We start from the raw sequence: 208884 nt of genomic DNA, 5'->3' as shown, positions 1-208884 counted from the left end.
AACTATAGGGAGAAAAATACTTTATCTAAAAAACTAATTAAAGCTGCCAAAAAGGAAACAGAGAAGCACATTGCTAAGGAGAGTAAAACTAATCCCAAACTGTTCTTCAACTATATCAATAGTAAAAGAATAAAAACTGAAAATGTAGGCCCCTTAAAAAATAGTGAAGAAAGAATGGTTGTAGATGACGAGGAAAAAGCTAACATATTAAACACCTTCTTCTCCACGGTATTCACGGTGGAAAATGAAATGCTAGGTGAAATCCCAAGAAACAATGAAAACCCTATATTAAGGGTCACCAATCTAACCCAAGAAGAGGTGCGAAACCGGCTAAATAAGATCAAAATAGATAAATCCCCGGGTCCGGATGGCATACACCCACGAGTACTAAGAGAACTAAGTAATGTAATAGATAAACCATTATTTCTTATTTTTAGGGACTCTATAGCGACAGGGTCTGTTCCGCAGGACTGGCGCATAGCAAATGTGGTGCCAATATTCAAAAAGGGCTCTAAAAGTGAACCTGGAAATTATAGGCCAGTAAGTCTAACCTCCTATTGTTGGTAAAATATTTGAAGGGTTTCTGAGGGATGTTATTCTGGATTATCTCAATGAGAATAACTGTTTAACTCCATATCAGCATGGGTTTATGAGAAATCGCTCCTGTCAAACCAATCTAATCAGTTTTTATGAAGAGGTAAGCTATAGGCTGGACCACGGTGAGACATTGGACGTGGTATATCTCGATTTTTCCAAAGCGTTTGATACCGTGCCGCACAAGAGGTTGGTACACAAAATGAGAATGCTTGGTCTGGGGGAAAATGTGTGTAAATGGGTTAGTAACTGGCTTAGTGATAGAAAGCAGAGGGTGGTTATAAATGGTATAGTCTCTAACTGGGTCGCTGTGACCAGTGGGGTACCGCAGGGGTCGGTATTGGGACCTGTTCTCTTCAACATATTCATTAATGATCTGGTAGAAGGTTTACACAGTAAAATATCGATATTTGCAGATGATACAAAACTATGTAAAGCAGTTAATACAAGAGAAGATAGTATTCTGCTACAGATGGATCTGGATAAGTTGGAAACTTGGGCTGAAAGGTGGCAGATGAGGTTTAACAATGATAAATGTAAGGTTATACACATGGGAAGAAGGAATCAATGTCACCATTACACACTGAATGGGAAACCACTGGGTAAATCTGACAGGGAGAAGGACTTGGGGATCCTAGTTAATGATAAACTTACCTGGAGCAGCCAGTGCCAGGCAGCAGCTGCCAAGGCAAACAGGATCATGGGGTGCATTAAAAGAGGTCTGGATACACATGATGAGAGCATTATACTGCCTCTGTACAAATCCCTAGTTAGACCGCACATGGAGTACTGTGTCCAGTTTTGGGCACCGGTGCTCAGGAAGGATATAATGGAACTAGAGAGTACAAAGGAGGGCAACAAAATTAATAAAGGGGATGGGAGAACTACAATACCCAGATAGATTAGCGAAATTAGGATTATTTAGTCTAGAAAAAAGACGACTGAGGGGCGATCTAATAACCATGTATAAGTATATAAGGGGACAATACAAATATCTCGCTGAGGATCTGTTTATACCAAGGAAGGTGATGGGCACAAGGGGGCATTCTTTGCGTCTGGAGGAGAGAAGGTTTTTCCACCAACATAGAAGAGGATTCTTTACTGTTAGGGCAGTGAGAATCTGGAATTGCTTGCCTGAGGAGGTGGTGATGGCGAACTCAGTCGAGGGGTTCAAGAGAGGCCTGGATGTCTTCCTGGAGCAGAACAATATTGTATCATACAATTAGGTTCTGTAGAGGGACGTAGATCTGGGGATTTATTATGATGGAATATAGGCTGAACTGGATGGACAAATGTCTTTTTTCGGCCTTACTAACTGTTACTATGTTACTATGTTACAGATCTTCTCCTCCTTTGGCATCAAGGACCTCTTCCCTAGCCTGGATCTCCTCCTACCTTTCTAACCGCACATTCAGAATCTCTCACACCACCTCCTCATAAAACACACTGTTGGAGTCCCCCAAGGCTGAGTAGAGAAAGGGTTCTAGAACAATCTATACAGTTGGCCTGGGACAACTCATAAAGTCGCATGGATTCCAGTACCACCTGTATGCTGATGACACTCAGATCTACCTCTCTGGGCCAGACGTCGCCTCTCTGCTGTCCAGAATCCTGGAGTGTTGATTAGCCATATCCTCCTTCTCCTCTTGCTTCCTCAAACTCAATGTGGACAAATCTGAACTCCTCATCTTTCCTCAATCTCACATCTTCTTTCCTCAATCTTCTATCTACATTAATGACATCATGCTTTCCCCTGTATGGAACTTGGCTTCCTCTAAGCAACCTTTGACTCTGCCCTGTCCTTCAAACCGTACATCCAAGCTCTTTCCACCTCATGTCACCTCCAGCTCAAATATCTCCAGAATCTGTCCTTTTGTCAACCCTCAATCTACTAAATTGCTTGTGCATGCCCTCATCATCTCCCGCCTCAACTACTGCAACATCCTTTTCTGTGGCCTCCCTGCTAACACTCTCGCACCTCTCCAGTCCATCCTTATCTCTGCTGCCCTACTAATTCATCTCTCTCCTTGCTACTCCACCGCTTCTCCCCACTGCAAATCTCTTCACTAGCTCGCATTCCCTCAGCGTATCCAGTTCAAACTACTAATAATGACCTACAAAAGCCATCCATAACCTGTCTCCTCCATATATCTGACCTAATCTCCCAATATCTAACCTCACATAATCTCCGGTCCTCCCAAGACCTCCTTCTCTCCTCCACTGATTCGCTCCTCAGCTAACAGCCTCCAAGACTTCTCCCAAATATCTCCCATCCTCTAGAATTCTGTGCCCCAACGATCAGCCACATTCGGATCCTTCAGATGGAACCTGAAAACCCACCTCTTCAAGAGAACCCACAGCCTGCAATTGCCCCACTACCACCTCACCAACACCAGAGCTGCTACAACCCAAAACCTTTAAGGGGCAGCACGGTGGCACAGTGGTTCTAATCCCACCCAGGACAACATCTGCAAAGAGTTTGTATGTTCTCTCCGTGTTTGCGTGGGTTTCATCCGGGCACTCCGGTTTCCTCCCACATTCCAAAGACGTACTGATGGGGCTCACAATCTAGAATCCCTATCGGGGACTGTGATGAGTGCAAAACGGTTTCACCCATGGTAATTCTGCTTCACGTCACCTGCGTTATCCATGTTTTTTTTTTTTCTCGTAATGTTTTGTGCAAAAATGTGATTCTCCAGAATTTTTTAGTCTATGCCTGATGAAGAGGCCTGAGTAGTCTTGAAAGCTTGCAATTTGTTAACATCTTTTCAGTTAGCCATTAAAAGGTATCAACCATTGAGGACTCTCAATTCTAAATAGTTTTGGAAGGAGATTTAAAAGCCTGACCACTGGGAGGAGATGCTTAGTACAGGGTTCATCTATACCAAGACCCAGGTGAGATGAAGGCTATATTTTTGGTGCTGTTGATATTGGTGACTCCCACTGTTGGCTGGAATGTGGAGAAGTGTCCAGAACCATGTGATTGTCAACATTCACAACATATACTGTGCTCCAACAGGGGGCTATTTTCAGTTCCAAAATCCAGCCACTTTGTAGGCCGAGCTGCAACTAAAACCTACAGCTTAGGAGGAAACTTTATTATCACCCTAAGTGCCATAGACTTTTTGAATTATTACAATTTACAGAGACTTGATCTGCAGTATAATCAGATACAGTTCATTCATCCGAAGGCATTTGAGCAACTCACTCACCTGGAAGAACTGTTCCTGGGCAATAACTGGCTTTCTTCTCTTACTACTAATGTTTTGTTGCCACTCAAGAAACTTAAGGTCCTTAACGTGAATTTCAACCAACTTCACAATATCAGTCGATCCAGTCTTGCTAACTTAGTGTCACTTATTAAGTTGAGGCTGGACAGTAATAATATCCAGAAATTTCATGGATCTCCTTTCTTGGCTCTCTAGAGTCTGCTTTACTTGCATCTGGAAAACAACAAAATTACCAATATCAGTAAAAATGTGTATGTAGATTGTAAGCTTGCGAGCAGGGACCTCACTCCTAATGTCACTGTTTAACTGTTCTACCTTGTATTGAATTTATTGTCTGTACATGTCCCCGCTTAATTGTAAAGTGCTGCGGAATATGTTGGCGCTATATAAATAAAAAATTATTACTATTGTCAAATTGCGTTTTGAGCCTGTCAGAAAACCCCTTGAATTCCTTGAGATTTCCTATATTTTTGACTTTGCGCTCTTTAAACACACTAAGGCTGGGTTCACACTGCATTAGTGTGACCCGTTTAACGGACTATGTTACACCGCGACATAACGCGGTGTAAAGTAGTTCGTTAACGCCGCCATCGCTAGCGCATGCCCACAATGGGCGTGCGCTAGCGATGTGCCGTCATTGAGTGATGGACCTGAGACGCGGGCTGCAACATTTCCGGGTCAGTCACTGCTAGCGCAGGTGCAGCTAGCAGATGCTCCATCTGCGCTAGTGCTGTGCAAACGTCGACACTTGCGTTAGTGCAGTCCGTTTAACGGATGTTTTGAACGGACTGCACTAACGCAGTGTGAACTTAGCCTTACCATGGCTGGAAATAATCTACAACAGGATTTATAGACTCCATAGTTAAGGCTTTTCAAGGGCTAGTGATGTTGCAAGAGCTACAACTGGATGGCAACTCACTGGCCAAACTCTTCGAAGGCCTCCTGGCTAGTGTTGAGCATTCCGATACCGCAAGTATCGGAATTCCGATACCGAGATCTGATACTTTTGTGGTATCGGGTATCGGATACATAGAGATGTGTAAAATAAAGAATTAAAATAAAAAATATTGATATTTACCTCTCCGGCGGCCCCTGGACTCAGCGCGGGTAACCGGCAGGCTTCGTTGTTCAAAATCAGCGCTTTTAGGACCTGAGAATCACGTCCCGGCTTCTGATTGGCCGCGGGCCGCCCATGTGACTGCCACGCGACCAATCACAAGCCGCGACGTCACCGCAAGCTATTAACGCGCTCATTTTTAAAAATGAGCGCGTTAATGGCTTTCAAAGACGTAGCGGCTTGTGATTGGTCGCGTGGCGGTCACATGGGCGGCCCGCGACCAATCAGAAGCCGGGACGTGATTCTCAGGTCCTAAAAGCGCTGATTTTGAACAACGAAGCCTGCCGGTTACCCGCGCTGAGTTCAGGGGCCGCCGGAGAGGTAAATATATCAATATTTTTTATTTTAATTCTTTATTTTACACATCCCTATGGATCCCAGGGCCTGAAGGAGAGTTTCCTCTCCTTCAGACCCTGGGAACCATGAATACCTTCCGATACTTGATGTCCCATTGACTTGTATTGGTATCGGATATCGGTATCGGCGGTATCCGATATTTTTGGGGTATCGGCCGATATTATCCGATACCGATACTTTCAAGTATCGGACGGTATCGCTCAACACGAGTCCTGGCATCACTGCAGTTTGGAAACTCTGAACCTGAGCTGCAATGCCCTGTCAAAATTGCAACCTGGAACCTTTAGGCAATGTGCACACGTAGGAAATGTGGTGCAGAATTTTCTGGCAGAATCCGAAGGTGCATTTTGGAGGGTTTTTTAATGCATTTTTAATGCGTTTTTTGTGCGGAATTGATGCAGATTATTTTGTGCAGTTTTTACCACTGCGGATTTCTATTAATGGAGGGGTGCAGAAACGCACAAGTGACATGCACTTCTTTGAAATCTGCAGCGTTTCTGCACGGAATTTTCTGCACCATGTGCACAGCTTTTTTGTTTTCATATTGATTTACATTCTACTGTAAGGCCATGTTCACACAGTGCGTTTTTTACCGCGGAACCGCGGCGGTTTTGCCGCTGCGGTTCCGCAGCTGTTTTCCATGCAGGGTACAGTACACTGTACCCTATGGAAAACAGGACACACTGTGCACATGGTCCGGAAATTGTAAAAAAAAAGACGCGCTGAATAGCTCCCGGAAAAAAGAAGGAGCATGTCGATTCTTTTTCCGGAGCCGCAGCGGTTCTGCACCCATAGACCTCCATTGTGAGGTCCAAACCGCAGTAAAACCCGCAGATCAAAAATATATCTGCGGGTTTTACTGCGGTTTGATGTGCAGAACCGCTGCAGCAGGAAGTGCGGGGGAGCGGGCGGAAGTGCGTGGGCGGAGTGTGGCTGCCCCCCCCGTGTTCCGATCCCGCCCCCCCCGTGCTCCGATGCCCCCCCCCAGTGCTCCGATGCCCCCCCCAGTGCTCCGATGCCCCCCCCGTGCCCTAATCTCCCCCCCTTATACTCACCCGGCGTCCCGGTGTCCGTCCGGCCGTCTTCTCCCTGGGCGCCGCCATCTTGCAAAATGGCGGGCGCATGCGCAGTGCGCCCGCCGAATCTGCCGGCCGGCAGATTCGTTCCAAAGTGCATTTTGATCACTGAGATAGGTTATATCTCAGTGATCAAAATAAAAAAATAGTAAATGACACCCCCCCCCCTTTGTCACCCCCATAGGTAGGGACAATAAAAAAAATAAAGAATTTTTTTTTTTTTTTCACTAAGGTTAGAATAGGGGTAGGGGTAGGGTTAGGGGTAGGGTTAGGGTATTTTCAGCCATTTTAACCCTAAAAAAATTCCTAGAAAACACACAGACTCTGGCTAGAAAACTGCATCAAAAAAACGCATCAAAAAACGCATCAAAAACGGACCAAAAAAGGACCAAAAAAAGGACCTGCGTTTTCTGCCAAGAGCTGCAGTTTTTTAAAAAACAGTCAGGAAAAAAAAAGGATGGAAATCCTGAACGTGTGAACATACCCTTAATCACAGTGCAGATCTGCACTAAATCTGCATCGTGTGCACATACCCTAAATGGACTAAACCGTCTAAGGGTACTAGATTTGCAGTACAATATGTTGAACTTCCTCCCTAAGGATACTTTTTCTTGTAATTTAGCTCTTTATCGGTTACAGCTGGATGGAAATCAATGGAACTGTAACTGCCGTCTATTGGGGTTTAAGCACTGGATTCTGGGGACCCTGCATTCACGCAGCTGCACGCTAACTGTTTGTACAGAGCAGGGAGCCTCTGGAAGTTGCAGGGAAATATTTGGACTACCTTGATGCCTATTTACAGGCAGTAGGAGGCTGCACACTCAGCACCATATCTCCAGAACTGGCTACTACCATGTAAGATGACCAGAGGATGAGTGATGCTAGTATTGAGCCTATAAAGCAGACAACGAAAACTGCTCCTCATCTTCATTCATTAGCTCCTAAATCAACACTTGCATCAAGAGGACCTACTTTGCTTCTAACACCAGCGTCGGTGCAAATGGTGCCAAGCACAAAGAGACCTGTGAATAAGAAAAGGTTAGGTGGCTCTGGACGTCACAAGGGACTACAAACTGATAAACGAAATATAAAGACTTCAATTTGATCCAGCAATCCTAATGGAATTAAACAGAATGGAGATGCTGAAGAGCAAAATGCAGATACAATGCAGACTGCAACTGAGCCATTAACACTGTTACATCTCAAGCAAGCTGGGGCTCAAATCCCAACATCATACAAGTTGTCACAAAGTACCTCTACAGCTCAGACCAAACACCCACGTGAGACCACAAAGCCTTTTTCTGAATCTGAGAACGGAGGTGGCTGGTACCTTGGAGTCACCTATTGAAATGTCACACGATGGCATTTTAGGTCCTGAGTTTAAACAGGCCATGCCCGCAGCAGAGACCTTGCATCAAAACCAGCTTGACTCTTTGCGTACATCATTGGATTCTGTTCATGATGGCCACAGGGAAACATTACAACAAGTTGCCCCCTTGGGCCTCTCTGATCCATGTGAATTTAACAAACTGCATCTACTTAATCTCTCGGTGGAATCTGTAGGAAGTAACACAGCCCGTGTACACGGACAGACTTCAGTCTCTCATAGCCATGAGTGTCTTATTCAGGGTGCTGTATGAACGTTTTGGCCAGAGTGGCCGCTTTCAGCGATTTGTGTATCCTCGCGGCCATGCAGAATCTTTAACTTTGCTAGAGCTCACAGGAGATACTCCATATTTGGTATTTTGACCTCAGACCATTACCCGACTCTCTCTTACCTCTGTTTACAAGGTACCCTTGTGGCTTTTAACCTCAGATTCCTCGACTATCCCGACTCATGGCTTGTCCGTGAGAAGTGACTTAAGGTACCTTCACACATAACGATATTGTTAACGATATTGTTGCAAAGTCACACTTTTTGTGACGTAGCAATGATCCCGCTAACGATATCTTTGTGTGACAGCGACCAACGATCAGGCCCCTGCTGGGAGATCCTTGGTCGTGGGGAATGATCAGGACCTTTTTTTGGTCGCTGATCACCCGCTGTCATCGCTAGATCGGCGTGTGTGACGCCGATCTAGCGATGTGTTCACCTGTAACCAGGGTAAACATCGGGTTACTAAGTGCAGGGCCGTGCTTAGTAACATAGTAACATAGTTAGTAAGGCCGAAAAAAGACATTTGTCCATCCAGTTCAGCCTATATTCTATCATAATAAATCCCCAGATCTACGTCCTTCTACAGAACCTAATTGTATGATACAATATTGTTCTGCTCCAGGAAGACATCCAGGCCTCTCTTGAACCCCTCGACTGAGTTCGCCATCACCACCTCCTCAGGCAAGCAATTCCAGATTCCCACTGCCCTAACAGTAAAGAATCCTCTTCTATGTTGGTGGAAAAACCTTCTCTCCTCCAGACGCAAAGAATGCCCCCTTGTGCCCGTCACCTTCCTTGGTATAAACAGATCCTCAGCGAGATATTTGTATTGTCCCCTTATATACTTATACATGGTTATTAGATCGCCCCTCAGTCGTCTTTTTTCTAGACTAAATAATCCTAATTTCGCTAATCTATCTGGGTATTGTAGTTCTCCCATCCCCTTTATTAATTTTGTTGCCCTCCTTTGTACTCTCTCTAGTTCCATTATATCCTTCCTGAGCACCGGTGCCCAAAACTGGACACAGTACTCCATGTGCGGTCTAACTAGGGATTTGTACAGAGGCAGTATAATGCTCTCATCATGTGTATCCAGACCTCTTTTAATGCACCCCATGATCCTGTTTGCCTTGGCAGCTGCTGCCTGGCACTGGCTGCTCCAGGTAAGTTTATCATTAACTAGGATCCCCAAGTCCTTCTCCCTGTCAGATTTACCCAGTGGTTTCCCATTCAGTGTGTAATGGTGACATTGATTCCTTCTTCCCATGTGTATAACCTTACATTTATCATTGTTAAACCTCATCTGCCACCTTTCAGCCCAAGTTTCCAACTTATCCAGATCCATCTGTAGCAGAATACTATCTTCTCTTGTATTAACTGCTTTACATAGTTTTGTATCATCTGCAAATATCGATATTTTACTGTGTAAACCTTCTACCAGATCATTAATGAATATGTTGAAGAGAACAGGTCCCAATACCGACCCCTGCGGTACCCCACTGGTCACAGCGACCCAGTTACAGACTATACCATTTATAACCACCCTCTGCTTTCTATCACTAAGCCAGTTACTAACCCATTTACACACAATTTCCCCCAGACCAAGCATTCTCATTTTGTGTACCAACCTCTTGTGCGGCACGGTATCAAACGCTTTGGAAAAATCGAGATATACCACGTCCAATGACTCACCGTGGTCCAGCCTATAGCTTACCTCTTCATAAAAACTGATTAGATTGGTTTGACAGGAGCGATTTCTCATAAACCCATGCTGATATGGAGTTAAACAGTTATTCTCATTGAGATAATCCAGAATAACATCCCTCAGACACCCTTCAAATATTTTACCAACAATAGAGGTTAGACTTACTGGCCTATAATTTCCAGGTTCACTTTTAGAGCCCTTTTTGAATATTGGCACCACATTTGCTATGCGCCAGTCCTGCGGAACAGACCCTGTCGCTATAGAGTCCCTAAAAATAAGAAATAATGGTTTATCTATTACATTACTTAGTTCTCTTAGTACTCGTGGGTGTATGCCATCCGGACCCGGGGATTTATCTATTTTAATCTTATTTAGCCGGTTTCGCACCTCTTCTTGGGTTAGATTGGTGACCCTTAATATAGGGTTTTCATTGTTTCTTGGGATTTCACCTAGCATTTCATTTTCCACCGTGAATACCGTGGAGAAGAAGGTGTTTAATATGTTAGCTTTTTCCTCGTCATCTACAACCATTCTTTCCTCACTATTTTTTAAGGGGCCTACATTTTCAGTTTTTATTCTTTTACTATTGATATAGTTGAAGAACAGTTTGGGATTAGTTTTACTCTCCTTAGCAATGTGCTTACCATTGTAAAACTAGCAATGTGGTTACCATTGTAAAAGTTAAAAAAAACACTACATACTTACATTCTGATGTCTGTCACGTTCCCCGCCATCAGCTTCCCTGCACTGACTCAGCGCCGGCCGTAAAGCAAAAGCAGAGCACAGCGGTGACGTCACCGCTGTGCTCTGCTTTACGGCCGGCACTGACACAGTCAGTACGGGAAGCTGACGCCGGGGGACATGACAGACATCGGAATGTGAGTATATAGTGTTTTTTTTTTTTTTTAACTTTTACAATGGTAACCAGGGTAAATACTGGGTTACTAAGCGTGGCCCTGCAGTTAGTAACCCGATGTTTACCCTGGTTACCCGGGTACTGCAGGGGGACTTCGGCATCGTTGAAGACAGTTTCATTGATACCGAAGTCATTCCCTGATCGTTGGTCGCTGGAGAGAGCTGTCTGTGTGACAGCTCCCACACAACGACTTACCAACGATCACGGCCAGGTCGTATCGCTGGTCGTGATCGTTGGTAAGTTGTTTAGTGTAACGGTACCTTAAGTGTTGCATAGCCTTTGAGTAGAGACAAAATCCATCCATCTATCCAAGAGCTGATTCTCAATAACTGTTCTGTCATAGGGTTCTAATTCCAATATTCCTTCTTTTTTCCTTTTTCTCAAGGGCTATATGTAAGAGGACAGAGAACAGAAATGATCTCTCTATCTCTTATTAGTACGTAGGAAGGCAAATCGGGAGTATTAAACCAGGGTCCCCACTGACTCATTTATGCATGGCTTTTCTCTTTTGATACACTAATCTCTCCATAAATATAATATTATTAATTTTATATTTAATTTTATTAAGTTTGGAGGGTTTGGCTCTAGCCAATAATATGCCATTAGTTTACGTGCCTGAAAAAGAATCCTTGAGGTGCTCAGAGCCATTGGAGTCTGTCTATATTTTCCCCCAAAAGACCCAGTATACGAATCTTCTGGGCTCTGGTTCTAGTCTGACCTCAAATACACTCTCCACAAAATCCAAAGCTCCGTTCCCAAAGGCTTCTGTGGAAACGCACTCCCACATCATGTGCATTAAGTGACCATTCTCGTTACCATACTTACCATAGGGCAATCTAATTTCCTTTTGGGTGTACACCTATTCTGAAAAGGAAGCTTAGGCTTCTATACAACATGTGGACAATATGTGTTTGCAATAGTCCTTGGGATTTACAAATAGATAACCTTGGGATTAGCTGAAGGATGCAGTCAATATTATTAAAAACTATTTCCAGCATAAAGAATTAGTCCTGAAAATGATGCTATGTGCCCCACAGAGCCCTGATCTGAACATCGAGTGTGTGTGGAATTACTTGGAGACAGAGGGATCAGCACAACCCTACATCCACAGGAGATCTGTGGTTCTCCAAAGTGTTTGGAACAACCTCCCTGCTGAATTCCTTCAAAACTGTGTACAACTGTACCTAGAAGAATTGATGCGTTAATGCTGTTTTTAAGCCACGAGGCAGTCATGACAAATATTGATTTTATTTAGATTTATCTTGTGTTCATTCACGTAGCATTTTGTTAAATTCTAAAAATAAACTATTAACACTTCTATTTTTAAAAGAATTCTTAGATTGCAACATTATTTCCACATCTGTCTAAAATGTTTGCACAAAAATATAAGCAAAGCTAATAACACACAAGAGAGGTGTTATAAAGGTACAATCATCTGCTAATTTTATAAGATGTCATATAGAACTAGGAGCATACAAAGCTGTCAGAAAACCAGAATATCTGTGTATTATCACATGGGAATACTGTTCTTCAAATTACATTTTCTTTTGTATAGTGAAAAGTATCACTGACTACAGGAACATTGAAGTCCTACAGCCAAAACTCCCTGTGGGAGAAGTAAAACTCATTCAATAGGATTCAGTAATAGATAGTCCGCAGGGCACAGTCAGGTGTCCTGTTCTCATAATTTCCTAAATGTAGGGCAAAATCTAAGTGCTAGGCTGGGGTCAGATGGGCTTATGTAAAAACATCTGAATTTCATCCATAAAACTCTTAATCTTCATCCAAATTGTCATCCGCCGTATTCCATCCTTGTGTCATCTGTCATCTGTCAGTCACGCAGTAGTAGGCAGTGCAGGACGGGGTGTGGAGCTGGAGTGAGGGGGCGTCGGATTTGCCCTGGCACTTCGGCTTCATTTGCATTTCAATTCAAACACTGATTAAGGAATTTCTGGACTCGTCTTTTTAGGGCGCTGCATGTACACATAAATAGTTTAGGGGAGAGTGAAGTCCTTCTGCCATATTTCCGTTAAATAAAAGGGGCAACCTCAGACTGGTAGTCTTAATTAATTAGGGATGGAATATGATATACTTATTTTTTAAGTAAAGCAAAGTTGCAGGAGATTTTATATTGTACAATTCCCAATGTGTACGCTTAGCAGGTTACCATGTCCGGTCTATTTAGAATTGTCATTGTTTTCATCCACATGTCGGTGTTTTTATTGTCTCTGTTAGATAATACAAGTGTAAATGTGACAAAACAAGCCCAAATTGAAAAATATGCTTCCAAAATTCTCCACCATGCTCACAACCCCAGTGGGGGAGCTTACTGAGGAGAAATATCTCTCACAATTGCATATAGAACACTCCCACAATTGATATCATAGAGAAGAAAACGGAGTATATGTCCATAAAAACATTATTAGTTACAAAAATTTACAACAATGAATATATCTAATAAATATAGTCCAACAACAAGTTGTTACAAGCAAGGAGAAGGTAAAAGGAGCACAGATCGAAAACACAGCGTGGAAAAACTTGATGCCATTATTGTCATTCTAAAGTGCATAGTGCAAAAAGTAAACAGGTATAGGACCACAGTATATGCGGTCTATATAGATTATAGCGGGTCCGTATGGTAAGGTCCCTGAGCCCTGCGCACAGGCTCTAATCAAATAACTAGGTAGGCAGTCAAAAGGGAAAACCCACCCCAAGTCCTTACCCATGTAGTGGCAACAGAGGAGATTCACGCTGTGGCCCCAACGCGCGTTTCGCGTCAGGGGTCAGTCCCCTTGACCGCCCCCTGACGAAGCTAACGCGAAACGCGCGTTGGGGCCACGGCGTGGATCTCCTCTGTTGCCACTACATGGGTAAGGACTTAGGGTGGGTTTTCCCTTTTGACTGCCTACCTAGTTATTTGATTAGAGCCTGTGCGCCGGGCTCAGGGACCTTACCATACGGACCCGCTATAATCTATATAGACCGCATATACTGTGGTCCTATACCTGTTTACTTTTTGCACTATGCACTTTAGAATGACAATAATGGCATCAAGTTTTTCCACGCTGTGTTTTCGATCTGTGCTACTTTCACCTTCTCCTTGCTTGTAAAAACTTGTTGTTGGACTATATTTGTTAGATATATTCATTGTTGTAAATTTTTGTAACTAATAAACTTGTAATGTTATTATGGACATATAGTCTGTTTTCTTCTCTGTGATAAGTGTAAATATGAGAATATGAGTTTTTGGAAAACTCCTCTTGCCTGGTTGCAGATTGTTTTAAACAAACACCCTCCCCAGGTCCAGACCTGAGTCTCCGACGCTGCTCTGGTGTCTTATTGGCTGTTGCATGGACGTTGAAAGTGTAGCCAATCGGTAAGCTCAGCGGTTCGTGCCTTACACTCAAGCAGAGCTGCTGACCTCAGTTTCTGGCAGCAGCGACATGATTTCAGCACTGCAGACTACAACAGACACTGGGAACAGTGACAGAGACTCAGTACTGGCCTCGGAGACTAAATGATAGTTTGTTTTACAAAGCAGTCTGCAGCCAAGGGAGAGGGGTTTTCTGAAACCTGGAAATTCCCCCTTAATAACCTTTTCATTAAAATAATTGTGTGCTGTCTCTTTGTTTTGTATGTGTTCCTTAAAGAAGTTGTTGCTGAAACATTAAGAATATATTTACAAGCATTTTTTGACTAACATTATCTCATGTCTTCAACTATCACTGGTTGTATCTCCTTCTTCTTTTAAACGTCACACCCATCCTTAAAGAGGACCTGTAGCCTCCTGTGCATTCTCTGACACAGTAAGATGCCCCCACAGTGCATCCCTTCGTACGCAGTATAATGTCACAACACTGCAGTGTCACCCATCCCACTCAAAATAGTGTAGTGTCTAATACATAGCCTAGTTCTCATATTGAGCTGTTTAGGCCTGGGCTGTGTTTGGCTCTTTGCGGTAGACAGGCTCAATTGTGGATCCCCAGTGGACTAAGACAATGGATCTCAGATATCAAAGTATAATTTTTTCCACTTTCATATGATTATCATATTACTTGCCTGATAAATAACAATATTACACCTTCGGCCTGGGACAGCTCATAGAATCCCACGGTTTGCAGTACCATCTCTACGCCGATGACACTCAGATCTACCTATCTGGACCTGACCTCACCTCTTTACTGACCAAAATCCCACGATGTCTGTCTGCTATTTCATCTTTCTTTTCTGCTCGCTTTCTAAAACTGAACATGGACAAAACAGAATTCATCATCTTTCCCTATCTCAGTCTACCCCTTCACCCGACCTATCCATCAATGTCAATGGCTGCTCACTTTCCCCAGTCCCGCAATTCAGTGCCTCGGGGTGATCCTCCACTCTGCCCTCTCTTTCAAGCCACATATCCAAGCCCTTGCCTCCTCCTGCCGACTCCAACTGAAAAACATTTCCCGGATCCGTACATTCCTTGACCAAGAAACTGCAAAAATGCTCGTGCACGCCCTTATGATCTCCCACCTCGACTACTGAAGCATCCTACTCTCTGGCCTCCCCTTTAGCACTCTTGCACCACTCCAATCTATCCTAAACTCTGCTGCCTGACTAATTCACCTGTCTCCCAGTTATTCCCCAGCCTCTCCTCTCTGCCAAGCCCTTCACTGGCTTCCTATTGTTCAGAGGCTCCAGTTCAAAACCCTAACTATGACATACAAAGCCATCCACAACCTGTCTTCTCCATACATCTGTGACATGGTCTCCTGGTACTTACCTACATGCAACTTTTGATCCTCTCAAGATCTCCTTCTCTACTCCCCTCTTATTTCTTCTTCCCACAACAAGGTCCCATGAGGTCCCATACAAGACTGCTCCCGTGCTTCCCCCAAACTGTGAAACGCTCTGTCCCAACATATCAGACTTTCGCCTACCACAGAAACCTTCAAAAGGACCTGAAGACCCACCTCTTCTGACAAGCCTACAGCCTGAAGTGATCCTAAGGCTATATTCACACTTTGCGGATTTTGCTGCGGATCCGCAGCGGATTTGACCGCTGCGGATCCGCAGCAGTTTCCCATGAGTTTACATTTCAATGTAAACCTATGGGAAACAAAAAACGCTGTGCACATGCTGCAGAAAAATCCGCGCGGAAACGCTGTGGATTACATTCCGCAGCATGTCACTTCTTTTCTGCGGATTTTCAGCTGCTCCAATAGAAAACTGCAGTTGAAAATCCGCAGAAGAAAACGCAGTAAAAACCGCGATAAATCCGCAGTGAAAACGCGCTGCGGTTTTCACTGCGGATTTTGGAATTCTGCTGCGGAAAAATCCGCAGTGGAATCTGCAAAGTGTGAACATAGCCTTAGTCTACTGAACCGCTGCATGACCAGCTCTATCCTCTCCTAGTGTATCCTCACCCATCCCCTGTAGACTGTGAGCCCTCGCGGGCAGGGTGTTCTCTCCTTCTGTACTTGTGTGTGCCTTGTATTGCTCATGTTTATTGTACTTGTCTATGTATGCCCCCTTTTTTTTTACATGTAAAGCACCATGGAATAAATGGCGCTATAAAAATGAATAATAATAATAAGTGTATCTGTATTTTACATCCATGGTGATATCTGAACTTATACGTCAACAGTTTAAAATTCAAATGATCAAATACAGATTCCTAGGTTGATCATTGCAATTTATCAGTAAAAATTGGATTCTGTTTGGATGATCTTTATTGGATCAGATTTTGTTGCGCACACTTAGACTTGTATAGGCCAATATATGGAAGAGAATAGCGATGAAGGAGATGTTATTACTGGAAATTCTGGATGGTGTAAGCTCTACCCAGTCACTAATATTAGACTAACTGGGACCTGTACTTCCATTAAGTTTGGCAGTATCTGCCAGATTACTGGGACCTGTAATAAGTTTGGCAGTATCTGCCAGATTACTGGGACCTGTAATGCCATTAAGTTTGGTAGTATCTGCCAGATGTAGTGATCAGCTCCATGCTTCTTGCAGTTGCAAACAACCATGCATTACTGCTGGTAGCTGCCAGATATACAGTAGTTTGTTCTTCCTCTAGTTTGCGGGCACCTCCAAGTTCCTGTTTTGCCCATCGTTTTTCTGTCCTGACCTTGGGCTATTTACTGTCTTCTCTTGTATCTTCCGATTTTATGCCTTTAGGCTACGTTCACATTAGCGTTGCGCCGCTGTTGCGTCGGCGACGCAGCGGCGACGCAGCGGCGACGCGCCCCTATGTTTAACATAGGGGACGCGTGCGTTTTTTGGGTGGCGTTTTTCGCCACGTGCGTCGTTTCCGACGCTAGCGTCGGACGCAAGAAAATGCAACAAGTTGCATTTTCTGTGCGTCCGATTTTTGTCAAAAACGACGCACGCGTCGCAAAACGCGCGCGTTTTTGCGCGCGTTTGCGCGCGTTTTAACATGCGTCGCGCGTTGCGTCGCCGACGCAGGGCGGCGCAACGCTAATGTGAACGTAGCCTTACTGCCCTCCTAGATCTGACCTATTTATTTAACCACTCCTGCCAGCTTGCCCCACCAGCCAGCCACCTACACTGAGGTCCCAGTCCAGAAACCCCTGTGTAAGTGCAGATAATGGTGCAGGGATTAAAAAGTGAAGGCCTGGGCAACGGCTTGGATCTTGTAAACAGAGTAGCTAGCGCTAAGCCTGTACATGATAGCCATCTTTATAGCTGTCAGGCAAACACTAATAGAGCCTCATTACATGCAGCACATCACATGTTTACACAGGACAATGGGTGAATGACGTCCGGAGGCAGAGTTTTCTTCCAGGCTCTACAGGCCCCATAGCTTGGAAGAGATCATTAGCATAAAGAAATAAAGCATGATTTCTCAACAACAAGACGGAAGTCATACAGGTATGACTAGTTAACCGTTCCATCACCTGTATATCCATATTAATAGGTTAAAAACGTCCTGGGGGTGACAGATTCTATTTAAAATGCGCTAGCAGAGGACATGTCATTCCACGTGCCTATGAGCATGCCTGTCACGGGATCGCAGGGTGCCAAGAGGTTGCCATGACAGCCAGGGGTGAAGACCTTCATGCTTAACATGACAATTCTCCTATGAAAGGCAGTCTGTACTTGGCGTTCATAGGAGATAGGGATTTTTGCAACACATAGCAGTGCTGACTCAAATCATCCCCCTTTGCTTAATAAAATGTGTAATGACCGTGTAGGAACATGGTCTGATCATAACACAACTCCTAAACAGGGAATAATAATAATAATCTTAATAATAATCTTTATTTATATAGCGACAACATATTCCGCAGCGCTTTACAGTTTAACAGTTTCAAACACAAACAGTAACAACGTTAACAAAACAATAATTAAAGCAAAATAAAACGACCCTGCTCGTGAGAGCTTACAATCTACATTGAGGTGGGGGAGATACAAAGTACAGGTGTGTATTTACAATGATGTATTTACAATGATGGTCCAGCCATCTTCAGGGGGTGGGGGATAGATGGAGATAGTGAATGGGCTACACACACAGACATAAAATGACTGATTACTGAATGTGATAGGCCGCTCTGAACAAATGTGTTTTGAGCGAGCGCCTAAAACTATGCAAGTTGTGGATGGTCCTAATATCTTGGGGTAGAGCATTCCAGAGAATTGGCGCAGCACGGGAGAAGTCTTGGAGTCGGGAGTGGGAGGTACGGATTAGTGCAGAGGTTAGTTGAAAGTCATTTGCAGAGCGCAGTGGTCGGTTAGGCCGATAGACAGAAATGAGGGAGGAGATGTATGGGAGTGCTGCACTGTGGAGAGCTTTGTGGGTGAGAACAAGTACTTTGAATTGTATCCTGTAATGAATGGGCAGCCAGTGTAACAACTGGCGAAGAGCGGACTAGTCCGAGTAACGATTAGCCAGATGGACGACCCTGGCTGCTGCATTAAGGATAGACTGGAGAGGGGAAAGTCGAATAAGGGGGAGGCCAATTAGTAGAGCATTACAGTAGTCCAGGCAGGAGTGGATCAGGGCGACAGTGAGGGTTTTTGTTGTTTCCATGGTGAGAAAAGGGCAGATTCTAGAGATGTTCTTTAGGTGTAAGCGGCACGAGCGGTCAAGAGATTGTATATGGGAGGTGAAGGAGAGATCGGAGTCAAACATAACACCCAGACAGCGCGCCTGCTGCCGGGGTGTTATTCTGGTGCCACCCACGGAGAGGGAAATGTCAGATTTAGGGAGGTTAGTAGATGGCGGGAGCAGAAGAAGTTCAGTTTTGGGGAGGTTGAGTTTCAGATCGAGCGCAGACATGATGTTGGAGACTGCAGACAGTCAGTGGCGTTCTGTAGTACAGCGGGGGTAAGGTAGTACAGCGGGGGTAAGGTGAGGGGAGGATGTGTATAGTTGTGGGTCATCGGCATAAAGATGGTACTGAAAGCCAAATCTGCTGATGGTCTGTCCAATTGGGGCCGTGTAGAGAGAGAAGAGAAGGGGGCCAAGGACTGAGCCCTGAGGTACCCCGACAGTGAGAGGAAGAGGAGATGAAGTGGAGCCAGAGAACAGAACACTGAAGGAGCGGTCAGAAAGATAGGAAGAGAACCAGGAGAGAGCAGTGTCCTTAATGCCATGTGACTGGAGCCTAGAGAGTAGGAGAGGGTGGTCAACAGTGTCGAAAGCTGCAGAAAGGTCGAGAATACGTTTTGCTGTCAGAAGGTCATTGGTCACTTTGATGAGTGCAGTTTCTCTCGAATGTAGGGGGTGGAAACCGGACTGTGAAGGGTCTAGGAGGGAGTGAGTGGAGAGGTAACAGGTAAGGCGGGAGTATATCAGTCGCTCCAAGAGTTTAGAGATGAAGGGGATATATTAAGAAAAAAGGAGCGCACTCAGCTATCTTAGGTTGGTGCTGGCTGTACTTGGGAAAAACCCAACCACAAGTCCAATATAGAAAAATCAGCCGCACTCTTATGGTATATCTTTGCAAAAATGTGATGTATTCTGATGGTTTCCAGAAAGTGACTAGTGTCTAAAATGAAGGATCTGGTTTGTTTCGTGAGAGGAGTGAGGATTTTTTCTAATAGGATGGATAGTGGGGATAAAATGGAATCTGTAGATGCAACTATAGGCCTGCCAGGGGGGTTATTGAGAGATTTGTGTATTTTTGGTAATACATAAAAAACTGGGGTTATGGGGTGTTGATTCATTAGAAAAGTGGATGTCTTGTGGTCTATAGTATTGGAGGTCAAATATTTGTCTAATGTTAATTCTATTTTCCTTTTGATGTCACTAGTGGGGTCTCGAGTGATCTGTTTATACGTCTGTGTGTCAGATAATTGGTTCCTTATTTCCCTGATGTAGTCCACTTGATTCATAATCACTATGGCCCCTCCCTTGTCTGCCGGTTTAATGGTTATGTGTTTATTGTTTTTAAGTGACCTCACTGCTTGTTTCTCTATGACAGACATGTTGTTATGGGTTGGGAAGGCCCCTTTGCTATGTTGTTCCATTACCAGATTAATGTCCTTCTGTATAAGATCGATGTATGCCTCTGTGGCGTGATAGCTCCTTGGTGGATTGAAGCTACTCACGTTGCGTAGACCCCACATGGAAATGGAAAGTTCCGGGGTCTGAGGTACAGTGCTTGTTGTAGACAAATCTTGTTGAAGTCCAAAGTGTGTTTTCAAACGCAAGCTACGGTAAAACCGTTGTAAGTCTTGCTCAAGTCTAAATTTATCCCAGGGTGGAGTGGGACAAAAAGAGAGACCTCGCTGGAGGACCGTCAGTTCAGAAGGGGTTAATGTGTAATCGGAAATGTTTACCACCGAGTTGAGTGTCCTACCTGTGATCGTGTTGTCATCCGTTCTGGAGCGGTAGCGATGGCCCCTCCTGGTCGGTCTCCTCCTTTATTCCGTGGATTGTATCTCCTGGGCTGGCGTCCTGATAAAAAACGGTTCTGTGGGTGGCTGTGGGTTGATCCTTCGCTGTCTGAACTGAAAGAGTCTGGTCTTCTGTTGCCATAGTATCCACGTCTGTAGCCCCTACTCGGTGAATCGTTCCATCTGTACACGCGGTCCTGTTGATAATCGTCCGAGTCTCTCTGGAACTTTGTCCTTTTCCTTTCCTGTAGACTTTTACGGTTCTCCTCGATGATTTTATCTGTTTTGGTTTTCAACGTTTGCCAATCTGCCGTGGATAAAGTAGAGGTTAGCTGTTCTTCAATAGCAGATACCTTTTTTCCGCTTCTCCAATCGCTGTATGGAGAGAGTCAATGGTTAATAGGATAATATCTAATGAGCATTTGTTCAGAATCTGTTTAAACTTTTCACAAAATTCTGGATTTTCTGAAAAAAAGAGTAGGACGCAGATGGCATCGGAGGCCACGTGGTATCCTGCTTTGCCTGTAATATTCCGCTAGAGTGATAGAGTGAAGGTCATAGAGAAACAAGCAGTGAGGTCACTTAAAAACAATAAACACATAACCATTAAACCGGCAGACAAGGGAGGGGCCATAGTGATTATGAATCAAATGGACTACATCAGGGAAATAAGGAACCAATTATCTGACACACAGACGTATAAACAGATCACTCGAGACCCCACTAGTGACATCAAAAGGAAAATAGAATTAACATTAGACAAATATTTGACCTCCAATACTATAGACCACAAGACATCCACTTTTCTAATGAATCAACACCCCATAACCCCAGTTTTTTATGTATTACCAAAAATACACAAATCTCTCAATAACCCCCCTGGCAGGCCTATAGTTGCATCTACAGATTCCATTTTATCCCCACTATCCATCCTATTAGAAAAAATCCTCACTCCTCTCACGAAAAAAACCAGATCCTTCATTTTAGACACTAGTCACTTTCTGGAAACCATCAGAATACATCACATTTTTGCAAAGATATACCATAAGAGTGCGGCTGATTTTTCTATATTGGACTAGAGATGAAGGGGAGATTGGAGACTGGTCTGTAGTGGTTTGTGCAGGATGGGTCGAGGGTGGGTTTTTTGAGTAATGGAGTAATGATAGAGTGTTTGAAGGAGGAGGGGAAAATGCCAGAGGAGAGGGAGAGATTAAAGATTGTAGTTAGGTGAGTTGTGACGACTGGAGAGAGAAACTGGAGGAGATGTGAGAGAATGGGGTCGGTGGTGCATGTAGTCGGACGAGAAGAGGAGAGGAGCATGGAGACTTCTTCTTCTGTGATGGGATCGAATGTGGAGAGTGAGCCAGGGGAAATGCAGGGAGGGATGGGAGTCACTGAACTTGGTGATTGGGAGCGGATTTCCTGAAGGATATTGTCTATTTTCTCTATAAAGTGGGAGGCAAGGTCATCATCACAAATGTCTGTGATAGGGGCTTGTGCTTTTGGCCTGAGGAGGGCGTGAAAGGTGTCAAAAAGTTTCTTGGGGTTATTGGATAGTGAGAAGATCAGGGTGGTGAAGTAGGTCTGTTTGGCGAGGTGAAGGGCAGAGTTATAGGTCCTTAACATAAATTTGAAGCGTATGAAGTCTTCTGGTGTGCGTGTTTTCCTCCATAAGCATTCAGCACACCTAGAGCATCGCTGGAAAAATCGGGTTTGCGATGTGAGCCAGGGCTGTTTCACTCTGTGTTTGGAGGTTCTGAGGGTGAGGGGCGCTACTTGGTCAAGGGTGCTTCTAAGAGTGTCATTGAAGTGATGTACGGCCAAATCAGGACAGGAAAAAGAAGAGATTGGGGACAATGATGAGCGTAGGGAGTCTGAAAGTGTATGAGAGTTAATGGAATGTAGATTTCTGAGTGAATGGTAGGTAGGAGGGTGCTAGGGTGAGCGAGGATTTGTGAGTATGAAAGAGAGAATGTTGTGGTCAGAGAGGGGAAGCGGTGAGTTATCAAGGTAGGAAATTGAGCAGAGCCGGGCGAAAACCAGGTCCAGGGTGTTACCGTCTTTGTGTGTTTCAGAGGTTGAGAGCTGTGAGAGACCTAGAGAAGTCGTTAGTGATAGAAGCTGGGATGCAGATGTGGAAGTGGGGCTGTTTATGGGGATGTTGAAGTCTCCCAGGATAAGGGTTGGTAGTTCTGAGGACATGAAGTGCGGCAGCTAGGCAGAGAAATGGTCCAGGAAGTGGGTGGGTGAGCCTGGTGGCCGGTATATGACCGCTACTCTGAGGGAGAGGGAACGGAAGAGCCTGATGGTGTGGACTTCAAAAGAAGGGAATGAGAGTGACGGAACTGGGGGGATGACCTGGAAAGTGCATTGTGGGGACAGGAGTATGCCGACTCCACCACCAGGTCTGTTTGTGGGTCTCGGGGAATGGGAGAATTGTAAGCCACCATGGGAAATGGCAGCAGGAGAGACAGTGTCAGAATCCTGAATCCAGGTTTCCGTGAGGGCCAACAGATTCAGAGAGTTTTTCAGAAAGTAATTGTGAAAGAAAGGAAGCTTGTTGCAAACAGACCATAGATTCCAAAGGGCACAATTAAAACAAGGAGATGAAGGAGTGCAAATAATATTAGTAAGATTATTAAGATTTCGATGTGAGGTAGGGTAGGGATTGAGGTTGGGGGATAGGGGACCGGGGTTGGGGGAGATATCCCCTGAAATCAGAAGGAGCAGGAAGATAAAGAGCAAGTAGTTTTTGGAATTGTATGAAGTTTTTTTGTGCAGTGTGTTTGGGTAAGATGGAGTGAGGTTTTTCAAGAAGGTGAGACGTGCATGGGAGCTGTACATGGGAGAGGGAAGGAGTGAGGAGCTGATGTATATGAGTCATGATGGAGGGGGGATTGGGCGGTGAAAGGGAAGGACGCATTACCTAAAAACAGGCAGTGAAATGTTTACCTCACAGAAAGAATCAGCCGCGATCCCGTGCTGTAGTGTCTGTATACTCTCATTTGCTTCCTCCCTGCCCAGAACCTGTAGTATGATCAGACCATGTCCCTGTACGGTCAGACACGGCCATTACACAGTACACAGCAGAGGCACATTTATAAGATTATCTCAGCACAGGAACATTTTATTTAAACACATCCAATTGTGGAACTTTTTTTTTAATTCCAACATCTATTAAATTAAATTGTACTTTGTGGGAAAGCCTCTTTAACTTTTGCTGCTTGTGCAAATGGCACTACCATCTCTATGGGGCACCTGAGCAGGCCGGGGGGGGGCAGTGCCAGTAGTGGGCCCCCGCCCGTGACCGCACTGATGAGGAAAGGAGAGCTGCGCTGTGCTCCTTCTCCCATCACCCCCGTCAGCGTCTGGCGTCACCAACGCCGACGCTGACAGTTGGTGCTATGATGTCACCACCCGGCACCCGCTTTCATAAGATGAGCGGAAGGTCGGCGCACCGCTGGAACAAGGAGGAAGAGAGGTGAGCATTTATTTATTGTTTTTTTAATGGGGGCCGCCTTATAGGCAAGGTGCTGCCTTATACTTAATAATAATCTTTATTTTTATATAGCACTAACATATTCCGCAGCGCTTTACAGTTTTGCACACATTATCACACATTACTTCAGGATCTGCCTATAGGGGGGCTGCCTTATACTTCAGGATCTGCCTATAGGGGGGCTGCATTATACTTCAGGATCTGCCTATAGGGGGGCTGCCTTATACTTCAGGATCTGTCTATAGGGGTGCTGCCTTATACTTCAGGATCTGCCTATAGGGGGGCTGCCTTATATTTCAGGATCTGTCTATAGGGGATGCCTTATACTTCAGGATCTGCCTATAGGGGGGCTGCCTTATACTTCAGGATCTGCCTATGGGGGGCTGCCTTATACTTTAGGATCTGCCTATATGGGTGCTGCCTTATACTGCAGAATCTGCCTATGGTGGTACTGCCTTTTACTACAGGGTCTGCCTATGGGGTGCTGCCTTTTACTAGAGTCTGCCTATGGGGTGTTGCCTTTTACTACAGGGTCTGCCTATGGGGTACTGCCTTTTACTAGAGTCTGTCTATAGGGGCTGCCTTATACTTCAGGGTTGGCCTATATGGGTGCTGCCTTATACTTCAGAATCTTCCTATGGGGTGCTGCCTTATACTACAGGATCTGCCTATTGGGTGCTGCCTTATGCTACAGGGTCTGCCTATGGGGTGCTGTCTTATACTACAGAGTCTGCCTATTGGTGCTGCCTTGTGCTATAGAGTAGGCCTATGGGGAGTGCATTATACTATATGGAGTCCTATGGGGAGTGAATTATACTCTATGGAATCCTATGGGGGGTGCATTATACTATATGGAGGCATATGGGGGGGTGCATTATACTATATGGAGACCTATGGGGAGTGCATTATACCATATTTAGGATGATCTGGTGCATTATACTATATGAAGGCCATCTAGTGGGCCATTATACAGTGTGGAGACTACAGTGAAGGGGCCATCATACCGTGTTGGAGCCAAACAGTTTGGGGGCTACTAATGGGTCAGTATACTGTGTGGATGGTACTATACAGTGAGGGGGCATTATACTGTATAGGGGAGCTGTACAGGGGGGAGACTCGGGACATTATTAAATGTAAAGTGGGCACTTCTTGTTATAGGGCATCTCAGGTTACTGTGACTATCAAAGGAGCACACATGGCAATATTACTTTCTAGGGAACAAAATATGGGCACTGTTTTCCAGGGCACTTGCACCCGGCATTACTATATTATAGAAGGGTGCTTTAGAATTTAGAAGGCACAGACAACAACACAGCAGGTGCAGTAATAGGGACACCTATGGCAGCAGCGGCTCACTATTGGGGTATCAGGGGCAGTAATAGGGACACATACAGCAGCAGTGGCTCAGTATTGGGGTATCAGGGGCAGTAATAGGGACGCATACAGCACCAGTGGTTCAGTATTGGGGTATCAGCAGGATGAGGAGTTTGTGCAGGTTGGGAATAGATGGTGATGGGGCTGGAATATGAGAAGTGAAATGTGTCTTTGTTGTATTCTCTGCAGACGAGTCCTGGGTGGAAGAAGTTGTCATGTCGGTCTGGGCCAGATGGAAAAGATGGGAAAAGTGAACGATTCCATCAGAGAACATCAGCGGTAAGACATTATCTGTAACTGTGCTGTGATCTCTTACAGTTAGGGCCAGAAATATTTGGACAGTGACACAAGTTTTGTTATTTTAGCTGTTTACAAAAACATGTTCAGAAATACAATTATATATATAATATGGGCTGAAAGTGCACACTCCCAGCTGCAATATGATAGTTTCCACATCCAAATCGGAGAAAGGGTTTAGGAATCATAGCTCTGTAATGCATGGCGTCCTCTTTTTCAAGGGACCAAAAGTAATTGGACAATGGACTCTAAGGGCTGCAATTAACTCTGAAGGCGTCTCCCTCGTTAACCTGTAATCAATGAAGTAGTTAAAAGGTCAGGGGTGGATTCCAGGTGTGTGGTTTTGCATTTGGAAGCTGTTGCTGTGAGCAGACAACATGCGGTCAAAGGAACTCTCAATTGAGGTGAAGCAGAACATCCTGAGGCTGAAAAAAAAGAAAAAATCCATCAGAGAGATAGCAGACATGCTTGGAGTAGCAAAATCAACAGTTGGGGACATTCTGAGAAAAAAGGAATTGACTGGTGAGCTTGGGAACTCAAAAAGGCCTGGGCGTCCACGGATGACAACAGTGGTGGATGATCGCCGCATACTTAATTTGGTGAAGAAGAACCCGTTCACAACATCAACTGAAGTCCAGAACACTCTCAGTGAAGTAGGTGTATCTGTCTCTAAGTCAACAGTAAAGAGAAGACACCATGACAGTAAATACAAAGGGTTCACATCTAGATGCAAACCATTCATCAATACCAAAAATAGACAGGCCAGAGTTAAATTTGCAGAAAAACACCTCAAGAAGCCAGCTCAGTTCTGGAAAAGTATTCTATGGATAGATAAGAAAGATCAACCTGTACCAGAATGATGGGAAGAAAAAAGTTTGGAGAAGAAAGGGAACGGCACATGATCCAAGGCACACAACATCCTCTGTAAAACATGGTGGAGGCAACGTGATGGCATGGGCATGCATGGCTTTCAATGGCACTGGGTCACTTGTGTTTATTGATGACATAAGAGCAGACAAGAGTAGCCGGATGAATTCTGAAGTGTACCGGGATATACTTTCAGCCCAGATTCAGCCAAATGCTGCAAAGTTGATTGGACGGCGCTTCATAGTACAGATGGACAATGACCCCAAGCATACATCCAAAGCTACCCAGGAGTTCATGAGTGCCAAAAAGTGGAACATTCTGCAATGGCCAAGTCAATCTCCAGATCTAAACCCAATTGAGCATGCATTTCACTTGCTCAAATCCAGACTTAAGACGGAAAGACCCACAAACAAGCAAGACCTGAAGGCTGCGGCTGTAAAGGCCTGGCAAAGCATTAAGAAGGAGGAAACCCAGCGTTTGGTGATGTCCATGGGTTCCAGACTTAAGGTAGTGATTGCCTCCAAAGGATTTGCAACAAAATATTGAAAATAAAAATATTTTGTTTGGGTTATGTTTATTTGTCCAATTACTTTTGACCTCCTAAAATGTGGAGTGTTTGTAAAGAAATGTGTACAATTCCTACATTTTCTATCAGATATTTTTGTTCAACCCTTCAAATTAAACGTTACAATCTGCACTTGAATTTTGTTGTAGAGGTTTCATTTTAAATCCAATGTGGTGGCATGCAGAGCCCAACTCGCGAAAATTGTGTCACTGTCCAAATATTTCTGGCCCTAACTGTATATGTTCTGTGGGACTGGTATCTACCACTGACCATATGGCTGTAATATCCTTGTTGGTTGTTGTATAGAGATTATCTTCAGTAATAGCACGGTCATCTGCTGAGGATTTCTTCCACTATTAGGGTGCGTCACCGAATTGCAATGAAGGTTACCTGGTTAGGGGCCCACTCAGAAGCTTCGCCCCCCTGAACCATGCCATTATGATTGATTCTCCAGTTCATTATGAGTTAATTGATACCAAACATGTCTAGGTTCTTTTTTATATAAGTGGTGAAACAAATTCCAAACTTTGCTAAAAAATTGCACAATTTTCCGTTACCCATAGCATCTTCATTTTTCGTGATCTGGGGTTGGGTGAGGGCTTATTTTTTGCATGCTGACCAGATGTTTTTAATGATACCATTTTGGTGCAGATACATTCTTTTGATTGCCAGTTATTGCATTTTAATTCAATGTCGTGGCGACCAAAATTCTGGCGTTTTGAATTTTTTTCTCGCTACGCCATTTAGCGATCAGGTTAATCCTTTTTTTGTTGATAGATCGGTCGATTCTGAAAGCGGCGATACCAAATATGTGTAGCTTTGATTTTTTTATTGTTTTATTTTGAATGGGGCGAAATGGGGGTGTTCTGAACTTTAATTTTTTATTTTTTTTTCATATTTTTTAAAACATTTTTTTTAACTTTTGCCATGCTTCAATAGCTTCCATAGCAGACTAGAAGCTGCCATAGCGCGATCGCCTCTGCTTCATAGAGGCGATGCATGTAGAAAAGCCGTGGGGGCACCATCACGTGTTTCTCAACGCAAGCAATAAATAGCCTTTCCTTTTTGAATGCTGCCCTTCCCGTGGTTGTTCCTTCCTGGTGAAAAAACTGGCTATTTATTGCTTGCGTTGAGAAACACGTGATGGTGTCTCCGCGGCTTTTCTACATGCATTTGCATATTTCCCATAAGAGATGGGGGCAGTGTTTTGGATCACTGCATTGAGAAACACATGATTGTGTCTCCGCGGTGTTGGTTGTTTTGATCTCCCCGAGGTCATTCATCCTTATGTTTATAGTCATAGAGGTGATGCACCTCTATGCAGCAGAGTTACAGGCTTGCTATGAGCGCCGACCAAAGGATGGCGCTCATAGCAATCTGCCATCAATAACCATAGAGGTCTCGAGGAGACCTCTGGTTGTGATGGCAACGCACCAATGACCACCATTCATGTGATTAGTCAGCGGTCCGCGTACTTCTGGCCGCGCGGCTGGCAGCACTTCTTAAATGCTGCTGTCAGAGTTTGACAGCGGCATTTAACTATTGCGGGCACATGTCAACTGTACAAAACAGCTGCCATGTCCCGGCTTTGATGCGGGCTCACGGCTGGAGCCCGCATCAAAGGAAGAGATGCAACCTCCGCAGTACTAGTACGGTGGAGGTCGGGAAGGGGTTAAATGTGGTGTCCAGTATTGAGGTCTGACCAAGGAGGAGTAGGGGGGATGATTACTTCATGTAATCTAGACTCTATGCATCTCTTAATACATCCTAGAACCGTGTTTGCTTTTTTGCTGCTGCATCACACTGGTGACTCATATGCAGCCTGTGATCTATTAGTATACTCAAGTCCTTACACATGCTGTTGCTTAGTTCTATTCCTCCCATTCTGTAGATGGAATTTTTGTTTTTCTTGCCCAGATGTAGAATCTTACATTTCTCACTGTTAAATATCATTCCATTAGTCGCTGCCCACTGATCAAGCTTACCTAGAACCTTCTGAATCCTTTCTCTGTCTTCTCTAGTGTTAGCTATCCCTCCTAGCTTTTCATCGTCTACAAATTTTATCAGTTTCCATTCAGTTCCCTTATCTAGATCATTTATAAAAAAAATGTTGAACAACACTGGGGCCAGGACAGAGCCTTGTGGTACCCAACTAGAAACACTTTTCCAATTGGATGTGCAACCATTTATCACTACTCTTTGAGAACGATCACTGAGCCAGTTATGAATGCACCAAACCATAGCCTTGTCAATCCATTACTTGCTCATTTTTTCACTAAGGATAATATGAGATACTTTATCAAATGCTTTGCTGAAGTCAAAATATACTATATCTACTGCATTTCCCTAATCCACATACCCCTTGATAACAAATTATTGTAAGAAGGTGGAGAACCTCACCAAAAATGTGCTAGGGAAGCATATTCCTCTAGATCCTGATATACACTAAACGTGTTTCTGAAAGACAGGGATTAGCCTAGGGCCAGACTTTTACTCTTACTACCGACTACTAACAGCAGTAAAAATGTTTGATTCCTTAATTTTGGAAAAAAAGTTGTACCTCCCACTATGTCCGATCTCTTCTGAATAAAAGATATGCATTCAATGGAACATTTTACAGCCATGCTTCCCAACTCTACAGATAAATTCATAGAGACTTGGTAATTTTGGAACTAATTTATTGATCAAATTTGGATAAAGATTTATTTACTTTCGTTTCCTTCAGCATCATACATGTTGATAAAGTTCCTAATCATCGCCATGAGATTGTGATAATAGTTATACAACACCTGGTTCAGTGGAAGAAATACCTTTAGGTCATTAACTCAAGAATATATATGTGCCAAGTACAAGTAATATGGCATCTCAAGTCCTTGCAGCTAAATCATAGGGGTATACATATGGCACATAGCTCAATGGAAAAGACTCACATATGTGCAACATATAGCAAAAAAGTGTCTCTAGTGCGTAGTAAAAGGCATGAAATAGGGCATGGGTGTACTACCTATAGATGCAGCGCAGTTTGGGTCCCCGACGCGCGTTTCGCGTGATGCTTCGTCCAGGGGGATAGTCACAAACACCCACGCTTTATATAGATACATGTTATACCCTTTTTGTCCATTGGGGCATATATATATATATATATATAAATATATAGCAAAACCATCAAGACTCGTGGAAGCGCGGCAGCGCGAAACGGCCGTCGTGTTTTTATATCACGTTTCTCCCTGCTATTTCTGCAACTGCCATGTGGTCACAATAAAGACTGAATATTAGCGGATGGTGAGTGCCCACTCTTTTCTATGGTTTTGCTATTTATGGACTATTTTTTTGTGGCAGCACCCGATTCCTGAAATTGGCATTCACGCTGGATATCTGGCACACATATGCACAGGTAGATCCACTAGCGGTTGGTGCGGCAATCTGTTTTTTCTTTGAAAAAATATATATATTTTTTTTTTGCATTTTTGCACTTAAATCTAGACAGCATAACATATGTTCATCTAGGAGCTTTTACTATTTATTTGTCCACTTGGCTCACTCCCTTTACACTGTGTATGCATATTTCCAACAAGGTGACTATGTATTAGTTTACACACACGTATATATATATATATTTTTTTTCCGCTGTGATTTTTGGGTGCTTTATCTTTTTACTTGATGGTGGCCCGATTCTAACGCATCGGGTATTCTAAAATATGCATGTCCACGTAGTATTTTGCACAGCCCACATACCCACGTAGTATATTGCCCAGCCACATAGTATATTGCCCAGCCACGTGGTATATTGCCCAGCCACGTAGCATATTGCCCAGCCACGTAGTATATTCCCCAGCCACGTAGTATACTGCACAGACACGTAGTATATTGCACAGTCACGTAGTATACTGCACAGACACGTGGTATATTGCCCAGCCACGTAGCATATTGCCCAGCCACGTAGTATATTGCCCAGCCACGTAGTATACTGCACAGACACGTAGTATATTGCACAGACACGTAGTATACAGCACAGAGCCATGTAGTATATTGCCAAGCCACGTAGTATATTGGCCAGTCACGTAGTATATTGCTCAGCTACGTAGTATATTGCCCAGCCATGTATGTCACAGGTTAAGAAATAAAAAATAAACATATACTCACCCTCCGAAGGAGCCCTTGTAGTCATGTCGCCTGTGTGCGGTGCACTTGGCAGCTTCCGGTCCCAGGGTTGGTAGCGCAGGACCCGTGATGACGTCGCGATCACATGACTGTGACGTCATGGCAGGTCCTTCTCGTGCAGGCGCGCAGGACCTGTGATGAGGTCGCGGTCACATGACCGTGACGTCATGGCAGGTCCTTGTCGCATAGCATCCTTGCCACCGGAACCTGCCGCTTGCATGGAGCGGTTACCGAAGCGTCGCAAGGAGCGGGAAATGCGGCTGAAGGCGAGTATATAATGATCTTTTGTTTTTTTTATTATTTTTAACATTAGATCTTTTTACTGTTGATGGCGCATAGGCAGCATCAGTAGTAAAAAGTTGGGGACACACAGGGTTAATAGCAGCGGTAACGGAGTGCGTTACCCGCGGCATAACGAGGTCCGTTACCGCCGGCATTAACTCTGTGTGAACGGTGACTGGAGGGGAGTATGGAGCGGGCGCCAGGCAGTGACTGCAGGGAGTAAGGAGCGTCCATTTTTCCGCCGGACTGTGCCCGTCGCTGATTGGTCGTGGCTGTCTTGCTGCGACCAATCAGCGACTTGGATTTCCATGACAGACAGAGGCCGTGACCAATGAATATCTGTGACAGACAGACAGACGGAAGTGACCCTTAGACAATTATATATATAGAAGATTGTATATCAGCTGGGTGTTTTATAGCTATATTGTGGTCTCTGCATACTTGTTGTTATAGGCATTCTGATCACTTGATTATTTATAGGTACAGTGGGGCAAAAAAGTATTTAGTCAGTCAGCAATAGTGCAAGTTCCACCACTTAAAAAGATGAGAGGCGTCTGTAATTTACATCATAGGTAGACCTCAACTATGGGAGACAAACTGAGAAAAAAAAAATCCAGAAAATCACATTGTCTGTTTTTTTAACATTTTATTTGCATATTATGGTGGAAAATAAGTATTTGGTCAGAAACAAAATTTCATCTCAATACTTTGTAATATATCCTTTGTTGGCAATGACAGAGGTCAAACGTTTTCTGTAAGTCTTCACAAGGTTGCCACACACTGTTGTTGGTATGTTGGCCCATTCCTCCATGCAGATCTCCTCTAGAGCAGTGATGTTTTTGGATTTTCGCTTGGCAACACGGACTTTCAACTCCCTCCAAAGGTTTTCTATAGGGTTGAGATCTGGAGACTGGCTAGGCCACTCCAGGACCTTGAAATGCTTCTTACGAAGCCACTCCTTCGTTGCCCTGGCGGTGTGCTTTGGATCATTGCCATGTTGAAAGACCCAGCCACGTTTCATCTTCAATGCCCTTGCTGATGGAAGGAGGTTTGCACTCAAAATCTCACGATACATGGCCCCATTCATTCTTTCATGTACCCGGATCAGTCGTCCTGGCCCCTTTGCAGAGAAACAGCCCCAAAGCATGATGTTTCCACCACCATGCTTTACAGTAGGTATGGTGTTTGATGGATGCAACTCAGTATTCTTTTTCCTCCAAACACGACAAGTTGTGTTTCTACCAAACAGTTCCAGTTTGGTTTCATCAGACCATAGGACATTCTCCCAAAACTCCTCTGGATCATCCAAATGCTCTCTAGCCAACTTCAGACAGGTCCGGACATGTACTGGCTTAAGCAGTGGGACACGTCTGGCACTGCAGGATCTGAGTCCATGGTGGCGTAGTGTGTTACTTATGGTAGGCCTTGTTACATTGGTCCCAGCTCTCTGCAGTTCATTCACTAGGTCCCCCCGCGTGGTTCTGGGATTTTTGCTCACCGTTCTTGTGATCATTCTGACCCCACGGGGTGGGATATTGCGTGGAGCCCCAGATCGAGGGAGATTATCAGTGGTCTTGTATGTCTTCCATTTTCTAATTATTGCTCCCACTGTTGATTTCTTCACTCCAAGCTGGTTGGCTATTGCAGATTCAGTCTTCCCAGCCTGGTGCAGGGCTACAATTTTGTTTCTGGTGTCCTTTGACAGCTCTTTGGTCTTCACCATAGTGGAGTTTGGAGTCAGACTGTTTGAGGGTGTGCACAGGTGTCTTTTTATACTGATAACAAGTTTAAACAGGTGCCATTACTACAGGTAATGAGTGGAGGAAAGAGGAGACTCTTAAAGAAGAAGGTACAGGTCTGTGAGAGCCAGAAATCTTGATTGATTGTTTCTGACCAAATACTTATTTTCCACCATAATATGCAAATAAAATGTTAAAAAAACAGACAATGTGATTTTCTGGATTTTTTTTTCTCAGTTTGTCTCCCATAGTTGAGGTCTACCTATGATGTAAATTACAGACGCCTCTCATCTTTCTAAGTGGTGGAACTTGCACTATTTTTGACTGACTAAATACTTTTTTGCCCCACTGTATATGGTGGTGTATTTTCTGGTGCAGACAGTATATTCTGCATATGTATTCCCATTGATTGACATACAATTTGAAAGGTTTTTTAATCCTTTTTTGATTAATAAAATATACTTGTTTTTATTGGCATAAAGCTTCCTTGTTTCCCTATAATATAGTATGCATTTATGGAACTGCTTTATATTAGGCCTGGTATAAGTGACAGTTGTACAAATTACATGCCCATATTAAATAAAAGCGCATTTTAATTTTCTCATTCTTGAGCCGAACATATAATAAAGTTCTATCAAGTGAAGATCACTTTCATCACTTTTAATTACTATTACCAACCACATTTGGATTACAGCTTGTGCGTCTGTTTGATGCAATTAAAATTCTATGCTTAATTCTTTTTTTTTTTTGGAGCTGTTAATTAAGTGCTCTTGCAACGTGGGTAATAGTGGGATTGGCGATTAAAAGAGGACGGAGGTTAGAAACTGCACAGAATAGATATACTCTAAACTCTGTCAAAAGCTTCCTTAGCTCTGCAGATGTTCTTTTGGGTCAAGGATTAACTGGTAGTAATTTGGCCGACTGCCCTTTCTGGGTACTCCTATATTTCAAGCCTCCTGAGTGGAAGGCGACATTTTAGACAGTTCTTCTGTCTATTGCAATATATCAAGCACATTCAATGACATCTTATAAAGTGAACGCCAGAGACACAAACTCTCCTATCTGCCAGGAGACAGGTTTGACCTCAGAGTTGCCATGTCCATCATGACAAATATCTCTCACAACAGCAGGGTTTATGATTGCAGGACCATGGTGAAAACAGAAGATTTTATCTATAAAACGTGTCATTGAAATTGCTAGTGATTCTGTGGAAAATGCCCCTTCAGAAATTAATATATTATCCCACAGCTCTGATGTAGAAAAAGGGGATGTCAGCTAAATTATGCCACAACTAAGCATTGCCCTTAAAGCAATTATCTAATATACTAGATGGCAGCCCGATTCTAAAGAATCGGGAGTCTAGAATCCATATATACTTTATTTATTCAAATGTAAGAATAATACAATTAATAAATAATAGTAAGAAAGAACAAAAATAATAGGCAGTATATGGAGAAAACACCAAACAAAAGTTCAAAATTGGTGTGAAAATGTCACTGAACCACTTCACAACTAAATATATATAGTTTTGGTAAATGGTATTATCATTTTTTTGACGAAATTCGGCAGGAGCTTGAAGAGCAACGTCACTGGGCCCGCCTCCACGCAGTAGAAACTTGCTGTGAGGTAAAAATTCAAAAATCACACCAAAATGGCGGGCGGAGTGTGTCACAGTACGGCACGTTTCTGATTGGTCGCTCGCAGCAGGCGGCAACCAATCAGACACTGGACACTGTTGACGTCACTTATCTCCGGACATTAGCTCCGGACATTAGCTCCGGACATTAGCTCCGGACAAAGCCACGGAAGTTGGCACAAATTGCAGGAAGTAGTATTCTAGGCAATTATATATTAGACTAGATGGCAGCCCGATTCTAAAGAATCGGGAGTCTAGAATCCATATATACTTTATTTATTCAAATGTAAGAATAATACAATTAATAAATAATAGTAAGAAAGAACAAAAAATGGCTGCACTCACCAGCTCTAGACAATTCTTGTTATTTAAGGTACAGTTACACAGGATCCATGAACATGCTTATGAGGGGAGGGATGAAAGACATCAGACGACAACTTTGCGTGTTGTGGGCAGTGTCAGGTAGTAGGAAAATAGCCAGTTAATAATAGGCAATAGTTCTTTGCAGGAATGCAGATATTAATAAACTAGATGGCAGCCCGATTCTAAAGAATCGGGAGTCTAGAATCCATATATACTTTATTTATTCAAATGTAAAAATAATACAATTAACCCCTTCATGACCCAGCCTATTTTGACCTTAAAGACCTTGCCGTTTTTTGCAATTCTGACCAGTGTCCCTTTATGAGGTAATAACTCAGGAACGCTTCAACGGATCCTAGCGGTTCTGAGATTGTTTTTTCGTGACATATTGGGCTTCATGTTAGTGGTAAATTTAGGTCAATAAATTCTGCGTTTATTTGTGATAAAAACGGAAATTTGGCGAAAATTTTGAAAATTTCACAATTTTCACATTTTGAATTTTTATTCTGTTAAACCAGAGAGATATGTGACACAAAATAGTTAATAAATAACATTTCCCACATGTTTACTTTACATCAGCACAATTTTGGAAACAAAATTTTTTTTTGTTAGGAAGTTATAAGGGTTAAAATTTGATCAGCGATTTGTCATTTTTACAACGAAATTTACAAAACCATTTTTTTTAGGGACCACCTCACATTTGAAGTCAGTTTGAGGGGTCTATATGGCTGAAAATACCCAAAAGTGACACCATTCTAAAAACTGCACCCCTCAAGGTACTCAAAACCACATTCAAGAAGTTTATTAACCCTTCAGGTGCTTCACAGCAGCAGAAGCAACATGGAAGGAAAAAATGAACATTTAACTTTTTAGTCACAAAAATTATCTTTTAGCAACAATTTTTTTATTTTCCCAATGGTAAAAGGAGAAACTGAACCACGAAAGTTGTTGTCCAATTTGTCCTGAGTACGCTGATACCTCATATGTGGGGGTAAACCACTGTTTGGGCGCACGGCAGGGCTTGGAAGGGAAGGAGCGCCATTTGACTTTTTGAATCAAAAATTGGCTCCACTCTTTAGCGGACACCATGTCACGTTTGGAAAGCCCCCGTGTGCCTAAAAATTGGAGCTCCCCCACAAGTGACCCCATTTTGGAAACTAGACGCCCCAAGGAACTTATCTAGATGCATAGTGAGCACTTTGAACCCCCAGGTGCTTCACAAATTAATCCGTAAAAATGAAAAAGTACTTTTTTTTCACAAAAAAATTTTTTAGCCTCAATTTTTTCATTTTCACATGGGCAACAGGATAAAATGGATCCTAAAATGTGTTGGGCAATTTCTCCTGAGTACACCAATACCTCACATGTGGGGGTAAACCACTGTTTGGGCACATGGTAAGGCTCGGAAGGGAAGGAGCGCCATTTGACTTTTTGAATGAAAAATTATTTCCATCGTTAGCGGACACCATGTCGCGCTTGGAGAGCTCCTGTGTGCCTAAACATTGGCGCTCCCCCACAAGTGACCCCATTTTGGAAACTAGACCCCCCAAGGAACTTATTTAGATGCCTAGTGAGCACTTTAAACCCTCAGGTGCTTCACAAATTGATCTGTAAAAATGAAAAAGTACTTTTTTTTCACAAAAAAATTCTTTTCGCCTCAATTTTTTCATTTTCACATGGGCAGTAGGGTAAAATGGATCATAAAATTTGTTGGGCAATTTCTCCCGAGTACGTCGATACCTCATATGTGGGGGTAAACCACTGTTTGGGCACTCGGCAGGGCTCGGAAGGGAAGGCGCGCCATTTGACTTTTTGAATGGAAAATTAGCTCCAATTGTTAGCGGACACCATGTCGCGTTTGGAGAGCCCCTGTGTGCCTAAACATTGGAGCTCCCCCACAAGTGACCCCATTTTGGAAACTAGACCCCCCAAGGAACTTATCTAGATGCATATTGAGCACTTTAAACCCCCAGGTGCTTCACAGAAGTTTATAACGCAGAGCCATGAAAATAAAAAATAATTTTTCTTTCCTCAAAAATGATTTTTTAGCCTGGAATTTCCTATTTTGCCAAGGATAATAGGAGAAATTGGACCCCAAATATTGTTGTCCTGAGTACGCAGATACCCAATATGTGGGGGTAAACCACTGTTTGGGCGCACGGCAGGGCTCGGAAGGGATGGCACGCCATTTGGCTTTTTAAATGGAAAATTAGCTCCAATCATTAGCGGACACCATGTCACGTTTGGAGAGCCCCTGTGTGCCTAAACATTGGAGATCCCCCAGAAATGACACCATTTTGGAAACTAGACCCCCAAAGGAACTAATCTAGATGTGTGGTGAGGACTTTGAACCCCCAAGTGCTTCACAGAAGTTTATAACGCAGAGCCATGAAAAAAAAAAAAAAATTATTTTCTCAAAAATGATCTTTTAGCCTGCAATTTTTTATTTTCCCAAGGGTAACAGGAGAAATTTGACCCCAAAAGTTGTTGTCCAGTTTCTCCTGAGTACGCTGATACCCCATATGTGGGGGTAAATCACTGTTTGGGCACATGCCGGGGCTCGGAAGTGAAGTAGTGACGTTTTGAAATGCAGACTTTGATGGAATGCTCTGTGGGCGTCACGTTGCGTTTGCAGAGCCCCTGATGTGGCTTAACAGTAGAAACCCCCCACAAGTGACCCCATTTTGGAAACTAGACCCCCAAAGGAACTTATCTAGATGTGTGGTGAGCACTTTGAACCCCCAAGTGCTTCATAGAAGTTTATAATGCAGAGCCGTGAAAATAATAAATACGTTTTCTTTCCTCAAAAATAATTATTTAGCCCAGAATTTTTTATTTTCCCAAGGGTTACAGAAGAAACTGGACCCCAAAAGTTGTTGTCCAGTTTCTCCTGAGTACGCTGATACCCCATATGTGGGGGTAAACCACTGTTTGGGCACATGCCGAGGCTCGGAAGTGAAGTAGTGACGTTTTGAAATGCAGACTTTGATGGAATGCTCTGTGGGCGTCACGTTGCGTTTGCAGAGCCCCTGATGTGGCTTACCAGTAGAAACCCCCCACAAGTGACCGCATTTTGGAAACTAGACCCCGAAAGGAACTTATCTAGATGTGTGGTGAGCACTTTGAACCCCCAAGCGCTTCATAGAAGTTTATAATGCAGAGCCGTGAAAATAATAAATACGTTTTCTTTCCTCAAAAATAATTATTTAGCCCAGAATTTTTTAATTTTCCCAAGGGTAACAGGAGAAATTTGACCCCAATATTTGTTGTCCAGTTTCTCCTGAGTACGCTGATACCCCATATGTGGGGGTAAACTACTGTTTGGGCACATGCCGGGGCTTGGAATTGAAGTAGTGACGTTTTGAAATGCAGACTTTGATGGAATGCTCTGCGGGCGTCACGTTGCGTTTGCAGAGCCCCTGATGTGCCTAAACAGTAGAAACCCCCCACAAGTGACCCCATTTTGGAAACTAGACCCCGATAGGAACTTATCTAGATGTGTGGTGAGCACTTTGAACCCCCAAGTGCTTCATAGAAGTTTATAATGCAGAGCCGTGAAAATAATAAATACGTTTTCTTTCCTCAAAAATAATTATTTAGCCCAGAATTTTTTATTTTCCCAAGGGTTACAGGAGAAATTGGACCCCAAAAGTTGTTGTCCAGTTTCTCCTGAGTACGCTGATACCCCATGAGTGGGGGTAAACCACTGTTTGGGCACACGTCGGGGCTCAGAAGGGAAGTAGTGACTTTTGAAATGCAGACTTTGATGGAATGGTCTGCGGGTGTCACGTTGCGTTTGCAGAGCCCCTGGTGTGCCTAAACGGTAGAAACCCCCACAAGTGACCCCATTTTAGAAATTAGACCCCCAAGGAACTTATCTAGATATGTGGTGAGCACTTTGAACCCCCAAGTGCTTCACAGACGTTTACAACGCAGAGCCGTGAAAATAAAAAATCATTTTTCTTTCCTCAAAAATTATGTTTTAGCAAGCATTTTTTTTGATTCACAAGGGTAACAGGAGAAATTGGACCCCAGTAATTGTTGCGCAGTTTGTCCTGAGTATGCTGGTACCCCATATCTGGGGGTAAACCACTGTTTGGGCACACGTCAGGGCTCGGAAGTGAGGGAGCACCATTTGACTTTTTGAATACGAGATTGGCTGGAATCAATGGTGGCGCCATGTTGCGTTTGGAGACCCCTGATGTGCCTAAACAGTGGTAACCCCTCAATTCTACCTCCAACACTAACCCCAACACACCCCTAACCCTAATCCCAACTGTAGCCATAACCCTAAACACAACCCTAACCGCAACACACCCCTAACCACAACCCTAACCCCAACACACCCCTAACCATAACCACAACCCTAATTCCAACCCTAACCCTAAGGCTATGTGCCCACGTTGCGGATTCGTGTGAGATATTTTCGCACCATTTTTGAAAAATCCGCGGGTAAAAGGCACTGCGTTTTACCTGCGGATTTTCCGCAGATTTCCAGTGTTTTTTGTGCGGATTTCACCTGCGGATTCCTATTGAGGAACAGGTGTAAAACGCTGCGGAATCCGCACAAAGAATTGACATGCTGCGGAAAATACAACGCAGCGTTTCCGCGTGGTATTTTCTGCACCATGGGCACAGCGGATTTGGTTTCCATATGTTTACATGGTACTGTAAACCTGATGGAACACTGCTGCGAATCCGCAGCCAAATCCGCACCGTGTGCACATAGCCTAATTCTAAAGGTATGTGCACACGCTGCGGAAAACGCTGCGGATCCGCAGCAGTTTCCCATGAGTTTACAGTTCAATGTAAACCTACGGGAAACAAAAATCGCTGTGCCCATGCTGCGGAAAAACTGCACGGAAACGCAGCGGTTTACATTCCGCAGCATGTCACTTCTTTGTGCGGATTCCGCAGCGGTTTTACAACTGCTCAAATAGAAAATCGCAGTTGTAAAACCGCAGTGAAATGCGCAGAAAAACCGCGGTAAATCCGCCATAAATCCGCAGCGGTTTAGCACTGCGGATTTATCAAATCCGCAGCGGAAAAATCCGCAGAGGACCAGAATACGTGTGCACATACCGAAACCCTAACCCTAGCCCTAACCCTACCCCTACCCCTAGCCCTAACCCTAACCCTACACCTACCCCTACCCCTAGCCCTAACCCTAACCCTACCCCTAGCCCTACCCCTAACCCTAGCCCTAACCCTACCCCTAACCCTAACCCTACCCCTAACCCTAACCCTACCCCTAACCCTACCCCTAACCCTATTCTAACATTAGTGGAAAAAAAAAAATTTCTTTATTTTTTTATTGTCCCTACCTATGGGGGTGACAAAGGGGGGGGGTCATTTATTATTTTTTTTATTTTGATCACTGAGATAGATTATATCTCAGTGATCAAAATGCACTTTGGAACGAATCTGCCGGCCGGCAGATTCGGCGGGCGCACTGCGCATGCACCCGCCATTTTGGAAGATGGCGGCGCCCAGGGAGAAGACGGACGGGACCCCGGCTGGATCGGTAAGTATGATGGGGTGGGGGGGGCTCACGGGGGGGGGGGGGGGATCGGAGCACGGGGGGGGAATCGGAGTGCGGGAGGGGTGGAACGGAGCACGGGGGGCGTGGAACGGAGCACGGGGGGGCTGGAATGGAGCACGGGGGGGTGGAACGGAGCACCGGGGGGGGGTGGATCGGAGTGCAGGGGGGGTGATTGGAGCACGGGGGGGTGATTGGAGCACGGGGGGAGCGGACAAGAGCACGGGGGGGAGCGGAGCACTGGACGGAGGGGAGCCAGAGCAGTGTACCGGCCAGATCGGAGGGCTGGGGGGGCGATCGGAGGGGTGGGGTGGGGGCACTCTAGTATTTCCAGCCATGGCCGATGATATTTCAGCATCGGCCATGGCTGGATTGTAATATTTCACCCGTTATAATGGGTGAAATATTACAAATCGCTCTGATTGGCAGTTTCACTTTCAACAGCCAATCAGAGCGATCGTAGCCACGAGGGGGTGAAGCCACCCCCCCTGGGCTAAACTACCACTCCCCCTGTCCCTGCAGATCGGGTGAAATGGGAGTTAACCCTTTCACCCGATCTGCAGGGACGCGATCTTTCCATGACGCCGCATAGGCGTCATGGGTCGGAATGGCACCGACTTTTATGACGCCTACGTGGCGTCAAAGGTCGGGAAGGGGTTAATAAATAATAGTAAGAAAGAACAAAAAATGGCTGCACTCACCAGCTCTTGACAATTCTTGTTATTTAACCCCTTAATGACCGCCAATACGTCTTTTAACTGACCTGAGATATAAGAGAATAGCCTCCCCATACAGATGACAATCCAGCATCTGTTGGTTGTACACTATAGCTGACAACTTGCTGTATCAGCCACGGTCAGTATTTGCACCTTCTAAATCTGTTTAACCCCTTAGATGCTGCTGTCAATAGTGACTACATCATTATAAATGATTAACAGAGTGTGGGGGCTTCTTCTTTATCCCAATTGGTGCCCTCAGATCATGATTTTGTTGTCCTGATGTTTGCGATGGCAATTCATGACCAAATAGCGGCCTTAGAGTCTGACGGCTGTAGTAATCTGTTTAGAAGTTAGCAACATTTAGGTGGTAAACATACACTTTTTCATTTCTGTCATACCACTTTGCATTAATTCCTGTAAAGCACCTGAAGGGTTAATAAACTACCTGACAGCAGTTTTCAATATGTCTAGGGGTGCTGTTTTTAAAATGATATCACGTTTAGGGGTTTCCCAATATATGGGACCCCTAAAGTCACTTCAAACATGGATAAGTCCCTAAAAAAATAAATGTGGTAAATTTTTTTGAAAAAATGAAAAATTGCTGCTACATTTTTAAACCTCCTAAAATGCTAACAAAATAAAAGAACATTTTACAAATGATGCTGATGTAAAGCAGACATGTGGGAAATGTTATTTATTAATGGTTTGCTGTTGTATGACTATCTGGATTAAAGGGATAATCATTCAAATTTAGAAATTTGCTAATTTTTTAACATTTTTCTCAAATTTTTTATATTTTTTATAAATAAACACAAAAAATATTGAACTAAATTTACCATTATCATAAAGTATAATGTGTCACGAAAAAACAATCTCAAAATCACTGGGATTTGTTGAAGCGTTGCAGAGTTATTACCACATAAAGTGACACTGGTCAGATTTCAAAAATTTGGCTCGGTCACTAAGGGGTTAAGGTACAGTTACACAGGATCCATGAACATGCTTATGAGGGGAGGGATGAAAGACATCAGACGACAACTTTGCGTGTTGTGGCAAATGCCACAACAACGGTTCTTTGCTTAAGAACAATGTCAGGTAGTAGGAAAATACCCAGTTAATAATAGGCAATAGTTCTTTGCAGGAATGCAGATATTAATAAATAGGCAGTTTATATTGCAGAGAAATTGCTGGGCAATAATGGACAATGTCCTTATGTGGCAAATAATAGAGCAATATACCCAATGTGGCAAAGAAGAGGTTAATAAACGGCAGTCTCTCAGTATAACAGTCAGTGAATAATAGGCAGTATATGGAGAAAACACCAAACAAAAGTTCAAAATTGGTGTGAAAATGTCACTGAACCACTTCACAACTAAATATATATAGTTTTGGTAAATGGTATTATCATTTTTTTGACGAAATTCGGCAGGAGCTTGAAGAGCAACGTCACTGGGCCCGCCTCCACGCAGTAGAAACTTGCTGTGAGGTAAAAATTCAAAAATCACACCAAAATGGCGGGCGGAGTGTGTCACAGTACGGCATGTTTCTGATTGGTCGCTCGCAGCAGGCGGCAACCAATCAGACACTGGACACTGTTGACGTCACTTATCTCCGGACATTAGCTCCGGACATTAGCTCCGGACATTAGCTCCGGACAAAGCCACGGAAGTTGGCACAAATTGCAGGAAGTAGTATTCTAGGCAATTATATATTAGATAATTGCCTAGAATACTACTTCCTGCAATTTGTGCCAACTTCCGTGGCTTTGTCCGGAGCTAATGTCCGGAGCTAATGTCCGGAGCTAATGTCCGGAGATTAATTGCCTAGAATACTACTTCCTGCAATTTGTGCCAACTTCCGTGGCTTTGTCCGGAGCTAATGTCCGGAGCTAATGTCCGGAGATAATGTCCGGAGCTAATGTCCGGAGCTAATGTCCGGAGCTAATGTCCGGAGATAAGTGACGTCAACAGTGTCCAGTGTCTGATTGGTTGCCGCCTGCTGCGAGCGACCAATCAGAAACGTGCCGTACTGTGACACACTCCGCCCGCCATTTTGGTGTGATTTTTGAATTTTTACCTCACAGCAAGTTTCTACTGCGTGGAGGCGGGCCCAGTGACGTTGCTCTTCAAGCTCCTGCCGAATTTCAAGTATATATGGATTCTAGACTCCCGATTCTTTAGAATCGGGCTGCCATCTAGTTCTACATAAATAAACTTGAGAAAGCTAAGAAGCCAAGTATGATTAAAAAGAATATTACCTCACGGGTAGTCGGAGTTGTAAAATCATTATACAATAAAGGCAAATAAGGAAATTACATAATTGTGATACTAAAAATCAATAGAACTTGGGAGCCTACCACGACTTTGAATTATTGTCCCCATACCTCCTTCTTGATTGGGTTTCCTGAAAGAGGTGTAAGGTGATTATACTCAAGTAGTTTCCCTTAAAAGAAGACCATTGCTGACCAGATTGATTGAAAGCAATTGAAAATTTCTGAACATGACTGGACATTCAGCAATCATTGAGCTGCACAGACTTTATGGTTGCAGTCACTTTAAGAAAATGATGCTCTTAATGGTTGCAGTACTCAGAAGAGATAAAATGGCATAATGGTTACATACACACACAAGTTAACAATTTATCATATATGTTGCAAACATATATAACAAGAACAATGTTGTAACCTCTTAGTTTTGACTTCTGTTCAATTCACCCCCAATATTCCTGTCATTAAGCATTGACTCAACTGTCTCATTAAACTATTTGTTACGTGCACGCTGCTAGGTTCAGATAGAGGCGGACAGGTCTCATGAATTCTTTGTAACTCTGGGAGAATCATTACTCAGGGCGACCATGCACTGCGGCTTCCTCAGGCACAAGATGGATCCACTTGTTCACACAGACACAATTGATAGAGTCCTCATGAACAGTGTAGTTTAATATCACAGCACGTCCAATGCAATTCAAGTGCACAGGCTTCATAAACAGTACAGCTGCTTCTTAGAGGCACATTGAATAACAGTTCAAGACTCTTTACAAAGGCACAGTAGTACACAGCATTCCTTCTAGCACAGTGAGATGGAGGGGGGTTGCTGAGGGAGATGATCCATGTGACAATTCTTTCCAGTGCTTATCTTCCTGCTCCTGATAGACTTTCTTAACTAGCAGTACAGTGGTTAGCCCAACTTCACTCTTTAAAGGGAAGGTGCCACCAGTTTTCTTGTATTTTGTTTTTTTGTGAAATTAAAGGGACACTGTCACCTGAATTTGGAGGGAACAATCTTCAGCCATGGAGGCGGGGTTTTGGGGTTTTTGATTCACCCTTTCCTTACCCGCTGGCTGCATGCTGGCTGCAATATTGGATTGAAGTTCATTCTCTGTCCTCTGTAGTACACGCCTGCACAGTGCAATCTTGCCTTGCGCAGGCGTGTACTATGGAGGACAGAGAATGAACTTCAATCCAATATTGCAGCCAGCATGCAGCCAGCGGGTAAGGAAAGGGTGAATCAAAAACCCAAAAACCCCGCCTCCATGGCTGAAGATTGTTCCCTCCAAATTCAGGTGACAGTGTCCCTTTAAGCTTAAAATAGTAATTAAAATGTATTAATGCAATGTTTGCAGTGTTTGCAAACATATCTATATGAAAAATATTATATATTTTTTTTACAAATATACATATTTACCACTAGGGGGAGCATTTTCCGCTATAGACCTCAAGCAGCTATAGTAAGATTTACCAACTTTACTGTTAGCAGCAAAATTGGGGCAGTAACTGCTGACATCACCATTTCCCTCCCCTTCTGGGTGGTCTAATATCCCCAGGGCAGAATGAAGAGCAGCATCACAGGGCAGCGCCATTTTGTGTGTGACTGCCCTGTGACCTGCTATCACCAGCAGTTACTGCATCAGAGGCACAGCTTGTTTACAGAGGTACAGAACACAGTGGGCTCAGCAGCATTTTTTGTGAATAACATTCTTGCCATCCCCCTTCCCCCACCTTAATCCCTGTCCTGTCAGCTGCCCTGCTCTCTCTCCAGGTGTCACCTCCTCTCTCTGCAGGCTGAGTGCAGCTTACCTGAGATCACAGGGACTGTGTGTGAGGGGGAGGCGGAGACACAGCAGGAGAAGCACACAGGGCAGCATGTGAGGAGCAGAGGATGTCTGCCCAGGATGTGCCTGCCTGGAGTACAGAGGAGCAGTGAGCGCTTCTTCTGTCCTGCGATAGAGAGTAAGTGGAGCTCGGCAGATAGCACAGGGCTATAATAAAATGGCAGCTAGTTACACCTACAGCAGTGAGTTGTGCAGCCCACAGAGGCGTGCCCTGCCCAGCTCACTGCTAATGCTGCTACAATGTTAGAGATAGGGTCCTCGGCGGTCTATTATCTCCTATTTCCATAGGGTGCCATAATCTGACACTGATAGTGCCCTGCTACAGCTGCAAAACCAAGATGTCAGCCCCCAGTGCATTCTTTAAACTCATATAACACATGAAATCTGTTTCACATGCATTTAAAACTTGCTTATAGCAGCATGTTAAACTACATTACAGTGATTTATTAATAATCTACAAACGTGGTACCTTACCTTTAAAGGAATCCTGTGTCCCTATGGTTCACCTGTCTCTCACAAAAGTTCAGGCAAATCACACACCACTCATCCCTTCCGCTGCTGCCAGAATAGTAAAGAAGTTCACCACAATCCCCCTGGGGCTCTGCTAACCACTCCCTGTCTCCTGTGACTCTGTTAACCCCTCTAGTTGCTGGATGTTTGCTGGATGTTTTTGAAACAACAGCACTCAGCACTACTTCTGCATGTCACATAGTACGCCATTAAATGGTAAGTTGTAACCCTATCTAAGACTACCCTCTCATGGACACTATTCAATCAAACCTGTCCAAAACAACAGTTCACTCATTACCAATATACCAGGCAACTGACGTGAATACTTCACTTGTATTAGAAGATGCCTGAATGCAACCGGACCAACCAGGTCCCTCTCCAGACCCCCAGGGAAGAAGTCCTACACATAACTGCATTCTAGCACCCTTAATATAGTTACATTTAACCCTGACCAAGCTTGGTAATAGCCTATCCTTGGTCTGAGCTCATCACCACGCTCACTCCCCACATTTGTTTCATTTGGGTTGACAATTTTCACAACCACAAAAGGCCGTCACATCAGAACTAACTCCACTCAGGCCACTGATAATCTCCTTCACAGACCACAATAACATCCTGTCTCTGCTATCTGCCTCCCACTTTCCAATAGGGAAACAGGCTGAAGCCTTGTAGCTTTCAGGCCAATAACATCTTCACTAGGCTCAATAAACCATCCAGATAAGCTCCCTAAGGCAAATCTTTCCATTCACTTGCATCTCAAAAATCCTGCAATCGATGGCCCTGTTAAATCATGGTGGCACGCTGCATTAGCTTTATTATGCATAACCTGGAATAAGCTCATTCTGAACTGATGCTCCATCTATACCATCCTCCTTAATAACTCACAGCGCCAAAAACTGTCAATCCCACAACTGCTCGCTGCAACCTGTTATAACAATGCAACATAATGGTATAACATTTGTATGGGCGTGAGTAAAGGTACTTGCAATGTTAAGGGTTACATATATTTACTAACTGCCAGGAGCAAGCGACACTACTCTGTCCTCCTTCTCCTGGACCTGTCTTCTGCCTTTGACACTGTAGACCACTCCCTTTTGCTACAAATCCTCTCATCTCTTGGCATCACAGACTTGGCCCTTTCCTGGATCTCATCATATCTGACAGACCGAACATTCAGTGTCTCCCTCCCCCACACCACCTCCTCACTTCGCCCCTTGTCAGTCGGTGTTCCTCAAGGCTCTGTTCTAGGACCCCTACTCTTCTCCATCTACACTTTTGGCCTGGGACAGCTCATAGAATCCCACGGTTTGCAGTACCATCTCTATGCTGATGACACGCAGATCTACCTCTCCGGACCTGACCTCACCTCCTTACTTACCAAAATCCCGCACTGTCTGTCTGCCATTTCAGCCTTCTTTTCTGCTCGCTTTCTACAACTGAACATGGACAAAACAGAATTCATCATCTTTCCCCCATCTCACTTTACCCCTCCACCCGACCTATCCATCAATGTCAATGGCTGCTCACTATCCCCAGTCCCACAAGCCCGGTGCCTCGGGGTGATCCTTGACTCTGCCCTCTCTTTCAAGCCACATATCCAAGCCCTTGCCTCCTCCTGTCGTCTCAAACTCAAAGATATTTCCCGGATCCGTGCTTTCCTTGACCGCAACACTGCAAAAACGCTAGTGCATGCCCTTATCATCTCCCGCCTCGACTATTGCAACCTCCTACTCTCTGGACTCCCTTCTAGCACTCTGGCACCACTCCAATCCATCCTACACTCTGCTGCCCGACTAATCCACCTGTCCCCCCGCTATTCCCCAGCCTCTACCTTGTGTCAAGCCCTTCACTGGCTTCCTATCGCCCAGAGACTCCAGTTCAAAACCCTCACACTGACATACAAAGCCATCCACAACCTGTCTCTTCGATACATCTGTGACATGGTCTCCCGGTACCTACCTACACGCAACCTCCGATCCTCTCAAGACCTCCTTCTCTACTCCCCTCTCATCTCTTCTTCCCACAACCGCATCCAAGACTTCTCCCGCGCTTCCCCCATACTCTGGACCTCTACCCCAACACATCAGACTCGCGCCTACCATAGACACCTTCAAAAAGAACCTGAAGACTCACCTCTTCCGACAAGCCTACAGCCTGCAGTGATCCTGAAGTTACTGAACCGCCGCACAACCTGCCCCACCCTCTCCAGGTGTTTCATCACCCATCCCCTGCAGACTGTGAGCCCTCATGGGCAGGGTCCTCCCTCCTTATGTACTCGTGTGCCTTGTTATCTGCTCATGTTTAAAGTATTTGTCTATATTTGCCCCGTATTCACATGTAAAGCACCATGGAATAAATGGCGCTATAAAAATGTAAAATAATAATAATAAAATTTAGCTAGATTCAAATTTTTACCAGTCTATCGAGAAAAGACTACATTTAGGCTACGGTCAGACGGCCATATGTTCTCTCATGCGAGGAAATTGGGCTGATTATACTAATGACACTATTCTCAAACTGTCAGAGTTGAGCAGTGTCCTATTCTCTCATATGCGGGAATCACAGCACAGGTGTGGACTAGATGGAGAACTTAATTTCTGCATTGTCCGATGATATCAGCGTGTAGTCCGATGTTTTACACCCATAGAATTGTATGGATGCACATGATCCAATTATCGGATGCAATCTGATAAAACATGGACTATCACTCGGCTGTGTTAAACGCTAGTGTGAGCGAGTCCTTATATGTGAAAACATTTCAGAATTCAATATTCATCTTCCTTTCTGCTGCTTCCCCTTAGTGTTAGGTATCATAAGCATATTACATCCATATTTTTTGCAAAAAAATAGGAACAGATCATAACAGCAGGAAACAGCAATTTGTTTCTTTCTCCCTCCAACTGGGATTTGTTCCTGTTTTTGGCAAAGTTGATAGCACACCTATCTTTTTATACAAAACCTGTAGAGAAGCATAGTCTTGTTGCCCTCACCAACCCCACAACAAAAAAATTGTCTTTAATTCACATACCTATCTAAGTTTTCTGCCACATATGGGGTACCAGTGTACTCAGGACAAATTGGACAACAACTTTTGGAGTCCAATTTCTCCCATTACCCTTGGAAAAATAAAAAACTGGGGGCTTAAAAAATAATTTTTGTGGGAAAAAATGTTTGTTTTTTTCACAGCTGGGCGTTATAAACTTTAGTGAAACACTTGGGGGTTCAAAGTGCTCACGACACATCTAGATAAGTTCCTTGGGGGTCTAGTTTCCAAAATGGGGTCACTTGTGGGAGGCGTTTCCACTATTTAGGCACATCAGGGGCTCTTCAAATGCGACATGGTGTCCGATCTCATTTCCAGCCAATTTTGGTTTGAAAAAGTCAAACGGCACTTCTTCCCTTCCGAGCTCTGCCATGCGCCCAAATAGTGGTTTACCGCCACATATGGGGTATCATCATGCTCAAGACAAATTGGACAACAACTTTTGTGGTCCAATTTCTCCTGTTACCCTTGGGAAAATAAAAAATTGGGGACTAAAATATCATGTTTGTGGAAAAAATATTTTTTATTTTTACGGCTCTACGTTATAAACTTTAGTGAAATACGTGGGGGTTCAAAGTGCTCAACACACATCTAGATAAGTTCCTTGGGGGGGGGTCTAGTTTCCAAAATGGGGTCACTTGTGGGGTGTCACGCTCACGCCCTGACTGGTGGGCGTGAACTCAGGGGTTTGTGGCCCCACTGTGCCACGAACCAGACTACCCTGGAAGGGGCATGACTATGACAGCTGCCTTGGTCTTCACTGGAGCCTCTGATGGTTAGGTCAGGCTTGTGCGGCAGGCAGCTGCCAGGTGCTACTCCAGGGTGGTGGCTGTGGCTACTGATCCCACTTGGGAAACAGGAACACCAGGATTGGTGCGGGCATCAGGCAGGACTAGCAGATGAGCACAGATGAAACTCAGATGAGTAGGCTGGCACGGCTGAGACACAGAGCTGGCAGAGACACAGGACAAGGTACGAGAACAAAGACACAGGGACCAGGATATTCTGCCTCCTGGAGGGCGGGCAACAAGATCAAGGCAAGAACACTGAGAAAAGCCTCTAGAGAGGAAGTAACACAGAGCAAGGCCTGGAAAACTCAGAAGCTAAACACAAACTGAGCTAACACATTGCACAGGCCCAGTCCACTGGGTGGAGCTGCACTAAATACTGGAGGCCTCTTGGTAATTGGTCAGGAACAGATCAGACAGGTGCAACTGATTCCTATAAGAACCAGAGAGTTTAGGCGCCGCCCCCCCTATGCACACAGCCAGGAAGCATGCAGAGAGGAGAGGCACAGAATATGGAGCTGGCAAGAAGCAGAAACCACATCATGACCTGGAGCAGTGGGTAAGATAGTGTGAGAGATGAGAGGCCATGCCGTGATGCCAGCAGAGTTGCTACATGGGGGTTTCCACTGTTTAGGCACATCTGGGGCTCTCCAAACGCGACATGGCGCACGATCTCCATTCCAGCCAATTTTGGTTTGAAAAAGTCAAACGGTGCTCCTTCCCTTCCAGGCTTTGCCATGCACCCAAATAGTGGTTTACCCCCACATATGGGGTATCACCATGCTCAAGACAAATTGGAGAACAACTTTTGGCATCCAATTTTTCCTGATACCCTTGGGAAAATAAAAAATTGGGGACTAAAATATCATGTTTGTGGAAAAAATAAGATTTTTTATTTTTATGGTTCTACGTTATAAACTTTAGTGAAATACTTGGGGGTTCAAAGTGCTCACGACACTTCTAGATAAGTTCCTTGGGGGATCTGCTTTCCAAAATGGGGTCACTTGTGGGGTGTTTTCACTGTTTAGGCACATCAGGGGCTTTCCAAACACGACATGGCGTCCAATTTCAATTCCAGCCAATTTTGGTTTGAAAAAGTCAGACAGCACTCCTTCCCTTCCGAGCCCTGCCGTGTGCCCAAACAGTAGTTCCCCCCACTATCAGCGTACTCAGGACAAATTGGACAACAACTTTTTCTCTTCATTTTCTTCTTTTTCTCTTGTGAAAATAAAAAAGTGTTGCTAAAATATCATTTTTGTGACTAAAAAGTTAAATGTTCATTTTTTCCTTACATGTTGCTTCTGCTCCTGTGAAACACATGAAGGGTTAATAAACTTCTTGAATGTGGTTTTGATCAGCTTGAGGGGTGCAGTTTTTAGAATGGTGTCACTTTGAGGTATTTTCTGCCATATAGACCCCTCAAAGTGACTTCAAAAGTGAGGTGGTCCCTAAAAAATGGTTTTGTAAATTTTGTTGTTAAAATGAGAAATCAGTGGTAATCTTTTAACCCTTATAACTTCCTAATAAAAAAAAATTTTGTTTCCAAAATTGTGCTGATGTAAAATAGACATGTGGGAAATGTTAATTATTAACTATTTTGTGTGACATATTACTCTGATTTAAGGGCATAAAAATTCAAATTTTGAAAATTACTTAATTTGCCAAATTTCCATTTTTTACACAAATAATCGCAAGTTATATCAAAGAAATGTTACCACTAATGTGAAGTACAATATGTCACGAAAAAATATTCTCAGAATCGCCAAGATCCGTTGAAGCGTTCCATAGTGATTACCTCATAAAGGGACAGTGGTCAGAATTGTAAAAAATTGCCCCTGTCATTAACGTGCAAACCACCCTCAGGGGTAAAGGGGTTAAACAATTCTGGACTGTCCATATGATGATGTCATGTGTTTGGAAGCTTCTGTTTTTTGGCAACATCTGAGTTAAATAGAGACATACCTGTGGATGTATTTTAATGCACACCTGAAAAACACTGCTTCTTTGTGCAGCATCATGGGAAAGTCTAAAGAAATCAGCCAAGATATCAGGAAGAGAATTGTGGACTTGCACAAGCCTGGCTCATCCTTGGGTACAATTTCAAGATACCTGAAGGTGCCTCGTTCATCTGTACAAACAATTATACACAAGTAGAAACAAGATGGGAATGTCCAGCCATCATACCGCTCAGGATGGAAACGGGTTCTGTGTCCCTGACATGAATATGCTTTGGTCTGACGTGTGCATATCAACCTAACGACAAAAGCAAAGGACATTGTCAAGATGATGGTGGAAATAAATACTGTATCAACATGGGCTGAAAGGCCACTCTGCCATGAAGAAGCCATTACTCCAAAAGAAACATAAAAAGTCAGCTTAATGTTTGTAAATATACACAGGAACAAAGACCTTAATTTTTGGAGACATTTCCTGTGGTCTGATGAAACTAAAATTGAACTTTTTGGGCATAATGACCATCGTTACGTTTGGAGGAAAAAGGGAGAGGATTGGAAGCCTAAGAACACCATCCCAACAGTGAAACACGGGGGTGGCAGCATCATGTTGTGGCGTTGTTTTGCTGCAGGAGGGACTGGTGCACTTCACAGAATAGATGACATCATGAGAAAAGAAGATTATGTGGCAATACTGAAGCAACATCTCAAGACATCAGCCAGGAAGCTAAAGCTTGGGCGGAAATATGTCTTCCAGATGGACAATGACCTGAAGCATACTGCCAAAATGGTAACAAAGTGGCTTAATGATAAAGTCAATGTTTTGGTGTGGCATCACAAAGCCCTGATCTGAATCCTATTGAAAGTTTATGGGAAAGCTGAAAAGGCCGATGCGAGCAAGGCGACCTACAAACCTGGATCAGTTACACCAGTTTTGTCAGGAGGAATGGGCCCAAATTCTGACCAACTATTGTGAGAAGCTTGTGGAAGGATATCCCAAGTCATTCAGTTTAAGGGCAATGGTACCAAATACTAATGAAATGTATGTAAACTTGTAACTTTGCAGTAAGTAATAAAAGTGCCTTAAAACATTCTCTCTCTCATTATTCTGGCATTTGGCAAATATTAATAATTATGGTAATCCTAATTGACCTAAAACGGGAAAGGTTTATTCTGATTTCATGTCCAATATTGAGAAAAACATGAATATGTGTCTTTTTATATAGTGTATGTAAAATTCTGGTTTCAGCTGTATTTTAGAAAAGATATTTTTTGATTGCTATTATAGCAAAATACACACGTTACGAATTTACAGCAGTTGTAGTGAACGAGATATTATCGAATGCACATTACTGAAGAAAAATCTCCAACAAATCTGCTAATGTGTGAATGCAGCCTTAGGCCGGAGTCACACACAGCGAGATACGGCCGAGTCTCGCAGGTTAAAAACAAGCTCTGGCATTGGCACTCCGGAGCGGAGCGTGCGGCTCCATGTATTGCTATACGGCAGCACGCTCCGCTCTGGAGTGCAGGTGCCAGAGCTTGGTTTTAACCTGCGAGACTCGGCCGTATCTCGCTGTGTGTGATCCTGGCCTTACAGGACAATTAACCCCTTTCTGACCTCGGACGGGACAGTACGTCCGAGGTCAGAACCCCCGCTTTGATGCGGGCTCCATCAAAGCCTGCATCAAAGCCGGGACATGTCAGCTGTTGTCAACAGCTGACATGTGCCCGCAATAGCGGCGGGTGAAATCGCGATTTACCCACCGCTATTAACTAGTTAAATGCCGCTGTCAAAGGCAGACAGCAGCATTTAACCAGCGCTTCCGGCCATCGGGCCGGAAACGAGCGCATTGCCGACCCCCGTCACGTGATCAGGGGTCAGCGATGCTTTTGCATAGTAACCATAAAGGTCCTTGAGACCTCTATGGTTACTGATGCCGGTTTGCTGTGAGCGCCACCCTGTGGTCGGCGCTCATAACAAGCCTGCAATTCAGCTACATAGCAGCGATCTGATGATCGCTGCTATGTAGCAGTGCCGATCCAGTTGTGCCAACTTCTAGCCTCCCATAGAGGCTATAGAAGAATTGCAAAAGTCTAAAAAAAGTTAAAAAAAGTGAAAAAAATAAAAAAAATATAAAACTTTAAATCACCCCCCCATTTCGCCCCATTCAAAATAAAATAGAAAAAAAATCAAACCTACACCTATTTGGTATCGTCGCATTCAGAATCGCCCGATCTATCAATTAAAAAAAGCATTAACCTGATCGCTAAACTTCGTAGCGAGAAAAATATTCGAAACGTCAGAATTACGTTTTTTTGGTCGCCGTGACATTACATTAAAATGCAATAACAGGCGATCAAATGAACGTATCTGCACAAATGTGGTATCAATAAAAACATCAGCTTGGAACGCAAAAAATAAGCCCTCAACCGACCCCAGATCCCGAAAAATGGAGGTGCTACGGGTATCGCAAAATGGCACAATTTTTTTTTGTTTAGCAAAGTTTGGAATTTTTTTCACCACTTAGATTAAAGAGAACCTACACATGTTTGGTGTCTGTGAACTCGTAATGATCTGGAGAATCATAATATCAGGTCAGTTTTAGCATTTAGTGAACCTAGCAAAAAAGGCAAACAAAAAACAAGTGTGGGATTGCACTTTTTTTGCAATTTCACCGCACTTTGAATTTTTTTCCCGTTTTGTAGTACTTGACATGGTAAAACCAATGATGTCGTTCATCAAAAGTACAACTCGGCCCGCAAAAAATAATCCCTCACATGGCCATATTAATGGAAAAATAAAAAAGTTATGGCTCTGGGAAGGTGGGGAGCGAAAAACGAACATGGAAAAACGGAGAATCCCAAGTTCATGAAGGGGTTAATACCTTGTGATCATAGTTTTTTGGCAGTATGACATTTGTTAATGACTATGTGAAAATCTTCACAATGAACATGATGTGACTGAGAAGTGTGAATCGATCGTAATATGCAGCAGATCCATGGCAAACGCTTCTTGTTGATTTGACAATCCTCAGTACAGTTCATTCGGCTTTTTTCCATGGTTTGTGAGTGCGGCTGGATAACCCTATTTATCGGCAGGGTGCTGCATGCAATATGCGCCATATGGGAATTTAACCAATGTGGAAAGCCGGATCCAGAACAACAAGCGGAAACAGTCCGACTGTCATCCAGAAACACCAGACCATTTTCTGCCATCCGTAGGTCCGTGTTTTCTTTTATAGATACATAAGGCATCTGATTTTTTACATCAACAATGTCATTAACCCCTTAATCCCATATGACGTACTATCCCGTCCAGGTGACCTGGGACTTAATTCCCATGGACGGGATAGTACGTCATATGCGATCGGCCGCGCTCACGGGGGGAGCGCGGCCGATCGCGGCCGGGTGTCAGCTGCCTATCGCAGCTGACATCCGGCACTATGTGCCAGGAGCGGTCACGGACCGCTCCCGGCACATTAACCCCCGGCACACCGCGATCAAAGATGATCGCGGTGTGCCGGCGGTGCAGGGAAGCATCGCGCAGGGAGGGGGCTCCCTGCGGGCTTCCCTGAGACGATCGGTACACGGTGATGTGCTCACCGTGTACCGAGCGTCTTCTCCCTGCAGTCCCCGGATCCAAAATGGCCGCCGGGCTGCATCCGGGTCCTGCAGGGAGCACTTCCGGGTCAGGATCAGGCTGCAGCTGCAGCTCTAATCCTGCCCGGCTGTATGTAAGATCACCGATCTAACAGAGTGCTGTGCACACTGTCAGATCGGTGATCTGTGATGTCCCCCCCTGGGACAAAGTGAAAAAGTAAAAAAAAAAATTTCCACACTTGTAAAAAAAAAAATAAAAAAAAAATTCCTAAATAAAGCAGAAAAAAAAAATATTATTCCCATAAATACATTTCTTTACATAAAAAAAAAACAATAAAAGTACACATATTTAGTATCGCCGCGTCCGTAACGACCCGACCTATAAAACTGGCCCACTAGTTAACCCCTTCAGTGAACACCGTAAGAAAAAAAAAAAAAAAAACGAGCCAAAAAAACAACGCTTTATTATCATAACGCTGAACAAAGAGTGGAATAACACGCGATCAAAAAGACGGATATAAATAACCATGTTACCTCTGAAAACGTCATCTTGTCCCGCAAAAAACGAGCCGCCATATAGCATCATAACCAAAAAAATAAAAAAGTTATAGTCCTCTGAATAAAGCGATGCCAAAATAATTATTTTTTCTATAAAATAGCTTTTATCGTATAAAAGCGCCAAAACATAAAAAAAATGATATAAATGAGGTGTCGCTGTAATCGTACTGACCCGAAGAATAAAACTGCTTCATCAATTTTACCAAACGCGGAACGGTATAAACGCCTCCCCCAAAAGAAATTCATGAATAGCTGGTTTTTGGTCATTCTGCCTCACAAAAAAATCGGAATAAAAAGCGATCAAAAACTGTCACGTGTCCGAAAATGTAACCGATAAAAACGTCAACTCGTCCCGCAAAAAACAAGACCTCACATGACTCTGTGGACCAAAATATGGAAAAATTATAGGTCTCAAAATGTGGAGACGCAAAAACTTTTTTGCTATAAAAAGCGTCTTTTAGTGTGTGACGGCTGCCAATCATAAAAATCCGCTAAAAAACTCGCTATAAAAGTAAATCAAACCCCCCTTCATCACCCCCTTAGTTAGGCTAGGTTCACATTGCGTTAATGGGTTAACGCTAACGGACAGCGTTGCACGGCGAAAATGTCACAATTAACGCCGTGCAACGGGTCCGTTAGCACAACCATTGACAGCAATGTGATTTTCAGGTGTAGCGCATCGCTAGAGCGTGCCATTTTCGGCTCGCGCTAGCAAGGTGCCATTCTTTTGTGGCGCGCCTCAGACGCTGCTTGCAGCGTCCGCGGCGCGCCCGAGGTCCGATCCCCGATCTTCCAGAGCGGGGACGTTAACGCGACCACTAAACACGACACCTAAAAAGACATTGTGTTAGCGCAATCCGCTAGTGCTAAACGGATTTCCCTAACGCAATGTGAACCTAGCCTTAGGGAAAAATAATAAAATTAAAAAAAATGTATTTATTTCCATTTTCGGGTTAGGGTTAGGGCTAGGGGTGGGGCTAGGGTTAGGGTTTGGATTACATTTACGGTTGGGATTAGGGTTGGGATTAGAATTAGGGGTGTGTCAGGGTTAGGTGTGTGGTTAGGGTTACAGTTGGGATTAGGGTTAGGGGTGTGTTTGGATTAGGGTTTCATTTATAATTGGGGGGTTTCCACTGTTTAGACACATCAGGGGCTCTCCAAACGCGACATGGCGTCCGATCTCAATTCCAGCCAATTCTGCATTGAAAAAGTAAAACAGTGCTCCTTCACTTCCGAGCTCTCCCGTGCGCCCAAACAGGGGTTTACCCCAACATATGGGGTATCAGCGTACTCGAGACAAATTGGACAACAACTTTTTGGGTCCAAGTTCTCTTGTTATCCTTGGGAAAATAAAAATTTGGGGGGCTAAAAATCATTTTTGTGGGAAAAAAAAGGATTTTTATTTTCACGGCTCTGCGTTGTAAACTGTAGTGAAACACTTGGGGGTTCAAAGTTTTCACAACACATCTAGATAAGTTCCATGGGAGGTCTAGTTTCCAATATGGGGTCACTTGTGGGTGGTTTCTACTGTTTGGGTACATCAGGGGCTCTGCAAATGCAACGTGACGCCTGCAGACCAATCCATCTAAGTCTGCATTCCAAATGGCGCTCCTTCCCTTCCGAGCTCTGCCATGAGCCCAAACAGTGGTTCCCCCCCACATATGGGGTATCAGCGTACTCAGGACAAATTGAACAACAACTTTTGGGGTCCAATTTATTCTGTTACCCTTGTAAAAATACAAAGCTGGGGGCTAAAAAAATCATTTTTGTGAAAAAAAAAAGAATTTTTATTTTCACGGGTCTGCGTTATAAACTGTAGTGAAACACTTAGGGGTTCAAAGTTCTCACAACACATCTAGATAAGTTCCATGGGAGGTCTAGTTTCTAATATGGGGTCACTTGTGGGGGGTTTGTACTGTTTGGGTACATCAGGGGCTCTGCAAATGCAACGTGACTCCTGCAGACCAATCCATCTAAGTCTGCATTCCAAATGGCGCTCCTTCCCTTCCGAGCTCTGCCATGCGCCCAAACAGTGGTTCCCCCCCACATATGGGGTATCAGCGTACTCAGGACAAATTGGACAACAACTTTTGGGGTCCAATTTATTATGTTACCCTTGTGAAAATACAAAACTGGGGGCTAAAAAATTTTTGCGAAAAAAAAATAAATTTATTTTAACGGCTCTGCGTTATAAACTGTAGTGAAACACTTGGGGGTTCAAAGCTCTCAAAACACATCTAGATAAGTTCCTTAGAGGGTCTAGTTTCCAAAATGGTGTCACTTGTGGGGGTTTTTAATGTTTAGGCACATCAGGGGCTCTCCAAACCAACATGGCGTCCCATCTTAATTCCAGTCAATTTTGCATTGAAAAGTCAAATGGCGCTCCTTCCCTTCCGAGCTCTGCTATGCACCCAAAAAGTGGTTTACCCCCACATATGGGGTATCGTCGCACTCAGGACAAATTGCACAACAACTTTTGTGGTCTAATTTCTTCTCTTACCCTTGGGAAAATAAAAAATTGGGGGCGAAAAGATCATTTTTGTGAAAAAATAAGATTTTTTATTTTTACGGCTCTGCATTATAAACTTCTGTGAAGCACTTGTTGGGTCAAAGTGCTCACCACACATCTAGATAAGTTCCTTAAGGGGTCTACTTTTCAAAATGGTGTCACTTGTGAGGGGTTCCAATGTTTAGGCACATCAGGGGCTCTCCAAACGCAACATGGCGTCCCATCTCAATTCCAGTCAATTTTGCATTGAAAAGTCAAATGGCGCTCCTTTCCTTCCGAGCTCTGCCATGCGCCCAAACAGTGGTTTACCCCCACATATGGGGTATCGTCGCACTCAGGACAAATTGCACAACAACTTTTGTGGTCTAATTTCTTCTCTTACCCTTGGGAAAATAAAAAATTGGTGGCGAAAAGATTATTTTTGTGAAAAAATATGATTTTTTATTTTTACGGCTCTGCATTATAAACTTCTGTGAAGCACTTGTTGGGTCAAAGTGCTCACCACACCTCTAGATAAGTTCCTTAAGGGGTCTACTTTCCAAAATGGTGTCACTTGTGGGGATTTCAATGTTTAGGCACATCAGGGGCTCTCCAAACGCAACATGGCATCCCATCTCAATTCCAGTCAATTTTGCATTGAAAAGTAAAATGGCGCTCCTTCCCTTCCGAGCTCTGCCATACGCCCAAACAATGGTTTACACCCATATACGGGGTATCAGCGTACTCAGGACAAATTGGCCAACAATTTTTGAGGTTCAATTTCTTCTCTTACTCTTGGGAAAATAAAAAATTGGGGGCGAAAAGATCATTTTTGTGAAAAAATATGATTTTTTATTTTTACGGCTCTGCATTATAAACTTCTGTGAAGCAATTGGTGGGTCAAAGTGGTCACCACACATCTAGATAAGTTCCTTAGGGTGTCTACTTTCCAAAATGGTGTCACTTGTGGGGGGTTTCAATGTTTAGGCACATCAGTGGCTCTCCAAACGCAACATGGTGTCCCATCTCAATTCCTGTCAATTTTGCATTTAAAAGTCAAATGGCGCTCCTTCCCTTCCGAGCTCTGCCATGCGCCCAAACAGTGGTTTACCCCCACATATGGGGTATCAGCGTACTCAGTACAGATTGTACAACAATGTTTGGCATCCATTTTATCCTGTTACCCTTGGTAAAATAAAACAAATTGGAGCTGAAATAAATTTTGTGTGAAAAAAAGTTAAATATTCATTTTTATTTAAACATTCCAAAAATTCCTGTGAAACCCCTGAAGGGTTAATAAACTTCTTGAATGTGGTTTTGAGCACCTTGAGGGGTGCAGTTTTTAGAATGGTGTCACACTTGGGTATTTTCTATCATATAGACCCCTCAAAATGACATCAAATGAGATGTGGTCCCTAAAAAAAAATGGTGTTGTAAAAATGAGAAATTGCTGGTCAACTTTGAACCCTTATAACTCCCTAACAAAAAAAAATTTTGGTTCCAAAATTGTGCTGATGTAAAGGAGACATGTGGGAAATGTTACTTATTAAGTATTTTGCGTGACATATCTCTGTGATTTAAGGGCATAAAAATTTAAAGTTGGAAAATTGCGAAATTTTCAAAATTTTCGCCAAATTTCCGTTTTTTTCACAAATAAACGCAAGTTATATCGAATAAATGTTACTACTAAAATGAAGTACAATATGTCACGAGAAAACAATGTCAGAATCGCCAAGATCCGTTGAAGCGTTCCAGAGTTATAACCTCATAAAGGGACAGTGGTCAGAATTGTAAAAATTGGCCCGGTCATTAACGTGCAAACCACCCTCGGGGCTTAAGGGGTTAATAATAAAAGGTGAAATACAGTTTTCTTAATGATTGCAGAGACACAGATGTCATACAATGTTAACCCCGTATATGACCCATTATTTTTCAACTCTTTGACTTCTAATGGGAGCGCGTGATCCAAAATACGGATCAAAGTGGTGCGTGCTGCGGCTTTTTACAGTCAGACCATCGAGAAAATCGTTCATATGAGCTACTACATTGACTTTCATTGGTCAGTGTTCTGTCTGTGTGTTATCAATTTTGCGTACGGACAATACTGATTATATACTGGTGTGAACGAGCCCTTAGGCCACGTTTACACGGTCAGTATTTTACCTCAGGATCTGTAAGCCTAAAGGTACCGTCACATTAAGCGACGCTGCAGCGATATAGACAACAATCCGATCGCTGCAGCGTCGCTGTTTATGTCGCTAGGAGACGTCAAACACGGCAACAGCAGAACGATGCAGGAGCGATCCAGTGACGTACTTATCGTTCTCGCTGGTTGTTCACTCCATGAAAAAACATTGCTGGCATCGTTGCTTTTGCTGTCAAACATGACGAATCACGCCGACCTGACGACCAAATAAAGTTCCGGACTTCTAGCTCCGACCAGCGATATCACAGCAGGATCCTGATCGCTGCTGCGTGTCAAACACAACGAGATCGCTATCCAGGACGCTGCAACGTCACGGATCGCTGTCGTTCTCGTTGTAAAGTTGCTCAGTGTGAAGGTACCTTAAATCAGGAGAGGAACAATCAGAGGAAAAGTATAATGGAAACACGTTACCCCTTCTGTATTTATCACCCACTCCTGGTGTTGGCTTACAGATACTGAGGTAAAATACTGACCAAATACTGATCTCCAATATCAGGGACTATAGCTCCACACACGGGTTACAGGGGTGCACTCAAGTGGAAATAAAATATTCCTATAATATTATTACAGGTTGGGACTTTTCTGCTTTCTGACAATATTATGTGAATTTTGCTATTCATTTATTTTTTATTTGCACACATATATAGAGCCAGTAAGTTCCTTAGTGCTTTACACACACCGTCACATATATGACTCCATTATCCACACCTGTATTTCTTGCTACTTCTGCTGGTATTTCCGTTTCCCACCATTAGAGGCTGGCAGCCCCCCTCATTCTGCTCTGGACCCCTATGGATTCTAGTTACACCTGTGAAGTCTCTAATGACTGCACAGCGCCAGAATCCCTGTGATCTCCAGCTCCATCTACTGGACAAGTGCGAGATTGCACCTAATTGTGCTTGTAGCAGAGGCAGCTGTGCTCTCATGTGAGCAGTATAATAAGCCGCTGCCAGCCACTGCCTCCCTGCTGCCGCCTGGAGCTATGGAGGTGAGGCTGGGCTCTGCTGCCGGCTATGGCCGGCCGTGTGTAGTGTGAGGGGGGCATGGAAGTGACGCAACGGGGGGTGATTTCCTCATTACACTTACTATTGTGGGTTACAGGTAATTTAGTGACCAAATATACAATTGGTGGAAGAAGGTTGAACCTGATGGACCGAGGGTTTTCACTCTATGTACAGTAACTAAAATAACTAGGTCAGCAGGAAGTGGTGAATAAACCACATATAGAGTAGTTGCTGTAAGGCTAGGTTCACATTGCGTTAGTGGGTGTCCACTAATGGAATCTGTTACATGGTGAAATTGTTGCAATTAACGTCATGTAACAGATCCATTAGCGCACCCATTGACTGCAATGTGCTAACGTATACCATTTTTGGCATGCGTCAGCGATGTGCTGTTAGTTTCGGACGGACCTCGAACGCTGCTTGCAGTGTTCAGGGTCTGTTCTTCGCTAGCGCAGATAGGGGATCTGTGCTAGCGGGGTTGCCTAATGCAATCCCTTTTTGGACATTGCGTTAGCGCAATCCGTTAGCGTATCCGGGAAGCTCTCGGCCGGAGCGCGTGCATTAGTAGCGCTCCTGCCGAAAGCAATTTTAACCCTGTGGAGGCCGGGGGACGTGACAGACATCAGAATATGAGTATGTACTGTTTTTTTTTTTTTTTTTTTACTTTTACAATGGTAACCAGGGTAAATATCGGGTTACTAAGTGCGGCCCTGCGCTTAGTAACCCGATGTTTACCCTGGTTACCCAGGTGCTGCAGGGGGACTTCGGCATTTAGTCCCTGGTTACAAGTGAACACATCGCTGGATCGGCGTCACACACGTCGATCCAGCGATGACAGCGACCAAAAAAAGGTCCTGATCAATCCCCACGACCAACAATCTCCCAGCAGGGGCCTGATCGTTGGTCGCTGTCACACAACGAGATCGTTAGCGGGATCATTGCTACGTCACAAAGCATGACGTTGCAACGATATCCTTAACGATATCGTTATGTGTGAAGGTACCTGTAGATTGGCTGATATAATTGGGGAACAAGTGTTCCTAGTTGGGCTGTATTCACATGCAGCGTTCATGCTGCGGCTTTTAACCACAGCAACATTGTGCTTTTGTCTTGCGGTTTCTGTCCACACTGAGTTAATTTTGATAAAGTGAAATTCTTCTTTGGGGGGTTAAACTGCACACTACTTTTCCTGACCTAAAAGATCAGTCAGGTCATTTCTGTGCCTGGAATTTTTCTCCCAATTTAAGAGTATATTAAATGCTAAGTGACTGCCGGTGCCATTGATGGTTGTGATTCGCCAGATCTTCCTACTAACAATAAAACCCCTCTTCAGGTCAATGGAGTATTAAATTATGAACCCCGTCAAAAATGTAGGTGAAAAGTTCCCTTTTAAGACACTTTGCATGATGGTGGTACTTGAACTGTGAGCCGCAAGCCTCGTTATGTCCCGGGAAAGCGCTACATGTTGGTGGTACTGATCAGAATGTTATAATTTGTGACCTATCATAATGTGTTTTTTTTTTTTTTATGTGGATGGCATAGAAATCCACGATTCACTTACAACTAAGGGTACCGTCACACTATACGATTTACCAACGATCACGACCAGCGATACGACCTGGCCGTGATCGTTGGTAAGTCGTAGTGTGGTCGCTGGAGAGCTGTCACACAGACAGCTCTCCAGCGACCAACGATGCCGAGGTCCCCGGGTAACCAGGGTAAACATCGGGTTACTTAGCGCAGGACCGCGCTTAGTAACCCGATGTTTACCCTGGTTACCAGCGTAAAAAAAAACAGTACATGCTTACATTCCGGTGTCTGTCCCTTGCCGTCTGCTTCCCGCACTCACTGACTGCCGGACGTAAAGTGAAAGCACAGCGGTGACTTCACCGCTGTGCTCTGCTTTCACTTTACGGCCGGCAGTCAGTGAGTGCAGGAAGCAGAGAGCAAGGGACCTGACGGACACCGGAATGTAAGTATGTACTGTTTGTTTTTGTTTTTTTTACATTTACGCTGGTAACCAGGGTAAACATCGGGTTACTAAGCGCGGTCCTGCGCTTAGTAACCCAATGTTTACCCTGGTTACAAGCGAATGCATCGCTAGATCGGTGTCACACACACCGATGTAGCGATGACAGCGGGAGATCCAGCGACGAAAGAATGTTGCAAACGATCTGCTACGACGTACGATTCTCAGCAGGATCCCTGATTGCTGCTGCGTGTCACACAGCGATATCGTAACGATATCGCTGGAACGTCATGAATCGTACAGTCGTAGCGATCAAAATGGCACTGTGACTGTACCCTAAAGGACACTGATGCAAAACAGTACAATTCATTTGGACTCATACTTTATGCAAGTATGGATATGTCAGCAGGTCTAAGACTCGTTTTCAGTATACAGACTATACATCGATATATCTCAATCCAGCACTTTGGCTTTAAAAGCGTAACGCTTTATTTCTATCTTAAGACACATTGGAACAGAATACTCCAAAACATGTCCTGTGCCCCTATCTCTTCATGTACCCATACAGCAGTATTGTGGCAGTTCAGTTTGTAGCTACTTTAGGCTGGATCAGGGCCGGACTGGCCATCTGGCAAATGAGGGAAGGGCCTGTCTGGTTGTGGGCCGCCTTGTCTGCTACAATATTAACAGAATCAGTGTTCTCAAAACACCCATATTAAGAGTTGTGATGGAGCACAAAGTGGCTGACTCCATCACTTACCCCAGGAGGCCATGGGTATCATCTATTTATATAATTGCCTTAAATTGTCTGTCATCCACTTCCATCTGGACGTCCTCAAATCCCCCAATCCACTGTGCCACACTGGAAGTTCACCGACTGCCATATTGGAATACCTAAGTGATGGGTATTCCAATATGGCACCTGCTGGTGGTGCCGGGCTCTTGCGCAGTACCACCAGTGAGTCATCGGCGGGCTGCAGAGGGGGAGAGCAGGGCTGTTAAGGGAGATGGCAGGACACTGGTGGAGAGCTTGGCTGCTGAGGTAGAGAGCAGGACAGCCAGCGGACACATGGGTGGCGGAGGGGCACAGCGGGATGGCAAGTGGAGAGCTGGGCTGTGCAGGGAGAATGTGGGATAGCAATTGTAGAGTGGGGCTGCAGAAGGTGTGATGGTGGATGGACAGCTGAGCTGCTGGGGGAGTAAGCAGGATGGCCAGTGGGCAAGGGGTATGTGAAAGAACACAGTGGGGCTGCTAAGAGATTGCGGGTCAGTGGGTGGAGAGCTGGGCTTTGGAGGGACAAAGCGGGACTGCAAGTGGAGTGGGGCTGTGCACATGGGGGCAGAGATTCTAAATGCTGCAAAGCCTGCCCCATCGCGACATTACCGTCCTCCTGATGTGATGGCATCGGGCCTCCATATAGTTAGAAATGGTGGTCTTATAGTAAATCTTCCTTTCCCCCATCCAGGGTAACATTAGTAATATCCCAACTGGTTCATGGGGATGGGGACAACATGGGTCGGTGTGATTTCAAATGCCAGGGCTGAATTTCTGCCCCAGTCCGTACTTAAGCAGGATACTGATATGTCAGCTTGTAACAGAAAAGCCCGGCACCAAAGTCACCTGTTGCTGTAATGATCTGTAAGCTCAGTGGATCCGCACGGTTATGTGGCACAGACTGGGTGCTCACCAGAAAAATACAAAACCTCAGTCTAGAGAAGGGGAGACAGGTGGCACTCGATGTACTTGTGAGGAAAAAATAAATGTTATGTCCTTAAAAACATGGAGATGGGGAGAAGTGTAGAGAAAAGAATGAAGATGGCTGTTTTGCACTTGCTGCGCTTCAGCAGGTCCTGTGCTGATGTCTGCTTATGTCATACATGGGAAACTGAACAAGTGATGGCATTCTACTTTGCATACAGCATTTCTGATTCAATTAAGTTTCCTGGAATTTTTATGACATCACTTCCTATTCCAATGGAAAAAGTTGTCTGGGTTTCTGTAGCTCGTTCTGCTGTCTCCTGCACCACTACATTTCCCACAACAATAACTGTTTAGACTTCTGTGTCCTCATCTGCATTGTGTGGGTGTTGTCTGCACCTTGTCAGCTGGAAATCTCTAATAGGCTGTAGGCTGCCATTTTATAACACAATCAACTTGGGCGATGGTGAGTGCGTCCGATGTTTATCGGTCGTTCATCACAGCACCACAGAGAGGGGATCTGCCCTTCAGGAACAGGAAACCTACAGATACATAAGGGCAGCATCTCTCGCAAGCATCAGTTGGTTTCCTGTTCCTGGAGGACAGGATGCCCTACAGATATCTGCAGTCTCATCTGTAAATACCCAGGCCAGCTGTCTGACTTGGGTAGCGAGGGGGTCTCCTACCTCGGGCAGTGCAGGTTCCTGGAAGTGCCACGGTGGGTCTGGGTAGGGCTTCACAACAGTGAGCGGTGCAGAGAGGAGCAGAGTCCAGAGGAGATCAGTCTCCAGATGCTAGTGAAGGTGAGTATTTTCTCCCTCCGGGGGGTCCGTTCAGTCTCCTGGTGCCTCTACTACCACTACGTCTGGTCATCGTCCTCTGGAGGGGCAGGGCGTGTGCGGTAGGATTGGTCGCCGTGCCCAGGCTTCACGGCACATCCCTGTGCGCTCTTTCCGGGACCGGAAATGATGCGGTGGGACCGGAAGTCGGACGCGTGCTGGCTTCTGCTGCAAACACCACTATGCTGCGGCCATGTGCAGCGATGGTGGGGTCGGGCGCCGTACCCGAGCTTCCCGACGCATCCCTGTACGCGCTGTCTGGTACCGGAGGTGACACGCAAGGGGCGGAGTCGGGACCGGAAGTCAAACACCAGCTGGCTTCTGCTAGGAGTGCTGCTGTGCTGCGGCCTCATGCAGCGATGGGAGCCTTCAGAGGCCATAGGGGGTGGGGGAGTGACCAGCATGGGGTGGCTGGCCACACACCTGCACAGGATCTGGGGGAAGGGCTATATATAGCCGAACAGAACGCTGCAGGGCTGCTTGTGAGCCCATCTGCAGCTATGGGTGAGCCAGAAGCTGCCATCTGTCTGCTGGAGCAGGGCAGAGCCTCAGAAAGGTCCCATGCAAACCCCCAGCTGAAGACCCACGGATGCAGTAACCAGCCCAGTCGCAGATCTAAACTGAAGAATCCGGTTCGCTCCCCCAGTAATCCAGTACCTACTGCTACTGCCTGGGTAAGATATCTTCGTGGACGTACCCTGATGCAGTTTTTTCCTATGTTTATTTCCTTAGGGGAAAAAATGCGCTGGTAAAGAATAAGGAATGCGCACTATGCGGTTGCCCTTTTCTAGACACCTACCCTAAAAGACTGTCAGTTGTGTGTGCGACAGACTATGAGGAATAAAAAGATGGGACATTGTGTAGCGGTAGCACCAGTTAAATTACACAAAACTCAGGGGTAGTAGCTGGTCAGTCAACACCAATAGACCAGGTTTTGGAAGTCTTGCAAAAGGGGTTGGATATGGGGTTATCCCCAAATACTCTTAAAAGTACGGGGGTCAGCCTTAGGGGTCCTCTTTGGCTGCAACATTGCTGAAAATTACTGGGTCAGGAGATTCATCAGGGCAACAAAACGGTCTAGGCCAATGGTGAAGAATAGGGTCATGCTGTGGGACCTAAACCTAGTCCTCTCAGGCATGAGGCCCCATTTGAGCCAATCTCTTCAGCCTCTATTAAAGACCTGTCTCTTAAAGTAGCTTTCCTGGTGGCCCTAACATCAGCGCGTGGGATAGGCAACATCCAGGCATTATCCAGGGTTCCCCCTTACATGCAACTTAGAGATGATAGTGATACTGTCCCCTGATCCAGCATATCTTCCTAAGGTAGTGTCCAGATTCCACAGAACACAGGAGATAGTTCTGCCATCTTTCCTCCCTAATCCTACTAATAAGGAAAGGAAATTACACACTTTAGATGTAAAAAGATGTATCTAGCAGTGACTGATCCTTGGAAAATAGATAACGCCCTATTCGTGTCCATCAGGGTAGCAGGAAAGGTCATAAAGCATCAAAATCTACATCAGCTAGATGGATCAGGGAGGCTATTTCGCTGGCATACATCTCAAAAGGCAAACCAGCGCCTGGAGGTCTAAAAGCGCATTCCACTAGAGCTATGGCGGCCTCGTGGGCAGAAAGGCTGGAGGTGTTGATCAACCAAATTTGTAAGGCTGCTACTTGGTCTTCTCCACACTTTCTATAACCACTATAGATTAAACCTGGGTGCCTCTTCTGACCTCTCTATCGGTGTAAGGGTGCTGCAAGCCGTAGTCCCTCCCTATAACAGTTACTCTGTAATTCTCTCCATGGTGCTGTCATGGACGACCGATGGTCTGTTACTCACCGGTTAATGGTGTTTTTCAGAGTCCATGACCGCACCCGTACATACCCTCCTGTCTTCTGTTCTGGGTGTACACCTCTTCCTTTGTTTAAATAATTCACTGGTAGTGAATAGTTAGTTGTATCGTTGCTTATTAAGTATGCTATTAACCTTGGTGGTCCTCTTGTGCTCTGTAAACCAACTGATGTGTGGGAGAGGTGCCACCCTTATGTATCTGTAGGTTTCCTGTTCCTGAAGGGTGGATCCCCACTTTGTTGTGCTGTCATGGACTCCGAAAAACACTGTTAACCGGTGAGTAACGAAGACTTTGGCATGCACCCATAGACTTGTATGGGTGAGTGATCTGATTCTCGGCTGCACCCCCAGCATGCTGAGATCTTCTCATGCCAAATCTGCATGAGAAAATAATGGCAGATCTGCACTTCCCCATAGTATAGCACTGGGCTGAGGGCTACCTGATAACATGGCAGCGTGCTGTTCGATGCTTTATGTGCTCATGTGAGTGAGCCCTCTGTGCTTTAGTTTTTTCCTTCTGTTCTTGCAAGAGCTGTAACTGTCTTTCTATCCACATGCAAACCAAAAGGGAAAACTCCTCAGTTGTTTTTTACCTGGCAATGATTCTCCAGGACAGGGATTACAGCAGTAACAAACAGTATTATTTTTTTTAAATACAATTCTGCTTGTTGCAATTTTCCTTGCCCTGTAACTTTATTTTCTTAATCAATAAATCTTGGTTTTTGCACCTCTAGCAGCTGTTACATCACAAAACAATATACAGCAAATGGGGTCGCCTTCTGACCTTGAGGGGGGGCACTGTGACAAGGAAGTCGTGAAAAACAGATGTAGTTGAATTACCTGGAGCAGTAGTGGAACAGAAACTTCCAAAATTGTTTGGCCTTTGGTACACACACCTGGCCTAGTTCCTTATAGTCCGACTGAAAACTTCCTGATCTGCACTTCCAAGGCTGAGGAACAACAAAAGCCTAACAGGACAAATTAATCCATAACGACTGTTCACATTTTATTTTTAGACAAATTTAAAAGCTGCTTTTTACCAGAAAAAAAAAAGATTTCTGTAAACTCATGCACACCTGTATCTGCAGCATGTCAATTCTATCAGTGTTGCATTTTTTTTAGATTTTTTTTCCAGTGCATTTTTGATTAACTGTATTAAACACATACTGTAGACCAACACATTCTCCACACAAAAAAACCTCCAACAACGAGCACAACCCAGCTTCTTTAGGCTAAGTACCCACAAGGATATAGCAATGTTTTACGCAGCGTCAAATAGAAGCATAGCAGGCATGTGATTTCTATAAATCCAGTCCACTGTGCTTGTAACCTAGAACGCAGCTCTCTGGATGCAGTGCAGGTGAGCGGTGTCCAAACCACTGCTACTCCGGCTCGTGGGCACACAGCCTTAAGGTACCTTCACACATAACAATATCGTTAAGGATATCGTTGCAACGTCACGCTTTTTGTGACGTAGCAACGATCCCACTAACTATCTTGTTGTGTGACAGCGACCAACGATCAGGCCCCTGCTGGGAGATCGTTGGTCATGGGGAATGATCAGGACCTTTTTTTGGTCGCTGATCACTTGCTGTCATCACTGGATCGGCGTGTGTGACGCCGATCCAGCGATGTGTTCACTTGTAACCAGGGTAAATATCAGGTTACTAAGTGCAGGGCCGCGCTTAGTAACCTGATATTTACCCTGATTACCATTGTAAAAGTAGAAAAAAATGACAGTACATACTCACATTCTGATGTCTGTCACATCCCCCGGCATCCACAGGGTTAAAACTGCTTTCGGCAGGAGCTGTGCCGCTTTATGACCGGCACTCAGTCAGTGCAGGGAAGCTGTCAGCCGGAGCGCTTGCATTAGCAGCACTCCTGCCGAAAGCAGTTTTAACCCTGTGGACGCCGGGGACGTGACAGACATCAGAATGTGAGTATGTACTGGTTTTTTTTTAATTTTACAATGGTAACCAGGGTAAATATCAGGTTACTAAGCGAGGCCCTGCGCTTAGTAACCCGATGTTTACCCTGGTTACCCAGGTGCTGCAGGGGGACTTCGGCATCGTTGAAGACAGTTTCAACAATGCCGAAGTCTTTCCCCTGATCATTGGTCGCTGGAGAGAGCTGTCTGTGTGACAGCTCCCCAGCGACCACTCAATGACTTACCAACAATCACGGCCAGGTCGTATCGCTGGTCGTGATCGTTGGTAAATCGTTTAGTGTAACGGTACCTTTACTGCCAAGAGAGCAGGTTTTGCCTGCAACCCTACAAAACAAGTAAACATAGCCTTAGGCCAGTTTTGCACATCCATTTCTGTGGATCTTCTATGAAGCCTCATTGTTGGCAAGATGGAAGACTTCTTTAAACGGGTTGTCCACTACTAGGACAGTCCCTTCTTAAACTAAATGTTTGGATCCCGATAAAATAACCAAGCCTATACTCCTCCCATGTTGGCAGCAGTCCAGCAGAGTTGGCACCTGTGGTCTTGGGGATTGTGATGCAGTGAAATGACACATGATGCCCGGCAGTCAATCAGTGCTGGCGTCCGTCTTCACCTACAGACACTACTGAACATGAAGAGGAAGTCAGGGATGAGCTGCAGCCCTGGCTACCTCCAAATGTTCAGTTTGTACAAAGGTGTAGATGGTGACCCCAGCGCTGATCGGGCACTGGCAACATGTGGCACAACTCCACATCACAGCCCCAGGGAGAGAAAGTGCTTACAGCATGGGTTGAGCACTGGCATGGGGAGGGGGGTGAGTATAGGCTTCATTTTATCAGGACTGAACATTTAGCTTGAGGTTGTCCTATTGGTGAACAACCCTTTTAAAAGGGGAGTTGCTTACACAGGGCTTTCAGCCTGGGGAAGAACAGGTGATGCTTATTTGAGCCATGGCATTTGTATGTGCAAAATGTATTGCTGGAGGTGCTAAAAAAACTGCTAACTTCATGTGTTTTATGACCTAAGTTGACATAACTTTATCACCTACCTACTCTAGGAGTAGAACTGTTGTGTTGCAAATCCACTGTTGATCAAAAGCCGCTTATTTATTTTTTTTGGTTGTACCTGTCTCGTAGACCTTGTTCACAACTTTCTAGACTGGACTTGTCCTGTTCACACAGCTGCAAGTTATTCCCATATTGTAGGCAATGCTGTGAGCTTTCCTATATGCTGCATTACCACATTCTAATAAAAGGAATTTCTATTGGAAAGCCCTGCCTTCTGCTACTGCAGATCTTGTGTGCAGTCCTGGTACTGTGGTTAATGGGCTAATAGAACTATTACAACACTTCGCTGACATCCAGCTTCTCAACTAGAGTCTTTTTTTTCTTAATGCAGAATAACAAGGCGGCTTGTTGTGGGCTTCTTCAGACCTTGAGGCTGGAACCTGCACCTTAGCTGGTGAGGCTGCTATATTCCCCTGATGGGTGTTATCTGTATCTTTTTTTTTTTTCTCTTCACCATGACAGCACCCACTTGATGGGATCCACCGCTAGGAACAGGAAACCCTATGGAGAGATAAAAGGGGCGGTCCCTCACTCCCACAGTTGGTTTCCTGTTCCTAAGGGAACTCATGGAGAGAAGAGGATACCTAGCCTGGATGCCACTTGCGCGGTTACCTTTAGGACTGCAAGGGCTCCAGAGCTGGAAGTGGCATCGGGGGTCCTATCGTCAGCTCCCCCCTCTGCTGGAAGGCACCATCAGGCCAGGTTTGGGGAGTCGCCTGGCTCATGGAGGATAAGTGTCTTCGTGTGGCCTGCAGAGGGCAAAGCACATGCAGGTAAGCTCGCCGCTATGCTCGGCGGGCGTACACGCAGTTGTATGGCCTGGTGTCGTCCCCCAGAAGTGAAGCAAAAGCTTCTGGGGTGAACTAGGAGATGGCGCTTGCGCTCTTATGGCACCCAGCTGGCTGTGCTGTGTCCTTCGGGTCTGTGGCCCAACAAACTCTCAGGTAGTTTGGGATGCACCCTTCATGACTCCCTTCATTTGCCTTCCTTTAGCCATCTCTCTATGCTGGCTTTCCTCTTCTCCTGTCCAGCGCCTTACCTAGTGTCCCAAGCCAGCAGCAACGAACCTGGTCAGGCGATGTTCTGTCCGCTGGATTCTCTATGGCTGCCTTTTTGGCAAAGTATGGGTGGATGTGGCTGACTCTTGCAGAAGTCACAGCCTCCGGTTCCTTAGCTAGACTTGCAGTTTCTCACTAAGTTGGGGCTGGTCCCCTGACAGTGACTTGGTCCCTCCAATTCTGCATGCGGGCCCCACAGGTTGCTTCTGCACTTCCCATGCCCCTAGGACTCCTTCTGTCTTTCAGGGAGCTTCTTTCTATCTCCATTTCCACTTCTTCTGTTCTGTCCATCAGGAGCTGCAGATCTGCACTTCTCCTTAGCTCCACTTCCTCCCTCCTTCTCACTCCCCCCCTAATTGGCTCCTCCCCTACTCTACCTACCTATCCCACCCCTCCCAACACCCATTCCTATCCAGCCTGGGATGAGGCATTCCTCCCTAAGGGTATACCCACTTGCCCCGACTGAACTGGTGTGTTGGATGTGAGTGTTAGTCCTGGGTAGTGCTCCCTCAAGAGAGTGGGATACACCATTGGATGAGGTATAGTACCTCTGTGGCGACTGGACCCCAGGTGCACCACATCATTTGTAACCAACACTGCCATCATGTGGTTAGATGACCACATGCAGGGCTGGACTGGCCATCGGGCACTTCTGGCAAATGCCAGAAGGGCCTGTGGCAGTAGTGGGCCACTCGCCAGTGCAGACACTCACCACCCCCCCGCCAGCACATTTAACTATACCGACGAGACACCAGTACAGTTGAATGCAATGGAGTGTCCACTGTCACTTCCTCTCCCATCATTTCCTGCTCTGCCTCTGACACTGCAGGTGCACAATGACATCATATCATCGTGCACCTGCTGTGTGCCGGGCAGACTGCAGCCGCTGAGACCGGAGCCAGGAGCAGCAGTTATCATTGTGATAACTGGATTGTGGGGCTATTGGGGAGGCTGTATTACATTCTATGGGGCCTGTGCTGCATTACACTCTATGGGGGGCTGGCTACATTATATTCTATGGGAGCTGCATTATACTATGAGGAGGGCTGCATTGTATTCTATGGAGGGGCTACATATTGTATGGGGGCTGCATTATGCTCTGAGGGGGCTACCATATATCATATATGTAGGGGCTGCATTATGCTCTGAGGGGGCTACCATATATCATATATGTAGGGGCTGCATTATATCATATATGTAGGGGCTGCATTATATTCTCGGGGGTTACATTATACTCAGGGGGCTACAATATATTCTGTGGGGTGGCATCATTATACTATGTGGGCTGCGTTATACTGTATCGAGGACCATGGGGAATACATTATACTATAAAGAACTATGGGGTGCACTATACTATGGGAAGTGAATTGTATTACTTGGATGACAATGGCGGGACATTATACTATATGGAGCACTATGAGGAATGTATTATACTATTTTGAGGACTGAGTATATTCTACTATATGGAGAACTGTGGCAGTACATTATACTATATGGAGGAGTGTATTATACTATATGGAGGATTGCAGTGTATTTTAATATATGGAGGACTATGAGGAGTGTATTATACTATATGGGGGACTGAGGTGCACATTATAATATATGGAGGACTATGGGGTGTATTATACTAAACAAGCAAAATGCTGCCTATTCATCCAGTGATTGGATTGTTTGTGGGAACAGAAATCCTTGTTCTCAGCAGCACATCAACAGTGTAAACTGTAGATGTGCTGCTAACATGATACTGTATGGGGACAGATTGATCTAATTGTGATTGTTCTGTTCCCTTCATTCTTTCTCAGTTGGTGTTAAGGCTGGGAAACAAGTGAACGACTTCAGTATTGTCAATCACTCGTTTAGTGGCCTGAGATCAGCGCATGTAAATACAACAGAAATGCTTCGCAGGGAGATGAGGCAAGGATGACGACCGTTGTAGATGGCGCCTGGGAATAGTGCTAACTCTACTACTTTTTCAGCCATCAGAGCATTTAATTCTGGTATGTGTAATGATTTTTAGGGCTGGTCAGCTGCATAATGTCAGCTATCAATCCCTGGTGTAAGTAATGGAGAGGTGTCGTGAGACCGAGCGACTCTGAAGAGCGGTGGCAGTAGTAACAGTACTGCTCTTAACAGTCGCCGAGCTCCGCAAGACCTGGTATATTTGAAGTGGTGATGTCATTGGGCCTCGTGCTGCGCAGTGGAACCAAAAGTGGCTGTAGGCAAAGTATATGGAGCATCAGAATAAGGTTACATAGCTTTGGTAATCTCAATCCCTTCATTATCTACGAGATCCAGTTATGTAGGTAAAGTAACCGCTTTTCTTGGTGCTGCAACTAAAAGCAATAAATAAAACTAAGCTGTAATGCTGGATACAGCTGTAATGTTAGTGTTACTCCCCTCACTACTTGTAACCTAAAAGTGTACAAAGATATTATACGTCACCATGTGACAAGTGGGCCTGTGTAACTTCAAATGCCAGGGCTGAATTTTAGTCCGTCTGGCCCTGACCACATGCCATGCTACTGACATTTTTATTTTTTGGGCCATTAGAGGGGGGACCTTTTACACCTAATTGTTTATACTGTAGTGGACATCTTGACACCTGTGTGGTGGCAGTTGAAGAACTATGCTGTGCCACCCCCTTCACCAGTGTAGCAGGAGGTGCACTCATAGCAGTGCAGGAATGTACAGTGTTTTGGGGATAAGGAAGCTCTCATCTACACCCACACCACTATGCCTGGCACCATGCCGGCAGTAGTGACTGAGTGGCTGCTGCACATGAACCAGTGTTGGCTCAGTGCTCCTAGCTTACAACCCATGGCCGGCTGCACCCACTGCTCACGTTGATTTGTCATTCCTGATTTAATTCCATGCTCATGAAAATGACTTGGTAGAATTGGGAATGCATAATTTTGTTTTTCCTTTTGGAGTTAAAAGCATATTCTTCATCTCTAACTTTTGAAGTGCTTCCTCTGCCTTTGCTCTATTAAATGGAAGAGGATTTGCCCCCTGAGACAGTGCTGCTTGTTCTTGTTGAATGTGTTTCTTGCAATCTTATAAATGGTTTCCTGGCTGTTGTGTAAAGGCAACTAATGCAATTGACTATCTTTATCCACACCCAAGTATGGTACGTCCAGCTTTGATGTAATTAAAAAAATAAATACATTAAAAAAATAATTAAATTAAATAACAGATTAGTTGCATTAAACACGTTGTTTAGGTTCAAAATGTACAGTATGAATAAGGCCTAATCTATGCTGAATGGAAGTGTTGAAACCACTTGGTCCTGACTTGAGTGAGGTTCAGATTCATCACATTTCTAGTAAATCTTTGTTTTTCCCTCCAGAGAACCAGAATGGACGGTCTCAGACTTCTGACGCTTGTGTTGGTGGTGGGTAACCTGGGACCAGGACATGTTACTAGTTTCTTCAGTCACCAGTTTAATGGAGAGAAGGTTCCTCCAACAACTAAAGGGGATCCAGGGAATCCGCTATTCCTCACTCCTTATCTGGAGAGTGGGAAGATCGATGAAGGTGAGGAATAATTGTCATTTTCCTTGAGTTCCCCATATTTAGTACTTGTGTTTTTGGAGGCATTAGTTAAGCAGAATGGGAGCAAACTCTGAATCTCTTAACTATATTGTGCTGCTCCAGCAGTTGCCATCCTGTGATACTACAACTCCCAGCATGCTGTGCCATCAGTTTCACACCGAGAGCCAGACTGCTGTTCAATGCCAACCATCTAGACACAGAACATAAGATCAAAGGTGGCAAATGACAAACCATTCCTGAGGAAACGGATGAAAGGTTTTGGAGATGAAAAAATTGGCTGAAAGGGTGAAAAGCCATAAAATGGCAAATAACCATTTATTACCTGATAAATTCCCTGCAGCTGCTCTGTTGCTTCCTGGAGGTCTTTGCCGTGCAGCAGTGATGGCTGCAGTGGTACTGTGCCATACGCTGCTGAGTCTTTGTTTTTTGCTTAAATGTTGCAAGAACTCAGGTGTGCACTGCAGGCAGAGGTCTGCAGTACACGTGTACAACAATTTTAACAAGTCGCAATTGATGAATTAACCAAAAAACGACGAAATCTGAAAAGCCCAAACTGCCCAGTGACTTACCGTAATAAGGTGCAAATGGGGGAAAATGCCAAAAACTAGACCACGGTGCAAATGCAATAAATTTTGTGTCCAAATGTTTTTTTCAGGAAGGCCAAGAGTCCAAATTAAAGTAGCTGGTACTGAAAGACCTTAATCACTTATTTTTTTGGCAGACCGCAAAAGCAAGATCTAGTAAGGGGCCTTCCTGTCTTTCAAGGCAGCCACCAAGTAATGTGTCACCCCACCCCTCATTCATGTATACCACTATGAATGGCAATCGATGTAAATCTGAATAACACAAGGTCTCATAGGTTTTCCGATCTGTATGATTTCTCTTATATTTGCCTGACATGTAATAACTTTTATTTCAGCTCGGGAGTTGAGCCTTGTAGGAGAACTGCCAGGAGCAAATGTGAGAAGTTACTCAGGATACCTCACCGTGAACCAGACCTATGACAGCAACCTCTTCTTCTGGTTTGTCCCTGCACTGGTAGGAATGGAATCTGCCTTCTCTATTTTGACTCCTGCATTTCTTCCACTTCTACGTTTTCTTGCCAATGAAGCACCAGCTACAAAATGCTATAGAACTCCATGGTATGTGGCCACGGGACAGGTATTGTGGAAATGCAGGCACTGGATTATTCATCTCGCTCCCCTATATATTGCCTCCCTAGACAATCACTGTAAAATTAGACCATTGATAGGACTTCAAAGTTTTTTTGTTTGTTTTTTTTATTTTGAGTTTACTGGTCTGTGTTTAGGACTCTGTAGAGGATTACAGTGGTATATGTAGGATGTTTGCCACAACTGCCCCTCCTTACACAGGTTGTGCAATTGTCATGTAACCAGTAATTTCATATGCGATTTGCACACCAGTACCACCATTACTGCATGCATGCATCACTAGGACCACCATTACAACATGCATGTATCACTAGGACCACCATTACTACATGCATATGTCACTAGGACCACCATTACTACATGCATATGTCACTAGGACCACCATTACTACATGCATACGTCACTAGGACCACCATTACTACATGCATACGTCACCAGGACCACCATTACTACATGCATACATCACTAGGACCACTGTCACAGGGTCCTTCTCCAATCTCACACAATCAAAAGAGCTAGAGTATAGTAAACAATTCCAAGACCTTTGTTTAGGCAAAAATATGAAAGGTCCGTATACGATCCACCACACAAAGGATAAAATAGTCCAGAACACGAATGCAGTTCAGTAACAGGATAAGTCTAACAATCCAGCAGAGGATAGCGTAGTCCATATTCTCTTCCTTCTCGCTCATCTGCTGTGTCCACATCATCATTCCACACAGGACTGACTGTCCCTCTCCTCATTCACAGGTTAGTGGGGTGGGTCACAGGGGCTTATTCTTTTAACAAGCTAGTACAATGTCATTAGCATATTGGCAAACAATACTGTGGGGCCTGATCAGATGGCAGCAACAGCCATTCATCAATTAGCAAACAACTCCTTCTACAAGAGAAAACTATGACAACAAGTAAAATAGAAATATACAGAAAAATGATACCCACATAGCATATCACACCATCACAACCACCATCAGTACATCAATTGTAATGTCAAGTCAGACAATATACATTTGTAAATTTGTATCTCCTGAACCTACAACTTCCAGTACGTCCCTAACAATGGTAGGAGATACTGACCGTTGTTGCGATTTGTCATCTGAATGTGGGTGATACAGGAACCACTGTAGTGATGAGAATTAGTCAGCATCACTAACATTTTATACATGACATTGTTTGTCTTTTCTTAATCTGGTCCAGACCCCAGGAGTACGTTAACAGCCACAGCTTATTTCAGACTACTATCTTTTCTGGTCTAGTACAGCACATCCCTCACACAAAGCCCTTAAAGGGAACCTGTCACCCCCTTTTTTTTTTCGATTTGAGATAAACATATGGTTCAATTGTGCATGAGCTCTGCATTACAGCAGTACCTTTCATATCCCCCGATTCCCCACCTTTGCTGAGAAAATACCTTGTAATCTCTCCATTTTCCTATGTAAATTACCACGGTCTAATGGGCGGGGCCTAGTCACCATTTCTCCCCATCTCCTGCCTTGCTCTACGCATTAATTTTTCTTCTTTCCTGCGTTGGTGTCTTCCTGCTCCTGCACATTGAAGTGGCCTCTCACGTGCGCAGTATGTTTTGCCCAACAGTGGGCAAAGTATAAAAATCATTACTGCGCGTGCGCCATTTTACATTACATTCTGTGCCTCGGAAGTCTTTCCATCCAAGGGGGCATAAAACGTAATGAAAAATACGGGTGCATGTGCAATAGTGATTTTATGCTTTGACCAGTTGGGCAAAGCATACTGTGCAGGCCAATTCAATGCACACGCACAAACTACAGGATCTGTGCTTTTATCGGTCGTCCATGACAGCACCACGGAGAGAGAGGATCCGCCCTTCAGGAATAGGAAACCTACAGATACAGAAGGGCAGCACCTCTCCCACAAATCAGTTGGTTTTCTGTTCCTGGAGGACAGGATGCCCTACAGATTTCTACATTTCTTCATCTGAATACCCAGGCCGGCTCTGACCCAGGTAGCGAGGGAGTCTCCTACCTCAGGCAGTGCGGTCCCTGGAAGCGCCACAGTGGGTCCGGGTAGGGCTCCACGACAGTGGGCGGAGCGGAGTCTGGGGGATGTCTGTCTCCTGAGACCAGCATCGGTGAGTATTTTCCTTCCCTCAAACCCCCCCCCTCCCAGGGTCCGTTCAGCATGCCTGGTGCCTCGGCAGATCCTGCGGCCGTCTGTCGTCTGGTTCGTGGGGCTCGGCGTGGCGGTGTGCAGCAGGGTCAGCCAGCGGCACTGGAATCAGTCGCCCGGGGTCGGGCCTCAGCCTCCATACGCGTCCCTGTGCGCTCTTTCCAGCGCCGGAGGTAACATGGCGGGGCTTAAACCAGAAGTCAGACGCCAGCTGGCTTGTGCTGCAGCCATGTGCAGCATGGGGGGGCGGTCAGAGGCTATAGGGGGTCTGGCGGCCACACGGGGAGGGGGCAGTACCGCTGGCCACACCTGCTAATCCGGATCCGGGGGAAGGGCTATATATAGCTACCCTCACCTACTGTATTCTCACCCATCCCTTGTAGATTGTGAGCCTTCGCAGGCAGGGTCCTCATTCCTCCGGTACCAGTTGACTTGTATTGTTTAAGATTATTGTACTTGTTTTTATTATGTATACCCCTCCTCACATGTAAAGCGCCATGGAATAAATGGTGCTATAACAATAAATAATATAGCCACACAGAAGGCTGCAGGGCTGCTAATGAGCCCATCTGCAGCAATGGATGAGCCAGAAGCTCCCGTCGGTCTGCTGGAGCAGGATAGAGCTTCAGAAAGGTCCCATGTTAACCCCCAGCTGAAGACCCACGGACGCAGTGATCAACCCAGTCGCAGGACTTCGTCTAGACTGAAGGATCTGGTTCGTTCCCCCAAAGATCCGGTACCTACCGCTGCTGCCTTGGTAAGATCTTCGTGAACGTGCCCTGATGCAGTCTTTTCCTATGTTTTTTCCTTAGGGGAAAAAGTGCGCTGGTAAAGCAAAGAATAAGGAGTGTGCACTATGTGGTTGCCCTTTGCCAGACGCCTACCCTAAAAGACTCAGTCGTGTGTGTGACCGACTTTACTTCAAACCTTAAAGAATTTATCAGGAGAGAAGGAAGATTCCTTAAAATCCTTGTCCCAAAGGGAGCCTTCCAAGAGAAGGGAGCCTAGCGTCTCAGATTCAGATTCGTCTACTATCCTTAGGAAAGAATGACTCGGAAGCCTCCATCTCCTCTGCATCCTCTTCAGAGGAGGATGCTAATAGATTGTTCTCTGCTGGACCAGATAGACAGACTGGTTAAATCAGTCAGATCCACCATGGGGGTGGCTAATGAAAAACAAGAACTTTATTCCGACTCCCATGACGGCACCACGAGAGATGGGATCCGCCCATTAGGAACAGGAAACCTACAGATGCAAAAGGGCGGCACCTCTCCCACATCAGTTGGTTTCCTGTTCCTAAAAGGACTGGATCCTACAGAAAAACCTTAGGAATCCCAGGCCGGCTGGTTCAGGTAGCGGGGGGGCCTCCTACCTCAGCCAGTGCGGAGTTCCTGAAGTGCTTATGGTGGTCCTGGAAGGGCTGCACGGCGGTGGCATATCCAGCAGGGAGCGGTCACCAGGGGGTTCCTGTCTCCAGGGCCAGCGTGGGGTAAGTATTCCGGTCCCCCTCTCGTGGTGCCATATGGGGCTCTGTTGGGGTGGCAGTGTCATGGTGGTGCCTCCCAGGGCTGTAGCTGGCTCCGTCAGCATCCCACATTGCTCGCAGCGCTGACAGGGAAGTGCTGCAGGCTGGGGTAACATTGATGGGTGGAGCTGGCAGTTACTTCCAGGTTGCAGGGGTTCTGCGCATGTGCAGTAACTCCAAGATGGCGGCACCCACCGGAAAATAACACGCCGCTCACCCTCAAGCTCTGGGGGGGAGGGGGGGCGGGGGGTGGATAATGTTCCGGAAGGAGTGCTGAGCAGATGTGCTGACCGGAGGAGGGGCTATATAATGGCGCTCCAGGTGTGTTCCTTGCTTCTGGCCTCCAGTTAAGGATGGAATCTGAGCAGGATCAGCAGCCTCTGCTGCTGGAAGAAGTATCACAGAAACCCAAGGATGTGGAACACAGTAGGAGCAGTGGATCTGGCCGCAAAAGCTCCTCCAGACGGGGGTCTGGAGCATCAGCCAGAAAGGATCCCCCTCGTACTCCGGTATCTCTCTGATTTTGGGCAACCACTGGTAAGTGATCTTCGAGAAAGTTCACCCAGTGACTGGTCTCCCCTTGTATGTTTTATTATAGGGGAAGAAGAGCGTCAGTAAAGCAAAACATGGGGAATGTGCCATCTGCGGGGTTCCCTTACCTGACTCGTGTCCTAAAAAACTGTACCTTGTGTCCAGCAGACGGTGAAGTCCTGGAAAGGAGGAGGGGATAGCATCATAGATCTATATAGACTAGATTGCCTTGCTTGCCCCCTCAGGTAGCAAAAGAATCCTCTTCTATTGCGGCCAGCCTGAAAGAAATGGTCAGGATGGAGATTAAACAGTCCATTAAAGACCTATCTCATGCAGGAAGCTCTAGGCAGAAAAGCCAGTGGATATCCGATTCGTCTGTGGACGAAGACAAGGGTGACATCTTTGGCGATTTCAGCTGCATCATCCTCCTCTTCGGATGAAGACGCTGCCTGTTTCTGCTTACCCCTGGAAAGGATAGACAAATTAGTAAAAGCAGTCAGAGGAACAATGGGTATAACAAAACCCAAGCCTCAACTATCCAAAGACATGTTCAGTGGACTAGAACAAAAGAAACGCTGAGTTTTTCCTTTAAATGAAAAAAAAATACAGCAACTTATCAACAGGGAGTGGAAAAAACAGAAAAAAGGTTCCTTGCCACCAGCACAGAAGTGTAGGTATCCCTTTGATGACCCAACAGTCAGCAATTGGGGGGGGGGGGGGAGGAAAGCCCCCAAGTTAGATGCAGCAATTGCCAAAGTGGCAAAACGAACCTCTCTTCCATTTGAGGATATGGGTTCCCTCAAAGACCCTCTGGACAGGAAGGCGGACACCTTTCTAAAGGGAACCTGGGAGATGGCAGCCAGTGCCTTAAGACCTGCGGTAGCTTCGACCTGTACTGCAAGGTCAATGATGGTTTGGCTGGACCAGTTAGAGACCCAGTTGAAGCAGGGGGCTTCTAGAGACTCTATACTAGCAGCGTTACCAGTGATTCAGGAGGGGGCGGCTTTCTTGTCAGACGCTTCCATTGATTCCGTTAAGTTTGCAGCTAGAGCAGCAGGTCTCTCCAATGCCGCTAGAAGAGCCCTATGGTTAAAGTGCTGGCCGGGGGATATGCAAGCAAGAGCAAAGCTCTGCTATCCCTTGCAAGGGAGAATATTTATTTGGGCCCACCTTTTCACCAGTCAGATCGGTCCAGATGGGATGATGGAAGGAAATGAGGTACAGGATTCATGTTCCGCCGTTCTTCGAGAGAAAGGAAAAAAAAGACCAATGACTAGAAAGACCAGTGGGGGGGGGGGGGGGGGGGAGTTTGTTGCTTTACTGCAGAGTGGTTAAAAATTACAAAAGGTGTTTGGATACAAGACACTATTTCCCAGGGACTCAAACTCTAGTTCATTCATACCCGACGAGATAAATTTAAGTTAACCCCCTCACGTTCTTCTGCCTCTGAACAAGCTGCTTTAGAGGATGAATTGATGACTCTGTTCTAAAGATGTCTTGATAGAGGTCCCACGCTCTAAGAAAAGGTTTTTACTCTTCCCTATTATTGATTCAAAAACCTGACAAAATTTATACTATTATAAATCTTAGAGGTCTCAATAGATTTTTGGTTAAGCATACTTTCAAAATGGAGTCAATCAACTCAACAATTAAAATGCTTTTTCACAACTGTTTCATGGTTGTAGTGGACTTAAACGATGCCTATTATCATGTACCCATTCATGCGGGTTTCCAAAAATACCTGAGTAGCAGTATTAATGGGTGGAACGATTTGACATTTTCAGTACAGAGCACTTCCCTTTGGCATAACTTTGGCCCCCAGGGTATTTACAAAAATATTGCTGTGGTCATGGCACATTTGAGGGAATCCCCTATTTAGATTTCCTCGTTGTTGGAAATTCAGTACATCACTGCCAGTCACAGTTGGAAATAACTAAGACTAAATTAGAACACCTAGGTTGGGTCATAAACTACGAAAAATCTAAGTTACAGCCCCTAAACATTCAAAAATTTTTGGGGTTAATATTGGATTCGAAAACACGTGTCTTCTCCCTATAGAGAAATTAGGCCAAATTCAGTCATGTCTTAAAGGCAATTAATACACCCTCTGTCGCTTCGACAAGCCATGTCCCTATTCGGATCACTTACGTCATGCATCCCAGCAGTTAAATGGGCTCAATTTCACACCAGATCCCTGCAAAAAAGTCTTGTTGTTCCATGACAGAGTTTTGGGGGCGCAATAAATAAATTAACGTTGGGATCAATAACATTAGAATCCCTTAGATGGTGGCTAGATAAAGAGAAATTTATCAGCCGGGGTTGCCTGGATAACGGATATTACTTGGGTGATGACCACAGATGCTAGCTCTTCAGGGTGGGGAGCCTACATGGAGGACATGGTGGTCCAGGGGCAATGAAAACCCTTCACAACATCCTCATCCAATCAAAGGGAATTATTGGCGGATGAATTAGCTGTTAAAAAATTCCTCATATCTGCAGGGCCAGCACGTCATAATCCTATCGGACAACAGAGTTGCAGTCACTTATATAAACCGTCAAGGGTGAACACGTTCTGTGGCCTTAATGCAGATCACGGATCGTCTATTTCAAATAGCAGAGACAAATTTTCGATCTTTGACGGCACTCCACATCAAAGGGAAAGAAAACGTAACAGCAGATTTCCTCAGCCGCAATACACTAAAACAAGGATAATGGTCTCTAAACAAGTACGTTTTCAATCATATCATCCGCAGATGGGGTCAGCCAGTGGTGGATCTGTTTGCCACCAGAGGCAACAAAAAAGTGGAAAGTTTCTTCTTACTGAACCCCAGAGAATCCCCTGGCGGTGGACGCGATTCTAATAGTGGGATTTTCTGCTGGCCTGCTTTCCCACTGTTGAACCTGTTACCTCTAGTGGTGAGGAAAATCAGGGAAGGCCGAGCCAGTGTCATTCTTATCGCCCCTTTCTGGCCCAGAAGAACCTGGTTCGCCTGGCTCAGGACAATGTCTGTCGGCTCCCCGGGTGTTGCCGGAGATTCCGGACTTGCTTTCTCAAGGGCCGATCTGCCATCCACAAGTGGCAGCACTCCATTTAATGGCTTGGAGTTTGAGCGGTCATTATTAGAACATAGAGGCTTCTCTCCAAAATTGGTAGACACACTCCTGAAGAGTAGGAAGCTAACGAGAATTTACTCCAGAACCTGGAGGAAGTTCTTGTCCAGTTCAGATTTTAATATCCAGGAAGAAGTGCCGATACATCAAATCTTAAGGTACCGTCACAACGATATCGTTGCTTTTTGTGACGTAGCAACAATATCGTTAAGAAATCATTGTGTGACGGCGACCAACGATCAGGCCCCTGCTGGGAGATCGTTGGTCGCTGAGGAAAGTCCAGAACTTTATTTCGTCGCTGGATCTCCCGCTGACATCGCTGGATCAGCGTGTGACACCGATCCAGCGATGTCTTCACTGGTAACCAGGGTAAATATCAGGTTAGAGAAGGAGATCCAGCTCAACGAAATAGTGAAAAATCCATAATTTATTTCACTCAAAATACAATGAAAGGACAAAACATCAGCATACAGAAAAAATTATAAAAACAAGGTCAACGCGTTTCCGGTGACTAAGCACCCTTAATCATGATTAAGGGTGCTTAGTCACCGGAAACGCGTTGACCTTGTTTTTATAATTTTTTCTGTATGCTGATGTTTTGTCCTTTCATTGTATTTTGAGTGAAATTATGGATTTTTTACTATTTCGTTGAGCTGGATCTCCTTCTCTTTCCTGTTCGTCCACGCCCTGACACAGCGGTTCCGTGCTCCGAGCTCCTGGGAATGTCGGTATGGTGAGCTGGATTTTGTTTTTCCTAAATATCAGGTTACTAAGCGCAGGGCCACACTTAGTAACCCGATGTTTACCCTGGTTACCAGCGTAAACGTAAAACAAACACTACATACTTATATGCCGTGTCTGTCCACCGGCGCTGTGCTTCTTTGCACTGGCTGTGAGCGCCGGCCAGCCGGAAAGCAGTGGTGACGTCACCGCTCGGCGCTGACAGTGCAGAGGAAAGCACAGCGCTGGAGGACAGACACGGAAGGTAAGTATGTAGTGTTTGGTTTTTTTAAGTTTACGCTGGTAACCAGGGTAAACATCGGGTTACTAAGCACGGCCCTGCGCTTAGTAACCCAATGATTACCCTGGTTACCAGGGGACTTCGGGATTGTTGGTCGCTGGAGAGCTGTCTGTGTGACAGCTCTGCAGCGACCAAACAGCGACGCTGCAGCGATCGACATCGTTGACGGTATCGCTGCAGCGTCGCTTAGTGTGACGGTACCCTTAGAGTTTCTACAGAGGGCTAGAATTAAATCTCTCTACCAGTACCTTGAAAGTGCAGGTTTCAGCCCTGGGTGCCCTGTTTTCCTGCAATATTGCTAATAACTATTGGGTGGCAAGATTCATTAAGGCAGCCCACAGAACTAGACCATTACATAAAGACTGGTTCCGTGGGATCTAAATTTAGTTCTTTCATCCCTAACGAAACCCCCCCTTTGAACCTCTACAAGAAGCCTCAAAATGTTGTCCCTCAAGACAGCTTTTCTAGTGGCCATAACATCAGCTTGCAGAATAGGGGACATCTAAGCGCTTTCCAGACTGCCCCATACACTGAATTCTTATCAGAGTAATCCTTAGGCCAGACCCTGCGTACTTGCCAAAGGTAGTAACACAATTTCATAGATCACAAGAGTTCTACCATTTTATACCTAATCCTTCTAATCCTAAAGAGGAAGAGCTTCATACACTGGACGATAAAAGATGTCTTTTACAGTATATCTGTCACCAATGGTTGGAAAAGAGAGAATGCACTATTTCTTTCCTTCCAAGGTTCTAGTAAAGGGGGTAGAGCATCGAAGTATACACTAGCTAAATGGATTATAGGGAGGCTCTCTTGCCTACACAGCAGGTGGGGGTCCAGCTCCACAGAATCTGAAGGCACATTCCACCCAGGCCATGGCGTCATCTTGGGCAGAAAGGTCTGGAGCGTCACTAGATCAGATATGTAAGGCGGCCACATGGTCATCCCCTTCCACCTTTTTTAAACCTTATCGGGTGGACTTGGGGTTCTCTGCTGATCTCACCTTCAGGCTAAGGGTGCTTCAGGCTGTCCCTCCCTAAGATGGTTTACGTCTCTGTAAAATCTCTTGTGGTGCCGTCATGGGAGTCCGAATAAAGCATTAAGCTACTCACCGGTAGCCGTTTTTTTTCCAGAGGCCCATGACTGCACCCTTAGTTCCCTCCCTTTTCACGTGGGGGTTGCACGTCCTTAAAACTTAAAAAAAAAACAAAAAATTTCTTTTCCACCGGGTGATATCTGGATTAATTTATTAAAAAATGTCATATTGTATATTATGCTTGTCATTAACCACGGTAGTACTCTCGGGCTCAGTAAAACTGATATGTGGGAGAGGTGCCACCCTTTTGTATCTGTAGGTTTCCTGTTCCTAATGGGCAGATCCTCTCTCGTAGTGCCGTCATGGGCCTCCGAAAAAAAAAAAAAAAAAAAACTGCTACCGGTGAGTAGCTTAATGCTTTCGGCGCAAGACCTAATGTTCTGCGGTCTAGATACAAGAAAACGCAAATCATTTCCACTTAATGACAGGGTTCAAACCCTTGTCGAGAGTGGAAAAAGCCAGAAAAAAGAGCTCCCTACCACCGGCCTTTAAGCGGAGATATCCCTTTGACGACCCCTTAGTGAACACGTGGGATAAGGCACCAAAATTAGATGCAGCGGTGGCTAAAGCTTCTAAGAAATCCTCTATTCCCTTTCACATGGCTTCCTTTAAAAGATCCTCTTGATAAGAAAGCAGACTTGTTTCTTAAAGGGACTTGGGAGATGTCAGCTGGTGCTCTAAGACCTGCAGTAGCTGCACATGCGCAGCCAGATCAATCATGGCCTGGCTGGACCAACTAGGGTTTAGTCTAGAAGATGGAGCCTCTAGGGCAGGGGTCCCCAACTCCAGTCCTCAAGGCCCACCAACAGGTCATGTTTTCAGGATTTCCTTTGCATTGCACAGGTGATGCACTTATTACCTGGGCAAGACTAAGGAAATCCTGAAAACATGACATGTTGGTGGGCCTTGAGGACTGGAGTTGGGGACCCCTGCTCTAGGGAATCCATATTAAAATCCCTACCAACAATCCAGAATGCTGCTGCTTTTCTCGCAGAGGCATCCGCAGATTCTGCAAGGATGGCAGCTAGGGCTGCAGGGTTATCGAATGCGGCACGCAGGGCCCTATGGCTCAAGTGTTGGCCCGGCGACATTCAGGCCAGGTCCCGTTTTTGCTCTGTCCCGTGCGAAGGAGCATACCTGTTTGGTCAGGTTCTAGACGAACTACTGGAGAAGGCTGGTGACGAGGAAAAAAAATTTCCAGTCTACCAACAACTTCTTATAGGCATCCCTTCACAGGAAAAAGATTGTTTCGCAGAAGGCCAGCAAGGGACCAGGGCAGATGGGACAATAAAAAAAGAGGTACTGGATTCATGTTTGGAGGTGGGGAATGTCAGGAGCCATCCCATGAGATCAAAAAGCCACCCCAATGACTAGTCACCCCAGTGGGAGGTAACTATCTGACTTCTACCCAGCCTGGTCCAAAATCCTGATTAAATATTTTTGCATAATAACCATTTTTAACAATTGGATTTGGGGAATAATAGCTACGGGTCTACGGCTAGAGTTCTCCTCTATCCCTCATAATTTCTTCAGGGTTACCCCGCTCAGGTCCTCTGCAGCAGAACAGATGGCCCTGGAAACGGAAATTCATGACCTGCTCAGTAAAAGTCCTATCAGAGGTTCCAGAAGGAGAACTGGGTAGAGGATTCTACTCTCCTCTATTCCTGATATGTAAACCAGACGGCTCCTTCAGAACTATTATCAACCTTAGGGCTCTAAACAATTTTATGACCATACAACCGTTTAAAATGGAGACTGTTAATACCGCAATAAAACTACTGTTTAAAAACTCTTTTATGGTGGTGTTGGATTTAAAGGACGCCTATTACCATATTCCAATTTATACAGGACACCAAAGATTCCTGAGGGTAGCGGTCCAGTTAGGCTACGTTCACATTTGCGTTGTTGTGTGCTGCGTCGGCGACACAACGCACGCAAAAACGCAGCAAAACGCAGCGTTTTGTGATGCATGCGTTCATTTTTATAGCGCAAAAAAATGCAACAAGCAGCGTCCTCTGCGCCCTGATGCTTGCGCCCAAAAAAACGCATGCATCACTAAACGCATGTCCATGTGCCCCCATGTTAAATATAGGGGCCTATGACACATGCGTCGCCGCGGCTGCGCCCGATGCAACGCAAATGTCAACGTAGCCTTAGATGGGGTGGTCACATTTCCAGTATAGGGCTCTCCCTTCTGGTATATCGGTCGCCCCCCCGTATATTTACTAAGGTCATGGCTGAGGTAATGGCCCACCTACATGAGTCTGACACTCTGATCCCCTACCTGGACGATCTCTTCATAGTGGGTAAAACTGAGGAGCACTGTTTAAACTACAAAAAGTAATGTATGCCCTGGAGCTTCTTGGGATGGTTACTAAATGTCAAAGTCCTAGCTAGAACCCATGAAGGGGTCAAGGAAGGGCCTTAAAGCCTCTAAACAAACTATCGCTAGATGGGTGAGAGGCCATTATTCTAGTGTATAGTAGTGGAGGCAGGGTTGTTCCACAGGGTCTGAAAGCCCACTCCACGAGGGCCATGGCGAGATCTTGGGCGGAGAGAGCAGATGCTACCATCGACCAAATCTGTAAGGCGGCCACTTGGTCCTCTGTCTACATTTTTTAAACATTATAGGCTAGATCTATCTGCTACCTCTGATCTCACATTTGGGAGAAGGAGTGTTACAAGCAATGATCCCTCCCTAAAAGAATACAAATCTCTCTCTCTCATGGTGCTGTCATGTATGATGGAAAAACACGGGTATTACATACCTGGTAATGTGTTTTTCATGAGACCTGACGGCACCCTTATATTCCCACCCTTTTGATCACGTCAATAGTTGGGTGCATTATTAGCAATATTTGTATTATACACTCTCTTGGGTGTCGGTGAATGGAACCATATAGAATGTATTTAGGTGTACACTAACCGGCGGAGTTCCTCTCGTACTCTGTAAAACTGATGTGCAGAGGAACTGCCCCTTTTATCTTGAAGGTTTCCTGTCCTTGATGGGCGGATCCCCTCTCTCGTGGTGCCATCATGTCTCATAAAAAAAACACATTACCAGGTATGGGGTCTAAGGGGTATCGTTTCTCCTTATGGAGAGTGACATACCATCTCTGGCTTGTCAAGGTAAGGAGGCTTATTCGCCATGCAATGCTCCTCTGGGAAATATAATATGCAAATTGCCTCTTCTGAGAAAGAGGACTTAAACTCTATAGCGCCACCTGTTGGAAGTAGCAATCCTACAAGTCACAATCACCCCTTAACGAGTCGTGCAATATGACTTAGGATAAAAGCCAAATCAATATCTCAATTCAGACGCGGTGTTTCGGGCTTTTGGCCCTCATCAGTGCGAAGCATGAGAACTGATTTGGCTAGGTGAGAGGCTCTGGACTGGGGTCTAAGGGGTATCCTTACCTTGACAAGCCAGAGATGGTATGTCACTCTCCATAAGGAGAAACGATACCCCTTAGACCCCAGTCCAGAGCCTCTCACCTAGCCAAATCAGTTCTCATGCTTCGCACTGACGAGGGCCAACAGCCCGAAACACCGTGTCTGCGAATTGAGATACTGATTTGGCTTTTATCCTAAGTCATATTGCACGACTCGTTAAAGGGTTGATTGTGACTTGTAGGATCGCTACTTCCAACAGGTGGCGCTATAGAGTTTAAGTCCTCTTTTTCTCAGAAGAGGCAATTTGCATTTTACCAGGTATGTAATACCCGTGTTTCTCCATTACAAAGTCTGAGCAGCAGATGGCGCTGTCTTGCTACTAATAGCAACATGATGCTATTAAGTCTTGATATTGATGCTATTGGCTTTGTCAGCTCTCCATTCTAAAGACCCACTTGCTTTGTTAGTGGCTGCATAGTTTTACCCTTACTGACATACAAACACCTGCTTTTATGTACCACAAAGGTAAGTTGTTGTTGGCTGGAATCACACATGCAATTTGAGCCAAAACAAGGAGATTGGTCAAAAGAAGGTTAAATGAGACTGTTTTCTTCTTGCTAGATTCATCGTGGTTTTTTTGTCCAGTAGAAAACATCTACAGCATGGTATATTAATGGCTTCTTTTGGTGCAACAGAAGAATAACACTGCCATGCCTTACTGTGAACTTTCTTCTTGTATCCCCCTCCCTATAGCTCAGTCCGGAGTCTGCCCCAGTTTTGCTTTGGCTACAGGGAGGACCAGGAGGCACATCCATGTTTGGCCTCTTCGTGGAGCATGGACCTTATGTTGTGAATAAGAAAATGACATGTAAGTGGAGCGCCCCCACGTCAGGGCAATGGGGTACTCTGCACCAGGTTCTCGTCGGGGATGTCAGTGGCCTGACCCGGTCCGTGACCCTTTGAGGGGCGTCCAATAAAAGGACCTATGTTTATAGGATAATGTTTGTGACGCCACCTGTGGTATTCGGTCAGGGTGACCGACGCTGCTTAGGGGTCCGCTGGGGTGATGTTATGGCAGCTAGATGGTATACCTTCCCACAGGTGAAGTATGTCCCAAGGGCTTCCCAGAGGTGTAGATAGTGGATGGTATAAGGCACAGTGAAGAAAGAGGACACAAGGTTGCAGTCTCTTTACCTTTACTGAAGGCTTCAGCGTCCACACTCCAGAGCACCAGATCACAGGGCAATCAGAGTCCAGCCGGTCTGAAGGCAAATCCAGAGTCCCCTCATCCAGGTGGAAATCTGTAGCCTTCCTCTACCGCCTGAGTGTTACAGTACCTCCCTGCTGAGCTTCAGTGAGGTCCTCACAACTGTTCTAGATGTTTTCTTTCTGTCCCCCAGATGGTATGGATAGGACAAACCCGTATGACTGATGGCCTGAAGCTTTTTAGAGACCCTACGACGCCCCAGCCCCCACAAGTTGCCACCGTGCCTCCTGGGTATGGGTCAGGCAACTAATATGGAACTAGCTGTCCTGCCAGTCTCTGAAGCAAGGCTTGGAGACAACTGCTTCCTCGGTATTCTGGCTACCGGCTTCTGCACCTCAGGAGGCAGCCTTTTACAGGGCAGAACTCCTTCTGGTTTCCTTTCGCTATGACTTCATTTCTCACTGTCAGCAACGCAATTCCCTTCATGTCCTTTCTTGGGATGCTGCTGCACGTGGGGCAGGCGCAGCTCCGTAACCCTCTGGCTAGGCCTCTGACAGGGTCCCACCCCTTGCCCCCTGAGGAAGGAAGTTTTATACTTCCGAAACGCGCGTCGGGGAGGGCGGGAGTGCCGGTGTGTGACCTTTTAAGTACTGACAGGTATGTTATGCGAGACATAGGTATGATGTGGGATGTCCTGCCTCTACTTTATATGTATGATTTAGTGTTGTCTCCTTTATGGTCCCACGTTCGGCCCTTCTGCCTTTGTGTTTATGCGGGAGGATTTGCTGCCCCCTTTTTATCATCTGTACTGTCTGTAGGTCTGTCCCTGTATGTTCAATAAACTTATTGTATTTTGACCTTTATATTATCGTTTGGACGTTCTTTACACTGATTTCTGCTGGTGGTGCTCGTTCTATGAACGTCAGTGTGTCCGCACATGTCCAATAAATACACTATGGGTTATCTTTATATGTTCTAGCGACATTTTTTGTAGCATGTTGCCCCATAGGAAAACACCTGAAACTATTTATTACTTTATTATTAGGGTCCCACCCCTGTCAGGGACCTCTCGGTCTGCAGCAGTTTGATGTTCCTCCTTCTCCCTGTCTGCCTGACAGGTGCTGCCTGGGTGAAGCCAAGTCAGCTTCTGCCTCGGTCCATCCCCAGTCAGCTTCTGCCTAACCTCCTGTCCAAGCCACCAGTTTTACCTAATTGTGAGGAGTGCCCTGATAGGAACATAGCTCCCCCTGGTGGACTGGAGTGTGAAGTGTTGTGTGGTTTGATACCGGTTAAGGTGATCTCCTCCTTTAGTGCCTCCAGACATAACATCACTCCCCCTGGTGGAAGAATGACATTACTGCAACGACCAGGACCCTGGGGCGCTGCATAAGCGCTTTCATGTCCATTTTTACTACATGTGAGCTGTGTATATATCACAGCCAGAAGAGGGGTCAGTGAAGACACACCAAAATATTGGCATGAGGTAAAACCACTACCCCAGACCTAAAAATGAAAAATAAAATATACATTTAATACATTTTTTTTATATTTTTCATAGCACCATCACATACCACGGCACTTCATAGACGTTATCCCCGTCCACACTGGGGCTCATTCTAGAATGCCGATCAAGGTCTCTGGTTTCCTCCCATTCCAGAGGAAATCCACAAAACATGTAGAACATGGAAACTCCTTGCAGATGTTGTCCTTGGTGGGACTTGACCCCAGTGCTGCTAACCACTGAGCCACCATGCTGCCCAGTATCTTTCAGGGATGTAAACATGGACAACTCTGAATATCTGTATTGTGTATTTTTGGATTCCCGTAGTTGCCTTTTTTGCCCTTGGGTTTCCGTAGTGTTTTACAGGCTGTGTTGCATTACTGCTGGATGCAGATACCAGAGCTCACTGACTAATAGTTTGTACCTCTAATTTTGGTCTTGGCTTCTGAGGTGATATATTACCACATGAAAGTTGAACTGCACTTTATGGCTTTCAGTCGGCTCAGAAGAAGGGAGATGAGTTGGAAGTAGTGATGAAAGAATATACTCGTTACTCAGGTTTCCTGAGCACGCTCGGGGGTCCTCCGAGTATTTTTGGTGCTCGGAGTTTTAGTCTTTCTTGTCCCAGCTGAATGATATACATCTGTTAGCCAGCCTGATTACATGTGGGGATTCCCTAGCAACCAGGCAACCCCCACATGTACTCAGGCTGGCTAGCAGCTGTAAATCATGCAGCTGCGTCAACAAACTAAAATCTCTGAGCACTTACAAATACTCAGAGGACCCCCGAGCATGCTCAGGAAATCTCGAGCAACAAGTATACGCGCTCATCACTAGTTGGAAGCTCTTCCTTAGACATGTTCAGATTCCAAAGATTTTCTACAATAAGCAGTGCAAGCCCAGCTAAATACAAGTTGGATTTCCCTCCACATGCTCTGTAAAGAAGAAAAAAGAAAAAAAGCACCATGTGAATGGAATGCAGTTTTAAAAAAATGAATTAATTTTACCATTACGGTAAAATACTGAAAGTTTGTGCAAAAGTGAATAAGGGCCTTGGGGTTTGTCTGGCCTTGGGCTACATGTCTGCAGACTTCAGCAGCCAGCATGTGCCCAAGATGTAACTTGCATACATGTGATCGTGTGCCCACTAGATGTGTCTGGAAGGATGCAGATTGCACATGTGGGCACATGACCACCCGCTCCTGGCGCCAGAGAATCCTCCGAACACAGTGAACATGTGAGGATTCACAAGTCTGCAGTCAGTGATTGCAGACCCGTAGCCTAAGGCCAGTAGTCTATTGCAGACTAGTAGTCGTTTTGGGTTTATCTTCTCTATTAAACCTTAGAGAATTAGTGATTGGGATTTCACACCCAAATCTATGAATCTGTAGTTCTTTCAAAGTCCAGCAATACATTACATGACCAGTTTAAAAAGAAACCCAGTGTTTGCGCTAATATGCAAATGAGGCAAGAGGACTGATTGATCTGAATCCTCTGACCGGAGAATAGCGCTAGTGACTCTCTACCGCCTGCTTGACGGCTACTCTGCCTGAAGTCACTCTGCATAGAGGCGGTCAATCAAGGAGGAGGCGGCACACTGCGGGAATAGAGCTGGAGTGACAGAGGCTTCACATCTACCATCGGCATTCAGTATGTGTATTGATATGCAAAGAGGCTTATTTCTCAGTAATGGAGGAACAGACCGGCCATGTAAAGGTATTGGAATTTTGGAAGGCCTAGTTAGTTTTAATGCTGATTACAATGAAATGGCTACACATAGAATCCAGTAATGACCTTCTCTGAAACAAAAGGGGAGGGGGAGAATCTCCAATGCAGACTATGGGGGGGAGGGGGATCAGGCATCCTCTTGTAAATAAATAGCTAAAGGATTTTTCTGTAAGTGGTTATGGGAGGTCACTGCTTCATCTACTGAGGGGGATTTGTAGTGAAACATCTGCTTTGGGGATATTCATGATCACGTTCAGTAATGACCACATGTTCCTTCTCTTTTGTCCTTATAGTGGTTCATCGGGAGTTTGCCTGGACAAACAAATATTCCGTATTGTATATTGATAACCCTGTAAGTAATTTATTCTATTTAAAAGCATAAATCGATTAATGAATGTTGGCTCTTTAGTGAGCGCTCTCATTTTTATAGAAGTATAGATGTAAACGTGACCTAAATATACTCGGCAACATGGTTTATAAAAACTAAACCTATAAACAGATGGAAGAATCTGCCAAATAGTTTAAAAAATAGTTTTTAATAAACAATTTAAAAAAAGCATAGATGCATAAATGGAGCTGACAACACAGGTATGATTACTCCATATGTTTGGTTAGGAGTCTGAAATATCGTTGAAGGGTATCTGCTGTTATTGATTTCAGTCCTAACCAAACATATGAAGTAATCATACCTGTGTGGTCGGCTCCATTTATGTATCTACCCACTGAATGCAATCTATGCTTTATAAATTTGTTTATTAAAAACTGTTATTTTTTTAAACTCTTTGGCAGATGCTTCTGTCTGTTAATAGATTTAGTGATATTTGGAAGTAAATTACTGTTGGTTTATATGGTTTAAAAAAAACAACAAAAAAGGCAGTGGTTACTTGATAGATGAATCCCTTTATGGGCGAACTATGGACACTGTTGGCACTCCATCACCTTATGGGCATTCCGACGATAGTCAACACTTTAGTGATGTCTGTCTAAATCATAAATAGCAGAGTATAGGGCTTGATGTATTAGAAATTCTGTATAAAAGGTTAAAACCCAGATTAATTTTCACGGCTGCAGTACTGACCTGCAGATACCGGTATTGCTGGTGGTCTTACAGTCCCATCCATTCCAATAGGGGTTTCCCAGCATATAAAGTGGTGGGGTTTCACAAGGATCTGCAATCGCCTTACTGTGGGAGCGGTCTGCCCACTAGGTAGCCCACTGATGAAGAATGGGTGTGGGGGGTGCACAGTGATGGTTTAGCAGGGTCTTTTACTTCTTACCTAACTGACAGCCACTGTAGCTGTGCATGGAACGGACTACTTTCCTATAAAGCCGGTGGGCCTAAACTAAGAAGGCAAACCTAGATTATTCAGTCTGCATTGTATCTTTTTACTCAGTAAAGCATACTGATACTAACGAATAGTTTGTAACTTATCTTACTTTTAGGTTGGAACTGGTTTTAGCTTCACAAAAGATGACCAGGGTTATGCGGTAAATCAGGATGATGTCGGCAGAGATTTGTACAGGTAACAAAGTTCCAACTCCGGCATTGGAGAAAATGCGATTTTAAAGGCTTCTAGCAGATCTGATGTGAGAACGTATGTGTCCTTGCTGCAGAGATGAGTCAAAATGTTGTTCTTAAATGGGAATTCATGACAGATCATATCTAGTGATGAGATTTCCTGAGCACGCTCGGGGGTCCTCCGAGTATTTTTTTTTTCTTTAGTGCTCGGATTTTGTTTACATCACCTCAATGATTCACATCTCTTAGCCAGCTTGATTACATGTGGGGATTCCCTAGCAACCAGGCAACCCCCACATGTACTTATGCTGGCTAAGGGTATGTGTCCACGTTCAGGATTGCATCAGGATTTGGTCAGGATTTTCCATCAGTCTTTGTAAGCCAAAACCAGGAGTGGGTGATAAATACAAGTGGTGCATATTATACTTTTCCGCTAATTGTTCCACTCCTGGTTTTGGCTTACAAAAACTGATGGAAAATCCTGACCAAATCCTGATGCAATCCTGAACGTGGACACATACCCTAACAGATGTAAATCATTCAGCTGCGGCGATAAACTAAATCTCCGAGCACTAAAATACTCGGACACCCGAGCATGCTCGAGAAATCTTGAGTAACGAGTATATTCGCTCATCACTAATCATATCCCAATATGTAGTGGGTATATTGGCAAATACCTCCAATTAGAAATATAGTATAGTTTTCCTGATTTGCTTTCTTTCCTCATGTGCAGGACCTTAAATATCTATGGTTGTCTACTCCTGAAGTGACTTGGCTAGTTGCTAGTGGTCTTAACCATGGATACCTGTGGTCTTGCAATGTCTGCACATGAGGAAAGACAGCAAATCAGAACTATACTACATTCTAATTGGAGGTATTTACTATTGCTACATATTGGGATAGGATCTTGAAGATGGGAATACATCTTTAAGGCAAGTTCAGTCCAAGAGCCACTGTTCACTTCTTGTCCAACCCTAGTGTTGCCAACTTGTTCAGTACAACTTCCCAGCTACTTGTTTGCCATCCATATCTGCAATTCTCTTGACTATGGGTATGTGCACATGTTGTAGAAAGGTGTGCGGATTTTTCCGCAGTGATATTGGTAAATCCGCACTGCAGATTTACCGTGTTTTTTTGTGGGGATTCCACCTGTGGTTTTACACCTGATTCCTATTATGGAGCAGGTGTAAACCACAGAGGAATCCGCACAAAGAATTGACATGCTGCAGAATAAACAATGCAGCGTTTCCACACGTGTTTTCCGCAGCATATGCACTGTGGATTGTTTTCTATAGGTTTAAATGGTACTGTAAACTCATGGAAAACCGCTTCAAATCCGCAGCAAAATCCGCAACGTGTGCACAGACCCTACCAGTTATGGTTTTAACCCCTCTGTGACCTTAGACGTACTATCCCGTCGAGGTGCCCTGGGCTTATCTGGCCCTGGACGGGATAGTACGTCATAGCGATCGGCAGCGCTCACAGGGGGAGCGCCGCCGATCGCGGCCGGGTGTCAGCTGCCTATCGCAGCTGACATCCGGCACTATGTGCCAGGAGCGGTCACGGACCGCCCCGGCACATTAACCCCCGGCACACCGCGATCAAAGATGATCGCGATGTGACGGCGGTACAGGGAAGCAGCGCGCAGGGAGGGGGCTCCCTGCAGGCTTCCCTGAGCCCCCCGCAGCAACGCGATGTGATCGCGTTGCTGCGAGGGTCTCACCTCCCTCCCTGCTCCCTCCAGCCCCGGATCCAAGATGGCCACGGATCCGGGTCCTGCAGGGAGGGAGGTGGCTTCACAGAGCCTGCTCAGGGCAGGCACTGTGAAGCCTGCAGTGCTGCATGTCAGATCAGTGATCTGACAGAGTGCTGTGCAAACTGTCAGATCACTGATCTGTGATGTCCCCCCCCCTGGGACAAAGTAAAAAAGTTAAAAAAAAAAAAAAAAAAAATTCCAAATGTGTAAACAAAAAAAATAAAAATATTCCTAAATAATGGAAAAAAAAAAAAAAATATTATTCCCATAAATACATTTCTTCATCTAAAAAAAAAAAAACAAAACAATAAAAGTACATATTTAGTATCGCCGCGTCCGTAACGATCCGACCTATAAATCTGGCCCACTAGTTAACCCCTTCAGTAAACACCGTAAGAAAAAAAAAACGAGGCAAAAAACAACGCTTTATTATCATACCGCCGAACATAGTGGAATAACACGCGATCAAAAAGACAGATATAAATATCCATGGTACCGCTGAAAGCGTAATCTTGTCCCGCAAAAAACGAGCTGCCACACAGCATCATCAGCAAAAAAGTAAAAAAGTTATAGTCCTCAGAATAAAGCGATGCAAAAATAATTATTTTTTCTGTAAAATAGTTTTTATGGTATAAATGCACCAAAACATAAAAAAAGATATTGATGAGGTATCGCTGTAATCGTACTGACCCGAAGAATAAAACTGCTTTATCAATTTTACCAAACGCGGAACGGTATAAACGCCTCCTTCAAAAGAAATTCATGAATAGCTGGTTTTTGGTCATTCTGCCTCACAAAAATCGGAATAAAAAGCGATCAAAAAATGTCACGTGCCCGAAAATGTTACCAATAAAAACGTCAACTCGTCCCGCAAAAAACAAGACCTCACATGACTCTGTGGACCAAAATATGGAAAAATTATAGCTCTCAAAATGTGGTAACGCAAAAAATATTTTTTGCAATAAAAAGCGTCTTTCAGTGTGTGACGGCTGCCAATCATAAAAATCCGCTAAAAAACCCGCTATAAAAGTAAATCAAATCCCCCTTCATCACCCCCTTAGTTATGGAAAAATAAAAAAAATGTATTTATTTCCATTTTCCCATAAGGGCTAAAGTTAGGGCTAGGGTTAGGGTTTAGATTACATTTACAGTTGGGAATAGGGCTAGGGTTAGGGTTAGGGCTAGGGTTATGGTTAGGGCTAGGGTTAGGGTTGGGGCTACAGTTAGGGTTGGGGCTAAAGTTAGGGTTTAGATTACATTTACAGTTGGGAATAGGGTTGGGATTAGGGTTAGGGGTGTGTCAGGGTTAGAGGTGTGGTTAGGGTTACCGTTGGAATTAGGGTTAGGGGTGTGTTTAGATTAGGGTTTCAGTTATAATTGGGGGGGTTTCCACTGTTTCGGCACATCAGGGGCTCTCCAAACACGACATGGCGTCCGATCTCAATTCCAGCCAATTCTGCGTTGAAAAAGTAAAACAGTGCTCCTTCCCTTCCGAGCTCTCCCGTGTGCCCAAACAGGGGTTTACCCCAACATATGCAGTATTGGCGTACTCAGGACAAATAGGACAACAACTTTTGTGGTCCAATTTCTCCTGTTACCCTTGGGAAAATACAAAACTGGGGGCTAAATAATTTTTGTGGGAAAACAAAGATTTTTTTTATTTTCACGGCTCGGCGTTATAAACTGTAGTGAAATACTTGGCGGTTCAAATTTCTCACAACACATCTAGATGAGTTCCTTAGGGGGTCTACTTTCCAAAATGGTGTCACTTGTGGGGGGTTTCTACTGTTTAGGTACATTAGGGGCTCTGCAAACGCAATGTGACGCCTGCTGACCATTCCATCTAAGTCTGCATTCCAAATGGCGCTCCTTCCCTTCCGAGCCCTCCCATGCGCCCAAATGGTGGTTCCCTCGCCACATATGGGGTATCAGCGTACTCAGGACAAATTGTACAACAAGTTTTGAGGTCCAATTTCTTCTCTAACCCTTGGAAAAATAAAAAATTGGGGGCAAAAATATAATTTTTGTGAAAAAATATGACTTTTTATTTTTACGGTTCTGCATTATAAACTTCTGTGAAGCACTTGGTGGGTCAAAGTGCTCACCACACATCCATCTAAGTTCCTTAGGGGGTCTACTTTCCAAAATGGTGTCACTTGTGGGGGGTTTCAATGTTTAGGCACATCAGTGGCTCTCCAAACGCAACATGGCGTCCCATCTCAATTCCTGTCAATTTTGCATTGAAAAGTCAAATAGCGCTCCTTCCCTTCCGAGCTCTCCCATGCGCCCAAACAGTGGTTTACTGTCACATATGTGGTATCAGCGTACTCGGGACAAATTGGACAACAACTTTTGGGGTCCATTTTCTCCTGTTACCCTTGGTAAAATAAAACAAATTGGAGCTGAAGTAAATTTTGTGAGAAAAAGTTAAATGTTCATTTTTATTTAAACATTCCAAAAATTCCTATTAAACACCTGAAGGGTTAATAAACTTCTTGAATGTGGTTTTGAGCACCTTGAGGGGTGCAGTTTTCAGAATGGTGCCACACTTGGGTATTTTCTATCATATAGACCCCTCAAAATGACTCCAAATGAGATGTGGTCCCTAAAAAAGAAATGGTGTTGTAAAAATGAGAAATTGCTGGTCAACTTTTAACCCTTATAACTCCCTAACAAAAAAAAATTTGGTTCCAAAATTATGTTGATGTAAAGTAGACATGTGGGAAATGTTACTTATGTATTTTGTGTGACATATCTGTGATTTAATTGCATAAAAATTCAATGTTTAAAAATTGCGAAATTTTCATAATTTTTGCCAAATTTCCGTTTTTTTCACAAATAAACACAGGTACTATCAAATAAATTTTACCACTATCATGAAGTACAATATGTCACGAGAAAACGATGTCAGAATCGCCAGGATCCGTTGAAGCGTTCCAGAGTTATAACCTCATAAAGGGACAGTGGTCAGAATTGTAAAAATTGGCCCGGTCATTGATGTGCAAACCACCCTTGGGGGTAAAGGGGTTAATAGAGCCAAAGGGATGGCGCGGGATGAAAAAGCAAGTGGGTAGGATGGTGCACGAAGCAGTCTGGCAACGACAAGGGTGCATAAGTCTCCTGTGCATGGTTTGGTCATTGTTCATGCTCCCTTAACAAACATGGCTGAGAACAGTCACTAGACAAAATGTATTTCAGGAATAAACTCCTGCCTGAGTACAGCTCGGCACTGATTCTTGCAGGAGCGCTACCCTTAGTTTTAAGCATAGGCTCAGTTTGCTGATTTCACCTCCTGCTATCTTGGTCTATTTGTGGAAAGTTTATTTTAGTTGAACTAAGGGATGGTCGTCATGTCCTCAAACTCATTATTTTATTTTTTTTTTCACTTTTAGTGCACTCACTCAATTCTTCCAGATCTTCCCAGAATATCAGAAAAATGAATTTTATGCCACAGGAGAAGTGAGTATTGAGAATGAGCCATATAGTAAGTAACCCATCCAGTCTGTAAGCTTGTCTTGCCAATAGGTGGTGCTCTAACAGAAATGAGAAGCTGCCTACCCTGTACAGTAAGCATGTAGACCATTATTGCTGAGTAAATCTGTCTCTTGCTTCAGGCCTTTGTGAACCAAGAACTGCTGCAGTAATGTTACCCAATATCCTAGTAGTTTTTCTGCTGCAGCAACTTCCCCTTTAAATATGTGCAGATTTAATAGCCCAATTGCCTGAAAAATACTAAGTCCTACAGACAAGGACATCTAATTGCTCCTTATAACCAGGACAGAACGTTCATACTGACCTGGTGTTGGATTAAAAAAAAAAATGGGCAAAATCTACCCCCCCCCACACACACACACAAAGTTTCAGTTAATCAGTGAAGGTGTCTTGACCCAGTTTCACCCATCTGCACAAATACATCTTAAAAGTACATTCTTTCTTCAGGAGAGACTAGCCTCTGCCAGATGTGTCTGGCACTGACTTTCTCTTTTCCCTGTGGATCTATGGGATAAGGTTTCTCCTTGTGGAGAGTGGCCTGCCAGTATGAGGCTTGAACACCTTGCATGCTCCTCTAAATAGGCAACATTCTGTTTTCAACTTCCCAGAGGGACAGGACTTGAACTCTAGTGCCACCTACTGGAAGTGGCAGTTGTAGGATTGCTGCTTCCAATAGGTGGCACTAGAGTTCACATTCTCTTCCTCTCTAGAATTTGAACATTTGTTTTCCCCTTGAAAACACCCACTTGTCCGTCACACACGGTAGAATCAGTAGGTTGGGGTGGGCAAAAAATACCTGATCAAACATTTAGATTTCGAGTGAGAGGCACTTAACATGGCTAATCTTAATGCTTTTATTTGAGGTGATCATTGTCGTCTTCTGACAAAAATGCATATTCTTTCACCTTTCATAACAGCGATTTAAAATGGGTGAATCTCCTTTCCATAAGTGTTTGCCCCTTCTGGAGCTTTAATGTTAAAACTTTCTCAGTGGGGATCCCTCCCTTCCTAAATCTGTATCCTTTTCTCAACCTCCCCTGGGCTTGGCTCTGGGTTAGTCACTCCCCAAAATGTTCATTTTAAAAAGGTATTCCCACCTAATGAGCCTGGCCAGACTCTGCACATACCCTTACAGTACATCACTTGGCACACGTTGCAGATTGGCCTGCGGAATTTTCCCCAGTCTGCATCTCTTGGCAGAAAACGCAGGCCAAAATGCTTGTGGATTTAACGCGGAATTGATGCAGATTACTTGCAGGTTTGTTGCAGATTGTCATGCGAATTGATGTGCAGATTTGCCTTAGTCAATGGGTGCAGAAACGCTGCGTTTCAGCACAAAGAATTGACATGTGCACAGCAATTCTCAAATTCCCATTGACTGATTGTTACTGTACTACACGGCAGATTTGATGCAATTCCACGCTTCCAAAACGCTGCGGAAACCTCAAAATCCACAACGTGTGCACATAGCCTTAAAGGTCTCATAGAAATGAATGGAGATGCATGGCACAGAATTAACTAGGACATCACTCCTCCTCACTGAAGTCGTTCAATATGTAGTAGTTGAGATTCAAGACCCCTATCCCAGTGATCAGTGGGGCCCCTCATCCTGTGAATAGGTGTCCCTATATTGTATCAAGTAGGGGTAGGGTTAGGGTTAGGGTTAGGGGTAGGGCTAGGGCTAGGGGTAGGGTTTCGGTATGTGCACATGTATTCTGTTCCTCTGCGGATTTTTCCGCTGCGGATTTGATAAATCAGCAGTGCTAAACCGCTGTGGATTTATTGCGGATTTACCGCGGTTTTTCTGCGCATTTCACTGCGGTTTTACAACTGCGATTTTCTATTAAAGCAGTTGTAAAACCGCTGCGGAATCCGCAGAAAGAAGTGACATGCTGTGGAATGTAAGCCGCTGCGTTTCCGTGCAGTTTTTCCGCAGCATGTGTACAGCGATTTTTGTTTCCCATAGGTTTACATTGAACTGTAAACTCATGGGAAACTGCTGCGGATCTGCAGCGTTTTCCGCAGTGTGCGCATACCTTTAGAATTAGGCTATGTGCACACGGTGCGGATTTTGCTGCGGATCTGCAGCGGATTGGCCGCTGCGTATTTGCAGCAGTTTTCCATCAGGTTTGCAGTTCCATGTAAACATATGGAAAACCAAATCCGCTGTGCCCATGGTGCGGAAAATACCGTGCGGAAACGCTGCGTTGTATTTTCCGCAGCATGTCAATTCTTTGTGCGGATTCCGCAGCGTTTTACACCTGTTCCTCAATAGGAATCCGCAGGTGAAATCCGCACAAAAAACACTGGAAATCCACGGTAAATCCGCAGGTAAAACGCAGTGCCCTTTACCCGCGGATTTTTCAAAAATGATGCTGAAATCTCACACGAATCTGCAACGTGGGCACATAGCCTTAGGGTTAGGGTTGGAATTAGGGTTGTGGTTAGGGGTGTGATTAGGGTTATGGCTACAGTTGGGATTAGGGTTAGGGGTGTGTTGGAGTTAGAATTGAGGGGTTTCCACTGTTTAGGCACATCAGGGGTCTCCAAACGCAACATGGCGCCACCATTGATTCCAGCCAATCTTGTATTCATAAAGTCAAATGGTGCTCCCTCAATTCCGAGCCCCGACGTGTGCCCAAACAGTGGTTTACCCCCACATATGGGGTATCGGTGTACTCAGGATAAACTGCGCAACAATTACTGGGGTCCAATTTCTCCTGTTACCCTTGTGAAAATAAAAAAATGCTTGCTAAAACATAATTTTTGAGGAAAGAGAAATTATTTTTTATTTTCACGGCTCTGCGTTGTAAACGTCTGTGAAACACTTGGGAGTTCAAAGTGCTCACCACACATCTAGATAAGTTCCTTATGGGGTCACTTGTGGGGGGTTTCTACTGTTTAGGCACACCAAGGGCTCTACAAACGCAACGTGACGTCCGCAGACCATTCCATCAAAGTCTGCATTTCAAAAGTCACTACTTCCCTTCGGAGCCCCGACGTGTGCCCAAACAGTGGTTTACCCCCACACATGGGGTATCAGCGTACTCAGGACAAACTGGACAACAACTTTTGTGGTCCAATTTCTCCTGTAACCCTTGGGAAAATAAAAAATTCTGGGCTAAATAATTATTTTTGAGGAAAGAAAACGTATTTATTATTTTCACTGCTGTGTTATGAACTTCTGTGAAGCACTTGGGGGTTCAAAGTGCTCACCACACATCTAGATAAGTTCCTTTCGGGGTCTACTTTCCAAAATGGGGTCACTTGTGTGGGGTTTCTACTGTTTAGCCACATCAGGGGCTCTGCAAACGCAACGTGACGCCCGCAGAGCATTCCATCAAAGTCTGAATTTCAAAACGTCACTACTTCACTTCCGAGCCCCAGCATGTGCCTAAACAGTGGTTTACCCCCACATATGGGGTATCAGCGTACTCAGGAGAAACTGGACAACAACTTTTGGGGTCAAATTTCTCCTGTTACCCTTGTGAAAATAAAAAAATGCTTGCTAAAACATAATTTTTGAGGAAAGAGAAATTATTTTTTATTTTCACGGCTCTGCGTTGTAAACGTCTGTGAAACACTTGGGAGTTCAAAGTGCTCACCACACATCTAGATAAGTTCCTTATGGGGTCACTTGTGGGGGGTTTCTACTGTTTAGGCACACCAAGGGCTCTACAAACGCAACGTGACGTCCGCAGACCATTCCATCAAAGTCTGCATTTCAAAAGTCACTACTTCCCTTCGGAGCCCCGACGTGTGCCCAAACAGTGGTTTACCCCCACACATGGGGTATCAGCGTACTCAGGACAAACTGGACAACAACTTTTGTGGTCCAATTTCTCCTGTAACCCTTGGGAAAATAAAAAATTCTGGGCTAAATAATTATTTTTGAGGAAAGAAAACGTATTTATTATTTTCACTGCTGTGTTATGAACTTCTGTGAAGCACTTGGGGGTTCAAAGTGCTCACCACACATCTAGATAAGTTCCTTTCGGGGTCTACTTTCCAAAATGGGGTCACTTGTGTGGGGTTTCTACTGTTTAGCCACATCAGGGGCTCTGCAAACGCAACGTGATGCCCGCAGAGCATTCCATCAAAGTCTGAATTTCAAAACGTCACTACTTCACTTCCGAGCCCCAGCATGTGCCTAAACAGTGGTTTACCCCCACATATGGGGTATCAGCGTACTCAGGAGAAACTGGACAACAACTTTTGGGGTCAAATTTCTCCTGTTACCCTTGTGAAAATAAAAAAATGCTTGCTAAAACATAATTTTTGAGGAAAGAGAAATTATTTTTTATTTTCACGGCTCTGCGTTGTAAACGTCTGTGAAACACTTGGGAGTTCAAAGTGCTCACCACACATCTAGATAAGTTCCTTATGGGGTCACTTGTGGGGGGTTTCTACTGTTTAGGCACACCAAGGGCTCTACAAACGCAACGTGACGTCCGCAGACCATTCCATCAAAGTCTGCATTTCAAAAGTCACTACTTCCCTTCGGAGCCCCGACGTGTGCCCAAACAGTGGTTTACCCCCACACATGGGGTATCAGCGTACTCAGGACAAACTGGACAACAACTTTTGTGGTCCAATTTCTCCTGTAACCCTTGGGAAAATAAAAAATTCTGGGCTAAATAATTATTTTTGAGGAAAGAAAACGTATTTATTATTTTCACTGCTGTGTTATGAACTTCTGTGAAGCACTTGGGGGTTCAAAGTGCTCACCACACATCTAGATAAGTTCCTTTCGGGGTCTACTTTCCAAAATGGGGTCACTTGTGTGGGGTTTCTACTGTTTAGCCACATCAGGGGCTCTGCAAACGCAACGTGACGCCCGCAGAGCATTCCATCAAAGTCTGAATTTCAAAACGTCACTACTTCACTTCCGAGCCCCAGCATGTGCCTAAACAGTGGTTTACCCCCACATATGGGGTATCAGCGTACTCAGGAGAAACTGGACAACAACTTTTGGGGTCAAATTTCTCCTGTTACCCTTGGGAAAATAAAAAATAGCGGGCTAAAAAATCATTTTTGAGAAAAGAATTTTTTTTTTAATTTTCATGGCTCTGCGTTATAAACTTCTGTGAAGCACTTGAGGGTTCAAAGTGCTCACCACACATCTAGATTAGTTCCTTTGGGGGTCTAGTTTCCAAAATGGGGTCATTTGTGGGGGATCTCCAATGTTTAGGCACACAGGGGCTCTCCAAACGCAACATGGTGTCCGCTAATGATTGGAGCTAATTTTCCATTTAAAAAGCCAAATGGCGTGCCTTCCCTTCTGAGCCCTGCCGTGCGCCCAAACAGTGGTTTACCCCCACATATGGGGTATCTGCGTACTCAGGACAAACTGGACAACAACATTTGTGGTCCAATTTCTCCTATTACCATTGGCAAAATAGGAAATTCCAGGCTAAAAAATCATTTTTGAGAAAAGAAAAATTATTTTTGATTTTCATGGCTCTGCATTATAAACTTCTGTGAAGCACCTGGGGGTTTAAAGTGCTCAGTATGCATCTAGATTAGTTCCTTTGGGGGTCTAGTTTCCAAAATGGGGTCACTTGTGGGGGAGCTCCAATGCATAGGCACACAGGGGCTCTCCAAACGCGACATGGTGTCCGCTAACAATTGGAGATAATTTTCCATTCAAAAAGTCAAATGGCGCTCCTTCCCTTCCGAGCCTTACCATGTGCCCAAACAGTGGTTTACCTCCACATGTGAGGCATCAATGTACTCAGGAGAAATTGCCCAACAAATTTTAGGATCCATTTTGTCCTGTTGTCCATGTGAAAATGAAAAAATTGAGGGTAAAAGAATTTTTTTGTGAAAAAAAGTACTTTTTCATTTTTACGGATCAATTTGTGAAGCACCTGGGGGTTTAAAAAGTTCACTATGCATGTAGAGAAGTTCCTTGGGGCGTCTAGTTTCCAAAATGGGGTCACTTGTGGGGGAGCTCCAATTTTTAGGCACACGGGGGCTCTCCAAACGTGACATGGTGTCCGCTAAAGAGTGCAGCCAATTTTTCATTCAAAAAGTCAAATGGCGCTCCTTCCCTTCCAAGCCCTGCCGTGCGCCCAAACAGTGGTTTACCCCCACATATGAGGTATCAGCGTACTCAGGACAAATTGGACAACAACTTTCGTGGTTCAGTTTCTCCTTTTACTATTGGGAAAATAAAAAAATTGTTGCTGAAAAATTTTTGTGACTATAAAGTTAAATGTTCATTTTTTCCTTCCATGTTGCTTCTGCTGCTGTGAAGCACCTGAAGGGTTAATAAACTTCTTGAATGTGGTTTTGTGCACCTTGAGGGGTGCAGTTTTTAGAATGGTGTCACTTTTGGGTATTTTCAGCCATATAGACCCCTCAAACTGACTTCAAATGTGAGGTGGTCCCTAAAAAAAATGGTTTTGTAAATTTCGTTGTAAAAATGAGAAATCGCTGGTCAAATTTTAACCCTTATAACTTCCTAGCAAAAAAAAAATTGTTTCCAAAATTGTGCTGATGTAAAGTAGACATGTGGGAAATGTTATTAACTATTTTGTGTCACATAACTCTCTGGTTTAACAGAATAAAAATTCAAAATGTGAAAATTGCGACATTTTCAAAATTTTCGCCAAATTTCCGTTTTTATCACAAATAAACACAGAATTTATTGACCTAAATTTACCACTAACATGAAGCCCAATATGTCACGAAAAAACAATCTCAGAACCGCTAGGATCCATTGAAGCGTTCCTGAGTTATTACCTCATAAAGGGACACTGGTCAGAATTGCAAAAAAAAGGCAAGGTCTTTAAGGTCAAAATAGGCTGGGTCATGAAGGGGTTAAAGCATGTTATTTCTGCTGCTTTAATGCAGGGACCAGAGATAAGCAGGGCAGGGGTGGTCCACCGCAACTGGTGGGCCACTGCCTTGTGATTGCCCCCCAGGCTAAAAAGTGCCAGCCAGCCCCTGGTATCAAGATATTCTCTTAATACAGGGCAGCATGGTGCCTCAGTGGTTGGCACTGCAGCTCTGGGGTCTTGGGTTCAAATCCCACCAAGGACAATATCTGCAAGGAGTCTGTTCTGTCTGCGTAGGTTTCTACCAGATTCTCCTTTCCTCCCACACTCCAGACATACTGCTAGGGAACTTACATTGTGAGCCCCAATGGGGACAGTGATGTCTGTAAAGTGCTGCGGAATTAATGGCGCTACAAAAGCAACTAAAACTTTGTAAATCCAGCCTGGTGATGGTCTCTCATCATGTCTCCAGTGAGGGAATTTAAAAAGAACATTGCTGGTAGAAATGGACCAACCTTACCAGCAGTTTATGGCTGCGAGGGACTGTAGAGGCATTGAATATTCCTGGCATTCTTCTGTCTCTGTAGCCGGAGGCCATTCTTGGTAGTTTATTGCATTGAAAAGGAAGTTTTAGCTGCACAGCAGGAGGAGATCTTTATTGTTTAGTGGCAGCAAACAATTAAAATAAGAATGCCTTGGTACTACGGGCAAATCGGTGTTATTTAAGGTCAATTTCAATGTCTGTCCACGTTTGCCTGCAATGTTTATGGCCTGACATTAAGCGTGTGAATAAGGCTTTACACATGAATACAAGTGGAGGAAGGCGATTCATGCTGTCCCCTTATGCTCCATGGCAAATGTCTCTAGAAGTATTCACTTTATTCCTACTTCTGGCTTTCTTCCAGCTATTAACATGACACTTCTATATCTTTTCTGTCTATGTAATGACTGCATGGCCATACAGTGGTAATCTTGCCTAAAATTTTAGGCATAAGGGCAAATGGCTCGATCCTCCATTCCTTTATGTTCAAGATCTGTGACAATGGCAGGCTGCATGACTCTTGCTCCCATCTCCTCCATATTTACAGTCCGGAGTCCGTGAGATCTGTAATGGCTGCCTTTAGTTGGGTTTACATGACCTGATTTGGCAGTGTTAAACAATCTACACTAACCATGTGCACTGAACAATTTGCAATAGATCGCTCAGTGTCTATATTCCAAAGACATACTGATAGGGATTCTAGATTGTGAGCCCCATCGGGGACAGTGATGATGTGTGCAAAACTGTAAAGCGCCACGCGACCAATCACAAGCCGCTACGTCTTTGAAAGTCATTAACGCGCTCATTTTTAAAAATGAGCGCGTTAATAGCTTGCGGTGACGTCGCGGCTTGTGATTGGTCGTGTGGCGGTCACATGGGCGGCCCGCGACCAATCAGAAGCCGGGACGTGATTCTCAGGTCCTAAAAGCGCTGATTTTGAACAAAGAAGCCTGCTGGTTACCCGCGCTGAGTTCAGGGGCCGCCGGAGAGGTAAATATATCAATATTTTTTATTTTAATTCTTTATTTTACACATCCCTATGGATCCCAGGGCCTGAAGGAGAGTTTCCTCTCCTTCAGACCCTGGGAACCATGAGAATACCTTCCGATACTTGATGTCCCATTGACTTGTATTGGTATCGGATATCTGTATCGGCGATATCCGATATTTTTCAGGTATCGGCCGATACTATCCGATACCGATACTTTCAAGTATCGGACGGTATCGCTCAACACTAGTTCTCATACATCAGGTGATTGGCAGCCTGTTTGGAGATGGCAAGATTATTCATGAAAATCTCAGTGCACCTTTAACCCCGCCTTTTAACGGCGGCCGCTAAGGGTACTTAAACCACAGCTGCCGGGGGTAGCCGAGACCCCAGAGAACATGATTCGGGTCGGTTTTTACTGACCCTGCTTTTGCGATCGCCGGTAATTAACCGTTCACTGGCGATCGCAAAAAAAAAAACCCGCGATTTCTTTTTAATTTCTCTGTCCTCCGATGTGATCGCACATCAGAGGACAGAGAAATGGGGTCCCAGGTAGCCCCCAATACTTGTCTCCCCCAGTGCTCCTCGTGGCTCCCGATGGGCGTCGCCATCTTTTTCCAGCAAAAAAATGGCGGGCGCAATGCACCTGCCGGCTGGCACCGGGAGAATCTTTGGGGTCTCGGCTGCTGGGGGTAGCCGAGACCCCAAAGAACATGATCGCCGGTAATTAACTGTTTACCGGCGACCGCAAAAAAAAAAGCAAAGTGTAATTCTCTGTCCTCTGATGTGATTGAAATAGTGGGATTTGGGGACCCTGCCATACTTACCGGTGTCCCTGGGTCCTCCTGCTGCTCCTCCTGGCCGCCAGCGTCTTCATGGCAAAAGAAAATGGCAGGCGCATCTGTCGCCATCTGCCGGCCGGAGAAGAGCAGTTGGGGCTAAAATTAGGGTTGGGGTTGGGGCTAAATTTAGGTTTAGGCTTCTTTCACACTTACGTCGGTACGGGGCCGTCGCAATGCGTCGTCCCAACATACCGACGCATGTTGTGAAAATTGTGCACAACGTGGGCAGCGGATGTAGTTTTTCAACGCATCCGCTGCCCAATCTATGTCCTGGGGAGTAGGGGGCGGAGTTACAGCCACGCTTGCGCGGTCAGAAATGGCACTCGACGTACAAAAAGTTACATTGAACCTTTTTTTTTTTTTGTGCCGACGGTCCGCCAAAACACAACTGATCCAGTGCACGATGGACGCGATGTGTGGCCATCCGTCACGATCCGTCGGCAATACAAGTCTATGGGCAAAAAACGCATCCTGCGGGCACATTTGCAGGATCCGTTTTTTGTCCAAAACGACGGATTGCGACTGATGCCAAACTACGCAAGTGTGAAAGTAGCCTTAGGGTTGGGGCCAAAGTTAGGGTTAGAGTTGGCATTAGGGTTACGCTTGGGATTAGGGGTGAATTGGGATTAGGGTTAGGGTTGAGATTAGGATTAGGGGTTTTGGATTTAGGGTTATGGTTAGGGTTGTTTTGGGGTAAGGGTTGTGATTATCGTTAGGGTTGTGATTAGGATTATGGATCGGGTTAGGGTTGGAGCTAGAATTGGGGGGGGTTTCCACTGTTTAGGCACATCAGGGGCTCTCCACACGTGACATGGCGTCCAATCTCAATTCCAGCCAATTCTGCATTGAAAAAGTAAAACGGCGCTCCTTCACTTCCAAGTTCTGCGGTGCGCCCAAAAAGTGGTTTACCCCCACATATGGGGTATTGGCGTATTCAGGAGGAATTGCATAACAAAATTTATGGTTACATTTCTGTTATTACACTTGTGAAAATAAAAAGGTTCTGAATTAAAATGTTTGCAAAAAAGTTAAATGTTCATTTTTTTTTTCCTTCCTTGTTTCAGTTCCTGTGAAGCACGTAAAGGGTTAATAAACTTCTTTAATGCGGTTTTGAGAACTTTGAGGGGTGTAGTTTTTAGAATGGTGTCACACTTGGTTATTTTCTATCATATAGACCCCTCAAAATGACTTCAAATGTGGCGTGGTCCCTAAAAAAAAGGTGTTGTAAAAATGAGAAATTGCTGGTCAACTTTTAACCCTTAACTCCCTAACAAAAAAAAATTGTTTCCAAAATTGTGCTGATGTAAAGTAGACATGTGGGAAATGTTTATATTTCATGACATCTCTGATTTAAGGGCATAAAAATACAAAGTTTGAAAATTGCAAAATTTTAAAAATTTTCGCCATATTTCCGTTTTTGTCATAAATAATCGCAAGTAATATCGAAGAAATGTTACCACTAACATGAAGTACAATGTCACGAAAAAACAATCTCGGAATCAGCGGGATCCGTTGAAGCGTTCCAGAGTTATAACCTCATAAAGTGACAGTGGTCAGAATTGCAAAAATTGGCTCGGTCATTAAGTACCAAATTGGCTGTCACTAAGGGGTTAAAGTAGCTGTACATGTTAATAACACATGTAAGTAATCGGCTTGAGCACCTGCTCCCACAGAACCTGCGGCAATTATCCCTACAACTTAAAACTGCTTTTGATGCACATAATGATCCAATATGTTCATGCTCTTGCCTTGATCCCACTCTTGGGACCAGTGACAGAATACCTTGTGACCTCCTAGATCTTGCCTTAGGATGGCCTCCATAAAGCAACTGCTGGAATGCTTGTGGTTTGCAGCCCAAATGTCTGGGATCATTGGTGGGGGAGCAGGGACGGAGGGACGGCGGTGATGTAACTGCTGCCTGAAAAGGCACTTGTGCACACCCATTATTTAATCAAATAGCAATTTTATTTAAAATGGCACAAATGACAACATGGACAAACAATTGCATTAAAAAGCAAAGGATTTAATAGCTGGAGTGATGGGAAATGATCCCATTCATTCCCCTCCCTCAGGTAACTGTAAAGTATAAAATATCAACTCTAACAATGTCATGATCAGTCATGCACCCAGAGCAAAAGGAATAGTGATAATGATCAGTATGCATGTTTGTACCCACCCAGCTGGCTGAAGGTCCAGCATAATCGGTGGGGGAGCAGGGTCTGCAGCAACGTCATCGCCACAGGTTGTGGCCTCCAACTAGGCTGTCTAATGAAATGGCTCCTTGAACTCTGCACTGGCACAGGAGCCTCTGGGGACCCTCCAGACTGGGTGCAGCAAACATGAGTATACCATGGCCTGGGAGGAACATACGAGCGTGGCTGAGTCCTGTGGCGGTTAGCAGGCATTTGATGGAGACAGAACCTCCTGGAGCCAGAAGGAACTAAATGGCTCGTGCATTTTTGATGTTTGACCACCAGCTGTTCCCGATCTACAAAAAATCTAATTCTATTTATTCAGATTTTGGTACAAAAAACACAGCAAAACCTGATGCCTTCACTTTTTCACCCATTACTTCCAATGGCGGAAACACTGAAAAAACTGACTCTCTATTCTGCAAAACCTAAGGTTTTGCACATGATGCTGAGGACAAAAAGGTATGAGGTTTCTGAAGTCTCGGACATGGCTGGTACTGCTAAATACAGCTAAAATTTGCCTTAAAAATGCACCAAAACACATACGTGTCAACATACCCTTGCAGGCAAAATCCACATCAATCGCACACTGCACATACCGTAATGCTGTCTGCACAAATGTTGGTATTGTGAACATGTGGGCACCATCCTCAGTGTTCTACGCAGTCGTTGGCCTATATTCTCAAGGCTTATTTTTTTTTTTTTCCAGTCCTACGCTGGGAAGTATGTTCCTGCTATCGGCTATTATATCCACACTCTCAACCCAACTGCTAACGTTAAAATCAACTTCAAGGGGATAGCCATTGGAGACGGGCTCTGTGATCCTGAAGTGGTAGGACATTTTAATTCAATTTTCCTTCTTGTGATCTACTAAAAGGGGTGGAATTCCTTTCTTCCCTTGCACACTGTTTTCATAAAGTATGCTCGTCCCCTTGAGACTTCTGATCTGAAACACTTGTTAACGATGCATTACTAAGTTGCCGCATCACATTTAGGTTTAAAAGGAATTAATGTTTCTTATTGCTATAGCTGATTAGGATTGCACACAAACCACACGGCGAGGGCAATCCATTATTCTAATAACTATTGTGTGTTTACCAGATGTTTGCTGGCTACGCGGACTTCATGTTCCAAACTGGCCTTGTGGATGAAAACCAGAAGGCCTATGTCCAACAGCAGTGTGACCTGGGGATACAGTATATCCAGCAGCAGAAGTGGATTGATTCTTTTGACGTATGTATTGGCGATGTACAAATTAATCTTGAATCAAGTCAACTTTTTACGTTTCAGTCTTGTCAGCAATTTCAAGGTAAATGTAGACATAGATTTTTCTCCGTGGAGCCTGATTTGTGCTGTTCTAGATTTGAGGTTAGATTTCTTTATTATGCACTTAAATTGTAATGTCTCGCATTAACTCAGGACAATTTAGTTGAAAGTAAATTGATTCAGTGGTTACAGATAAAACAACCTGAGCATGTAAATGCCTTACAGATGTTGGGTTACTTGGCTTTGACCCAAGCTCGGTCCATGACATTGCATTCTCCAGCCCAGTGTATGCTATGCCTTACCAGTTACCTTCAGTGGGAGCAGTAGCTCCGTTTAAGGTATTGGGGCCTTAATTCTACACGTGATTGTCTGTGTAGAATTGGTCATCCAATATTGGTGTGATTAGACAACAATTTAAAGGTTAGGATAGGTCATCAGTATCGGACCTGTGGGGGTGACAACCAGTACCCTCACTGATTAACGGTTTGTGGTGGTAGCATATGTAATCTCTTAGAATGGCGCAGCTTCAACTGTATAGCGGCTGTGTGCTGTATGAACAGTGCCAAATGTCACTGGCTTCTAGTTCTTCCCTCTCCGCTACATAGGGGATGACATTTGGTGCTGTTAAGATTCACATCTCTGTAATTGACTGAAAACAGATTTTACCCAGAAGTTGAAAATGGAGAAATCTGCTTCTTGCTCTTCAAGGAATGATCTTTGAGATATTAGTTTCTTTTCATGTGTGCGATTGATTTATGGAAAAAAAAATTAAAACAAGGTTACACTTTAAGGTTAATGCACCTAAAGATTCCCATATACCCGTTTCTGCCAAGTTTCATTGTTTTATGCTTTCTTCCTGCGCTGTCATAGCGATCACTTTATATTCAGAATACTCTGCTCCCTTAGGACTACACTTCCCATCATTCCTTGTGCTGGGCTGTAAGCCACCAGTGAGCACAGACCTGTAACTCCACCTTAACCCTTCTTACTCCTCCAGAATCACACACAGCCCCTGCACCATCTCCTGGTGTGTACAATGCTTATCTATAGCAGTTAGTTCACTTGACACGTGTACAGTAGTGGCTGACACCTTTAACCAGGAGTATCTCTGGAGGGTGCAGTTTGCAGGAAGGGTGTCAAGCCTGCTGCCCATCTTCCCTAGCCAGGGGTCCTAATGCCTGTACGTTTCCAATGCCTGTGCAAGCTGTTTGTTCTTTGTAAATGTTGTAAAACTTTGTAAAACTTCCCCTGTACTCCGGCGAAAGGCTGGTATTAAATCAGGGGGCAGATGCCATGTAGAAACATCTCCAAGGAGAGACTCTGCTCTTCACTAGCCCAGGATCTCCTGCAGACTCCAGTGTGAAATAAGATGTTGTGCAGGTTGTCAGCGGAGCGGAGACTGTCAACTGTTTGTTCTGTGCATTGGAATAGTGTAGGGTTTCCTGCAGTCCCATGTAAAACCAAAGTTGAAAACTCCATGATGCCATGTATAACTCTTAACAAACTAAAAAAACCACCTGCTGACTGAGCTCTGCTACACTGACAGCATGCAATATTTATGCACAACCACAAATACTGTAAAACTCAGTGTGCGCAGATGGGACTTGCTGCACTCCTAAAAAATGAACATTGTAAAAAAATCAATGTCTTCACCTTGTACTGTAACAAAGACGAGTTTGTGCTACATCTGGGCACTGGTTTCACAATATTGTTTCTGGTCTTCTATAGCACTGTAAGACCAACTATACCCTGGTTGACATTGGACAAGTGTCATGTTTGACTTGGGATAAGGTTGTGAGGATTCCCTGGATTCCTGTTGGTACAAACACAATGCAATCCTCATTTTTGCACCTATACTGTACATGTAACATTGTCCAAGGATGCAAATTTCAGCAGGATCAGCCAATCATCGCGTGTCTTAAGAGTGGTATTGGTGGGGGGGGCAGGAATTTCCCACAGCAGATCCTCCTTGTAAAATCAGGACATGCTATAACCACCAGTCTGGCAGCAACTCCCGTAGAGAACAGAGGGAGGAAGCTGACAGGAGAGGTGTCGGTCTATCCTACAGTGATCTTTTATTTGGTCCGCTTGTCATCACACAGGCTCTGATTTTTAATTGGTTCTGACATTGTGTACTCGGGTCTTAATGTATTAGTCCCATCTTACACCTGCACTGCTCTTATTAAGGGACGTGTTGCTTTCATGAATTTGATGCATTTAGCGGGTAATACTCCTGTCTTACCCGCTATCTCTCAGATAACACTCTTCTCGACCCTCTTCAATCTGGCTTCCGCTCTTTACACTCTACTGAAACTGCCCTCATTAAAGTCTCTAATGACCTACTAACAGCTAAATCTAATGGTCACTACTCCATGCTAATTCTCTTGGATCTCTCTGCAGCATTCGATACTGTGGATCATCAGCTCCTCCTCACTATGCTCCGCTCCATCGGCCTCAAGGACACCGTTCTCTCCTGGTTCTCCTCCTATCTCTGACCGATCCTTCACTGTATGTTTTGCTGGTTCCTCCTCCTCTCACCTTCCCCTTACTGTTGGGGTTCCTCAAGGATCAGTCCTAGGCCCCCTCCTCTTCTCGTTGTATACTGCCCCTATTGGACAAACAATCAGTAGATTTGGTTTCCAGTACCATCTCTATGCTGACGACACCCAATTATACACTTCTTCTCCTGATATCACACCGACCTTTTTAGAAAACACCAGTGATTGTCTTACCGCTGTCTCTAACATCATGTCCTCCCTCTATCTGAAACTTAACCTGTCAAAAACTGAACTCCTCGTGTTCTCTCCCTCTACTAACCTACCTTTGCCTGACATTGCCATCTCCGTGTGCGGTTCCACCATTACTCCAAAGCAACATGCCCTCTGCCTTGGGGTCATCCTTGATTCTGATCTTTCATTCACCCCCCACATCCGATCACTGGCTCGCTCTTCTTACCTGCATCTCAAAAACATTTCTAGAATTCGCCCTTTTCTTACTTTCGACTCTGCAAAAACTCTTACTGTTTCACTTATTCATTCTCGTGTGGACTATTGTAACTCTCTACTAATCGGCCTCCCTCTTACCAAACTTTCCCCGCTCCAATCTGTCCTGAATGCTGCTGCCAGGATCATGTTCCTCACCAACCGTTACACCGATGCCTCTACCTTGTGCCAGTCATTACACTGGCTACCCATCCACTCCAGAATCCAGTACAAAACTACTACCCTCATCCACAAAGCACTCCATGGCTCAGCACCACCCCACATCTCCTCCCTGGTATCAGTCTACCACCCTACCCGTGCCCTCCGCTCTGCTAATGACCTCAGGTTAGCATCCTCAGTAATCAGAAACTCCCACTCCCGTCTCCAAGACTTTACACGTGCTGCGCCGATTCTTTGGAATGCACTACCTAGGTTAATACGATTAATCCCCAATCCCCAGTTTTAAGCGTACCCTAAAAACTCATTTGTTCAGACTGGCCTACCGCCTCAATGCATTAACCTAATGATCCCTGTGTGGCCTATTTATTAAAAAAAAACAAAAAAAATCAGGTTCCTCGCATCATGTTCTCATTCACTTTATGCAGTTAATAGCCCTCTGTGTCTGTACTGCTACATACTTGGGCAGTTAACTGGTTCATGCAGCTTTACATGAACACCCGAGCCTTAGGGTACCGTCACACAGTGCAATTTTCATCGCTACAACGGTACGATCCGTGACGCTCCAGCATCGTAACAATATCGCTCCAGCGTCGTAGACTGCTGTCACACTTTGCAATCTACGACGCTGGAGCGATAATTTCATGACGTATGTGCGATGTAGAAGCCGTTGGTTACTATGCGCACATCGTATACGATATATGTTACACCATGCGATCATGCCGCCACAGCGGGACACTAGACGACGAAAGAAAGTTTCAAACGATCTGCTACAACGTACGATTCTCAGCGGGGTCCCTGATCGCAGGAGCGTGTCAGACACTGCAATATCGTAACTATATCGCTCGAACGTCACGAATCGTGCCGTCATAGAGATCAAAATTGCACTGTGACGGTACCCTTACACTATGGCCGGTCCGAATAACTAAAGCAATTGTTACCATCCACCTCTCGTGTCCCCCCTTTTCCCCATAGTTTGTAAGCTTGCGAGCAGGGCCCTCATTCCTCCTGGTATCTGTTTTGAACTGCATTTCTGTTATGCTGTAATGTCTATTGTCTGTACAAGTCCCCTCTATAATTTGTAAAGCGCTGCGGAATATGTTGGCGCTATATAAATAAAAATTATTATTATTATTATAATATTTTGCGACTGCTGTGCACGTCTACCAGAAATATTACTGAAGCCAGGGGCTGTCTTATATTTCTGACCTGGTTAATGGTGTAAATTCTGATTTATTTTCCTGGGTGTGCTTTGCCATGTGGTGTTGCATTACATACAAGCCCACGTTAGCAGAGCTGGTTGGCACAGAGGGAGGAAAACTTCAAAAGTGACAACGTGTGCCCCTTTAAAGGTCTAGTAACTATATAAATGGAGGGCACCACCTTAAACATAAATTATAAATCAAGACGTCCTGAATCCCCCTCAACACGTAAAAATGCATAAACCACATAGAGAGAAGACATTGAACAGGAGATCCACAGGACAAATATACAAAATTATCAAAAAATATTTATTAGTGAACAGTCCAATAAGCGCACAATACAATTAAAAACAATTAAAAAACACACAGAGGTGCCCGTAATACCGGGAACCACAGAAAACCTTAGCCCACAGACAAAAATACTGGATATAGTGGCACCTGAGAGAGCTAACATAAATAGAGGAGCGTTTCCAGAGCAAAGGATTAACATGAAAGTACATGTAATATATCCCAGTTCAATAAAGAAATAATAAATAAATAATAATAGAATCAAATAACCCTGGAACACACTCTAAACTCCTGAGGGGCAGACAGACCACATATGTAACCAAAACACCCTATTTAAAGACCTATAGTAGTCCACATGTCATTACACTCACACATGGATATGGTAATCCCACTAAAAAAGATATATAAATAAATAATACTCTAAAGGTGAGGTGTAGTAAGTGGACATACCAAAAAAGTAATCAAAAAAAATGCGAGACCCATGCGGGGCCATAGAGGGTGAATAGCAGGTAAATGACAAGTCAAAAAATTACCGGTCCAGTCCGTCCTATCAGTCAGGGTGCCAGTCAGATAGTCATAAAAATTGTGTCCATGGGGCTAAGTTGCCCTACGCGTGTCGCCGCATGCAAGCAGCTTCATCAGGGGCTGATGAAGTGGCCTGTTGGCCACGAAACGCGGAGGCTAATAAACAGTGTGTGTGTAACTCTGATACCTTTATTGTGGTCTGCGTGGCTTCTATTCTCCGGTTCTACTTCTCTCCATGTGGATTTACTTAGTGGTCCAGAAATATATACTGTGTATGTGTATGTAATTTATATATTCTGTACCAAAGGTACATTGCTCAGAGCATGCTAAAGACGGCCATGGAGAGTCCCATTACCCACAATGCCTTGCAAAAGGGCACAAACTACAAAGGCCGTATCTCTATCTCCTCTGCAAAAATAAATAAATACTATGGAGCAGCAGGATTAAAATAAAGAGCAAATCCTGCCAATTTTAAAACTGATGGGCTCTTTAAACCCCTATGTGCCAAGTAGTTACCCCACTGTGGGTACAATCAAAGGAAAGGCTGACATACTTGCCAGTCACTGGACTCTATTGATTGGTTTTTTGTTTTTTTTTTACCTTGTAGGTATTTGACGCATTAATGAATGGCTACCGGGTTCCATATACTTCCTTCTATCTAAATGTTACAGGCTGCCCAAGTAACTTCAACTTTCTGCAATGTCAGGTAAATGTCACTGATCTAATTGGGGCCTGTAATGAACTTAAAGGGACGGTCCACACAGAATGACTGTTCAAACAAAGTCCTGCTGCTGTCATATCGGGGCCAGTCATTTATATACACCTTCCCACCTGCTTGTTTTCCTTCTCTGCCCTTCTCTGGCTCTATGAAAGTAGAGCTGTCGGACGGGTGGGAAGGTGTATATATAAATGACTGGCCCTGCCATGACGCACAGAGCAGCGGGACTTTGTTTCAGCAGGCATTCTGTGCTCACCATCCCTTTAACACTAGCACATGTATCCAGGAAGGGTAGTTCTACAGCGTTGAGTAGAATACATTTGGTCTAAGGTGTCCAGACATGAGCAATAACCCTTTCATACATCTGGACGTCCAATGTAGGAGTCCAGTTTCAGCAGCTTGGATAACTGCACCCTATAAAGGGGTTACCCGTCCCTTACTGCACACCTCTCCTGTACGCCACATGACTGGAGGTGCTTGTGACCAGACACCTCAATCATTTTCCTCTACTTAAAATGGATGTCAGTCATGGTGGGGGGTTCTAAACCTGGGACCTCCACCGATCAGTCTTCAGTGCAAGCAGCGGTCAGAAACAAGTACGGTAGTTGCAGAGCTGAACTGCTTAGTTACCGCTGCTGAGTACTGCGGATCCTCCTCTGTTGGCCGTGGCTAAACATTTGATGGAGCTGTACTGTTCAGGTGAGCAACTACTTGCATCTGGCCAGTGCTGAGAACTGATGACTTTCTGGGGGTGCTAGGCCCCCACAATCTGTATTACTCATTTTAAAGGGACTGTTGGCACAGAATGACTGTTCAAACCAAGCACAGCACTCTGTGCTTCAGTTGGGCCAATGATTTAACGACACCTTCCCACCTGTGTGGTTTCCATCTAAACAAGCAGGTGGGAAGGTGTAATCGGCCCTGCTGTGAAGTGATGGAGCTTGGTTTGAACACTGAATCTGTGTAGACTGTACCATCTTTTTAAGGCTGCGTAATCAAGATCTCCTTAGTGGAACAACCTTTATCCCCTTCCTGACACTTGGCCTACTAGTGCGTCATATGTCTGGTCCCTGTTCTTATGGAAGCTGAGGAGCTGTGCATCCATTATCAGTGGCTGCAGCTCTGCCTGTTACTAACCACTTACTTGCTACGGTCAGTCTCTATCAGCAGCCATTACCGTGCGGGGCCTGGTGGTGCGCAGTTACATGCACCCATCGAGCCACTAATAATCTTTGTTTTTTTTAGTTCTAACATATTCCGCAGCGCTTTACATTTTGCACACATTATCATCACTGTCCCCAACGGGGCTCACAATCTAAATTCCCTATCAGTATGTCTTTGGAATGTGGGAGGAAACTGGAGTACCCGGAGGAAACCCACACAAATACAGAGAACATACAAACTCTTTGCAGATGTTGTCCTTGGTGGGATTTGAACTCAGGACTCCAGCGCTGCAAGGCTGCTGTGCTAACCACTGACCCACCATGCTGCACTCATCCCCCACAACCAGATTGTGGGCTGGCAATGCATTGCTATAGCAGCTGGCTCTGCTGAAGACAACTGTCCCTGCCATGACTGAGCTTCTTTGAAGACCAACCTGTGCCTGGTCATAATTCAATATACACATTGCTATACGATGGTATATGGAGTACAAGTAACTGTATGACCTTGGGATCATGTTAGACTAAAGCTGAAATTGTGGCTTGGCTTTCCCACCCATATCCACCTTATGATGGCTACAAAAATATGCATATTTGGTATTGCTCTAGCCATAAAGGTCCAAGCTATCAATGTTTGATATAATGTAACAATAAAAAATGAAGATTTAAAACTTAACTTTTTGGTAGCACTCTACAAAAGAAATGCAATAAGTGATCCAAAAACATCAGTTAGTTAATCCATTAACCCCTTAATGACTGTCAATAGGTCTTTTAACTGACCTGAGATGCAAGATAGCATCCCCATACAGGTGACAATCCAGCAGCTGTGGGCTGTCCACTATAGCTGACCACTTGCTGCATCAGCCACGTTCAGTGTTTGCAACCTTCCAAATCTGTTTAACCCCTTAGCTGCTGCTATCAATAGTGACTTCATCATATAAATGGTTTAAAGGCCCCTTCACATTAAGCGACGCTGCAGCGATACCGACAACGATCCGGATCGCTGCAGCGTCGCTGTTTGGTCGCTGGAGAGCTGTCACACAGACCGCTCTCCAGCGACCAACCATGCCGGTAACCAGGGTAAACATCGGGTAACTAAGCGCAGGGCCGCGCTTAGTTACCCGATGTTTACCCTGGTTACCTTCCTAAAAGTAAAAAAACAAACTACATACATGCCTAACGCTGTCTGTCCTCCAGAGCTGTGCTCTGCACTCCTCCTGTACTGTCTGTGTGAGCACAGCGGCCGGAAAGCAGAGCGTTGACGTCACCGCTCTGCTTTTCGGCTGACCGACGCTCACAGCCAGTACAGGAAGAGTGCAGAGCACAGCGCTGGAGGACAGACAGCGTTAGGTAAGTATGTAGTGTTTGTTTTTTTTACTTTTAGAATGGTAACCAGGGTAAACATCGGGTTACTAAGCGCGGCCCTGCGCTTAGTTACCCGATGTTTACCCTGGTTACCAGTGAAGACATCGCTGGATCGGTGTCACACACGCCGATCCAGCGATGTCAGCAGGAGTCCAGCGACGAAATAAAGGTCTGGACTTTATTCAGCGACCAACGATCTCCCAGCAGGGGCCTGATCGTTGGTCGCTGTCAAACATAACGATTTTATTAACGATTTTTACCCCTCGCCACGACAGCACCCTACAGGAGAGAGGGATCCGCCCCACAGGAACAGGAAACCTACAGAAAGATAAAAGGGGGCGGTCCGCCTTTCCTCCTCAGTTTAGGTTTCCTGTTCCTGCGGGAACGACAGGACTCTAAGAAGCTACGGAAGTACCTGGGCATGCACGCCGCCTGTGCAGTCTCTTCGGAACGGCAGGGGCTGCAGCCTGGAAGCAGCGTCGGGGGAGTTCCGCTAGACGGCTCCCTCCTCGTCTGGGAGGCATACAGATGGCCGGGTCCGGAGAAAGCCGCCCGGCATCTGCGTTATGCGGCGGCTTCAGCGTGGGAGTTCCTCGCCCGGCAGAAGGGGTGAGTGAGAGGAGCTTCCTGCATGGCGATCCAGGGACTAGAGGCGGCTCCGCGCACGCTGACCGCCATTAGTAAGTTCACCCCGGAAGTAGATGCTAAACTTCCGGGGTAAGCAGGCCGAGATCAGCGGTGGGGGTAGCGCGAGTTCGCGCATGCGCAGTACCGCTTAAAAAAAAAAAAAAAAAAAAAAAATGGCGCTCTATTTAAACCGGCTACCCACTGTTACCTGCGATGCAAGATGTCATCTCCAGGTGCCATGGATCCTGCAGCAAGAGACTCCGTTCCCTCCAAGGACCGCTCCAGCAGAGGATCATCAGATGCCGGTCGGAAGAGCGACACAGTGGATAAATCCAAAGGATCTCGGCCGTCTGATCCGGTAATAGAAAGCTTCACTGGGTGAGTTTATAACTCTGCCTATTAAGCTGACGCCGTCTCCTCTCCTTTCTCTTTTTCCTCCTCTCGCTATGTCTTATTTGGACCAGGCCAAAAAACGACAGAAAACCAAACATAAAGAATGCGCCTTATGTAGCCAGCCCCTACCAGACTCATACCCCAAAAAACTCTGCAAGGATTGTATAGCAGAAACCACACAAGGAGCAGCGGTGTCTATTACGGACTTACGCGCTATTATAAGAGAGGAGTTAAAGGCTATGTCACAGGATAAACCACAAAAAAGTAAATCCAAAAAGCCAACACCTTTTATCAGATTCTGATAGTGAGCAAGCCGTACTCTCAGATATCTCTATAGCCTCTGCATCATCATCATCTTCAGAAATTGAGGGACGTTCATGTTTCCCCTTAGATAGTGTGGATAATCTAGTGAAATCAATAAGACACTATGGGGTGTGAGGAGACAAAGGGCGCACAAACCACGCAGGATATAATGTTTGCGGGTTTGGCGGAGAGGAAAAGGAAATGCTTTCCAGTTATTCCAGCAGTGAAGGCATTAATAAAAAGAGAATGGGAGAGACAAGATCAGAGAAGTTTTTTGCCCTCAGCATCAAAACGGAAATACCCGTTTAGTGATGATGAGTTACTTACGTGGACCAAAATCCCTAAGGTTGACGCAGCTGTTGCCTCTACCTCTAAACCGTCCACATTGCCTGTTGAAGATGCGGGGTTACTCTCAGACCCTCTAGATCGCAAAGCCGAGTCGTCCCTTAAAAGATCCTGGGAGGCAACTACAGGCATATTTAAGCCAGCAATAGCAAGCACTTGTACCGCCAGGTCAATGCTCATCTGGATTGACCAGCTAGACCAAAGCATTGAGAATAAAATGTCACAAGAAAAATTACGAGCTGCTATTCCCTTAATACGAGGGGCAGCAGCCTTTATGGCGGACGCGTCTGCAGATTCTCTCCGCCTAGCAGCTAGATCCGCAGGTTTGGTAAACAATGCAAGACGGGCATTATGGATGAAAAGCTGGAAAGGGGACGCACAATCCAAATCTAAGATATGCGCAATCCCATGTGAGGGTGAGTTCCTCTTTGGAAAAACCTTAGATGACATACTCAAAAAGGCAAGACAGGAAAAAGGCTTTTCCTGATACCTCTATTCCCTTTTATAGGAGAGCCTTTAAGAGAAGGCCATTCAGCAAGAGAAGGCAGACGGACAGGTCGTCAACATGGTTCCCTAAGGAAGATAAACAAAGAGGTACCATGTTCAGAAGACCCAACCCCCCAAAAGACAGCAAATTCTGAGGATATAACCATTCCAGTAGGGGGCAGATTAAAATTTTTCACTCCCCAGTGGGAAAATATTACATCTAGTTCGTGGATTTTAAATATAATCAGAGATGGAATGAAATTACAATTCTCTCGCTTTCCCCACGAATCATACATTATAACATCTCTCAGCTCGCCTATACAACAGGAGGCCCTGGAGAGTGAAATCCAAACCCTATTATCAAAAGGGGTTTTAGTCCAAGTTTCGGAAGGACAGGAGACTAGAGGATTCTATTCTCCTCTATTCTTAATTTCCAAACCCGATGGTTCATTCAGAACAATCCTAAACCTCAAAAAGCTTAATTCATTTATTAAAAATGATACATTTAAAATGGAGTCTATAAAATCCACCATAAAGTTACTTTTTCCAAACTGTATGATGGGGGGGCATTGATCTAAAAGATGCTTATTACCATCTTCCTATTCATGACAGATACCAGAAGTTCTTCAGGGTAGCGGTGGCAATCAAAGGCAAGATTTGTCATTTCCAGTATGCAGCCATGCCCTTCGGCCTTTCTACAGCGCCAAGGATTTTCACCAAAGTGATTCTAGAGGTGATGGCTTATCTTCGCCAAAAAGAGACATTAATTGTGCCCTACTTAGACTTTTTAGTCATCGGAAATTCAGCTTCTTAGTGTGCTGACCGTTTAGCTCATGCAGTTTCATCTCTACAGGATCTAGGTTGGATAATCAATATCGACAAATCCAGACTGACTCCACTATCACTTCAAGCGTTTCTGGGGTTCCATCTAGACTCCATAACTCAAAAATGTCTGCTCCCTCAGGTAAAAATCTCACTCATCAGACATAAAGTCACAACAGCAATAAATAATCCTCACATGACCCTAAGAAAAGCCATGTCATTACTGGGATCTCTTATTTCCTGTATACCTGCAGTCCAGTGGGCACAATACCATACCCGGACACTGCAGCACCAAATCCTCCAAGAGGAAAGACGGCTACTTAGCTTAAATGCAAAGATAACGTTGTCCCAGGAAGTTTTATGTTCCTTAACGTGGTGGCTGGATTCTAACCATTTGATGAGTGGTGTTCCATGGGTAATAACACCATCTCATATTATAACCACTGACGCCAGTCCTCATGGATGGGGCGCTCATATGGGAAATTATTTTTGCCAGGGGTTATGGGACACTGAAGAATGCCACAACTCATCTAATCTGAAAGAACTAAATGCAGTAAGATACGCTTTATGTCATTTTCTCCCACAGCTCCGGGGAAAAGACGTTCGAATCCTTTCCGACAACACCACCACAGTGGCTTATATAAACAGACAAGGAGGTACTCAATCAGAGATTCTGATGTCTTCCGCTGGGAAAATTCTGGACTTGGCAGAAAAACATCTATTATCCCTCACTGCAGTTCACATAAGGGGGAAAAACAACCAGCAGGCAGACTTCTTAAGTCGACATACCCTAAGGCAGGGAGAGTGGTGCCTAAACCATCATATCTTCCAACGGATAGTATCCCTATTGGGGTTGTCCGCAAATAGATCTCTTCGCCACGAGACAAAACAGGCAAGTCCAGAAATTTGCATCCCTATCGTTAGCAGATCATCCGGACATTCTAGACGCTTTCCAAACCCCTTGGCAATAGTCTAGCGTACGCCTTCCCTCCGATAATATTGTTACCACAGGTCATTCGGAAGATCAGGGAGGATGGAGCGAGAGTTGTACTAATAGCACCATTCTGGCCCAAAAGGCCATGGTTCTCATGCCTACAAGCCATGTCGGTTTCGGACCCTTGGGTCCTCCCCTCGACACCCAACCTTCTCTTCCAGGGTCCGTTTCTCCACCCCCAGGTGGACAATCTCCATCTGACGGCCTGGAATTTGAGAGGCAGATGCTAAAATTAAGGGGATTTTCCGAGGGACTAATTGACACACTCCTCCAAAGTAGAAAACGCTCTACTACAAAAATTTATACAAAAATCTGGAAAAAATTCCTACAGTTCCATAAATCTCCCAACACATCAGAAATTCCGGTACAATCTATATTGGAATTCCTTAAAAAAGGGAGGGAACTAGGCTTAGCTGTAAATACGTTAAGTTCACGTATCAGCACTGGGAGCCCTCTATGGCCATAATATTGCAGGAAATAGATGGGTATCCCGATTTATCACGGCTTGTGAAAGGATAAATCCTGTTAATATACCTAGAATTCCACCCTGGGATCTAAATTTAGTTCTACAAGCCCTAACAGACTCTCCATTTGAACCAATAGATTCAGTATCCATTAAATATTTATCACTTAAAACTGTCCTCTTGGTAGCACTGACTTCAGCTAGGAGAATCAGTGACATCCAAGCTCTTTCTATAGATCCACCTTTCCTGCTAACTTTTCAGGATAAGTTGATTCTTAAATTAGATCCTTCCTATCTTCCCAAGGTAGCGAAGAAATTCCATAGGTCACAAATAGTCCTACCCACCTTTTTCAGTAACCCTTCCACTCCTGAGGAATGTAAATATCACACTCTAGATGTTAAAAGAGTAGTTTTAAAATACATTGAAAGGACCAGTAGCTGGCGACAGTGTAGGGCTCTGTTTATATCCTTTCAGGGTCACAAGAAGGGTCATGCAGTCACAAAAAGCACCTTATCCCGGTGGATCAGGGAGTCTATCACACTGGCTTACTCCGCGAGGAAAGAAAACCCTCCGGAAGGCATAACGGCACACTCTACCAGAGCTATGGCATCCTCCTGGGCCGAAAGAGGAGACGTCCCAATAGAAACCATATGTAAGGCGGCAACTTGGTCAGATCCTTCTACTTTCTATAACCACTATAGGCTTGACCTATCGTCAACTTCTGACCTAGACTTTGGCAGGACTGTCCTCAGCACGGTGGTCCCCCCCAGGTGATGGTCTCTGAAAGATCTCCTGTAGGGTGCTGTCGTGGCGAGGGGTAAAAAGCCGGATTACTCACCGGTAATACTCTTTTAGTGAGTCCACGACAGCACCCTATTACATCCCTCCCTAAGTTAATATAGTACTTACTATTGAGTAAAATTCTTTTAATCATACATGAGCAAATAAGTTTGAAGATGAAATAAATTATATTTGCCTAATACTGGCGGTCCTCCGGGTACTCTGAAATCAAAACTGAGGAGGAAAGGCGGACCGCCCCCTTTTATCTTTCTGTAGGTTTCCTGTTCCTGTGGGGCGGATCCCTCTCTCCTGTAGGGTGCTGTCGTGGACTCACTAAAAGAGTATTACCGGTGAGTAATCCGGCTTATCGTTGCTACGTCACAAAAAGCAACGATATCGTTAACAATATCGTTATGTGTGAAGGTACCTTAAGTGTGGGGGCTTCCTCTTTATCCCCATCGGCACCCTCCGATCATTTCTTTGTGGTCCGGATGTTTGTGATGGCAATTCATGGCCAAATAGCGGCCTTAGTCTGATGGCTGTTGTAACCTGTTAAGTTAGACATTTAGGTGGTTAAAAGTACATTTTTCCATTCCGGTTATGTCACTTTGCATTAATTCCTGAAAATCACTTGAAGGGTTAAACTACCTGACAGCAGTTTTCAATGTCAGGGGTGCAGTTTTTAAAATGGTATCACTTTTGGGGGTTTCCCAATATATGGGACCCCTAAAGGCAGTTCAAACATGGATAGGTCCCTAAAAAAAAATACATTTTGTAAATTTCCTTGAAAAAAATGAAAAATTACTGCTACATTATTAAACCTCCTAAAACACTAACAAAATTAAAATAACATTTTACAAATGGCACTGATGTAAAGCAGACGTGGGAAATGTTTGTTAATGTTTTGCTGTGGTATGACCATCTGGATTAAAGGGATAATCATTCAAAGTTTAAAAATTGCTAATTTTTTAACATTTTTCTCAAATGTCTGATATTTATAAATAAACACAACATATCGACCTAAATTTACCATTATCATGTATAATGTGTCACAAAAAAATCTCAATCACTGGGATTTGTTGAAGCGTTCCAGAGTTACCACATAGTGACAGATCCAAATTTTTTAAATCTGACCAGTGTCACTAAGGGGTTAAAGCACAGTATGATTTGGAAGGGGTAACCGGGACTCACACCTTAACTGGACATGGGTAATTATTGATTTTGATTTGTAATTTATTTACCGGCTATATGTGTCCCATGTGGGTTTAGTTATGAGTAGTGGGTGTTTGGAAATTTGGGAACATAGTTCCCTGGGAAGGTATTTTATATTATACCCACTTTATATAATTACCCGGATAGAATTTCAGCCTATCTTCCTGGTTTAGAGTGTGAATCACTGGTCAAGTAACTTCACCTGGGTATGGTTCACATATTACAATTTTTGACCTATGATATCCATTTTTATTCTTGTATATCTTTTTGATTCTAATAAAGTTTGTATTTTGTGCTAACTCTATGTCCTCCTTTTCTATATGATTTGGAATTTCGTATGAAATTATTAAAAAAAAAAAAAAAAAATTCCCACCACTTAAATGCCAAACTTGGTGTTTACGTTTTTTTTTTTTTCTTTTTTCTTTTGCATGGTACAATTTTCATTCAAAACTACAAAGACCTGGTTAAGGGCTTAATTTAGCTGATAATTGGTAACATCTGTTAAATTGGAGGGTTTTAGGCTGTGCACACGGCAGGATTTCTGGCAGAAATTTTCCTGACAAAAACCTGACATTTCTGCCAGAAATCTGCATGCGGTTTTGCACGTTTTTTTGCAGTTTTTCCAAATGCATAGAAAAGCGGGAAACGTGAAAAAAACCGCAAAATTAATGAACATGCTGCTTTTTTTTTTTTTTTACTGCGATGCATTTTTTTCGCAGAAAAAAACGCATCATGTACACAAATTACAGAATGCATTCTAAATGATAGGATGCATAGGTCTGCAGTTTCTAATGCGGTTTAATCGCAAAAAAACTGAACGTGTGCACATACCCTAAGAGCATTGTCTTACAACACACAGGTACCAAGGAGAATTTAAAGGAATTGTCTGGTCAAGACTTCGCCATAGGTGACGTCATAAATATCAGGTTATGGTCTGAAACCCGGACCCACCTGGCCCTCCCACTATCGGCTATTTTGCTCCAGCAGATGTAAATTTTCAACAAATCTACAGAGGGCAACTTCGTTCATTTGTTAGGGAGGACATGAACAACTATTCCTGGTGCCACACAAGAATGTGAGGTAGAAAAAACAAATCTAAAAGACCTCTGCTAGAAGTCTGCACTCTAGACCATGAAGATGAGGTGATCGTGTGGGGGTGCCATCTAATGACTACATTATTTTTCGGTCCTTTTCACATCAATGGATTAAGCTGCATGCTGGAACTATGAAATGAACTAATATCATGTGGGTTTTTTTTTATTTCTTGTCTCTAACCCTTTCTTTTCAAATTGTTAGGAGCCGATAGATCAGGTATTTTTTTTGCCATTTTTGGCACGCACAGAAGTGAGGCGGTCAATCCACGTTGGTAACCTGACCTTTAATGATGGATCTGAAGTTGAAAAACATTTGCTTTCTGATGTGATGAAGACCATAACGCCATGGCTGGTGGTGCTAATGGATAATTATAGGGTAAGTGTCCTGCTGCTTTAAATCTCATTACTCTCTAACCATTAGGAGAAGGCCTCTGTTGCTTCAAGGTCAGTAGGTTTAACTGGCCTTTAAATTAAGATGAAAGCAGAACCCTCCACTTCTCCCCATGAGCCAGAGCAGGAAAAGGGTTCTGCAATATGGGAAGTTCACAATGATTTATTGCATTATAGCACACCACACCAAAATGAGGTGATCAACGCTCCAGGGATGCCTGTTCTGACAAGTGTGGACATTGGTGCATCTCATTAAATGGCCTTTGAACTACATGTCATAGTTCTCCTTCCACAGCTGGAGACTGTTAGGTTTGTGGTACGTGATTTGTTCACTTGTTCCAGTAATTTTGACTCCAAAATAACTTTATTCTTGTGGATAGCCCATGAATATTTGGGAGTCTAAATCTTGGCACCCTTACCAAAAAGCTGCTAGAAAGGCTGCAGTGCTGCACGGAGCCATGTGAGTTCTTCAGTGTATAAATCAGATTTAGTGGTTCATACTCGCACGCTTTTTTTTCCACTGTGTACATGTCCCTACTGCAACACTTGGCACGAGCCCTATGAAATGTGCAGCATAAAAGCTGATGTAAACTGAAGAGACTACAGCGCTCATCAGAACTCTGCAGCCTCTTCAGACAATTTATTGGATGGTGGTGCCAAGAGCCAAATCCCCTTCTAGTCTACAAATGACCACACAAGATGCCTGTTTCCTGCAAATGGCTGTCCTGTCTATCCCACAGACCGAAGCCCTTGGTTGAGTGTTCACAGATTTTAATGGGGGGAGGTAGTGGAGGAAAGGCTCTGGCAGCAGTTCATGATCTTTCTCTTGCCTGATCCTTTGCTGAAAGGCCCCTAATTCCATCAAATGGAAAGCTGGTCCAATCGGTGGGCTTAGACATTCATTAATCTGTATATAGGCTTTTATGCCTTCAATTATTAAACCCTGGGTAACCAATGTAATTGTGGGTTCTAACATTTTTTTTTTTTTCTTTTTTTTACCGGTTAATGAACATGTCTCATTTTCTGCTACATTAATCTTGTAGATTCACAGGATTAGTCTGGGTGACTAAATTAATGTGGTGGTTATTTTTTGTTTTTTTACATTATCAAATTTCCATAGTTGCCTATCCTTTTGAATTTACTAGAAAAGCATTCAGTGCATCTTTTCTGGAAATATTACTCACATCACTTGTAGAAATCAAGACACCCTTGACTACAATGCCTCAAGAGCACTGATTGTTTTCCTATGGCTGTAAGCAGAAAACAATCTCCTTCAAATAATCCTGATTTTAAAATGGCCCAGCTCCAACAATCCAGCAAGACCGTCCTGGAATTGGGTCTCTGTTCCGGGTGATGTCACATGTCCCAGCCTGTCATCAGTGTAGTGCTGTATAGTATGAGCACTGAATTCGCACTGGGCAGCACTGCATAGATTAGTGGACTTGTGTGCAGCATCTTCCAGCACTGCCAGGAGCTTCAGCATCTCCATGAGACTACAAAAGTGGTTGACCTAGAGACAGAGCGCTCAATGAGCTTCTGTTAGACCCAAGTGCTCACACAATTGTTTGGTCGCCTCCCTCCTTATGATCGTCACCCTCCTGCTTGCTTCTTGTGGATCATCCACAAGGGCTCCCCGGCATTGCGCTCCTGCGCAGGCACACTTCTCTGCCCTGTTAAAGGCAGAGCAAAGTACTGCAGTGCACAGGTGCTGGGAAAAGATCAGAGCCCCGCTACCTGCGCATTGCAGTACTTTTATGCCCTCAACAGGGCAGATAAGTACACCTGCGCAGGAGTGTGACGCAGGGTAGCATCATCCACAAAAGGCAAACAGGAGCATGGCATCATAAGGGAGGTGCCAGACCAAGACCAATGACACCCATTGGACCGGACCACCCCACAGGTGAGTGTAATAGGTTATCAATCTTCTTACAGGTCAGGCTGGGGCAGATATACAGCATTCTAGAATGCCATATATCGGCCTGAAAGGTGATGGCTGTATTCCTTATCAGCAAAAACTGACAGGTTCACTTTAAATGTTCTCTCAGAACAAACTGTAATTCTATATGCATAATTGTTTGGGTTTTTTTTTAGCTGCCCATGTCCTATTTACACTGGATGTGCTGCCGAAATCTATCTTTTCAACAACCCAAAAGATCATTCCACACTATGAAGGAGCAGCCTATTTGTACAGCATGGCTATTAGAGAAACAAGTGTTCATAAGCAATTCAAGTTGCACATCAAGTCCCACATAAAAGTACAAGCAATGAGTTACTTCTGTATCTACAGGGAATCTGACACACAATTTATGCTGCCCAAACCACAGGCAGGATGAATCTGAGCTTTGTTGCAGCTATATCCAGATATGATGTTCATAGTTTGAAGAACTGGCTGGGGACTGTAGTGAGTGAGACTGGCCTGATTGCCAATGGCGGCACCAGACTAAACGACTAGCTGGGTCTTTCCCTACGGTTCTGTGTCTTCAAACTATTTCACTAAACACTCCAGCATTTGTCAAATCTTGGGCAGCATGCATCAAGTGAGAGCCTTCTAAAGTAGGAGTACACAACACAACCTACATCCTGGGGAGCTACGTGTGGCCAACAATGCCAGTTCGTGCTGCCCCAGCCATCTGGACACAAATGCTTTTCTGTATGTAGCGGTTCTGATGTAGTTTCTATACTAGAAGTGGTCAACAGATCAAGACTTGGTATGGCCATGTAGTAATATTGCATTGTCCTATAAATGGGGCCCCCTATTTCCATGTTTGGCATTTTACTATGAACTAGGGACAAGCAGTTGCTACTTACCTGACTGTGCCCAATGCCAGTTTCTGCTGGCAGTGATCAGACCACACAGGCCAGTGACTCAGTAATTTCCACTGATGTCATGTCTACAGAGCAGCGGCTAATGCTTTGCTCTGACTGAGCATGACTGGCGTTGTTTGACAGCCGGCTCTCCGTTCCCTGACTGCTAGTAGCGCTCTGTCAATCAGCATGTTGGCGGTCACGCCCCTGTCGACAGAGCAGCCTGGAAAATAGCTGCTCTGATCAGCTGAATCGCTGGCAGGAGCGGTGAGTAACTAGTCTGTGCTAGCGCCCAGTAGAAGAGGCAGGTAAACTACCTGCCTGTTAGTTTTTGGGCGCATTGTTCAAGGGTTTATCCAGGACTTTAACTATCTCAAATGCAGCTCGTATGTGTAACCTATGGCCACATTTGGCCATTTATGTGCTATGGACCCTCTGGTCTTTTTGTTGCACTAAATGCTGACTATGTAATATTTTACATTGGAAAATTCTTGTATGGACAGAATTGTCAGATAGCTAAATGGTAAATAATTGATACCTAAACATACAGTAAAAAAATTGCCCCAAACACCTTCTCCTGATACACATCCCCCATGTTAATGACATTAGTTCAGGACATGCAGGCTACATTGTGATGGTTCATGTGCCTCAGGACAGGAGCAGCCTGTTTAGAGATTACCTAGGCAGGAAATGATGGTTATAAAGCTGTAGAAACTGTCATTTTCTCATCTGCAGCTCGTTAAATCCCATCTAATTTGCTCCTTGTTTGCTGCTTAGTGGTTTGAAAATTTTTGGCAGCTTATAGAACATTATCGTCCTGAAATCTCAACCTTTACTACTGTTCATTTATTCATTATTTTTTTCCTCTTTTCCTCAGTGTGCAGTTTTTTGCTTTGTTCCAGTTTACTTTTTTAATCAAGCATTTTTTCCTCACTTCTTGCCTGATCACCCAATGGTTTGCTGATTATTGACTCCTCTAAATGTGCTTTAATGTGAACTGAGCTAAATGTTGAAATGTGCACATGATGCCTGACATAACTTGTGGCACCATCCTGTTGTGTTCTGTTTGATCACCATAATGAGTTCGCTCTAAGGGTACCGTCACACAGTGCAATTTTGATCGCTACGACGGCACGATTCGTGACGTTCGAGCGATATAGTTACGAGATCGCAGTGTCTGACACGCTCCTGCGATCAGGGACCCCGCTGAGAATCGTACGTCGTAGCAGATCGTTTGAAACTTTCTTTCGTCGTCTAGTGTCCCGCTGTGGCGGCATGATCGCATGGTGTAACATATATCGTATACGATGTGCGCATAGTAACCAACGGCTTCTACATCGCACATACGTCATGAAATTATCGCTCCAGCGTCGTAGATTGCAAAGTGTGACAGCAGTCTACGACGCTGGAGCGATATAGTTACGACGCTGGAGCGTCACGGATCGTACCGTCGTAGCGATGAAAATTGCACTGTGTGACGGTAGTATTAGTTAAACATATCCATGTAGCAATTGATTTGCTGCCACTTGTCAGAAGAGGCGTCGGTTTACCTTTGTGTGAACTGTTGCCCCTGGGCAATCTTAAAAGAAAATGGGCCTCAGTTTGCCACACTTCATTCACAAAACTATAATTAAGGGACCATTTGTTGCCTTGTTTGAAAGAAATGACAAAAACAGCACATTGCCACAGCAATTGCTCTAGATTGCTACTTACAAAGCCTGACTCCAGTTATCCCTACATGCAGTAAACTCCTTTTGGCAATCTCCTTCTCACCCTCCCAAAAATAGAAATAAGTAAGTTTTAAAGAAAATAGTTTTTAAATCTATAACCAAAATGCGGTTCTTGGACTGAATTTGCTGAGAAGAGCAGATCTGCAGTTCTCGGCACAGGACAATGCCCTGTAGAGCCATGCTATTCAGCTCTGTTTACATCTGGCCGGAGAGCATAGCCAATTGTTGGGGGCACCCATGGTGCTGCCCCATCCAACAATCTATTGATGACCCATCTGGGGAAGCCCTTTAAATGAGCAGGAAGTCACTGCAGCTTCGTACTATGGCAGGAGCTGCCTCTGATGCCTTGTATTCAATATTGAGCTCCTACCAATCTTAGCTTACATTAATGTTTCATATTTTCTATACTGAAAATTGGCAATGGCAGAAATGGTCGAAGGCCCCATCAACTCGTTTTTCTCTTACCCCATGACGGCACTAACGAGAGAGAGGGATCCGCCCTCAGGGACAGGAAACCCACAGGTTAAAAAGGCGGGACCTCTCCTCCACCTCAGTTCGGTTTCCTGTCCCCGACGGGGATCCCACAACTCACCATCCAGGAGTCCAGGGACCATCGGGCCGAGTTCAGGCAGCGGGGGGCCCTGCCACGGTCTCAGGTGGATTCCTCCCTGAAGGCGCGTTCCGGGGTCGGCGGGCCTCGTGGATATGCGCGGAGGGGAGGCAGTGAAGAGGTTACCGAGCCTGCCTCTTCTCTTTTCAATGGAGTGGTCGGTAATAGGTAGCGGCGGCTACCTGGAGGTTTCCTCCGCCGGTCCATGAGGCGCACAGGGGGTGGTGACGCCGGTCACCGACAAGCGGCAGGACGCAGATTGCAGCGGCGGCTGCAGAAGCTCCGTCCCTCCTGTGAGCCGGCAAGTAGTGAGCGCGCGAGGTCCGGCAACTTACTGCGCGGGCGCGGGGGTCACTTCCGGGGTCGGCGCAAGGTACCTCTGGGTAAACCGGAAGTTACCTGGCGCCGCTCTGTCAGCATAAAAACCGGAAAAAAAGGGGCATACCGCTGCTCAGTAATTACCACCATGAGTGGAATAGAGCAGTCGGTGGAAGAAATTTCACAGGCCCCTGTGACAAAGAATCCGAAGGAGCGCCATTCGTCACGGAAACCTACGCAGCGCAGCAGCTCAGGATCCCAGCGCAGCAGAGGCTCTGGTGGATCCAGGAGGGAGACGGTGGTTCAAGTGGAGGAGGCATCCTCAAAGCCACAACCGGTATCTTCCTCACATTAGGAGGGTAAGTGACCTCCGTGAAAGTGTATATTCTAATAGGGGTTTATTGTTTCCTAGGGAAAGAAATGCCAAGGGAAAAGTAAACATAGTGTGCCCACTTTGTTCAGCAGATTTGCCAGATTCGTGGGTTAAAAAACTGTGCGTCATGTATTAAGAACACCATTGATGAGGAGGCACCAAGTTTCACATCTGAATTAAAAGATTTAATTAAAACCCAAGTAGCAGACGCATTAAAAAGCGTAAAAAACCGTAAAAGAAAACATAAAGAAAAATCTCCAGATTACAGCTCCAGCGAGGGAGATGGTACGAGTGGGGATTCTGATAGCTCTACAGCTTCATCATCCTCCTCCGCATCTTCAGAAAGCGGTCGCAACTGTTTCCCAATAGATGAAACGGATGCGTTGGTGAAAATGGTTAGGGCGACAATGGGTCTGGCAGATACTCGTTCCAAAAAATCTGTACAAGATCTTATGTTTAGTGGCCTGGAACAAAAGAAGTACAGTGTTCCCATTAAATGAAAAAATTCAAGCCCTTATAAAAAAGGAGTGGAAAAGACCAGACAAAAAAGTACTGTTAACACCCAAAAGGAAATACCCATTTGATGACCCAGCCTGCGCCTCATGGGGAAAAGCGCCAAAATTAGACGTCGCCATCGCGAAAGCCTCTAAAAAGTTCGCTCTGCCTTTTGAAGATATGGGGACCCTCAAGGATCCTATGGATAAAAAGGCCGATGTCTTCCTAAAAGGGTCCTGGGAGGCTGCCAGCGGGGGGCTAAAACCCGGTATAGCTGCTACGTGTACAGCTAGAGCACTAATGGTCTGGCTGGATCATTTAGAGACTCAATTAAAAAATAAATCCCCGAGAGAGTCTATACTAGACTCCGTGTCAGCGATGAGAGGGGCCGCTGCATATTTAGCAGATGCCTCAATAGACTCAGTTAGACTGACGGCAAGATCGGCTTCCTTCTCGAATGCGGCTAGGAGAGCATTATGGCTAAAGTGCTGGCCGGGGGACCTGCAAACTAAAGCTAAGTTGTGTTCCATTCCGTGTGAAGGTGAATATTTGTTCGGTCCCACCCTAGATGATGTCCTCGAAAAAGCGGTTGATAAAAAGAAAGCCTTTCCGGGATTCCTAAATCAATCTTATAGGCGGCCCTTTCGAGGAAGGAGGTTCACACAGACGCCCCCCAAAAAATCAAAAGTAGGGGTGGGAAGACAGAAAATTCAAAAGAGGAGGTTTCATGTTCAACAAGCCGGATAATAAAAAACAGCCACAATGAGGGTGTGCCCCAGGTAGGAGGGAGACTGACCCACTTTCTTCCAACCTGGGAAAAAATTTCTGGAAGTGCCTGGACTCTAAACATCATAAAGACGGGCCTAAAACTAAGCTTTCACACAATGCCACACAATCAGTTTGTGGTCACACCACGAAGAAAGTCAGAGATCGAGCAGCTGAGCATCCAGAGAAGTTCTCGGTCTTCTGGAGAAGAAAGTCTTACAGGAAGTTCCACAACAGGAAGAGATGAGGGGGTTTTATTCTCCGCTCTTTCTTCGAACAAAACCGGACGGAACTTTCAGAGTAATTATAAATTTAAAACAACTAAACAGATACCTGGTAATAGAAAAATTCAAAATGGAGACAATAAAATCATGTGTCAGATCCCTTATCCCGTCTTGTTTCATGACTGTTATAGACTTAAAGGACGCATACTATCATGTGCCAATCCATCCGGATTTCCGGAAATATCTCAGGGTTGCAGTAATGATACAAGGGGAACTGAAACATTACCAATACAAGGCTCTTCCGTTTGGTCTAGCCATTGCCCCGAGAGTATTCACAGAATTAATGGCGGAAGTAATGGCCCATATAAGGGAACAAAACATATTGATTGTGCCTTATCTGGACGACCTCCTAGTGATGGGCAGTTCCTCTCTACATTGCAGCCAGCAACTAAACAGAGTGATGGTAGCCCTATCGAATCTAGGATGGTTTTTGAACCTGGAAAAATCCAGGCTTATCCCATCTCAAGTACAGTTGTACTTGGGGATATTAATAGACTCTCAACAAAGCAAGAGTGTCGTCTGCCGGAAGAAAAAGTATCCAACATGATACATCTAGTGAATCAGTTGAGTATCTCTCCTCTGATCTCTCTAAGGAGAGCCATGTCCATACTGGGGTCAATGACATCCTGTATCCCAGCGGTACAGTGGGCTCAGAGCCACTCGAGATTTCCAGTGGGAAATACTAGAGGCGGTATCCCACGCAGGAGGAAATTTAGAAAAGCAATTAAAAATATCCTCTCGGACAAAAACTTCCTTAGCTTGGTGGACAGACCCGTCCAATCTCAGGAGGGGGGTTCCATGGGTATGGCCGGTCTCGATGATCCTGACCACAGACGCAAGCCCTTGGGGGTGGGGGGCCCACCTAAACAGGCAAATTGCCCAAGGTCCTTAGTCAGTAGAAGAAAAAGACCTTACTTCAAACATGAAGGAGCTTTTAGCAGTTCAGTACGCCATCAATCATTTTTTAACTTCCCTCCGTTCCCACCACGTGAGAGTACTGACGGACAACAGGGTGGTAGTAGCATATTTAAACCATCAGGGAGGGACGAGGTCTCAATCCCTAATGAAAGTGACAAATTTCATCATGTCACAAGCAGAAGCCAACTTGTCCTCCCTGACAGCCCTTCACATAAAAGGGTCAGAAAATCAAACTGCAGATTTTCTAAGCAGAACCCAATTGAAACGGGGAATGGGAGTTAAATACAAGTATATTCAAACGCATAGTGGATCTTTGGGGGGCCCCGGATATAGATCTATTTGCAAACAATCAAAATCGGAAAACGGAGGCCTTCTGCTCGATAGATCCTCGGGGGAGTCCAGTGGCTATAGACGCGTTGTTAATTCCATGGAAATTCCATCTAGCTTATGTATTTCCTCCGATAGCTCTAATTCCCTTGGTCTTGAGGAAGATCAGGGAGGACAGAGCCAGAGTGATACTGATAGCTCTGTTCTGGCCGAAAAGAGTATGGTTCCCATGGCTACGCCTAATGTCCATAGCGGATCCATGGGTACTCCCAGATATCCCAGACCTTCTGTATCAAGGGCCAGTGAATCACCCTCAAATAAAAAGTTTGCACATGACGGCCTGGCTTTTGAAAGGGAACTATTAACAAAAAGGGGGTTTTCTTCAAATCTAATTTCTACCCTGCTGGCCAGTAGAAAACCTATAACTACCAGAGCCTACGGCAAAGTCTGGAAAAAGTTCCTCTCCACGTCAGGAGTTATCCTATCAAATCAGATGCCAATTCAGGAAATCTTAGCATTTCTTCAAAAAGGTTTAGAGAAAGGCCTAGCAACAAATACTCTGAAGGTTCAGATTGCAGCATTGGGTGCCCTTTACAACCAGGATTTGGCGGGGAATCACTGGGTAAAAAGATTTGTTAGAGCATCTACTAGGTCCAGACCAGTTATACATCTCACCGCTCCTCCCTGGGACCTGAACCTAGTCCTTTCAGCACTAACTAAAGCGCCGTTCGAACCTTTATCTCAGGCTTCACTAAAAATAATATCTTGGAAAACCTGTTTATTGGTGGCCCTAACCTCAGCTCGCAGGATTAGTGATCTGCAGGCCTTATCAGCCTACCCACCTCTAACACAAATATTAGATGACAGAGTAATCCTCAAAACTGACCCTTCTTACCTTCCCAAAGTGGCGTCAAAATTCCACAGATCTCAAGAGATAGCGTTACCATCTGTTTGCCCCAATCCAAAAAACAAAAAAGAGGAGGCTCTACACACTCTAGATGTAAAGAGATGTCTAACACGATCTATCAGCCACAAGGGAGTGTAGGAAAGGGAGGGCTCTGTTTGTCTGCTTTCAGGGACCAAATAAGGGTCACAAGGCATCGAAAGCCACGTTGGCGAGGTGGGTAAGAGATGCCATCAAGATGTCATATACCTCTTCCGGAGAACAAGCTCCGGACACAGTTAAGGCTCATTCAACCAGGTCGGTGGCAACCTCTTGGGCTGAACGTGGTGGAGCATCAATAGATCAAATATGTAGAGCAGCCACTTGGTCTTCCCCCTCTACATTCTTCAAGCACTATCAGCTTAATCTATCTTCTCCCTCAGACTTAACTTTTGGTAGGAGAGTTCTTGAGGCAGTAGTCCCACCCTAAAATTTTTCATTCTTTGAAATTCTCTCGTTAGTGCCGTCATGGGGTAAGAGAATATCGTAGTTACTTACCGATAACGGTATTTCTCTGAACCCATGACGGCACCTGTATATTCCCTCCCTTCACGTATGGGTGTCCACACTACTTATAAATTAAGTCACGAGGTGTGCAAAAAAATGTGTGTATATGTATGTATGTGTGTGTGTATGTATGTATGTATGTATATATATATATATATATATATATAATTATATATAAGCTCATATAAGTTATACAGTTATATTTTGTTGTGTAAAAATAACCAATTAACCCCTTTACCCCCAAGGGTGGTTTGCACGTTAATGACCGGGCCAATTTTTACAATTCTGACCACTGTCCCTTTATGAGGTTATAACTCTGGAACGCTTCAATGGATCCTGGTAATTCTGACATTGTTTTCTCGTGACATATTGTACTTAATGACAATGGTAAAAATTATTTGATAGTACCTGCGTTTATTTGTGAAAAAAACGGAAATTTGGCAAAAATTATGAAAATTTCGCAATTTTCCAACTTTGAATTTTTATGCAATTAAATCACAGAGATATGTCACACAAAATACTTAATAAATAACATTTCCCACATGTCTACTTTACATCAGCACAATTTTGGAAACAAAATTTTTTTTTGTTAGGGAGTTATAAGGGTTAAAAGTTGACCAGCAATTTCTCATTTCTACAACACCATTTTATTTTAGGGACCACATCTCATTTGAAGTCATTTTGAGGGGTCTATATGATAGAAAATACCCAAGTGTGACACCATTCTAAAAACTACACCCCTCAAGGTGCTCAAAACCATATTCAAGAAGTTTATTAACCCTTCTGGTGCTTCACAGGAATTTTTTGAATGTTTAAATAAAAATGAACATTTAACTTTTTTTCACAAAAAATTTAATTCAGCTCCAATTTGTTTTATTTTACCAAGGGTAACAGGAGAAAATGGACCCCAAACATTGTTGTACAATTTGTCCTGAGTATGCCAATACCCCACATGTGGGGGTAAACCACTGTTTGGGCGCATGGCAGAGCTCGGAAGCGAAGGAGTGCCATTTGACTTTCAATGCAAAATTGACTGGAATTGAGATGGGACGCCATGTTTCGTTTGGAGAGCCCCTGATGTGGCTAAACATTGAAACCCCCCACAAGTGACACCATTTTGGAAAGTAGACCCCCTAAGGAACTTATCTAGAGGTGTGGTGAGCACTTTGACCCAACAAGTGCTTCACAGAAGTTTATAATGTAGAACCGTAAAAATAAAAAATCATATTTTTTCACAAAAATTATCTTTTCGCCCCCAATTTTTAATTTTCCCAAGGGTAAAAGAAGAAATTGGACCCCAAAAGTTGTTGTACAATTTGTCCTGAGTACGCTGATAGCCCATATGTGGGGGTAAACCACTGTTTGGGCGGATGGGAGAGCTCGGAAGGGAAGGAGCGCCGTTTGACTTTTCAATGCAAAATTGACAGGAATTGAGATGGGACCTCATGTTGCGTTTGAAGAGCCACTGATGTGCCTAAACATTGAAACCCCCCACAAGTGACACCATTTTGGAAAGTAGACCCCCTAAGGAACTTATCTAGAGGTGTGGTGAGCACTTTGACCCACCAAGTGCTTCACAGAAGTTTATAATGTAGAACCGTAAAAATAAAACAAAATTTTTTTCCCACAAAAATTATTTTTTTAGCCCCCAGTTTTGTATTTTCCTGAGGGTAACAGGAGAAATTGGACCCCAAAATTTGTTGCCCAATTTGTCCTGAGTGCGATGATACACCATATGTGGGGGGAACCACTGTTTGGGCACATGGGAGGGCTCAGAAGGGAAGGAGTGCCATTTGAATGCAGACTTAGATGGAATGGTCTGCAGGTGTCACATTGCGTTTGCAGAGCCCCTAATGTACCTAAACAGTAGAAACCTCCCACAAGTGACACCATTTTGGAAACTAGACCCCCTAAGGAACTCATCTAGATGTGTTGTGATAGCTTTGAACCCCCAAGTGTTTCACTACAGTTTGTAACGCAGAGCCGTGAAAATTAAAAAAAAAAATCTTTCCCCCCAAAATTATTTTTTAGCCCCCAGTTTTGTATTTTCCCGAGGGTAAGAGGAGAAATTCGACCCCAAAAGTTGTTGTCCAATTTGTCCTGAGTACGCTGATACCCCGTATGTTGGGGGAAACCACCGTTTGAGCGCATGGCAGAGCTCGGAAGGGAAGGAGCGCCATTTGGAATGCAGACTTAGATGGAATGGTCTGCAGACGTCACATTGCGTTTGCAGAACCCCTAATGTACCTAAACAGTAGAAACCCCCCACAAGTGACCCCATATTGGAAACTAGACCCCCCAGGGAACTAATCTAGATGTGTTGTGAGAACTTTGAACCCCCAAGTGTTTCACTACAGTTTATAACGCAGAGCCGTGAAAATAAAAAATCTTTTTTTTCCCCACAAAAAATATGTTTTAGCCCCGAGTTTTGTATTTTCCCAAGGGTAACAGGAGAAATTGGACCCCAAAAGTTGTTTTCCTATTTGTCCTGAGTACGCTGATACCCCATATGTTGGGGTAAACCCCTGTTTGGGCACACGGGAGAGCTCGGAAGGGAAGAAGCACTGTTTTACTTTTTCAACGCAGAATTGGCTGGAATTGAGATCGGACGCCATGTCGCGTTTGGAGAGCCCCTGATGTGCCTAAACAGTGGAAACCCCCCAATTATAACTGAAACCCTAATCCAAACACATCCCTAACCCTAATCCCAACAGTAACCCTAACCACACCTCTAACCCTGACACACCCCTAACCCTAATCCCAACCCTATTCCCAACCGTAAATGTAATCTAAACCCTAACTGTAACTTTAGCCCCAACCCAAACTGTAGCCCTAGCCCTAACCCTAGCCCTAGCCCTAACCCTAGCCCTAACCCTAGCCCTAGCCCTAACCCTAACCCTAGCCCTAGCCCTAACCCTAGCCCTAGCCCTAACCCTAGCCCTAATGGGAAAATGGAAATAAATACATTTTTTAAATTTTTCCCTAACTAAGGGGGTGATGAAGGGGGGTTTGATTTACTTTTATAGCGGGTTTTTTAGCGGATTTTTATGATTGGCAGCCGTCACACACTGAAAGACGCTTTTTATTGCAAAAAATATTTTTTGCGTTACCACATTTTGAGAGCTATAATTTTTCTATATTTTGGTCCACAGAGTCATGTGAGGTCTTGTTTTTTGCGGGACGAGTTGATGTTTTTATTGGTAACATTTTCGGGCACGTGACATTTTTTAATCGCTTTTTATTCCGATTTTTGTGAGGCAGAATGACCAAAAACCAGCTATTCATGAATTTCTTTTGGGGGAGGCGTTTATACCGTTCCGCGTTTGGTAAAATTGATGAAGCAGTTTTATTCTTCGGGTCAGTACGATTACAGCGATACCTCATTTATATCATTTTTTTATGTTTTGGCGCTTTTATACGATAAAAACTATTTTATAGAAAAAATAATTATTTTTGCATCACTTTATTCTCAGGACTATAACTTTTTTTTATTTTTTTGCTGATGATGCTGTATGGCGGCTCGCTTTTTGCGGGACAAGATGACGCTTTCAGCGGTACCATGGTTAGTTATATCTGTCTTTTTGATCGCGTGTTATTCCACTTTTTGTTCGGCGGTATGATAATAAAGCGTTGTTTTTTGCCTCGTTTTTTTTTTTTTCTTACGGTGTTTACTGAAGGGGTTAACTAGTGGGCCAGTTTTATAGGTCGGGCCGTTACGGACGCGGCGATACTAAATATGTGTACTTTTATTGTTTTTTTTTTATTATTTAGATAAAGAAATGTATTTATGGGAATAATATTTTTTTTTTTTTTCATTATTTTGGAATATTTTTTTTTATTTTTTTTACACATTTGAAATTTTTTTTTTTTTTACTTTTTTACTTTGTCCCAGGGGGGGACATCACAGATCAGTGATCTGACAGTTTGCACAGCACTCTGTCAGATCACTGATCTGATAGGAGTGCAGGCTGCTTCACAGTGCCTGCTCTGAGCAGGCTCTGTGAAGCCACCTCCCTCCCTGCAGGACCCGGATCCGCGGCCATCTTGGATCCGGGGCTGGAGGGAGCAGGGAGGGAGGTGAGACCCTCGCAGCAACGCGATCACATCGCGTTGCTGCGGGGGGCTCAGGGAAGCCCGCAGGGAGCCCCCTCCCTGCGCGGTGCTTCCCTGTACCGCCGGCACATCGCGATCATCTTTGATCGCGGTGTGTCGGGGGTTAATGTGCCGGGGGCGGTCCGTGACCGCTCCTGGCACATAGTGCCGGATGTCAGCTGCGATAAACAGCTGACACCCGGCCGCGATCGGCGGCGCTCCCCCCGTGAGCGCTGCCGATCGCATATGACGTACTATTGCGTCCTTGGGAAGTAAAGCCCACCCCACATGGACGCAATAGTACGTCTAATGGCAGAAAGGGGTTAAGTTACAGCAGAAATTCCCTGCAAGGCTCTGTAAACCAACTGAGGTGGAGGAGAGGTCCCGCCTTTTTAACCTGTGGGTTTCCTGTCCCTGAGGGCGGATCCCTCTCTCTCGTTAGTGCCGTCATGGGTTCAGAGAAATACCGTTATCGGTAAGTAACTACGATATTTTCATACATGTTCTAGTTGGGTTTTTCATGGCTAGAACATGTGCCCACTATTTCATGGGCACGTTCAGATGTCGGGTAGATCCAGCCCCCCAACATACCAGAATCACACTGGTGGTAGAAACAGAGGTGCATGGAAACTGAATCCTGCACATTGTAACACTTGTTTTCCCTGTCAATGATCATACATCAAGTGTATGTATATAAAGATATTATAGTTAAAAGAAAAAAGGGATTTTGTACAGTGTTGGCCAGTTGAAAAAATAATCTGTGGGCAAAACAAGATAATCTTGTAGTTGATGCCTTTTTTTTTTTAATGGCTAGCAAAAATTCAACAAATGCTACAAAACAAGCTGTCAGGACTTCTTAAACCATGCCTGAGGAAGGGACCTAACCTTTTCTGAAGAAACACAACTATATACACAAATAAACCAGTCCTGGTATAATAAAGATGATTTTGGTCCTTGGAAGACCCTGTACACTGCTGGATCACTGTCCATGTAAGCTTTGCATTTCACTTAGACCTTCTATGGCTGTATATTCCCATGGTCGATATTTTCACTGTCCCACACAATGATCTTCTGACTTGCAGGTCTGGCCAGCAGATGTGGAATGAGATCTGCAAGAGATAAGGGAGGCCTCAACCTCATATGTGAAGAAAAATGTCTCCTATGTGGTCTCTCGATTTGGCTTGGGAATTTGGATAACTGATTAGATGCAGTACACATTCCATATTTATCAGCACTTATACTATATAGCAGAGTAATTTTTTTCTGCAGTCTGATAATGTGTTAACTTTTTTTTTTTTTCGTTCTCCCGTTAGCCTTTGGCTGTTTAGTCAAGGACCTGATTTTTTTTTTTTTTTTTTTTTTAAACTTTCAAATCGATTCAAATGAAGGCAGTGGCCCATTGATTAGACTCTTCCTCTTAAAAGTAAATCAGAATTGAAAACAGATATGGGCATAGCCATGTTTTGTATTTGTTTTTTGTGGGGACTTTTAAAAAAAAAAAACATAAAGCAGATGTGGGCATAACCATATGTTTGACACCTTTTGTTTTTTTTGTTTAAGGACTTCATATTGATAGGTTATTGGCCTGTTAACTTTTACACACGACTACTGATGGCCGGTTTGTAGTCTTCCACTGAATGCTCTTGGCTTCGGCTATTAACTCCTTTTTGGAATAAGTGATGCTACTTGTGCATTCAGAAATAGTCTGCACCATGAATACAAGCATTACAGCATGCCATCATGTAGTATGGAAGTAATTACTCCCTTATGCCCCATTGTTCTACATAGTATCCCATCTGCAGTGTGAGGACATCTTTGAGGCATGACTTTCCATGTTGGAGGAGCTCACTGTAAAACATATGACCAGCCTTAGAAGGCACATTGTCATAGCATAATGAAAACCTGAATTCTTCAAAGATAATGCAATTTGTTAAATCGCAACTCCAGCTTCAACAGACTGCAGTCTTTATGGGGAGTGGGGACATTGATCTTAATGTTGAGTCATAAAGCATCTGTTATTTCTGAGCTACTCCTTACTCACCCCCCCAGCTCTCTAGATACAAATGCCAAAGGTAAACCTAAAGTGATGTCAATGTAGTTGAATTGTTCACCGTGAGTACACTAGTATGGATAGGATTGGCTGGACTGCAATACAAGCTGTAAATTTGCATTGGGCCAGGATCAGGTAATGTATTTCAAAGGCTACCAACCTGTTAAGATGAATTTCTAGTGTTTTAATGGTATAGTACCAATAACTTAATTCAAATATAGTATAGGAAAAGTGATCACCTCCTTTTTCATCAGGTCCTGATGTACAGTGGTCAGCTAGATGTTATAGTCGCAGCTCCGCTTACTGAACGATTCCTGCAAACTGTACCTTGGTCAAGACTTGAAGAATATAAGGCGGCTGAGCGGTCAGTCTGGAAGATCAGGTCAACAGACACTGAGGTGGCTGGTTATGTCCGTGTGGCTGGAGAGTTTGCTCAGGTAAGACACCACCACGATGAATGTGCCATAAAGTTTTTACTTAAATGATATGGCTACGTGCAGCATGGTCTCCCCCTCCCCCCCCCCCCCCCCCCCCAAAAAAAAAAAAGTCAATACCTTTTCTCATCCTGCATAAGAAACACACAAGTCCAATGTAAGTATGTATACATGGCATAAAAACCTGTCAGTCCAAAGAAACCTCTTGTTGTGAAGAACTATTGATCTATCAAGGTCACTGCTAATATAACACTGAATTAAGAGGGCTTATGGTTTCTAAATATTAGCCTGTCCTCAGAATATGCCATCGATCTTCATTGTCAAGCCAGATCTAAATGATCCGCATGTCTATACATACAAGCAGACACGAGTTGAGGTGTTCAGTAGCTAGTGGATCTGTAGCTAGGTCTTATTTCCTCTTCATGAGCTTTATGCCCTTTCTGTATGATTGAGGATGAATAAAATAACAATATTTTGCCATCCTGAAGGATAACGGGGCAAAGGATCTGGTGTACAACCCACTGCTATCTCTAGCAACGTACGAGGAGAAATGGATGGATATGGAGCACTTTGTATAGGCATTTGGCTTGATAAACTAGCAGATGCTGCAAAGGAAAAGTGGTAGAACATTTTTGAGGACTAATTACTTGGCAGCTACGCAAACACAATGTGTGAGGTGCACTGCTGGGACCGTGTAAGTCAACTTGTCAGGAGAAAGGGCTCAATGCTTCCCGGAGCTCTTACTTGGTGCCAATGCTCAGCATCGTATAGTCTGAGAAGCCACCACCTAGTCACATTTTTGACTATTCACGTTCTCAGAAAATGGTTAAATGTTGTGCAAAAGCTCTAAGCCAGTGTCCCCCCCCAACTCCGGTCCTCAACAGCCACCAACAGGTCACATTTTCAGGATTTCCATAGTATGGCCCAGGTGCTAATTGCATTACCTGGAAAGGTAAGAATAACATCACCTGTGCAATACTAAGGAAATCCTGAATACATGACCTGTTGGTGGCTCTTGAGGACTGGAGTTGGGGAGCACTGCTCTAAGCAATTAATGATAAAAATAATGAAAATGAAAATAAAATTTATACTTCACACAATAACTGCAATACCTCCAAACAAAATCGCTGTTGGGATCCTACAGCATTTTTTTTTTTTTACGATAGAAGTTATCTGACTATAAATGGCTGAAGTCTGCAATATAATAGGGTTAACTTATGAGCATGCGAATCGCACAAAATAAAAACCGTACTTAGTTTCCATCTGCTGCAGTTTAACAAGGGGCTGCTGTTGGCTCTACAGGGTGACATTTGGTCTTCTGTGACCATGATGACAAACACACAAATGTGGAAAGCATGTGGATGCCATCATGGACTTGTTTTCGCTGTGCCCTGGTTTTCTCCCCAGTGACTTGATTCAACAATATTGAAAGAAATTGACCTATCTTAAAGATTAACTTTGATAAAGAAGAAAAATTGCACAATTTGACCCTAAATTCGATTGTTTGCCAATTATTGCTTTGCATAGAAATGTTTGTTTCATTTTATAAAAAAAATCAGAAATTTGACAAATGTAAAAATTGCAATTTTCAAACTTTGAATGATTATCCCTTTAATCCAGATAGTCATACCACAGAGAAACATTAATTAAAATTTCCCACATGTCTGCTATACATCAGCACCATTTGTTAAAATGCTAACAAAATAAACAAGCATTTTCAAGGTTTAAAAATGTAGAAGGAAATTTACAAAATTTTTAGGGACCTAAAGGTAGTTTATTAACCCTTCAGGTGCTTTTCAGGAATTAATGCAGTGGCTTGACAAACGAAAGTGTATTTTTTACCACCTAAATGTCAGTAACTTCTGAACAGGCTGCTATAGCCGGCAGACTAAGATCGCTATTTGGCCGTGAACTACCATGGCAAATGTCAGGACCACACAATCAAGATCTCAGGGTGCCAATGAGGTTAAAAGGAAGTTCTCACACAGTTAACCATTTATATGGTGCAGTCACTATTGACAGCAGCATCTAAGGGATTAAATACATATGGACGGTGCCAACACAGATCATGGCTGATGCAGCAAGTTGTCAGCTACAGTATAGTGTACAGCCGACAGCTGCTGGACTGTTACGTGTATGGGGATGCTGGTCTTATATCTTAGGTCAGTAAAGACATTGACAGTCATTAAGGGATTAAAAATTTCTTATATTTAACTGTGTGCATATGTTATATAGATTGCAGACCACTGGTTCCGTATTGTTACTATAAATGTGACCAAATCGGTTTATGGCCAACATCTCAATGCTCCATGCAGCTTCTTAACTCCATGGCTCCTGTAATTTTCAATATATCCTGTTCTTGCTTCCTTCCTTTGAATGTCCCCAGCAGATTAGAATTCTCCTTTTCTCGTGTTACGGTCGTCTTCGGTATTCTTGCTTCATGATCTTGGATGGTAAAATAATTTGTGGCAGAATACGCTTTTTGTTTTCACCTTACAGATAAACGATCAGTAGAAGCAAATCACTGTGGGTTGAGTCAGCCATAAAGTAGTGGAAAATATCTTAATTTGTTCCAATGGATGTAGCCCAGCTGTAGCATTCATTCACTTTTGTGCTGTTTGCCGTGTTTATATGCATTCCAGGATTGTATTTCCTTCATTGGGGTAGGCGTAATATAAACTGCAAGAGGTGCAGGGGGAAATCCATAAAGCCAAGATATTTGACAACTGCAGTCTTAATACAGCAGAAAGATATTCTATTTTATGAAACTCTATGGAAGTGACTCCCCCTGATCGTGTGGGTTGTTCTTGGTGTTCTGGTCACCTCCCAGGAAAAAACTTGCTGTAAACCATGATTCATTAAATCTCTATATGGTTTAAATTTGTAATTTAATTCTTTCTGCTGATCGGTGGTGGTCTGTTGGACAACTACTTATCAAACAAGGTGGGCTTAATCCTAGCTAAAAAACCCTCTGCCTTAAAACCCATACTTACCTTTTGGGTACTCACAGGATGGATTTAAATAGCTATCATGTTTAATTAGTCTGATACAGGCTCCATGGCACATAGGCGTAGCTCATGTAGGAGCTGTGCACTTCAGACCAGTCTGTGGGATCTCGGGACCAAGACTCCCACTGAGCTGAAGCATATGGCAGCCATAAAATATATAGGGTGTACGTGTTGATATACAATGTAATATTGGCTGCAAAGCGGCATAATATGTGATCAGATCAACATGAAAAACTTTGCCCTTCTACTCAGTTAATTCCAGTTTTCCATTATGTATATATCATCTGATTAAAATACGGACTAGCTGAATCCCTCTAAGCTCTATGTAAAAAGAGGAGGTCGATTTTGTTCCCTGCATGAGTCACTGCAAAAATCCCTGGAAGCAGACAGCCAGCAATCAGACTGACAAATGCAGGGACAAGACTTCCTGTTTCTTTGAAGCAAGATAGCTGGTAGAAAGGCAAAATGAGCAATTGCAAGGTTGTTTCCATGGGCAGAAACCGGCAGCGCATTGAATGCAGCAAATGTCCTCTCCGTCCAAAGCGCTGCCGGCTTTTGAACGCAGGTGATTCCGCATATGTTTATTGAACCGTGCAGAATCACTGTCCTTTACAGTGTCTCCGCCAGTTAAATTGATATGCTGCAGTCTGGAAAGACGCGCTGCATGTCCATTTATGCAGGGATGCCGGAGGCGTCCCTGCACGCAGTGTGGAGATGGGATTTCATGAAATGCCCTCCACTATGCTGTAAGATCTGGCCGCTGCAGGTTGGACGCTGTGGCTGTACACTGCATCCAACCCGCAGCGTTTACGGACTGGGAACACAACCTAAGTGCACGGTGCTGTATAATGACTGCAATATTTTCAGAGGATAAACTTTGATGGGAGCAGTGCTTTAATCTAAAACCTGAACCTCCTTATCTGCTTGAATTCCCAGATTTTCTGCTCTTAATGTCCTTGCAATATTAAGATTAAAAGTCAGTGTCCCACAAAGTCCAAAGAAATGTTTTCCCACAGATGTGTCCAGTTAATTCCTTGTCTGTGTAGATTGTTATAAACTACGATGTTTCCCCAATATAGGATCCTACAGGGAATTTTATACACTATATTGGGGATGTGGATGAAAAGGAATCCATGACCATACTTGTTCCTGTTCAGGTATAATCAGTGGATGCCATCCTTCTAGTTGGAATGTATTCCTCAGTGATGGCAGGTCTAGATTTCTATCTTCAGTCTAATCTTCTGTTTAAGCTGAGATATTCGGATCCCTTCAATTTTCTTTTCTTGGATAGACTGTTCTAAAGGTACCGTCACACATAACAATATTAACGATATCGTTGCTACGTCCCAAAAGCGATATCGTTAACAAAATCGTTATGCATGACAGCGACCAACGATCAGGCCCCTGCTGGGAGATTGTTGGTCGCTGGGGAAAGTCCAGAACTTTATTTCGGCGCTGGATCACCCACTGACATCGCTGAATCGGCATGTGTGACGCAGATTCAGCGATGTCTTCACTGGTAACCAGGGTAAACATCGGGTTACTAAGCGCAGGGACGCGTTTAGTAACCCAATGTTTACCCTGGTTACCATTGTAAATGTAAAAAAAAAAAAACACTACATACTTACATTCTGGTGTCTGGTCACGTCCCTCTCCTTCAGCTTCCCGCACTGACTGAGCGCCGGCTGCAAAGCAGAGCACAGTGGTGATGTCACCACTCTGCTTTACGGCCGGCGCTCAATGTATGTAGTGTGGTTTTTTTTTTTTTTTTTTTTTTTTTTTTTTTTTACATTTACAATGGTAACCAGGGTAAACATCGGGTTACTAAGCGTGGCCCTGCGCTTAGTAACCCGATGTTTACCCTGGTTACCCGGGGACTTCAGCATCGTTGGTCACTGGAGAGCTGTCTGTGTGACAGCTCTCCAGCGACCAAACAGCGGCGCTGCAGCGATCGACATCGTTGTCTATATCGCTGCAGCGTCGCCTTATGTGACGGTACCTTTAGTTCACATGTCCATGTAATCATCTGTTTGCACAGCCCTGATTGCTGCTGGGTCCATTTCAGTCATAAGCCAAACCACCAACTCCTCAATTTCCCTGACATCTGACTCCACAGCACTGAGTATGTACATAAAGTGCAGCACAGATTCATCTCGCCTAAAAGCCCAGATCCTTAGATCATGAGTAGAACAGACATTTATAGGACATTTCATAACTTTACCAAATTATGAAAACATTTACAGCACATGCACTGAACTACTCAACCCAATTTATTATATATTTTAGGAATCCATTTTATACAGACTGACTCCACCAAATGCCTAGGCTGTGGATTCAACTTTTTTGTAAACTGATTGCAACAGGATCTGTCCTTAACCCCTTTCTGACATCAGACTTGACAGTATGCTGATGTGGGCTCCAGCGCTGAGCCCACATCTTTACTGGCACATGTCAGCTGTTTTGAACATCTGACATGTGCCTTGAACAGCTGCAGTTGGAATCGCGATCCACCTGCAGCTGTTAAAATGCCACTGTCAAACTGACAGCAGCATGTATCACGGGCTTCTGGCAAGCGCACTGGAAAATCATGCCCATCGGCACCCGTGCCACATGTCCATGGGTCACCGATGGGTTGACACGACACCCAGAGGTCTCCAGCAGACCTCTATTGTCACTGCCAGATTGGTAGTCACTCATAGCAAGTGAGCAATTCTGTTGCATACAAGCGATCTGAGCATTGCCTGTATGTAGCAGAGCCAATCGGGTTATCGCAGCTTCTAGTCTCACATGCACAGGCCACGCAGTATGTAGCACAGGCCACGCAGTGTGGGCACCATATCCCTGTTACAAAAAATAACAAAAATAAAAGTTATATACTCACCCGCCGGCGTCCAGCGAAGCTGTCCCAATGCGTGCACTGCTGCCAGCTTCCGTTCACGGCGATGCATTGTGAAATTACCCAGATGACTTGGCGGTCTTGCGAGACCGCTAAGTCTTCTGGGTAATTTCACAATGCATCTCTGGGAATGGAAGCTGGCAGCAGCCGCACGTGCATCGGTGGACGACAGAAGGTGAGAATAGCAGATTTTTTTTATTTTAACCAACTTTTTACTATAGTAAGAATAGTAAAAAGATCTAGTCACACAGGGTTAATAGCAGCGTTAACGGAGTGCGTTACCCGCGGCATAACACGGTCCCTTAACGCTGCCATTAACCCTGTGTCAGCGCTGACTGGAGGGGAGTATGGAGCGGGCACCGGGCACTGATTGGACGGAAGTAGGGAGGGACTAATTCTCGGCCGGACTGTGCCCGTCGCTGATTGGTCGCAGCCGCCAGCCCACGATTAATCAGCGACGCGGGATTTCCATTAGACAATTATAGATATAGATAGATTGGTAGGTATATGGGCACCTTGGGTTCAATTACTATAACGAACATGCATATTGAGGTAAATAAACCTTATGAAAAAAATAGTATGGGAAATAACCCATATAAGAACACAAAGTGCCCAGTCCTGAGAGCCAAACTAGATAAATGAGTTGATCCTGAATCTGGTCTGAAGAGAAGTGTGGCAGTGCATAGTAAAGCCTTGTGCAAACGAGAAGATAGAGAATATGCGGCACTCCTCCAATAAAGTTCACGATCTTCACTGCTATTCCGGGATAAGATAAATGAAATACATCCGTCAGGAGATCAGGTATGCAGGAGGGTGCGGTATTGGAGTGCGGTCATCGGTATTCACATTGCTCTAGTGCCGTTCTATTTTTCAGACTTGTTGTGGTAGTGCATAGTAAAGTGTGCAGCAGAGACCCTATTTATTTATTATTTATATAGCACCATTAATTCCATGGTGCTGTACATGAGAAGGGGTTACATCAAAATACAAATCACTTACAGTAAACAAAACTAACAATGACAGACTGGTAGAGAGGGAGAGGACCCTGCCCTTGCAGGCTTACATTCTACAGGATTATGGGGAAGGAGACAGTAGGTCGAGGGCTAAAAGTACCTACAATAAGTAAATGGTTCTATGACTTTGAATGGTAATAACCAGGAAGACAGTACCTGAATACAGAAGAGCACTGAAAGACTAGGACCAGGTGACAGCACTGATGGAGCACTATCAATCACCCCAACGTACATTTTGCCCTTACTACTTCAGGGGGTGTATCTGGGTGAAGAAAGGCAACCCCATATGAATCTGAGGCTGTCAAGTTTGGGGGCTGGAGACCAGCAGCCAGTCCATATATAATCTGACCCACAAATGTGTGTTCTTATGGTATTAGTTCAGCCCATACAACAAAATGCTTTTGAGGGAAATGCTGATCTGCTTCTTATTCAGGACAACCAGAGTGCTGCGTCATCCATATTGGATTGTAGGCAGTGCATGCAAAGCAGATTTGAGTTGATTAGTGCAAGTGGTCAATGTCAGCAATGTACACAGTGGCCCTGTACATTGCTTGTGGCCTCTGCTATGTACTGCTGTTTCTCCCATTCAATTAAACCTCCTGTTGAGGAATAGATTTAGAAAAAAAGACCCTAACATTAATTGGTAAAGTGAGTTTTTTTTTTATTGTTTTTAACGAAACCTAGTACTGCAAATTACCACAGTCAAGGGGTTGGTGGCACTCGCATGCCCTTTCTGTCATGCTTAAACAGAATGACCATATAAAATGGATATGGTAACATTTGAGAATGCCTTTTTCTTAATGGCACACTGTTCTAATCTCTGTGGCAGAATAATAGCCCCGGTTTCTGTGGATTACGGTCAGTTTATCTCCATCCCAGCCCTTGCACAAACAAGTTTCACCATATACAAACAAGTCTGAGTAAATATTTGCATTTCAAAAAATGCAGAGATGGCAGTAACATTAGTGAAGGGAACGTACATAGATAAAACTGGCATTTTCTGTTGTGAGCAACACATGGAAATACTTTGGTTAATTGGTCTCCAAATGAGTATGTATTTTCTGTAGCGGAACTGTTAAAAGAATAAAAGTGGTGCTTCCTTAAACATGTATGTGGATCAAAGGTGTAAAAATTGAAAAATATTTTTCCTTCAAAGAGGAAATTCTTGTGATTGAGGATCCATTTGATTGGAGGGATTTTTACATCCAGGAAGTCTTGTCTTGATGATCTTGTACATATTCATACAATAAATTGTAAAGTCCACAGTTTATTAGGAACAAAATGCATTAAAGGGGTTGTACAAAATATTCAGTTTACACCCAAGTATATAATCTATAGGGCAAAAAATAACTAGCTCAATGCCTCCCAGAGCTTATTTTAATTGAGTGGGCATTACCAGTGTGATGTGTAATGGTTCCCAGTAGTGATGAGCGAATATACTCGTTACTTGAGATTTTCCAAATTCTCAAAGGCATCAATTTTCTGCCCATATGTAACTAAGCTGTTAAAATCGAAGTAAATGTGGAATTCTCTAATAAAACATGGGATCACGGCTACCAAGGCATCATTTTATTCAGTGTCCTATGACCTGCTTGCCCATATAGACTCAATAGGGGCAACCCTCCAAAACAGATTCACTTTAACACCTTCCTGACATGATATAGGAATGGATATCTGTTTATATAAATGTGGGAGCGGAGTTCTAGCAAACGTGTGTATATGTATATGTGTATATGTGTGTATATATATATATATATATATATATATATATATATATATATATATATATATATATATATATATAAAAAATATATATATATATATATATATATATATGCTACTGCAATTGGCTGACACCTTGCAGCAACTATTGCAATCGATCAGACATGTAACCCCTCTGATGCCGCTGTCAATGACCGTGACATCAATGAGTATTGCAGAGGGAGGGAGCTCCCTGTCTGCTTCCATCAGCACAGCGTGATGCGATCGTGTTGTGCTGATGGTCTCCATAGTGACACCGAGCCCCAAGATGGCCGCAGGTCCTTCAGGAAAGGTGGCCAGCCGGCTTCTGCTCAGAGCAGGAGCTGACACTAGTCCTCCCTGCGTGTCAGACACTGCTCATGCCCTTTGTAAAAACTAAAAAATGTAATTCCCAAGTAAGGAACAAAATATAAGTGTATTGGATTAATAATTTTCATCATGTAAAGTACAAATTTTGTATTGCAATGTCAAACAAGCTCTAAACTCACTAGTTAACCCCTTCAGTGTACACCACAAACTGCGTTTTGTTTGCTTTATGTTCAGTGGTATTATAAAGCATAATAATCAAAAAGACTACATAAAACTGGTACCTCTGAAAACGTCAGCTGTATGGCAACCAGTTTTTTTTTTTTTTTCTTTTTGTGGAACAAGATGGAACAAGATGTAGAACTGTTATCGCTGTAATTGTACTGACCCAAAGAATAAAAATAAAAAGCAATAAGTAAGAAAATGGTACTGATAAAAACCTCATTAAGGCTGGTTTCACATTTGCGTTTTTTTGGCGCTGCGTTTGAGCGCAAAAAAAGCATGCTATTTTCCCCCTATATTTAACATTAAACGCACGTGGTTTTTTGTATGCGTTTTGCCGCGTTTGACGATGCATGTGTCGTTTCTCTGCTTGCGTTTGGTTGCAGAAATGCAACATGTAATTTCTAGAGGCATTTTTTTGCCGCAAAAAAAATATTGCTGTATATTTAAACGCATGCGTTTATAGCACATGCGTTTGGATGCGTTTTTAAACGCATGCGTTTCCATAGAAAAACAAGTTTGCACACTGATAAGCCACCCCCCACACTCAAGGTGAGAGATCCAAACCCTAAAGGTACCGTCACACTTAGCGACGCTGCAGCGATACCGACAACGATTCGGATCGCTGCAGCGTCGCTGTTTGGTCGGTGGAGAGCTGTCACACAGACCGCTCTCCAGCGACCAACGATGCCGGTAACCAGGGTAAGCATCGGGTAACTAAGCGCAGGGCCGCGCTTAGTAACCCAATGTTTACCCTGGTTACCATCCTAAAAGTAAAAAAACAAACAGTACATACTTGCCTAACGCTGTCTGTCCTCCAGCGCTGTGCTCTGCACTCCTCCTGCACTGTCTGTGTGAGCACAGCGGCCGGAAAGCAGAGCGGTGACGTCACCGCTCTGCTTTCCGGCTGACCGACGCTCACAGCCAGTACAGGAGGAGTGCAGAGCACAGCGCTGGAGGACAGACAGCGTTAGGCAAGTATGTACTGTTTGTTTTTTTACTTTTAGGATGGTAACCATCGGGTTACTAAGCGCGGCCCTGCGCTTAGTTACCCGAGGTTTACCCTGGTTACCAGTGAAGACATCGCTGAATCGGTGTCACACACGCCGATTCAGTGATGTCTGCGGGGAGTCCAGCGACCAAATAAAGTTCTGGACTTTCTTCCCCGACCAGCGACAGCACAGCAGGGGCCTGATCGCTGCTGCCTGTCACACTGGACGATATCGCTAGCGAGGACGCTGCAACGTCACGGATCGCTAGCGATATCGTCTAGTGTGACGGTACCTTAACCCTAATCCTAACCCTAGGGATCCTAACCCGGATCCTAACCCTAATCCTAACCCTAGCTATTTCTAGTGGGTTTTCTTGTTGATTTTGATGATTGGCAGCTGTCACACACTTCTCATCATGCGTTTCAAAAACGCAAACGCAGGAAAAAACACATGTAAACACGTCAAAACGCCACTTTTTTTACCGCATACAAAAACGCATGCATTTAAAAAACGCAGCGTTTACATGAGTTTTTTTCACCACCTGCGTTTGCGTTTTTAACGCTGCGTTTTTAAACGCAAATGTGAAACCAGCCTAACTCATCCAACAAAAAAGAATCTGTCACAAGACTGTCAGCAGAAATATGGAAAAATTATAGCTGTCTAAATATGGCGATGCAAATATTAGTTTTTGCAGTAAGCATCTTGGTGTGGTGACAGCAGCCAAATATAAAAACTCAATATAAATCTGGTATTGCTGTAATTGCACTGACCCAAATAGTCACCTAATCACTTATACTGCATGAGGAATGGTGTAAAAAATGAATTAAAACAAATTCTTCACCTACTGTTGATTTGTTCATTCTGCTTCCCAAAGATCACGGTAAAGCTCCGCGCACATTTATCCTGCAGTTGTACATGATTCAGATGGAACCCCCGGCGGAAGATTCCCTATAGTGAGGCAGATGGAGGCACTGTGGATGCCATAGGACCTGTAATCCAGCGGTGTCCTTCTTTTTAGGTGTGCATAAAGTGCAGTCAGCCACAGCCTTGTGCACTTCTGAAAAGGACACAGCTGAACAGTCCTCATTATAGTGAATGGATCCCTCATGGGTTTTATCAGTCACCTCACTCAGATTAACCCCAAAGTAAGCACTCGGCATAGAGCACCGGATAAATGTGATCCTAAATGTTATATAAAATGTACCCAATTAAATCTGTAACTCAATCCACAAAAAAGCAAGTCCCTAACCGGGTCTGAGATCAGTTAATGGAAATATAGGGGGCTTCCATGTTACTGGTAGTACAAAAGCTCTGGAAAAGCAAAATGGCTCATCACCCCCCAAAAGAAATTCAACAGATTTGGCGCTCTCAAATCCAAGGGCCGCTCTCCCTTCTGAGCTCCAGTGTCAGAAATACAAGACATATTGATGCTAAATGTCATTCTGTGAGGTGAGCCTGCCTAATTTACATGTGCGGGTCTTCAGAAGCATGAGCTGGTCACACTACAATGGCAGTTTGCAATTTTGACTCTGCAACATCCACTACTGCTTATTTCTGGAAGACACCCATGGAGTAAATGGTCACTACATCTGTAGATAAATTCCCAAAAAAGTATAATTTCCAGAATGTGGCCACTTGAGGGGGGATTCTGCTCTTCCAGCACTTGAGGGCTTGGTATATGGAGTCCACAAACTATTCTAGGAAAATCTACGCTCTAGGAGCCAAATAGTTCTCGTTCTTGTTCCTTGATCAATGGCCTTTGTAAGAATTCCATCAACCAGCCAGTAACTGTGCAAAAGGATATTTTATTGAATTATGGATCATTTGTCGGCCTTAATCAATGTTGCCCACAGCACATCTTCAATAAAAAAACATTATGGGGACTGAAGTCATTTTGCATATTTTTGACAGCACAAAGTTCACATTGACCCATCTTAAAGGGCCTTAAATCGACACTTACTGCTTTCTATGGGCTGGGGTCTGTGTACATTTGCCATTAGTCTTGTATATGCTCACACCATCTTTTGTAGCTGCAGTATTCTGATGTGTACAATCATATTCTCCAGTGTAGGTGCTCCAAATGTCCAGAAGGTGCTTGCCTTCATCTGTACAGCTGCCCAACCCTCATGTCTCACTAGTGATACAATCGCCTGGTGCAGGAAGCATTCTGGAAGGAGCGCACCTTACTAACACACACCAGTTTACGGTCTGTTGGAAGCAATTTTGATATCTGCTGTTCCATTAAGTGGGTTTTTTTCAATTCTTGATTTTATTGCCAAGAAAACTTCAGTATAATAAAATCAGGATTGTTTTAACATTTGGTCACTAAATATGAAACTTTTGTCCAACAGAACACTTGTGTAACTGGGTATGCATATTTAGGGTATTTCATTCCACGTAACCTGAAGGTCTTTCCTGACACTTGGGAAGCTGTTTTCAGCCTGGCCTCTTATTGGGGGTGCAGTCTGGAACCCCAGCAGAATCTAAAGTCTGTGAAACCAATAAAAGCCCTCTGGTCATTCTCATTAGAGATGCTAATATTTAAGCCTAGCCAGAAAGCATCTTTCAAAATGGAGGTGCTCTGAAAAGTGTAATGAGAATGACAAACCTAGCAGATCATGGCTCCATTCCAGTTACCACAATCTGCCCCGTGTAATGTGTTGTACATGTAGCATGTGCTATTGGAGGTGGTTTGTATCAGAGGTACATTGTGGATGTTTCTTACAGATGTGGTTGAGGTAATGTCCTTTCATTGCTCTTCACTAACCTCCCAGTCCTCAGGTCAGACAGGAAATGGGGGTCACAGATTAATTGGCCCTGGCTCCAGTCGGTGTTACCTTCTTGTTTTCTGAACACTGGATGTTAGTGTGCCATCAGGCTGTTTTGCTGGCAGATGTTGGCTCCATGTGTACAGCTCTTGTGCTTAATAAAAAAGGCCACTGGTTACACATCTGCTCCCTCCAGCCATGCCAACCTTTGTTTTTCTCATTTTACGAGTTGCCTGCACATAGCATTCTGTAACCACAAGTGGCTGCTTACCTTCCATGTAGAGGAGGCAATTTACCATCGGTGCAGATGCTTCTGAGAGATTGATCTATAGGCTTGAAGTAATTTTTCTGCTTTTCTAAACTCAAGTCTTCACGTAATTGATACATAAGGCAGTCTTTTTATTGTTTTCCTATACCTCTGGAAAAGTTTCTCAAGCACTTATGCACACCAGGATAACTGCCAAGTGATAAAGATACTAGTGATGAGAACATGCTTGGATAAGGTGTTATCTGAGCATGCTCGTGTTCAGCATGCTTGAGAATGTTCTAGCTCCCGCAGCTGCATGTCTCACGACTGTTCGACATCCATAACACATGCAGGGATTGCCTGTTAGTCAAACAGATACTATTAGTTTTTTAAGTGTTGTTTTTTTTTATATTTTTACGGCTTTCGGCTCTTGAGCTGTGGCAGCTTGATCGATCTTCCTGCAGATCACTAATCTAGCTTGTACGAGCCTAGATGGGTCCACCAGGGTCTTCTCTGCTGTTATCTTTTAATATACCACCTTCAACATACCTGCAAGTGAAAAGCCAAAACCAGTCTGATATCTTGGCACATGGCTCTCTACAGGACATGCTCTTCTACATCTGTATAGCATCAGTGTAGCTATGGGAAATGGCTGTATTTGTACAGGTTTGTGGAGTAATTATCTCATGTTGGCTGGTTGTAATTTAGGAATGTAGGGGGATGTGAAGAATAAGGGATGAGGGACTATTGTAAGGATGGGGTGTAGATTGGGAATATTGTTGTGCGCTTTAATGTGGAATATTCTTTACTCTCGAACTGAAACTGTTTATTGTAACTTGTTCTATGAAGACTACCTGGCTCGTCTGCATAAGAAAACGGTGTCAAAAGCCAACTCATTACATTGCCAAGCGGGGTTTTACCAACAGCTGGTACTGCGTGGTATCCAAAGTGCAACATACAGGACTTTCTACTTGTTTTCCTTTAAAATAAAATAAAAAATGGCAATACTACACTAAATGGCATTCAGACAGATCCCATAATAAACTGAGCTCGTCTGCTTCCATTTTATTTTAGGCTGACATCGCGCTACTAAAGAATATGGGTGAGTGCTATGCGAGGAAACACTGCATAGCACTCGGACCAGTGTTAAATGGAGACGTGAGCTGCTCCAGATTATTTTCTCAGGCGTACTCGACATGCGTGTAAAATCGCAGCATGCTGGCATTGTACCCATATCGTCTGAGACTCTCCATTGCAAGCCTATGGGTGCGAAAAAAAAAATCGCACAGCACTCGGACAATGAGTGCTGTAAAACTTTTACGTACTGTGTCCTTTTGATTTTACTGTACGCAGCATGTGAATTGCCAGATTTTCAGACAGGTTAAAATAGAATTGACAGAATACATAGATAGATGTCAGTGACACACTTGCTGTGTATGTACACATATGTATATACATACACGCAGCCGGCAAATCAGCAGCCACATACTCTAAAACAGTGGTCCCCAACCTTTCTGACCTTGAGAGCCACATTCAGCTTAGAGAGAGGGTCGCGAGCCACATTCAGCACAGAGAGGGTCATGAGCCACATCCAGCTCCCACCCCCTTCAAAGTAGTGTCAACCAAATCCCCCATTACAGGTATAATGATAACCAAAGTTTTGCCACAGAAATCACTCCAGAGGAGTACACTGAGATCCAGGGGTTCCCACAATACCCCCATTCAGTATTCTCCCAACACACTGTCACATCCAGCTTTGAGCACCTCCTCTAACAGGTAGTACAAACCTCCAGCGTACCATACCTAAAACATCTCTAAACTCCTAAGACCAGTAAATGTGCATCCAGATCTGCAATTCTGTGCAGGGCTACTCACAAAATTCACCATTTTGAGATGTGGTCTTCATACCTGTTTGATAGACCTGGACCTATTGCATCAAGCTGGCAGACAGTCGCGAGCCATAATTCATGGGGCCGCGAGCCACATGTGGCTCCCGAGCAACAGGTTGGGGAGCCCTGCTCTAAAATCACTGCTGTAGCAGACAGAATAGAGATGGATTACATACAGTATATACAAATAGAATAAGTAGATATACAAATGTCTGATGAATACAATTGCTATAGTAGCTTACTGTTCATGTATTAGATTTTTTTTTTCTGAAAAAATGGCGTGGGCTCCAAAGCAATTTTTGTAACCAGTAGAGGGAAAGCTGATGGCCAATGTTTATAGCCTGGCAAGGGGGTAATACCTATGGAGCTTCCCAGGCTATTAAATTCAGCTCACAGCTGTATACTTAGCCTTTACTGGCTATTAAAATGAGGGACCTTGAAAGATGCAGGGTTCCCTATAATTAACCAGCAAAGGCTAAGCATATAGCTGTGTGCTGAATTTAATAGCCTAGGAAGGGGCCATGGATACTATACTATGGTTGCATGATGCAAGCATACAGCCTGTCCTCCAGCAGAGACTGAGTAATAGGAGTTCACATGGAGACACCAAGAACACTGTGCTATGTGATGGCACCACGAGCATAAAGTTCTCCTGCTCACGGTGCTGTCAGACAGGTCCTGTGAGTTCACAGCCAATGAACACTCTTCACCTTTCTGATGTCAGTGAGCTCTCTGGGGAAAACTTCCTCCCATTGACCGGCAGGTGTTCTCAACCAATTCTACTTGCCCACTCAAATTGTAGGCTTGCAGACCAGGAAATACATGTTTGTCCATTATTATAGACTTTTTAACCCAAAAGTGGCATGTACCGTAGGTTGGGAAGGGTTATGATGGGACCCATCAGAAGTGTCACCTTGCCGTTGTTGATGGGCACACATGAATTGGCCAAGTCATCTTGCTGAGGGACAATGCAGTTGGAAGTTATTTCCATTGACACGATGTCTTGGCATTCAGAGTGCTGATGTGCTTTTTTATACATATCTATCTTTTGAAAAACGTGTAAACGACAGAATTGCTGTATGTAAAAGCACATGTTAAAATTGCAATCGCACTGCATTCTGATGTAAATTGGATGCTAGGTGTGAAATCAGTTTGTACTCGCATGACACTCGCGCAGCTTTCGGCAGGGAGACTCTGGTCGGAGTTACACTAAACATATGAAGAATTGGTACAACTCTTGTGTAGCACCATTAATTCCACAACTCTTTACAGACATCATTTTTCCCATTGGGGTTCACAATCTCTCAATTTCCAAGTTGGTATGTCCTCCCACACGCCAAACTACTTGGATGTTTTCCTTGGCAGGATTTGAACCCAGGACCCCAGTGCTGCAAGGGACGGTGCTAACCACTGAGCCACCGTGCTGCCCTTGTGAAAAAGACCTTAATCACCATGGCAGATAATTAATGATTGGTTCCAAGTCACATCTGTCATTCCCAATATGTTGACTAGAAGTTATTTTCCAGAATATCTGTATGTTTCCTGTTAATGTACCCATGTGACCTATTTACAGTGCGGTGCAAATTAATTGGGACAAAGCATTTGATTCAGTCTGTTGGGGCCTAGACAGATTAAAAAATAAAAAATAAAAAAAATAATCCTGGGTGCATAAAACAATTGATCTACACGCAGATTTAGAGGCATCCACATTTTAATGAATGGTCAAGGCGCTAAATGAAGACAAATTGTTACAAATTATTTCATTGCTGAGAAAGTTGATGGCAGCTACTTTACTGAATTGTCATTTTCAAAATTCATAGATATAATCTGTAATTAGTCCTGATAAAGAGAAAAAGCAGATTTCTCTGGTAAGATATTACAAAGTTATGGACTTTCAAATGTGTTTCTAGAGTGCAGAACAGAACTTTTCACAATTGCAGTTCCTAAAGTGCACTTTTTTTTTTTTTTTGGGTGGGGGCTCCCAATAGTGATATGGAAATATACACCAAAATACCAGTCTCACAACATTTTTAAGCACAGTGGAAGGGGGTTTCATGAAAGCAAATCCCTTGTAGTGGAAAAGTTACCGGTTCAAGCAAAGACACAAAGTGGAAGAGGAAACATGGCTTCATACTGACTTAAACATCTGACTGAAAAATGTTCTGCCACATTAAAATGCTGCAATGTGCTGTGGCCCCTAATGATCTGATGTATTTGCTTGCTAATTGCCTGTGTCCTATGTACTTGTACTGACTCACTTCATTGGTCATTTCATTGGTCTTTTTTTATAACTGCTGAATTAATCCATTTTCTTTCTCTTTCTAGGTAATAGTCAGGGGAGGTGGACACATACTTCCATATGACCAGCCTGAAAGATCTTTTGTTATGATTGACAGGTTTATAAGTAACTGTATGGCCTTGAATTGTGAGATTGTGTTGTAATTCAATACCACTAGATCACTTTTTTCTGTAAAAAAATTGAGTATGAAGAGTAAATATTAATAAAAAATTTTATACGAATAAAGTTGTTTGTTTTTAGCTTTTTTACACAATTGAGCAGACATGTTTGTCTATGGTTCTTGGGGCACTTCAAATGCTGTAGTCTTTTTCCACTGGTAAAGTGTTAAAAATAACATTACATCTAGGAGGATCTAGATTTTCAGTTCTAATGTTTTAAAAAGCTCAAATGTGGTGGTATACTTTCAAGTGTGCCCTTGGATGTAACACTTTTCCTTTATAGATTTGATAAATCTTCTTGTTCAGTGCAGCATTTCATCCAACAAGCTCAGAGTATAAGGAACATCTTGCAGCACCCCATACATTTTAATAGGGTTGTGCCCTTCCTTGCACAATGATTGAAGGTGAGCATTTACAGTTCATATTAATCTTTGTCAAATCTTGTGTGGCACAAAGTGCTCATAGACTAAATATCCCTTCCTGGCTGCTAACTAGCAGTCAACACATAACCAAGACTGGTGATTACTTGTTAGCCAAAGCTAACAATCAATACTCTCTATACTCCTTCTAGACCTGTCCTCTTCTTTCCACAGTTGACCACTGCCTCCTGCTACAGATCTTCTCCTCCTTTAGCATCAAAGACCTTGCCCTAACCTGGATCTCCTCCTACCTTTCCAACTGCACATTCAGAATCTCCCACTCTACCGCCTCATAAAACCCTCTGTGGAATCCCCCAAGGCTGAGTAGAGTAAGGGTCCTAGAACAATCTATACACTTGGCCTGGGACAACTCATAAAGTCCCATGGATTCCAGTACCACCTGTATGCTGATGACACTCAGATCTACCTCTCTGGGCCAGACGTCGCCTTTCTGCTGTCCAGAATCCTGGAGTGTTGATCAGCCACATCCTCCTTCTCTTGCTTCCTCAAACTCAATGTGGACAAATCTGAACTCATCATCTTTCCTCAATCTCACAGAACTTCTAATTATCTACATTAATGACATTATGCTTTCCCCTGTATGGAACTCTGCTTCCTCTAAGTAACCTTTGATTCTGCCCTGTCCATCAAACCGTACATCCAAGCTTTCCACCTCCTGTCACCTCCAGCTCAAAAATATCTCCAGAATCTGTCCTTTCGTCAACCCTTAATCTACTAAAATGCTTGTGCGTGCCCTCATCTCCCGCCTCGACTACTGCAACAACCTTTTCTGTGGCCTCCCTGCTAACACTCTCGCACCTCTCCAGTCCATCCTTATCTCTGCTAGACTAATCTCTCTCCTTGCTACTCCACCGCTTCTCCCCACTACAAATCTCTTCACTAGCTCCCATTCCCTCACTGTATCCAGTTCAAATTACTAATAATGACCTACAAAGCCATCCATAACCTGTCTACTCCATATATCTGACCTAATCTCCCATATCTTCCTCACGTAATCTCAGGTCCTCCCAAGACCTCCTTCTCTCCTCCACACGGATTTGCTCCTCAGCTAATCTCCAAGACTTCTCCCAAATATCTCCCATCCTCTGGAATTGTCCCAACTATCAGCCACATTCGGATCCTTCAGAAGTAACCTGAAAACCCTGCCTCTTCAAGATCATTGCAGGCTGCAATGACCCTGCTACCACCTCACAAACACGGAGCTGCCACAACCCCCCCTACCTATTGTCTCCTTCCTTACCATCCTGTAGAATGAAAGCCCGCAAGGGCAGGGTCCTCGCCCCTCTGTATCAGTCCGTCATTGTTAGTTTGCTTACTATAAGCAATGTCTAACTTGAATGTAACACCTCATGTACAGCACCATGGAATCAATAGTGCTATATAAATAAATACAAGTTAACTTGGCCCCTGATCTGTCATAGCAGATGTAGAGTGAGCTGGCTTGGCTATTAATGTGCAATCAGCCAGCCTACTCTCACCTTTCTCTAATCATGTGCTGATGCAGAAAGTGGGTGAATCTTAGGACAAAGAAGCTGCTGAGACCCAGAACATAATGATTGAGTGCCTGGCCTAATGAAGCTAAAATACAATACTAAACATTGAAATTGCATCACAATAGAACGTCTTGGAGCTACTGAAACCACAGGATTGATGTGCATCGAAATTTTCAAATCAACAACTTCATTTATTTTACAGGGTGGACCATGTATATGGATACATGTAAATAAAATGGTTGGTGATATCAACTTCCTGTTTGTGGCACATTAGTATATGGGAGGGGAAGACTTCATGACCACTTATAAAATGTGTTCAAAGTGCTGCCCATTGTGTTGGATTGTCAATGCAACCCTCTTCTCCCACTCTTGACACACTGATGGTAACACCGCAGAAAAAAATGCTAGCACAGGCTTCCAGTAGTATCTTCTGCTTCAGATGCTGTGCATCACAGCATAGCAATTCAGATGACCCCCAAAGATAAGTCTAAAGGCCCCGTCACACATAGCGACGCTGCAGCGATACCGACAACGATCCGGATCGCTGCAGCGTTGCTGTTTGGTCGCTGGAGAGCTGTCACACAGACAGCTCTCCAGCGACCAACGATCCCGAGGTCCCCGGTAACCAGGGTAAACATCGGGTAACTAAGCGCAGGGCCGCGCTTAGTAACCCGATGTTTACCCTGGTTACCATCGTTAAAGTAAAAAAAAAAAAAAAACGCTACATACTTACCTATCGCTGTCTGTCCTCGGTGCTCTGCTTCTCTGGTCTGGCTGTGAGCACAGTGGCCGGAAAGTAGAGCGGTGACGTCACCGCTCTGCTTTCCGGCTGACCGGCGCTCACAGCCAGACCAGAGAAGCAGAGCGCCGAGGACAGACAGCGATAGGTAAGTATGTAGCGTTTGTTTTTTTACTTTTAGGATGGTAACCAGGGTAAACATCGGGTTACTAAGCGCGGCCCTGCGCTTAGTTACCCGATGTTTACCCTGGTTACCAGCGAAGACATCGCTGAATCGGCGTCACACACGCCGATTCAGCGATGTCAGCGGGACCTCAACGATCAAAAAATGGCCCAGGCCATTCCGACACGACCAGCGATCTCACAGCAGGGGGCTGATCGCTGGTACGTGTCACACATAGCGAGATCGCTACTGAGATCGCTGTTGCGACACAAAACTTGTGACTCAGCAGCGATCTTGCTAGCGATCTCGCTATGTGTGACGGGGCCTTAAGGGGGTCAGGTTGGAGACCTTGGTGGCCATTCAACTGGCCAAAGACAACCAATCCACTTTCCAGGAAACTGTTCATGTAGGAATGCTCGGATCTGACACCCATAATATGGTGCACCTTTTATCTTTGGGGTCATCTGAAGTCTGTTGTGAAGATGCAGGAGATGTGCAGCATCTGAAACAACGGATACTACTGGAAGCCTGTGCTATCATTTCTTCTGTGGTGTTGCTATCATTGTGTCAAGAGTGGGAGAAGAGGGTTGCATTGACAATCCAACACAATGGGCAGCACTGAACACATTTTATAAATGGTCATAAACTTGTAAGTAACTCATGAAAGAAGTTACATTAAAACCAAGCACACCATTTGTTTTCTTGTGAAATTCTCAAGTTTGTCACATGACCGTCTTCCCATTGGAAAAAATAAAGTTGGATTTAAAATGGCCACCATGTTGACCACCTACCTTAAGTTTTCCCACGCCCATATACTAATGTGCCACAAACACGAAGTTGCTATCGCCAACCATTCCCATTTTATTTTGGTGTATCTTTATAGATGGCCCACCATGTATATGGAGTAGAAGTGCCAGGAATATTACACTGTAATACTCGAACTAACATCCATCAGGAGGGGGGAGTAATTCATTTTGTCTCTAGTACTTTAAATAACATGTCTTGGTATAGAAGTCTGGGGGTCCCATTGGTGGGGGTGTGTCCCATCGGTGGATCAGCAGGGTGGTGGTGTCCCATCAGGGGGAGTTGGTGCTTTACTGCGGGGCTGATCATTTAAATAGTTATTCGGCGCTGACCGTCCCTTTTTAAGCCATGCAGGCTGTTTAAAAGTATCATGAGCAAGATGCAGCCTCGTATTGTCATGCTAAAATGAAATCAAGAACTGGTTTCTCAGACTCAGGGAAGCAGTGGTACAGCTTTCTCAAAGCAAAATTGTAATTCTAAGCAGCTAGTGTACCTGGAATGGAGGCTAGAGGAATCGATCATACATTGTACCACTCCACACCCTAATCCTGTAAGAGCAGTGTGGGGTTTCTTCGCAAAGGCCTTTCATGGTGTTGCCTGTGATCTGTAGATCAATCTTTTGACCATTTGATCCTTGACAAGTGACTCTTCACTATAGTGTATAGACCTCCACTGCTGTTTTGCTGTGCCCCATGACAGCCTTTCAGGGCAATGTCGTGACATCAATCGAACTATAGCTGGACGTCTGGCTTGTAGCCCAACGTCATGTGTAGATGCGGTTTGAAGCAATTATGCTTTGTATGAAATGTCTACTTTCATTTGCAACACTGAACTGCTAAATTGTGGAACCAATGGTACATCCTTTTCTCCAGCTAAAATGCCACTGGTCACCTTTTCTTAAAAAAATAATAAAAATCAGTGCATCTTAACTGTTTTGTCCAAGTGCTTTTAGCGGGCAGACTCAGACGGCTATTAGTTCATTGAAAATGAAACTGGGAAAAAGCGCAATAGGGTCTTAACTGGTAACAAAAAGGTGGCAAGTAAAAGGATGATAATTTTTATTTATATAGCGCCAACAAAGGATCCACTCACGCTATATAGTTGCTACAGAGCAACATGTAACTGGCATTATATAGATATCAGCTGCTACAAGGACATCGGTGGGATTGTGGGGTCAAAGTATGGGGCCCCCCTCATACAGCATGGATAGTACGGCGGGGAGCATTATATAGCGAGAGAGCTAATCCGGGGGCCTTTTACTGTGTGGGAGCTAATTCTGGGGGCCATTATACAGCATGAGAGCTAAATCATAGGCCTCTATACAGTGTGGGAGTTAATGTGGGGGCCATCATATAGACTGGGGACTATTGTGAGGGTCATCATATACTGTAATAATGTAAGGGACATAATACAGTTTCAGGGCTACTGTAGATGCCCTTTAGTGTGGGAGCCCTCAAAGTGTGAAGGCTACTTTCGGAAACATTAATCAGTGTGGAGGCTACTGTAGGGGCCATTATAGTGTGTTGACCATTATGCTGTGTTTTGGGGACTTGTGCTGACAACATACTATTTTATAGGCGAGTTGTGGAGGCAGTATAGGGAGCTGTGGGACCATCATTCTGTGTATAGGTGAGCTGTGGAACCATCAAACCTTTATATAGAGGAGCTTTCAGACCATCTTTCTGTGTATAGAGGAGGTAGAGGGGCATCGTACTGTGCATAGGAGGAGTAAGGGGTTGGCAGATGCTTTAGTCCAGGTCTGGGAGGCGATCCCTCAGGAAACCATCCGCCGCCTCATCAGGAGCATGCCCAGGCGTTGTAGGGAGGTTATACAGGCACGTGGAGGCTACACACACTACTAAGCATCATTTCCTTGTCCTGAGGCATTTCCACTGAAGTTGGATCCGCCTGTAACTTCATTTTTCACTTTGATTTTGAGCATCATTCCAACTCCAGACCTCCGTGGGATATTAGTTATGATTTAACGTTGATAATTTTTAGGTTTTATTATTCTCAACACATTCCACTATGTAATGAGTAAAGATTTACAACTGAAATATTTCATTCAGTGACATCTAGTATGTGGGATTTTAGTGTTCCCTTTTATTTTTTTGATCAGTGGGTAATAACTGACAACCAGAATTCATGAAGAATAAGTTGTCAAGCTAACATGTTGGATTTCTACGAGGAGGTGAGTGCAAATATGGATTCAGGTAACGCAGCTGATGTGATTTATCTGTACATTTGCATAGGCATTTGATTCAGTTTCACATATTGGCCTTATATTGAAGCTACAGAAGCAAGGACTGGGGGAAACTATATGCAGATGGGTAAGGAACTGGCTGAATTACCGGAAACAAAGTTATCATAAATGGTACGTTCTCTAAATGGGATATAGTCAGCAGTGGGGACCACAGGGATCTGTGCTGGGACCGATTCTTTTTAACCTCTTTATTAATAACCTTGTAGATGGGATTGAGAGTAAAATATCAGTCTTTGCTGATGAAACCCAACTGTGTAGGATATTACAATCTGACCTTGACATTACAATATTGCAACACGATCTAAATAAGATGTGTGAATGGTAGTGTTGAGCATTCCGATACTGAAATATCTGGTATCGGCCGATATTCGCGGTATCGAAGTTCCGATACGGAGTTCCAATACTTTTAGAATATCGAATACCAGAATCGGAAGTTCCCATAATGCAATGAGCCAGTTTGATTTTATTCAGCCAAGGAGGAATCCTAAGTGTGGGCACATCCTGTTATGCATGTTAACTAATTGCATGGCTGTGATTGGCTGCTGAAATGTCATGATACACTATATAAGCCGCCGCCATTTTGGGTTCACTCTGCTGTGAATTCAGTTAGGGAAAGGACGCTGCTGTTCTGAGGGACAGCTTGAGATAGCGATTTGCTTCATTGTGCTTTACCCAGGCTACTTTAGCAACCGCTGTGTGAGAAGCTTTTTTTTTTTGCCTTGCAGTGCTGTTCACGGCTGTCTGCGAGGTCTCTGTGTTTGAGTGCAGCTCACGCTGTAGTGTGTTCTGCAGCCACATCTGGTTGTAGTCCGCTAAGCATGCGTCACTGCCTCATACTGTTACATTGTCCTTTTTTGCATTAGGGCTGCTGCACATTTTTCCTGATTTTCTCCTATTAGTGTGGTTCCATCCGTATCAAGCTAGATTGCGTGCAAACACTATATATGAGTAGATAGAGGAGCCTTTCTGCAGCCTTGTGCCCTGCAGACCCAGCCAGATTAGTATTGGCCTATTTTTTAGAGCCTCATCTATTGCATTGTAGGTTACCTTCTTGCATTGTAATTACTACAAAAAGTTTGATACGATCGGTTTGACATCTTTGGGCACATCCATATTTTTATTTTTTGTTAAAAAAACAACCCCTAAATAAAGTTCACCAAACACTCCACTTTACAGTTGTGTAGGCCACATTAGCTCATATTAAAGTCTAGTCCACACTTTATAAAATTAGTGTTTCTTATACCTGTTAGCAGCTGTTCAGGAATAAGCACACTAAGCCCGTAGTACTTTTCTGCCTATCTTTATCAGTCTACCAAGATGAAGGCAGGGAGTAAGGCACGTGGGTGTGGAGTTTCTGCAGGGAGAGGACGTGGGGATTCTGTGCCTGCTGCGGGTACCAGTGACTCAGCATCCCCCAGTTTTACCAGGGAACAGTCCTTTATGCGCAGCTTTGTAGGAGCTCGCCGTACCCCACTGCTGCAGGAGGAACAAATTGAAGCCATTGTTGGATGGCAGCTAATGCATCGACATCAATTAGTGCCACATCCTCTCAGGTCCAGAGCACTGAAGAGCACCCATCTGCCTCTTCACCACCTGCCAAAATGCCCAGGCAGTCAGAGAGCCCTGGACAGGAGCCATCTCTACTTCTGTTCTCTGAATCTCTTGGCTTGGAAAGAGGGGGCTAGCCAAGCCGCATTCGAGAAATTGAAGAGGCAGTATGCAGTGATGTGCAACTGCTTTGTCTCTCTGAATCTGAAGAGGCGGGTGGGCCAATGCCTATGGTCAGCACACCTCAGTACGCATCTGACGATGAGATTCGGGTGCCACTTTCTGGTGCGTACTGTGCTGCCGAGACTACCCAGGAGAAGCAGTCGTTTGAAGAGGGTAGTGTAGATGATGAGGTCATTGACCCATCATGGCATGAGGTACAGGAAGGTGGCGGGTTCATCTCTGAGGAAGAGATTCCCCGAACGGCCCAAAAAGGAGGAAGAGGGAGGGGGCAGACTGGGTTGCCTGTAGCCTCCACTTCAGCACCAAATAGGAGCATGCCTCTTCCAAAACAGGCGCTCCCAAGACTTGCAGTGCCTGGTCCTTTTTGACACAGCTGCAGATGACATTTGCTTTGTCAAATGCAAGCTGTGTAATCAGAAAATGAAAAGAGGAAAAAGTGTCAGCAACCTCAATATCACAAATATGTGGAAACATGTGCAGACCAAGCACGTGGTGGAGTTACAAAGACACATTGAAGACCTAGGCAAACCTACAGCACCACCTACCACCTCTTCAGCTCATGTTGTAGCCTCTAACTCCAGCTCACACAGCTGGTTCGGCTTCCTCACAGGATCGCCATGGAAGAACCTCTGGCACTGTTGTACAGAGACACAGTGTAATTCCACCCGCAGCACCACGTTCCCTGTTATCCTCACACTCCCAGGCCAGTCTACAGCCATCAGTAGCACAGGCATGGGAGAAAAGGCGCCCATACTCGGCAAACCACCCCCGAGCACAGGCTCTGAATGCTGGTATTGCAAAATTACTGTCCCTTGAAATGCTCTCATTCAGGCTGGTGGAGACTGACACCTTCCATAACTTCATGGCATTGGCAGTCTGTTGTGAATTCTGTTGTCAAGCTCCCTCCTGTGGTCATGAATGGTACTTCGGCTGGTTCTGTCCATGGGCTTCCTCTGGTGGTTGTGAGTGGGGCTGCGGCTTCTGAGTTTCCTTCCACAGGTGACGAGGTTAATTCGTTAGCTGGCTGCTCTATTTAACTCCACTTAGATCATTGCTCCATGCCACCTGTCAATGTTCCAGTATTGGTCTGTTCGCTCCTGGATCGTTCTTGTGACCTGTCTTCTCCAGCAGAAGCTAAGTTCCTGCTTGTTTTTCTCTTGTTTGCTATTTTTCTGTCCAGCTTGCTATTTTGATTTGTCTTGCTTGCTGGAAGCTCTGGGACGCAGAGGGAGCGCCCTCTGCGTGTTTTTTTTGTAGTTTTGGTGCTGACCGCAAAGTCACCTTTCCTATCCTCTGTCTGTTCAGTAAGTCGGGCCTCTCTTTGCTAAATCTATTTCATCTCTGTGTTTGTGATTTTCATCTTAACTCAGTCATTATATGTGGGGGGCTGCCTTTTCCTTTGGGGAATTTCTCTGAGGCAAGGTAGGCTTATTTTTCTATCTTTAGGGCTAGCTAGTTCCTTAGGCTGTGACGAGTTGCATAGGGAGCGTTAGGAGCAATCCACGGCTATTTCTAGTGTGTGTGATAGGATTAGGGATTGCGGTCAGCAGAGTTCCCACATCCCAGAGCTTGTCCTGTATTATTGTAACTATCAGGTCTTTCCGTGTGCACTTAACCACCAGGTCCATTATTGTCCTAACCACCAGGTCATAACAGCAGTCCCACAATACAACGTGCCCAGCCGCTTTTATTTCAGCAGGCAAGCCGTCCCTGCCCTGAAAAAGCATGTGGAGGGAATAATTAAACATGCGCTACTAAACGCCGTCAGTAGCAAGGTCCACCTGACCACCGATGCGTTGACCAGTAACCATGGACAGGGACGATACCATTCCCTCACTGCCCATTGGGTAAATGTTGTGGAGCCGGGTACAGATCTTGAGTGGCGCTGTTCGTGTTCTTCCAACTCCAAGAATTGCAGGAATCCAGTCTGTACACACTGACTCCTCCTCATACTCCAGTTCCTCTGAATCAGCGCTGCAGGAGCCGTCACAGTCTACCTCAACATGGACCCGTGAACGCTTACTGTTACGACCGATATGAGCACAGCCGTGGCCAAACATCAACAGACTGTATTGAAATTAATTTCTCTGGGGAATCGAAGCCACACAGCGCAGGAGCTCTGGTTTGCCATCAAGCAGCACAGCGACGTGTGGCTTGTGCCAGCGAATCTCCAGCCAGGCATGGTAGTGTGTGACAATGGCCGAAATCTGGTGGCAGCTCTGGACTTAGGCAACCTCACTCACATCCCATGTCTGGCACATGTGCTCAACTTGGTCGTGCAGAGTTTTTGAGAGACTATCCGGATCTTGATGCTCTGCTGCACAAGGTCCGCCTAGAGTGCGCTCACTTGCGGCGTTCCAGCATGGCAAGATTGCGCATTGCAGCTCTGCAGCACCAATTCCGCCTTCCGGAACATCGCATCATATGTGACCTACCCACCAGGTGGAATTCAACGTTACATATGCTGGAGCGGTTGTGTGAGCAGAAGGCAGCTGTAATGGAGTATTAACTGCATCAGGCGCAAACAAGTCGCACTGCGCGCCGTTCACACTTCACCACCACTGAGTGGGCCTCTATGAAGGACATCTGCCACATTTTGCATGCATTCGATGATTCCACATGGATGGCGAGTGCAGATGATGCACTAGTCGGCAAGACTATCCCCCTTATCGGCCTGCTTGAAAAAACACTGCAAGCACTAAGGGAGGAGGTTGTGGAAGAGGAGGAGGATGAGGAGTCACAAATGCCATCTGCTTCTGGACAGTCTGCGAAACGTGGTTCCTCACAAAGGCCTAGGCAGGGGACACTGTGAGGAGGATGAGGAGGAGTCAATGGAGGAGGAAGACCTCTGTCCAAAGGAGGGAGGTACACAATGCTCTAGTAGTCAGTATGTAGAGCGAGGTTGGGGTGATGCAGAGCAGGCAGAGATGACGCCTTAAGCAGGGGACAGCGTTTCTTGGCCAGTTGGCAGTCTGCAGCACATGGTTGATTTCATGCTGCAGTGCCTGAGAAACGACCGTGGCATTGGCCCCATTCTCAACACGGCTAATTATTGGGTGTACACCCTCCTAGATCCGCGCTACCGGGACAACTTACAAAGCCTCATAACACCGTTGAACCGGGAGCGTAAAATGCGGGAGTGCCAAGACACACTGGTGCATTCCATCATGTTATCCAGTCCAACCGAGAGCAGTGCTGCTAGTGCTTTACAAAGCAGCTCAGTGCATCGAGGCAGTGGAGGAAGCTCTGCACAAAGAGGGAGCAGAAGCAGCGCCTCAGCACAAGGCAAGACCAGTATGGCCCAAATATGGCAAAGTTTCTTGTCCCCGCCACAAATGTCTACACCCTCACAGACGGCTCCAGTCAGCAGGAGGCAACGTTTCCGTCAGATGGTGACAGACTACATGTCTTGCCCTCTCAGTGTTCTCCCACACGGCTCTTCCCCCTTCAAGTTTTGGGTCTCTAAGCTGGATACATGGCCAGAGCTTAGCCAGTATGCATTGGAGGTGCTGGCTTGCCCTGCTGCTAGTGTATTATCGGAAAGCGTCTTTAGTGCCACAGGTGGTGTACTAACAGACCGTCGCATGCGACTATCCTCCAATAACGTTGACCGGCTTACTTTTCTGAAAATGAACAAGGCCTGGATCTCGCGGGAATTTGCCAGTCCTCTTCCAGATTAAATAATTGGTTCGCAACAGTATCCAGGTCTCCCGTTGTGTTCATGTTTCTACCACCTGAACTGTAATCCCTGGGCTCCAACACCGCCAGTTGCTGCTCAGAAGTGCCGTCTGCACAGTCAACACTTGCTACAGTGTTATTGGGGTTCAGTAACGTCAGCTGATCCCCTGCTGTTTATCTGCCAATTTCTCCTGCTCCGTCCACACTCACACTACTACAGATTTTAAACTTGCTCCAATTAGGCCTCTGCCTCCACTCTGTTTCTAACATTGACCCTGGGCTCCAACACTGCCGGTTGCTGCTCAGAAGTGCCGTCTGCACAGTCAACACATGCTCCTGTGTTATTGGGGTTCAGTAACATGAGCTGATCCCTTGCTGTGTGTCCGGCAATTTCTCCTGCTCCGTCCACACTCACACTACTTCTGATTTTAAACTTGCTCCAATTAGGCCTCTGGCTCCACTCTGTTGTTAGTATTTACCCTGGGTTCCAGCACTGCCAGCTGTTTCCCAGCAGTGTCTTTGGTACGGTACTCCCTCCTGCTCAGCCTGGTTCCAGCACGCCAGCTGTTTCCGGGTAGTGTCAAGGTCACTTTGCCTCCAATACGTAGTCCTGTCGGGTTGCAGTCGGGTTAGCTGACTCTATGGTGCCAGCAGTTTAGGTGCTTCCTATGTGAGCTGCAGGATCTGGCAATGAAGGCTGGTTCCGTAGTGCCAATAGGACAAGCACCCCCTGTAGGACTGTGGGTTTCGGTAACTGCCGCCGGCTCGCGGCCTTGCAACTTTTTTTTTCATGTGGACCTTCTGCCTATCTGAGTTCCAGCACCATTAGCTGGTTCTTTGGAAGTCAATCTTGAATAGCTCCCCCTGGGTTCCAGTACCAACAGCTGGTTCCAGGCAGAGCCTTTGGCTTAGGTGCCTCCTTCTCGGTATCCGAGTTCCACCAACGTCTGGTGGTCCTTGGTAGTGCTTTCTGGCACGGGTACCCCCTGCTTAGTAACCGGGTTCCAGTACCATCAGCTGGTCCTCAGTAGTTCCATTGGCTCTTGTACCTTCTGCTACTCATCCGCGTTCCAGTTGAATCAGCTGGTTCTCGGCAGTGTCTTTGGCACGGGTACTCCCTCCTGCCCAGCCTGGTTCCAGCACATCAGCTGTTTCCAGGTAGTGTCATGGTCACTTTGCCAGCAATACGTTGTCCTGTCGGGTTGCAGTCGGGTTAGCCGACTCTATGGTGCCTGCAGTTTAGGTGCTTCCTATGTGGGCTGCGGGATCTGGCAATATAGGCTGGTTCCATAGTGCCAATAGGACAATAGGTGCCTCCTTCCCGGTATCTGAGTTCCACCAACGTCTGGTGGTCCTTGGTAGTGCTTTATGGCACGGGTACCTCCTGCTTAGTAACTGGGTTCCAGTACCATCAGCTGGTCCTCGGTAGTTCCATTGGCTCTTGTACCTTCTGCTACCCATCCGGGTTCCAGTACCGTCAGCTGGTTCTCTGCATTTCCTCTGCCTTCTTGTACCTTCTGCTACATTTCCAAGTTCAAGCTTTTTGAAATGGTTTTTGGTAATCACTCTGGATCTCCCTGACAACAACCCTAAAGACGACCCTGAAGACCACCCCGAAGAAGACGACGACCCCGGAGATGACAACCCTGAAGACCACCGCGAAGAAGCCAAGAAGATGACCCTGAAGAAGATGACCAAAATGACAAAGAACAAGAAGACAACCACCAAGATACAGAAGAACAAGAGACAGAAGACCAAGAAGCAGAAGAACAAGAAGCTGCAGAACAAAAAGCAGAAGAACATTAAGCATAAGACTAAAAATCAGAGCAAAAGATATTGTCTAAATTATAAGCAGAAGAAGACTAAGCAGTGTAAAACTGAATGCGGACAAATCCTGTTGTAAATCTTTTGCGACAGGCAGAACGGAAGGTGTAATCTTCAAACTTTTAGAGATAACAACTACAGGAATGCCTGTCACAAATAAGAATATGATGAAGAAGAAGAAGAAGAATATGAAGAAGATGAAGTAGAATATGAAGAAGAAGAATAGTTGAATAAGAAGAATATGAAGAATGTAAAAAAAAGGATAATAGGAAGAAGGTGAAGAAGATGAATAAGGTGAAGAAGAAGTTGATGAAAAAGATGCTGCTGCTGAGGATGATGAAGGAGAAAGTGTGGGAGAAGTAAAAAAAAGAAGGTGAAGAGCATGGAGGTAGTGAAACATAAATATCTGACAAAATATAAAAAAGCTTAACATAGTCAATATCTTTGTAACTCTGAACGTCTTAAAAAATTAATTCCTGCTATTCCATTTGGTTGGGCTAAACCTCTATGCCTTTAATGTCTCCTCCACCTCCCCCAATACATCCTACATTATTGTTAGTTGTTTTCCTTCATGTAGAATTAACCTACAAGGAAAGAAAGGGTTTATTTTCATTCCGATATTTGTGTCCCATTGATTTGCATTGGTTTCCGGTATCGGAATCGGCGATATCTGATATTTTTGGGGTATCGGTCCGATCCAATCTGATCCGATATTTCCCGATAGTAATAATAATAATAATCTTTATTTATATGGCGCCAACATATTCCGCAGCGCTTTACAGTTTAACAGTTTCAAACACAAAAGTCATAAGTAACAACATTAACAATACAATAATTAAAGCAAAATAAGACAACCCTGCTCGTAAGAGCTTACAATCTACAATGAGGTGGGGGAGATGCAAAGTACAGGTGTGTATTTACAATGATGTATTTACAATCATGGTCCAGCCATCTTCAGGGGTTGGGGAATAGATGGGGATAGTGAATGGGCTACACACACACAAACATAAAATGACTTTGATTAGTGAACATGATAGGCCGCTCTGAACAAATGTGTTTTGAGCGAGCGCCTAAAACTATGCAAATTATGGATGGTCCTAATATCTTGGGGTAGAGCATTCCAGAGGATTGGCGCAGCACGGGAGAAGTCTTGGAGTTGGGAGTGGGAGGTACGGATTAGTGCAGAGGTTAATCGAAAGTCATTTGCAGAGCGCAGTGGTCTGTTAGGCTGATAGACAGAAATGAGGGAGGAGATGTAAGGGGGTGCCGCACTGTGGAGAGCTTTGTGGGTGAGAACAAGTACTTTGAATTGTATCCTGTAATGAATGGGTAGCCAGTGTAATGACTGGCGAAGAGCGGATGCGTCCGAGTAACGATTAGCCAGATGGACGACCCTGGCTGCTGCATTAAGGATGGACTGGAGAGGGAAAAGTTGAGTGAGGGGGAGGCCAATTAATAGAGCGTTACAGTAGTCCAGGCGGGAGTGGATCAGGGCGACAGTGAGGGTTTTAGCTGTCTCCATGGTGAGAAAAGGGCGGATTCTAGAGATGTTCTTTAGGTGTAAGCGGCACGAGCGGGCAAGAGATTGTATATGGGAGGTGAGGCAGAGATCGGAGTCAAACATAACACCCAGACAGCGTGCCTGCTGCCGGGGTGTTATTATGGTGCCACCCATGGAGAGGGAAATGTCAGATTTAGGGAGGTTAGTAGATGGTGGGAGCAGAAGAAGTTCAGTTTTGGAGAGGTTGAGTTTCAGATAGAGAGCGGACATGATGTTGGAGACTGCGGACAGACAGTCAGTGGCGTTCTGTAGTACAGCGGGGGTAAGGTCAGGGGATGACGTATATAGTTGTGTGTCGTCGGCATAAAGATGGTACTGAAAGCCAAATTTGCTGATGGTCTGTCCAATTGGGACCGTGTAGAGAGAGAACAGAAGGGGGCCAAGGACTGAGCCCTGAGGTACCCCGACAGCGAGAGGAAGAGGAGATGAAGTGGAGCCAGAGAACAGAACACTGAAGGAGCGGTCAGAAAGGTAGGAGGAGAACCAGGAGAGAGCAGTGTCCTTAATGCCTAGTGACTGGAGCCTAGAGAGAAGGAGAGGGTGGTCAACAGTGTCAAAAGCTGCAGAAAGGTCGAGAAGAATGAGCAGAGAGTGGTCACCATTACGTTTTGCTGTCAGAAGGTCATTGGTCACTTTGATGAGTGCAGTTTCTGTCGAATGTAGGGGGCGGAAACCGGACTGTGAAGGGTCTAGGAGGGAGTGAGTGGAGAGGTAACGGGTAAGGCGGGAGTATATCAGGTGCTCCAAGAGTTTAGAGATGAAGGGGAGATTGGAGACCGGTCTGTAGTTGTTTGTGCAGGATGGGTCGAGGGTGGGTTTCTTTAGTAATGGAGTAATGATAGTGTTTGAAGGAAGAGGGGAAAATGCCAGAGGAGAGGGAGAGATTAAAGATTGTAGTTAGGTGACTTGTGACAACTGGAGAGACTGGAGGAGATGTGAGGGAATGGGGTCGGTAGTGCATGTAGTCGGACGAGAAGAGGAGAGGAGCTTGGAGACTTCTTCTTCTGTGATGGGATCGAATGTGGAGAGTGAGCCAGGGGCAATGAGGGGAGGGATGGGAGTCACTGAACTTAGTTGTTGGGAGCGGATTTCCTGACGGATATTGTCTATTTTCTCTATAAAGTGGGAGGCCAGGTCACCAGCACAAATATCTGTGATAGGGGCTTGTGCTTTTGGCCTGAGGAGGGAGTGAAAGGTGTCAAAAAGTTTCTTGGGGTTGTTGGATAGTGAGGAGATCAGAGTGGTAAAGTAGGTCTGTTTAGCGAAGTGAAGGGCAAAGTTATAGGTCCTTAACATAAATTTGAAGTGTATGAAGTCTTCTGGTGTGCGTGTTTTCCTCCATAAGCGTTCAGCACACCTAGAGCATCGCTGGAGAAATCGGGTTTGCGATGTGAGCCAGAAAGGGCAAACACTTGGCAAATGAGGTGTAATGTAGATAAATGGAGAGTAATAAACCTAGGATGGCACAATCCTATTATTGCATACACATTAAATAGGCGTATTCTCAGGACTTGGGTATTCTGCTTACAAATAAGATGAGCAGTAGTACTCAATGTCAGAAAGCAGCTGCAAAAGCAAACAAGATTTTGAGGTGTATGAAAAGAGAGAATATCCCCTGATCCCAATGTATTGTTACTTTTTATAAATCACTGGTGAGGCCACATCTAGGATATGGGATCCAGTTTTGGGCTCCACATTTTAAAAAGGATATTTAGAAGTTAGTCAATACAAAGGTGGTTTAGGTGCTGGAGAGAGATGACAAAAGCAGTGACAAGATACTACTTCTCTTTTTTTCTGCTCTAAGAAACAGGAAAATTTAGCTGGGTTGGAAGGCAAAATGAGCAATTGTAAGCACCATATTTTTCAGATTATAAGACGCACTTTTTTTACCCCCTCCAAATTTGGGCCTCCTGAGATCTCAATCTGCGCATGCACTGCCTCCAGTAGCAATTTTTCCAAAGTCCACTGCTGTGAAAAGGATGGGAAGTGCGGGGACTCCTGACATTTTGTGAAGGTCCAAAGCCCACACAGCCTCACACCATCGAACCGTCAAACACCCCCTCCTCCAAGCCCGGAGCCCGCAGCATCGCTCCACTCCTGCCAGCTTCCTGCAGCAGTGCCACTGCCTCCTGAGAACCCACTCCACCACAGCCGCTCCCTCCGGTAAGCAACCACGTCATTGGACTATAAGACGCACCACCAATTTATTAAGAAAATAGTTTTTTCTATTTTTCTCCCCAAAATTTGGGGTGGCGCATCTAATCCAAACAAAATGGTGCAGAGTGCTATACAATATGATGACTCTAATATATTAAGAAGACAAAACTTTGATGGGAGTGCTTCTTTAGTTCAGTATTTTTGTGCTTTCTTCCCCCTCTTTGTTGTTTCCATTCATTGAGCTCTTACTATTATCTGCTGCAGAGCTTCTGTTCCTTAATGCTGTCTGTTTACTTGTCCTTCTGAACTCTGCATACTAAGGTTGCATTCTTCCCTCAGACATAAATTCTAAATTCAGTGGAAAATCAGCATGTGAGCGAGTCATGAAGGCCCCCCAACCCCCAACCACAGTAGTTCTCCAAATACGGCATCTTCTTAACATTGAGGGGAGATTGTCCTACAGATGTGTGCCCACTGCCTACTTCTCAACTATTTGTTTTTTTTTCTTTATCTTTTTGAAATTTTATGAAGAAAGTGGAAACATTTACGCCGCATTCACACAATCAGTATTTGGTCAGTATTTTACATCAGTATTTGTAAACAATACCAGAAGTGGAACAATCAGAGGAAAAGTATAATAGAAACCCGTCACCACTTCTGCAATTTTCACCCACTCCTGGTTTTTGCTTACAAATACTGATGTAAAATACTGACCAAATACTGAAAGTGTTTAAACACCTTAAACCATGTTCCCACATATCGAAAAAGTGAAAAATGCTGCGAAAGCTTAATCAAAGCAAATTATTATTTGGGTTTATTGGTGCTGACACTTGCAGAAAAAAGGTAGCATATTGGCATACTGGAACATAGACGCAAGAGGCATTTATACTACAAGATATTCATGTGCAAGCGTTATTAAAACCAATGGTTTCAGATTATCTTGTATGTAAACAGGCTGCGGATCACCTGATGAACAAGCGAAATGCTTGTTCATTGGGTGATATTATCTATTGTGCACGGTAAAAGATCATCGTCCTCTGTGGTGCATCGTCCTGTGTAAACAGAACTCGCATAGATTTCTAGTAGTATAGATTCTTCAGTGCACACCATTTGCTTTTGGTAACGATATTTGCGTTGTAGAAGAACATGCAACAGTGCCACTTTTGACTATGGGCTGTGTCTGGTATTGCAGCTCAGCTTTATTTAAGTGAATCGGTCTCAGCTGCAATAAATTTCATTATTTACTACAACTAAAGGGATGGCTGTATTGACTGATGTGTGGGGTGTGAGGAAATTAGGCTATGTTGTTGTTGTTGTTGTTATCATTATTATTCATTTTTATAGCGCCATTTATTCCATGGCGCTTTACATGTGAAAAATGGGGCAAATATAGACAAGTACAATCAACATGAGCAATACAAAGCACACACAGGTACAGAGGGAAAGAGGACCCTACCAATGAGGGCTCACAGTCTGCAGGGGATGGATGAGGATACACTAGGGGAGGGTAGAGCTGGTTGTGCGGCTGTTCAGTAGACTGAGGATCACTGAAGGCTGTAGGCTTGTCTGAAGAGGTGGGTCTTCAGGTTCCTTTTGAAAGTTTCCGTGGTAGGCAAAAGTCTGATGTGTTGTGGTAGAAAGTTCCAGAGTATGGGGGAAGCACGGGAGAAGTCTTGTATGTGGTTGGGAGACGAAGAGATAACAGGGGAGTAGAGAAGGAGATCTTGAGAGGATCGAAGGTTCCATATAGGTAAGTACCGGGCGACCATGTCACAGATGTATGGAGGAGACAGGTTGTGGATGGCTTTGTATGTCATAGTTAGGGTTTTGAACTGGAGCCTCTGGACAAAAGGAAGCCAGTGAAGGGCTTGGTGGAGAGGAGAGGCTGGGAAATAATAGAGAGACAGGTGGATTAGTCGGGCAGCAGAGATTAGGATAGATTGGAGTGGTGCAAGATTGCTAGAGGGGAGGCCAGAGAGTAGGGGGTTGCAATAGTCAAGGTGGGAAATGATGAGGGCGTACACAAGCTTTTTGCAGTTTCTTGGTCAAGGAATGTACGGATCCAGGAAATGTTTTTGAGTCGGCAGGAGGAGGCAAGGGCTTGGATATGTGGCTTGAAAGAGAGGGGGAGAGTTGAGGATCACCACGAAGCACCGAACATGCCGCACGAGAAAGTGAGCAGCCATTGACATTGATGGATAGGTCTGGTGGAGGGGTAGAGTGAGATGGGGGGAAAGATGATCAATTCGGTTTTGTCCATGTTCAGTTTTAGAGAGCGAGCAGAAAAGAAAGCTGAAATAGCAGACAGACATTGTGGGATTTTGGTCAGTAAGGAGGTGGTCAGGTCCAGATAAGTAGATCTGCGTTTCATCGGTGTAGAGAAGATACTGCAGACCGTGGGATGTTCACTTAGAAACCCAATAAAGAAAAGGAAGCAGAATACCACTGCATATTGAGAGTAAATATTTATTGAATTTATAACTCAATTAAAATAGTAAAATAAGGGGAGAAGTGGCAGAAAGAGAGACCTCACATGTCCAGGTGACAGTACCAGTAAAATAAAAATATTACAGCAAAGTGAGAATGAGGTCATACAATTGGTATCAAGCAACATAAGATGATGGTTAGTCATATAATCAGGATATCTAAAAGTGATTTATCAGTGGTTATAACCACAGAAAGCATGCAATGATCAGATAGTAGTCATACTATAAAGCAAATGCATTTTTAATCATCTATTCAACCTAATCATGTATCTATGAAAAGGTATCAAAATATAGAAATCATGGAACTCAACGGTGAAGTCTAGTACATAATTGAGCAGTTCAGAAATAAGCACCACATGTAAAATACTCAACTGAGCCACCTGGAGAAAGTGAGGCCTGGTCAGAGGCGTAGCTAGGGTTTTGGTTCAGGGGGGGCAAAGCTTCTGAGTGGGCCCCTAACCAGGTAACCTTGATTACAATTCGGTGACGCAACCTAATAGTGGAGGAGAACCTCAGCAGATGACCGCGCCGTTACTGAAGATAATCTCTATATAACCACCAATATAGATATTACTGCCATATGGTCAGTGGTAGATACCAGCCCTTCAGAACATATAAGAGATCACTGCACAGTTACAGATAATGACTTACCGCTGACGTTCTTTATGATGGAGTCGTCACTTTTCCTGTCTTTTCCATCTGGCCCAGACCGACATGACAACTTCTTCCAGCCACGACTCGGCTGCAGAAAATACAACAAAGACACGTTTCACTTCTCAAATTCCAGCTCCATCACCATCTATTCCCAACCTGCACAAACTCCTCATCCTGCTGATACCCCAATACTGAGCCGCTGCTGCCGTATGTGTCCCTATTACTGCCCTGATACCCCAATTCTGAGCTGCTGTTGCCTTATGTGTCCCTCTTACTGCACCTGATACCCCAATACTGAGCCGCTGCTGCCGTATGTGTCCCTATTACTGCCCCTGATACCCCAATTCTGAGCCGCTGCTGCCTTATGTGTCCCTCTTACTGCAGCTGATACCCCAATACTGAGCCGCTGCTGCCGTATGTGTCCCCATTACTGCACCTGATACCACAATACTGAGCCGCTGCTGCCATAAGTGACCCTATTACTGCACCTGATGCCACAATGCTGAGCTGCTGCTGCCGTATGGGTCCCTATTACTATACCTGATACCCCAATACTGAGCCGCTGCTGCCCTATGTGTCCCTATTACTGCACCTGATACCCCAATACTGAGCCGCTGCTGCCATATGTGTCCCTATTACTGCCCCTGCTGTGTGATTCTCTGTGCCCTCTAAATTCTAAGGCACCCCTCTATAATGTAGTAATGCCGGGTGCAAGTGCCCTAGAAAACTGCCCATATTTTGCCCCCTAGAAAGTAATATTGCCCTGTGTTTGCCCCTTTGATAGTCACAGTAACCTGAGTTCCCCTATAACAATAACTGCCCACTTTGCATTTAATAATGTCCCGAGTCTCCCCTTGTACAGCTCCCCTATACACAGTATGATGCTCTCTTATACACAGTATACTGACCCCTTAGTAGCCTCCAAACTGTTTGATGGCTCCAACACTGTAATCCCCATGGTTCTCGGCAATGTGACTCCTGTTTACACAGGACAGTGCACTGCCAAGAGTGTTGATATTTTTTGCTGCATAAAAGATCATTGTACCTAATGAATTAGCATTTTGCTTGTTCAAGGAGTATCTAACACCTGCCTGCATAGCAAGATAATTGTGAAACAAGTGTTTTTTTTAACAACGGTCATTCACGATTATCTTGCAGTGTACATGGACCCTTAGGCCGGGGACACACACAACGTATAAAAAAACGGTCCGTTTTTGACGGATGAGAATCGCACAAATGTTACCAAAACAGTGATCCGTGTGCAGTGCGAGGATGCGATTTTCTCGCATCAAATGATCCGTGTGACATCCGTGTGACATCCGTATGGCGTCCGTATGGTGAGATTTTCTCACACACTTGCAAAATGAGCAAATAATGGCTGAGCCTTTCCTGTCACCTGCCCAATGCCTGAGAATTTCTCGCAAGGCACACTGATGGTCCGTGTGCTGTGCTATTTTTTCTCACCCCCATAGACTTTCATTGGCGTTTCTCGGCCGAGAAACGCTGACAATCGCAGCATGCTGCGATTTCACTCGGATCCTGAATACGGCCGATAAAATATCGGATGATGGGAGCTGCACCATAGATTAACATTGGGACGAGTGCTATGCGATTTTTTATCGCATTGCACTCGTCCGTATTACGGTCTAGTGTGACCCCGGCCTTAAAGGGACTCTGTCAGCAAAGAATGACTGTTCAAACCAAGTACAGGCACTCGGTGCATCATGGTTTTGTTAAATATTTAAATACACCTTCCCACCATTTCTTTTCCCTCTATCTCCTCCCTTCTTTGATTGACAGCTCTGGTTTCATAGAGCCAGAGAAGGAAGGAGACAAATGGAAAACAAGCAGGTGGAAAGGTGAATTTAAATCCTAGGCCCCACCATGATGCACCGAGCGCCTGTACTTGGCTTGAACAGACAATAACTTGTTTGCATGGGCGACTAAATCTTCAGATTCGCACTGAATGATCTGTAATCGATTTTCAATGCCATTGTTCTTGGCAGCACTGGTCTTTACACATTACACAGTAGGATGTGCTGCCGAGAGCTGTGATCCTTCATGCAAATCAAAATCTCAATCCACCAGACAAATGAGCGGTTTGCTCATTCGGGTCATTGGCAGTCTGTTTCGACTGCAGTCTAAAGGCCCCTTCACATTAAGCGACGCTGCAGCGATACCGACAACGATCCGGATCGCTGCAGCGTCGCTGTTTGGTCGCTGGAGAGCTGTCACACAGACTGCTCTCCAGTGACCAACGATGCCGGTAACCAGGGTAAACATCGGGTAACTAAGCGCAGGGCCGCGCTTAGTAACCCGATGTTTACCCTGGTTACTTTCCTAAAAGTAAAAAAAACAAACAGTACATACTTACCTAACGCTGTCTGTCCTCCAGCGCTGTGCTCTGCACTCCTCCTGTACTGTCTGTGTGAGCACAGCGGCCGGAAAGCAGAGTGGTGACGTCACCGCTCTGCTTTCCGGCTGACCGACGCTCACAGCCAGTACAGGAGGAGTGCAGAGCACAGCGCTGGAGGACAGACAGCGTTAGGTAAGTATGTACTGTTTGTTTTTTTACTTTTAGGATGGTAACCAGGGTAAACATCGGGTTACTAAGCGCGGCCCTGCGCTTAGTTACCCAATGTTTACCCTGGTTACCAGTGAAGACATCGCTGAATCGGTGTCACACACGCCGATCCAGCGATGTCCACGGAAGATCCAGCGACGAAATAAAGTTCTGGACTTTGTTCAGCGACCAACGATCTCCCAGCAGGGGCCTGATCGTTGGTCGCTGTCACACATAACGATTTTATTAACGATATCGTTGCTACGTCACAAAAAGCAACAATATCGTTAACAATATCGTTATGTGTGAAGGCACCTTAAATGGGCCTTAAGTAAATCTCCCCATTGTATGGAGATCAGTAAATGGCTACTATAATCCTCGTTCACACAATACACGCTGTGTGTGCAGATAAATCACATAAGTATTATTGCAATGCATTGCCTAGCATATAACTCGTGGATTAACAAAGATAGATATATATGTATAGATAGGAAGTACAGCAGATGGACTTCGGCAATATTTTAGAGCCAGGAAGAGGACGTGTTTCTGTAAGGGCTCACTCACAATAGCGTATAAATCGGAGAAGTACAATGAGAGAAAACATCACATAGGTCAGAATGCAATGTTAGTAAATGAGTCTGTGCTCTTCTGTGATTTTTTTTCTCAGCTCGGAACTGACTGAGAAAAAAAATCGCAGCTTGCTGCGATTGTCTGTAAGAATCAGATTGCACTCGCCAATGCAAGTCAATGGGTGCAAGAAAAAAATCGCACTTCACATGGACCATGTGTGTGCTGTCTGATTTTTTTTTTTTTTTTTTTATGCACCCATCTCAAGGGAAACCCAACTTTCCATCACCGTAGTACAGTAAATTCACAGCCCGAAGCATCAGAATAGATTAGATAGAAACATGTCGGTGAGATAAATAATTAGTGGCATGCATGTGTAGTTTACTGTAAATGTATTTAGCTAATATAAAAATAAATTAAAACTATGTTGTGGGGTCCCATTTATTTTTAATAACCAGTTGAGGGAAAGCAGACAGCTGAGGTCTGGTGTTATTATTCTGCGAAGGAAGCAACAAACATGGAGCTTCCCAGGCTATTAATATCAGTTCACAGCTGTCTACATAGCCTTCACTGGTTATTAACCTCATTACCCCCCAATTTGTAAAAATTGGCCTGGTCATAAACATGTAAACCACCTTACATGTTAATGACCAGGCCAATTTTTACAAATCTGACCAATGTCACTTTAGGAGGTAATAGCTCTAGAACGCTTGAACGAACCCCACTAATTCTGAGAATGTTTTTTTCGTGACATATTGTACTTAATGATAGAGGTTAAATTTCTTCGATTTAACTTGCATTTATTTGTGAAAAAAATGGAAATTTGGAGAAAACATGAAAAATTTCGCAATTTTCAATCTTTGTATTCTTATGCCATTAAATCGGACAAATGTGCCACACAAAATAGTTAATAAATAACATTTCTCACATGTCTACTTTACAGCAGCACAATTTTGGAACCAAGTTTTATTTTTTGTTAGACAGTTATAAGGGTTAAAAGTTGATCAGCGATTTCTCCTTTTTATAACAAAATTTAACTAGTCACATTTTTAGGGACCACCTCACATTTGAAAGAACTTAGAGGGGTCTATATGATAGAAAATACCCAAAAGTGACACCATTCTAAAAAATGCACCTCTCGAGGTGCTCAAAACCACATTCAAGAAATTTATTAACCCTTCTGGTGCTTCACAGGACTTTTTGGAATGTGGGAAAAAATGAACATTTAACTTTATTCACAAAAAATTTACTTTAGACCCAGTTTTTTATTATTTTCACAAGGGTAACAGAAAGAAATGGACCCCAAAATTTGTTGTGCAATTTCTCCTGAGCATGTTGTACCCCTTATGTAGAAGAAGCGCCATTTGACTTTTTGAATGCAAGATTTGCTGGAACAATTAGCGGACGCCATGTCACGTTTGGTGAGCCCCTGATTTGCCTAAACAGTGAAAATCTCCCACCAGTTTGTTATGCCCAACTCATGCTCCTGGAGACATGCACCCGTAAGTTAGGCGGACTCTCATCCAGCAAATTCTGCACTCCTAAATCCAAATGTCCCCCTCCCATCTGAGCCTAAGTGTGTCTAAACCACATTTAATGTCCTCATATTTGGCATTTCTGTAGCAATGACAGCTCACCTAATTTAGGGGTGCATGTCTCCAGAAGCATTAACTGTGCACCACTCTTTCTGAAAAACACCCATGAAGTCAAAATCGTCACTACACCTGTAGATAAATTCCCAAAGTAGTATAATTGAGGGGGGTGTTCTGCTCTTCTAGCACTTAGGAGCTCTGTATTAGAGTCAGCAAACTATTGTAGGAAACTGTGCATTCGAGGAGACAAATAGCGCTCCTTCCCTCCCGAATTCTCTTCACCACTGATTGTTTCTTGGAATAACTCCACTTCTCACCAAACACACATTAACAGTTCCCATCACCAGATCACACATATAGCCAACAGCTTTTGTTTAGGCCAAAATAATTTTTAAGCCGCCACCACGACAAGGTAGACTCTTTTGACCGAGCTCTACTCTACTCTAACCTATTAATCATTTGTTAAAATATCCAATACAATTTAGGTATATTTTTTATTTTTCAATTTTTAAAATGAAATGACCAATAATATTATATACAAGGGACAAATACCACCATACCATGACCAGACACCATATTACCACCACATAGAGAGCTATAATACCACATACAAAGAACAAATACCACCACACCATGTCCAGACCACATATTACCAGCACAGGGACTGAATAATATTACATACAAGGGAAAAATACCACGGCACCATGTCCAGATCACATATTACCACCACATGGGGACCAAATAATAGCACATACGAGGAACAAGTACTGCCACGCTATTGCCGGACAACATATTACAATCACATAGTGACTGAATACTACAATACTGCTCATTACTAAAAAAAAACCCACAAAGCTATTATCACCATAAGTGCCATTAAACACAGAAGATCTGTACTTGGTATGCAGTGTCTGTGTAGAGGTGATTACCGGTGACATTATGCACAGGAGCTCTGTATATAGTGTCAGTGTACAGGAAATACATTGATCCAGGTGACATTATACACAGGAGCTCTGTATACAGTATTAATGTACAGGTAATCCAGTGATCAACAGTGACAACACGATAACTCCATATATTGCACAGGTTATACTGTGATCAATGATATTATACACAGGAGCTCTGCATACAGTGTCAGTGTAAAGGTAATACAGTGATCACTGGTGACATTGTGCACAAGACCGCTGTATATAGTATACAGTGTATAGTGTCAGTGTGCAGGTAACACACTGACTCACCAGTGACGTGGAAACAATACAGCTAGAGCACCACTTGCAGAACATATTTCTTAATTTTTTCCCAACTACTAAACTACACCAGATGAAGAAAAGAAGATGACCTAGTGTCTCTCTGCACGGTAACAGGACTACCCCCTATTTAAAACAGTATCCTCAAAAAATAAAATAAATACATCACTGTAGCAATAATATGCCTTAAATAGCCCTTATGGTAATAATATCCCCTATCCTGGCCCCCGTGTGTCTTATTCCTCGCTCCAGCTATGTGTTCTCCCATCCTGGCCCCATATGTTCTCCCATTCTGCCCCCATGTGATGTCCGATCCTGCCCCATCTGTCCCATGATCCTGACCCATCTGTCCCGTGATCCTGACCCATCTGCCCCGTCATCCTGACCCATCTGTCCTGTGATCGTGCCCCATCTGTCTCCATTGCATCCATCCTGCCCATGATCCTGCACAATGTGTCTCCATCCTGCCCATGATCCTGCCCCATCTGTCTCCATCCTGCCCCATCTGTCTCCATCCTGCCCCATGATCCTGCCCCATCTGTCTCCATCCTGCCCCATGATCCTGCCCCATCTGTTTCCATCCTGCCCCGTGATCCTGCCCCATCTGTCTCCATCCTGCCCCGTGATCCTGCCCCATCTGTCTCCATCTTGCCCATGATCCTGCACCATGTGTCTTCTTCCTGCCCCATGATCCTGCCCATCTGTCTCCATCCTGCCCCGTGATCAGGCCCCATCTGTCTCCATCCTGCCCCGTGATCCTGCCCTATCTGTCTCCATCCTGCCCCATGATCGTGCCCGATCTGTCTTCGTCCTTCCCCCTGTGTCTCCATCCTGCCCCCTGTCTCCATCCTGCCGTTGAAACATATTGCGGCTTGCCGCTTTCAATAAAAATAAAATAAAACCTTTCTCATTACCTGACCGCACCATCTGTCTCCCATCCTGCCCCCTGTGTCTCCCATCATGCCTCCGTGTCTCCCATCATGCCTCCGTGTCTCCCATCCTGCCCCCTTTCTCCATTCTTCCCCCTGTAACTCTATTCTTCCCCTATAACTCCATTCTTCCCCGTGTCTCCATTCTTTCCTGCTGTATCTCCATACTTCCCCCTGTGTCTCCATTGTTCCCCCCTTGTCTCCCATCCTGCCCCGGGCTTGCTGCTTTCAATAAAAAAAAAAAAAAACTTTCTTCTTACCTTGCAGCACTTCTGCAGCGAAGCTAAAGGCCCCTTCACATTTAGCGACGCTGCAGCGATACCGACAACGATCCGGATCGCTGCAGCGTCGCTGTTTGGTCGCTGGAGAGCTGTCACACAGACCGCTCTCCAGCGACCAACGATGCCGGTAACCAGGGTAAACATCGGGTAACTAAGCACAGGGCCGCGCTTAGTAACCCGATGTTTACCCTGGTTACCATGCTAAAAGTAAAAAAAAACAAACACTAGATACTTACCTACAGCCGTCTGTCCTCCAGCGCTGCGCTCTGCTTCTCTGCACTCCTCCTGTACTGTCTGTGAGCCGGAAAGCAGAGCGGTGACGTCACCGCTCTGCTTTCCGGCTCACAGACAGTACAGGAGGAGTGCAGAGCACAGCGCTGGAGGACAGACAGCGGTAGGTAAGTATCTAGTGTTTTTTTTTTTTTACTTTTAGCATGGTAACCAGGGTAAACATCGGGTTACTAAGCGCGGCCCTGCGCTTAGTTACCCGATGTTTACCCTGGTTACCAGTGAAGACATCGCTGGATCGGTGTCACACACGCCGATCCAGCGATGTCTTCAGGGAGTCCAGCGACGAAATAAAGTTCTGGACTTTATTCAGCGACCAACGATCTCCCAGCAGGGGCCTGATCGTTGGTCGCTGTCACACATAACGATTTCATTAACGATATCGTTGCTACGTCACAAATAGCAACGATATCGTTAACAATATCGTTATGTGTGAAGGTACCTTAACTCAACGCAGTCCAGGCGCACACTCGCCGGCGAATGACAATGACATCATATGCTGGCCACGTGAGCGCTGATGTCAACTGCCAGCCTCCGATTGGCAGCTTTTAACTATTGCTGTGCGGACCCAGGCCCGCATGGCAATAGAGTTTAACTGAACCTGCGTCTCAGACGCAAGTTCAGTTACTTCATTGGCAGAAGCCTGCTGATGGGGCCCAATGACCAGAAGAGAGGGGGCCCCATGCAGGCCCTTCCGGTCATCGGGCCCCATATGTCAGCCAGTAATGCCCTGATTGTGGCCCTGATCATTGTACTCAGGAGAAATTGCACAGCAAAATTTGGGGGCCATTTTCACTTGCTATCCTTGTGAAAATCAAAACATCTGCAGTTAAAACAGTTTTGTGGGATTTTTTTTTATTTTCACATATCAATGTTGTAGAATTCTGTGAAGCACCTGGGGGGAGTTCAAGGTGTTCACCACACATCTAGATACATTCCTTGAGGGGTCTAGAATTCAAAATGGTGTCACTTGGGGGAGGGGGAGGTTCTACTGTTTTGGTAGATAACGGGCTCTCCAACATGACATGGCATCCTCTAATTATTCCTGCAAATTTTGCATTCAAAAAGTCAAATGGTGCTCCTTCTGTTCCGAGCCCTGCCATGCTCCCAAAGTCTTTGGGATCCGTTGAAGGGTTCCAGAGTTATCTCATAAAGTGACACTGGTCAGAATTGTAAAATTTGGCCTGGTCATGAAGGTGCAAACAGACTTGGGGGAAAGGGGTTAATAACCAGTAAAGGCTATGTAGACAGCTACAGTATGAGCTGATATTAATAGGCTGGGAAGATCCATGATTTGAAAATAAAGCAAATATTATTTTATTAGTTTGTAAACTAGCTTTAAATGACATAGAGAAAAAGGGTAAGTGCCCATGATCAGGAACTGCTGTGGTCATACACTGCATCCAAAGCACTGCTCATTCCTGATCGTGGGTACCCGGCAGTAGCATATCCTGGTGCTCTGAGGGGGGCCCACCCGGAGCTACGCTACTGTAACTGTATCCTGTAACTGTAAATGTATACACTTACACTCTGCGTCAGAGCAGGGAGAATTGATCTCCCTGCTCTGCCGCCCGGCCGCTATGGGGCCCCTGAGCAGGCGGGGGGCCCGGTGCCAGCAGTAGGCCCCCTGCCGTCATCTGAAGATTAGCCGTACCGGCATTTAGCTGATACAGCTGACCGCAATGATGGGAGAAGGAGCGCTGCGCTCCTTCTCCCATCATCCCCCTGTCAGTGGGCGCGATGACGTCACTGCCTGGCGCCCGCTGTCAGGAGATCAGCGGGAGCAGCGCAGGAACCAGGAAGAAGAGAGGTGAGTATTTTTTTTTTTAATGGGTGCTGCTGCCTTATTACAGGGTCTGCCTATGGGGGGGCTGCCTTATTACAGGGTCTGCCTATGGGGGGCTGCCTTATTACAGGGTCTGCCTATGGGGGCTGCCTTTTTACAGGGTCTGACTATGGATGAGCATGTTGCTTTTTCATCGGGAGATCGGCAGCCTGCTTACATGGCAAGATAATTATGAAATGAGTGTTGTTTACTATATTTAGCAATGTAAATGCAGCTTATCTACACTGCTAGCATAGTGGCATTTCTCTAACCAACTTTTTTTTTTACTTAAAAAAAGGGAGAATTAAGCTGACTCCTTAAATAGATGTTGAACTCCCCAAATGCATGTGCACTCAGTTCAGCCTCCCTTTTCTACCACATAGCAAGATGTTCTGGTCGAGTGGATGTCCATCTATTGGTCACATCTGCCTAAATGATTTTATTAAAGACTCCTTTATATTAATCTCTTGACCTGCGTTATGGAGCTTTAAGGTACCTTCACACATAACGATATTGTTAACGATATCGTTGCTTTTTGTGACGTAGCAACGATATCGTTAAGGAAATCGTTATGTGTGACAGCCAGGGCTGCCACTAGAAATTTCGGGGCCCCATACTGGCAAAATTTTCGGGGCCTCCTTGAGACTCCGCCCAGGCTCCACCCCAGCCCCGCCTCCAGGCTCCACCCCTCGAACTGTCCACAGTCCCACCGCTCTCTCTTGGAAAAACTCCACTTCTCACCAATCACACATTAACAGTTCCCATCACCAGATCACACATATAGCAGGCAGCTTTTGTTTTGGCCAAAAGATTTTTTAAGCCGCCACCATAACACGGTAGACACTTTTGGCCGGGCCCTACTCTGCTGTAACCTATTAAATATTTGTTAAAATATGCAATACAATTTAGGTATATTTTTATTTATTTTTCAATTTTTAAAATGCCCAATAATATCACATAGAAGGAACAAATACCACAACACCATGACCAGATGACATATTACCACCACAGTGATCGAATAATATCACATACAAGGAACAAATACCACAACACCATGACCAGACCACATATTACCACCACAGTGATCGCAGGGCCGCGCTTAGTAACCCGATGTTTACCCTGGTTACCAGCGTGAAAGTAAAAAAAACAAACAGTACATACTTACAGTGGGGCAAAAAAGTATTTAGTCAGTCAGCAATAGTGCAAGTTCCACCACTTAAAAAGATGAGAGGCGTCTGTAATTTACATCATAGGTAGACCTCAACTATGGGAGACAAACTGAGAAAAAAAAATACAGAAAATCACATTGTCTGTTTTTTTAACATTTTATTTGCATATTATGGTGGAAAATAAGTATTTGGTCAGAAACAAAATTTCATCTCAATACTTTGTAATATATCCTTTGTTGGCAATGACAGAGGTCAAACGTTTTCTGTAAGTCTTCACAAGGTTGCCACACACTGTTGTTGGTATGTTGGCCCATTCCTCCATGCAGATCTCCTCTAGAGCATTGATGTTTTTGGCTTTTCGCTTGGCAACACGGACTTTCAAATCCCTCTAAAGGTTTTCTATAGTGTTGAGATCTGGAGACTGGCTAGGCCACTCCAGGACCTTGAAATGCTTCTTACGAAGCCACTCCTTCGTTGCCCTGGCGGTGTGCTTTGGATCATTGTCATGTTGAAAGACCCAGCCACGTTTCATCTTCAATGCCCTTGCTGATGGAAGGAGGTTTGCACTCAAAATCTCACGATACATGGCCCCATTCATTCTTTCATGTACCCGGATCAGTCGTCCTGGCCCCTTTGCAGAGAAACAGCCCCAAAGCATGATGTTTCCACCACCATGCTTTACAGTAGGTATGGTGTTTGATGGATGCAACTCAGTATTCTTTTTCCTCCAAACACGACAAGTTGTGTTTCTACCAAACAGTTCCAGTTTGGTTTCATCAGACCATAGGACATTCTCCCAAAACTCCTCTGGATCATCCAAATGCTCTCTAGCAAACTTCAGACGGGCCCGGACATGTACTGGCTTAAGCAGTGGGACACGTCTGGCACTGCAGGATCTGAGTCCATGGTGGCGTAGTGTGTTACTTATGGTAGGCCTTGTTACATTGGTCCCAGCTCTCTGCAGTTCATTCACTAGGTCCCCTAGCGTGGTTCTGGGATTTTTGCTCACCGTTCTTGTGATCATTCTGACCCCACGGGGTGGGATTTTGCGTGGAGCCCCAGATCGAGGGAGATTATCAGTGGTCTTGTATGTCTTCCATTTTCTAATTATTGCTCCCACTGTTGATTTCTTCACTCCAAGCTGGTTGGCTATTGCAGATTCAGTCTTTCCAGCCTGGTGCAGGGCTACAATTTTGTTTCTGGTGTCCTTTGACAGCTCTTTGGTCTTCACCATAGTGGAGTTTGGAGTCAGACTGTTTGAGGGTGTGCACAGGTGTCTTTTTATACTGATAACAAGTTTAAACAGGTGCCATTACTACAGGTAATGAGTGGAGGAAAGAGGAGACTCTTAAAGAAGAAGTTACAGGTCTGTCAGAGCCAGAAATCTTGATTGTTTGTTTCTGACCAAATACTTATTTTCCACCATAATATGCAAATAAAATGTTAAAAAAACAGACAATGTGATTTTCTAGATTTTTTTTTCTCAGTTTGTCTCCCATAGTTGAGGTCTACCTATGATGTAAATTACAGACGCCTCTCATGTTTTTAAGTGGTGGAACTTGCACTATTGCTGACTGACTAAATACTTTTTTGCCCCACTGTACCTACCGCTGTCTGTCCTCGGCGCTGTGCTCTGCACTCCTCCTGCACTGGCTGTGAGCGTCGGTCAGCCGGAAAGCAGAGCGGTGACGTCACCGCTCTGCTTTCCGGCCGCTATGCTCACAGCCAGTGCAGGAGAAGTGCAGAGAAGCTGAGCGCCGGGGACAGACAGCGGTAGGTAAGTATGTAGTGTTTGTTTTTTTTACTTTCACGCTGGTAACCAGGGTAAACATCGGGTTACTAAGCGCGGCCCTGCGCTTAGTTACCCGATGTTTACCCTGGTTACCCGGGGACTTCGGGATCGTTGGTCGCTGGAGAGCTGTCTGTGTGACAGCTCTCCAGCGACCAAACAGCGACGCTGCAGCGATCACGATCGTTGTCGGTATCGCTGCAGCGTCGCTTAATGTGAAGGGGCCTTTAGGTGAACTCAAGGTTTCACTACAAGATTGGCGACATGGATGAGTTTCTTTCTGATCCCTTGTTGGATTGTGACCATTTGCTGAGCCCTTAATGTTTATTTAGCTTCCTTATCTTTATTAGCCTGTTGTCAGTTTAATGTGAAGGGGCCTTTATGCTCCCCTGGATTTTCCTTGCTCACCTTACCTTATCAAACACTTCTGAGGAAATACAATTTACATTTCATTAACTAAGTGATAAGCACAAAATGTGATAATTGTTCCAGCTAAATGATTCACTAGGTCCCATGAAAATCCCCTTCCATGTTTCATTTCAGTTTTCTAAAGCAGAATACACACACACACACAGAGTGATTTCAGACAGCAGTTTGCTGAAGGACTTGTTGATGGCTGGAAGCTTGTGTTGGAGAGCAAACACGTCAGGATTTTCTAGCAGAAATTTCCTGACAAAAACCGGACATTTCTGCCAGAAATCCGCATGCGTTTTTTTCGCGTTTTTGACGCGTTTTTTGCGCTTTTTGACACGTTTTTTCCCAATGCATAGAATAGTGGGAAAAACGTGAAAAAAACGCAAAATTAATGAACATGCTGCTTTTTTTTTTTACCGCAATGCGTTTTTTTTATTTGCAGAAAAAAACACATCATGTGCACAAAAATTGCAGAATGCATTCTAAATGATAGGATGCATATGTCTGCAGTTTCTAATGCATTTTTATCGCGAAAAAACCTGAACGTGTGCACATACCTTAAGGGAATCTGTCAGCAGGATGAACCCAGGTCATCAGCATAAATGTCTGTGATAGGGGCTTGTGCTTTTGGCCTGAGGAGGGAGTGAAAGGTGTCAAAAAGTTTCTTGGGGTTGTTGGATAGTGAGGAGGTGTTGTGAATTCTGCTTTTGGGCTCCCTCCGGTGGTTGTAGAGGGTAATGCAGTTGTGCCTGGACTGCAGGATTGGACAGGTGTATCTGCTTATTGCAAAGCTGACTGGGGTATTTAGCTTTGCAGGACTCATTAGTCCCTGCCAGTTGTCAATGTTCCTTTGGAAGTGTTGGTCCTGCCTGGCCTCTCCTGCTTGCTGCCAATTCAGCAACGATAAGTGTTTGCTTCATTTTGTTTTAGACACACTGCTGTGTGTTTATTTTCTGTGCTATCTTTTTTCTATTTTGTTCCTGCTAGACTGTGCCTGATGTTTTTCTCAGTCTAGTTGGATTCGCTGGAGTCACAGATATACTCTCCACATCTTTAGTTAGGTGGTGGAGTTTTTCTATTTTTCTGCTGTGGATATTTTGTAGTGTTTTATGCTGACCGCATAGTATCCTGTATTTTCCTTTCCTATCTAGGCAGAAGTGGCCTCCTTTGCTTATCCCTGTTTTCAGTCTGCGTGTGTCTTTTCCTCTCCTACTCACAGTCATTATTTGTGGGCGGCTGTCTATCCTTTGGGGGTCTACTCTGAGGCAAGAGAGTTTTCCTATTTCCATCTTTAGGGATATTTAGTCCTCCGGCTGTGTCGAGGTGTCTGGGTCTGGTTAGGCACACCCCACGGCTACTTCTAGTTGCGGTGATAGGATCAGGGTTTGCGGTCAGTAAAGTTACCACTGCTCCAGCGAAGGTCATTTCATGCTGCTCCAAGGCCACCTGATCATAACAGGAGATCAGGGTGGTGAAGTAGGTCTGTTTGGCGAGGTGAAGGGCAGAGTTATAGGTCCTTAACATAAATTTGAAGTGTATGAAGTCTTCTGGTGTGCGTGTTTTCCTCCATAAGCGTTCAGCACACCTAGAGCATCGCTAGAGAAATCGGATTTACGATGTGAGCCAGGGCTGTTTCGCTCTGTGTTTGGAGGTTCTGAGGGTGAGGGGAGCTACTTGGTCAAGGGTGCTTCTAAGAGTGTCACTGAAGTGATGTACAGCCAGATCAGGACAGGAAAAAGAAGAGATTGGGGACAATGATGAGTGTAGGGAGTCTGAAAGTGTATGAGGGTTAATGGCTTGTAGATTTCTGACTGAATGGTAGGTAGGAGGGTGCTGGGGTGAGCGAGGATTTGTGAGCATGAAGGATAGAATGTTGTGGTCAGAGAGGGGAAGCGGTGAGTTATTTAGGTAGGAGATTGAGCAGAGCCGGGCGAAAACCAGGTCCAGGGTGTTACCGTCTTTGTTTGTTTCAGAGGTAGAGAGCTGTGAGAGACCTAGAGAAGTAGTTAGTGATAGAAGCTTGGATGCAGATGTGGAAGTGGGGCTGTTAATGGGGATGTTGAAGTCTCCCAGGATAAGGGTTGGTAGTTCTGAGGACATGAAGTGCGGCAACCAGGCAGCGAAATGGTCCAGAAAGTGTCTGGGTGAGCCTGGGGGCCGGTATATGACTGCTACTCTGAGGGAGAGGGGACGAAAGAGCCTGATGGTGTGGGCTTCAAAAGAAGGGAATGAGAGTGATGGAACTGGGGGGATGACCTGGAAAGTACATTGTGGGGACAGGAGTATGCCGACTCCACCACCAGGTCTGTTTGTCGGTCTCGGGGAGAGTTGTAAGCCACCATGGGAAATGGCAGCAGGAGAGACAGTGTCAGAATCCTGAATTTAGGTTTCCGTGAGGGCCAACAGATTCAGAGTTTTTCAGAAAGTAATTGTGTAGGAAAGGAAGCTTGTTGCATACAGACCGTGGATTCCAAAGGGCACAATTACAAGAAGGAGATGAAGGAGTGCAAATAATATTAGTAAGATTATTAAGGTTTCGATGTGAGGTAGGGTAGGGGTTGAGGTTGGTGGATGGTGGACCAGGGTTGGGGGAGATGTCCCCTGAAATCAGTAGGAGCAGGAAGATAAAGAGCAAGTAGTTTTTGGAATTGCATGAAGTTTTTTTGTGCAGTGTGTTTGGGCAAGATGGACTGAGGTTTTTCAAGAAGGTGAGAAGTGCATGGGAGCTGTACATGGGAGATGGAAGGAGAAAGGAGCTGATGTATATGAGTTGTGATGGAGGGGGGATTGGTCAGTGAAAATGGTTTGCAAGGGAACATAGGAGGATAGGAATAAAGCACATGGATAGACAGGAGTGCAGAGTGTGGGTTACCTGACTCGTGCGCCAACTAACTGCCATGGAATAAATGCTGTATCACGACGCTTATCTTCGTGACTCTTTGCTTCTGGGACGCTTGCGTGCACCACCACATGCGTGTACCCCTAAAGATGTTTCTAAATTTATAATCCAGACTGCTGGGTCAGAAGAGATGGATTGTGGGAACTGGTTGAGGATAATTTGGCAGCTGGGGCCAGCACACCACGGTTTTTTTTTTAGATGTTACCAGGCTGAATGTCTTTGATCATCTACTTTAACCCCTTAGTGACAGAGCCAATTTGGTACTTAATGACCGGGCCAATTTTTGCAATTCTGACCACTGTCACTTTATGAGGTTATAACTCTGGAACGCTTCAATGGATCCCGCTGATTCTGAGACCGTTCTTTCGTGACATACTGTACTTCATGTTAGTGGTAGCATTTCTTCGATATTACTTGCGATTATTTATGAAAAAAACAGAAATATGGCGAAAATTTTTAAAATTTTGCAATTTTCAAACTTTGTATTTTTATGCCCTTAAATCAGAGAGATATGTCACGAAAAATAGTTAATAAATAACATTTCCCACATGTCTACTTTACATCAGCACAATTTTGGAAACAAAATTTTTTTTTGTTAGGGAGTTATAAGGGTTAAAATTTGACCAGCAATTTCTCATTTTTACAACACCATTTTTTTTAGGGACCACATCACATTTGAAGTCATTTTGAGGGGTCTATATGATAGAAAATAATGAAGTGTGACACCATTCTAAAAACTACACCCCTCAAGGTTCTCAAAACCACATTCAAGAAGTTTATTAACCCTTTACGTGCTTCACAGGAACTGAAACAATGTGGAAGGAAAAAATGAAAATTTAACTTTTTTTTGCAAACATCTTAATTCAGAACCATTTTTTTTATTTTCACAAGTGTAAAAACAGAAATTTAACCATAAATTTTGTTATGCAATTTCTCCTGAATACGCCAATACCCCATATGTGAGGGTAAACCACTTTTTGGGCGCACCGCAGAACTTAGAAGTGAAGGAGCGCCGTTTGACTCTTTCAATGCAGAATTGGCTGGAATTGAGATCGGACACCATGTCACGTTTAGAGATGTGCCTAAACAGTGGAAACCCCCCACAAGTGACACCATTTTGGAAACTAGACCCCTTAAGGAACTTATCTAGATGTGTGGTGAGCACTTTGAACCCCCAAGTGCTTCACAGAAGTTTATAACGTAGAGCCGTGAAAATAAAAAATCGCTTTTGTTTACACAAAAATGATCTTTTCGCCCACAAATTCTTATTTTCACAAGGGTAACAGGAGAAATTAGACCACAAAAGTTGTTGTGCAATTTCTCCTGAGTACGCTGATACCCAATATGTGGTGGTAAACCACTGTTTGGGCGCACCGCAGAGCTTGGAAGAGAAGGAGTGCCGTTTTACTTTTTCAAGGTAGAATTGGCTGTAATTGAGATTGGACGCCATGTCGCGTTTGGAGAGCCCCTGATGTGCCTAAACAGTAGAAATCCCCCACAAGTGACCCCATTTTGGAAACTAGACCCCCCATGGAACTTATCTAGATGTGTGGTGAGAACTTTGAATGCCCAAGTGCTTCACAGAAGTTTATAATGCAGAGTCGTGAAAATAAAAAATATTTTTTTTTCCACAAAAAAGATTTTTTAGCCCCCAAGTTTTTTTCACAAGGGTAACAAGAGAAATTGGACCCCAAAAGCTGTTGTCCAATTTGTCCTGAGTATGCTGGTACCCCATATGTGGGGATAAACCACTGTTTGGGCGCACGGCAGAGCTCGGAAGGAAGGAGCGCCGTTTTGGAATGCAGATTTTGATAGAATGGTCTGCGGGCATTATGTTGCGTTTGCAGAGCCCCTGATGTACCTAACCAGTAGAAACCCTCCACAAGTGACCCCATTTTGGAAACTAGACCCCCCAAGGAACTTATCTAGATGTGTGGTGAGAACTTTGAATGCCCAAGTGCTTCACAGAAGTTTAGAATGCAGAGTCGTGAAAATAAAAAATATTTTTTTTTCCACAAAAAAGATATTGTAGCCCCCAAGTTTTTATTTTCACAAGGGTAATTGGAGAAATTGGACTGCAATAGTTGTTGCACAATTTATCCCGAGTACGCTGATGCACCATATGTGGGGATAAACCACTGTTTGGGCGCATGGCAGAGCTCGGAAGGGAAGGAGCGCCGTTTTGGAATGCAGACTTTGATAGAATGGTCTGCGGGCATTATGTTGCGTTTGCAGAGCCCCTGATGTACCTAAATTGTAGTAACCCCCCACAAGTGACCCCATTTTGGAAACTAGACCCCCCAAGGAACTTATCTAGATGTGTGGTGAGAACTTTGAATGCCCAAGTGCTTCACAGAAGTTTAGAATGCAGAGTTGTGAAAATAAAAAATATTTTTTTTTTCACAAAAAAGATATTGTAGCCCCCAAGTTTTTATTTTCATAAGGGTAACAAGAGAAATTGGACCCCAGAAGTTGTTGTCCAATTTATGCAGAGTATGCTGATGCCAAATATGTGGGGGTAACCCACTGTTTGGGCGCACGGCAGAGCTCAGAAGGGAGGGAGCACCATTTGACTTTTTGAGCACAAAATTGGCTGTCGTGTTTGGAGACCCCCTGATGTACCTAAACAGTGGAAACCCCCCAATTCTAGCTCCAACCCAACACCAACACACCCCTAACCCTAATCCCAACCCGATCCATAATCCTAATCACTAACCCTAACGATAATCCCAACCCTTACCCCAAAACAACCCTGATGTCAACCCTAACCATAACCCTAATCAAAACGCAAAATCCAACACACCCCTAATCCTAATCTCAACACTAACCTCAAACCTAACCCTAATCCCAATACACCCCTAATCACAACCCTAATCCCAAGCGTAACCCTAATGCCAACCCTAACCCTAATACCAACCCTAATCCAAACCCTAACCCTAATCCCAACTCTAACCCTAACTTTAGCCCCAACCCTAACCCTAGCCCTAAGGCTACTTTCACACTTGCGTCGTTTGGCATCCGTCGCAATCCGTCATTTTGGACAAGAAACGGATCCTTCAAATGTGCCCGCAGGATGCGTTTTTTGCCCATAGACTTGTATTGCCGACGGATCGTGACGGATGGCCACACGTCGCGTCCGTAGTGCACTGGATCAGTGATTTGGCGGACTGTCAGCACAAAAAAACGTTCAATGTAACGTTTTTTTGTACGTCGCATCCGCTATTTCTGACCGCGCATGCGTGGCCGTTACTCCGCTCCCTCCTCCCCAGAACATAGATTGGGCAGCGGATGCGTTGAAAAACTACATCCGCTGCCCACGTTGTGCACAATTTTCACAACGTGCGTCGGTATGTCGGGCCGATGCATTGCGACGGCCCTGTACCGACGTAAGTGTGAAAGAAGCCTAACCCTAAATTTAGCGCCAACCCTAACTCTAAATTTAGCCCCAACCCTAAATTTAGCCCTAACCCTAACCCTACCCCTACCCCTAACCCTAGCCCTAACCCTACCCCTAGCCCTAACCCTAGCCCTAACCCTACCCCTACCCCTAGCCCTAGCCCTAACCCTAGCCCTAACCCAAGCCCTAACTCTACCCCTAACCCTAGCCCTAACCCTACCCCTAGCCCTAACCCTAGCCCTAACCCTAACCCTACCCCTAACCCTAACCCTAGCCCTAACCCTACCCCTAGCCCTACCCCTAACCCTACCCCTAACCCTACCCCTAACCCTACCCCTAACCCTACCCCTAACCCTAACCCTAACCCTACCCCTAACTCTAATTTTAGCCCCAACTGCTCTTCTCCTGCCGGCCGGCAGATGGAGACAGATTGCGGGCGCACTGCACATGCGCCCGCCATTTTCTTTTGCCCAGAAGATGCCGGCGGCCAGGAGGAGCAGCAGGAGGATCCAGGGACACAGATGAGTATGCTAGGGTCCCCGAATCCCCCTATTTCTCTGTCCTCTGATGTGCGATCACATCAGAGGACAGAGAATTACACTTAGCCTTTTTTTTTTTTTGCGGTCGCCGGTAAACAGTTAATTACCGGCGATCGCAAAACAGGGGTCGCTAAAACCGACCCCCGATCATGCTCTTTGGTGTCTCGGCTACCCCCGGCAGCCGAGACCCCAAAGATTCTCGCGGGGCCGGCCGGCGGGCGCACTGCGCATGCGCCCGCCATTTTCAAGATGGCGGCGCCCACCGAGAGCCACGAGGAGCATCGGGGGAGATAGGTAAGTATTGGGGGGCTACCTGGGACCCCTTTTCTCTATCCTCCGATGTGCGATCACATCGGAGGATAGAGAAATTAAAAAGAGATCGCGTTTTTTTTTTTTTTTGCGATCGCCGGTAAACGGTTAATTACCGGCGATCGCAAATGCGGGGTGGGTTAAACCCCCCCTGAATCATGTTCTCTGGGGTCTCGGCTACCCCCGGCAGCCGAGACCCCGGAGAAAATCCGACTCTGGGGGGCGCTATTTACTTTTTCCACAGCGCCGTTAATTAACGGCGCTGTGGTTTAAGTACCCTTAGCGGCCGCCGTTAAAAGGCGTATCGGCGGTCGCTACGGGGTTAAAGGTACCGTCACACTAAGCGATGCTGCAGCGATACCGACAACGATGTCGATCGCTGCAGCGTCGCTGTTTGGTCGCTGGAGAGCTGTCACACAGACAGCTCTCCAGCGACCAACGATGCCGGTAACCAGGGTAAACATCGGGTAACTAAGCGCAGGGCCGCGCTTAGTAACCCGATGTTTACCCTGGTTACCATCGTAAAAGTAAAAAAAAACAAACACTACATACTTACCTTCCGCTGTCTGTGCCCGGCGCTGTGCTTTCCTGCACTGACTGTGAGCACAGCGGCCGGAAAGCAGAGCGGTGACGTCACCGCTGTGCTTTCCGGCAGGCCGGCACTCACAGCCAGTGCAGAGAAGCACAGCGCCGGGGACAGACAGCGGAAGGTAAGTATGTAGTGTTTTTTTTTTTTACTTTTACGCTGGTAACCAGGGTAAACATCGGGTTACTAAGCGCGGCCCTCCGCTTAGTAACCCGATGTTTACCCTGGTTACCAGTGAAGACATCGCTGAATCGGCGTCACACACGCCGATTCAGCGATGGCTGCAGGAGATCCAGCGACAAAATAAAGTTCTGGACTTTCTGCAGCGACCAACGACATCACAGCAGGATCCTGATCGCTGCTGCGTGTCAAACTGAACGATATCGCTAGCCAGTACGCTGCAACGTCACGGATCGCTAGCGATATCGTTCAGTGTGACGGTACCTTTACATCTTCCACCAGATAAGATCTACACTGATCCCAGTCATGGATATGCAACAGTGAGTTTTAAGTACAATGCACCAAATGAATTATACCGATGAATTAGCAAATAGTTTAATAGTCAGTTATAAATTGTACTTATGAGCTGGCAGTCAGCTCAAATCCGTTTTGGTTAAGACAAGACTATCTTTAGTGGGTCCCCGTCATCTGTCCAAAATGACCACTGCAGTTGCATGGGGAATACAGTTGAAACCAGTGTCATGCCTTTGAAACATGTCAGTAGCAGTAATCAAAAGAAGGATATCAGGTAAGGTGTCTATACCTACATTTGTAATGTATATGGATATATGGACATATTGTAAGCGGGCTAGAAGGTTGCTTTAGTGACAAATTGCCAACTGCGCATAGTTAGTCTCACAAACCTCTCCCTGTATAGCCAGCGCTGCTTATGTAATTAGTACTGGCCAATCCGGGAGCACATGCGTCTCAGACAGACAGTATGTACTAAATGCAGAAGCACCATGGCCATGCGGGGGGGACTAGAATAAGGACACTAGGGATCTTCTGAATTGAATAGCTCCATAGATTGTAAGCTTGCGAGCTGGGCCCTCACTCCTCTTGGTCTCTATTGATTTTTGTGATTATTATTATGTAATGTTATTGTCTGTACAAGTTCCCTCTGAAATGTAAAGTCCTGTGTAATATGTTGGCGCAATAGAAATAAAATTATTACTTATTATTATAGAAATTGCCCAGAGACTTCAGTCAAAACTCTAACCAAGACATAACGTCATCTGCAACCTGTCTCCTCCATAAATCTGTGGCCTAGTCTCCCGATACTTACCTGGACACAACCTCCGATCCTCACAAGATCTCCTGCTCTACTCCCCTCTTATCTCCTCTTCCCACAATCACATACAAGATTTGTCCCTTTCATCCTCTCCATTCTGGAATGCTCTACCCCAAAATATCGCACTCTCACCTACCGAGGAAACCTTCAAATACGATACGATACAGTACGATACACTTTATTGATCCCGGGGGAAATTACGGTATTACAGCAGCAATACAAACAGGAGTACATAAAATATTTGGACACAAATCTTGCACAGGTATACCAACATTACATAACAAACAAATGTGGGTGGTTCAGGTATATAAATCACTGTTAATTGACATTAGTACGCCAGCAATCAGTCATTGTTGTCTACCACCCTTAGGAAATTATTATACATCCCCATTGCAGTAGGTACAAACGATTTCCTGAATTTCTCCTTCTTACACCTTAGTAGGATTAGACGGCTGCTGAATGTGCTCTTCTGCTTCAAGAACAGCTCGTATAGTGGGTGTGTATTATTGTTCATTATAGCCCTACACTTCTTCTGAATTGTATCCTCCAATACCTCCTCAAGAGAGTCCAGATGGAGGCCAACAGCCGCGCTTGCCTTCTTGATAAGTTTGTTGAGCTTATTAGCATCAGATACTCGCACACTACTGCCCCAGCATATGATAGCAAAAAAATGGCGCTTGCCACAACGGACTGGTAGAACATTTCCAACATTTTACTGCACACACATTGAACGACCTGAGTTTCCGAAGAAAGTACAGTCTGCTCATTTCCCTTCTTGTAAACCTTTTATGTATGACACCTCCAATCGATTTTACTGTCAAGGTGAACCCCCAAATATTTGTAGCTCTCAACAATCTCAACCACCTGGACAGCAATATTGATAAGTAATCCTCCTTTTTCCTTCTATGACTCACCACCAACTCCTTGGTTTTCTTTACATTTAGTTCTAGACAGTTAGTCCAGCACCAATCCACAAAGTCAGAAACCACCCTTCTATATTCCTCCTCCCCCTGGCCCCCCACAATGCCCCCTACAATCACTGAGTTATCTGAGAATTTTTGGAGGTGGAACCTGAAGACCTATCTTTTCTGACAAGCCTACAACCTGCAGTAACCACCAAGCCACCATACTGCTGCACGACCAGTTCTATCATCACCTACTGTATCCTCACCCAGCTCGTGTAGATTGTGAGCCATCACGGGCAGGGTCCTCTCTCCTCATGTAACAGTCGGTGTCTTGTATTGTTCATGATTATTGTACTTGTTTTTATTAATAATAATAATTTTATTTCTATAACGCCAACATATTCCGCAGCACTTTACATTTTAGAGGGGAATGGTACAGACAATAAAAGAATTACAGCATAATAATCTTTATTTATAATAATCTTTATTTTTATATAGCGCTAACATATTCCGCAGCGCTTTACAGTTTGCACACATTATCATCGCTGTCCCCGTTGGGGCTCACAATCTTAATTCCCTATCAGTATGTCTTTGGATTGTGGGAGGAAACCAGAACAGCATAACAATAATCACATAAAAACAGATACCAAGAGGAATGAGGGCCCTGCTCTCAAGCATATAATCTATGGGACTGCAAATGATGATGTGGGGGTGATGGGGACTGCAAATGATGTGGGGGTGATGGGGACTGCAAATGATGATGTGGGGGTGATGGGGACTGCAAATGATGTGGGGGGACTGCAAATGATGATGTGGGGCTGATGGGGACTGCAAATGATGATGTGGGGGTGATGGGGACTGCAAATGATGTGGGGGTGATGGGGACTGCAAATGATGTGGGGGTGATGGGGACTGCAAATGATGTGGGGGTGATGGGGACTGCAAATGATGTAGGGGTGATGGGGACTGCAAATGATGTGGGGGTGATGGGGACTGCAAATGATGATGTGGGGGTGATGGGGACTGCAAATGATGTGGGGGGACTGCAAATGATGATGTGGGGGTGATGGGGACTGCAAATGATGTGGGGGTGATGGGGACTGCAAATGATGATGTGGGGGTGATGGGGACTGCAAATGATGTGGGGGGACTGCAAATGATGATGTGGGGGTGATGGGGACTGCAAATGATGTGGGGGTGATGGGGACTGCAAATGATGTGGGGGGACTGCAAATGATGATGTGGGGGTGATGGGGACTGCAAATGATGTGGGGGTGATGGGGACTGCAAATGATGTGGGGGTGATGGGGACTGCAAATGATGTGGGGGTGATGGGGACTGCAAATGATGATGTGGGGGTGATGGGGACTGCAAATGATGTGGGGGGACTGCAAATGATGATGTGGGGTGATGGGGACTGCAAATGATGATGTGGGGTGATGGGGACTGCAAATGATGTGGGGGTGATGGAGACTGCAAATGATGTGGGGGTGATGGGGACTGCAAATGATATGAGGGTGATGGGGACTGCAAATGATGATGTGGGGGTGATGGGGACTGCAAATGATGTGGGGGTGATGGGGACTGCAAATGATGATGTGGGGGTGATGGGGACTGCAAATGATGATGTGGGGGTGATGGGGACAGGAAATGATGTGGGAGTGATAGGGACTGCAGATGATGAAGTGTGTTTGAGGGGGTTCTGCACATGATGAAGTAAGGGGGACTGCAGATGAAGTAACGGGGGGGATAGGGGACTAAATGATGATAGGGGACTAAATGATGAAGTGGGGGTGATGGGGACTGCACATGAAGTGAGTGTGAGGGACGTGGACAGCAATTGAATTGAAGGTGGAGGGGGGAAGAGCAAATGGTGTATTGAAGGTGGGGAGAGCAAATAATGAATTTTGAGGGTGGGGAAGAGCAATTAATAATGAATAGAGGGAGGGAGAGAGAGAAGACATGGCAATGAATTGAGGCAGAAGGGGCATGTAACTATAATGAATTGGGGTAAGGGTTAGAGCGGGAGGTAAATAGTGGGGGTCGTTGAGGATAAAGTGACTGGTAATAAATTGGGAGAAAGAATACAGGTGCTAATTAATTTATATGTATTAAATGGGGAAAGTGGCTATATACAGATAGTGGTGGCACAGTGGCGGATTAT

At 44.6% G+C, this 208884-nt stretch overlaps 1 protein-coding gene, 1 long non-coding RNA gene and 1 pseudogene across 2 annotated transcripts; 2 read left to right on the top strand and 1 right to left on the bottom strand.

Annotated features, from left to right (window-relative positions):
• Positions 1–3494: 3494 nt before the first annotated feature.
• LOC138643312 (TLR4 interactor with leucine rich repeats-like) lies at positions 3495–4393 on the top strand (annotated as a pseudogene).
• A 16373-nt stretch (positions 4394–20766) lies between these two features.
• Positions 20767–46176, bottom strand: LOC138643584 (uncharacterized). The gene is made up of 3 exons (XR_011314196.1): positions 46130–46176; positions 43902–43948; positions 20767–20811 (listed from the first exon to the last, which is right to left on the bottom strand). It is a non-coding gene; the product is annotated as an uncharacterized lncRNA (long non-coding RNA).
• A 15600-nt stretch (positions 46177–61776) lies between these two features.
• On the top strand, positions 61777–164162 carry CPVL (carboxypeptidase vitellogenic like). The gene is made up of 13 exons (XM_069729924.1): positions 61777–61791; positions 75589–75775; positions 76713–76831; positions 90541–90655; positions 94517–94575; positions 95667–95746; positions 100891–100957; positions 113045–113167; positions 113437–113568; positions 119382–119480; positions 129740–129913; positions 146399–146581; positions 164006–164162. The coding sequence occupies exons 1-13, from the start codon at positions 61786–61788 to the stop codon at positions 164120–164122; spliced, it is 1461 nt and encodes a 486-aa protein (XP_069586025.1). The 5' UTR covers positions 61777–61785; the 3' UTR covers positions 164123–164162.
• The last annotated feature ends 44722 nt before the right edge of the window (positions 164163–208884 follow it).

This window comes from Ranitomeya imitator, chromosome 6 (genome assembly GCF_032444005.1).
Source record: "Ranitomeya imitator isolate aRanImi1 chromosome 6, aRanImi1.pri, whole genome shotgun sequence".
In the NCBI taxonomy this organism is placed as follows: Eukaryota; Metazoa; Chordata; class Amphibia; order Anura; family Dendrobatidae; genus Ranitomeya; species Ranitomeya imitator.
This window is presented reverse-complemented; position numbering and strand designations above follow the sequence as displayed.

Excerpts from the sequence above, each read along its gene's own strand:
- CPVL (XM_069729924.1), top strand. Across the intron at positions 129,914-146,398 it reads TGCTAATGGATAATTATAGG|GTCCTGATGTACAGTGGTCA; the intron begins GTAAGTGTCCTG and ends CTTTTTCATCAG. Across the intron at positions 146,582-164,005 it reads TGGCTGGAGAGTTTGCTCAG|GTAATAGTCAGGGGAGGTGG; the intron begins GTAAGACACCAC and ends TTCTCTTTCTAG.